Below are 218,384 nucleotides of genomic sequence, written 5' to 3'. Positions count from 1 at the left end.
AAGGCCTGCCGTGTCTGTGGTTGGGAACAAGGTTTCAGATGTAGCCTTGGCCAGTGCCCCCTCCTCGACCCCCGCCGGCACTCTAGACACAACAGCAAGGGTGGATGGGTGCAGGAAGGTGCCCAGCAGGCCCAAGCAAACTTCCTCCCGCTGGTCCTCGGGCCAGCACTGTGGTCCAGGGCCGGCAGGCAGGCCTGGGCAGCTGCACAGTCTGCAGGGCCGAGGGAAGACCTCCAAGAAGCCTGTTTCTCCATGTGCTCCCAGCCGCTGACTCACCCACAAACCTGTTTTGGATTTCTTGTCATAACCAGCTTCAGGCCCTGGCAGATCCAGCCCTATGGAGGGTGTCATTCCCTAGCAGAATCCCTTCCACACCCCTGCAACCCGGGAGGACCCAGCTCTGAGCTCGTCCTGCCGCTGCCACCCCACAGGTCCAGGCTCAGTGGGTGGCCAGCACCCTGATTTGTCTGTGCTGTTTGTTCTCTGCCTTTCCTCCGTCTAAGAGCCCATCCCCATCCCCAGAGCCTAGCTTAAGGCCACCTCCTCTCCCTTGCTGAGGCTGATCTGGCATTTTCCCATGTCAGCAGCCGTGTGTCTAGCTGCGTGAGCCTGAGCAAGATGATGGACTCTCTGAGCCACATTCCCCATCTGCAGGATGGGGATAATCAAGTTGCCAGCTGAGGCAAGATCATGGCTACAAGGCACTGAGCCTGTGCATGGTACCCCTGGCTCCGTGAGTGTCAGCACCAGCGGTCATGATGATAACTGGCCTTCCATCCTCCGACAGACATAATCTCTCTGCAGTAGGACTTATTGGTCCTGGCTCCATCTTCCCTTAGTGCCTATAGAATCTTCCCTGCATACAGCATGTGATCAGAAAAGAAAGGTGAGGGGATGTGTCTCCTAGCTGTCTGGGGACCCTGCACGGTGGAGGGCAGCTAAGAGCCAGAGGGTGGCAAACAGCAGCCCCTGCAGGAGGGGCAGGAGCAGCTGCGGTGGCCACACCTCGGCTGCCGGGGACTGGCCTGGGGCCAACGTCCACGGCCCAGCGCCCAAGACATTGGTCAGTGTTGGCCCTCCTCCAACCAGGCAGGGGCCGGGCTACGTCCAGACCAAGGGCTCGGGAAGACCTTGCAGGCTGAGTGCCCAGTGTGGGTGTGTCTTTGAGTTGACGTTTCCTGGGGCCCTTGAAGCCTCTAGAATCCAAGCCCCCAGGCTGGCTGGGCATCCCCACCCCTGACCTTCGTCAGGAAGAAACCAAGCACACTCACCCACAGAGGCCAGAGCTGACCAGGGCGCTGGGCTGTCACAGCCCCAGTGCCTGCGGGGCGGCCGATGATGGGCGGGGGAGGCTGGATGCTCCTCTTCCTCCTCCAGAGGCGGGTGGAGTAAGGAGGACAAAAGGTGGCATTCCAGGGCCCTGCACGTGCTCAGGCAGAGAGAGATCCCAAGAGGACAGCTGTCTCAGCCTGGAGCCGGGTGACTGGGCCTCCTGTGTGTTCTAATGAGACGGGTGGCTGGACGAGTTGGTCCAGGGAGAGGAGGGGCTGGGCCCTGTCCTGTGTCGTAGACGCACTGAGGACAAGAAGCCAGGCCACCACCAGCAGCGGCCAGACGCCCCTGTGGGCCTGTCTCCTGCTTCTGCACATCCTGATGAAGCTGAGAAAGGTGAAGGTGGGGTGGTACGCGCAGTTCATCTGAATATCTTTACTGGTGTTGAGGGCACAGTTGCTGAGGTCACTTAGATTTTCCAGGTGGAGGCTCATGTTCCTCAAGTTAAAACAAACACGTTGTTCTTGAGAATTTCGGGACAGAGAATTGTTGAGGGTTTCTGGCTCTTCCCAAACAAATGGGCTATTCTCAGGCTCGTGAAATAGAGAGGCCTGCAGGACCAAGGCCAAGAGGGTGCCAGGCCCTGCGCAGACCAGCAAGGCTGGCCTTGGATGGATTGGCCCAGCACCAGGGCCCAAGAGAGGCACCTTTCAAAGAAGGGTTATGGAGGGGAATCTCAGTGGGGTGAACCCAGGGGATCACGTTTCCCTTATGATCAAAAGCGAGGACCTGGGCACCCCACCTAGGCGTGAGCCACAGCACGGGGCCTGAAAACCAGAGCCAGCTGGGGCTCGCCTGGCCATCCCATCGAGGGGCTTCTCGGCCTCCGTGCTGCTAGACATCACACAGGATCCCCTGATCCACTAGCTCTCTACTCTCCCCTGCAATCTCCTCTCTCCTCAGGCCTCCTCCCTCCCCAGCTCCTGCCTGAGAAAAGAGACAGCAGAGGAAATTCTGAGACCTCTGCCTGCCAGCCCTGTGCTCAGAACCTTCTCTCCTGTCCCACCTGGGGTACAGCCCAACCTCCACTGGTGCACCCAGGATGGAGTTGCAGATTTACCAGATTTACCCTTCCTCCCCAAACTACCAACACTACCAGACAAGCTCGGTGAACAACAGAACATTGGGCGAGGAAGGATCGTGGTCCCTGGGAGATGGGAAATGGATGGGGTGAGCCCTGCTCCCTGCCTGAGAGGTTTATGGGCTGCAGAGCACACCGGGGGCTTCCTGGATGAATACAGAGGGCTCCCCAAGTTCAGGAGATGGAGCTGGACGTCCAGGGAGATAAAGGAAGCTAGAGTTTTAGGACAGAGGACCTAAACAGAGACCACTGCCAAGAGAGAGCCCTGGCGATCTGCAGAGTACTCACACGTGCCTGTGAAGAGTGCCCTAAGTGGGGAGAGACCAGTACCCTGTGCCCACTTGGGGTTTCACCGGCCAGACTGGAACCTCAGATTCACTGGGTATCAGGAAAGAGTGCTCAGGGGTTAACCCAGACTCTTAGATCTAGACATACACAGCTCCAAACTCACCTGACAAATCACAAAAGTAAGCCTATAGAAGATCAAACAACTTCTAAGTAACTTTATTGCATCTCAGAAAAAAGCTCAAGAATAGTTCTCAGAATACAAAAATATCAAGCCTACAACCTGGTAAAACCTACAACACCTGGCATCCAAATAAAATGGACTTGCCAAAAAAATTTAAAGATTGAAAAATAAAAATTTTAAAAAACAAGGGGAAAAAATTAAAAACAAACAAAAAAAAGAATGACCTTGCCTACGAAGAAGCAAGAAAACACATTCCTAAGGAAGAGAGCTGGGCCTGGTCAGCTGGCCAGCACAGAGCGTCTTCTGTGGGCCAAAGGCCGGGCCTGCCTGGGAAGCAGCGATGAGGGAGTAGAGGTCAGGAGGGTCCCCTCTCCTAGCACAGGAGCTCCTCTAAATGCTGGAGGACGACAAGGGGGGTGGGGTAGGGAAGAGGTCATCAAATACACAAAAGAACAAAGAAAGAATCTGGTTCCACATCCCCCTCCAGTAATACTACATGAAAGGGTTTTCATACTTGCCCTAATTTCTATTTTTCCTCTTTATTGTGAATATACATCCAGAAAAAAATGTTTAAAATATGTGTTCAACTAAGCAAATTATAGCCAAGCAAACCCCTGTGTCACCACCAGTCAAATGCATCCCAGTGGTATCTCCTCGCTCCCTGCCCCCTGCCTGGATTTCTGCCCCCAGCATTCGCAGGAAGCCCTTCCTGAAATGGTTTTATAGTTGACCAGGCGTCCTTGCGTCCAGTGATGATAGTGAGAGCTGCGTGTCTCTGTAACATCTATCAATGGAATCAAGCAGTGTATGCACAGCTTTAGATCAACCTTCTTTCTCTCAATATTATGTACTTTGAAGATTTAACACTGTTGCTGGATGCATCTGTAGTTCATTCTATTCCTGGTATATAGAATTCAGTGTATGAACATGCTTTCTTTTTTAGTCCATTACACTATGGATGGACATTTGCATTGTTTCCATTTGGGGACTGCTATAACAAAAATACCACAGACTGGGTGGCTAAAACAACAAACATTTATTTTGCACAGTTCTGGAGGTGGGAAGTCCAAGATGAGGGAGACTGCATGGTCAGAGGTCGGGTTCTGGTGAAAGCCATCTAGACATCTTCGTGATTTAAAGATGGCTGTCTTCCCGTGTGATCTCACATGGCAGAGAGAGAAACGCTGGTGTCTCTTGTATAAGGTCACTAATCCCACATGAGGGCCCCACGGTCATGACCTCCCAAAGGCCCCACTTCCAAATACCATCACATTGGGGATTGAGTTTCAACGTATGGATCTGGGGGACACATTCAGTCCATGGCAGAGGCTATGATCAACATATTGCTAAGAACATACTTGCGTATGTCTTTGGCTGCAACACACACACATGCTAGTAAGTAGCTCCTAGAGGAACTGCAGGCTCGTGGGTGTGCAAATCTTCAGCTTAGAAGACACTGGCACACCATTCTCCAAAGTGATTACAGCACCAGCAGTGTTAAGAGTTCCTGTGATTTCACACCCTTACCAATCCCTGCCAGTGCCAGTCTTGTTGTGTGGAGCTAGTTCACTGTGATCTTAACTTGCATGGTTAAAGCACATGTGTATGTTATTGTCCATTTGGATGCCCTCTCTTTGGAAATACCTGCCCATTTTTCCATTTTACTCGCTGTGCTATATCTTTTTTACTGATTTTTAGACGTACTTTATATATTCTGAATGTGAACCCCTTGCTGGTTACATGTGTTGCAAATATCTTCTTCCACTCTGTGACTTAATGTTTCTCTCTTTTAATGGTATCATTGATAAAGAAAAGTTCCGTAATTTAAATGAATCAAAGCCATCAAACATTTTCTTTATCATTAGTGTCTTTTGAATCTTGCTTAAAAGACCTTTCTCTAGGCCAAGATCATGAAGTTATTCTTCTATATTTTCTTCTACAGCTATATTATTTGCTTTTCATCTTTTTCATTGTTAAAATATATATAACATGGTATTTACCATATTAATTATTAAGTTCATTCACACTATTCTGCAACCATCAGCACCGCTCATTTCCAGAATTTTTCATATTCTCAAACTGAAACTCTGTACCCATAAAATAATAATTCCCCATCCCCCCTCCTCCCAGCCCCTGGTAGAAGCCATTCCCCTGTCTCTATGAATTTGACTACTCTAAGCACCTCATGTAAGTGCAATCATACTATACTTGTCCTTTGGCATGTCTTATTTCACATAGCATCATGTCCTCAAGGTTCATTCATGTTATAGCATGTGTTAGAATTTTCTTCCTTTTTTAAGGACTTTTTCATCTTTTCAAGCCTATACTTTTATGCACTTGGACTTTTCTCTCCTCAGTATATACTGAGAAGACTGTCCCTTCCCCATTGCTCCTGCAGGGCCACCTTTTGTCGTGAGTCAAATGAGCTTATGTGCCTGGGCCTGTTTCTGGGCTCTTTATTTTGGTCCATTGATTTTATATTTTTGAGCCAATAATCAGGCCGAATTCATGGGCTTGCCACCAATGCAGCTGCTCAGGGCCCCATGCTCAGAAGAGCCCAGCATTTGATGTAATATTCGCCTACTAATGTCTTAGAATTCTTGAAAGCCCTCACATTTTCATTTTACACTGGGTCCTGAAAATTACACAGCCAGTCTTGCCAGTAACACATTGTATTATTTTAGTTTTATAGTAAATTTGAAAACTTCCCACTTTCCTCCAATACTTCTTTAAGACTATCTTGGCTATTTTTGGTCCTTGCCATTTCCATATAAAATTTAGAATCAGCTTCTCAAGTTCCACCAAAAAAACCCAAAAACTGCTGCTTTTGTGATTAAGATTACATTCAATCTATAGATCAGTTTATGGAGAATTGAAAATACTGAGACTTCCGGTCCAAAAATATAGGTAATTCCTCCAAATACTTAGATCTCTTAACATCTAAAAAAGATTTTTACATTTTCATCCCTATGCATGTTGTACAAATATCCAAGGAAGCTGACTTTCTTCAACTGTGGTAAAAATATGTAACATAATACTATCTTAAACATTATTAAGCATATAGTATTGTTAACTCTGCCCACATTATTGTACAAGGGTCTCTAGGACTTTCTCATCTTGCAATTCTATACAGCTCCTCACTTCCGCCTCCCATTAACCCCTGAAAATCATCCTTCTACCTTCTGCTTGCAAGTTTACTATTTTAGATCCCTGATATTGATGCAAGTAGAATGATACTGTATTTGTCTTTCTGTGACTGGCTTCTTTCACTTAGCATAATGTCCTCAAGGTTCATCCATGTTGTAGCATGTGTCAGAATTTCCTTCCTTTTTAAGACTGAAAAATATTCTATTATATGTATAGACCACGTTTTCTTTACCCATTCCTGTTGACAGACTTTTTTTTTAATAGATCTTTATTGGAGTATAATTGCTTCACAATACTGTGTTAGTTCCAACACTTGGATATTGTGAATAATGTTTCAGTGAACATAGATGCACAAATATCTCTTTGAGATCCTGTTTTCAATTCTTTTGGATGTACGTCCAGAAGTGAGATTGTTGGAGTATATGGTAATTCTATCTTTAATTTTTTGAGGAACTGCCGTACCGTTTTCCATAGGGGCTGCAGTCAAACAAATTAGATTGAATTATTAGAGGAAGTATCATTAACTATGAAAAAGTGATGACTATCTCGTTTTGGATTTAAAAGCTTTTATCATGGGGACTTCCCTGGCGGTCCAATGGTTAAGACTTCACCTTCCAGTGCAGGGGGTGTGGGTTTGATCCCTGGTCGGAGAGTTAAGATCTCACATGCCTCACAGCCAAAAAAAACAAAACATAGAACAGAAGCAATGTCGTAACAAATTCAGTAAAAACTTTAAAAATGGTCCACATCAAAAAAATCTTTAAAAAGAAAGTTTTTATCAGAGGCAAACCAAGAGAACCACAATAGTTTAAGATATTCCAATAGCCGTTTTAAATTGTTCACTAGAGTGTTTCTGCTGCCAGAGCAGAAAAATCTGCCGCCAGAGCAGAAAAATCTGCCAGTCTAGTAGAGTTTGCCAGAAGTTGCTACAACAAAAGTAACATTCAAGGATACAAATGATCAATAGGACTTAAAATAGACTTATAAACTGTATCAGTATTACACCATTAAGATATATGTACACACACATAAAGTTCTTGACCACCTCCATAAATCCAATTTCAGCCATTTTAGAACTTTAAAAACATACATCTATGTATTCAAAACAAGTAAAAAATAGGGATTTCCCTGGTTGTCCACTGGTTAAGACTCCATGTTCCTAATGCAGCGGGGCATGGGTTCAATCCCTGGTCGGGGAAGATCCTGCATGCCTTGCAGTGTGGACTAAAAAAAAAAAAAAAAAACTAAAAAATACTAATCACACCAACACTTTTACAATCTTTCTTTTTTTTTAATTTATTTTTATTTTTGGCTGAGTTGGGTCTTCATGGGTCTTCGTTGCTGTGCACGGGCTTCAGTAGTTGTGGCTCGCAGGCTCTAGAGCACCGGCTCAATAGTAGTGGCACACAGGCGGCTTAGTTGCTCCACGGCATGTGGGATCTTCCCGGACCAGGGCTTGAACCCGTGTCCCCTGCATTGGCAGGTGGATTCTAAGCCACTGCACCACCAAGGAAGCCCAACACTTTACAATCATTAAGGCTATTTTCACAAATATAAACTATTCACCAAGAACATATGTAGAAATTGCCTTTAACTAAATATTATTCTATTTAGTATACTGCTCATTATTTTAAAAACTACAACTGTTAAAAAATGTTGATGCATCTTAAATATTTGTGCTAAAAAAGTTACCAGAAACAAAATACTAAAAACATTTTTGACTTGGTAATGCATTATCCCATTTATCTTTGGCTAAATGTAAAATCAGTTTTTATTACCTGAGCACAACATTAATACAGAGAAAAGGGAAAGGGAACCCCCAGGATTCAAACTTTGCCAGACAATCCAACAAATAGAAGTTAAATGTACTCATTTTAAATGTTAGCTTTTACCTTTAACATAACTACTCAGTGCTTACTCAGCATATTATATTTGCAAATAAAATTGACTTTGGTAGTATTTTCTCACAAGTCATTAATTACACAAAGCTTATCTTGCTCCCATAAATAGTCAATCTTCTATCTTTCCCCTCAAATGCTCTTTCCAACTACTGGACCTTTAGCAGGTCAGTAAGATGAATGGCAAGATAGCAATGCTTTATGTGACCCACTAAGCAAGCAGTTAAGACACCCATAGAGAGAAGATGAGGAACTATGAATCTATGAAAATATATGAAACAGGCAGCTCTCACTAAAGCTATCAACCATTGAAATCTGGTATTATCCAACGACTAAAAAGTGCCTTTGGTTTTTAAGTAAAAATAAAAGACACATTTTTCATTTTCACTGAGAATTTTATTGAACAACGTATTTACCATTTTGTTCCACTACCTTGTGCCATTTTTCAGGCAACTCATAATTCCATCTTCCCAAAACTTTTCATCTTTTTGAGCAAAGAACTGTTCCAGGTGCCTTTTACAGTCTTCCAGGGAATTGAAATTTTTTTCTGTTAAGAGAATTTTGTAAAGACCAAAATAAATGGAAATCAGAAAGTGCAATGTCTGGTGAATACGGCGGATGAATCAGAACCTCCCAGCCAAGATATAACAGTTTTTGCCTGGTCATCAAAGAAACATGTGGTCTTGTGGTATCCTGATGGAAGACTATGCATTTTCTGTTGACTAATTTCGGACGCTGCTTTCAGTTGGTCTAACTGGGAGCAGTACTTGTTGGAATTAATCGTTTTGTTTTCCAGAAGGAGCTCATAATAGAGGACTCCCTTCCAATTTCACCATATACACATCACCTTCTTTGGATGAAGACCGGCCTTTGGTGTGGTTGGTGGCGGTTCATTTCGCTTGCCCCACGATCTCTTCTGTTCCACATTATTGTACAGTATCCATTTTTCATCACCCGTCACAATTTGTTTTAAAAATGGAATGTTTTCGTTACATTTAAGTATAGAATCGCATGTGGAAATATGGTCAAGAAGGTTTTTTTTTTTTTCTGCTTAACTCGGGGGTCCCCAACCCCCAGGCCGCGGATCGGTAACCGGTGCACAGCCTGTTAGGAACCAGGCCGCACAGCAGGAGGTGAGTGGCAGGCAAGCTAGTGAAGCTTCATCTGCCGCCCTCCATTGCTCCCCATTGCCCACATTACAGCCTGAACCATCCCCGCCGCCGCCCCCCATCCCCCACCCCCGTCCATCTGTGGAAAAACTGTCTTCCACGAAACCGGTCCCTGGTGCCAAAAAGGTTGGGAACCGCTGGCTTAACTTATGTGGAACCCAAACATCAAAGCGACTGACATAACCAAGCTGGTGCAAATGATTTTCAACACTTGATCTGGATATTTTGAGTATGTCGGCTATCTCCGCGTGGTATAATGTTGATTGTTCTCAGTGAATGTCTCAATTTGATCGCTATCAACTTCAACTGGTCTACCAGACTGTGGAGCATCGTCCAGCAAGAAATCTCCAGCATGAAACTTCACAAACCACTTTTGACACGATTGATCAGTCACAGCACCTTCTCCATACACTGCACAAATCTTTTTTGCATTTCAGTTGCATTTTTACCTTTCGTGAAATAATAAAGCATAATATGCTGAAAATGTTGCTTTTTTTTCCATCTTCAATATTATAATGGCCACACAAAAATTCACCAATTTTGATAAGTTTTTTTTAAATGCACGCTGGTATAACAGCTGTCACAATACAATCTAACAAAATTGTTTTGAACGAAGTTAAAGACAACTAAATGCTACTAGAGCCAGCTTACAGGAAAACCGAATGAACTTCTTGGCTAACCCAAGCTTCATAAAGAAGAGGCCCATGAAAGCACAGCACTCTCTCACCTGTAAAAGTAAAAAAGAAAAAAGAAGTACCAGGTTAGTTGTGATTTCTCTTCATATTTAAGAATAGTCACATCTGGGAGAGCCATCACACTTGTATTACGATATTTCTCAAAAAAATTAGGCAAGTGAGTAAGGCAATGTATCCATCAACACTTCAGATCAAACTTGAATATAGCAAAAAAACCTTAGCATCTAATGTAAACGACTAAAAACAATTAGGATATCGACCTATTTAAATCGTCAAATCATGTATCACCTGCTAAGCAAATAAAATCTACTACAGCCATCTACTGGCAGGGTTGGTTTATTTTTCAATATACATCTGGGATTTAAAGAAATTTTAAGACCTTATGCTCTACTTATTCTTTCTCTGCTTCCAACCCTTTTAAACTGATTAAGAAAAACATTCCATACAAAAAAATTTCAATGTGCATCAGATACCGCTGTTTTTTTTTTAAAGAGGTCCCACTATGTTCATGCCTTCAGTGTGGTCAATGATGCTTGGGTATTGGGCTGCTTCAATAAACAACAACAAAAACCAGACAAGAATTCTAACCTTTGGAACTTACACTCTATGTTGAACCTACCATTAAGACTTGCAAGACTAAATGTTAGGGACTGGAATAAGATCTGGAAGACATCCCTGCTCATCAGACAAATCAGGCAGGCAATTCTTGGCAGTACCTCAAAATATCATTTGATTGTAGAAGAAATAGATTTCTCACATTATTTTCAGTCCACTTGGTTTCAACAGACCCAGAGGGAACTGAAGTGCCAACACAGTCAGCTCTTCTAGCTCTAAAATTAAAATAGCCTCTACTAGCTCAGTTCTGAAGCGACTATAGAGCAGTATGGGTGACACTGATATGTAACCAAATAGTTTTACAAAATTTACTGGATTTCATATTTTAACTGTTTTCATAAACAATAAGAAGAGTGACTGATAAGCTACTTGGGAAGGTCACAGGGAAGGGCCCAAGCTGAGGAAAACAATTGGTACAAAAGCATAGAAGAAACATGATATAAATTCTTGTGCAGTAGTCCACTCTGAGAAACCACTGCCTGAGGCTGCTAGGCCTATGCAGAACTGAAAGTGGAGACTAAAAACAGGGAGACCAAAGACTTTTCCCAACAGGGATAGAACAGAAATAGGTATGAATCAAAAGCAGTGAGGACAGCTAAGCCAAAGCAGAAACAGTTTAAACTGACTTCCAGCATGGTGGGAGCATTAATCAGAAAAGGAAATGGAGGGAGGGGGTTTCAGATCAATTTTGGAATAAGTTACAGTGGCTACAGGATGTCCAAACTGGAGCCATCTAGTAAGCAGTTGAGTATATACGTCTGGAGCTCAAGAGAACGCTGGGCTGGAGCCATTGCTGAATACTGTGGACAAGAATGAGACCATGGGGATGTAGATCCAGGTTTAGGGCCTAAGCAGCAGCACCAAAGATCAGACCTCTGTGCCTAATTTAACTCTCCAGGTACTCTTTAAAGCACCCTGAAAGTGGCCTTACTCCCCTCTCCCTCCTTTTGGCTGCTGCCACCAAAGACAACCGCACTGAGGCTAAGACCCTTTGACCTCCATTCTAGCTACCTGGCCCTAACATCCTGTTGAAAACATACACAGTAAGTTGAGGAGTATGAGCCAAGATAACAAATGCCTATTTTTTCACGGAAGTGGAAACACTGTTAATTGGGGAAGGAGCAAACCACTGTCTCAGATATGGTTTTTTAAACCTTAATCCTTGCTAGTATCAAACTCTAAAGCTAATTTTGCCCAATGCTCTCAAATTCAAGGGTGATGAGATTCCAATTCCCCATCCTCCCACTGGTTTGCTTACTGGGAACATTACTCAAAGCCCAGCATCAGTCAGTCTCCTGACAAGCCAAAAGAGTCTCCCCCCCGACAATGGGCTAGACGCCCAATAGTCTTCTTTACCTTATGCTTTAACATTTCAAGTGGAAGACCAAGTCCGGTGCAAACCAGTCACTGTGCTTAAAAACTGCTTATAACATATGTTGTATCATTATTAAATTAAGAAAAACTTTCAAGTTTAAAAGAATCATGAAAAAAACTGTTTCTGATCATTCATATTCCCACCATTACAGAAGCTCAATTCTTCTGCAGTGTTTTAATACAATTTTTAGTTCCAACAGAATATTCCTTTTTCCTTACAAGATATTCTCTGAAAATGTCTTATAAATAATTATAACTTCTTAAAGATGGTTATACAACTCAACTTTGACACAAGAGTAGAAAACATGTCTGGAAAGTGATGGTAACTGCAGATTCTTGGGTAGCTTCAGAACCTTACAGAGGAGCTTCCCTGGTAGCACAGTGGTTAAGAATCCGCCTGCCACTGCAGGGGACACAGGTTCGAGTCCTGGTCTAGGAAGATCCCACATACTGCAGAGCAACTGAGCCCATGCTCCACAACTACTGAGCCAGAGTGCCACGACTACTGAAAGCCCATGCACCTAGAGCCTGTGGTTCACAACAAGAGAAGCCACCACAATGATGAAGCCTGCACACCACAACTAGAGAAAGCCCGCACGGAGCAACAAAGACCCGATGCAGCCAAAAATTAATTAAATCTTGCAGATACATTGGTTCCTACTCTAGTCTAATTCAACACTATAGCAGCACATGGATTCTCCTTCACTATTATCTCCTCTCACTCTACCATCCCTCTAGCTTAGAACTAAAGCACTTCCTCCAGAAAGCCATCCTTAACTGTCCCAGACCTGGGTGATTCTCCTTTGATATCCTACAGTGGGGATTAATTTTTTGCACCATGGACCCTTCAGTCTGATTAAGCCTTTGGGCCTTTTCCCAGAATTTTTCTACAAACACGTAAAACAGTATTACAAAGGAAACCAACTGTACTGAAATAGTTTTCAAAACATTTAAAATATCATGTTCTATGGTATTATATGAGCTTCTTAACCGATGTAAACATTTAGCTGTTGATCCAATAACTATCACAATTCTGAAGTAATGAAGAGCATACATTACATCCGAATGTATCTCCCACAACTGTAATGCTGGGATGTGAAAACATACAGCTAATACTACTGTGGGGTTTTTTGTTTTTTTACTTTTCTTTTATTCCTTTTTTTTGTTTTTTCGGTTGCATTGGGTCTTAGTTGCGGCGTGCAGACTCTTCATTGTGGTGCGTGGGCTCCTCTCTAGTTGTGGCATGCTGGTTTTCTCTCTCTAGTTGTGGCATGCGGGCTCCAGAGCACGCGGGCTCTGTAGTTGAGGAGTGCAAGCTCAGTAGTTCTGGCGCGCGGACTTAGCTGCCCAGCGGAATGTGGGTCTTAGTTCCCCCACCAGGGATGGAACCAGCATCCCCTGCACTGGAAAGCTGGTTCTTTACCACTGGGCCACCAGGGAAGTCCCGGGTTTTCTTTGCTTTTTTTGTGGGGGAGGGGATCTACATTCATAACTGAAATACTAAATTTTAGCGAGACAATAGCAAAAAAACTTTTTCCCGTCCAAGTTCACGGATCTTCTGAATTATAAACACTGACCCTAGATTAAGAATCCCTGCTGTAAAACATCTAGTTTAAAAAAAAAAAAGGCAATCCATAGAACTCACACAACTTCTCAGGGTGGGAGAAAGCAGGTATTAAGAGTCAGTTATAGCAGAAACACCCTTGGAAACCTGTTAAATATTCCATAAAGTTACAGTATAATTGTGTTTTGTGTACATGACTCAAAGTAATTCTAATGCACATTAAAGTTTGAAAATCCCTACAACAACTTTTGCAGACGTCTCAACAGCCATTGTAACTAACACATACACCCATAATAATGAATGGGAATTTTAAAATGTTCTTGCTTGACTTACAGAATTTTACTTCCATTTTAGTTTACTATTAACCTCCACTTTAATATAAATTAATAGATGCGTTAATTGTGAAAATTAAAGAGCTAGCTGCCTTCCACTAGAAATCAAGTTCTACCGTCAGCCAAGGCACGTCGATCAAAGACTATAAAAACTCAACTTTCGAATCACTGTTAATCACATATTATTGCAATTAGTGAAACAACTGCTGTACTTAAAAGATGACACCAAGGCAATGGAACTTATAAATGGAAACAGAATACCATTAAGGTAGTTTTTATTTATTGTTTTACAAGCAACTGCACAGCAAGAGCGCACTCACATTCCCATAGGATGTTGGCACTCGGCTTTTCAGAAAGCAAAGGGATGCCTTCGGGCAACACAAAGCCGACCCAGACGCTCGCGCTTTTTCTTTCCTGTCCCCACCCACCTCTTTGGGGTAAGCACCGGAGAACAGGTCCCCGGACGGTGGCGGTGGAAGAAGGGGGCGCTGCATCTGCCCTAAAGCGGCGTCTGCGGCTGGGAGCCGGGGGATCAAGGCGCTGGCGGCCAAGACGGGATGGCCATCTTGCAGCGGCCGTTTTACAACGCAGTTCTCCCGCCCCCAGGCGCGAAGCCCCCCCCACCGCCCAGCCGCAGCCCGGAGGCTCCACTGAGCGCGACCACCTCGGGGCTCGAGGTCGCCCCCGGAGCACCAGCCGTTGGCCGCCCACGCAGCCGGAGGGCCCCGCACCGGCGCCCGAAACCGCCGCCGCTCCTTCGCCTCCCTCATGCCACATCTCTTCCCCTAACGGCCACCTTGGCGCACCCGTCGCCTCCCTGCAATAGGCTTTCTCCACGCCTTCTTCCTCAGAACAAACACTGCACTAACGCTTTGCCACGCGGCAACGGCTCCCTCTGCCACTCTAACGCCTGCCTAACCCTTTCGCTTCACAAGGTTTTGTCTCCTCATGACGCACCGAAATAACCCGCCGCAATGCGCTTTCCCCGCACAAAGACCTGCCCGCTGCCTCCTCGCAGCGCAGCCCTTGCTGCCCCCGGTCCCCGAACCTCAACCAACCCAGCCCGCCTGCCTCCCTCTCCTGCGCCTGTTACCGAGCCCAGCCTTGTTCTGCTCGCCGCAAGACTGGCCAATAAATCGGGTGCTGAGTTGTTGGAACAAGGAATAACAATTTTAATCAGAAAGCTAGCCGACCCAAAAGATGGCAGACTAGCAACTCAAAAAATAAAACCAAAACCATTTTACCTCAATCCAAATTCCCGCTCCTTTTATAGAGAAGAGGGGAAGGGGAGAGGCCCACTGTGGCGCCCACCAATGGCTGAGCGGGACCACTTACCGGTGGCTCACTGACAGTTGCTCGCTTTGGGGAGCGGCCCGCTGCTGCGCCCACCAATGGCTGAGCGGCGGTTGCTGGAGCAACGAGGCTGCTAGGACTCGCGTTTGCCCCTCCCCTATTACAATTCTTCTCCCTCTCCCTTAACACGCTGTTAGACGCCTTTTCCCCAGGGGCTCAGACTCACCCTCCTGGAATTTAGACTTCAGGCCATGCTTCGGAGCCATTTGTAAGCGATTCGCAGCCGCCTCCTCCTTCTCCTACCTCCCCCGACTACTGCCCCCTACTCTCTATCCCACCCAACTCCGCGTCAGACGCGCCGTCAGGCACCGCCATCTCTACATCCTGGGCCGGATTTACCAGCACCCGCGGAGCCGACAGTATCGCGACCCACGCAGCCGCTGCTCCAGCCAATGGCAGCCCGCTGCGCACGTGGCCGTACGCCGGCGCCGTCCTGGGTCAAGCCAGGATTGGTAGCTCCAAGGCACTTGAGGCGCCGCGAGGTGGGGGAGGGCCGGCGGCTTCTTCCCATCCCCCACCCCCTAATGCTCTGCCCCTCCCCCACCCCCTGACTGCCTGGGATTTTTAAAGCTTAAATTTGATTTTGTGTGTTGTTGGGGCGATGGGAAGGGAGGCGGCGCCTCACCCGCAATAAAAGAATGGGAAAGGCCCAGTTTCGGAGGCCCTTAGGCGGCCACAAAGATGTGGGCTTTGAAATGGCCTGAGAGAAAAGGGCTACCTCTGAAGCCTACTTTCAATAGCATCTCGACCAGTATCTTCATAGGAAAGCTTTAGGGTCAGCAATCTGGCCGGAAGAGGGTAGGTAATGGAGTCTGCGTCTAGAAGTTTCATTGTTTAGCAAGCTCACTGCCGGTTTATTTGGTGGGACTGACGGCCATCTGTCGGGTCCTGCTCCTCCCCTTCTCCAGCCCTGGTCCTGCGGAAATGAGGACGAAGAGGGAGACACAAGGCAGGCTGCGGGGAGTCGAAGTCTGGCTTTTTGAGATAATGGAGTTCAGCCCACCTCTGAAAGAGGCCAACGTGAATAATACCACACGATACCGAGGTCGGGGTTCTGCACCTGACCTATTTGTGCAAATTTTTGTCACCTAATTTCTTTGAGCTATTATTGAATATACACACAAATGAATTTCCTCATGTCGGTTCCCCTGTTCAAAAAGTGTGTAGTTTTCTCAGCTGCAAAATGGGAAGAATAATAGTACCTTTCCATCCGTTTACTGTGCGAATTGCATGGAAAGGCTTAATGCGGTGTTGAACAGTGAATTGGTGCTTAAGAAACGTTAAGGAGGATAAATCCCAAAGTCCTTAGCTTGGCATTTGAAGTCCTTCCACAAACAGTCCCCAACCATCCTCCAGGCTTTATACTTGTCTCATCAGTGCCTTTTCTAACCCGCCCCCCCCAACATGCTATGCACCCCGTGAATTCCAGACGCCTCTCCATTTATCTGACGCCAACTTCTCCTTCAGTCTTCCCTTAACACAACCCCTTCTTTGACCACAGAAACCCACAGAGAACCCTCACTCCATTGTCTGTACAGCATCTGGTCTGTACTGCTTAGAGCATCAAAAGAAGGGGCAAGGGACTCTTTGTGACCACACCACCACACCAAAACCCTGAAGTACACTTCTTTTTTTTAACGTTTTGAATACAAAATATTTCAAAATAATTCAAAATTCAATAACTCAAAAAAATTTAATATAAAAATGAAGATAGTGAAAAGTCCCTTTCCTACTTCAGTCCCTCATCTGCCCCTTTCCCCAGCAAAGGTACTACCCCGTTGGTACCCAATTATTCCTCCCCCAACAAAATAAATACACACAAATTCCAAATATGTCTATTTCATTTCTAAACAAGTGAGTACATATCTCTAAATGATAAGGGCTTTTTAAAAACACAGTACCATTATTACATTTAAAAATAAATGCTTCTTAATATCTTCAAGTATCCAGTGAGTGTTCAAATTCCCAGGATTGTCTCATACAATCTAATGATTGTATTGTGTATGTCACATTATAATCTTATGATTGGTTGGTTCAAATCAGGATCCAAACACAGTCCATGTATTTCATTTGATTGAGTTCACTCTGTCACTCTCTTTTTCTTGCCATTCATTTGTTGAAGAAACTGGACCACTGAGAATTAGCACACTTTCTTAAAGTGATTTATTTATTGAATAATTGAATATAAAGCCTCCAAGTATGAGTTCGATGGGAGAAGAAAATGTGTTTAACTTAGTGTATCTTTGAATATATTATTTTAGTACAAACAGTTATGAATCATTAGCCAACATAATAAATCACCAGCCAACAATAAGAAAATATAGTTTGCGATTGCGCTCATTTCTAAATATTACTTCTGAAGGAGCTGTGATCATAATGTCCTCACTTGAGCTGAATGTAGGTCCACATCTAAACAAACCATTGCTTTTCCTAAAGCTTTGGAAATGAAAGGAAAGGAAAGGAAGATGATGACAACTATTTAATATAAGTTTGAAATGAAATGAAGATGATGGCAACTATTAATATAACGTATACTAAAATAAATTTAAAATCAAAATCACCTCACCATAGAACACCGATTGCATTAGTTTCCTGGGGCTACCATAACAAAATACCACCAACTGGATGGCTTAAACAGCAAATGCATTGTCTCACAGTTCTGGAGGCCAGAAGTCCAAGATCAAGGTGTTGGTAGGGTTGGTTTTTTCTGAGGGTCCTGAGGGAGAATCTGTTCCAGGATTTTTACCTAGCTTTTGGTTGTTTGCTGGCAATCTTTGGCATTCCTTGGCTTATAAACACATCACTCTGATCTCTGCCTTTATTTCACGTGGCATTTTCCCATGTGTCCAAATGTGCATTTCTGGGTGCCTACCTGTGTCCATATTTCCCCCTTTTATAAAAACACAAGTCATATTGGATTAAGCGTGCATTCTACTCTGATATGACCTCATCTTAACTAATTACATCTGCAACAACCCTATTTCCAAATAAGGTCACATTCTGAAGTACTAGGGGTTAGAACTCCAACATACGAATATCAGGGGGACACAAATTCAACCCATAACACTGACCTTCAACTTAAAATGGATATATATTTAAAAGTAAGTATATCTTCATTGACTTCTCATCAATTTACCAGTTTGAATTTTCTCTGACAGAGTTTGCCTTTTAAAAAATTCTACTTCACCTCCCATCCCCTAGAGATTAAATATTCCTTTGTAATAACAGGAGTATTTAGGGGTCTTCATTTTCGATTGTGAAATTTTCCATGTGTTTCTTCCAAAGTCTGAAATAGTATCTTGAATTGATGATAATAACATATGGTAATTGTGGAGAATGTTTGAGAATTGCTGGGAATGACAGGAAATATTTAAGCAAGGAAAGAATTTGCAGCTGTGAACGTAGAAGCAAAGTTTCGCCCTAAGAAATTGAGTTCTTTTAGGAAAACATATGAAGGAAAAAATAATTACTTGCTTTGAGATATGGTTTTTTTTAAATTGAGATATAGTTGATTTACAATGTGTTAATTTCTGTTGTACAGCAAAGTGATTCAGTTACACACACACGTGCACACACACACACATACATACACATTCTTTTTTATATCACTTTCCATTATGGTTTATCACAGGATATTGAATATGTTTTGAGACTGCAAAATTGCTACAGTAAAAATGTTCAGTTTGGATCACTGACTTAGAAAAAAAGAATTATGAAACTCCTATGTCTGTTCACAATAGCTATCATCACTAAAACAATCTTACAGTGGTTTAAACAGCCCATAATAATCACTAGCCCTTCCCAAATGCACAAAGTAAATTACTTAGAGGAATTCAAGGGTATGAAATTAATGTGCATAGTAAACCCTGTGAATCAGAGCTGATCTCCAAACTAATTTTCAGTATCACAGAGCATAAAGTTAAAATTACACATTTCAAACATTTTGACAGAGATCACTTCAGCAATATTTATGAACCCCACAATTTCATTAATTTTTCGTGTCTTCTATCTCCTAACCTTTGGCATTCCACTGACCTTCAAATAGACCACTCAGTAACAAATATTTTTATACACAGATAACCTTTAACTGTGTATTTATAATATGAAATCGTTTTCTAGTTTTATTGTTCCCTTTTTTTAACTTCAGTCTTAATAATTTTTAATGTGTTGAACTGTTTGAAAATAAGTAACACTGGATTGAAGTCAGTTACGTGTTGAATTGTTTGAAAGTAAGATCGTCTAGATTGAGTTCAATTATTATGGACCATATGAAGTAATAGCGAATTGGAAAAAACGCAGAAAAGCAACCGCCCAACGTGGGGCTCGAACCCACGACCCTGGGATTAAGAGTCCCATGCTCTACCGACTGAGCTAGCCGGGCAACTGAGCAACACCCTTTTTCTAAATCTTTTCAAAGTAATAAGATTGTTTTAACTTGTTCCAAGACTTATATTTTGTATCTAAATTTTTTCCCATAATTTTTTTGGGTAAAGTTTTATACTACTCTCAAAATTGTGTTTCATTTCCGATTCTGTGCACACAAACTTTTACTGTTTAATAAATGTTTAAATGGCCCTCTAGTGGTCAGCGGTAAAGCGGGCTGATGCAGGCGCCCCTGAATTCCCGCTGAGAGGACGGAAGTGAGCGTGGGGTGCCTCCTGTTTATCCCCGAGATCCCCGCTGAGAGAGCGCTCACCCCCTGCCGCTCCGGGGACCAAGAATGTTCTCGACACCTGCGTGGCCGGACACAACAGCTGGGTCTGGAGGAACGTCCTGCGTACCTTCTAAAGAAGATCAGAATCCAAAGCACATGTGTAGAGCTGGCTGGCCTCTCGGGGGCCCCCGTGTGGCTTTGAGGTATCTGGCATTTTTCTACGACACGACGGTGGTTCAAACGAAGCCATGCCCCATTGTTCACATAGTAGAAGATTATTAAAAAGCTAACGCAGTCTCAGAAATTAATTGAATTAATTGTGGTGTTTGCTCACACACAGAACTAAAAGGTAAAAACATTTATCCTACAGTATGATAACACCTCTGTGTGGGAAGGGACCATTATTTCAAAACTCTCCCCACTAGAACGAAAAAAATTAAAGATTTATTCTGCTTTTCTAGTAGTAACCAAATAGTCCCAGTTGATGAGGGAGTGCTCTACTTTATAGGGTGGGGGAAAAAACGTAGGATTAGAAAAAGCGTAAATCGGCAAACCCTTGTAAACGAGGATTATCCTTCGAGGTTAAACCGTTATGTTAATAATTGTTAAGGGTCACACAGGTTCAAAGCAACACTACACGGGTTACTTCCTAGATTCAAGAGTAACTGTACAATGGAAGAATCAAGCTGTCACCACCCTAACTGAGAAATTAATCTGAGTTTTGCTAGTGGTTTACTAATCTTCAATGAGACTGTGTGTCTTCAATGGTGATATAATCTGAAGTACACAAGATCAATGGTCATTATTTATTCTAGCCAAAAAATACTTTATGTGGATCTATCAACCATTAGATATTAATTCCAGTTTACAGGAAATAAAGAGAGGAACCAGACAAATGACAGCAGAAGGAAGCAATAGCACAAAATCAGAAAGTGGGAAATTCTGCAGGACAATACTTCAACAAGTATTGTATTTTTAAAAAATGACTTTTGCTAGGTTGAAAGAGATACAGTGGCCATAATAATCGATGCAATAGGTGATCCTGGATTGGATACCATTCTGTATTGTGTATGTGTTTCTTTTTTTTTAATTATGGCAAAATAAACATAACATAAAATTTACTACTTTAACCATTTTTAAGTGTACAGTTCAGTGGCATTAGTACATTCACATTGTTGTGCAACCCTCACCACCATCCAACTCCAGAACTATTTCATCTTCCCAAATTGAAACTCTGTACCCATTAAACAACTCCCTATTCTCCCCTCAGTCCCTGGCAACTGCCGTTCTACTTTTTGTCTCCATAAATTTGACTACTCTAGGTGCCTCATGTAAGTGGAATCATATAATATTCTATCTTTTTGTGTCTAGCTTATTCCACTTAGCATAATGTTTTCAAAGTTCATCCATGTTGTAGCATACCTCCGAATATCCTTTCTTGTTAAGGCTGAATAAATATTCCATCTCATGAATATACCACATTTTGTTTATCCATTCATCAGTTGTTGGGCATTTGGGTTGCTTCCACCTTTTGACTATTGTGAATAATTCTGCTCTGAGTGTCGGTGTACAAATATCTGTTCGATTCCCTGCTTTCAATTCTTTTGGGTGTATATCCAGAAATGGAATTGCTGGATCATATGGCAATTCTATGTGTAATTTTTTGAGGAAGTCCCTTTGTAATTTTAACCTTTATGTGAGTCACCTCCATAATGTGGGCCTCTGTTTCTTCATCTACAAAATATGGGGAGGTGGGGAGAGAAGGGATGAGAGTGAGAGAGGGAAGGCTAAGAAAAGGGACGGCTTAAGGAGGTCTCTAAGGAGCTCATGACCACATAGACCCCTGGACAGAAGTGCTGGTCGCTTCCCTTCAGTTTCACTGAGTGAGTGTAAGAAGAAAAGCTTTTCTTATTCAGAACAGGCACAACTTGATTTCCGCTAGATGTTGGGCCTGGGGAGGCCTAAAGGTGGAGGATGGAGGATGGGTAGCCAAGGTTGCACAGGCTGGTGGCACTGCTGGGGCCCGTCTGCCTCATACCATCTCAACCCAGCATTTCCTTCTCTACTCCCTCAACTTCTCCGTTTGCCTGTTTGTGTTCAGAGAGAAGGGGGAGAAGCCAGTGCCTAGGCGATCCTGAAACACAAAAACACTTGAGGGGCTTCCCTGGTGGCTCAGTGGTTGAGAGTCTGCCTGCCGATGCAGGGGACACAGCTTCGTGCCCCGGTCCGGGAAGATCCCACATGCCACGGAGCGGCTGGGCCCGTGAGCCATGGTTGCTGAGCCTGCGCGTCTGGAGCCTGTGCTCCGCAACGGGAGAGGCCACAGCAGTGAGAGGCCCGCGTACCGCAAAAAAAACCCCAAAACACTTGAAATTTTAATAGGGAAGTTTCATTGAAAGGAACTGTACCATCTTCCAGTGTCACCATGGAGATGGCTGAGATGAGCACTATGAAGACCCTGGTACTCCCGTCTCCTTCCCTCCTCCCTCTGGGTACCAGCTGAAGCTAAACCACACTCCTCAGTGGTCTGGGGGAGATCTTTGCAGCCAGCATGCTGATCTGTCTGCTATTTCCCTTAAACCTCTCCAAGGTCATCCACTGCCTCAGGATGAAGCCCAAATTACAAACTCCTTAATGAAGCCTGTCTGGTCTTGCCTGATCAAGATCAAGTTACCTCTCTGGCTTCGATTACCCACCCCTACCTGTACTAGAGGCTCCAACCCTACTGGGCTAGAAAGAGCAAAGACATGGACTTTCCAGCTTCCACGATGCCAAGTGCACTTCTCGATATTTAAGTTGTAAGATAAATGTTTACTTTTGCCATCTTCTCAGTGTGTTTAATGATAGAATATACAACTTCATTTGGAAAAAGGGTCAAATGTCTGAACAATACCTCAAATGCCCCTATGAATAGAAGACCTGGAGCAGTAGGACTTCCTGCTCTCCCCTGTGTGAGGCTCCGGTTCCCACCCTTGATTTGCTCTGTGATGTCAGAGCAAATGTGATGTCAGATGCTCTTTCCCACTCTGGTCCCCAGATTCTTCATCTACATAACAAGGAGACTGACACACAAGGAACTTGCAGGGCGGTCTCTCCTCTGGCATCGTGTGCTTCTTTGACCTTCCCTGAGACCAGCTGGTAAACTCTGGACGGGCTCCCACGCCCTTCCCACTCAGGTCCCAAATGGTATCCCTGCAGGTTGAAAGGACAGAAAGGAAATTGTGAGACCGCATGCTCACAATGGTGCCTTTGTACCCAGCATAGCCTCTTTGTTCTTTTCGGCTCAATCTCCCAGTCTTCCAGGTCAATATCCATTCCCCAGCCCCGAAAGTGGTGGGCAGCAGGGTTCGTGTGGAAGCAAGCCAAGAGCATTCAGCAAGCACTTAATACTAATAGCTGCCACTTGTGGAGTCTCCACTCTGCGAAGTGCCTCCATGTTCTCAAAGGACCTTCAGCTGGATTAAATGACTTGTGCAAGACTATACAGCTAACACGTAGCAGAGCTGGGCTTGACACACCCCTGTCAAGCTGGTGCTGGGGCACCTTCAAGGCCTCCAATGTCATAACCACTTCTTGTACCCCTTCTCCTTTTCCATGACCCAAGCACTTTGCAAAGTACTGTACTGTATATGTGTTAATTCATTTCAGCCTCATAACAATCCTAGGAGGAAAGTGGTGTTGTTGTTATCATCGTAAGGATAAGGAAACTGAGACATGGAGTGCTTAAGTAACGTGCTCAGGGACACACAGCTAATGAATCTGTATGGTCAGGCTGCTCAAGATGGCTGTTCTCTTGCTCTCCGTACATCCCCCTGCTTGACCAGTCCCTGCTTACTCACAGGCCTGTCCAATCCCCTTAATCATAGGGCTTAATCAGTAACTAACTAGGTGCTTGCCCCCTGCCCCAGCTTCTGGTTTCCCTGGTAACTGATGAGCCCCAACCTATTGTCAGTCCTCCCTCCCCCTATATATGGTAGCTTCCTTCTCCCTGCGAGTAATGAAGATGGCTGCCATGTCCTATCTGCCATACACCGTGGAGTGTTGCTCCAGGACCTTTTGCTTCAGATGTGTAAGATTCCATATTGTTGACGTCTCTGTTACTGTCTACGGGCTTTTTCTTTGGTTTTGCAGCTGGGCAATTACAAGGCTTGCAGGCCTGTTGGGTACAATGCAACGAATCCTAGAGCTGGAACTTGGATAAGGCAGTCTGGCTCCAGCACCCATGCTTTGGTCATTATGCACCAGTCAGCTAACAAATTCTTAAATCTGACCTTTCATTTCCTGGGGTTTATGAAGCATTTCTTGGTTGGTTGAAAAGGAATTATAGTCGAAAGGGCTCTGGTGTTACAGGACTAGGCAGATGAGTGAAGGGCCAGGGCTGCCTGTGAGAGTAGAGGTCTGATCTAAAGGGGCAGCCACTGCTGGGCATGCAGGCCCAGGACCACCAGCTCTTCTGACTTTATTTAAAAAGGAACCAGAAATCTGGACTTTAAGCAAAAATTCCTGATTTTCAAATGTTGACAACTAACTTTTTTTAAATGCCAAAACGTGCTCACTGAATAAAACCCACCCATGGGTCACTTGTAACCTGCAGGCTGCCAGTCTACACCTCTGGAGTAGACTGAGTCAGTCAGTCCCTGAACCTTCCAGGATTGGTTCAGTGGTGGAGACAGGCCTCCCTGCCCTCCTGCCATCTCAGACATCATGGGGAGAGGCTCCTGCCACCAAGGGTTAGAGCAGAGGCCCCATGCCTCACTACCAAAGACATCCCCTCCTGGGCCAGAACCCCCCACCCTGAGACCCCCAGTCCTCAGGGAATTACCACCTGATCTGGTGGGTCAGACCAGGATTCCAGGTTCAATTTGAACACTTCTTACCCGGAGACTGTCCTCTGTCTCCCTAGGACTGCAGCTGTGGAGGGAGGGGCTGCTCCAGCCATGCCGTTGTCCAGTCTTTTTTTTTTTTTTTTGAAAGTACTATCAAGTTTTGTAAGAGAAAGGAAAGAGAGGGGTTTTTTTAAATTAATTTATTTTATTTTTGGCTGTGTTGGGTCTTCGTTGCTGCGCACGAACTTTCTCTAGTTGCGGTGCACGGGCTTCTCACTGCAGTGGCTTCACTTGTTGCAGAGCATGGGCTCTAGGCCCACAGGCGGCTTCAGTAGTTGTGGTGCACGGGCTTAGTTGCTCCACAGCATGTGGGATCTTCCAGGAACAGGGATTGAACCCATGTCCCCTGCATTGGCAGGCAGATTCTTAACCACTGCACCACCAGGGAAGCCCCCATTGTCCAATCTTGCCACACACAGTGGGCACACGAGAAGCCTCTACGTTCCTGGGGAGGGGCAAGTCACTGGCATGTATGTACCTTTGACCTCCTAGCCCTCTTAGTCCATTTGGGAGCCTGTTCATTGCATGGAGTCTTAGAGCTGGAAGCTGCCCAACTGCTCATTTACAAAGTAGGAAATAAGTCCCCATAGGGTCATTTTAAAATCTCAGACTTGAACAGATATTTGTACACCACTGTTCATAATAGCCAAAAGATAGAAACAACTTAATTGCCTAGCAACAGATCAGTGGATAAACAAAATATAGTATATGCATACAGTGGAATAGTATTCAGTCATAAAAAGGAATGAAATTTTGACATATGCTACAACATAGATGGACCTTAAAAAATCATGCTAAGTGAAATAAGCCAAGCATAGAAGTAACATTGTAAATATTGTTCCACTTATATGAGGTACCTAGAATAGTCAAATTCATAGAGACAGAAAGTAGAATAGAGGTTACCAGCGTCTGGGAAAAGCAAGGAAGGGAGACGTATTGTGAAATGAGTATGCAGTTTTGGTTGGGGATGATGAAAAAGTTTCAGGTATAGACAGTTGTAATAGTTATACAACACTGTGAATATATTTATTGCCACTGAATTGCATACTTACAAATGGTTATAAATATATTTTACCACAATAAAAAATATCTGAAGCCCTCAGTACACTTATTAGTGGAGTCCCCACCCAAACACCATATCAAACATATTGACATTTTAGAAAGCTGTATGGCGTTGAGGAAGGCAAGGATTTCTGCTTCTGGCTATGTTGTACTAGCTTGTAGCACACCAACTATCCTGCCAAGATCTGCTAGGAAAGCTGGATAAAATACAAAAAGTGGCTGAGACAGAAGACAGAAGAGTGGTTACATTTTGGGAAAGTAGTAATGGAAGAGGGTGCGAGAGGGCCTCCAGGGATGTTGGTCATGGTCTCTTTCTTGATTTGGGTGCTGTTTACCTGAGTGTGTTCACTTTGTGAAAATTTGAGTTAAACATTTACGACATTTGTGCTTTTTAAAATATTAACGTTATACTTTAATACAAAAGTTTATCAAAAGTCCTATCTGAGTTGAATCGATGTAGTGTTATGCCTTTAGACATTTATGTACTCATGCATTCATTCATAAGTTTCTTTTTTTTAAAGCATTCTTGCAAGCCCTTGGCACTGTGTCTGAAGGAAAAAATGTCCCTGGTCTGGAGAAGGGATGGAGACTGCCCACATTTCCTCCAGAAGTTTGGACTGGGCAGATCTAGGACTAGAATTCAGAGCCCCCTCATGCAAATGCACTTTTCTTTTTTTTTTTTTTTATTTTATTGAAGTATAGTTGATTTACAGTGTCGTGTTAATTTCTGCTGTACAGCAAAGTGATTTAGTTATACATATCTATATTCTTTTTCATATTCTTCTCCATTATGGCTTATCACAGGATACTGAATATAGTTCCCTGTGCTATACAGGAGGACCTTGTTTATCCATCCTATACATAATAGTTTGCATCTGCTAATCCCAAACTCCCAATCCTTCACTCTCCCACTGCCTTTCCCCCTTGGCAACCACAAGTCTGTTCTCTATGTCTGTGAGTCTGTTTCTGTTTTGTAGATAAATTCATTTGCGTCATATTTTAGATTCCACATATAAATGGTATATGGAGCTGGGTCTTTTGGCTACTTCCAGGTAGGAGTTCAATTGGAAGAGAAATTTGCTGCACTGGAAGGAAGAAGTCAGTGTCGGAACCCCAGGAAGGGAGACAGACATCCTGGCCCTCAACCCTTCTTGTTTTCCTCAGGACTGTGCTGCTGGGGGCTAACCAGCAGACCAGTGAATACCACGCTGGGGCCAGGCCCTTCTCCCAGAAGAGAATGGCATGGGTCAAAGTCTCATCCGGTGTCCGTACCCTCCCGCATATATTAATTCATTAAACAAACATTCATTAAATGCCACATTTATTAATGCCTACTGTGTAGCTAGCACAATCAGGTCCAAAAAACTAAACTCAAAAAATTAAAAGCTAGATAGAGCCTTGGAGGTCACTGACTCTAACCTGCTTATCTCATGGATAGGGAGCCAGAGAGGCCCAGAGGGAAAAGGGCCTTGCTTTTGCCAAAAAGCAAATGAGGAGCAGACTTGGGACAGAGTCCTAGGTCTCCTGATGCCCAGGCCAGTGCCCTTTCTACCAGCCCCCAGACCTTTCGTCCACTCCACCTCCACCTAGCCATATCCAAATTCCTCCCTTGTTATATAATTGTAGCTCTCTATGTGGAAAACATGAGCACCCTTCAGAACTTCAACTCTGTTCTGATAATTTAAGGAGAAAAGATGCTCTGGTGAAAAGCCTCTGTGTGGAAACTGTTAAATATTTAACAGCAGATTTGAGTTCTCGACTGGCAGGGGCCAAGAGAGAGAAGTCTTAAATTTTATCCACAGAGAATCCCAGTGTCTTCACTGACCCCTAGCTGACTCCCCCAAACCTTGGAGGAAGGGATAGACTGGACCCAGAGCCATCAGGGACCGGAGGTAACAACAGCAACCTTTTATTGAGTGCTTACTATATGATAGGCAATTTCTAGTCAAATTTCAGAGCAAGTCAGACAGGAATTTCCCACATATGGGGAAATCAAGGCTCAGAAAGATACGTAGATTTGCTCAAGGTCACACGGAAAGTTAGGGACAGAGCTGTCCAGATCCTCACCCAAACTAAAAAGCAACAGAAAGACATGCCAGGACATTGCTAAACAGTCTCTCAAAATACACACCATGTGGATCCTGGCATATACCAAAAGAAATGTTTATAGAGATCAAAGTTAAACAGCTCCGAGAGAGCTTTTAGATTGTCCTTTGTACAATAGAGCAAAGAAGTCAAAGACTGGCCAAGCTGGAGACTGAGGCAAAGTGCTCAGAGCAAGCAGGGCCTGGGCAGCGTTAAGAGTCCCAGCCACTTTGGGCCCCCCGTGCCCACCCCGCTCCCAGGCTAAGCCATTGGTCCTGATGGGTCCAAGGGACTGGCTGCATCAGATATCTTTGCTTTTTTCTTATTTTTCCTAGAAGCTCTCTTGGAGACATACAGACAGGGAAGACAGAGAAACCACGACCCACAGGGTTTAGGGTGAGCACCATCCAGGTTTGCCCAGTCTTAACACTGAAAGTTCCAGCTTCTTGGAAACCAGTCCCAGGCAAATGGTTGCTCACCCTGTGTCAGGGTGGCCTGCTTTCCTCCTGGGACCTTGTCAAACTGAGAAATCCAGGCTGTGACATGGGCTCCCTGTGTTACCTTGGACAGTGCCCTCCTCTTCCTGGACCTCAGTTTCCTCTAAAACAGGGGCTTGGCTAGGACCTCTGAGGAGGGTGCTTCTAGCTTACACATTCCTTGGTTTATAAGTTCATATCTTGCTGACCAAATTAATGGTATCTTTCTGTCCCCATATTGCCATCTCCCTCTACAATAATCCAAGGTGACAACTGGATTCCTTCAGGAATGACCCTTCCCACTCCACGCCCCCTCCCCTGTCCTGCCCCCCACACCCTTCCTTTGTCCATTCATTAAGTGTGTCAATTAGGAGGTGATTATTCATCCTAACTACAGAAGAAGGGCATTTAAAATGGAGCTCACTCCACCCTCGGGGAAGTGAAAGTGGGTTTACAGATTCCTGTTTACTTGACTTTTTTTTTTTTTTTTTTTTTTGCGGTACGCGGGCCTCTCACTGTTGTGGCCTCTCCCGTTGTGGCTCCGGATGCGCAGGCTCAGCGGCCATGGCTCATGGGCCCAGCCGCTCCACGGCATGATGGGATCTTCCCGGACCGGGGCACAAACCCGTGTCCCCTGCATCGGCAGGCGGACTCTCAACCACTGAGCCACCAGGGAAGCCCTACTTGACATTTTAATCAGCGAGCTAAGAGCAGAGAAACTTTAAGTGGAAGGGTCAAGAGTCAGGGCCACACACATTTCCATTTCAGCAAGGAATCTTCCAGCACCCACATCAGCCCAGAGGCTATCGTGAGGGTGAGACAAACATATTGGAGAAGCAAGGTCCCTGGCTTGGAGGACCACCTGCTCAGCCCAGGGAGGGGGTTGTACTCATAGGGACTGAACCCGGGGTGCCCTGTGGCAGGTGCCCTGAGGGTCCCCAGGAAGTGGGGGAAGCCCAAACAAATGGTGGCTGGAGGGCATGACTTTATCAGTGCAAACCTGCCATAACTGGGAGGCCGGAAACGTTCTTTCAGTCAGGCCCAAGCCACTGTTTGTGGTCCCTGAGTGCTTTAAAAGAGATAGCTGAAAATGCTTTAAGAGGTGGGGAGGGCAGGGGCAGGAAAGGGGATTCAGATTCAGGATGCTGAAAGGCCAGGGGGCAGCAGCCAGGCCAGCAGAGCAGCACGGCACAAAATAAGCAGGGGATATGGGACACAGGCCAGTGCCCCTTCTAGCAGGCTTGACACCCCAGGTAGACGGGACAGCGTGAGTGGATTCGCGCGGGGTCCGGGGTCCAGAGAAGGCTGGAGAGGGAGCCCATGGTGCGGGCACAGGCTTCTGGGCTTTACCTTGTTAGTTCCTGCTTCTCATACTGGGGTTCTCCGTGGTGCTAACACAGGGTGTATTTGGAGCATTAGTCACTTGAGGATGGGGACATTATTTTTGTTGTGGAATAAACACGGATATAGTATGAAGCAGACTGCAAACTGGATGAATTTTGAAGATGAAACTCAAGGTTTTAAGGAACATTTCACTCACAGCTGAATGCAGAGCCTTTCAGAGTACTTCAGTGGAGAAGTCTGGGGGAGCACTGCCAGGCAGCAGGGACCCAGAGAAGGGTTTAAAGCAGAGAAGTGGCAAGGTCAGCTTTCCAGTTTATGGCCTGCAGGAGTGTCAGAGGAGGGTAGGAAGGCTACAGAAAAGGGTCCTTTGAGCTCAGCCTTGATGTAGGCTGGGATTTCGACAGGGAAAGATGGGGCTGGGAGGGGTTCCTGGGTGGGGGGCACATGAGGCTGCTGACGCTGGAATGACAGCCTGGCACAGTGGGATGCTGGGAGTTGTTGCCATGTCCTGGGTGTGGGGAAGGCTTATACTTCCTTTCTAAGAAGGCCACACGGTCACGCCAGCTAAGAACACATCAGCTAAGAATACATCAGGGTTTTGATATGTAGTTATGAACTTGAACTCCAGACCAGCTTTGAATCTCAGCTCTGCCATTTAGCTACAGTGGAACCTTGCACAATTTATTCACCTACTCCATGCCTCATTTTTCTCATTTAGGAAATGGGGATCTATAAACAGCAAGGCATTTGGAACAGGCCTGACTCAGCAAACACTCAATAAATATTAGCTCTTCATATTTTCATTGCTCAGTTTCGAATGTTTTCTAATTTCCATTATGATTTAGTTTTTGCATTATTTAGAAGCTTTTTCTCAAACATAGGATTTTGTTTTCTTAATTTTGTTGTTATTGATTTCCGACTTCAATGGACTGTGATTGGAAACTGTATGTCTGTATAGTAGGGATTTATTAGTTTTTGTTGAAAGTTGTTCTATGGCTAGTTCATGGTTAATTTTTTAAAAATATTTCATGAACACTGGAAAGAATGTATATTCTCTAACTGTTGGGTGCAAGGTTTTATACTTACCCATTTGATCAAGCTTGTTAATTGTGTTGTTGAAATTTTCTGTACCCTAATTGTTTTTAACCTGTCGAGCTCTCAGTTACTGAGAGAGGTATGCTAAAAATCTGCCACCATGATCATGGATTTATCCATTTTTCCCTTGCAATTCTACCAGTTGTTGTTATGTGAATATAAGCTAAACTTTTTCAAATATCTTACTGGAGAATTGTTATTTTATATCATTATATAATGATCTTCTTTATCCCTAATAATGCTTTTACGCCTGCAGACCCCATTAATGCTTTAATGCCTTCAGCATTGTTATAGATGTTAACAATGCTAGACCAATGGAATAGTACCGCCATTTGTATTTGCTCGGATTCGTATTTGCTAGGTGTGCCATTTTCCATCCTTGTTACTTTCCATCTGTTTTTGCCCTTATGTTTAGGTGTGTCTGTGTAAAGAGCATAAAGCAGGATTATGGGGTTATTTTTAAAATCCAGTCTGACAATCTCCGGCCATAAATTGCTTGTGTGTGTGTGGTGTGCGTGTGTCCTTGTCCCCGGAGCCAGCACAGGGCCTGACACACAGTCAGCCTTCAAGAAATGTTTGCTAAATGTGAAATTGATCCCCATGGCCAGAATGAAAACATACGGTAATGAGTGCTATCACGTATTGGGACTGTACTATTCGGGAGGCCCAGTGCCAATGCTGCAGAGAGCATGGTCTCAAGTACAAGTGGGGGCGGTTGAGGTCCAGGGAGGTCAGATGATCTGCTCAAGGGTCACACAGCCCAGAAGCGCCTCAGGGCCTGTGCTTTTTCCTCCAAGGCCACTACCTCTACTGTAAGCGCTCCCCCTTTACCTTTGTGCTGCCTATCGTCCCCCACTCAATGCCAGCCTCCCCGAGCCCAAACCCTCTATTGCAGCTCCATGTTAGACCATGTGGGGTGAGTCCATGCTTCTAGCCTCCCCAGGCTGCTGGTCACAAGGGAGGCTGGAAGGAAAGAGTGGAAGCTACAGACTTTAGCCAGAGGTGAGCACCCCTCCCCTACCCTCCTCCACAGGCAAGCTCAGCTCATAGGATGTCTGCATTCGTTTCCTAGGGCTGCCATAACAAATTAGCACAAATGGGGTGGCTTAACAGAAATTTATTCTCTCCCAGTTCTCTGGAGGCTAGAAGTCTGAGATCAAGGTGTCAGCAGGGCCACACTCCTTTGGAAGGCTCTAGGGAAGAATCCTTCCTTGCCACTTCCAGCTTCTGGTGGGTTGCTGGCAATCCTCGGCCTGTAGGTGTGTCACTCCAGTCTCTGTTTCCATCCTCATACACCACTCTCCTGTCTGTGTGTCTGTCTTCATGTGACCTTCTTATAAGGACACCAGTCATTGGATTTAGGGCCAAGCCTAATCCATTATGACTCCATCTTAACTTAATTACATCTGCAAGGACCCTATTTGCAAATAAGGTTATATTCACAGGTACCTGGGGTTGGATTTCAGTGTACCTTTTGGGAGGACACAACTCAGTTCATAGCAACATCTGCTTTCAAATATGGTTGTCAACCTGAGGATCATGCTGTCTATAACTGACCCCCAACCCACAGGGACTCTGGATCCTCTCATCCCCACAAGCTGTCACTCCTCCATCACCCCCTCTCTCCTCAATGTTCAACCTCCACTGTTCTGCTCCTTCCCACCAGCATCTAAAGGGCCACCACCTTCCCTCACAGCCCTTTGTGACCTCTCACCCTCTGGCCTCCATCACGGGCCACTCTGAAAGAGCTGTCCACATTTGCAATCTCTAGCTTCTCCCCTCCCCTCCTGTCCTCCAGCTGCTAGAATCTGACTTTCCCCATCCAGCCTTTCCCATTTTTTCCCAGGAGGTATAATGGTCAGACTCCAGACATCAGGCAGTGTCTTGATGTCTCTGCTTTAGCCCAAGGCCACCCTCTTCTTGCAACCCCCAGATCTGCAAGGGCCTCTGGAACGTTTACCCTCTGAGCTCCTATTAAATTAAAACAACTGTGGAAGGTAGGGAGCCATGAGCCGTCTCCACATTCACTCACATCATTTCTGTCTTGATTAACTCCAGTCTGACAACTCATATTAGAGGCAGGCAGGATGGCGGGCCTGGGATGGTATCAGCTATTGCCAGTTGCCTATATGCCACTTCTGTACTTGGAGCCTCAGTTTGCTCCTCCATGAAATCGGGATAATGCCACCTGGTTCCCAAGGATGCTATGAGGATGAATGGAGGTGATGACATAAAGGAGGTCTGGAGAATGTAATAGGCTGAATGAAGGTGGGTTCCAGAGCAGGTCCAAGCCAGTTGGCCCAGTTCACAGAAGCCTGGATTTTAGGAGCAGTCTTCTGGAACCCCAGAGAGGCTTTGGAAGACCCTGCTCAGGCTGAGGGAAAGGGGAAAGAGACGAAAGGCCATATCATACACAAGCAAACAGGAGAGTGAGGACATACAGAGCAGTGTTCACTCATTCATCAAACATTTATTGAGAGCCTACCATATAAGCAATACAAGCAAGACTCAGACACAGATATTTACAGTTTATAACTGAAGAAGAAATGGAAACATACTCAGCATCCAGTTTGCTATCCTTCATGGGCAGAGCGTTGCACAGGGGACCAGGAAGACCTGTGTGCCTGCCCTTGTCCTCCAAGGTGGGTAGAGGAACTGCAGGGATGCCAGCAGAGTGGAAAGCCGAGAGCCATAACAGAGAAAAGACTCGAGGCACACAAGGAAGGGGTGCAAAGCAGGACACGAGGGCCCCAAAAACTTTCACAGAGAGCAGGCTGGGGTTGAGGAAAGGTCTAGAACATCTGCCTGGGGTTCCAACACTTGAAATGCTCCATGGAGGACCTGGGAGTGAGGTGACTTAGAAGAGAAAGAAAGGCTCAGCTGCCACTGTCCTGAAGGGAAAAGAGAAAGGTGGCCAGGGTCGGGAGGGACTCCCGGGCTGTGTGACTCAGGGTAGGGGTGCAGGGACGCGTCCTGTCCTCTTCAGGGAAGAATTCAGCAGAGTAAGCTTGCCAAGGCTGAGGCACTGGGGCCTGGCTGCTACAAGGGGCCAGGGGGTCATCTCTGCAAGCTGAAGATGTCTTTAAGCCAGCCACCCACGCGCCTCCTGGCACAGGGTCCACGGCTCTATACCTCCGCCCACTTGGGGGGGCTTCAGAAGTCTGAGCATCCCCTCACACCTCTCCCCTACATGCCACTGAGGAGGCTGGGAGGTGCTGGGTTAATGACAATATAAGATGTCCTTGCGATTCATTCAGGCCATCACTCCCCACTCTTCTCCCCTCTGCTGCAGCACCTGACAACACAGTCGACCTAGGGTCCATTCACTCATTCAGAGCACCTATTCTTTTGCAGGCATCTGGCTCCTTTGTTGCCTCTATGCCCGGGACACAGTTGTCCTTTGGCCTCTTTGTGCATTTTACCCCCATTCTTGGCATCTGGCAGATGAGCCAAAAGTGATTAAGAGTGTGGGCTCGGGCTTCCCTGGTGGCGCAGTGGTTGAGAATCCGCCTGCCAATGCAGGGGACACGGGTTCGAGCCCTGGTCTGGGAAGATCCCACATGCCGCGGAGCAACTGGGCCCGTGAGCCACAACTACTGAGCCTGCGCGTCTGGAGCCTGTGCTCCACAACGGGAGAGCCCGCGATAGTGAGAAGCCCATGCACCGCGATGAAGAGTGGCCCCGCTTGCCACAACTAGAGAAAGCCCTCGCACAGAAACGAAGACCCAACACAGCAAAAATAAATAAATAAATAAATAAATAAATAAATAAAAAGAGTGTGGGCTTTGGGGGCTTCCCTGGTGGCACAGTGGTTGAGAGTCCGCCTGCCGATGCAGGGGACACGGGATCGTGCCCCAGTCCGGGAAGATCCCGCATGCTGCGGAGAGACTGGGCCCGTGAGCCATGGCCGCTGAGCCTGCGTGTCCGGAGCCTGTGCTCCACAATGGGAGAGGCCACGACAGTGAGAGGCCCACGTACTGCAAAAAAAAAAAAAAAAAAAAGAGTTTGGGCTTTGGAATCAGGGAGCTGCAGTTTGAAATGCTTGCTATGCCGCCTCACAAGCTGTGTGACCTTGGGCAATTCCCTAACTTCTCTGAGCCTTCGTTTCCTCCTTACAATGTGAATAATACTACACACCTCAAAATCCTTTTTGAGGACCAAGCATACACAAGCCCTGTGCCTGCCTCATTGCCCAGTGCTCAACAAATGCCAGCTCGCTGCTCTTCTTACTCAACAAGTTTTGGTGTTTGTTCTTTCCCTCAGAAATCTCATTTATCCTGCATTTCTGCATGTGCATTTCCCTCATGCCCCTCTTAACATCTAGTGACGATGCACTCTTCTAGCTCACCTTTCCAGACAGTCTTCTCAGAGTGCCCCATCCCCCGTGCCTGCCTCCTCACTATCCCCTCAGTGCTGGGGTCAGGACCATGCTGAATGCACCCCTGACTGGGGGCTGTCCTTCTGGGGCACACCTGGCTCCTATTTCCACACACAAGGCAGTTGCAAGGGAAGCCTCAAGAGTGCTGGCTCAGAGCTGGCCCATGGTTTGAGACTACCAATACAGGTATTTGATCTGACCCTCCACAGGAGCCACAGTCCTCTTCTGGGCAACATGACGCTTTTATGACATGAGTCAGTAAAAGTTCACCCTGACCTTGATAAAGGGAACAGTTCACAAGAACTAAGAGTTAAATGAACAGAGTTGTGGCGAGAAATGACCCTAAAAACAGTTTGCAAGTAAAGAGTGATTAGAAAAGAACACAGAGGGGGTAAAAAATTAATCATTTATCTGGAAATTATTACAGGGAATTATCAACCCACTCATTTTATAGATAAGAAACCGAGGCTCAGACAGGCAGAGTGACCTGCTTAAGGTACAGAGCATGGCGGAGCAAGGGCTTCTGATCAGGCTGGCTCCAAGTTGAATGTCTTTGCCTCCCATACCCTAGGGCCCACTGTATGGTATTTATGGAGTCATTAGTGTAACTTTCTACAATATTCTTTAAACAGAATGATTTTAGAAATGACCATTGCCCTCAGGTTCTATTTAATAAGCTATTATTTCTTATTTAGAGCACTTGCAGCTCCCACACAGGTCTCATGTTCTCTTGGGAGAGCACCCCATGTCCCACCGTTTTAGTTCTTATGGCTGGTACCGTGGACAGCAGGGAATGGGCTGCAGGAAGACAGGTGAGAACTGTAGTAGTGGCTCCTTATCCCTCCTGTTGCTTCCACAAAGCACATTTCTCTGCACATGAGGGAGAAATGAGCTGCAAGAGACCCACTTTTAAAATAACACTGAGAAAAATAAGCAAGGCTTGCTATCCTTGAATCACTACAGTTCTTTACTTTGCAAAACATTATTTTCTTTTTAAGCGGACAAGTACTCCAAGGAATAGAGATTCTTCTGTACTGTGGTACTTCAGAGGAACAATGCTATCACCCACACCATGAGGCACAGGGACTCTCATTCCATCAAGGGCTAGCTGTGGGCCTCACCGCCCCCCCCTTCCAGCTGCTCTGGGATGACAATTCTGCAGACATTTGAGTTGACCCAAGATCCTTCGTGGGCTCCTGACTTGGACACCAGGCAGTGGGGAATAGGTTTTTTTTCCTCTACCTTCAAGCATCAAGTCTTCCTCTGTCAGAAGTATCAGGCATGAAATTTATGAGCAAGTATTTGCAAGGATGCAAATACAAATTCTCACCTCTGATGACCTAATCTCCTCAACTGATGTGTGCTGAGAATGCTTTATGGTGGCTCTGCATCGATATGAGGATCGAGTGCTGTCCACCAGAGAAGGGATTTCAATCAGTTGCCTTTTGATTTACCTTCAGTGGTGCATTTGGAGAGCAGGGAGAGAAGACGCTGTTAAGGCCTATATCATGCAAACACTCCCACCTGTCCCATTTCAGCTGCAGGCCTCCAGGCTCAAAGGGATTGCCGAAATCATCTAGCAACTACACACCCCCATCTGATGCATCAATTCTGTCTCCAACAGTCTCTGTTGTAATAACTCCAAAGGCAGGGAGCTCACTATATCATGAAGCTCAGGTGCTCAAAAATGGGAAAGGTCTGCCCTAACGAGGGATGGAAACCTGCTTCCCATGACTTCTCTCCCACAGGTCCCAGTTCTGTCCTATGTGAGCCACTCAGGTCACTGCTGCTCTCCCCCACTGTCCCCCGCCCAAGCTGCATAGCTCCAGGCCTTCTGGCTGCTCCTTGCAGCCACTTTTCATACAACAGCTAGCATGTTCAGGGTCATAGCATACTGCTGGATGAGTGATGGTGGGGTCAGCCAAGCCCCCAGGATCCAGGGAGGAGAAGAAACAGGCAGGCCTTGCAGATGAAAGCTCAGAAATCTTGAGCCATCAAGGGCTACCTGATATCCCTGAAGTCCCTCCACTCTAGGTTTCCAAAAAACAGCCCACACCCCTCTCTCACAGCTCCCTTATAACAACAAAAGGGGGGAGATCAGCTCGGAGCTTTGTGACCGCCTACAGGGGTGGGATAGGGAGGGTGGGAGGGAGGGAGACGCAGAGGGAAGAGATATGGGAACATACGTATATGTATAACTGATTCACTTTGTTATAAAGCAGAAACTAACACACCATTGTAAAGCAATTATACTCCAATAAAGATGTAAAAAAAAAAACTCATGAAAAAAGAAAAACAAAAGGGAACATAAAGCAGGAGTCAGATTAAGTGCCTTAGAGGGCGATGAATGGAGCTCACACTGTTTGCAGGGGTTGTGCCAGGAGGCTCAAAGGGCTAGACGTGGCAGAGTCCCCAGGGTTCATCTAATCCTTACCTCTCCTTGTACGGATGAGGGAACTGAGGCCAGGGAGGAAGGGACTCACCCTGGGTCACACAGGTTAGTGGTGAACTCCCGGTCTTAAGTAATCTCCCCGGCCAAAGGGCCTGCTTCTCCATTGGAACCCAGAACACGGACCCTAAAGTCAGTCACTGCTCCTTGACATCATCACTCCAAACCCAAGTGGCATAATCTGCCGCATCACTCTTGGTACCGACGGAGTGGCGGGTGGTCCTTACTGAGAGGTGTGGTTCTGCGGGTTCAGGCCTAATCAGAGAGCGCGGTAGCTGGGGCAGGGCAGTCGGAGAACGGTCGGAGGTCCATGGGGCGCTTGGCCTGGCCGGCCGCAGAGCTCTCGCAGACCCTGGCGGAAGTCGCGGCGCAGCAGGCAGTAGAGCATCGGATTGAGGCAGTTGTTGGAGCGCGCCAGGCAGATGGACAGGGGGAAGAGGAAGGCCTGAGACAGGAAGTAGGCGCGGTCCCAGGGCACGACGTTCAGCTTGACCAGCAGCCCCCAGAGCGTAAGTGCTTGGTTGGGCAGCCAGCAGAGCACGAAGGCCAGCAGCACGCAGGCCAGCGCGCGAGTAACCCGGGAGCGTCATCGGAGCCGGACCCCAGGCGGCCAGCATGCCCGCCGCCAACGCAGGAAAGGTAGGAACAGCAGCGAGCAGGTGCCCAGCGTGGCCAGCCGCAGCACAAAGGCCACGGCGATCTTTTGCAGATGGTAGAAGGCCAGCCAGTCGGGACTGCCGTCGGGGAAGCGCAGCAGGCACAAGCGTTCGCCCCCGACGCTGGCCACTGTGGCGAACAGGGCGGTGGGCGCGGTGGCCAGGACTGCAGTGGCCCAGAGCAAGCAGCACACCCAGACAGCCCATGGGGTGCCGGGCCGACTGGGGCGCAGCGCGCTCGCCACCGCGCAGTAGCGCGCCACGCTGATGGCGCTGAGGAAGAGGCTGCTGGCTTACATGTTGAGCACCGTGAGCACCACCTTGCACATGGCATTCCCGAAGGGCCAGCTTAAGTCACGCACCATGTCAACGGCCCAGAAGGGCAGTGTCAGCACAAACTGCAGGTCGGTGGCTGTAAGGTTGAGGAGGAAGCAGTTGAGCAGAGACCGGCGGCGCCGTTGCTGGGACCGCACCAGGACCAGCATCAGAACGTTGCCCACCAGCCCAAAAGTGCACAGGGCCAGCTAGGCGCCAGCGATCAGTGCGCGCAGCGCCAGCCTCCGCCACACCCTCCAGGCCGTCCAGGTCTGCGGGGACCCAAGGTCGGGCGAGTGCTCTCAGATCCGTTGCCCACGGAACTGTTAGGGGGCTGCCCCGACGACGCGTCTCCACGCCAGTTCAGGGGGAGCACGGCCCCGATGGCGCGGGCGATGCGACAGCTGCCTCTGGCTGACGCCATCACCCTTGGTGGCGCGCAGGGGTCCGCTCAGGTGCCCTCAGAGAACAGCGGCCGGGCTTCGAGAAGTACCTGTGTTCGGTAGCGCGCCGCAGAACTTTTAAAGGGATGAAGGCAGCCCCGATTGGCCAGTTGCACCCGTGCCCCGCCCTAAGAGCTTCCAAGCTGTATTTCTATTGGCTGCTTCTTCACCTTCGAGTTCCTCAAGAACTGAGGACCTCGCCGCCTAGGTGGAAGCCGGGAACTGCGACCTGGGGGCCGGAAAGTCGGGACCCGGGAGCCGGAAAGTCGGGACCCGGGAAATGGCTTCTTCGATTCACTTGGGCGCAGGATCGCGGCTTGGGTCGCTGCGTGAAGACGCAACGCCAGCAACAGAGCTTCTCCCGCAGCGGTTCCGACACTCGGGACTGAAGGAGACGGTTTCAGACAAATTTCGCCTCGGGAGGCAGCATACCCCTTCACCTTCAGCGTGTGCGGGTCTGGAGATATTCAACGGGAGACCGCGGAGGGTTGCTCAAGACCAGACAGCAGGGCATGGCAGCCCCTTTGCCCTCCAGCCCTGATCCTCTGAACGGTCCCCCAACCCCCGACTTTTTTTTTTTTTTTGGCCGCGCCATGCGGCTTGCGGGATCTTGCGGGTTCCCCGACCGACCGGGGATGGAACCTGGAACCCCAGCAGTGGAAGCGCGGATTCCCAGCCACTGGCCCGCCAGGGAATTCCCTCTCCCTCTCCCTCTCCCCCTTCCCCCTCTTCCCCTCCTTTTTAAACTTTTTATTTTATATTGGAGTATAGGCGATTAACAATGCTATGTTAGTTTCAGGTGTACAGCAGAGTGATTCAGTTATACATATATATGTATCTATTCTTTTTCAAATTCTTTTCCCATTTAAGTTGTTACATAATATTGAGCAGAGTTCCCTGTGCTATACAGTAGGTCCTTGTTGGTTATCCATTTTAAATATAGCAGTGTGTACATGTCAATCCCAAACTCCCTAACTATCCCTCCTCCCTCCGAATTCTTTTTTTTAATGCTTATTTATTCTTATTAGTCATCCATTTTATACACATCCGTGTATACATGTCAATCCCAATCTCCCAGTTCATCCCACCCCCACCCGCCCCTGCCGCTTTCCCCTCTTGGTGTCCATACGTTTGTTCTCTACTTCTGTGTCTCAATTTCTGCTCTGCAAACCAGTTCATCTGTACCATTTTCTAGGTTCCACATATATGCCTTAATATACGATATTTGTTTTTCTCTTTCTGACTTACTTCACTCTGTATGACAGGCTCTAGATGCATCCACATCTCTACAAATGACCCAAGTTTGTTCCTTTTTATGGCTGAGTAATATTCCATTGTATATATGTACCACATCTTCTTTATCCATTCGTCTGTCGATGGGCATTTAGGTTGCTTCCATGACCTGGCTATTGTAAATAGTGCTGCAATGAACATTGGGGTGCATATGTCTTTTTGAATTATGGTTTTCTCTGGGTATATGCCCAGTAGTGGGATTGCTGGGTCATATGGTAATTCTACTTTTAGTTTTTTAAGGAACTTCCATACTGTTCTCCATAGTGGCTGTATCAATTTACATTCCCACTAAAGAGGGTTCCCTTTTCTCCACACCCTCTCCAGCATTTGTTGTTTTTAGATTTTCTGATGATGCCCATTTGAAGTGGTGTGAAGTGATACCTCATTATAGTTTTGATTTCCATTTCTCTAATAATTAGTGATGTTGAGCAGCTTTTCATGTGCTTCTTGGCCATCTGTATGTCTTCTTTGAAGAAATGTCTATTTAGGCCTTCTGCCCATTTTTGGATTGGGTTGTTTGTTTTTTTAATATTGAGCTGCATGAGCTGTTTATATATTTTGGAGATTAATCCTTTGTCTGAAGATTCATTTACAAATATTTTCTCCAATTCTGAGGGTTGTCTTTTCGTCTTGTTTATGGTTTCCTTTGCTATGAAAAAGCTTTTAAGTTTCATTAGGTCCCATTTGTTTATTTTTTTTTAATTTCCATTACTCTAGGAGGTGGATCAAAAAAGATCTTGCTGTGATTTATGTCAAAGAGTGTTCTTCCTATGTTTTCCACTAAGAGTTTTATAGTGCCGGGTCTTACATTTAGGTCTCTAATCCATTTTGAGTTTATTTTTGTGTATGGTGTTAGGGAGTGCTCTAATTTCATCCTTTTACATGTAACTGTCCAATTTTCCCAGCACCAATTATTGAAGAGACTGTCTTTTATCCATTGTATATCCTTGCCTCCTTTATCAAAGATAAGGTGAACATATGTGCGTGGGTTTATCTCTGGGCTTCCTATCCTGTTCCATTGATCTATATTTCTGTTTTTGTTCCAGTACCATATTGTCTTGATTACTGTAGCTTTATAGTGTAGTCTGAAGTCAGGGAGTCTGATTCCTCCAGCTCTGTTTTTTAGACTCAAGCCTGCTTTGGCTATTCGGGGTCTTTTGTGTCTCCATACAAATTTTAAGATTTTTTGTTCTAGTTCTGTAAAAAATGCCATTGGTAATTTGATAGAGATTGCATTGAATCTATAGATTGCTTTGGGTAGTATAGTCATTTTCACAATATTGAGTCTTCCAATCCAAGAACATGGTATATCTCTCCATCTATTGGTATCATCTTTAATTTCTTTCATCAGTGTCTTATACTTTTCTGCATACAGGTCTTTTGTCTCCCTAGGTAGGTTTATTCCTAGGTATTTTATTCTTTTTGTTGCAATGTTAAATGGGAGAGTTTACTTAATTTTTCTTTCAGATTTTTCATCATTAGTGTATAGGAATGCAAGAGATTTCAGTGATTAATTTTGTATCCTGCAACTTTACCAAATTCATTGATTAGCTCTAGTAGCTTTATGGTGGCATCTTTAGGATTCTCTCTGTATAGTATCATGTCATCTGCAAACAGTGACAGTTTTACTTCTTTTCCAATTTGTATTCCTTTTATTTCTTTTTCTTCTCTGACTGCCATGGCTAGGACTTCCAAAACTATGTTGAATAATAGTGGTGAGAGTGGACATCCTTGTCTTGTTCCTCATCTTAGAGGAAATCGTTTCAGGTTTTCACCATTGAGAGTGATGTTTGCTGTGGGTTTGTTGTTTATGGCCTTTATTATGTTGAAGTAGGTTCCCTCTATGCCCACTTTCTGGAGAGTTTTGGTAATAAATTGGTGTTGAATTTGGTCAAAAGCTTTTTCTGCATCTATTGAGATGATCATATGGTTTTTATTCTTCAATTTGTTAATATGGTGTATCACATTGATTTATTTGCATATATTGAAAAATCCTTGCATCTCTGGGATAAATCCCACTTGGTCATGGTGTATGATCCTTTTAATGTGTTGTTGGATTCTGTTTGCTAGTATTTTGTTGAGGATTTTTGCATCTATATTCATCAGTGATATTGGTCTGTAATTTTCTTTTTTTGTAGTATCTTTGTCTGGTTTTGGTATCAGGGTGATGGTGGCCTCATAGAATGAGTTTGGGAGTTTTCCTTCCTCTGAAATTTTTTGGAAGTGTTTGAGAAGGATGGGTGTTAGCGCTTCTCTAAATGTTTGATAGAATTCACCTGTGAAGCCATCTGGTCCTGGACTTTTGTTTGTTGGAAGACTTTTAATCACAGTTTCAATTTCATTACTTGTGATTGGTCTCTTCATATTTTCTATTTCTTCCTGGTTCAGTCTTGGAAGGTTATGCCTTTCTAGGAATTTGCCCGTTTCTTCCAGGTTGTCCATTATATTGGCATAGAGTTGCTTGTAGTAGTCTCTTAGGATGCTTTGTATTACTGCAGTGTCTGTTGTAACTTCTCCTTTTTCGTTTCTAATTTTATTGATTTGAGTCCTGTCCCTCTTTTTCTTGATGAGTCTGGCTAATGGTTTATCAATTTTGTTTATCTTCTCAAAGAACCAGCTTTTAGTTTTATTGATCTTTGCTATTGTTTTCTTTGTTTCTATTTCATTTATTTCTTCTCTGATATTTGTGATTTCTCTCCTTCTGCTTACTTTGGGTTTTGTTTGTTCTTCTTTCTCTAGTTCCTTTAGGTGTAAGGTTAGATTGTTTATTTGAGATTTTTCTTGTTTCTTGAGGTAGGCTTGTATAGCTATAAACTTCCCTCTTAGAACTGCTTTTGCTGCATCCCATAGATTTTGGATCATCGTGTTTTCATTGTCATTTGCCTCTAGGTATTTTTTGATTTCCTCTTTGATTTCTTCAGTGACCTCTTGGTTATTTAGTAACATATTGTTTAGCCTACATGTGTTTGTGTTTTTTAGATTTTTTTCCCTGTAATTGATTTCTAATCTCATAGCATTGTGGTCAGAAAAGGTGCTTGATATGATTTCAATTTTCTTAAATTTACTGAGGCTTGATTTGTGACCCAAGATGTGATCTATCGTGGAGAATGTTCCGTGGGCACTTGAGAAGAAAGTGTGATCTGCTGTTTTTGGATGGAATGTCCTATAAATATCAATTAAATCTATCTGGTCTATTGTGTCATTTAAAGCTTGTGATTCCTTATTCATTTTCTGTTTGGATGTTCTGTCCATTGGTGTAAGTGAGGTGTTAAAGTCCCCCACTATGATTGTGTTACTGTCGATTTCCTCTTTTAGAGCTGTTAGCAGTTGCCTTATGTATTGAGGTGCTGCTATGTTGGGTGCATATATATTTATAATTGTTATATCTTCTTCTTGGATTGATCGGTTGATCATTATGTAGTGTCCTTCCTTGTCTCTTGTAACATTCTTTATTTTAAAGTCTATTTTATCTGATATGAGTATTGCTACTCCAGCTTTCTTTTGATTTCCATTTGCATGGAATATCTTTTTCCATCCCCTCACTTTCAGTCTGTATGTGTCCCTAGGTCTGAAGTGGGTCTCTTGTAGAGAGCATATATATGGGTCTTGTTTTTGTATCCATTCAGCAAGCCTGTGTCTTTTGGTTAGAGCATTTAATCCATTCATTTTTAAGGTAATTATCAATATGTATGTTCCTATTACCATTTTCTTAATTTTGGGGGGTTTGTTTTTGTAGGTCGTTTTCTTCTGTTGTGTTTCCCATGTAGAGAAGTTCCTTTAGCATTTGTTGTAGAGCTGGTTTGGTGGTGCTGAATTCTCTTAGCTTTTGCTTGTCTGTAAAGGTTTTGATTTCTCCATCGAATCTGAATGAGATCCTTCCTCATAGAGTAATCTTGGTTGTAGGTTCTTCCCTTTCATCACTTTAAGTATATCATGCCACTCCCTTCTGGCTTGTAGAGTTTCTGCTGAGAAATCAGCTGTTAACCTCATGGGAGTTCCCTTGTATGTTATTTGTCATTTTTCCCTTGCTGCTTTCAGTAGTTTTTCTTTGTCTTTAATTTTTGCCAATTTGATTACTATGTGTCTCGGCGTGTTTCTCCTTGGGTTTATCCTGTATGGGACTTGCTGCGCTTCCTAGACTTGGGTGGCTATTTCCTTTCCCATGTTAGGGAAGTTTTGGACTGTAATCTCTTCAAATATTTTCTCAGGTCCTTTCTCTCTGTCTTCTCCTTCTGGGGCCCCTATAATGCAAATGTTGTTGCTTTTAATGTTGTCCCAGAGGACTCTTAGGCTGTCTTCATTTCTTTTCATTCTTTTTTCTTTATTCTGTTCTGCAGCAGTGAATTCCACCATTCTGTCTTCCAGGTCACTTATCCATTCTTCTACCTCAGTTATTCTGCTATTCATTCCTTCTAGTGTATTTTTCATTTCAGTTATTGTATTGGTCATCTCTATTTGTTTGTTCTTTAATTCTTGTAGATATTTGTTAAACATTTCTTGCATCTTCTTGATCTTTGTCTCCATTCTTTTTCTGAGGTCCTGGATCATCTCCACTATCATTATTTTGAATTCTTTTTCTGGAAGGTTGCCTGTCTCCACTTCATTTAGTTGTTTTTCTGGGGTTTTATCTTGTTCCTTCATCTGGTACATAGCCCTCTGCCTTTTCATCTTGTCTATCTTCTGTGAATGTGGTTTTTGTTCCACAGGCTGCAGGATTGTAGTTCTTCTTGCTTCTGCTGTCTGCCCTCTGGTGGATGAGTCTAAGAAGCTTGTGCAATTTTCTGATGGGAGGGACTGGTGGTGGGTAGAGCTGACTGTTGCTCTGGTGGGCAGAGCTCAGTAACTTTAATCCACTTGGCTGCTGATGGGTGGGGCTGGGTTCCCTCCCTGTTGGTTGTTTGGCCTGAGGCGACCCAACACTGGAGCCTACCGGGCTCTTTGGTGGGGCTAATGGCAGACTCTGGGAGGGCTCACGCCAAGGAGTACTTCCCCAAACTTCTGCTGCCAGTGTCCTTGTCCCTTGGTGAGCCACAGCTGCCCGCCCCCCCCTCTGCAGGAGACCCTCTAACACCAGCAGGTAGGTCTGGTTCAGTCTCCTATGGGGTCACTGCTCCATCCCCTGGGCCCCGATGCGCACACTACTTTGTGTGTGCCCTCCAAGAATGGAGTCTCTGTTTCCCCCAGTCTTGTCGAAGTCCTGCAATCAAATCCCACTAGCCTTCAAAGTCTGATCCTCTAGGAATTCCTCCTCCCATTGCCAGACCCCCAGGTTCGGAAGCCTGACGTGAGGCTCAGAACCTTCACTCAAGTGGGTGGACTTCTGTGGTCTAAGTGTTCTCCAGTTTGTGAGTCAGCCACCCAGCAGTATGGGATTTGATTTTATTGTGATAGCATCCATCCTACTGTCCCGTTGTGGCTTCTATCTTTTTTAGTGAGTTCCAGTGTCTTCCTGTCGATGATCGTTCAGCAGTTAGTTGTGATTCCGGTGTTCTCGAAAGAGGGAGAGCATGTTCTTCTACTCCGCCATCTTGAGCCAATCTCTGAATTCTCTTGATAAAGGCATTTCTCTAACTGTGCTTTAGCTCTGGGTACTCCTCATCCCCACTCCCATTTTTTTCTGTTCCCTACGTGCCTGAGACCTCCTTCCCATGGCCAGATTTTCTTATGGCTGGCTCTTTCTCAGCACTTAGGCTCAAATGTCACCTCCTCAGAAAAGCCTTCCCTCAACCATCTCCTTCTGTACTTCCAAAAATATTTATTGCATACCTTCTATGTACTAGGCACCTTGCTAAGCCCTGGGGATGCAGCAATGCACATGGAGCGTATTTTCTGCTGGGGGATAAAGACAAAAAAATTGGATGAACTCATATAGGGGAAAGTGCAAAAAATTTAAAAAAAACAAAAACAAAAACAGGGTAATAACTCAGTGGGTGTTAGGGCAGGAGGCTCAAGGAAGGGGGGTTGGGTTTAAGGACGGGAGAGTTCCCAGGAAGGAGGAGACCATAGTCCCTATTATGTTACTTACCAGCTGCGTGTCCTGGGGCTAAATGATTAACCTTGCCCATCTGTAAAGGAGAATAATGATAACCTCTTGCGAGGGTCATGGGAGAATTAATCAAGCTAATGAGGGAAAGCTCTTAGCTCTCCCTGCTATGGAGCCCTCCCCCCCTCCCCCCCATTCTCATTCTCATTCTTATTCTTATTCTTATGGAGAGGCCTGGCCAACTACTGTTTTGCTGAAGGCCCTGTCTGTGGTGGCCAGTCCCCCATTGGCTTTAGTCTGTTGCTCCCACTCTCAAGAGCCCTTTCCTTCTTTCCTACCCTCCTCAGGAACATTGGGACAGAATACCACCAGGAGCTGGGAGGTAGTCCCCAGAGGGCAGGTCTTCCCCATGTCTCCTATCCTTGATCAGTGACCTAAGGCAGATTCACTCCCAGGCCTCCATTGCCCAGGAGACAGAGAATCTGCAGCAAGTGGGATTCTCTGCCCAGTGGTCACAAAAGAGGAAATTAACCCAATTACCCAGCTCTAGTCTTGGCCAGAACCCAGATGAACTGGTAATCTGATAGAAAGTTTGCAAAATTAGATTATACTTTCCCTGGGGGCCCTGGTGGCCTAGGAATTCTTCTTCCTCTGATGGGAGTTATCGCTGAGCGTCAGGTAGCCTGGGTTGCTAGTCTCTGTGCCCTGACCATTAGCTTGCTGTGTGACTTGGGGCAAATGACTTGCCCTCTCTGGCCTCAGTTTTCTCACCTGTAAAATGGTCGGTAAGTCCCCTTGTGGTTCTCACATGCTAAGAGTTCTCTATGTATGTCTTGCTTTCATTCATTCATGTATGACTTTTGGGGTGCTACAGCCCAGGATCTCTTCTCCCCTCAGCAGTCAGAAGGTGAGTCAGATCACAGCATGCCCCTGAATAAAACCCTCCATGACATATTATCTTATTTAGAATAAAATCCTCACTCCTTCCCCGACCATAAGGCCTTGCCTGATCTGGTGCCAGGTCACCTCTCTGATCTCGTCTAGTAGCCCTCCAACCCACTCTGTGCTGGACTCCACCTGCATTGGCCTCTGCTGTCCCTCCAGGGTGCCAAATTTTTTCCTGCCTCAGGGACTTTGCACTTGCCAAGCCCTCTGCTTGGGGTACTTTCCCCAAGTTTGTCCCAAGACTGACTTTTATTTATTTATTTATTTTTATTTTTGAAACTTAATTAATGTATTTTTATTGAAGTATAGTTGATTTACAATGTTTCAGGTATACAGCAAAGTGATTCAGTTTTATATGTGTGTGTGTGTGTGTATGTATGTTTTCTTTTACAGATTCTTTCCCATTATAGGATATTACAAGATATTGAATATATTTCCCTGTGCTATACAGTAGGTCCTTGTTGTTTATCTGTTTTATATATAGTAGTGTGTATCTGTTAATCCCAAACTCCTAATTTATCCCTCCCCACTCCCTTTCCCCTTTGGCAACCATAAGTTTGCTTTCTATGTCTGTGAGTCTGTTTCTGTTTCATAGATAAATTCATTTGTATCAGTTTCTTAGATTCCACATATAAGTGATATCATAGGATATTTGTCTCTTTCTGTCTGATTTCACTTAGTATGGTAATCTCTAGGTCCATCTATATTGCTACAAATAGCATTATTTCATTCTTTTTTATGGCTGAGTAGTATTCCATTGTGTGTGTATATACCATATCTTTATCCGTTCATCTGTCAGTGGACAGTTAGGTTGCTTCCATGCCTTGGCTATTGTAAATAGTACTTCTATGAAAACTGAGGTAGATGTATGTAGCCTTCTGAATTAGAGTTTTCATCTTTTCTGGTTATATGCCCAGGAGTGGGATTGATGGATCATATGGTAACTCTTTTTTTAGCTTTTGAAGGAACCTCTATAGTGTTCTCCATACTGGCTGCACCAATTTACATTCCCACCAACAGTATAGGAGGGTTCCCTTTTCTCCACACCCTCTCTAGCATTTATTATTTGTAGACTTTTTGATGATGGCCATTCTCACTGGTGTGAGGTGATACATCATTGTAGTTTTGATTTGCATTTCTCTAATAATTAGCGATGTTGAGCATCTTTTCATGAGCCTGTTGGCCATTTATATGTCTTCTTTGGAGAAATCTCTACTTAGGTCTTCTGCCCCTCTTTTTTTTTTCTGGCTGTGTCAGGTTGTTGAGACATGTGGGATCTTTCGTTGCGGTGCACGGGCTTTTCTCTAGTCGTGGCTTGCGGGTTTTCTCTCTCTAGTTGTGGCCCTCAGGCTCCAGGGCGTGTGGGCTGTGTAGTTTGCGGTACATGGGCTCTCTCATTGAGGCGCGTGAGCTCAGCAGTTGTGGTGTGCCGGCTTAGTTGCCTTGTGGCATGTGGGATCTTAGTTCCCCAATCAGGGCTTGAACCCATGTCCCCTGCATTGGAAGGCAGATTCTTTACCACTGGAGCACCAGGGAAGTCCTTTCTGCCCATGTTTTGATTGAGTTTTTGTTTGTTTGTTTTATTGAGCTATACAAGCTGTTTGTATATTTTGGAAATTAATCCCTTGTCGGTAGCATCATTTGCAAATATTTTCTCCCATTCCATAGGTTGTTTTTCGTTTTGTTTACGGTTTCCTTTGCTGTGCAAAAGCTTTTAAGTTTAATTAGTTCCCATTTGTTTATTTTTGCTTTTGTTTCCATTATTCTAGGAGGTGAATCCAAAAAAAAATATTGCTATGATTTATGTCAAAGAGTGTTCTGCCTATGTTTTCCTCTAGGAATTTCATAGTATCTGACCTTACATTTAGGTCTTTAACCCATTTTGAGTTCATTTTTGTATATGGTGTTAGGGAATGTTCTAATTTCATTCTTTTACATGCAGCCGTCCAGTTTTTCCAGCACCACTTATTGAAGAGACTATCTTTTCTCAAGACTGACTCTTATCCCATAGGTCTCAGATCAAATGTTACCTCCTCCAAGAAGTCCTCCCTGACCATCCTACCCATATCACCAAGTCCCACCTCTACCCCCAAGTTTCCCTCTAATCCCCCTAGAATTTAAAAAAAAAAAACTTTTAAATGAAGTGTAATATCCATATGCACATGCTCACGTATCATAAGCAAATACATATTGCGTATTTTCACATACCAAACACACCCATGTAACCAGCACCCACATTCAAGAGAAAGAACATGAACAGCATCCCTAGAAGCCCCCTCATGTTTCTTTAGACCCCCTGCTTCCTCCCAGGGTAATCGCTATCCTCCTTTTTAACAGCACAGATTAGTTTGGCCTGTTTTTGTATTTTATATGAATGGAAACATATGTGCATACACTTTAGTGTCTGGCTGTGTGGGTCTGTGAAGTTCATTCATATTGCAGAGTGTAGCAGTAGATCATTCATCCTCCCTGCTATATGATCACCCTGTTTTATTCACAGCACTTGTCACAATCAGAATTTATGTATTTGTTGGCATTTTTAAAATCTGCCCCCACCAGAAAGTTAGTTCCATGAAAGCAGGGACTGTCCTTGTCATGTTCATCCCACATGGCGGGAGGTCAGTAAAGAACCATAGGATGAAGGCCTGCAGGACACTGGCTCAGCATTTGGTGGGCATTGTGATGGAGACAGAGCTGGACCAGCATCAGTCCTACCCCTGAGCTCACAGGTCACAGGAGAATTCAGACAGGGAGGGCCAGCGCTGAATGAGGGCCACTGAGACAGTGTTGGGGGCAGAAGTCTCTTGCAGGGGCAGGCAGGGAGGGTTGGGGGCTGTGAGCTCTGAGCTGGGCTGTAAGGATTCATTCCATGAGCACTTGTGAGCACACCTTGTAGGAAGGGTTCTCGTTATGGGGAGGCCTTGTCTGGGCCTTCAGGAAGGCCAGAGCTAGAGGGGCAGTGAGTGACAAGTGCTAGAAAGTGGATTCACCAGGACAGGGGCCCAGGGAGTGTTCCAGAGAGGGCAGTTGGAGCCAGAGTAGGGGATACCACTGAGGCCAGGGCGCCGAGATGCTTTCTGGGAGGCAGCTGCCGTCCCCTTGGTTGAGCAGCTACTATGTGCCAGGCCCAGTGCCAGGCTTTTTACAAGTATCATCTCTCCAATCCTCCGACTCCCCTGTGAGGCAAGAAGTGTGATCCTCATTCGCACAGGAGGGAACTGAGGCTCAGAGAGGGGGCTTGCCCTGTGTCCCACAGCAGAACCAGGAGTTGACCCCAGTCCTCCCTCTGTAGAGCCTTTTTCCCTGTGGTGCTCTAATGACAACTCTCCGAAAACCTGCATGTTTGGGGATCCACCCAAGAGAAAGTAGTTATTGGTGGAAGAGGGTGACAGGTTGGGGATATATTTTCTTTTTCTAAAAAAAGAACAAAAAATCTCTTTACTAGTGTTACTACAATGAAAAAGTAGCACTTCCACAGAGAGTTTTCTACAAATGACATGGCCAGTGTTGGTTTTTCCCTTTGGGATGACTCCCCCCGCCCCCCCAAGTGAGATTACAGATGGCAATGTCAAGGGACGTGGGTCATTTTGGGTTCTTGCTGTGTAACCTCCTCTGGTTTCCCATTTCCACGCCCAGTCTGGGCCACTCAGCCCCTTGCTTCACTGTACTAGGAAGATCACAGGAAGCCCTGGAGAGCCCAGAGGAAGTGCGGAGGTTGGAAAGCAGGGGCCAGGAGGTGGAGGCCGTGGCGAGAATGGCCTGGCTCAGGAGCGCCCTCTTGGAACTGCATCCCCTCCTCCCGCAGAGGGGCTGTTTTTCAGCTTGTATGGCTGTAGTACCTTTTGACTCTTGTAAACCATGAACACGTATTACTTTGATATAAATGCAAATTAAATTGTAAAAGAACAAAAACCTTTGCAAATTTGACAGGTGAGAAGTGCTCTGCAGTTGCTTGGATCTCTATCCCTTTAATCACTGGCAGGGATGTACATTTCTCAAATGTTTCTGCACTATCTGTGTTCTCCCTAAACTCTTGGTGTCTGCTGCCAGGAACAGTGGCATGGTTGGAACCTGGCACCTGAGGGCAGACCTCCTTTCAAGTCCTGCTCTGCCAGTGACTGTGTAACATCACACAAGTGACTTAATCCCCGTTTTTCTTGCCTATAAATTGGATAGTAATAGCTTCCCTCATAGGGTGGCTCCAGGGTTAATAGAAAATTCATGTAAAACATCCCTCATGTAAGTATGCCAATGTGAGTTCAGGAATAAAGAACGCTTGGATTGGATAGGAATAGCTATAATGCTGGGGTGGTGGTAGTGCGGGAGGTACAGGGCTGACTCAGGGTAAACGGGGAGGACTTGCTGTCCTCAGGCCTGGCCCCTGAGGTACGGTACACCAGCAGGCAATAGCTCCAGGTATCAAACCCTTCCCAGAAGGCTCCTGTACTGAACTATAATTCTAGGCCACTCACTTTTATCATGTCTTCCTAAAACATCCAACCTAGTTGTCATAGAAACAACAACTCTCCCTTTGTACTCAGGTTTGGGTTTACCTATTTAATTATGTTTCATAATATAATAGCAGAAGCAACAGTATAGACTGGTTTGGGAACAAATCCAAGTAGCTCTTGGGAAGCCTGCAGCTTATTCGGTGGGAAGAGAAATGTTTGGGGCCTGCTAGACCAGTGTTTAAGGTGCCCACCCATTCCCTGAGGATTTGGTGAAAAATGCAGATTCTGATTCAGCAGGTTTGGGGCAGGCTGAGACGTTGCATTTCTCACAAGCTCTCAGGTGATGCCTGTGCTGTTCGTCCAAAGGACCACACTTGATATAGGGTGGGAAATTGTACTTTACCAGTAGCAAGAGATCAGCATGCCTTGGGCAGTAGTCTGTATATTTTCCCAAGAGATTGGCTGTCTTTGTCCAGTAGGGCTGCTAAAACAAAATGTCACAGACTGGGTGTTTTATAAACAACAGAAATGTATTTCTCACAGCTCTGGAAGCTAGAAGCCTAAGATCAAGGTGCTAACATGGTCAGGTGAGGGCCTTATTCCAGGTGGCAGACTTCCCATTGGGATTGTATCTTCACGTGGTGGAAGGGGCGAGGGAGCTCTCTGGGACCTCTTTTATGAAGCCCATTCATGAGGGCTCCAATCTCATGACCTAATGACCTCCCAAAGGCCCTACCTCCTAACACCGTCACCTTTGGGGGTTAGGATTTCAAAACATGAATTTTGGAGGGACTCAAACATTCACAGCAAATGGCAAAGTTTTAGTGAATTGGGTTGGCAGCGGTTGCTGGATAACTTCCACCGTGACGAACACCAGTTTACAAAGCACCTTCGCATGTATCATCTTAATAAATCTTCGCAATATCATGGATCATTGTTTAAATCTCTTATTTACTAAGGTTATAAAGCTCAGAAGGATCAAGCAATTCGCCCAAAGGCATGCAGCTAGTTCTAGGCAGAGCTGGGACTTAAACCCAACCAAGCCGACTGCAGAGTCTGCCACCCACTCCATCACTGTGTGGAGCTCACCTTGAAAACATCTCTAGATCCTGAACCCAGCCAGCTCAGAGTGGTAGCTAAGCTTAGCCAAGCCTGTGGGTCTTATCTTTACCACTGAGTGTTGGAATCGGTCATTCAGATAGTTAGCAATTAGGCCTTTGTGGGTTCTTGTACATACATCAGGTAACTTATATTTCTTCAGTTTTTGTTCATTTCTTTTGAGACCTCCCTTCTGCATCTCTGGCTTCTACTGTGGACTGGTGACTCTCTTGGCCTTCTAAACAGTTGTGATTCTGAAATTTTCCTTTACTATTATTTTTGAGACTCCCTTTACCTTACATTTGTGTTGGATCACCTGTTTCCTAGTTCCCAGGTCTTTCTTATAGCTTACCTCCTCATTTTGGTGGGGCACATCCTCCAGTAACTTTCTGAGAAAAACAGCATAGAAGGTAAATGTTTTGAGACCTTCCATATCTTAAAATGACCTTATTCTACCTTCACACTTGATTGAGAGTCTGAGAATTGAGTTCTCTGTTGGAAACCACTTTCCTCAGAATTTTGAAGGCATTGCTCTTTTGGCTTCTAGCTTATAGGGTTGCTGTAGAGCATTCTGGTGCCATTCTGATTATAGAGTCTTTGTGACCGTTTTCTCCCTGTCTCTGGAAACTCTGAAAACAATTTTCTCTAGTTCCTACAAGTTCTGGTACGTCAAGATGTTGTGTCTTGGTGTGGGTCTTTTTAATCCATTGTGGTGGATGCCAGTAAGCTCTTTCAATCTAGAAACTCATGTGCTTCAGTTCTTAGAAAGATTCTTGTATCATTTATTTGATCATTTTCTCTGATCTCGCTAGGTCTCTTAATTTTTGATGTTGGATTTAGGGAATTTTACAGTATGGAGAAATGTTTGCTTTTCATGTAGGCACATCTATTAACTATTTTTCCTACATATTTTGCTATTGATTTCATCTTTAAAATATCCTTCCCAACCCCCAAATTATATAACCAATTCCATTTTTAATGTTGGCAATAGCAATTTCAGAATAAATTTCATGCTGTTTTTATTCATTCAAGCTCCACTTCAGGCAGCACAAGTGAGAATTTGTTGGATAAATAAAGGAGTGAAGTGATTTGTTGATTAAAAAAGAGAAAAAGAAAAATGACCCATGTAATTTGTTTTATCCAGGATCTTATTACCAGCAAAGATTCTGATTTTTAGATGTTGAAACAAGTATTTTCTTTACAAAAGTTAATAAAAATACGTGAAAAGAATTGTTACAGGATAAATAATGAACAGAAAGAGCTCCCAAACACTCAATAAATACAGTAGAAAAGCATAAAAAGTTTTCAAATTATTTCCAGACACAAGGATATGGAACACTCATTGCTGAAACAAGAGCATGAAGAAGAAGAAAAAAACACAATTAAAAAATAAAAGGGTGGGGGGGGAGGGTGGACTTCCCTAGTGGCACAGTGGTTAAGAATCCTCCTGCCAATGCAGGGGACATGGGTTCGAGCCCTGGTCCATGAAAATCCCACATGCCGCGGAGCGACTAAGCCCGTGCGCCACAACTACAGAGCCTGCACTCTAGAGGCCGTGAGCCACAACTACTGAAGTCCGCATGCCTAGAGCCCGTGCTCCACAACAAGAGAAGCCACCAAACTGAGAAGCCCGCTCACTGCAATGAAGAGTAGCCCCCGCTCACAACTAGAGAAAGCCTGCGCGCAGCGACGAAGACCCAACACGGCCAAAAAATAAAATAAAATAAATTAAAAAAAATATTAAACAAACCACCAAGGCAATCATCAGGCTACCGAGTATGGGGCATTAAGAGATCTAAGGATGGTTAGGGTTGTGCCAGGGTCAGGCTGGGGACACAGCCTCCCACACAACAGTCTTCCCCTGAGATCTACTAGTCTTCAGCCCCTTAGGACCCTGGCCCTCCAGGAGTTCATGGACTAGATGTGAAGACAAGATTTGACTGCAGGGAATAATGTGATGGGCATTCTTAAGGGTCCCTTTGGAAATCAGCATGGCTCTTGGCACTTGTCACTTGGGAGGTTTTCCTAAATGAAAGCCATGGTGAATCCCTAGTGAAGGGTAAGTGGCCCATTTCCCACACATCTAGCTGTCCGACAGACTTAGAAACAACTCCCAAAGAAGGAGCCGGGGAGGAACAGATCCTTTGATGCATAGAAGCTGAAACTGGCAATCTGGGAGGCAGAGGCGTGTAGTGCTCAGGAACTTGGGTGCTGGGACCTTCAGCAAACTACCTAACCTCTCCGTTCTTCAGTTTCTCCATCTGTAAAATGAAGATAATAATAGTGTCCATTTCATGTTGGGAGGAGGATTACGTGAGACACTGCGTGTAAAGCATAGTGCCAACACATGGGGTACAGCGCTCATTCAATATCACAATTAGCCTCTGTCTAATCATCATTCTCACTGCCCAGATGGCTGCTGGTGAGACAGTGGAAGCCAATCTTGGACCTTTATCCCCTGAGCTGACTGACAGCTCTGAAATCTCCATGTGGATGATGTCCATGAGTCCTGTGGTGTTGTCCCTCATGGCAGTGTAGGGGCAGGCACCCCTCCTAAGGCTGGGTAGTTGGCAGGCAAAGGCCGCAGTGTTTCAAAGTATGGGAATATATTGAGAACACCCATGTCTCCAGGGCTTCCAGAACAATGGCTAATCAGGCCCATGGTGGCAGCTCATCATCCCCTTCCAAGTCAATCATTTTATGCATTTCCAAGACCAGCTCTTAGGCCAGTTCCCGTCCCACAGAGGGGGCTTTTTTTGGGGCATCCCTGTTTAGCAATCTGTACCCTAAATTAGCATTTAAAATTATTTTCGCAGTTCTTGCAAAAATAATGCCCTTAATCTGCACATGCCCTTGACAGCAATCCCAGTTCCAGGACTTTATCCTACAGATGTACTCACCCATATGCACAGAGGATAGTCACAGCAAGAGATCAGAAACAATCTAAATACCCACCAGTAGGAGATGGGTATAATGGCGTATACACATAATGGAATGTCAACCATCCAACATTTATATGAATAATTGAAAATATCTACTGAACGTGTATTATATGCCAGTGATTGTTCTAAGTGCCTAGGATACATTAGTGAGCAAAACAAAGATTTCCTGCCCCCATGGAGCTTACATTCTGGTTGATGTGCCACATACTATTAAAAGACCGCGGCAGGTCCGTAAGTAAGGATGCTGGCCCAGCTTCCATCTCTGAGCTATACTGTTAAATGAAAAAAGCCAGGTACAGAGTGTATATGTGCCACCATGCGTGTACAATGTAACTTTGTGTTTGCATAGAATTTTTCTAGAAGGATTCAGGAGAAACAGAAACGGTGATGGCCCCTGGGAAGGAGCACGGAGGGACTAGGGGTCAGCTTTGGGAGGGAAGAGTTACTTTTCACTGTTTATAAAGTTTGAACGTTTATCCTGTGCTTGCCTTACCAAAAAATGCAAAATAAAATACTAAAACAAAAGGGCTTTTACTCTGCCAAGTGCCTGCCTTCAGACTATTTAATCGTCTAGACCAGAGTTTCTCAACCTTGGCGCTATTGACATTTGGGGCTGGATAATTCTTTGTTGTTGGGGGGAGCTGACTTGTCCACTGTAGGATGTTTAGCAGCATCCCTGGCCTCTACCCACCCGTTGCCAATAGCACCCTTCCCAGAGTTGTGATAACCAAAAAAATGCCTCCAGACATTGCAAAATTCCGTGGAGGCAAAATCACCCCTGGTTGAGAACCACTGCTCTAGAAAACTGTGAAATGGGGGAGTGGGAATCACTGTCTCCATTAGACAGATAAGAAAGTTGAGGCCCAAAGAGGTTTTATAGTATTTTAAAAAATTATATACCTCACTTTTTCATTGTTATCTATTCATTTATGATTTTAAATATACAGTGCTCTACTGTACTTGCATCTTTTTAAGCCATCTATTAATATATAAGTGGATATATAGAAGCAGAATGAATTTAGTTTCTCATTTAGTTTGATCAGTTTCTGGAGTGTTTTAGCTAAGTTAAATCTTACTGGAGATGTTGGGCTACATAGCATAACAATCATTTAAAAAATAAACGAAATACTTCTAACAAGATTTGGCAGGGGGAAACTCTAATCGGATACTTGACATTCTGGTTAATTACATGTTGAAATATCAAATCTCTTGCTTTGTTCAAAATGTACACTTTACCTCCCAAATTTGGAGCTGGCTGGCCTTATTTTTCCGGTTGGATTGTTATTTGTGTCATGAGGGCAGGACTAAACCTCGCATTCTTTTGTATCCTGTCGTGTCCACTATGGCTCCCGAGGAGGCTTAAAATGAAGGCAGCCCAGCAGGGTGTGAACAGAGTAAAGGCCAGGACCTGGGACGCAAATGGAAACAGGTGAGGACTGCTGTCAGCTGATGCGTTTGAAAACACAAACTTCTAGGCTGCCTTTCAGAAAATCCTCTACTCTGTGTTTGGCCCTGGCGGCTCACCAAAGGATCGAGGACAGCAGGTTGTGGTGCTGGCCGGGGAGGACTGTGTGTCCCCTCCCCAGATCCTCTCCATCTTTGGAGCTTACTGTGCTGGGGGCTGGGATCACAAAAGAAAGAAGACATGGCCTGAGAGTCTCACAGCGTGGTGGGGTGGACAGACACATAAACAGACAAGAGCAGTGCAGTGTGATTCGTGCCATGATGGGGGTGGCAAAGGGTGCTCTGGGGACCCTGAGAAGGGAATGCGGGAAGACTTGCTGGGAGAGGTAACATATAAGCTGAGCCTGAAAGGACAGGTCTCAGATGCACCAAGTGTGTGCCCATCTCTTCCCTTTTACCTTCACATGCCTGGTAAATGTCACCTCTTCAGGAAGGCCCTCCTTGACTGACCCCTTGGAAAGTAGACTCTCTAGCCTCCCAGTATTATTTTCTTCATAGCCCCTCTCAGCAGCTGATCTTGTTTATACCTGTCTACTAGCTTGTGGCCTGTGGCTCTCCTCCAGAGTGAGAGTTCCAGAGACTGTGATCCTCTCATTCACTGCTGTGGCCCCCGTGAATACCCAACACTTGTGGGGTGAAGAGGAGGTTTGCCAGGCAGACGAGGGTAGAGTTGAGGAGTGGGGAGGGGGAGGGCACCTCTAGAATACATCGGGCAGGTCAAGGTGACAAGGACTGAAAAGGGTCCTATGGCTCTGGCACCAGGGTGGAAGATGGTGGAGGGGGTGAGTCTGAGGTGCAGATGGGAGGAGGAGAAATCTAGATAACGCCCTGGAGAAGTTACACTGAGAAAGGGAGCAGAGATGTGCGGTGGGAACTAGAGGGACCACTTGTTCATGGATGGGTATAATCACGATCTTTAATAGGAGGGAGACCAGAATGTTTTTAGACTAAGGGTCAGGAACCAATGGAGACCAAGGAAAGAGGGGAACCCCTAGAGCAAGATCCTAGGTGAGGAGGACGAGGAGAGGGGAGGGGAGCACAAAGGCCTGGTGGAAGCCTTTGTCTCTGACCGCTGGAAGGTGCCTGGTCCATTGCATTCAGAGGGAGGGGAAATGCATGGGTGCCAGTTACAGATGCTTGGTGCACAGGATGGGGGTGTGGGGGACAGGATGTGGTGGTCTGAACTGTCCCTGTCACTGGCAGCAAGGCCAACTGCTGTTAGGGGCAGGGGAGAAACGGGAAGTGGTTGGGTAGGGGCTGGGGGTCGAGCAGTGAGTATAGCTAGGGAGGGAAGTAGGTGAAGCCAGGAGGGGCAGGTAGGTGGGGGGGAGAGGCAGGTGACAAGAGGCGAGTAAGGAAAATACGTAGTGTGATTGTGAACGTTCGGGGAGGGTGGGGAAGACATCAGGGTGTGGTGTGAGAGTGGGGCATCTGATCTTCAGATTTCAGAGTGGGCAGGTGGGGATGACGTAGCCCAGGCTGTGGCGGTGAGGGCTGGTGGCTAAAGTGCAGGGAAGGGTCATTAGAGATGAGGAGGTCAAGGAACTCTGTAGCCACATGCTACATGGGTCCCCCAGGAGGGCAGCAGGGCTTGGGGTGAAGGAGCCAGAGGGAGCTTCCAGGAATGAGGGGAAGTGCATGTGAGATTGAACAGGGAGGAGGTATGCGGGCAGCAGAAGGCAGGGGGGTGGCTACACAAAGGCTGGCCAGGGGAAGAAAGCGGGCCACCACTGTCCTGAGGAGCAAGAGGTCGACCAGGTTTAGTGAAGCAGGAGGTGGAGGGTGGGAGTGCTCCTTGACAGGGGCGGGGGCTCCTGGGAGCATCGGGGGAGGGAGCAGGAAGCCAGGATCAGGGCTGTGGCCACGGAAGGACAGATGGCCTGTGTTTGCAGCGGAGGATGTGAGGCTGGGGTTGGCTGGCCTCCAAGCTCCCAGGGGGCCCCTGCTGAGAGTCTGTGGGCTCCAGCCCGTGGGCCGAATGCTTTGCTTCCCTCCAGGCAAACACACTTGGAAAGGAGTCTGGACATGAGGAATTGAGAGGCCCCGCCCCTCGTGGGAAACAGCTGCCCACTTGGGAAGAGTCTGGGCCTCTCTCTCCACCTGGCTTTCGAGACCCTGGACCCTCGGGAGGCCTCCGTGTCCCTTTTCCTCAGAAGGGCAGGCCTGCCTAGCCCAGGGAGCACACCGGAGGGTGCCTCCTCGAGCACAGTTTAGGGACAAGGCAGAAATTCCAGAAATTCCAGATTCTTTGGGGGGCCTTGGGGGGGCTCAGGTCGGGAGGGGCCTGCTCGGCTCCACCGCCAGAGGGCGCCCTCGGCCCGGTGGGCGGCCAAGCGGCCGTCTGGGGGCGCTACCAGCTCCCTGCCCCAGCTCCGCCCTAGAGCGGTGGGCCGCCGGCACCGGCCCCGAGTGGCCCGCGAGGGCGGGGCCAGGGCGGGGCGAGGCCGAGCCGGAGCTGAAGGGCGGGCCGGGGGCGGGGGAAGGAGCCCGAGGGGCGGGGCGGGGGCCGGCGACTTCTCTCCCTCCCTCCCTCCCTTTCTTTCTTTCTCTCTTTCTCACTCTCCGGTCTTTTCTTTGCCTCCGCTGCCGGCCGAGGGGGCGGGCTCTGCAGCCTTTGTTGCCAGCGGACTGAGCGTAGCCGCCCGCCGGGCCGGAGTCCGGGCCCGGGACGCCGGGAGCTGCACGCGGGTCGGGCATGTCCTGAGCCGGACCCGGGACCGGGCAGCGAGCGGACGAGACGAAGAGTGTGCGCGTGGGATCGCCCGGCGGCCGCCCGGCACCGGCCATGCCCGGCGGCCCGAATCCCCGCAGCCCCGCGCTGCTGCTGCGCCCACTCCTCCTGTTCCTCTGCGCTCTGGCGCGCGGCGCCCACGGATCTGTACCAGGTGGGTGGTCGCCCTGCCCCGGCCGGCCGGCCGGCCCTGCCACCCCTCCCCGCTTCCCCAGCCTCGGTTTAGCCCCTTCTCACCTCTGCAAGACCCTGTGCCCGCCAGGTTCTGCCTGGAGCTGTCGCGCCCCCTGGTGTTAGTGACAGGGGTGGGGTTGGGGCCGCGAAACCGCGCCTCCAGGGAGCCTTCCCTGGCCCCCGACTCCGTTACCCACCTTGCCTGTAGCCGGAAAGAGCCTCTTAGACGCTCTTCGGGCTCCAGTTTCCCCACCTCGGGTACCGCAGAGCGCGTCTGACTCTCCCGGGGATCTCTCGTCGGAGGAACTGGACGGAGCGTGGCTTACACGCGATGGATTCAGCTTCTCGCCCTCCTCAGTGCGCCTCGTCTGGAAAGCAGGCTGGCCAGGGTGCTGCGGACGAGGGCTCGGGGTCGCAGGTCTACGCGGTCCCCCGCCGCGCTCCCGCCCCGGCCCCTACCCACCGCCTCTAGGTGCCTACCGGCCCTCGGCGGCTCCCCGGGCCGGGTCTCCCGCGGTCCTTGCGCTTCCTGCCTCCCCCTCCCCCAAGTGTGAAGGCGCCTGGAGTGGAGCGGGGAGAAGGAGCTTCTTTCCCCAGCCCTGGGCTTGGCTCTCCCCGCCCTGGCCGGCTGGCCTCCGACGAGCCTCTGGCCAGTGTCCAGAATCTTGCTCCGCCGCCGTCCGCCGCCGACCGCCGCCGACCGCCGGGCCGCGGAGCTCCTGGAGCGTCCGGAGTAGACGGCCTGGGAATTTAGGAACAGAGGGTGTAGAGGACCCCTGGCCTGCCCCTCAGGGAGCTCCTGGTCTGATGGGGGCGGGTCGAGTAGTGGGGAGAGCCGTTCTGGCGAGGCAGACGGGAAGGCTTTGTAGGAGAGGAGGGGCCTGAGCTTGGAGGGACTGGAAGGATGGATGAACTTTGGATGGGCTGGAAGGGTGCGTGTTGGGGGTGGGGGTGCATCCCGGCCGGGCTTGGTGGAGGGAGGTGGCTAGATTAGGCCTGCGTGCTGGGCCTGGGGGAGACCTGCTTCCCCAGCAGAGGGATTGCGGTTGTGAGGCTAGAAAAGCATATGGGCCGGAACGTAGGGGACATTTAAACCAGATCTTAGAGGTCGGGGGAGCCGTTGAGGGGAGCAGCTGATGAAGGCAGTGTTTTAGGGGGGAGGCTCCCTATCTAGCAGCAATGTGTAGGGGATAGAGCAAACATCTAATGAGAAATACCATGTGCCAGGCTCCCTAGTTCTTACTTCTCATCAGCTCCACAACAACTCTGCAAGGTGTGTGATGGAAAGTCCTTTTATAAATGAGGAAAGAGGTTCAGAGAGGAGAGTGACCTGCTGGTTTGGACTCCTGGGCTACTTGGGTAAAGCCTGTGTTTTCCTTCTGTCCAGAGCTGGGGACCCATGAGGAAGAACCAGGTGATGGAGGTGAGGGAGCAGGAAAGTGGTTACCCCAAGGAACTGCCCCTGAGCCTGAACTTGGGTCCAGGCCCCCTGGCAGCTGTGGGAGAAACGTGGGGTGGGGGAGTCCCCTGTGGTCAGGGTCCCCTTTACTTCTACTGCAGACCAGACACATGTATGAGGTTGCCCATTTTGTTAAATGGGGATAATGGTACCTACCTCCAAGGGTTTTTGTGAGAATTAAGTGAGATGCTAAATGTGATTGTTTTGCACAGAGCAGAGAGCCTACCACGTGGTGGCCGTGATTTTTATTAATCTGCCAGGCAGACCCAGTAAGATCAGGGAGTCCTTGGTGTGTCCTGTAACTTGAACCTGCCATTTGGGGTGGAGCGAGGCAGGCACCCCTCCTATCTAATCTGGGTCCCCCTTCAAGGTGAGTGTCTGTCTCTAGTACTCCCATTGATACGTAGCATGGGGCTCTCCCCAGTCTGCTCCCGATCAGGATGCCTGATCCTGAGGCTGTTGAGCTTCGTCATTTTCTTTGGACTTGCCTGGGGGATGTAGACCAGGGCCCCTGCCCACTGAATGCTACCTTCTTTCAGGCCAGAGAACTTATCTTGGGCTCACTTTTAGGAAAATGTGACAAACCAAGGACTTGTTAGGATTGCTGGGACTGGAGCAAGGGCCATCAAAACACTGTATCACACATGTGAGCTCTATGTGTGTGTGCACACATGTGCTTGCAGGCAAGTGAGGACAGACTCAAGGAGGAGGGTGTGTGTGTCACACACACACACACACACACACACACACACACACACCCTGGTTATTTTTTCTCTTTGGCATGAACTGTGGGTCATTTGAAGGGCTGGATTGTAACTCAGGTACTCGATAAGGAGGTGAGAGTAAACACCATGTTGGCATTTCTTTGGGAAAAGCTCCAAAGTGACAGTTCTGTCACCTAGGGGTGATATTCAAAGTATTCAACACCCATTGTGGCAGGAACTCCGTCCAGTCACACCCTGGCAGGACAGTCTCAGCCATAAACCACGAGTAGTCCCTGCTCCCATCCTGCTGTAGATTTAGCTCTGTTGGCTCAGCTCTGATGCACTCACAAACCAGAGACTGGAACCTGCAATTACCCTTTGCTGGCACTGGGTGGTGGTAGGTTCAGCCATCACTGTTGCTACCAGGGGTCAGCTGTCGGAGACGTTGAAAGAGTTGTTTATTTTTTAACTCACTCTGTCGTCATTTAAAAATATTTTAATGGCAAAACGATACAAATTGACTATTGAAAATGAATGCAGAACAAAACAAGAAGATGAAAATTATTGCAGTAAAAGTGGTAACATCCTGTAAGTATTTTTAAATTTTTGATTAAAAAATATTTTATTACACCATTAGGCAAAGAGATAAAACAGGTTTTTCAAGAAATAGCTAAGTATACCTTAGAACTTCTCTTGCTAATTTTCAGTCATAACTTAGTTCACATTTGCTATATGTTATCTCCTGTACTAAGCACTTACGTATTAACTCATTGAATTCTTACACAACCTAAGGTACGATTATGATCATACCCATTTTACAGATGGAAGGACCGAGACTGTGTGGTTGAGTAATTTACCCATGGCCTCACAGCTGTAGGTGGCAGAGCTGCAAATTCAAACCCAGGCACTCTGTCTCTAGAGCACATTAATTCTAATGCCTTTCACCTGCAGCATATTTCTACTTAGCCCCATTACATTTTTGAACTTAAGAGGATGCTTCTTTATAAATCACTTGAATTTCTGTCTTGCAATAATTTCCCAAGGTCTGGAGCAGGGATTGTCAACAGGACCGCATGACCCCGAGGTCATGGATCCCTCCCCAGGGACACTGTTGAGCTCTTGGAGCCATTTCTCCCCAGTGGTTCCGATTCCCCAGCCACATACATACTCCCCTCTCCCACCCACACACGTTTGAGGACACTGCTGTTGCCTAGAAGTATGCCATGTAGCTTTCGTTTTTCTGGTATACTGAGCACTTCATGGCCGGTTAGCCTCAGCACTCCCAGACCTTCAGCTTGTCTTCAGCAGCGTTGGCTGTGACGGTTCATGCCCTGGGAACTGCTGTTAATACTCATCTAAAACAAAGCCTTGGAGTGTGGCTGTTGTCTTATTCTCTGTCTATTTGCCCTGTGACCCTCCTTAAGTTTTCTGACCTGGATTCTCTGAGCAGTTGAGGAAACTGAGGCTCAGCAAGATTCAGTGACTGTCTAGGCCACACAACTATGAAGTGGCCAAGTGGGCACCTGAACCTGGGTCTTCCTATGTTTAAAGCCCATACTTTTGACAGTGCATTATTTTGTCACTCCATTGTCTCTCATTTCACAAAACACACACCTGGGCCAAGCTTCTTACTGCTTGTTCCCCTCACCCCTGGCTTTTTCCTACTTCTCTGGGGGTCTACCACATGGTGTCCACCACCAAGATGCCCTCCCCATCTTCACGCTTAAATACATACCTGTATGTCAAGGGACATTTCACATGTGCCCCTTTAATGAAGATTTTCTTCATCCCTGTCCATCTGTGGGGTATCCCCTCCCCTCTCTTGGACCTTCTCAGCACTGTGTGGGGGGTAAGGATCACGAGTGCCCTGCACCCATTTCTCTATTCTGAGGGATGGACCAGGCAGGTAACATAACAAGGCTGGTGGGAAGACATTTTTCTCGAAACATGGGGCTTCTTGGCCCACCCCTTGTTTTCCCATTTTTGTTAGAGATTCAGTTCTTTACTGAATGAAAGACAAGTGTGAAGCTGAGGGCAAAGCTATATTTAGCTACAGTGTTGAGAACACCATAGGGAGTGGTAGAGACTGAGGCAGATGGGGGAGCACAGGCCCTCTCTAAAGGGCCACTTTTGACAAGTGTGAATTTAGGCCTGACAGGGATGGATGATAAGACTTTAAGCTGAAAATGGAGATTTTTATACAAAACTATGTGATTTTTTTAAACACTAGCAACTGATTAAATACTTTCCAACATTTTTGCCAGCCCAACAAACCACGCCCCCCCCCCCAAGTCAATACACTGACAAACAAAAAAACAGGTCTGCCGGCTGTGGTTGTGGAGTTGCCATCCCAAATGCCCTTATTAGGGTGTCAGAGCAAGAAGTCTCCTTCAATTATCCAGCCCAGTGGCTTTCAAATGCCATCCCTGAAATGGTTACAACAGAATCCCCAGAAGGTTTAGAAAAATACAGAAAAAAATACAGATTCTGGGGCCTCAGAGCCCTGGACCTATGGAATCGGAATCTCTGGGCTGGGTCCTGCACAGCTGCAGTTTTTCAGAGCTCTCCAGGTACTGCCGATGTTCAGCCAGGTTCACTTCCAGCGAGGAATTTCCTAACTTCCCTGATGATCACAGTCTCCTGAGGCTCTTGGTAAAAACACAGCTTCCAATGGACTTGAGGACACGGGGAGGGGGAAGGGGAAGCTGGGACGAAGTGAGAGAGTGGCATGGACTTATATACGCTACCAAATGTAAAATAGACAGCTAGTGGGAAGCAGCTGCATAGCACAGGGAGATCAGCTCGGTGCTTTGTGACCACCTAGAGGGGTGGGATAGGGAGGGTGGGAGGGAGACGCAAGAGGGAGGAGATATGGGGATATATGTATACGTATAGCTGATTCACTTTATTATACAGCAGAAACTAACACACCATTGTAAAGCAATTGTACTCCAATAAAGATGTTAAAAAAATTTTTTAACAAACCCCACAGCTTCCCAGTCCTGTTTCCTGGAGATGCTGATTCAGTGGGTCTGGGGCAGGGCCTGGGAATTTGTTTTTAACAAATTCTCATCTGAGATGTCTGGAAAATCCTTGCACTGGTGCTTTCCTGAAACTCAGAGACAGGGAAAATTTGTCCAGAGCCACACGGCAAGTCAGCCCAGCCCACCCTGCCTCGCTCGAGCATGCTCTTAGAGGACCATGCCCTGATGGCTGGCCTGCTGGGGCAGTTGTGGGCCGCGGGGGATGTCCTCAGCAGGGGGGCACACCACTGGCGTGTGCAGGGCGCTTTACACGTGGTTTGACAGGAGACAGATTGCAGGGCAGTTTGGGTTTCTGCGGCCTGGCCTGGATGGAGCTTCAGGCTGGGCTTGGCTTCCCTTCCAGCCCCAGCAGTGGCCACACAGAGAGCCCTGTGGGACAGCTGCAGGGCACTCAGGCATTCTTGTGGCCTCGAGGGGTTATTGTCACGAGCAGCCAGGATCCCAGGAGCTGAGCATAAAGCCAGTTGATCTGGGCAGGACCTGAAGCTGGGAGACACTTCACATGGGCCAGTTTCCTACCTGTACCTCAGAGCCTGGGAACTGCAGAGAAGGAAAAGGGGGAACAAGAGCACCAGCCCTGGGGTTCCCGCCCACCCCCAGCAGTGCTGCTCTTTTGTGTGTATGTGTCCCCATGAGATTTCTTTTGAAGACTAGGTCTGGTGGCCAAAATAGTTTGAAAAACTTGATCTGGTCCAACTCCTTATGTTGGCGAAGGGGAAACTGAGGCCCAGCAAGGGACGGACTGCTGAATGTAGAACGATGTTACTGAGAGATTGAAGCCATTTGGGAGACTTTATTACTCTCGCTGTGTGGCTTTAAGCCAGTCTCTGCACTTCTCTGAATGTCTCTTTGCATTCTCCAGAAACAATCTGGGGACTCTACTGCAGGTGTCCTAACCTGGATCTGCAGCCATAGAGACCTGGGTAGAATTCAGAGGCTCCATGACCTTGGATGGGAATATATTACATCTTTAATTTTTGTGACCTTGAAGTGAAATGTAGCATTTCCTTCAATTATAAATATTAGCAACAAATCACAATAGCGTTAGCAGTATCTGTGATTTTGCTACCAATAGGAAAAGCAAAATATTTTATCTCAATACAGCTGCAGGTATCTTGAAATAAGGTTGACATTTATCACTACTTGTAAATCACCATAGTTGTTAAATTTGCCATTAGATCTTGTTTAGTGCATTAGTAAAGGGGCACATAATTTTACACCTACTTTTTAAATTATTTTGACAACTGTATTTCAATATAATCAATTTCCTTGGTATTTCCTTGGTATATTATTCTTATACTTTTAAAAACATTTTTCTGAAAAGGAGTCCATGGCAAAAAAAGGTTAAGAATGAAGCCTTACTGGGAAATCCAAGCAGACTGACTCTGAGAGGATTCTGCAAATGGCAAGGGCCTGAGCAGAAGTTTTGCAGCCCTGGAACATTTTCATTCAAACTCTTAAACGTGAAAGAAATAAACTAGAGCTGCTCCGCTGAAGTGGTAGTGATGAGGGGCTAGGGGGCCCTACCTGGGTGGTCCTTCTCTGACTCCCCATCTCAGGAGACCTGGAGATGTGTGCAGAACCCTCAGGCACTTAAAAAAAAATCCATTAGGCTAATAGTCATACTAATCATACTTGCCATCATGTTCAGTCAGTGGGCCAGGCTATATGTGGAGCAGTTCAGTTCATTTAATCCTCAGCTCCCAAAGTGTAAGTAATTATCCCCATTCTACAGATTGTACACAAACATTTACTGAGAAACTACTAGTTTCCAGATACTCTGGCACTTAAACTCTTCAGCAAAGACTATGAAGATTCTTGCCCTCCTAGAGTTCACACTGGGAGGAGATGGAGAAAGAAAAATAGGAAAAAGAATGAAAATGTTAAGTGATACAGTATGTCAGAAGTGCTATGGGGAAAAATAAAGCAGGGAAGGGGGAATAGGGAGAGCCAGGGAGTTGCAATTTTAAAATAAAGCGAGGAGAGCTTTGAAGAAGGACTTGAAAAGAAGTGAGGGGTTTAGTCAGATGGGACACTGAGGTTCGCGTGTTTCCGGTGGAGGGAATAGCAAAGCGAAATCCTGAGGCAGGAGCATGTCTGACTGAGGAACAGCAAGGAGGCCAGTGGCCGAGGGGAGGGAACTCGGGAAGTGTAGCAGAGATGAGATTGGAGCGGTAACCTTGCCTAAAGCCTCACAGGCCATCGCCATAACTCTGTCTCCTGCTGTGTGTGAGCTGGAGGCCACTGCAGGGTTTGGAGCAGAGGAGGGCCATGATCTGACTGATTTGGAACGAATCCCTGTGACTGCTACGCTGAAAGAAGACTAGGGGAGAGGGATGCCACAGGGGCAATCGCGGAAACAGGGAAACCTGTTAAGAGGTTATCCCGATAACCTAGATGGAGCCATCGAGGCACGGAGAGGTGAAATAGCAGAGGTGGTGGGTGTTTGAGTCCTGGCGCTCAGACTTCAGCCGCCCTCTCGGCCGCTCCCCACTCCGGTCCGGCTCTTCTCTCTGCAGAGCACACCGCCGAGGGCCGGGCAGCGTTGGACATCGTGCACCCGGTGCGCGTGGACGCGGGGGGCTCCTTCCTGTCCTACGAGCTGTGGCCGCGCGCGCTGCGTAAGAGGGACGTGTCCGCGCGCCCCGCCGCGCCCGCCTTCTACGAGCTGCAGTACCGTGGCCGGGAGCTGCGCTTCAACCTGACAGCCAATTCGCACCTGCTGGCGCCCGGCTTCGTGAGCGAGACTCGGCGGCGCGGCGGCCTGGGCCGCGCGCACATCCGGGCCCACGCCCCCGCCTGCCACCTGCTCGGCGAGGTGCAGGACCCTGAGCTCGAGGGTGGCCTGGCAGCCATCAGCGCCTGCGACGGCCTGGTGAGTGTGCACAGGGTGCGCTGGCGGGACGCAGGGCTGCCCCCGGCCTGGCCACGGACCTGCTGCTAACTTCGGCCTGTTGGCTTTTCGTCTCCCAGCCTCAGTATTCACACCTGTAAAATGGGGTGGACAACGCAGGCCTCTTTGTTCTCTAGCAGTTCTCAAACTTTAATGCGAGCCAGAGTCACCCAGGCTTTGTTAAAAACCCAGTGTACCTTGCGGGGGGGGGGGCGGGTAGCAAAATCTGAATTTCTGGCAATTTCTCAGATAATGTTGAAGCTGCAGGTCCAGACACCCCACTTTGAGAACCACTGTTTGTGGTGTGTGTAGACTAACTTAGAAAGCAGCTGAATCCCTCTTCTTTGGGGGATCAGTTATGACTTTGTTTCCCTCCGCGCCCCCCACCCCTTAGGCTGCTATTCTCCAGGACAGGCTTCCTCACCTTTACCTTGCCTCAGGGGGTGATGAGAGCAGGCCTCAACCTCCAGGTTTTTCTGGGTTGAGGTAATGCTGGCTACTGCCTGCAGCCCTCATTGCCTCCCTCTGCTTGAGTGCCCAGTTAGAGCAGCTCCACTCCAAGCAGGATAGGGCCCCTTTCTGCTCCCGGCTCCCAAGCGTGGGGTGTGGGAGGAGTTGGAGGGTTGCACATTCTCAGCCATCCACTGTTGGTGGGGGGGAGCCTCAGCTCAGATTGCTCAGGAAAAGCCATGGGCTGTGGCAGGGCAGGGCCTAATACAGCCCACCTCACAGGCTCTAGGGTATCTGGGCCTTTGAGAGCCCATATGCCTGGGAAAGTCTCTCATTTACCCAGCCTGTGCCCCTCCCTTTCCATATAGTTGATTAATTTTGTTGAGCCTGAGCGACAGGTGCATCATTCCCACTTTACAAATGAGGAAGCAGGCTCAGAGAACTTGCCCAAGGTCACCCAGGTATCCAGTGGTGGAGTCTGCATTCAACCCAGGCCTCCAGCCCCTAGAGCTGATGAGGCACTGTCTAGCGCTCCAGGTTCTCTGGCCCTGAGTGACGCAACTGGCCGACTTGGAGCCAGGGAGGGAGGTCCAAGGGAGGTAAAACCTTCTTCCGTGTTGGAGTCCTGAGCTTCCCCAGGAGGTGGTGGGCTGCTCAAAGATACTTACCAAGGCCCCTCCTTCCTCTGGCCTCTCTGAATACCAGCGGACATGACCAAGACATCCCTGCCAGCTTTCCTTCTCTGGCAGACCCTGGGACCAGGGACAAGGATGTCCTCGTGGCAGTGGGCATCTCTGTGGACATCTCGTTAGATTCGGAAGCAGACCCATTTCTTTCTTTCTTTCTTTCTGTGATGAAATTTCTTTCTTTTTATTGAGATATCATTGAAATATTAGTTTCAGACAACAGTTTGACACCTATGTGTTGTGAAATGATCACAATAAGTCTAGTTACAAATTTATGTACATGTAGTTTTTTTTCTTGTGATGAGAACTTTTAAGATCTTTCTTTGCAACTTCCAAATACACAATACAGTATTAACTGTAGTCACCATGCTGTACATTACATCCCCAGGACTTTTTTTTTCTTCTTGATGTTAAGCTTTTAATTGTAATTCCTGCTTTTCTTTGGGGACACAGGAGATGCAGACCCACTTCTTGCTTCTTATGGGCTAAGGGGCAGGGTGCGAGCAGCTTGCTAGGCTGGTGGCTCCTGAGCTTAGCCTAGAAGCCTTTGGCTGGGTGAAGCTGTAAGGAAGGACATTCCAGGCAGAGGGTACAAAGTGAACAGAGGCCCAGAGGGAGGAAAGCACACTGTGTCAGGGTCAGTTGGGGTGGTGGGCTCCGCTGGGCAGGACAGGCCTCTGGGATGGGTGGGAAGAGCAGCTGAGTGCCAGCCCTCCCCAAGTGACCCTGGTGCTTCTTTCCCAGAAAGGTGTGTTCCAGCTCTCCAACGAGGACTACTTCATTGAGCCCCTGGATGGTGTCCCAGCCCGCCCTGGCCACGCCCAGCCACACGTGGTATACAAGCGCCAAGCCCCTGAGAGGTGGGCAGAGCCGGGGGACCCCAGGACTCCAGGCACCTGTGGGGTGAAAGGTATGCTTCTCTGCTACCAGCTCTGGGGTAGGGGATGGGTCTGGGGGCATGGAGGGGCCTTCTAGAAACCTCTGTCAACACCTCCATGCCCAGCTCCTTTTAGACCAAAGGGACACAGACCGACAGACACATCAGCATAGCCTGTGCCCTCCAAACATGCCACGGGCCTGAGGCCTCTGCCCCTCAGGCCTGCCCCCGCTCATGCCCTGGACTGGCACCTCTCACTGTCAGCTCATCCGTCTCCCCACCTCAGGGCTCCGTCTCTATCTCTCCCTGCCCCTCCCCACTCACTGCCTGGGGCACCTCCAGCTGTGCCAACTATTCTTCGAGTGTCCAGGTGAGGCCAGGCCATACCCAACCCCAGCAGGACAGCTAGCCAGGAACCTCCCTCCCCTCCCCACTCTGGTCCCAGCCCAGGATAGCTGACTTGCATTTTGGAGACCTAGAGTGTGGCACCCAGCACCTCTTCTGCAGAGTGGCCACAGTCAGTGCTGGCCAGTCTCTGTAAGGAGCTGCCTGCTAAGGGCTGCTGGGGTTTGGGGACTGCTTCAACTTCACAAGCTGCCCACAGCTCAGGGACTCTCTTTGCTGGAACAGATCACCAAAGAGCCATGCTTCTCACCCTCAGTTTCCCCAGCTTCATAGATGTGCTTCCTCTTCTGATCTGGGGGCAGCCTGGGTCAGTGGGGCAGGTCCCCAGTGGGGTCAGCTGGTTGGGGTCTTGGTCAGCCTCCCCAGGCTGGGGGTTAGGCCGGGGATCTGCATATGCTGGGATGTACTTACCCCCCAGCGAGGGAGGGATCAGTGTGGGGAGATAGGGGCTTAGGAGCTCGCCTCACGGACACAGTGCTTTACTGTGTTCATATCCACCATTTCATTAGCCCCCCGAAGTCACTCTGTGAGGCTGATCAACTTATCTATTTATAGTCAGGCATCCCCCAGGATCAGAGAAGGGAAGTGACCAGGTCAGGGTCACACAGCACAGGTCTGGGGCAAAGCCATGACGGGAGTCCAGGCCTTTTGCCTCTGATCCCAGCACTGTTCCCACTGACCCAGAGAGAGCTCACTGGGGAAAGGCCCTTGAGACGTGTGCCCTGGGCCAGTCTACTGGCAGCTAACCCACAGCCCGTCTGGGGCCCACAGAGTCCCCGGAGCTGGAGCCCCGGCGGGAGCGTTGGGAGCAGCGGCAGCAGTGGCGGCGGCAGCGGCCGAGGCGTCTACACCAGCGTTCGGTCAGCAAAGAGAAGTGGGTGGAGACCCTGGTGGTAGCCGATGCTAAAATGGTGGAGTACCACGGACAGCCAAACGTCGAGAGCTACGTGCTGACCATCATGAACATGGTGAGGCTGCTGCAGGCGGTGCGTGGGGGGTGGCGAGGGCGGCCAGGGGATGGTGGTGTTGAGGTACAAAGGGTGGGTGTACCCCAGGCCCCAAGCAGGAGGTATAAGCTTCCAGCTCCTAAGTCCAGGAGGGGATGGGAGGCCCCGCAGGGAGTCACTAGGAGAGAGCCTGGGCAGAGGTGGGGCCTTTGGGGCTGCTGTGAGGACACCACTGAGTGTCATTCCACCCCATTGGCTCAGCAGCCTCCACCCCCTGCCAGGAGCAGAGCTGGGGGAGGAGAGGCTGAGGGAGCTCGTAGACTGGTTGACCCATCCACACCACTCTGAACAAACCTCCCTCCTCTGTGCCGGGACCTGTGCTGGTCGCTGGGGACACGGAAATGACCAAGCAGACCAGCCCCTGCCTGAGACATCAGCACGCAGCAGAGTTAGAAGGATCTGTACAGTTCTGTGTTCTACTAGCCGGTGACCTTGGGCAAGCCACATTACCTGTCTTAGCCTCAGCTTGCCCACCTGTGAACTGGGGATGACAATAGTACCTTACAGCGTTGTCATACTGCTCTTGATGCCACGGGACAGTTGAGATAACTAGGCCCCGGGAGGGTGAGTGACGTGCCCAGGTCACAAGCGAGGCAAGACAGAGCTGAACAGGAGCCTAGGTCTCCCAGGTCCCACCTGGGGCACCGTGGCAGGCTGGAGCTGGTGACTCCTGCTCCTGTAGTGCCAACCAGTCCCTCCCTGCTGCTGCCCTGGGTGTGCAGGTGGGAGGCCTCAGGGCCCCCGGGGGAAAAGATCTCTGCCTTTGGCATTCTTAGCAGGCCACCCACTGAACAACACTGTTTTCCTCCTGGGCTGGGTGACTGAGAACAGGTGAGGTTCTCAGTACAGTGTGCTCTGTAGCCGATGTGGCCAGTATCATGTGCTGTGACTTCCACCCGTGCCAGCCTCACACCCCCTGCAACATTAAAGGAAGTGCGCTCTGGATCATCGAAGGTCTGGCCACCCCTTTTATCGCCATGAAGCCTGGGGTCAGAGAAAGTAAGGGGCGCCGTCTGTGGCCACCATGCCCCCACTACTTCAGTCTGCATTGGCAAGCTCAGCTCCGGGCCGGTTCCTGCCCGACTTGGCCACCCATGTTGGCTCCCTCCTCCTTATGGAATAAAGGCCATAGCCTTCTGCCTGGCACTTGAGGGCTCTAAGACCCAGCCAAGCTTCTATTTAGCCTTGTCTGCCCAGGGAGACAAACCACTAAAGACCAGGGTTCAGGAGGGACTGTTGCTGGACAGCGGGGCCTGGCTTCTGGGCTCGGGGTGGGCAAGGTCAGGTTCCCAGGCCATGAGATCCTCCACTCAGGGGCTCAGCCTGAAGGAGGCCCAGGAGCTTGGCTGGAGCCACCAGTGGTTAGCTGGGTTTATTTGCCTCATTTTTTCTGAGTGTTCCATGTGGGCAGGTACTGAGCCCTCCAGGCTCCCCCGTGACATCCCCTGTGTGCCAGGGGTCAAGGATTTGGCCCCAAAGCGGGGCTCCTTCTTGCTTCCCTGTCCAGGCTCACAGGACGCACACATTTACGTTGTGAGCCCCACCCTGGAGGAGGGAGTGTCTGGCTCTCACAGTCACCTGCTCTGGACAGTATCGGGTTTTCCCAAGCTGGCAAGTCCAGCATTGGTCAGGACAGAGTCGGGGCACCTATGAGCCTAACAGTGCTAGATACCTGATAGGGAGACTCCAGGAGATGGCAGGGTCATGGGCGGGCATGCAGCCAGCCTCCGAGGAGGGCTGGACCATGTGTTAGGGCTGGAACCTTCCGAACACCTGCTGCTTGTCCAGTGCTCCACACTCACTGCCTCATCTAAGCCTCAGCCCCGTTTCATAGTTGAAGGAACAAAGGTTCAGCGAGGCCAAGGGGCTTGCTCAAGGTCACACAGCTAGTGAGTGGCAGAGCTGGGACCGGAGGTCAGATGTATCTGCTTCCAGAGTCCCATTCTGTCCTCTCTGCCCCTCAGCCTGCCCCAGAGAGGGACAGCTGGGTAGCTGTGGTGGCCAGAGTGTGCTGGAAGAATGGGGGAACAGGGTGGTGTGGATGGGGAGAACTTACCCTCTTTTCCCTCTGGAGCGGTTCTGTAACGCTGATGTGATGAGTGCCAGCTCTGTACCAAGGATGAGGTGATGGATGCATAAGAACAGGATTCCATGCTGGGGAAGCTGTACCTCATTGTAGCATTTCTCAAAGAATATTCCAGGGAGTACTTGTTCCAAGGGATGCTACAGGTGTTCTGTGAAGAAAGATTGTGCTGTTGAAAAAGTTTGGCAACGCAGGGTTAAAAAAAAAGGAACACAGACTTTACTGCAGGACTTCTCAGAGCCTCCAAAGCTATAGGCATTGAGAATCCCTCAGAGAGGAGGCAGGCAGCGCTTTCCAAACTTAAGAAGTAAGAGCAGAAACTTCGATGCAGTCAGATCTGGGTTCTGATCCCCTATTCAGCCTCTCTTTGAGCCTCGTTACTCCATCTGTAAGGTGGGGATGGTTATGCCTGCCTGAGAAGTAAGAAGGTTAAGTGAGATGAGGCATGTGACGCTCCCAGCATGAGGACTGTGTGCTGGGCTCGGTCAGTGTTACTGCTGCTTTTGTGGCTGCTTTAGCGTCTGCCCTTTGGCCCCACAGCCACCTTCAGGACAGCTCACTCCTCTTCACCAGGGCCTCCTGCAGGTTCCAATCTGTCAGTGCCCTCTCTGTGCCAGACCCAGGGCTGAGCCCGGGAGCTCAGGTGGGTCTCTTCCAAGCATAGCAAGAGAGGTCCCCACCACCCAACTTTGCGCCCTCAATTCGATTCATGTCCTCGGAGGTCACAGGCCCTTTTTGAGTGGCTCATGTCATACTATCAGCTCGTTGGGAGCTTGTGGTCACCTGTAACCCCCAGATCTTACTCTCATGAATACTGCCCACCCTGGCTTGCTCTCCAGGCCTGCACCAGAGCAGGGCTTGTCTTCCCTAGGTATTGTTTATCCAGACAACCACACTGACCTCAGGCCATAAACAGACACTCATTGGTTGATCTGGTCAACAAGTAATGACTCTGCCACCCTCCAGTCCCTCCCAGCATCTGTTTCACCTCCATACTTCTTGGGGGACAGTGAGAGGTGTTATATATGCTGGGGGTGGGGCTTTGTGGTGACAGGAAGCTATCCCAGCGCTAACTCAGGATATGGGCTGGGCTAGTTGTTGGGACAGGTCTTAGCAGACCCTCAGGGGCTCCTCTGGGCTCCACCTGCATGTCGACTAGGAGAGACTTGTTCTTTTAATCTGACTCTCTCAGGGGTACTCTTTTCATTTTTCACTGTTTTTTTTTTTTTTTTTTTAATGAAATAATGCGTTGGAAAAACTTAGCAAGTGCTCAAGATTCATTCATTCCACAGCTGTTTCTTGAGTCCATCATGTGCCAGGTACTGGACAGATCACTGGGGCTGTAAGAGGGAGTCCACACAGACGTTGCCCTCATGGAGCTTATGGTGTGGAATGGGAGAGAGACGTTAATGAAGCCGTCACCCTGATGAATATGAAGGTGTGATGGAGGGGGTACTAGGAAGGACAAGTTCATGGTGGTTTGGGAGTGTCGGGTAGAATAAAGCTCCCCAAAAGACATGATGGAGGGGTGAGAGCTCAGAGAGGGTGAGAGATAACTTGGGAAGGTGTTCCAGGCTGAGGGCACAGCATCTGCAAAGGCCCTGTGGTAGGAAGGATCATGGGATTCTGAGAGAAAGCCAGCGTGGTTGGAGCCAGGAGTGAGGGGGTTTGAGGAGGGAAGTGAGGCCATAGAGGTGGGCAGGGGCCAGACCACACAGGCCTGTATGCCGCACAGGCCTGTATGCCTTATGTGTGGGTAGTGAAGACCCACTCATTGCTTTAAGCAAGGGCATAGGGTGATTGGGTTTGCATTTCAGAGACAGGTGACTGGGGTGCAAGGCTGCAGGTGGGCTAGAGGACAGAATTTAGGAGGCAGAACTGGCTGATGTGGTGGAAGAAGGCAGTGCAGAGGGGCTCCCAGCTCCAGCACGTGCATGGAGGGCACAGAGACACGTTGCATCACTGTCTTCACCGTTCCTGACCTTGGGCTCTGACAGTGTAATTCATCCCCATTATCAGGGGCTTTTTGCCCTCTTAACAGTGTGTGTTTTGTCCATTCCTATTTGAATATTATTTTTCTTGATGGAATTGCTAGAAGCCAACTCACAACTGGTGTGTCCTGACATCTCTGCCTGCTGGGACCTTGACAACTGTCCCCAGTTGTGGGCTGGCCCCTTTCTTGTTCTGAGGGAGCTTTAAAAGAGCAGATAGCTTTAACCCCCATTTCCCAGCACCTTGGCACACTGTCCGTCTTTGGGAATGGCCTTCTGTCTTGGGGCTGAGTGTGGAGCCGCCCTTGTAGCTATGGGGGCCTCTGAGAGGCACACACACCTGCCCTCGTGGCCCCATGGCTCTCAGCCCCAGGGAAGATGGGCCTCTGCCTGCCTCCACCCCTCCCCCAGGCCGTGCCCAGGTCACCCCTCATGGGAGGGCTCACTCCTGGGATGCTGGCCCTGGCGTCCTCAGGGCAGGAGGGGGCTGCAGGGCTGTCCCAGCCAGGGCAGGTTAGGGCCCTGAGATGGGCCAACAAGCCAGCATTTGGAGGTGTGAGCTGGGGAATAGGATCCCAAACTGGTGCTCAGGAATGGCCGGGTGCTGGGAGGCCCTCTCGTCCTCCCCAGGTTCTGCTGTTGCTGGTCGGGGAAGTGTGTGTACAGGTGTGGGCACGTTCATGTATGGGGTGCATGCACTGGTGAGCTCCCCATTGTGTGAGCTTGGGTGTGCACCCCTTGAGGTGGGCAGAGGCTGCCCATATCCTGTATCCAAGGTGACAGCCTGACCCTTATCTCTTGGGCAGGTGGCCGGCCTGTTTCATGACCCCAGCATCGGGAACCCCATCCACATCACCGTTGTGCGCTTGGTCCTGCTGGAAGATGAGGAGGTGAGAAGTCACGTGGCCCCACACTGCCCCCTGGGATGGGCATCGTCTGCCAGGGCCCTCCTTCCACTTGCCTGAGCTGACTCATGTGGAAGGGCACAGCGAGGGCCTCCTTGGCCCAAGCAGTGTCATCTGTCACCCCCAGTCCCTGGCTGACCCTCTCTTAGGTCCCGTCTGGCACGTGCCTGTAGGCGGGGTTGTCAGACTGGAGGCTGGACTGGGGGCCTGCCTGCTTGTCTTCCCACTGCCACCTCTGGGCCTCTGTCTCCCACCTTCATGTGAAGGAGAATTTGGCTTGACCCTTCAGAGCTCAGGGATAGGCTTGAGTGGCCACGCTCTCTGCCCCCAGGAGGACCTAAAGATCACTCACCACGCAGACAACACCCTGAGGAGCTTCTGCAAGTGGCAGAAAAATATCAACATGAAAAGGGACGCCCACCCGCTGCACCACGACACCGCCATCCTGCTCACCAGGTACCGCCACTGTGAGGGGCTGGGCCGTGGGTGTGGCCGGTAGAGCTTGCGTGGGCGGGAGGTGCTACCTGACCCTCAGGGTGGGCAGACACAGCCCTGCTCTCAGGGAGCCTCATTTTGAGGAGGGTTTTCACACCTTTGACCCAAGACTGGATTCCAGCAGTACTGGGGGAGATCTTTTTATTTTGGAACAAATGTGCATTCCATGCAGTTGTCAGAAATAATACAGGGAAGTACCATCTATACTTCATCCAGTTCCCCACAGTGGTAACAGCTGGCATAACTGTAGTTATATCCCAACCAGGAAATTGACGGTGATATGATCCACAGACTTATACAGGTTTCGTTAGTTTTACATGCACTTACTTGTTTGTGTGTGTGTGTGTGTGTGTGTGTGTGTGTGTGTGTGTGTGTGTGTGTGTGTATTAAGTCCTATGCAGTTTTATCACGTGTAAATTTCTGTATCCACTGCCACAGTCTAGATATAGAATGGTTCTATTAGAAGGATCTCTTGTGCAACTCCTTTATAACCAGAAATTCTTACACACCATCCCCCTTCAACATGACCCCAACCTCTGACAACTCTTTATCTGTTCAGAGGCAGTGTTTTTTTGGGGTTTTTTTTTTTTAACATCTTTATTGGGGTATAATTGCTTTACAATGGTGTGTTAGTTTCTGCTTTATAACAAAGTGAATCAGTTATACATATACATATGTTCCCATATCTCTTCCCTCTTGCGTCTCCCTCCCTCCCACCCTCCCTATCCCACCCCTCCAGGCGGTCACAAAGCACCGAGCTGATCTTGTGCTATGCGGCTGCTTCCCACTAGCTATCTACCTTACGTTTGTTAGTGTATATGTCCATGCCTCTCTCTTGCTTTGTCACAGCTCACCCTTCCCCCTCCCTATATCCTAGAGTCCGTTCTCCAGTAGGTCTGTGTCTTTATTCCTGTCTTACCCCTAGGTTCTTCATGACATTTTTTTTTCTTAAATTCCATATATATGTGTTAGCATATGGTATTTGTCTTTCTTTTTCTGACTTACTTCACTCTGTATGACAGACTCTAGGTCTATCCACCTCATTACAAATAGCTCAATTTCATTTCTTTTTATGGCTGAGTAATACTCCATTGTATATATGTGCCACATCTTCTTTATCCATTCATCCGATGATGGACACTTAGGTTGTTTCCATCTCCAGGCTATTGTAAATAGAGCTGCAATGAACATTTTGGTACATGACTCTTAGAATTTTGGTTTTCTCAGTGTATATGCCCCGTAGTGGGATTGCTGGGTCATATGGTAGTTCTATTTGTAGATTTTTAAGGAACCTCCATACTGTTCTCCATAGTGGCTGAACCAATTCACATTCCCACCAGCAGTGCAAGAGTGTTCCCTTTTCTCCACACCCTCTCCAGCATTTATTGTTTCTAGATTTTTTGATGATGGCCATTCTGACTGGTGTGAGATGATATCTCATTGTAGTTTTGATTTGCATTTCTCTAATGATTAATGATGTTGAGCATTCTTTCACGTGTTTGTTGGCAGTCTGTATATCTTCTTTGGAGAAACGTCTATTTAGGTCTTCTGCCCATTTTTGGATTGGGTTGTTTGGTTTTTTGTTATTGAGCTGCATGAGCTGTTTGTAAATTTTGGAGATTAATCCTTTGTCAGTTGCTTCATTGCAAATATTTTCTCCCATTCTGAGGGTTGTCTTTTCATCTTGTTTATGGTTTCCTTTGCTGTGCAAAAGCTTTTAAGTTTCATTAGGTCCCATTTGTTTATTTTTGTTTTTATTTCCATTTGTCTAGGAGGTGGGTCAAAAGGGATCTTGCTGTGATTTATGTCATAGAGTGTTCTGCCTATGTTTTCCTCTAAGAGTTTGATAGTTTCTGGCCTTACATTTAGGTCTTTAATCCATTTTGAGCTTATTTTTGTGTATGGTGTTAGGGAGTGATCTAATCTCATACTTTTACATGTACCTGTCCAGTTTTCCCAGCACCACTTAATTGAACAGGCTGTCCTTTCTCCACTGTACATTCCTGCCTCCTTTATCAAAGATAAGGTGACCTCATGTGCGTGGGTTTATCTCTGGGCTTTCTATCCTGTTCCATTGATCTATCTTTCTGTTTTTGTGCCAGTACCATACTGTCTTGATTACTGTAGCTTTGTAGTATAGTCTGAAGTCAGGGAGCCTGATTCCTCCAGCTCCGTTTTTTGTTCTCAAGATTGCTTTGGCTATTTGGGGTCTTTTGTGTTTCCATATAAATTGTGAAATTTTTTGTTCTAGTTCTGTGAAAAATGCCAGTGGTAGTTTGATAGGGATTGCATTGAATCTATAGATTGCTTTGGTTAGTAGAGTCATTTTCACAATGTTGATTCTTCCAATCCAAGAACATGGTATATCTCTCCATCTATTTGTATCATCTTTAATTTCTTTCATCAGTGTCTTATAATTTTCTGCATACAGGTCTTTTGTCTCCTTAGGCAGGTCTATTCCTAGATATTTTATTCTTTTTGTTGCAATGGTAAATGGGAGTGTTTTCTTGATTTCACTTTCAGATTTTTCATCATTAGTGTATAGGAATGCCAGAGATTTCTGTGCATTAATTTTGTATCCTGCTACTTTACCAAATTCATTGATTAGCTCCAGTAGTTTTCTGGTAGCATCTTTAGGATTCTCTATGTATAGTATCATGTCATCTGCAAACAGTGACAGCTTTACTTCTTCTTTTCTGATTTGGATTCCTTTTATTTCCTTTTCTTCTCTGATTGCTGTGGCTGAAACTTCCAAAACTATGTTGAATAAGAGTGGTGAGAGTGGGCAACCTTGTCTTTTTCCTGAAATTAGTGGAATTGCTTTCAGTTTTTCACCATTGAGGATGATGTTGGCTGTGGGCTTGTCATATATGGCCTTTATTATGTTGAGGAAAGTTCCCTCTATGAGAGGCAGTGTTTTTGAACTTGAGGTGGAGTTATTTCCCTTTGCTGAGCTCCGGCAGCTTCTGTCAGCACCCTCACTGGGGTAGTAACCCAAATTGTGCATGGGTCTACTCCCCAGGCCCAGATAGGTGTCCTGGGTGAACGAGGGCACCTGCTTCCCAAATGACTCCTGCGCTGGTCTCGGAGTGATGGCAGGGACATCCTTTTCACTCCCAACCTCCCTCAGTGTCAGCAGGGGCCCCTGCCTAGCCCCGTCAGCTTGGGTGGGCCTGGCTTCTGGCCAAGTCAGCCTGAGGACCCCTTCTCTCTGCATGTGCAGGAAGGACCTGTGTGCCGCCATGAACCAGCCCTGTGAGACCCTGGGCCTGTCCCACGTGGCGGGCATGTGCCAGCCTCACCGCAGCTGCAGCATCAATGAGGACACGGGCCTGCCCCTGGCCTTCACCGTGGCCCACGAGCTCGGGCACAGGTACCCTGCCAACCCCACTGCCACACTAAGAACCCGACCTCACCTCCCAACCTGTGGGCACCAGACAGCCAAGCCGATGGCCCACACAATCCCAGGGAAGGGAGCCCTGCCTTGAGGAATGAGCCCAGCCTGACCACATTGCTATCCCTGGCACTGTCCCCACCCCACAAACAGGCCGCTTCCCTGTTAGGAGAGGGGTGAGTCTTATTTGAGGTGGGGTTGAGATGGGCCAGAAAGTCACCATAGGCCTTTGTCCCTCCCTGTTGCCCTCAGTGCTTTGCATTTCTTACTCTTAGTCCCTGCCAACCCCCTGTTCCTAATCGCTCTGTGACCCTAGGCAAGCTCCCTGCCGTCTCTGGGCCTCTGTGTGTTCCCTGTTGATTGAGGGGGTTGGATTCAGTGATGTCCAAGGCTCCCTCTGTTGGACACCTCCACATGAGGCTATTATGCCTAGGCATGGCCCGTACCCTTGGCCCTCTCTGCCCAGACAGTTTAGCTGTGAATATGGCAGTCTTAGATGTCTGGGAGCCAATGAGGGCAGGCTCACAGAGAGCTCTGTTGGTCCGAGGTGTTGGGTCATCCCTGAGGGCTGAGAGAGATAGTGTTTCTCACAGTGCTTAGTATGGTGCCTGGCACATAGTAAGTGCTCAGCAAAGGTAATTTTTCTCATGTCTTTCCCAAGGATGGTCTGGAGACTTTTCCTGTGGTGCAGGAGCTCAGACTCCCTAACTCCACTGCACAGCCTTGGGACAGGACTTGAGGGGTGGCAGGAACTCTGTCAGACTGTTCTTGGCACCAGTGAGGTTGCAGGGGCCACAGTGGGCCCCACACATGACACCTGGCTTGCCGTTGTTGGCCAGCTCATTGCAGGAGCCGGGCTGCCCCGTGTCCCTGGTGCTTAGTTCAGGCTCAGGCTAGTGCACCTGGCAGAGGGCCCTGTGGGACACTAGTTAGCACACCCATGTTTTACTTTAAGGAAACTGAGTCTCAGAGATGGGATATGACTTTCCCCAGGCCACACAGTGGTTTGGTGGCAGAGCCAGGCCTGGGAGCCAGGACCCAGCACCTTGCAGACCTCTGAGGGAGGGGCGGCCTGGTGGCTTCCCACCAGCTCACTCGCCCCTGGGGCCTGTGCTCTCACACAGTTTTGGCATTCAGCATGACGGAAGCGGCAATGACTGTGAACCCGTTGGGAAACGGCCTTTCATCATGTCTCCACAGCTCCTGTACGACGCTGCGCCTCTCACCTGGTCCCGCTGCAGCCGCGAGTACATCACCAGGTTCCTTGAGTAAGTCCCTCCCCGAGCCCTGGGCCTTGTCTGAGCCCCTGAGGTCAGGGTGTGACCGGGGAGATGCAGACAGCACCTTGGAGGATAAGCAGGAGTTCACAGATGTATAGAAGGGAGAAGAGTGGTATTCCTGGTAGAAGAGGCATGGGCAAAGGCACGAGGACATGAGCAGTGTGGGATAATTTTCAGGGAACGGCAGGATATTAAGTGATGCTACAGGAGCCAAAGCAGAATAGGAAAGGAAGCTGGAGGAGGTACAGGGCTGGCCATGTGACCGGAAGGGTCCAGTGAAAAGCAGGGAAGCAAGTGCCCTTAAAGGCAATGAAATATAAAGCTTTTCCTTTCTTTTATGTCCTCTTGATTTGCTATGTTATATTTTTATTTGCTAGTTAATGTTCTAAGTAAAGACAAACTTAAAAATTTAAATGATTAGCACAAGTTTTTTTTTTTTTTTAATTGAGGTGTAGTTGATGGTACCTTATTATATAAGTTTCAGGTGTACAACAGTGATTCACAATTTTTAAAGTTATATTCCATTTATAGTTATAAAATATTGGCTATATTTCCTGTGCTGTGCAATATATCCTTGTAGTTTATTTATTTTGTACATAGTAGTTTGTACTTCTTAATCCCCTGTCCCTATCTTGCCCCTCCTCCCTTCCCTCTTCCCACTGGTAACCACTAGTTTGTTCTCTGTATCTGAGTCTGATTCTTTTTTGTTGTATTCACTAGTTTGTTTTATTTTTTAGATTCCTCATATGAGTGATATCATACAGTATTTGTCTTTCTTTGTCTGACTTATTTCTCTAAGCATTATATTCTTCAAGTCCATCCATGTTGCTGCAAATGGCATTATTTCATTCTTTTTTATGGCTGAGCAGTATTCCATTGTATATATATACCGCATCTTCTTTATCCATTCATCTATTGAGGGACACTTAGGTTATTTCTGTATCTTGGCTGTTGTAAACAATGCTGCTGTGAACATTGGTTTGCATGTATCTTTTCAAATTAGTGTTTTCATTTTTTTCTCATATATACCCAGGAGTGGAATTTCTGGGTCACATGGTAGTTCTGCTTTTCTTTTTTTGAGCCATACTGTTTTCCACAGTGGCTGTACCAATTTACATTCCCACCAACAGTGTACAAGGGTTCTCTTTTCTCCATGTCTATACCAGCATTTGTTATTTGTGTTCTTTTTGATGATAGACATTCTGACAGGTGCGAGGTGATATCTCATCGTTTTGATTTGCATTTCTCTGATGATTAATGATGTTCAGCATCTTTTCAAGTGCCTGTTGGGCATCTGTATGTCTTCTTTGGAAAAATGTTCAGGTCTTTGGCCCATTTTTTAATCTGGTTATTTTTTTTTGATGTTGAGTTGTATGAGCTGTTTAAATACTTTGGATATTAACTCCTTGTCAGTCGTATCTTGCAAATATTTTCTCCCATTCAGTAGGTTGTCTCTTCATTTTGTTGATAGTTTCCTTCACTGTGCAATAGCTTTTAAGTCTAATTAGGTCCCATTTGTTTATTTTTATTTCCTTTGCTTTAGGAGATGGATCCAAAAAAATATTGCTACAATTTATGTCAAAGAGCGTTCTGCCTGTGTTTTCTTCTGGGATTTTTATGGTTTCCGGTATTATGTTTAGGTCCTTAATCCATTTTGACTTTATTTTTTGTATATGGGTTGAGAAAAATGTTCTAATTTCATTTTTTTACATGTAGCTGTCCAGTTTTCCCAGCACCACTTATTGAAGAGATTGTCTTTTCTCCATTGTATATTCTTGCCTCCTTTGTCGTAGATTAATTGACCATAAGTGTGTGGGTTTATTTCTAGGCTGCCTATTCTGTTCCATTGCTCTGTGTGTCTGTTTTTGTGCCAGTACCATACTGTTTTTTTTAATGTTATTAAAGTATAGTTGATTTAAAGTGTGTTCATTTCTGCTGTACAGCAAAGTGATTCAGATATATATATATATATATATATATATATATATAATATTCTTTTTCATATTCTTTTCCCTTATGGTTTATCATAGGATATTGAATATAGTTCCCTGTGCTATACAATAGGACCTTGTTGTTTATCCATTTTATATGTAATAATTTGCATCTGCTAATCCCAAACTCCCAATCTTTCCCTCCCCATGCCCCCTCCCCCTTGGCAACCACAAGTCTGTTCTCCATGTCTGTGAGTTTGTTTCTGTTTTGTAGATATGTTCATTTGTGTTGTATTTTAGATTCCCCATATAAGTGGTATCATATGGTATTTGTCTTTCTTTTCCTGACTTACTTTGCTTAGTATAATAATCTCTAGGTACATGCATGTTGCTACAAATGGCATTATTTCATTTATTTGTTTATTTTTGCTTTTATTTCTATTACCTTGGAGACTGACCTAAGAAGACATTGGTATAATTTATGTCAGAGAATGTTTTACCTATGTTCTCTTCTAGGAGTTTTATGGTGTCATGTCTTATATTTCAGTATTTAAGCCATTTTGAGTTTATTTTTGTGTATGGGGAGAGGGTGCGTTCTAATTTCGTTGATTTGCATGTGGCTGTCCAACTTTTCCAACAACACTTGCTGAAGAGACTGTCTTTTCCCCATTGTATACTCTTGCCTCCTTTGTTGAAGATTAACTGAACTTAGGTGTGTGGGTTTATTTCTGGGCTCTCTGTTCTGTTCCACTGATCCATATGTCTGTTTTTGTGCCAGTACCATGCTGTTTTGATTACTGTAGCTTTGTAGTATTTTCTGGAGCCTGGGGGGGTTATGCTTCCAGCTTTGTTCCTTTTTTTTTTTTAAGATTTTCTTTTTTTTTTTTTTGATGTGGACCATTTTTAAAGTCTTCATTGAATTTGTTACAATATTGCTTCTGTTTTGTGTTCTGGTTTTTTGGCCGTGAGGCATGTGGGATCTTAACTCCCCACCCTGCACCCCCTGCTTTGGAAGGCAAAGTCTTAACCACTAGACCACCAGGGAAGTCCCTTCATCTTTGTTCTTTTTCCTCAGGATTGCTTTGGCAATTTTGGGTCATTTATGGTTCCACATCAGTTTTGGGATTTTTTGTTCTAGTTCTGTGAAGAATGTCATGGGTAATTTGATAAGTATCACATTAAATCTGTAGATTGCTTTGGGTATTAGGCTGGCCATTTTAACAATATTCTTCCAATCCAAGAGCATGGGCTGTCTTTCCATTTCTTTGAATCATCTTCAATTTCCTTTACTAATGTTTTGTAGTTTTCATCATATAAGTCTTTCACCTCCTTGGTGAGGTTTATTCCTAAGTATTTTATTTTTTTGATGTGGTTTTAAAAGGAATTGTTTGTTTACATCCCTTTTTGATATTTCATTGTTAGTGTAAAGAAATGCAACCAATTTCTGTATGTTAGTCTTGTATCCTGCTACCTTGCTGAATTCGTTTATCAGTTCTAGTAGTTTTTGTGTGGAGTCTTCTGGGTTTTCTATATATAATATCATGTCATCTGCAGATAATGACAGATTTACCTCTTCCCTCTGAATTTGAGTACCTTTTATTTATTTTTCTTGTCTGATTGCTGTGGCTAGGACTTCCAGTACTATATTGAATAGAAGTGGTGAGCGTAGATATCCTTGTCCTGTTCCAGATTTTAGTGGGAAGGCTTTCACCTTTTCACCATTGAGTATTATATTGGCTGTGGGTTTGTCATAAATAGCTTTTATTATGTCGAGATATGTTCCTTCTATACCCACTTTTGCAAGGGTTTTTTTTTTTTATCATGAATGGATGTTGAATTTTATCAAATGCTTTTTCTGCATCTATTGAGATGATCATGTGGTTTTTGTCTTTTGTTGATGTGGTGTATCACATTGGTTGATTTGCATATGTTGAAACATCACTGTGACCCTGGGTTGAATCCAACTTGGTTCTGGTGTATGGCATTTTTTGTGTGTTGTTGGTTTTGGTTTGCTAATATTTTGTTGAGAATTTTTGCATCTATATTCATCAAAGATACTGGCCTGTAATTTTCTTTTTTGGTAGTGTGTTTGTCTGGTTTTGGTATCAGGATGATGGTGGCTCATAGAATGTCTTTGGGAGTTTTTCTTCCTCTTCAGTCTTTTGGAAGAGTTTGAGAAGGATCGGTATAAGTTCTTCTTTGTGTGTTTGGTAGAATTTGCCTATGAAACCATCTGGTCCTGGGCTTTTGTTTGTAGGGAGTTTTTTCTGTTTGTTTTTTTATTCCAGATTACAGATGCTATTTCACTTTTAGTGATTGGTCTGTTCAAGTTATCTATTTCTTCTTGATTTAGTTTTGGTGAGCTGTATGTTTCTAGAAAGTTGTCCATTTCTTCTAGGTTGTCGAATATGTTGGCATATAATAGTTCATCATATTCGCTCATGGTTTTTTATATCTCTGCAGTATCAGTTGTGATTTCTCCTCTTTCATTTCTTATTCTGTTTATTTGGGTCTTCTCTCTTTTCTTCTTGGTGAGCCTGGCCAGAGGTTTGTCAATTTTGCTTACCCTTTCAAAGAACCAGATCTTGGTTTTATTGATTTTTTTTCTATTGTTTTTTAAATCTGTTTTATTTATTTCCTCTCTAATCTTTATTATTTCCTTCCTTCTGTTGACTTTAGATTTTGTTTGTTCTTCTTTTCCTAATTCTTTTAGATGGTTAAGTTGTTTATTTGAGATTTTTCTTGTTTCTTAAAGAAGACCTGTATCACTATGAACTTCCCTCTAAGGATTGCTTTGGCTGCATCCCATAGATTTTTGTATGGTTGTGTTCTCATTGTCATTTGCTTCAAGGTATTTTTTTATTTCTTCTTTGATTTCATTGTTGACCCATTGGTTTTTTTAGTAGCATGTTGTTTATTCTCCTGGTAATTGTGGTTTTAAAAAATTAATTAGTTTATTTATTTTTGGCTGTGTTGGGTCTTCATTGCTGCACTTGGCTTTCTCTTGTTGCAGTGAGCCGAGGTTACTCTTTGTTGCGCTACATGGGCTTGTCATTGCAGTGGCTTCTCTTGTTGCGGAGCACAGGCTCTAGGCATGCGGGCTTCAGTAGTTGTGGCTCGCAGGCTCTAGAGTGCAGGCTCAGTAGTTGTGGCAAGTGGGCTTAGTTGCTCTGCAGCATGTGGGATCTTCCTGGAGCAGGGCTCGAACCCGTGTCCCCTGCTTTGGCAGGCGTATTCTTAACTACTGTGCCACCAGGGAAGCCCTTTGTAATTGTTTTTTCTTGTTTCTTTTTCCGTGGTTGATTTCTAGTTTTATGCCGTTGTGGTAAGAAAAGATGCTTGAAATAATTTCTATACTCTTAAATTTTTTGAGGATGGTTTTGTTCCCTAGTATGTGGTCAGTCCTAGAGAATGTTCCATATGCACTTGAAAAGAATGTGTATTCTGCTTTTTTTGGATATAATGTCCTGAAAATATGAATTAAGTCTAACTGTTCTGTTGTATCATTTAGAATCTCTGTTGCCTTATTGATTTTCCATCTTGAAGATCTATCCATTGATGTGAGTGGGGTGTTAAGGTCTCCTACTATTCTTGTGTTCCCATCAGTTTCTTCCTTTATGTCTGTTAGTATTTGTTTTATGTATTTGGGTACTCCTGTATTGGGTGCATATATGTTGGCAAGTGTAATATCACCTCCTTGTATTAATCCTTTTATCATTATATAGTGTCCTTCTTTATCTTGCTTTACAGCCTTTGTTTTTTTTAATATTTATTTTTTTACTGACGTATAATTGATTTACAATGTGTTAGTTCAGATGTACAGCAAAGTGATTCAGATATATATATATACACACACACACCACATCTTCTTTATCCATTCATCTGTCGATGGACATTTAGGTTGCTTCTGTGTCTTGTTTATAGCCTTTGTTTTAAAGTCTATTTTGTCTGGTATGAATGTTGTGACCCCTACTTTCTTGACATTTCCTTTTGCATGAAGGAATATCTTTGTCCATCCCCTCACTTTCAATCTATGTGTGTCCTTTGCCCTAAAGTGGGTCTCTTGTAGGCAGCATATTGTAGGCGCTTGTTTTATAATCCAGTCTGCTGCTCTGTGTCTTTTGATTGGAGCATTTAGTCCATTGACATTTAAGGTGATTATTGACAGATATGTATTTATTGCCATTTTAAACCTTGTTTTTCCATTGATTTTATATTTCTTCTTTGTCCCTTTCTTTTGCTTTTTGTTTTTCCTTTTGTGGTTTGATGATTTTCTTTTGTATTATACTTCTTTTTGGTTCTCTTCTTTTTGGTTTTTGTGAATCTGTTGTATGTTTTTGATTTGTGGTCACCCTGTTCTTCAAGTATGTTATCCCCTTCCTATATCTACTTGTTTTAGACTGGTAATCATGAAGGCTCAAACACATTCTAGGAAAAAAACGCTACATTTTCTGACTCTCCTCACCCACATTTTATGATTTTGATGTCCTCTTTTACATCTTCATGTTCATCCTTTTATTGTTAATTGTGGTTATCATCTCTTTCACAGAAATTTTTTGATTTCTTTTTAAATCTATGTACTGACTTATTTAAGTGATTTACTTTCCAATTGTGATTTTCTCTTTCTTAGAAGTCTTCTTTCTATTTAGAGAAGACCTTTCAATATTTTCTTTATGATAGGTTTAGTATTGCTGTATTCTTCTAGTTTTTGCTTGTGATAATTGAAAATTTTAAAAATGATAATTTTGCTGGGTAGAGTATACTAGGTTGCAGATTTTTCCCTTTCAGGACTTCCAATATATCTTGCCACTCTCTTCTGGCCTGCAACGTTTCTGTAGAGAAATAAGCTGATACTTTATGGGGGTTCTTTTGTAATTAACTCTTTTTTTTTTAACATCTTTATTGGAGTATAATTGCTTTACAATGGTGTGTTAGTTTCTTCTTTTTAACAAAGTGAATCAGCTATACATATATCCCCATATCTCTTCCCTCTTGCGTCTCCCTCCCTCCCACCCTCCCTATCCCACCCCTCTAGGTGGTCACAAAGCACTGAGCTGATCTCCCTGTGCTATGCGGCTGCTTCCCACTAGCTATCGTTTTTTCGTTTGGTAGTGTATATATGTCCATGCCACTCTCACTTTGTCCCAGCTTACCCTTCCCCCTCCCCAACTCTTTTTCTCTTGATGCTTTTAGAATCCTCTCTTTAACTTTTAATTATAATATATCTTGGTGTGGGTCTGTTTGGGTTCATCTTGTTTGGAACCCTCTGTGCTTTTTGTACCTGGATATCTACTTCCTTCTTTAGGTTTGGGAAGTTTTCAGCCATAATTTCTTAATACATTTTCAATCCCCTTTTCTCTTTCTTCTTCTTCTGGGAGCCATATTATACGTAGATTGGCATTATCCCATAGGTCTCTTATTTTCAGAACTCGGTGTCTGTTAGACTGAAGAGATCTGTTTCATTGTTCTTTCAGGGCAATTCTCTTGACCTTTTAATTGGGAGCGGTTCCTTTGCTTCTTTATTTTACTTATATTTCTCTTGCTCTGAGTTTAGGAGAAACAGTTATCTACTGTGGTCTTGAAGGGCTGTTTTTGTGTGGGAGTGGCCCTGTGTAGCCTCTGTGGGTTTAATAAGTTTTTGGTGCAAGGGCGGTTTTTAGTATGAATGCCCACCACCTCTTTCTTCAGTGTATGCTGGCCATTATCCCCTTGATAGTAGGTGTGACTAGAGCCTGCATTGGATGTTGAGCAAGGCCTTCCTTTTTGCTCTGTGGTGGTCACTGCCTTGTCTAACTGTTCCCTAGTTGTTGGAATAGAAGCCCCCAGATCCGTTTCTGAGCTGAGGTGTAAGGTAGGCAGGACTGGAGCATTCCCACTGGGAGAGGAGCCCCTGAGTGTTCCTCCGCCAGAGCCATCCACTGGTGTGCATGCTCTGTTGTGTCACCTGTTGTGCGGGATCACAAAGTCCACTGTTGTTGGCACTGCCCTTGGCCCCGCCTCAAACATGGGAATGACGTCAATAAACCCTGGTGTTTCTCAGGCGTTGTTTTCACAAGGCCACCAGTGCAGATCCACCGAAGTCAGGTCCCAGGACTGCAGTAGTCATGCACCTGGACTTGGTGTGGGAGTGAGGCAGCTCAGATCCTGGCCTGGCCCAGCCCCTGCGTGCAAGTGCCCACAAAGCCCACAGCTCCTAAGGCCAGACCCGTCCCAGCCGCAGGAGCACCCATCATCTGCTCGGATGTCCCACAGGTGCTGAACTTACAAAGCTGGCAGCAGAGGTGTACATCTGCAGTTCACACAGCTGGGGAAAGATTTCAGCCCTGCTTCATAAGTCATGCGGTCACTGGGGCTCAGTTGTGATTTCAGCCCCACCTCTGCACGTGGGCAACCCACTGGCACCTGCTCCTGGAGCCCGCCAAGGCCGTGGCTGGGGTGTGTGGGCCCACCCAGGCGGCAGCTGGGGCATGGAGAAAGAGGCTGCTATGGCGGCCCCACCCCTCCCTTTGCTCACCACTCAACAATGGTGCATCGCTTCTATGGCAGGCCCGGGCTTCTTCTGCAAACAGCCCTGGTTGCAGCCATACCACATTCCAGCCCCTTCAGGCTGTCTCCACACAGGCAACACCAGTCCTCTCTCCAGGTCTCCTCTAAACCCCAATTTTCAGCACTGAGACCCCTCCTGTACCAGCAGATTCTTGTCTCAGGCTGCAGCATGCAGGGTAGTGGCGTGGACTGTCTGTGCAGGTCTCTCTCTGTTCTGCCTGCCGCAAACCAGTTGTTTTGCTCTTCTCCAAGCCTCTGTAGCTCCCTTTCTGTCTCAGTTGATCTCCCAGTGAGGGGGCTTCCCAGGGTGCAGGAACCTTTCGTCTTTTACCTCTCTCTCCCAGGGGCACAGGTCCCATCCTGCTTCCTTCCCCCCTCCTTTCATCCTGCCCAGTTATGTGAAGGTGTTTCCTGTCCTTTCAGGTGTTTGAGGTCTTCTGCTAGTGTTTAGTAGGTATTCTGTGAGAATTGTTCCATTTGTAGATGTATTTTTGATGTATTTGGGGGAGGAGGTGAGTTTTACATCCTTCTACTCTGCCATCTTGATTCCTCTCCCAGTACCATACTATTTTGATTACTGTAGCTTTGTAGTATAGTCTGAAGTTAGGGAGCATGAAATCTCCAGCTCTGTTCTTTCTCAAGATTATTTTGGCTATTCGAGGTCTTTGTGTTTCCATACAGATTCTAAAATTATTCTAGTTCTGTGAAAAATGCCATTGGTATTTTGGTAGGGATTGCATTGAATCTGTAGATTGCCTTGGGTAGTATGGTCATTTTAACAATATTGATTCTTCCAATCCATGAACATGGTGTGTCTTTCCATCTGTTTATGTCATCTTCAATTTCCTTCATCAGTGTCTTACAGTTCTCTGGGTACAGGTCTTTTACCTCCTTAAGTAGGTTCATTCCTAGGTATTTTATTCTTTTCAATGCGATGGTCAATTGGATTGTTTCCTTAATTTTCTTTCTGATAATTCACTGTTAGTGTATAGAAATGCAGCAGATTTCTGTATGTTAATTTTGTATCTTGCGGGACTTCCCTGGTGGCGCATTGGTTAAGAATCTGCCTGCCAATGCAGGGGACACAGGTTCGAGCCCTGCTCCGGGAAGATCCCACATGCCATGGAGCAACTAAGCCTGTGCGCCACAACTAGTGAGTCTGCGCTCTAGAGCCCGCGGGCCACAACTACTGAAGCCCACACACCTAGAACCTGCGCTCTGCAACAAGAGAAACTACTGCAGTGAGAAGCCCACGCACTGCAACAAAGAGTAGCCCCCACTCGCTGCAACTAGAGAAAGCCTGTGCACAGCAACGAAGAACCAACGCAACCAAAAATAAATAAATAAATTCATTTAAAAAAAAATGTTGTATCTTGCCACTTTACCAAATTCGTTGATGAGTTCTAGTGGTTTTTTGGTGGCATCTTCAGGATTTTTCTATGTATAGTGTCATGTCATCTGAAAACAGTGACAGTTTTACTTATTCCTTTTCAATTTGGATTCCTTTTCTTGTCTGATTGCTGTGGCTAGGACTTCCAATACTATGTTGAATAAAAGTGGTGAGAATGGGCATCCTTGTCTTGTTCCTGATCCTGGAGGGAATGCATTCAGCTTTTCACCATTGAGTGTGATGTTTTTTCACCATTGTGTATGATGTTAGCAGTGGGTTTGTCGTATTTGGCCTTTATTATGTTGAGGTATGTTCCTTCTATTCCCACTTTCTGGGGGGGTTTTGTTATAAATAGTTGTTGAATTTTGCCAAAAGCTTTTTCTGCATCTATCGAGGTGATCATATGGTTTTTATTATTCAGTTTGTTAATATGGTGTAGCACATGGATTGATTCACAGATATTGAATCATCCTTGCATCCCTGGGATAAATCCCACTACATCATGGTGTATTGTTGGATTCTGTTTGCAAATCTTTTGTTGAAGATTTTTGCATCTATGTTCATCAGTGATATTGGTGTGTAATTTTCTTTTTTCGTGATATCTTTGTCTGGGTTTGGAATCTGGGTGATGCTTCATAGAATGAGTTCGGAAGTGTTCTTTCCTCTGAAATTTTTTGGAATAGTTTGAGAAGAATAGGTATTAACTCTTCTCTAGATATTTGGTGGAATTCACCTGTGAAGCCATCTGGTCCTGGACTTTTGTTTGTTGGGAGTTCCTTTGTTTGTTTCTGTTTTTTAATTACTTCAGTGTCATTACTGGTAATTGGTCTGTTCCTATTTTCAGTTTCTTCCTGGTTTAGTCTTGGGAGATTATATATTTCTAGGAATTTGTCTATTTCTTCTAGATTGTTCATTTTATTGGCATATAATTGTTCGTAGTAGTCTCTTATGATCCTTTGTATTTCCATGGTGTCAGTTGTAACTTGTTTTTCATTTCTGATTTTGGCCCTTTCTCTTTTTTTCTTGATGAGCCTGGCTAAAGGTTTATCAGTTTTGTTTATCTTTTCTTTTTTTTTTTTTTTCAGGCAAGGCTTTATGGGGGCCCCTGCTGCAGCAGGGGGGAGCACGAACAAACAAAAGGTTCCCTTGCTTGCTCACTCCCTGAGGGGGGCGTCGAGCTTGTTCCTTATATGGGGTGAGGGTCCAGCTCTTATTGATCTTTTTTATTGTTTTTTTTTTCTAGTTTTTTTTAGTCTTTATTTCTAAATGATTAGCGTAAATTTTACCATTCATCTTTATGCAGTGCCAATTTTTAAATGCAAATATAGGCACATTGAACTCATATGTGGAATCACCAAAATGATGCAATTCGTATTTCATAGCTCACATTTACCAGAACGGTGGACATACTGTACAAAACTAATTTGACTGGTTTTATTTCACTTCATAACATGCACACATTCTCCCAATACTCTCTGCCTTGGCTTACTGATGAGTGAGGAAGAACTGACAGGAAATGGAACTATCTTTACATTTCCTTCTAGCCCATCATTTTCAGCGCAGTAGTTGGCTGATACAAGGAAGTAACACAAATAACAAAAGATTATAGAGTTCCCTGGTCATTTCTGTTTCTTAAAACATCATTGCCTTCTTTCTGCCTTTGAAGCAAGTTCTGGTTGTAGTGCAAAGTATGGCCTCTGGGGCTGTCCTAGACATAGCATGCTTATTTTCCATTTGCTTAGAGTCTCACTGAATTCTTCCACATCATGGGCCCGCTGGGATGCTGTACTCATGAGGTGGCAAGGAGCAGAGGACACAGACATCGCATATCTCCCCTGCTCACGCACATGCTTCTTGTTCCATCAGAACTCGCTTAACAGAACACAAATTCAAAAACATAAAGAGTTCGAGATGGCAGTAGCAGAGCTTTAAATCACCTGCTGCGCTCTTCCCCACCCTCCATTCTTTGGGCAGCCACTTTCAACTTTCATCCTTTTTAGCTTTTTCTTACCTTATTTACTTTCATATTTCCAAAAAGCCTTCCTAGAGTGCTGTTTCTTGATTTTTCAATTTAGATATTATCAGATGACTTGTACAATGGAAGGTTGGGATTTAACCTCCTTGTGTCACTTCCTGCACACATTTGCCCCTGCCATCACATCCCAATATCGTGTTAGCATATCTTTTTTTTTTTTTTTTTTTTTTTGCGGTATGCGGGCCTCTCTCACTGTTGTGGCCTCTCCCGTTGCGGAGCACAGGCTCTGGACGCGCAGGCTCAGCGGCCATGGCTCACGGGCCCAGCCTCTCCGTGGCATGTGGGATCTTCCCGGACCGGGGCACGAACCCGTGTCCCCTGCATCGGCAGGCAGACTCTCAACCACTGCGCCACCAGGGAAGCCCCTGTTAGCATATCTTGATTAAATCCACGTTCAGTGTTTTCATTATTAGGATTGTATCGATAATGCCGAACCAAGCGTTGTAACAAAATGATGTTCTCTTTTTAAGAACCACTTTTTTATTTGCCTAGTTTTCTTTGCTTCTCTAAGTCTTCCGTATCCTCCAGCAATTCTACAAAATGTCTCTTAATCCAGTTTTCCAGGCAATCCCTGCCCCATCGTCTAACAGTTTCCTTCTTTCCTGGACATCCCCCCAAACTTCCCTTTGTCCTTCTGCTCCAGTCTAAGCTGGGTGCTTTCTGTTGCTCCCCTGAAGTTGTCACGCATGGTCTTTCTGTCTCCTGGATCTCTTGCTTACCTTTTCTAGAGGAGTTTACTTCTTTGTTTGGTGGAGCATATTCTCAAGCAGCCTTCTGAGAAGGGGCGTGTGGAGGTGAATGGTTTGCTTGTCTTAAAATGTTCGCTTGTCTTTATTCTTCCCTCATACCTGACTGATCATTTGATAGCAACTTCTAAGTTAGAAGTCTTTCTCCCTCAGAATTTCAAAGGTGTCTTTCCTTTGTCTTCTAGCTTCCAACAGTGCTGTTGACAAATCTCATACCAGTCTAATTCCCAAACCTTTGTATGTGACCTTTTAAAAAGTCTGGAAACTTTTAGGATTTTCTCTATCTCTCTCTTAATATAGAGAATATTCTGTCTGTGTCTCCCTCTCTCTTTTTTTTCTCTTGGTGATTTGAACTTTTGCAATTATGTGCCTTGGTCTACTTTTATTCTGGGAGGACACTTGGTAGTCCCTTTTCATCTAAAAATTCATGTCCTTCAGTTCTTGGAAATGTTCTTATTATTTATTTGATAGTCGTCTTGCTTTTATTTTCTCCTTCTGGAACCCTTCATATTCAGCTATTCTCTCCCTTTCTTTTTTTTACTTTTTTCATCTCTTTCTGTTTACTGGAAGACATCCTTATCTTTACCTTATAACCCTTCTATTACATTAAAAATTTTTTTCCTATTGTACTTCTACTTTCCTGAACTTTCTTATTCGCTAAATACTTCTTTTTACTATCCTCTTCTAGGTCCATGAGTAGAGTATCTTATCTTTCTGAGGTTATTATTTATGTGGATTTTTTTTTCTTTTGCTCCCTGTAATATCTTTCTTTCCTTCGAGTTATTTTTTTAAATCTTTCTGTCATGTTATAGGTTTTCTTAAGATGGTATGGCTGTATTCCCTCCGTGGAAGGAGGCACTGGGCTGGAGTTGGGAGGTCTGTGGACTGGGCCGCACTTTTCCACATCACCTCTGAGGGACTGGTGGGGATGGGGCTGTTTCTTTGGGAGATCTTTAAATGTCAGTATCTAGGGTCATTTTTCTGAGTGATTGTTGCCCCAGAGAGGCATTCTCTAGTCTTTTCCTGGGAAGGTGTAAGTCTGGCTACAGCGTTCTGGCATCCAAATGGGGAAGGAGCTTGGCAGTTATCTCAGCCTTCCTCATGTAGACTTTTCTCTGTAGGTCCCTCTGCCTCAGGCCTTCCACTGTGCCTAGTGTTCCTGGACCAGATCTCCTGGATCACCCCGAGAGTGACCCCGGCCCTCTGCCAGGCAGGGAGGTGGCCATCGCCTGGCTACATAGGGTTGGGAAGGGGATCTAGTGGGTCTTACAGACTTTCAGCCAGGCTCTTGTCCTCAGTCTTCCTGATGCACAGGCCTCCAGGGGTCCCTGGGACCCTGATTCCTGAGCCCTTCCAGGGTCCCACTTCTGGGTAGTTTCTCCCTGCAGGACTGGCTCTCAGCATTCACTGCTGTGGTAAGTCAGCTGCTACTCGATCATCTGCTTTCCAGCTTCTAGAATTTTTGCTGACATCTTCCATCTGCCATCATCACCTCTCTCTTGCCCTTTGTCCTTGTGGATTTATGCCTTGTTTATTCCTTTCCTATCATCTTAGTGGGGCTCTGGAAGGGAGTGGAAATAAATCTGTGTCTGTTCAATGAGCCATATTTTTCTAGAAGGCCATTCACTGGGGCCAGGTTCGTTATGGATGTGAGAGCAAGGACTCTGGCCTCTGATAGAAGAGGGATAACTGGGTGGAGAGTGAGACTAGAAGCAGAGAAGTGTTGAGTTTGATGTTAAGACCCTGGACTCTGGGCCAGGTTTCTACCTGTGTTGGCAGACAGTTACACTAGCCTTAAGCCTCAAAGACTGGGGATAATGACGGGACTGCCTCCTGGGTTGCCCTGAGGATTCAGTGAGCACACATGTGAAGTGTGTAGCACAGCACTGGCCACACGGTTAGCATTCAATGCCTGGTGACTGTTGTCACTGTTACCAAGTGATAAGTGACTAGGAGCTGAAGCAGAGAAGTGGCCCGCGCGCAGGGAAAGCTGGGTAGAAAACCATCCCAAGGGTCTGTCACCTCCCGACATAGGAGTCAAGAGTGAGAGAAGGGCTGGGAAATCAGAAGAGTAGCCGCCCCTGCAGTACCCTGAGGGCTTTTCCCAGCTGCCCCCACCCAGGGTGCCGCCCAGCCTGACTTCTGTCAGGACAGACAGACGGACAGATATGTCTCTGTCTTCATTCAGCTGCTGGAATGCGTGAGGGACTTGGCTTGGGGCCTGGGGTGAGGGTGGGAGGAGAGGGCGAAACCCTGAGCCAGCCAGGGCCTCCCGGAGCCTTGGCACTGAGAAGAGCTGGAAGGAGGCGGAAAGAGAGATACAGGCGGAAAGAGAGATACAGGCGGAAAGAGAGATACAGGCGCGGCAGATGGAGGGGAGCTGGGGAGGGAGGAGAAGTTCATCTCCCCAAGGGTGGTCGCACTCTCACCTCTCCATCCTGGAGGGTCAGGCAGGAGGGGATCACGAGGCCCAGGACAGGTGCGGGAGGGGGTGCTCAGACGGAGGATGTGGTACCAACCTGTCCTCTAGCCCCTCCGCCCTCTGTCTCCTTGTTGGGGGTGGGACAGAAGACAGGACAGGTCCCACCTAGACAGGATGGAGGCCAGAATGAGCAAGATTCACAGAAGGAAGGCGCCAGGTGGAGTCAGGCAGTGTTTCCAGGGCTTGAGGGTGTCCTAGAGGCACTCAGACCGCCCCCCCTTCCCCACTGGATGTGACACTCCTCGGCTCCCTGCAAGGAGATGTTTATTAGGCCACACAGACCCAGACATTGGCGAATCCCACTTGGTCTCAAACTGTGCTCAGGGGGACAGTGGTAGAGGAGGTAGTGTCCCTGTCCTCAAGACCCTCACCATCTGGGGGGCACAGACATGTGACAATTCCGGGTAATTAGCACTGTGGCAGACAGGCCTGTGGGGTTTGTAGGAACCTGGAGAAGAGGGGCAGGGACGTCACCTCTGAGAAGGAGCCGCGGAGCTGCCCTCTAAGGACTGCTGCAGCACCCTGAGGAAGAAGGGTGCTCTAGGTGGGGTGCACAGCGTGGTCCAGGGCTGGCAGTGCGGGAGCGTGGGGTGGGATGGAGAATCTTCAAGAGGTGGTGGTGGGGCTGGAGGAAAGCTTCTGGGGCCTGTGGTCATTGGCCAGTCCAAGACGTCAGCCTGAAGAACTTGAAGAGCCTTTCTAGACTGAGAGCTGCTTTCAGGGACCCTGCTGTTTCATAAGGGACCTCTCGTTTCTTGAACTACTACTTGGACCTGGGGCCAGGGAGGGAAGGCCCTGTTCTCTCATGCCTTCGCAGCCAGGATTTCTGGAAGGAGAGAGGCGGGCCTTATCGTGTGTCAGGCCCTTGCCCCCACCATCTGGCGACTCCATGACTAGGCCCCCAGGGGTGGCGAGGGGAGGGGGTGCACAGGCCTCTCCCAGATGATGGGCAGCTCTTTGCAGCCCTTGAAGTGGGAGTGACACTTCCGACTGGAGCCACCCGCTGTCTGCTCTGACCCCATGTGGGGTTGCCCAGCCCACTATAATTAGAGCGAGGAGGGGCCCCGAGGGGAAGGGCTGACGTATGTCAGCAGCACGGGGAGCCTGGCAGTAAGCCGACCAGAGGAAGGAAGGGCCGGCTGTCGGCCGCCCGTGTGACTTTTCCCAAGTAGATGCTGCTATTTATACCTCTGTTGCTTGGGATCCCATAGGCTGCCTCAGCCTTTTGTAGATGAGGATGTGAAGGCCCAGAGAGGGTAAGGGATGGCCCAAGGCCACACAGCATCTGTAGCAGGGCAGGATTGGGGTTTCCAGTCAGCATCTGGGCCTGAATGTGGCTCTGATTCTGGTGGTGGGTCCTACGAGGACCCTTCAGGCCCCCCAACCTCGCACACACATATAGGATGGCCCTGAGAGGTTGTGGTCGCCCTGGCTGCCCAGCAGCAGGCCACAGAAGCTTGATTCATGGCATGTCAGCACCGGGTCCTGGCCGGAAAACTGAAGGGCTGGATGTGGCCTGGGACCTGTTGGTGTGGGGCTGAGGCACGTTGGACCCCAGTCAGAGGAGCTCCCTGGCTGGGTCTGAGTCAGAAGAGTGGGTGAAGCCCCCAGCTACATCTTGAGTTGTGTCCTGCCAGGCAAAAAGGAGGAGCCCCGGGGCCAGGTTGACCCTTCACCCCCTTCCTCCCCGTCTCAGCCGATGCTCTGCCCCCGGGTGCAGGCGCAGGGAGCCCGCAGGCTGAAGCCAGCAATCAGAAGACTCCTTTCTCCCTGCCAGACCTCAGCTGCCATGATTTAGAGCTTCTGTTTGGAGTGAAGTGTTTGAGGCGGGCTCACGATCGGATGGGAGGAGCTCTGCACCAAGGGCAGCCTAGCAAGTGGACACGTGGGCGTTGGCAGCCTGGCCTGGCATCACATCCTGACCATCACTGCCCTCCCACGTGACTCAGGGCAAGGGACGCACTGCCCTGGGCCCTGAAAGTGGAAGGAGATGGTGGTAGAGTTTTCTGCTTGAGGGGTTGTGAGCGGCAGATGGGAGAGCGCCCGCTCAGCACCCGGGGCTGGCCTGGCCTGCAGCGATCCGGGACAGACAGCTGGGTCCCACACCTGCTCATTCGCCCGACGCCCATTTTACAGGGTCCATTTCTAGCTAACACAGGTGGGCCAGGTGATTCTGGGTGGGGAGGGGCCCCCAGGGTCCTCAGCAGGAGTCTGGTCACTGAGGCTTTGTTCCCTGAAGCTCTGGTGGAGCCCGGGCCCTGCCACTAGCCAGGGGACTTGGGAGACCACATGGACCACCCCCCCTGGCCTGGGCTCGCAGCTCCCAGACCTCTGCCTCTGAAATTTGGACTCCCAGATCCCAGTGGCTGACTGCCCCCAGCCTTCCCTCACGCGGGCCTACAAATTGGCCTATTTCTCGTCCTCTCTGTGGCCCGTAGTGTCTCCTCCTTCCCTCCTGGCCAGACCCCAGCATCCATCACCTCTGCCTTTCTTTCCTGTGCCTCCCTCAGTCCTAACCAGGACCCTTTGCTCATCCTGGCTCCCTGACCTGGCACCAGCCACCCTCAAGCCTCCCAGACTGGAAAACTGGGGGGTTTCTGCCTCCCCCTACCCTGCTTAGCCTGGGACCCCAAGTCCCATAGGTCCTGCCTCCCTCCTGCCACTGCCAGGGAGTCCTGGCAGGAGATGGACAGGAGTAAATAGGGGAGTGACACAGGCTGGCAGACACTGGGCTCTCTCCCAGGTTGGCGGCCGGACAGGGGGCAGCCTTCAGGCCTTGGTCCTCCCACAGATGACCCTAGGTCTCAGCCCAGGGCGGGGCTCTCAGAGGCCTGCTGTTGTATCAGCTGTGATGTGATGCTCTCCAGATCGTGGACAGAGGGGTGGAGGCTGCAGGAGCTCCGAGCAGGCTTAGTGGTCCAGGAGGCTGCAGAGGGCAGGGCCTTTCGGCTGGATCTTGGGGAAAGAGGCTTCACCAGTGGAGGAGTGGGGAGAGTGTCGTGGGTGGAAGGAATAGTTTGTGGAGAGGCCTGGCACTGGGGAGCGGGGATTAGCCAGCTGGAGTGCCCTGGAGATGGATGGGAGAGGCTGGGAGGGTCTTTCCTGCTAGCTTAGGTCAAAGAATAGGATAGGTGAGCAAGGAGGCTGGAGTTTTCCTGTAAGTTTAGGGCTTTAAGCCCCTTCCCACCTTCCCTGCACAACTGGTCTGGTGCGGCCTCCCTGATGGGTCTCTCAGGCTGCGCCCTCTGCCCCAGAGGACAGGTGGCTCCTCACTTCATACTCCTGTCTCATCTCTGCAGCCGTGGGTGGGGCCTCTGCCTGGATGACTCTCCCACCAAGGATGTCATCGACTTCCCTTCGATACCACCTGGCGTCCTCTATGACGTGGACCACCAGTGTCGCCTCCAGTATGGGGCCTACTCTGCCTTCTGCGATGACATGGACGTGAGTGTGGGGCCTGTGTGGACACGGGGGAGGAGGGCAGCCCTCAGCAGCCTGCAGACCCCACCCAGCCTGGGCTCGGCCCGCACGTGATGCCCACGAGACATAAAGTGGCCTGTGGGAGAGGCCGAGGGTTGGGCGGCCGTAGACCTGGGTCTGCATTCTGGGTGGACCATTTACCAACCATGGGACTTTGGGCAAGGCCCTCACCTGCTGGAGCTGGATCATAAGAGGTAAAATAAAACCTCTCCTGCGGGGTCCTGGGGAAGATCGCCCAAAGTGATGGCCATGGGCATGTCAGAGACCCTGCGGCTTCTAACCAGGGTGTTTCCACACGGGTAGGCTGAGGCTGGGAGAGGTGTGGGTGAGCTGGGGACTGCCTGAGCCACAAACTCGAGCCTGGGGCCCCAGCCCAGGACCCCCTACACCATGTGCCGGCCCCAAGGAGGGGTTCCCAGGGGTCTCGTGGGGGTGGTGAGGGGGCAGGGCAGGTGGTGGCGCCGAGGAGGAGGTGAGGGTATGGCCCTTGCCCTCCTCCTTGCAGAATGTCTGCCACACGCTCTGGTGCTCCGTGGGGACCACCTGTCACTCCAAGCTAGATGCAGCTGTGGATGGTACCAGGTGCGGGGAGAGCAAGGTAGGGGTTCGCCAGTCCAGCTGCGGAGGGGGTGAGAGGTGAGACTCCCTGCTGTGTCCGTGCTCTGGGGTCGCTCATGCCCTTAGCAGAACCCCAGCCCTCTCTGGCCCAAGTCCCCACCTGCAGAATGGAGGCTTTGGGGCAGAGCTTGACTGGGCAATTCTCCAAAGTGCCTTCAGCTCGGAAGAGTCAGCATGTGGACTCTTATTTTATTCCTTGCTCGGCTCCACCATGGGGCCCAGGTGTTGGGCGACTGGAAGGGGGCCTCCCCCAGCCCTTAGGTCCTTCCCCTCTGGGCCTTTCCAGGCCTTCCACCCACCTTGTTCTCACTAGGGTGAGGAGCTTGGAGTGGGCTTGCTCTACCTCTGTCTGTCTCGGTAGTGGTGTCTGAATGGGGAGTGCGTTCCCATGGGCTTCCGGCCCGAGGCCGTGGACGGTGGCTGGTCTGGCTGGAGCGCCTGGTCCGTCTGCTCCCGGAGCTGTGGCGTGGGCGTGCAGAGTGCCGAGCGGCAGTGCACGCAGCCTGCGTGAGTGCGGGGCCGGGACTCCCGGGGCAGGTGGGATGGGGCGCCCTGAGCAGAGCCGGCGATTGCAGGGACACTGGCTCTGTCCCAGCCTCCCACTCGCAGAAGTATCCCCATGGAGGCCAAGCCTGGAGTGTCCAGAGCCACCTCGGGTCACTTCTAGGAGTGCCCCGGAGGCTGATTGAGTCGCCACTGCTGACCCCATTGCAGAGAGGGAAACACCAAGGCCCAGACACTGGAGGGACTCATCAGAGGCCACACAACAAAGCAGCAGCTGGTGGGAGGGAAGCAGGGAGGACAGTGGCTAAGAGCTTAGACCCTGAACCTTAGATGGATCAGGGTTCAAATTCCCTCTCCACCCCTTCTCTGGGCCTCAGTTTCCAGAGAAAGTATATGATGGGGCAGCAGCAGTGCCCATCTGGTAGAGGATAAATGCAGGTAAAGTCCTACAGCTAGTTCGTAGTAAGCGCTCAGTAAATAGAGCCACTTAGTGGCATTTGAGGTACAAGTGGGTCCAAGATGAGACTGGGGACAGCTGGGAGAATTGGTCAGCCTGGGAGGGGTGCTGTGTGACCTGGGGTGAGTGACTTCATCTCTCTGGGCCTCAGTTTCCCCATCTAAGAGTGGTGAGGTGAAGATTCAGGGAGATGCAGAGAGGCCAGCTGTACTGTAGACCGAGGGGATGCCCGGCACCTTTGGATGAGCCCACTTCACTAGGCTGCCCCAGGGTGGGCATGGGATTCAGAGCCAGGTCCTTCTAGGGCCCCGTGCTTATACCCCACCCTGCCTCCAGGCCCCTAGGCCTGAGCTGGGTTGGGGGCAGACAGGGTGGGGTTAAGGTTCAGGCTCTATGCTGGGGGCATACCTCTCAGCTGGGCCAGGGCCAAGGGGGCTTCCTTTTGACCTGGGCTGGGGTGCTGCCACCAGGAACACATCTGCTGACACATGGGCTGTCAGGACTCTGGGTCCCACGGGCTGGAGACTTGTAGTGGCCCCTTCAGCCAGTCATGTCTGCAGCTTGGCCCAGCCTCTGAACAACCCTCTGCAGAGGCAGCCCCAGTCCCATTTTATAGATGAGGATACTGAGGCCCAGAGGGGTCCAGAGACTTGGCCAAGGTCACACAGCAGGTTAGGGGCAGAGCCCAGGCTTCCTGCTGCCACCTCCCCTGAGATGCTTTCAAACAGGGAGCCTGTGTCTGGACCAGAGTGTGGGCGACCCACAGGGAGAGCAGCGTGAACAGAGGTGGACGGCGGGAATCTCTGGGTGTTAGGGGTGCAGGAGGAGCCGCTCGCTCCGAGGGCCCACTTCTGGATCCGGGTGTGCAGTCGGCACTCACTGCCCCCCACCCCACTCTCCCCACAGGCCCAAATACAAGGGCAAATACTGCGTGGGTGAACGGAAGCGCTTTCGCCTGTGCAACCTGAAGGCCTGCCCCGCCGGCCGCCCCTCTTTCCGCCAAGTCCAGTGCAGTCACTTTGACGCTATGCTCTACAAGGGCCAGCTGCACACGTGGGTGCCCGTGGTCAATGACGGTGAGTCCTATTGCCCACAGGGACACTGAGGCCTGGAAGGGCAGAGATCCAAGGGCCAAGGTTGCCCAGTGATACAGGCACTGTCTGCCGGGGCTGCTGCTCCCTCCTGGCTCCCATGGACAGCCTTGCACCCCCAGCCCGCCACTGATGGGTGTCGTGGAGGCGGTCTTCCCGGTGGCCTCCGTGGCTCCTGCCCTGCCCTGGTTGCCCCTCACGGCTCCTCTGCTTGGGCCCCCAGTGAACCCCTGCGAGCTGCACTGCCGGCCCTCGAATGAGTACTTTGCTGAGAAGCTGCGGGACGCTGTGGTCGATGGCACCCCCTGCTACCAGGGCCAGGCCAGCCGTGACCTCTGCATCAACGGCATCTGCAAGGTGTGCCCAGCTAGGAAGAGAGCCTCCAGCACTGCCCTCCCCAACCCCCTGGCAGGTCTCCTCTGGCTTCCTCCTGCTTCCCTCTGGCCCCCCTCCCCAGGCTGTACCATTGGGCTTCCCCGCTCTGCCAGTGAAGCCCTTTGATGGTCTGCCATCGCCTCTCAGCAAAGCCTCCCCGCTCCTCCTGGGACTGGAGCCCCCGTATCATTGGGCCTCACCCCCAGGCTCTGCCTCTGCACCATGGCCTGCCCGCCATGGCTTCTGAATGCTGGCTTTCGTACCGGCCCAGACCCGGCCCGGAAACCAGAGCTCAGGTGGTAGCTCGACCTCCTGCTGGCTGGATGACCCCCAGCAGTGGTTTCCTCTGCGATAGTAGAATGGGGACTCTCCGTCCATGTAGCCACGTCACAGGGTTAAATGCAGTCATTTAACAGGGCAATTGCAGGGCCGTGCAGGCCTCAGGGCCTGGCAGAGAAAGCGTCAGTGTTTGCTGACAATACTTAGACTTATTTCCAGCAGTATCAGTGCCACTCCCCCTGCCCGTGTCCTCAGCACTTTCTTTCCTCTGCTCCTGGGAAGGGAAGCCCCTGGGCGTGGAGGCCTGTGCTCTGGGGAGGACCAGCAGGGAACACTGATTTCTGCTTCGGGGAAATTCCTGTCCACGCTGGTCAGGAGCGCGGGTGTGCCAGCTCCCCCTGCCTGCTGTGGCCTTTTACAAAGCTTCTCCCGTCTCTTGTCTCATGCGATCTCACAGCACACCTTCCCGGTGCAGGTGGTTCTCCCTGTTTCACATCTGAGGAAGCTGAGGCCCAGAGAGGTTGAGGGGTTTACGTGGGGTCAGAGGGCACAGCTGTGGTGGGGCCCCCGCTCCCTGCTCCGAGCTCTCTCCTCCCCACCCTGGCAGGCCCCCGAGGCTGGTGCCAGAGAGGGCTCGCCGCCAGGGGCCCAGCACCAGGGGGCTCCCCTCCCCATGTGTTGCAGAATGTGGGCTGCGACTTCGAGATTGACTCGGGTGCCGTCGAGGACCGCTGCGGCGTGTGCCACGGCAACGGCTCCACCTGTCACACCGTGAGCAGGACCTTCGAGGAGGCTGAGGGCCTGGGTATGGGTGGGACCCCTGGTGGGGGGCAGGGCACTCTTGACCTGGTGACCCTTCCTTGTCTCCCTTGAGCCCTGCCCATGGCCCCCATGGCCAGAGATGGGAAGCAGGGAAGCTGCCTTGCTGGGTCTAGGATCCTGGCAGGAGTCAGGGCACCCAGGCCCAAGTGCAGAGACCTGCCTTCACAGGGAGTCCTCCTGCCCCAGGGACCCCAGCCTGGGCTTATCAGGCTTATGAGTGGCCTTATGAAGCTTTAGAGACCCCCCAGCTCCACTCACTCGCCTCAGGGCCTGTTTTGCATCCATTGCTTAAGTGCCAACTGTGTGCTAGGTGAGGGAGACACAGAGGTGAAGAGCTTACAGTCTCACCTTTTGGTGTGACAGATGCAGTGGAGGGAGGCCCAGAGGGCTGTGAGAGCCCTGAGGAAGGAGGTCCTGACATGGAGAGGTCAGGGAAGACTTCCTGTAGGAAGTGGAAGTTGAGCTGAATCATAAAAGACTCAGATGAGATGGGGAAAAGCATTACACATGGAGGAAAGAGCTTGTGCCCAACAAAGCCTGGAGGCAAGAAGGAGCATGCTCTGTCTGGGGACCTATCTATAAGAAAGGCGGGGATGCCATAAGGCTTTGAATGCTAGACCGAGAAGCTTAGATTTCAGCCCCAGAGATGCAGTCCAGTGTGGTGGTTAAAGCTCAGACCTCAGAGCTTGATTCACATCCCAGCAGAGCCCTGGTGCAAGTTATGTAACCTTTCTGTGCCTCAGTGCCCTCGTGTGTAAAATGGGGATAACAGTAGTGCCTACGTCATAGGGTTGTTACACCTGCAGAGTCCTCAGGGTAACGCCAGGCACGTGATGGGTACTACTTAGTGAAAGAACAGAAACAGGCTGTATAGGTATGAGCAGGATATCCCAGGGGAAAGGCCCAGTCAATTGGGGTTTTTAGAAAGGTCATGCTGGCCCCAGGTATAGGGGATAGGCCCAGCCTTGTGACAGGGAGACCAGCTAAGGCTTCCCAGAGAAGGGTGGTGGGGCATGGGTCAGGGGGAAGGATTTGAGCCCTTCTGAGGCTTTGGTGATCTGGGACAGATCTAAGTGGGGAACCCAGAATCAACGATGGAATCTTTGGCATCGCCAGGCAGGGGCAAGTGGAAAGAGAGGTGAGGGCGGGCAACAGCTAACCCTCTTACCTCTTTTCACCACCTGTGCACAATGTCCCTGGCCAACAGGGTATGTGGACGTGGGGCTGATCCCAGCCGGTGCTCGCGAGATCCGCATCGAGGAGGTGGCCGAGGCCGCCAACTTCCTGGCCCTACGCAGCGAGGACCCGGATAAGTACTTCCTCAACGGTGGGTGGACCATCCAGTGGAACGGGGACTACCAGGTGGCGGGGACCACCTTCACATATGCGCGCACAGGCAACTGGGAGAACCTCACGTCCCCGGGTCCCACCGACGAGCCTATCTGGATCCAGGTGACCGCCTCCTGGGGCCCAGGCTGGGGAGGAGCAGAGGTGGGGTCCGTGGCTCCCAGCCGCATGGCAGGAGCGAGCCCGGCTCCGGGCCTGGCCCTACTGCTGGGGCCTCTGCCTCGGCTTCCCCATCTCTAGAATGGCTCCATGGTGTAGCCCCAGGTCCCAGAGGTGGCTGAGGTTGGCTCCTTTAGGATGGGTGGCAGGGCTTGGCAGAGGGAGAGGACACCTCATGCTCACGGAGGCCCCCCCCCCGCCTGCCCCAGCTCCTGTTCCAGGAGAGCAACCCTGGGGTGCGCTACGAGTACCTCATCCACAGGGAGGCGGATGGCCGTAGCCAGTTCCAGCCGCCCGAGTTCTCCTGGCACTATGGGCCCTGGACCAAGTGCACAGTCACCTGCGGCACAGGTGAGGAGAGCAGTGGGTGCAGCTCCTGCCCAGCAGGGCCTGTGTCTCTGGGCACTGATGCCTGGCTTTAGCCTCTGGCTCATTGCTTAGTTGCTGGGCTGCTGTGAACTGGGAATGCTGCTTCTGGGCCTCAGTTCCCCCATCTATATAATGGGGCTAGCAGTGGCCCCATCTCATAGGTCCACTGGGAGAGGAAACAAGGTGAGGCAGGCACGGCACGTGGTGCTTGGCGAGCGCTCAGCGTGTCTCCCCCAGAGAGGCACCAGCTGCCTCTGCCTCTTCTCACTGCTCAGCTCTGGCGGGTCCTGTGCCCGTGGTTCTGCCCCATACCTGGGATCTGACCCCTTCATCCTCCCAGAGCTTTACCTGCATCTCCATCAGGACAAGCTCCTTCCTCTCCTCTAGCTCCTGCCACAGACAGGCTTCCCCAGGCCCCCCTCCTCCTCGGTGCCCTCCCACCCTTCCTGGGAGGCCCAGAGCCTGACACTCCTGGGCTGCTGGCCCAGGAGGGCTTCCCCAGTGAGAAGGGGGAGTGGGGAGGGAGAGAAGGAGGAGGGGCAGGGGAGAGAAAGAAGGAGGGGGAGGAGGATGGAGTAGGACAGGGGCAGGGAGGAGGGAGCTGGGACGTGACAAGGATCTCCCCAACCAAACTCTGAGCCTCGTAGCCCAATGGCCTATTCACCACATTTACTTATTCCTTTAAACTCTTTATAAAATGTGTAACAATTTGACTAACTCTCACCACCCACCCCCCCCGTGGCTTCTTCAGTCTCCCTTCCCCTCCCCCTCCCCCTCGGTGTCCAGGGGTCTCAGTATCAGGAATCTGGGACAGAGACATTTGAACATTCCTTGAAATGCTATTATGATGACAAATGAACACTGACTCACTAAAGCTGGGCAGGAATCTTCAAAAGCTATTAAGGGCATGCTACCCCGTATGAGTTAAATTTACAAATGTGAAAACAAATACATTTGATGAACCAGACACTGGGCAATTGTCTTTCAGCAAATCGGTGGCTTCCCACGTGGCCAGAATAGGAATGTGTTGAGTGGCAAGTGGCAGGATCCTGATGCGTGGTAGCTGGAGCAGATGAGGGGTTTGCTTGGCTTCGGCAGTAAGAACCCCCAGGGAGGGTGCGTAGTCCACGCTGGCTGGATGGCCTGCCATGTTTTTAGGGACCACTCTCAGCCCTACCTTGCCCTCATGTGTGTCACAAGATAGCACCCTTTGCCCAGGCTTCTTGCTGGCAAGAAGAAGAAGGGGCAAAGGGCTGACTCTCGGGAAGGACTTGTGTCTTTTTCTCCCTTCACGACTGTGTCCCAGACCCCCTAGCTGCACGGGAACTACAGTGGGGAGTGTTTTCAGCAGGTCCCATTGTTACCTTGAACAAACCCTGCGTTCTATTAGGAAGGAAGGAGGCGGGTGGAGGGGAGACTGGAGGCTCAGGGCAGGGGTGAGTCCCCCTTCTGTGCCATAGGGAGAGCAGCGTGAAGGCAGAGCCCGTTGGAGTTGGTCCTGCCGCTGGGCCTCAGCGGGCGGTGTGGGGTGCATGTGGAAAGGGGAGAGCAGGGCTCTGCAAGGGTGCAGAGAGCGGCAATGGCAGGGGGAGTGAAGGACAGGAACCGCGACAAAGCGAGTGCCGGGGCAGGGGGTGGGGAGTGCTGTGAGCTGGAGAGGAATGCCTGACTGGGAGGACTGACGGATTTCTCCTCCAGAATTTCTGGGCACTGATCCTGTTGGGAGGAGTGTAGACACTGGAGGTGGTGCTAGGCCGTGGTTGGATTTGGCACTGGTTGCACTCTTACCACGCACCAGGCACGGGCTGAGCCTGCACGTCCGTAAGCACGTTATCCTCACACCTGGCCTTCAAGGCAGGTGTTATCGTTACTCCCACTAACAGATGAAGACAGTGAGGTTCAGAGGGGCCAAGTGAGCTGCCCAGGCCTCCCAGCTAGGAAGCTGTGGGGCTAGAGCCCCCGCCCACTGAACCTGCACACTCTGCTGCCTCCCTAGGGGTGGGGGTGACGGCCAGGAGGACAGTGAGGTGGGGGCAGTGGGGGCCTGCCTTCAACCTGACAGAGGCAGTGAGGCCCTGTTCTGGAAGGGATCTGAGCAGAGTGGGGTAGAGCTGTGTCTCTGGGTGCAGCGTGGCTCAGGCAGGGGGCGCCCTGAGTGCCAGGCCCAGGCTGAGCCCCCATGGCCTCCCAGGGATGCAGAGGCAGAGCGTGCGCTGCATGGAGCGGCAGGCGGGGCCCGTGGACGAGAGGCACTGTGAGCCCCTGGGCCGGCCCGATGACCGTCAGAGGAAGTGCAGCGAGGAGCCCTGCCCCGCCCGGTGAGCCCACCAGGCGCCTGACTCCCAGTGTCCCTCATCAGGGCGCCCCTGGGAGGAGCAGAGGGAGCTGGGCTCTTAGCCTTCCTTCCCAAGGCTGAAGCCCCAGCCCCTGGTTGCCCGCGACCTCAGCCTGGGCCTGGGTTCCCCTTCAATAGCCAGCATCAGCCAGGGACATGCCTGATCGCTCGTGCTTGGGTCCCTGGACGTGAACACGGGCCTTGGGTCTTGCCCAGGTCCCCCAGGGGTGAAGGTGGCAGGAGCAAAGGGTACTGTGCCCGGTCACTGGGCTTTGGGGGCCAGGGGGCCATCCCAGGCTTGGAGCTCTGGGAACTCGTCCCCTGGGCTTAGGCCCGACCCTCCCTGAGCCCTGAGTGCCTGGGAGTCCAGGTGACTGCACGCTGACGCTGCCCTTGTGCCCCCCACAGGTGGTGGGCAGGTGAGTGGCAGCTGTGCTCCAGCTCCTGCGGGCCTGGGGGGCTCTCCCGCCGGGCCGTGCTCTGTATCCACAGCGTGGGGCTGGATGAGCAGAGCGCCCTGGGGCCACCAGCCTGTGAACACCTGCCCCGGCCCCCTGCCGAAACCCCTTGCAACCGCGATGTGCCCTGTCCGGCCACCTGGGCTGTGGGGAACTGGTCTGAGGTGAGCAGCACGATGGGAGGGGGCCCGCCCCCAGCTCTGCCATCGGTCTTGGGCTACAGGGAGGCAGAGACAGCCTTTGGGGAGCCCTTACTGCCGGGCACCGTGGTGGGAGGGGCCTGGGGCATTCCAGGTCCGGCCCCATCCCCAAAGCCTCAGGGGCTGGGATGCCCTGGCCAGCCATGGCCACAAGTCATGGTCTCGAGCTGGTCAGGGCGAGAGAGGGCTGCCTGGGGCCCTGTACACTGACACTGAGCAGTGAGCAGGGTACCTTGCCAGGCCCCAGCTTCCCCTGGCCCTGAGCCCCTCACCCTGGCCTTCCCTTTAGTGCTCTGTGTCCTGCGGCCCAGGCAGTCAGCACCGAAGCATCCTCTGCACCAACGACACTGGTGTCCCCTGCGCTGAGGACCAGCGGCCAGCAAGCGAGGCCACCTGCCTTCTGCCGCCCTGCCCGAGGGCCCTGGACGTGCTGGGCCCCGAAGGCTCAGGCAGCGGCTCCTCCAGCCGCGAGCTCTTCAACGAGGTCGACTTCATCCCTCACCGCCCAGCCCCACGCCCTCCGCCCCCCTCGTCAGCCAAGCCGGCTGGCATGGGCAACGCCATCGGGGAGGAGGACCCTGAGCTGGGCCCACCGGGGCCCGTGTTCGTTGACGACTTCTACTACGACTACAATTTCATTAACTTCCACGAGAACCTGTCCTACGGGCCCTTCGAGGAGCCTGACGCAGACCTGGCAGGCACAGGAGATCGGATGCCCCCACCCCTGAGCGGTGCTGCCGAGCCTCCTGTGGGCACCCCCATGCCCACCACAGACCCTTCTGGGCCTGAGGATGAGGGGGCACTGGGAGATTGGTCCCCTGCTCCTTGGCCCGGCCAGGCTGGCCGTTCCCCACCCCCACCCTCGGAGCAGAGCCCTGGGAACTCCTTGGTCAATTTCTTATTTGAGGAAGATGCCCCCGTGGGAGCCCCAGACCTTGGGCTCACCAGCTTGCCTTGGCCCCCGACTTCGGTCAGCGTGGAGACGCCTGCCGCCCCTGGGAGCCAGAACGGGCTCCTGGGAGGGGGGGACAGCCACAGCCAGCCGCCGCCTCCCTGGTGGGAGAGGACCAATGAGGTTTCCGAGGACAGCGAGGAAGCCTTGGGCCGCAGAGCGCCCCAAAGACCCAGCCCCACGCTGCCCCCCTCGTCCCCCATCAGCACCTCCCACTCCTCTCCTAGTCCCGACACAGTAGAGCTGTGGACGAGTGGCACCTTGGCCTGGGAACCAGCACTGGAGGGTGGCCTGGGGCCTGTGGACAGTGAGCTGTGGCCCACTGTTGGGGGCGCTCCTCCCACCGCCAATCTGCCAGACACTCAGGGTACAGACAGTGCCCTGGAGCCCGGGACTCCCACCCTTCCCACCCCAGGCCTGGCTCTACAGGACCTGCAGACCCTGGCGATGCCAGGAACCTTCCTTCTGAAGGCTCCGACCGGCCTAGGGCACGCGCCTTGGGTGACTGCCCTGAGCCTGGGGCCCTTGGGCCAGCCTGAGTCCCCCAGCCCTGAGACGCCCCTAAGCCCTGTGCTGCTGTCCACACCAGCTCAGGACAGTCCGGCCAACGGCAGCCGAGCCCCTGGGCCTCTGGACCCCAGCCCAGCAGAGGAGGGGCCCCCCGTAGACCTGCTGCCCATCAGGAATGCCAGCTGGCAAGTGGGGAACTGGAGTGAGGCAAGTGGTGCAGGGGTCGGGGTGGCCGGGGGGTTGAGCAGGACCTCACTAACTTGGTCTCTTCCTCTGAAAATGAGCAGAGCAGGATATAAGCCTTGTCTGTCCAGCCTCCTGGGTGGGTGGGGATTAGGGAACTGACAGCCCGTGGTGAGTGGAGGCTCTGTGAGGTGGGAGGAACTTTGCCCCAGCTCAGTCATACTGCCCTCCATGTGCCCCTGGGGCTGCTCTGCCCCATTGGGCCTCAGTTTCTCTTCTGAACAGTAGGGTGGGGCAAGGGGGCCTGTATCCCTAGGGTCCCCAGAGGCTCATTCCTGAGTAGCACAGGGGGCCGCTGGGAGGGCAGGGCAGGCACAGATGAGGGGCAGCCAGGGGGAACGGCCCTCTCATACTCTGGCTTGCATGCTTCCAGGGACAGGGAGCTCGCCCCAGGCAGCTGTGTCAGTGGGGAAGCCTCCTCCCATGGTCCCCAGGCCCGGCGGGGCTCAGCCTGGGTCCCCCAGGTGCTGTGCAGTTCCTGGCCACCTGGTTCTCCCCTCAGGGCTCCACCAGCTTTGTCGGGCCTGTGAGGGTCTGAACTGCATGGCAAGAAGCTGTCCTGTGTCCCCTACCCCACCCCAACGTCCCCAGGTTGTTACCATAGGGGAAGTGAGCTGCTTCTGTTCAGATCCCCAGTTTTGGTGTGGGAGGGACAGGTTGAGGCCCAGTGAGGAACCCAGACTTCCTTCCCAAGTGATTCTGGGAAGCAGCGAGCCTCGTCAGCACAGCCGGGCCACCTCACACATGTCTCCTGTAGCAGGGACAGTTGGTTGCCAGGGGATTTGACTTTTCAACTTCATGGTCTCCTTGGGAGGTGGGTGGAGGAGCCCATTTTGCAGACGAGTTAACTGAGGCACTGGCGGGTCCCTCTCACCTGGCTGGGGGGCTGGAGGGTGCAGAGATCTGCCCGGCCCTCATGGGCACTGCGTCCCTGCCCCCAGTGCTCTACCACCTGCGGTCTGGGTGCTGTCTGGAGGCCCGTGCGCTGCAGCTCCGGCCGAGAGGAGGACTGCACTCCCGCAGCCCGGCCCCAGCCCGCCCGCCGCTGCCACCTGCGGCCCTGCGCTGCCTGGCACACGGGCAGCTGGAGTAAGGTGCGTGAGGGAGAAGGCGGGCAGCGTCGGGGCACGGGGTGGAGCTCTGGGGCCCGTGGCCTGTGTTTGGGGTCAGCCATAGCCACCGGGGGTGGGGGTGCTCTGTGCTGCACATCTTCGTACTCTGATTTCTAGCCTCTGGGATCATTCCATCTGTGTGTGGTTCAACCTGCCCCACTCCCCTTCTCTCACTGGTTGTATCCTTTTCTCTCCTTTCTGTCACCCTCGGGATTTCACTTACTCCTTTGTTCCACTCTTTCTCCATCTGTCCCATGCCGGGGCAGCCCCTGGCCACGCCACCCGCCGCCCAAGGCTGGTCAGCCATTGCTTCTCCCTGGGGCCCTTAAGGGACTTGCCACGGGTGGGGGTGAGAGTGCCCAACGCTCGCCCTGCCACAGCCCTCACCGCATCCTCGTGTGCGTGCACGTGGTGGTGGTGTATCCACACGCGGGACCCTCGGCCTCCAGTGCTCCCGCAGCTGTGGCGGGGGTTCCTCCGTGCGGGACGTGCAGTGTGTGGACACACGGGACCTCCAGCCGCTGCGGCCCTTCCACTGCCAGCCGGGGCCTGCCAAGCCACCTGCCCGCCGGCCCTGCGGGGCCCAGCCCTGCCTCAGCTGGTACATCTCTTCCTGGAGGGAGGTGAGGCCTGGGGGTCTGGGATGGGAGCGGGGGTGTCCTCAGAGCCTAGCAGTGCCCAGACCCCTTCCCCGGCCCTCCTAGTGCTCCGAGGCCTGCGGCGGTGGTGAGCAGCAGCGTCTGGTGACGTGCCCAGAGCCGGGCCTCTGTGAGGAGGCGCTGAGACCCAACAGCACACGGCCTTGCAACACCCACCCCTGTACGCAGTGGGTGGTGGGGCCCTGGGGCCAGGTGAGCCGGCGCGGGGTTTCGTGCGGGGAGGACGTGCAGAGGGGGCACTCATGTCAGCAGGCATCCATCAGACCTTTGTTCACGCAGGGAGTTGTTGAGTGTGTCCTGTATGCCAGGCTCTCTGTGGTCCCTGCAGATACAGTGGTGGCCCGATGAGGTCCCCACCCTGCTGAAGCTTACAGCCCGCCAGGGAGACAGACTTAAAAAAAAAGGGATGTGCGCTGTGATGTCCGGGAAGGCCTTCTGGGGAGGGGACTTCAGAGCGAGACTGGAGGGGTTTGTGATGTGAAGGAGAGGCATACGGGAGCAGCAGATGCAAAGTCCTGGGGCAGGAGTGACAGACACAGGATGTTCAGGAGACTAAGCAAAGACCAGACTGGCGGAGGGGGTACGGGAGTGGCCAGTGAGGCCTCAGCTGGGCAGGACACTTCCTGCCAGGCCTGTTTGGGAATCTCAGTCCTTGTCCCACTGGCTGCTGAGGGACCCTGGGCAGGTTGCTTTACCTCGCCAGGCCTCTGTCTTCTCATCTGTAGAGTGGGGTTGTGAGCATTAGATGCTCCTCTCGCACAGTGAGGCATTTAGCACAGGGCCTGGCACGATGTTGGCACAGATTAAATTTATTTTTACGGCTTTTTAAAAACATCAGACCCCAACTGATAAGAACAAAGCCTGACTTGGGATGGTGGGCCCTGTTTGAGAAACTTTCTCTCCCTTCCTTGCACTGCCCATGGGCTGCAGCAGGTCCTCCAGCCCCGGAGCCACTGCCCAGGCCTCTCAGGCGTGTCCCGTCCCGTGTGAGGGGCTGGCAGCTTCCCCCTCCGCTCTGCAGATGCAGTTCCTGCAAGCGAACACCTAGTGGCCTCTGGGGACAGGACCGACCCTCTGAGGAGGCTGGAGAGATGGGGCTGGGAACCATGAGCTAGGCTTCCTGGAGAAGGCAGCAGCTGCCCTGGGGACGCGCCTGGGATGCCCCCCTGCAGGGCTGGTAAGAGGATGCTCACCCCTCCCGCGCTCCCCACAGTGCTCAGCCCCCTGCGGTGGTGGCGTCCAGCGGCGCCTGGTCAAGTGCGTCAACACCCAGACTGGGCTGCCTGAGGAAGACAGCGACCAGTGTGGCCACGAGGCCTGGCCCGAGAGCTCGCGGCCATGCGGCACCCAGGACTGTGAGCTCACTGAGCCTCCGCGTGAGTGCCCCACCCGGCTGTCTGCTGGGCGGGGGGTGGGCAGGGTGGACGGTGGGGAGATGGAGAGTCATGGAACCGTCCCCCTACAGCACTGGCTGACTGACAGGGAGCCACGCAGAGGCTGGGGCTGTGTTGGGGTCAGAGCCAAGGGGAGTCCAGCCCCGCAGGCAGCTTTCTTTAGCTCAGGGGTCTCAGTTACCCCCCGTTCCCAGAGTGAGGCCAGGGATGTTCCTGAAACTGTGTGGAGCTCAGGCCTGGGTGAGCCCCCATCCCCAGCTCTGGCCCGTCCATCTCCTGGCCAGAGGAGGGCTGCCCAGAGTGAGCAGTGTAACCGCATGAAGGGGCTTCCCGCCTAGGGTCCTGCTAGCTCCCAGCAGCTGGTGGCTTCCTGGCCAGCTGGGTCCTAGAGGAAGAGCTTGTGGCAGAGGTGGCTCTGGACATAGACACACACACACGCACACATGCACACACACGCACGCGCACACATGCACATGCACACGCGTGCACGCACACACGCATGCACACACACACACGCACACACACACTTCCTTCCTGCAGCCCAGCCACCTCCAGCCACCCCTAGCCACCCCTAGCTGTGCTGAGCACAGGAAACTGGCCCTGGAGTCACACCTGGCCTCCCATCACCAGCTCTATGGTCTTGGGCTCCACTTCCCTGTCTTACGCATAAAGGGGCAGACAACCCCCATCCTCATAAATGAGGTCTTGGGGTGAAGAGCCCAGAAAGTGCTCAGGGAAGGTTGGCTTCTTCCTCTCCCTCGTGGACACTATCATCCCCCGTCATGAGGTCAGGAAGAACGCCTAGGCTACCTTGTCAGTCAAGAGAATGCAGCAGCTCCTATGCCTATCAGCTGTCTGACTCCTGCCCCTAGGCCAGAGCCACCCTAGGACAGAGTCCTTGGCCCTCTGGCATCCAGGGCCCCCAGGGACCTGCCGCAGTCTGCATCCTGTACCAGTGACTGGCTCCTTGGTAGCCCTTGGGCAAGCCCGGACTAGCCACTGCCATCCCTTGCTGGCCACACCACTGGGAGGGATAGGCTTCCTGCCCCAAATCCCATTACCTCAAGGCCCAGCAGAAATTCCACCCACCCCAAGCGCCCAGCCCTCAGCATTCATCCAGCAAGCACCTCCGTGCCTCCTGCACACAGCCCCAAGGTAGCTGCTGGCACCCAAGCGAGTTTAAGGGTAGAGGCCAGCCAAGGAAGTGACTTGCATGCCGAGACCCTGGAGTCCCCAGGATGTTTTGATGATCTGTGGGGCTGTGTGGCAGGACGTTTGGAAAGCCTGGAAACTTGGTCATCACGGTGAGGCAGCTGACATAGCACGGCCACATCCGTTTGCCTGTGGAGGTGGGGTTACTGGCAGCGGAGGGAACTGGGGCCCCTTGAGAAGTTAAGTAACTTGCCTGAGGTCACACAGTGGGAACAGGATGCAGGTCTGCAGATGTGCAGGTTAGAGCTGCTGCTGAGAGCCAGGGTGGAGGAGGCTGCCCGTTGCCTCATGCCTTCTGCCGGGCCCCAGGGACATCCCAGGGACAGGGCTGTCAGTTGCCTTCCTGCTTCTCCTCCCCTGGGATGTCTGCTGAAGTGAGAGGGCCAGGCGGCAGCTGGGGGCTGTCACAGGCAGCGGGAGCAAGGCCGGGAGGCTGGAAGCAAGCCACTTCCCAAAATAGCTCTGATAAGCACAGGGCAGGAGGGCCCTCCAGGCCTCAGCCCCAGGCAGGCAGCCTCCCTTTGGCCCTCCTCAAGAGGCCTGGGCTCTGCTGACGGGCTGATGGCCCAGGCCACACCTGCTCTGTCAGGGCCTCGGTGCCGGGCCCGGCTGATGGGACTGTTCTGTGTGTGACCCGGAAGCTGAAGCTGAGTACAGCCCATGGCTGCAGGGCCAGGGAGGTCTGGCAGGACAGGTGCATTTGGGCAGGGGGTGTGGGGCAGAGGCCACTGTAGGCTGGCAGGAGGCACCTGGGACTTCCGTTGTGTGCCAGGTCTTGTCAGGTCTCACAGGGTCAGGGACCGAGAGGGGTGGCAGGCTCTCTGGCTTCTCGTGAGCACCTGAGGCGGTCAGGACTGGGGTCTCGGGGCCTTTCCTCTGGAAACCTGAGCCCAGCAGGGCCAGTTCTCCAGTCCTGGAGGCGGGGGCCTAGGCCAAGGGCAGGTGGGACGGGACAACAGCAGGAGATCTGTAACTCAGGCCTAGGGGAGCCCCTCCAGAAACAGGAGGCCGATGCTCTGGGGATGGCTGCAGGTCTCCTTAAGGCCCAGCTAAAATCTCAGGGAAGCCCCTCCACCCTGGGTGCAGGTGGGAGGAGGGGGGCGGTTCCGGTGCCCGCCTGCTGGTCCTGACCGCCCCCCCTCCAGCCCTAGGCTGCGAGCGCGATCGCCTGTCCTTCAGTTTCTGCGAGACGCTGCGCCTGCTGGGCCGCTGCCAGCTGCCCACCGTCCGCACCCAGTGCTGCCGCTCCTGTCCCCCACCCGGCCGTGGTGCCCCCTCCCGCGGCCGTCAGCGGGTCGCCCGCCGCTGACCCACACCCCGGCCCCCCGCGGCCAGGATGCACAGCCAGACCGATGCACGGACCTCAGCGCCCAGCAGGACCTCAGTGCCCAGCACGGGCTGCGGTGGAGCCCCGCCCCTCGCGCCCTAATGGTGCTAACCCGGCCCCCCGACAGTGGCAGGCTGGGGACCCTTCCCCCTCAGAAAAGGTATTTTTTTATTCTAACAGTTTGCCTAACATTTATTATTATTATTGTTATTGTTACACATAAACAGGCATCTGCCGTTTCGAAGTACAGCTTGGCTTCCTCTTGGATTAGGGGAATTTCAAGTCAGAAACTACACCTCTGCTGCGGCCGACAGCATCTTTCCATCTGCTCCTCTGGGAGGCCCACAGGGGAGAAGGGAGCAGAGCCCATGTGGGCAGGAAGGCCTGAGGGAGCAGAGCGGAGGAGGGCTTCCTAGAGGCGGTGTGTGCAGGGCTTCAGACGGCCGGGTAACAGGCGGCAGGAGCGTTTTCTGGGCACCAGGCGCAGCCTGGCAGAGGCCCGGGGGTGCTGGTCCCTACTCACAATCCTTCCACACCTCCACTTCATGCCCCCTGCCCAGGCCCCCCAGCCCTTTCCCCCATGTCCCCACTCTGCGGTCTTCACCAGAGACTCGTGTTTCACAGGGATTGAGCCACACGCCCTTAGAGGAGCAAGGCCCATCTGGTCACCAGCAGGGACTGCCCCCTGGAGTGAACCCCATGGACACATCCCCGGCCCCCTCTGCTTCATCTGTTAACTCTTAACTCTTATCTGCACCAAAGGGATGGAGGGAGGGGCTGTCTGGCCAGACTCACCCTTCTCGGCCCCCACTTGTCCCTTTCTTTCATCTTCTCTGTACTCAGCGGTGGGGCTGGGCCAGTTGAGGCCAGGACGTACGGTGGCTTCTTCCTCACTGACAATCTCAGGCGCTGGGCTCTTGCTATGTTGACATGTGGTCCGGCTCCCCAGCACCTGCCACGCCAGCCCTTCCCTGCCTGCCACACTTAGATCCATGGAGTCAGACTGTGGTGAACACACCAGGGAGCAGATGCGCATGAGGTGCTCTGAAGGTGTCCCGGGCCCTGGTGAGGCGTGAGGAGGCCGGAGAAGGCTAGACACTGTCTCCAGGAAGTGACCTGTGCAGGCGCCAGCCCTTACCTCTCACCGTGAGCCTTGGACTGGACCGTTTTACAATCTGCTCACAAGTCCTACTCCTGGAAGGGGTTCATCCCTTTTCTCCAAATGGGGGACCACCACTCATTCTAGTCTACGGTGTCCGCCGTTCACAGACTGTGATGTGAATGGTGGTTCTGGAGCTCTGCGTGTGGTGGCTACTCACAGCTTGGGTGTGTGTGTTGGGGGCAGAGGGGGAACGAAAATCACTCCTTGGGGACTGAGACCAAGAAACAGTACCAGAGGCTGAAGCAATCAGCACGTGTCTGTCCCAGGGCTGGCCCCTCCAAGGGTCAGAAGGGTGCTGGAGTGCCCAGCTCTCCCATTTCCCATTCTCTGATCGCACATCACACCCCTATTTAATCATCAACACACTCCATGGGGCTGGAGTGAGTACCCCATTTTCAGATGAGAAGCCCAAGGCTCTGAGAGGGAGGTGACTGGCACAGGGCATATGCCCTGACTACAGAGGCCTCAAGCTCCCGTCATCTCCTGCTCCGAGCTCTGGGCCACCTCTAGCAGCTGACCCCTCTGACCAGGTAGGAAGATGGCCCGAGCAGGCCCCACGGTAGCTTTGCACAGAGAGCAGTCTGGGGCTTGCGTGAGTTCAAGCGTCACTGCACTGTCTGAGAGTGGAGGGGTGTCAGGCTTGCTTCCTGTCTGTCTGCAGCAGCCCGGCTGGCCAGAGGATACCCTGGAGACCCATGATGTGAGTAATGTCTTCCTAGGGATTTGCACTGTCACAAGAGCAACCCCTTACAAGGGACAGGGGGCAGGGCCTCTACTTGTGGGCCCCTGACCCACACACTGAGCGGGGGCTAACACTCAGGTCCCAGTCACAGCTGTGCCACTGCTGTGTGCTGTGACCTCAGGAACCCCCCAGCCTCACTGAATCCGTGTCCCAGGATACAGACTCAACAGTCTGCTCTGTCTGGGAATCCTCACTGGAGCTCCCCCCCCTCCCCCGCCACCATCACACCGTAGAAAGACATTTGGTCTTAATCATTCTCGTGTTTTTCCGATGATGGGGGGTGCGGGGAGTGGTGTCCCAGGTGGCAGCTGGGACTGAGCTGTCAGCCTAGGCAGGAGGCAAACAACCCATGACTCAGGCAGGGCACGTCACAGCTGGTGGAAGGAGGGGTGCTTGCCACCCTGTGGCTGGGGGTTGCTCCGGACACAGGGAACTCCAGCTCCTGGCTCTCGGCCAAACCCAGTGCCTCCAGCCCTCACCTGCAGCTTGGCCATGGCTTCAAGGGCCTCCCAGGCATTCTGTCCCACCTGCCCAGAGCAAACCAAAGACAGGGATGCAGAAACACCCAGCTGGAAGGTGAAGAGCCCCCCACCCTGCGCCCCCCCCCATAAGCCCTGAGGCACCTTCGAGCCCTTGGGGCTGAGTCCCATCACAAGTGACTGTAACTGCATTTCAAACCAGAAGGTTATACAAATTAGTTGTTTATTTTGCCTTTTAGTATGACAATTCCAAAATTTAACTTGAAGATAAGCACAGAAGCTGCTGTGACATAAAAGGAAAGAGTCACTTGGCAATGCCCCGAGTCCTCCACTGCTGGCATCCAGCCTCCTGCCTGCGAGGATGGCCCCAGGCATGCCCAGCTGCCCAGAGCACAGGCAGAAAGGCAACACCGTGCAAAGTGAGGAGGAGGGATTTGTGCAGTAATACATTTAGTTTAAAAAAAAAAAAAAGGACTGGCTATTTGCCTAGAGTACTTCCTATATCAATATAATGTAGAAACCAGAATTGTTCCCAGCACTCAGCAGTCTTGGCTGCTGTCGGATAGCTGTCGGCATGACTGCAAGTAGCCCCGAGGCTACCTGGGGTAAGAAGTGGGCCCATGCATACATAAGGAGAAGTCAGTGATGGTCAAGGCTAGAGGTCAGAGATGGCACAGAGGTGCAGAGCGATTCCGGACGCTCAGGTTTACATAAATACGCACAAAGGAGTCGTGCACGCAGAAGAACTTGTTATATAAAATAGATGTACATAATCTAGAAAACCGTGATAAAAATAGCCTATAAAAATATAAACTGTAGTGACAATATACAAAAGTATTAACAAATGTTCAACCCACACAAAACAACTCACCAACATGAAAGCTGGCAGTTCCCACCTGGTGTGATGAGCACGGCTCCCCTTGGCCATGGTGTGTGTGCCTGGGAAGCAGGCTGGAGGCTGCCCCACCCTAGGCTAGCACCTGTCAGAAGGGCCCTCCCCATGGGACCAGCAGGGGAGGCACTGGAGGGTACAGAGCAGCTCTTTCCTCAACAGCGCAAGGAGAGGGGAAGCATTGGCTCAAAATAGTGGGACCAAACCCTACAATTCTGGAGGAAGGAATCAGCTCCATCCCGTCCCCAGTCTGGAATCGGGCCAAGCATTCCCTCTCCCTCCCTCTAGACACCTAGCGCTTTATTCCACAGAGGAGAACCTCCTAGCAAGGGTTCCTGGTCCACTTCCTCCACGATCTCTCTCTCTGCTCTCCCACGCCCACTGCCTGACCACCGATACTAACAGCCTGGAAATACTAACACGCCACCACCGCTCAGGGCACGGCTGACACCGGCCGCACACAGCTGGTCCCTGGGCCCAATTCAGGTGCTTTTAAGATGAGTCTTTTCAAGGCAGAACAGACAAAACAAGCATATTCCTAAAGGCAGCATTTTAGCCCACAGGACACAGCAGTTCCAGGGGGAAATCAGCTTGGAAACTGAAGTCTCAGGGAAGCTGGAGCTGACCTGTGGGGCCCCAACCCCATTCCTACTGCACCTCCTGGGCTGCTGGCCGCTAGGCTGACAGCAGGTGTGGGAGGTGGGGGCCGGGAGCCCCAGTGGTCCTGCGGGGGTCTGTGCAGAGTGGCGAGGCCGCAGCCCAACTCACAAGGCAACTTCCTGAAAACGGCAGGCCTCAAACAGCTGCTCCCAAAGACCAAAACGATGATGAAGTATGTTCCTGACACCTGAAAACAGACGAAGGCTTTTGGCTACATACAGAGGCCAGCTCCCTGTACACAGTAAGAGATCAAATTAACCAGCTTGACCAAAGAAAAGTTGAGCTTAAGCCTAGTACGCTGAAATGCCACCCTAGCTATGATACTGCTAGAAGGTTGACAGGAAAAAAAAAAATGCTTATGAAAAAAGTGCTGCTTCAAACTACACTGCTTCAATAGTCTGTGTTTTGTATCAACTAAGGATTATTTCCAATTTTTTCCAGGTAGTGTAAAATTTTCTTTCCTATTTGAGTAATACTGTCCAGGAAACATTGTCTCATATCTACACGTCAGGGATGGTCCACAGAGTGATTAAGCAAAAATAACCTTCCTTGCGCAAAGCCTCTTTGCAGGCCTTCAAAAAGGTAGTGCTCTAAGTCCCAGAATTACCTAGGCAGGCTCACATACTGGGAGCAATGGTGACCCCACAGGGGAGGCCAGCTGCTGAGAACAAGGATGCCCCCGAGTGGCAGTGGGGAGAGGACGCATCTGGGAGGGCTCGCCAAAGCTTTGACCTCAAGTGAAGGTTTCCCAGCCCAGGCCCTGGCAGCCGGCCTCCTGCCGTCCCAGCCAGACACCCTGGCTGTTCCCGAGGAAGCCACAGTTCCCAGCTGCCCAACAGCATTCACTCTGCAGCTGCACCGTTGCCCTGCAAAGCACCCCCGGAAAAGCTCCCTCCGTCCCCTCAACCGAGGGTGGGCCTGCTTTGTAGGATGACGATCCACAGTTTCCTTGGAATCCCATCCACACGGGTAGAACGAACCAAGGGTCAACTCTCAGGTGGAAAGAAGAGGTTCGCACAGAGCCTCGTGGAGCCATGCGGACAGTGAGCGTGTGGTGTCTGGAGAGCCAGCAGGTTGGGAGTTACTGTTTGAAAGGCTGTGCGTGGAAGGGCAAAAGCTATCCCAGAAATGGGGCACGGCCAGCACCCTGAAGCCACCAGCAGAAGGTCTGTGGGCTTTCTATAGGCCGTTTCTGAAAAGGATGTGCTTGCTTTCCTAAGGAAGTTCCTTTATTCACACCAACCTTATGCCACCCAAAGCTGTCAGACTCTGGCCCAGGAGTGTGTGAAGTGCAGTGGGCACCCTCCACAGCAACTGTTTAAAACACGGCCCACGACAGCCCACGACGTACAGGGGGTACCACGAGGGGAGATGGCCCACGTAAGGTTCTCTAAGCACAGAGTCACCAACAAAGCTGACAGATGCTGTAAATAGGCTCTTGAAAGTTGCCAGCTGTAAGCCTAGCGATGCACTGATCAGGCGGAAAGCATGACGGGATACGAGTAGCCACGTGCCATGGCGTGAAGACGGCTGTAAACAGATTAGACCCCCACCCCGAGCGGAAATGAGAAAGTGCAGTGTGGCTTTGGACATCTGCCCAGCAGACTTCCAGAGACCACGGATGTTACATTCTGGCTTTGAAACGAGCAGAAACATCTCTGCAGTTCACCCTTTTGGCACACTTTGGTTGTGAAGGCAGGAAGAGCGGCGTCGCGGGCTGGGAGTGGTGGCACTCAGGAGTCCTCCTCCTCGTCGCTGACCAGCTCGCCCTTGTCAGGGCTGGTGTCCCGGTCACGCAGGAAGTCCTCCCGGATGGCCTCCAGCTCCGTCAGCTCCAGCCGGACCTTCTCCAAGTGGTAGGTGCGCCGGTTCCGGATCTGGCGCAGGGGGAATGGGTTCAGGTCCCCAAAGGAGATACCGATCAGCTTCCTGGCAGGACACAGCACAGAGACAGAGCATCAGGGGGGCTCAGGCGAGAGCTCACACACAGCACTCATTTCAGCCCAGCCTGGAGGCCTGGGGGTGTGGGGAGGCGGACCCCGGACACCACGTCGAGGGCCCGATGTAGATATGTCACTCGGAGGCCAGCGCTCACGCAGAGGCTGCAGGGGCAGCCCCCGAACGCCGGCCTGGATCCAGACGCCAGCTCCACCGTGACACGCTCCCCATGGGACGCAGAACAGGGAAAGTGACCCCCCTTTCCAGCCCCCAATTCCTCACCTGTACGTTCAGATAACAGCGGCGCTGCCTCCTGGGCATGGGGTTACTCAAGTTGCCACCCGTGAGCACAAGGACGGGGTCTGGCACTTGCTCAGCGATGGTGGGGGCCACGTGCCTCTGAGTCCTCGGAACCAGCATGAGGCCTGGCGCAGGGTGCGCTCAGAAAGGCTCTGTCACTGGACGGACTGACGCGGCGTGAATGGATGCACGGATGCCCGAGCAAACCTGGGGATAACTGTCAGACTCAGTGGTGTGACAGGTGTCGTGTCAAGACGCAGTCTACAGAGAGACGTGCAGTTTGTGGGTTTCGTACTATCCCCAGGTCAAGGCACCCATCTACAGTAAATACTTTAAAATCACGGTACCTTGCCCCTAACCACTGGCCAGCGGTTTAATAAAAACAGGACTAGAAAGTGCCCAAGGCCTGGCTAAGGGCTTCCAGCGCTAATCACGGCAGCCACAGCCGTCTGGTGTTGTCACAGAAGCCGGTTCCTCGCACACTAAGCCCCCGCCTCCCTTCTGCCGGCCCCAGCAGCAGGGATCTAAGGCCTGGTGCTCTTGCAGACCCGGGAGAGGCTGTGATGAAACAGCAGTGTCACAGGACTTCCTCCCCGCCCGTCAGAAAACAAACCGTTCGCTCCTGCCGCTGCCCCACCACGTGGGGTGCTTTACTGTGACGCGTACATGCCCTTAGCATCCCTCCCTCTTACATACATTGTCAAATTTTATTTATTTATTTTGTTTATTTGGCTGCACCGGGTCTTAGCCGTGGCATGCGGGATCTAGTTCCCTGACCGGGGATCAAACCCGGGCCCCCTGCCCTGGGAACACGGAGTCTTAGCCACTGGACCACCAAGGAAGTCCCTCCCTCTTATATTTTTAAACACTCACACCTTAGACATGCTTCACTCCAAGCCAGAGGATGCTCCTGCAAGGAGGTAAAGGGTCAGAAAGGCTGGCTTTAAGAGCCGAGCTCCCCAGAGCATATTCTAGAACTCGTGAGCAGGAAAGGCCTACTCAGTGTGGGTCTCTGTGAAACAAAATGCTGGCTGGGGACTGGGAACCAGGCCTGCATGACCAGCCCCTTTTCTCCATCAGCTATTAGTCACAGGCTCCATACACCTGAAATTCAAGTGTCCAGGCCCTTCCCTGCTACAGAAAGCCCTGCATTGGATTGATACTGTCCGCTGCCTCCGTCAGGCAGCCACCGTCAGCGCAGGCTGGGGCAGCGTGGGGGACCACACACCGCTCTGCCTCGGGCCTGGCAGGTGCGGTCCAGAGATGAGAAAGTGCCCTGTGTCAGCTACATTCAGAAGACAACGCCTGGCGCGTGCGAGGCCCCGGAAGGTCCTGATTCAGAGACGGGTCTAATCTCGTTGCACCGCACCCCTGACCACATCTCACTCAGTCGCCTGCCTCCTCCTCGCAGAACCAATCAGGGCGCTGCAGGTCGACGCTCCTTGGAACCGCTAGTCTGGGGAGCTTATTAAAATACTGGGGCCCCAGTCCAGAGGTGGGGCCAGGGCATCTGCAGTCCTAACAACACCCACAGGTGATCCCGCCGCACAGGGAACTCTGGGTCCAGTGGACGCAGACTTCCTGCGGCAAACTGACAGGAAACTGCACGAAAGCCACTCACCAGGTGGCGCTGCAGGAGTGCGCAGGGCTGACCGTATCCCAGCCAGGCCCACCACCCCTTGCGTCTCTGCCACCCGGCAGCACTGACAACCCACACAAAACGGTTAGGGGCTGAGCAGGATGCCCTCCACACGCATTAGCTGTTGGAGTGAAATTCACTGAACGCCACTCCTGTCATCTTGACCCGAAGTGAGATTAACCAACGCTCTCAAGGTTCACCCCAGGACTCAGCATCAATCTTTCACAGGCAAACATTATTCTTGGATATCCTATTATTGTTGATACAGCAATAAGCTTGAAAACATCTTAAAAATCTACTTCCCAAGTAAAAGATCCTAACAATGGTGGTGACATCCAAGGAAGCCAGGTGTGGCCTCAGCCAGCACCTTCTCCCAGCGTCCACCTCCCTGGTCCCTTGGCCTCACTCAAGAGAACCACAGGGGAATGGTCCTCCTTCCCCCCTCTCCGGCCCCACATGCTCTCCTGCCACGAGACTCCTGCAGCCCCGGAGCCCTCAGCCCCTCCTGGCTGACCAGAGGCCTGGACGCTGCCCAACCACCTCTCCCTACCTCAGCCAAGGAGAGAAGGCCTCCCTCCCCGTCAGGTGAGCATATCACGGTGGGAGGGGGGGGGAACTGGTGTCTGTCAAGTAGGTTGTCACCCATCAGTGGATCAAGGAATCAATTGAGTGAGTCATGACGAGCATTTTAAATATGCAATAAACAGTGTATTTAGAAAATATATCAGAGGGTACAGCACAGATCTTTGGCAAGCACTGGAAATATTTCAACAAATTCTTTTGTTTCAGTTACATACACTCCAGTATGTGTGTCCTAGGTTGTGAGATAAAATGTTCTTATTATGGGTGGCAGTCAACAGAGTTTGAAAAACATTAATAAGCTCCAAATGTTTCTCAGTCAAAGGACTCCTGTGGTTTTCAAGAGGCCACAGGTCTGCTGCAGGGATCCACTCCCGTGCAGTACGGGCAGCTCCCAGCACCTCGGCACAGCGAACGTTAGCGCTGCCTCCGTGGTTCGCAGGGACGTGCGCCCTCACTTGCCCAATCTGCAGCAGGCCCACAGAACTCCCCTGGAGAACCCAGCCTTGGTCATCGGGGCCAGAGCCGCTGCCAACTGTAGTTCAGGGGACACACGGACAACGAGGGTGGCTCAGAACAGGCAAAAAGTGTGTGGCTGGGGAGCGAGGGGGTGAAGAGATTCCCGAATGCTCAGCTGCCCAGGCCAGAAAGCCAGGGGACTTGGAAGTTCAAATTCCTTCTCCACCCCCTTCAACCTGCCCCCTCTTTTCTGTCTCTGGGGGCACCTCGCTGCAGGCTACCACCTCTCTCGCCGGGACCCCCTGGGCTCCTGCTGTCAGTCCTGCTCCAACCTGACGTGCCCTTTTGGTGTCTAACCCTGCAGGAACTTCCCAACGCTCAGGATGAAGCACAAGGTCCTGGGCAGAGTCTACAAGGGCCTTGACAGCCCAGCTCTGCTCCCGCCCAGCCTCGATCCCTGCCGCGCCAGCCCCACCCTGGCCGAGCCACTGCGGCAGTTCCCCCAAACACGCCGTGCGCCCACAGCCCTACGAGCACACGGCTCCTGAGTCCCTCTGCCCGGGCTGCCCACTCCCCACCACCCCTGCCTGGCCCAGGTCACCCGGCCTTCCTCTGGCACTTGCCCCATCCCCGGGCTTCCTCCACCACAGCTCTGAGCAAACCAGGCCGTAACACTTCCCCACAGGTTCTTCAAGGACAGGGCGTGTTCCTCATCTACCATCCTCAATGCCTGGCAGAGGGCTTGCCGTGTGGTTCATACTCAGCAAGTGCTCACTAGACAAATAATGTGCTTTGGTTGCGGGGATTTATGTTTGCTGAATAAAGGATAAAAGCATCTTTCCTCTTAGCTCCTCCCTAGTCTCTGGAGGCCGCTCCTTTCCCCCTTTTCCCTGGGAGGAAGCACCCTCTCTCACCACTGCACACCTGGGAAGGCTCTGGGTCTGAGACGGCTGGGCCAGTCCGTTCTCGAGGAAGCAGAGGTCAGGATCCCTGCCCGCCTGGACGTCTGGGGATTCCCCCAAGGACTCACCTAGCGTCAAGGATAGTGCGGGTGAAGTAACGGAGATACTTGAATATGGACATTGAATCTTGCAATTTCAGGATCTCCTCTTCCTTGTATTTAAAAAGTGCCAGGGCAAAGCGGAAGATAACCTGTGGAAAGGACAGGGAAATCTATGAGTAGAGAAGCACCGTGGCTCCAGGCACCGGCTCCAGGGATGGAAGGCCTCCCTGCACGGCCTGCCCTGGGGCAGGCACTTGACCTGAGGTGCCATTTCCACCAGTGCCTTTCTTAATAGAAAAAAGTTTTCAACTCTTTGGTGGTTTTCAGCAACACTTCAGCCCAAACCAAAAATTTCCTTAAGGAGTAGAATCTTTGTGGAATCCTTCCACATTTAGCTCACAATTTCTAGTCAATAAGCTATATAGAACTAGAAATAATTTTTAAATTAAATCAAAACCAGGGTCCTCTGACTCTGAAACTCTTAGAAAGCTCCACCTCCAGAGGCAGTTTTTATCTCACCTACTGAAACTAGGGTCTGAATTTCTGACTTCTGAATATGGTGAAAGAAAATAAATTTTTTTTTTCTACTGATTTGTTTCTGGGTCACTGTGTTGAGGCCAGAGGGAATGGACTCCTGGTGGTCCTGCAAGTTCAAGCAGCTTTGGAACAAATTGCTTCGCCCACATGTAAGGGCACGGGCTGGCTTGCACCAACCTGAACTTTTTCTTATTTAGAAAACAATATTTACAGAGTTTAAATAGATTATCTTTCTCTTAACATCCCTACCTGTGGCCCAATAGGGAACACTGTTTAAGCCCTGGTTGAGAATTCTTTTCAATAATGACAGACTAGATTAAAAAGTTGATAATGTACTGTACTGGACAGAGTGTGAGGTAATATACACACTCAAACTTTGCCGGTGGGAGTAGAAATTGGTAAGGCCCTTCCGCAGGGCAATTTGGCATTCTTGATGAAAACTACAGGGTCCTTGGATTCTGAATTTACCCTGGACCTAGCACTTCCACTTCTAGGACTAAACCTATAGATGCACTTGCACCTATAGAAAGACAATTATAAAGAGTCATGGCAGCACAGTTTGAAGTGGCAAAAGGCTGCAAACAGTGTGAGTGTCCATCATCAGGGGACTGTTATGTAAATTTCTGGTTCATCTGTAGAAGGAGATACTATGCAGAGTTTAAAAAAAAAAGAGCCAGATCTATATGCCCTGATATGAAACTATCACCAATAAATAATAAATTAAAAAAACATATTTTAGATATACATAAAATACCTTGAAAAAAAGATACAGTACATTGAGAAGAACGGCTAGGAGACTGGGGATCTCTTTTCTACTGCACGCCCTTAGTTATGTGATTTGAGTTTATCATGTGTTACTCACAAACTGATTTTTCTAAAACATAAAACAGATTGGGTGGGAGGCTTGTGGGCAGTAGGGCTCTGAAGTTGCCCCCCCTGAGTCTGCCCCTGATCCTCTGTTTACTCTGGGCCTCTACGTCCTCATCCATACAGTGGGGATAATACCGCCATCTGTTTGACAGAAGTTGAGGCTCAGACTGCAAACCATCAAAGCCCCCATGCCTGGCACAGGGTTTGGCAGAGACTCAATGTTTCTGATAAACGAGCAAATGACTGCAGTTTCCTGCGACCCCAGACCAACCTCCAGCAGCACCTGGTGCTGGGATCACTCTGCCCCTCGGCACCCTTCCTGCGTCCCAGCTAAGCCGGCCACTCTGCTGCCACTGCCGCCGCCCATGGAGTCATGCAGCAAGCAGACCCACCTTTGGTCCCTCGTAAAGGAAGGAGTCCCATATCTTAAAGAGGATGTCACTAACGACGCTGTCCACAAACACCACCAGAAACCAGTTGAACGTGATGAGGGTGTAGTCCACTTTGTACTGTTCAAAGTGGGCATGCAGTCGAGGCAGCTTCTCGCTCATGAGGTCTCTGAACACCCGCTGGTCCACCTGGAGAGGGAGCAAAGGGGAGAAGTGTACGGGGGCTGCCACTGCACTGAGCAGGCCATCCGGGGCCCCGGAGGGGCTGCAGGCCCATCACAACACACAGCAGCACAGCTGTTCCAAATGCGGGGCGGGCTCACCCCAGAGCAGACTGCTCTGCACCCACCCTGGGGTGAGCCCGAGAAGCAGCTGCCTTGCACACTGCAGGTGCTCACCAAGTGCCCCCTGACTGTCATCCTTTCCACAGGGTATGGGGGTGGGTTCTGTGGCCTGAAAGCCACTCCTGTACTCAAAATGCCCCATGAAAATGGGCTGCCGCAGAGCCGGTGGTGTAGCCGGTCTTGCTAATCCACGTGGAAATACAGAGGGTGCTGCTGCAAAGGGCCATATAGCCGAGTCCCGGGCCAAAGAGGAAGTGTGATATCACCACATCCATTCACCAAATATTTACTGGGCTGCGTGGGGCAGTGAGGGAGCAAGGACTCCAGAGTCAGCTGGACCTGAGTCTGGCTCTCGGCTCTACCACTTTCTAGCTGGGTGGCCTTGGGCAGATTATGTTCTAGACAGCTCTGTGCCTCATCTGGAAAAGTTAATGATCTCTCTCTCCCAGGGCTACTGTGAAGATTACATGAGACTTAGGTAAACACATATCAAAATAGGTGGCTGTTACCCCTCCATGCTCTGTGTCAAGCAGGGGCCAGGGCTGGGCAGAGAGTTGAATCAGGTTCAGCCCTGACCTCTAGGAGCTAAAAGACAAGTGGGGAAGCCAGATGTATGGACCGTTACGATAGCTGTGGCCACCAGGGCTTGGTAGAGATGTGTTTACAGAGCATTACAGAGCCCCGGACAGGTCCCAGCCAAGCCTGGAGGAGAACAGTCCTGCAGTGGGAGCACAGGATTCTGGGCAGAAGGGGTGAGAAGGACGCAGCTCAGCCCAGCAGAAGCACCAGGTCCCTGAGGGGCAGACCTCACCTACAGGCCAGGGGCTTTTCCAGCCTTTGTCTGTGACCCACAAGAAAATATACATCAGCCATCACCTGGTCTGTGTGCACAGAAGAGAAACAAACTCACAAACAATACTTAACCCCACAAAGTAGGACAGTTCTACTCTATTCAACTTAATTTGATGAAAAAAACAAAAAAAGCTAGTGCCAATCCCGATTCCTCATGTTTGAAAAACGCAGCAGGCAATGAAGGAGAAGCGTTAAGAGGCTTTAAGCAGGAGAGTGATGTGGTTGGATTTGTCCTTTAGATCCATCTCTCCACCTGAAACAGGGGGCCAAGCTGAAGGGGAAGCAAGGCCCCATGGAGGCCCCACCACACCCGGGGCAGAGGTGATGAAAATCTGAACCAAGGAAAGGTGGTGGGAGGAGAGGGGCGCCTGGATCAGAACTGTGTAGAGGTAAAGTCTGTATGAACCTACGGACCCCTCTGCTGTCAGAGGTCAGGAAAAGGGGTGCTCAGAATACACAGGCTTCCCACAGGGGCACAGAGAGGGCAGAGCGTGGTTCCCTGAGGCCGGATCACAGGAATGAGGGCTGGGCTGGGGGAGACTGGGACACGCTGGTGCCCGAGGGGCATCTGCAGCAGGATAACTGCAGCCCACCAGAGACCCGAGGCTGAGGCTCCAGGGCCTGGGTGGAGTGACGTCACCTTAGGTGAGTGGTGAAACCGTGAGAAAGAGACCAGCAGAGGAAAGCAAGCCACAGATGCACAATGGGCCAAAGCCAGGCCGTCCAGGAACGAGAGCGCAGTGAGGAAGAGCCAGCTGCACGGGAAGTGTATCACCTCCTTAGCGTTCCCTGAATGGTACACTGTGAGGGGAGTGTGAACCGGTACAACCATTTAGGAGAGCAATCCGGCAACACCCAGGAAACAGGAAGCCTCACCCTACAGCAAGCTTACTCCTAGGAATGGATCCCAGAAAAACCTGCCAAACTTTCACCTGCATATCAGTCAAGGTAAGATAGAAGATGTGATAATTCTTGGGATTACTGGGATATTAAAATAACTAAAAACAATCTAGATAAATGTTAAAATGACATTTTAAAATGTCCTTTTTTTAGGACAATCCAAAACTCTGAAAATCTGAATTGTTTATCCTTTTAGGAAGGTCTGCTTTTTAAAAAAAATATACAAGCCATTATAGTCAAAAATTTTTTTTAAAAAAAGAATGTTACATAGGTTCAAGTAGGTATCATTGGTTGAAATTTAAAATTTTAAAAGTAACTTAAAAAACTAAAAAACATTATTTTTTACAGAAATGATTCCAAAAAATTGTAAAGTCACCCTAGGGTGCACAGAGGATAAAATACAGGAATCATGGTTGGAAACATACATTTTTGTCCAGTTTGCTTTCTGACTAGAAGAGACAAAATTTTGAAGATCTAAATTTGCTGAAATGAAATATAATTAAGTTTTCTTGGAAGACTTAAAAAACAAAAGTATATAAGAAGTTATAGGACTTCCCTGGTGGTGCAGTAATTAAGAATCCACCTGCCAATGCAGGGGACACGGGTTCGATCCTTGGTCCAGGAAGATCCCACGTGCCGCGGAGCAACTAAGCCCGTGCACCACAACTACTGAGCCTGCGCTCTAGAGCCCGTGAGCCACAACTACTGAGCCCGCGTGCCTCGAGCCTGTGCTCTGCAACAAGAGAAGCCACCGCAATGAGAAGCCCGCGCACTGCAACGAAGAGTAGCCCCCACTCGCCGAAAGTAGAGAAAGCCCGCGTGCAGCAACGAAGACCCAGTGCAGGCAAAAATAATAAATTTATTTTTTTTAAGTTATAAAACCATCCCATAGTGTGCAAAAAGTATCAGCCTCTCACCTTCTCACCCACATCCACTTCCCACCTCTGTAAAATTCTGATAGGTGGACCAACAGCTGAAAGGCAAGTTGTAAAAGCATCCCACGCACGCATGTGCGGTAGCCACTCTGACAGGCCACTCCTGGACGTCTTCTTCGGCCAGCTTCCCTGGAGGCCCAGCTCCTCCCACTGGGCAGGGTCAGCATCACTCACTAGTGATGGGTCTTCTTTTCTGCTGCTGCTATTCCATCCCTCAACATTTAAACAACGACTACATATTTGCACACACTTCCTGCTTAGCACTGGCCAGGGCTGGGGACAAGAGACAACAGGACAAGGTGCTACTTTTAAGGGGTTATAAACGGGCAAGGGACACAGACAGCTGACCATTGGACCAAGAGATGGCGATGTGATGCACTCTGCCCAGAGGGACTGGGCTGAAAGTGCCTGAGAGGAAGGGACCAGTCAGCTGGCCTTGAAATGGGAGAAGAACGAGGCACACACCTCTCCTCCCAGGTAGGTGGCAGATGGTGTCTTGTTCTCGAGGCTGCCGGGTGCTTGGCAGATGGCTGGCGTGGGGCAGGCTGCCAGGGACACTTGCTCGGGCCTCTGTTCAGCCCCTCTCAGCTCAAGAGGACGTGGAATGACTGTATTCATCTCTGTGTCCTCAGCGCCTAGCGAGGTCCTGGTGCACAATGTGCACTGAACTGACGGAGAAGCTGCTGAGCATCTGGGCTGCAGCGCAGCGTTAAGGGGCTCAGGCACTGGGCTCTGGCAGGAGGCAGCTGACAGCGATTCGCAAAGTACAGCGCTGGGGGCTGACTGCACACACAAAGCCATCTGCATTTTAAGAGTGGCCTTATGCAATGTCCATCATAGGAGAATGGTTAAATACCTCAAGTCCATTCACCCAATGGAATATTACAGCCACCAAATACGATGGTTAAAAACTATATAACTGTATGAGAAAATGCTCATGCTGTCACGTGAACCAGCCAGGATAATCAGTCTCTCAATTTGGATACCTAAATGTATTGGGAAAAAGTAAAAAGTAAATATATCAAAATGCTAACTGTGATTCTCAAGCTGGTAGGATAACAGGTGATTTTTCATTTTCTTAATATATATTTCTGTATTACCTAACTTCAGACAGCATCTATTACTTTTAAAGTCAGGGGGAGGGACTTCCCTGGTGGCGCAGTGGTTGAGAGTCCACCTGCCGATGCAGGGGACATGGGTTCGTGCCCCGGTCCGGGAAGATCCCACATGCCGCGGAGCAGCTAGGTCCGTGAGCCATGGCCGCTGAGCCTGCGCGTCCGGAGCCTGTGCTCCGCAACGGGAGAGGCCACAACAGTGAGAGGCCTGCGTACCGCAAAAAAAAAAAGAATCCACCTGCCAATGCAGGGGACACAGGGTGGATCCCTGGTTCGGGAAGATCCCACATGCCACGGAGCAACTAAGCCTGTGCGCCACAACTACTGAGCCTGCGCTGTAGAGCCCGCAAGCCACAACTACTGAAGCCCACACGCCACAACTACTGAGGCCCGTGCACCTAGAGCCTGTGCTCCACAACAAGAGAAGCCACTGGAACGCGAAGCCCTCGCACCACAACCAAGAGTAGCCCCCGCTCGTCACAAGTAGAGAACGCCCACACACAGCAACGAAGACCCAATGCAACCAAAAATTTTTTTAAAAAACCTTAAAGTCGGGGAAAATGTCTCTTTAGAGTTTACATTTATGTTGATGTGACAATGTGAGGCAAATTTTATCTTAAATTCACATACTTAAAATAGGTCTTCCCCTTCTGCCTGTAATAAAACTATTAATAATAATTTTATTGAGTTTTCACAGTGTTCTAATCATATTAAACTCTTCTAATGCATCATCTGATTTCAACCTCAGACACTCTATAAGAGGAGAATATGACACTCATCTTACAGACAGGGAAACTGAGGCACAGAGATGTTAAGTGATGCGGCCAAGCTCCACAGCTCCAGGACAGGGCCTGTCTTCCAACCCGGCCATGTAACCCCGAGCCCAAGCACACTGAGCACACCGAGCACTGATGTGCTCAACCACGCCTCAGTGGGACTAAGAAAGATCAGTGCTTCATTTTTCTCATTCAGAAACACTGAGTCATCTGAAATTTTTTTTTTTTTCTTTTGCGGTACGCGGGCCTCTCACTGTCGTGGCCTCTCCCGTTGTGGAGCACAGGCTCCGGACACGCAGGCTCAGCGGCCGTGGCTCACGGGCCCAGCCGCTCCGCGGCACGTGGGATCCTCCCGGACCGGGGCACGAACCCGTGTCCCCTGCATTGGCAGGTGGACTCTCAACCACTGCGCCACCAGGGAAGCCCCCACCTGAAATTTTGAAGCTACTAGCTTCCAGGTGTCCATGAACATATAAAACTTTCTTTACTGACCTCTTTATTCGCACCTGACTGTGCCAGCTGCCTCTTCCCGCTGCTGTTCATTTCCTACTAGTTTACCCACTATCTTAACAAAAACTAATCTCTAGTTTAATTAGCAAAGTGAAGCGATCACAGGGAGACCAGATGGGCTTCTCCGGGATCAGGTGACATCCATGTAGCTAGGACAGGAACCCAAAGGAAAGCCCGCTCTGTAGGAAGGGCAAAGCTCACCCTCCTGCCGTCCTCCCACAGCACTCCAAGAGGCAGTGGCGGGGCAGGGGGAGAGCCTGGGCCCAGAGCCACAGATGTCTGAGGCCAAACCCCAGCTTGGGCTCTCTGTGGTGGCACCTCAGGCAAGATGCTTAGTGGATTTGATCCTCAGTTTTCTCCCAAGTAAAATGGGGATAACCATACCTCCACTCACATGGCTTTGTGCAGCTGTGTGGCTGCTAGCAACGGGCTGGGGCTCCCTTTCCCTGGGCAAAGAGCTCACGTGAATTCAGACACTCACTTCTGGGTGCGAGAGACACTAAAATGAAAGACAGGGCTGCAGCCCTTAAGCTGGAAGACAAGCAAGCACGCAGGACGACCCAGGATGATAACCACCGTCACCGAGGCCTGGGCCAGAGCAGTGGGAACGGGAGCAGGCTCTGAAGTCAGCTTTGGGAAGGCGGGAAAGTATCACAGAGGAAGGGGCACGTGAGCTCAGGCTGAGCAGCAGCTTTCTAGGGAGGTAAGCGGGGCAATGCCATCTAGGTAGTGGAACTGTGTACAAAAGTACACAGAGAATGGCGTACCACCAGAGGACAAGGGCTCCATCACAGGGCATGCTGCGCTCCCAGCAGCCCAGCAAACGGGCAGGTCAGGGTGTGGAAGGAGGCTGGGCTCTGCCCGGAAGGCGGGGGGTGGGCGCGGGGGGTGGTGAGGATGTGGCTGAATCTGTGAGTGAGGCGGACAGAAGGGCTGGGTGAGTGAAGGCAGGAAGAGAGGAGATGAGGCAACTGCAGTGATGCAGGAGAGAGGATGGTGACCTAACAGTGATGAGCGAATGAGAGAACGAATCTAAGAGCCGCCAGGCGGTGGCAGTGATCAGAAACAGCAACTCCAGGGACACAGAGAGAGAGGAAGGAGTGGTGCAGGCTGACTCGAGTTCCTGGCCTGGGGAACTAGCGGGTGAGGGGGCAGTACAGGTGGTAACAGAGGGCAGTAATGAGGATCCCTCCAGAGGCAGAAATGCAAATAGAAAGTAAAATTCAGGGCTCAACTAGGCAAACAGAAGCCACGCTAAACATTTATAACAGGGATTTACCCAGGGCAACAGTCACACTGGTGACGGAAAAGCTGAGAAACCAAACAGTTGATAGTGAGGCAGTCCAGAGGCCAGGGCAGGAAGCCACCCCCAGGCTGGAGCAGGGAGGTCCCCGCTGGCATGAAGAACCCGCCAGACAGGAGCTGGCACCACGGAGGAGACAGTCACCGGAAGAGGCAGTACCCAGGACGGAGAGGGAGAAAACTGCCTTCAGCTGCCGCGCCCTCCTCCGCTGACCGACACAGGAGCTGGGAGACAGCCTGCGGGCCAGCTGTCAGGACAGGAGTAGAGCAGTGAGGGCAAGGAGTGGCTGTGAGCAGGCAGGCCAAGCACTGGCACGAACCTGGAGAAGAGGATGCAACGAGCACAGACACAGGCACAGCTGCGGTCAAGAGAAAAAAAGGCTCTTGGGCAGGACTGGACCAAATGTCAGACACAGGAAGAGGGCTGCCAGTGGGGAAGCAGGGAAAGGCCATTACAGAAGCCAGTCACGGCAGCACCCCCAGCCCAGCAGAGGGAAGAGATGCCCTGGGCTGCAACGGCCAAGGGTCTGGTCCAGGGTCGGGACTGTCCCAAGTGGAGACAGAACCCCTGGACTCTCCCAGCCCACATCATCCTACCCGCCCCCTGGCTTCAGACTCCAGGCGTGGTGGGCATGAACTGTGCTTGTTTACATCTCCTGCTGTGGGCGGTACTGACAGCCCCAGCGCTGCCCCTCTGGATCCATCACCACATTTGTTTACAGAAGCCATGTCGCCCCCGCTGCTTCCAGCCAGTGAGTGAGCAGGGAGGGCACTAATGCAGCCCGTTCCCACTGAGATGTGTGCACCTTGAACAGGTGACGTTGGCTTGAGGACGCCACACGGGCCTGGCCGAAACTTTCTCAGAACCTCACAGTAGGCTGGGATTTTTCCCACCTACCCAAACCTCCTTCCTTCCCCTGGTCTGGGGGTTCACGGGGCCTTCCCAGTCCCTCCCCTAGATCCTTCACAGGTCTTCTTCCTCAGAATCTCTGGCACATCTGCTTCTGCCTTGGTCTCCACTTCTTGGAGAACCCAAGCTAACACACCAAGCTCCCCAGGCACCCCTGGATTGTGACTTAGCTGGCCAGGCAGGCCGAGCCCAGGGTAGACAGTGCTGAGCAGTGACCACAGAGCAGGTCTGCAGGCCTGGTCTGTTTCTCTCTGGATGTAGCAATCACTCTGCTGGCTTCCAGGGCACTAAGTGAGCCTGACCCGGCACTTGCTCACAAGCAGCCCAGCCCAGTCTCCAGGGCAGGCCCAGCCTCGGTGTGCACCTTGTTCAGGGGTCCACACACATGGAGCCTCCCCCACCAAGGCTTAATTCAGGCCACATTTCAGCTCTAATTCTACAGGTTTTTGACTTGAAGCACAATATTTTTAGAAGTACCTGGGATCCTAAAAGAGTCTTTGTGTAATAGTCTCGAGGCATGAAAACTTCCACTATGGTGACTAGACACCAGAAAGCGTCTTCTTGTTCCAAGTATAGGAGGGCCACTGCCACCAATCTACAAGCAAACGGAGAACAAGGTGAGCTCCAGCCTCCTAGCCCAGACCCGGGCAGCACGGCCCGTCTTCACAGAGGCCTCTGCAGTATGCTGCACTCTCTCACGGCCACAGGAACTTCTAGTTCTCCAAGAAAGAACACTAAACGAGTGTTCCTTGGCGAGGGTGGCATTTCCTAGTTTGAGAAGCAAAGCTACATCCACATTCCTTCATTTGGTTTTGTTTAAAGATGATGAAATTGTCTCCCAATGAGCAGCCAGCCTCATTTTTTAAAATGTTTTCACGATAAGATTTTCGCTAATGCAGCTAATTCTTCGAGTTTTTTGTTCAAGAAGTTCCAACTAATCCTTTTATGCACAAAAAATCCAGGGGTGAATATAAGGGGAAAAGAACACATGATGGTTTAAAAACAACTTTCTTGATACCAGTCTACTTGAAACGGGGCTTCAGACAAATGAATCACTGCGGTGGGGCTTTCTCAAAGAACTGCATCCACGGCACACACGTGGGGTGGGAAAGGGGACCGTATGTATCACCTGTTACGTCACTCACAATGGAAACTTGGGTCTGGCTAGTTACATGGTCACCACTGAGAGGTTACTCATCCAGTAACCCCAGGTTTGGCTCTGAGCGGGCATTCAGGGCAGAAGGCTGAAAAGGAAGAGGCAAGAGAAAAGTCCCCCTCTACATATCCAAGAAGCTCTGCTCGCGACATGAAGCTTCTGCGCATCACTTACGGAAAACCCCAGAGTCGCTTCTCAGAATCTGTTTTTGTTTCCTTCCTTGGATAAAATTATAATGAAATCTCAAAAGGTTAAAAAAAAAAAAAGAACTGGGAAGGGGATGCCTTGAGTAGGCATGAATGGGATGGAGAGCAGAAAGGTTACAACAGGTAGAGATGGACAGGGAGAGAAAACCAGGACATGCACAGCACCTGCGGACGCCAGGAGAAACGGTAGAGAGACTGAAAAGAGCAGAGCCTTTGACGACATCACTTTTAGTTAACTGATGTTCCAGATGACAGGCCTGAATCACTGAGGAAAGGCTAGCATTCTTCTGCTGAAGTTCTGGGTTCACAGTTCTGTTCTCATGTACAAAATAATGTGGAGAAAAAAAGTCCAGTAAAACGGTTAAAATTTAGAGGTCCTAATGGCGATGGTACGGAGAAAGATTTAATTTTCTGGAAAGTCTCCTTATGTGTGGAACAGCTGATTCCATGACAATGTCAGATAAATGGGGTGCTACTGCACCCCTAACAGGCATGCTCGAGTCCTCGCCAAGATCCCTTAAGTTTCGGAGGTTTTTAGCTTCCAGGAATTTTTAGACTGAGTATACAACGTGAACTGTGCATTTAAGCAAAACAAGGCTGCTTTGTTAGGCCATAACTTATTTACAGGCTTTTTTTTTTTTTAAATGGGGACCATCGAGGAGCAGCCACAGTCCCTTTTACTTTCAGGGCCCAGAGAGGGCACCCTGTCCATGACTTCCTGGAAACCATTGGTTTCAGGTCTTAACCAACTAACATTCCAGTTTAAAAGCTTTTCTTCCTGCAATACTCTCATTTCAGATGCAAATAGATAGCCCTTATCTGGAGGTCAGTATCCAGCACAGATGAGGATTAAAAAGGCCCATGAGCTGCCAGAATAAACTTCAGCATTCAAAACTCAACGCATGCACTTGACTTAAGGAGAACTGCTAAAGGTGGCACACGGAGCTTCTTCATTCTTTCTCCATGTTTCTAGCAAGCTTGGTTACCTACTTTGATTACACAGAGGAATATAAAAGGACTCTAATGACAGCAGCAGAAGTGCACCAGCGAGGTAAGAGACAGACGGGAGGTAAAAAGCAGCCACAAGCACTCAAAGTCCAGTGATGGGGAGCAGCTCCATGGAGAACAGACCTCAGTACCTCCCGTGGCCTCATCCCGGTGCAGCTCAGCTCGGAATGAGGAGCCTGGCTCATTTAGAGAAGGGGAGAGGCTTTTCAGTGTCCTCTGCCTGTATGCCAGACCTGCAGAAGGCTCTCATCCAAAAAAATAAAAGTTTGGGCTCTTCAAGGGCTAGGTTTAACCCGCTGAAAAATTGTTTGGGGCAACCTCCTGATTGACAAAGATCCTGATTGACAAAGATCCTTGTTTTCACATCAAGCATTATAAATGAATGATAGCAAACTTCTGATCAAAACCTGAGTGTGATGAGAACAACAAGGAATCAAAATGATTTCTCATTTTGTTGTTCCAAATAGTTTGACTTCGGTGTTCTCAATATTGGATTGGCCAAAAAGTTCATTCAGAAAACCCGAACGAACTTTTTGGCCAACCCAATACTTTCCAAAAGCATGTCTGTTTCTCTCAATTATTCTAGCGTTGGGGATACTGCATAATTAAAACTAGCTTACTGCAGCTATTGATATTTATTTCCCTTAAAAGACTGGTTTTTCTTGGCTCACCAGGAGGGGAGGGGGCTGTCAGGCAGCGCCTGGAGCTACAAGTTATCTTAACAGCAGAGAGGAGACCTCGTGGGCCAGGCACCCACCTGTTTAGACCTTGGCAGTAGCCAATGTCTGGATTCCGCCAGGAGAAGGCGAGCAGGACGTTGCGCAGCTTCTGTATGCCTTCCGAGGTGGGGCACGAGTAATGTTTGTTGTTGGGCAGAGTCCGCAGCAGGTCCAGCTCGATCTGCTTGGAGGCGGGGTTCTGTTTCTCCAGAGCCTTCTGAAGCAAGGTCTGGAAGTAACCAGGCTTAATGCTGTCCTTGAATTTCCTGGTGTGGAGGTCCACACACCACTTCCACACCTTGGAACGGTGCTCATGTGGAATGCCCGCGCGGATCAGGTTCTTCAATTCTGGAGAGCACATCATCTCCCTGTTCACTGTGCTCGCAAAATAGTTTTCCCACTTGACGCCAGTGGAAACCTCCTGGTTTTCTGTGAGGTAGAGAGTCTTCAGGTCCAATGCTCGGACTTTGGCAACCAACTTCTCTTCCTCGTCATCCTCTGGGACAGTCCTAAACCCATAAATGTCATATTCACTGTTGAGAAAAACAAAAGGAAAAATTAAATGATGCAATGTGGCAAAAAGGCCAATGAAACAGAAAAGAGAACCTAGAAATCGACCCATGTGTAAATGGCATTTTGATATATGACCAGGCATTTCAACTCAGGAAATAATAAACTTCTCAATAAACAGGGTGAGAATAACTGGCTATCTATATGGGAAAAAATTACGTTAGATCTTTCCTTGATACTATACAGGAAAATAATCAATTCTAGATGGCTGAGGTGCTAAATGTGAAAAGCACAAAAGAAAATACAAGCAATACAAGGCTGATAAATTTGGCTACATTAATATACATGTGCATGTATGTTTATATAGCCTACATATACACATCCATAACACTTATGCTCGAAAAATGTTTTAAAAAGTGAAAAGACAAGGGAGAAAACATTTGTAAGACATTAGGGATGACAAAGAATTAAGAATTCTTTTTAATTCTTAAAAAGAAAAAGAATTATTCTGCTGTGGTAGGTAGAATAATGGCCCCCAAAAATGTCCCTGGAACCTGTGAATATGTCACGTTACGGCATGTGGAATTACAGTTACAGAACTTAAGACGGGGAGATTATCCTGGGTTAGCCGGGTGGGACCACAGTAAACACAGGAGCCCTTAAAGTGGAAGAGGAAGGCAGAAGAGTGGACCAGAGATGCGACAAAGGAAGAAGAGGCAGGAAGGATGTGAAGTGGGAGAGGGCCTGGACCCACGGTTGCTGACTTTGAAGATGGAAAAAGGCGGCCACAAGCCAAGGAATGCAGGTGGCCTCCAGAAGCTGGGAATGGCCACACCTGACAGGCAGCAAGGAAACAGAGACCTAGTCCTACAACCAGAAGGAACTGTATTCTGCCAACATCTTGAATAAGAAAGGACACAAACTGTCTCCTAGAACCTCCAGAAAGGAACGCAGCACTGCTAATACCCTGACTTTCATCCAGCGAAACCATGCTGGGCTGCTTGACCGACAGAACTGTTGCATAATAAATATGTATCACAAACTTATTGGCTTAAAACAATAATTTGTTATGGCAGTCATAGAAAACCAATACAAAGGCCTTTCACACACTGCTGCTGAGTGTGTAAACCTGTACAAGAACTTCGGAAATCAGATCTAGCAGAGCTGAAGATATGCATTCCCTATAGGTCAGGAATTCCACTTCTAGCCTACACCCTGGAGAAACTCTCTCACGCAGACACACGGACACATGGATACATGTACCACGATGCTTACTGCACCACGGTTTGTAACAAGGAAAAATGGAACCATTCTAAGTGTTCACCATGAGAGAAGGAATAAAAATGTGAAGCTGTGAGGCAGGTAAAAAAAAATTCTCAGGAGCTACACGTATCAACCTGTATAATTTCAGAAAACAATGTTGAAAGAAATAAGTTGCAAAAAGGTATGAATATGGTAGGATTAGCATATTAAAACATGTCTTCAATTAGAGGTACATATTGAAGTGTTTAAAGCTGAAATGACATGTCTGATACTTGCTTTAAAATATTCCAGGGGGGAAAAAAAAAACTTTGGAAGGGAATGGTACGAAGAAACAGGATTACCAAAATGTTAATAATTGCTAAATTATTGGGTAACAGGTTGCATATGGGGGTTGTCATATGATTCCGTCTACTACTTTGTATGTTTGAAATTTTCCATAATGAAAAGTTCAAAGTAAATCAATATACACAGCTATTGTTCTAGTCACACACGAAGTTTGAAAAGATACAACGTGAATAGTAAGAGCCTAAAACACAAGCAGGAAGAAGACGTGGTGCCCTCAGGACAGACTGCTAGGCCGCCCTCACGGGAGTCCCCCGCCACTGCGGACACAGCACAAGCGCACAGCATGGAGACAGCGCTCCTGGCCTGGGAATGGGGCTGCCCAGTCTGGGGCCACGTCCTTGCCACTCACCATCTGTGTGACCTGGGCAAGTTACATCACCTCCCTAACCTCAGCTTCAGCATTTTCTGAGCAAGGATAAAAACATCTGCCTGGCTGAGCTGCGTTAAATACAAGCCTGCACATAAGGCCCTTGGCACGGCTCCCGGCACACAGGCCTCCGTAAGAGTTTTGTAACAATGGCGTTGGTTGCAATCTGACAGCATAGTTTTACCTGTCGACTGAGTAACATGGACAAGGCAGGCCAGTGCTGTAAGCGCAGAGAAGGGAAAGAGTGGGTCAAGCTGAAGCCAGGCTTCCCCTGGGGCAGGGGTGGGGCTGGAGAAGCTGAGCCACAGCAGCGAGCAGGGCCTAGGCACAGGGCTGCCAGAGGGGCAAGGGGGCGGAGACAGGAGGAGACTGGACTGAGTGGATTTGCAGATTTCTCCTTGAGCCAGTATTTCATGAATCTCAGTTTTAAGAAACTAGGATATGAAGGTTCTTAATCCAAGATCCATCACGCGCTTCCACACTCCACGATTTTCTGAAAAGTATATGCAATACTGTGTGTGTGTCCAACTGCATTTTGGGGCCAAGGGTGTCAACAGCTTGTATCAGACCCTCAATGAGTTCTGAACCACTGAATCAGGTTACCCAAGTGTCCTTCCCTTACAGAGAAGACCCAATTTTCCACTTAGGGTCCCCCTTGGCTTTCAAACTACCCATGGGTGCAGCCATGTCTCTGGAGAGGGTTCTACTCCTAGGAAGACGGGCTCCTCTTGCAGCAGGACTGGCTACCACCCATGTTGGCATGGTACATGGCAGAAAGGTCTTGGAATGAAAACTTAGGCTGAACCCCAGCTCTGTTACTTGATTATTACAGCAAGACTGATGACATTATCTGTTCTAATGACTGGACGGTCCTTGTCATGAGCATCAAACCAGACACGGAGAATTGTGTAAAGTTCTCAATGAATGGCTACTGCTGTTGAAAGAGGGGCCTGAGAAATGGGTCCCACTATCCCCAACAGTCGCTAGCACCTTTACCTGACGAGATGAGGTTTAACGAATGCTTGCTCCGGATGCTCCGGGCTCTCAACCTGCAGAGCATCCTCCAGCAGCTGGGCTATGACATCCCGAGAAGGCCCCTGTTCTTCTGAGCAAACTGGTGTCTTCATTTCTTGGAGCAGTATCAAGTATTTGCTTTCTATCTGGCAGAGCTTGGCTTCCAGGCTAGAATACTACAGAGAATGTGGTAGTTACCTCCAATCAGACAGAGACACAGGAAGAGCAATCCTTAAGTACCTCAAGCAATCAAAGAATGACAAGCCAAGAACCACTGGCAAGTGAGCCAGAGAGAGACTGTATCAAAGACAAGAGATGGGGCTTCCCTGGTGGCGCAGTGGTTGAGAGTCTGCCTGCCGATGCAGGGGACACGGGTTCGTGCCCCGGTCCGGGAAGATCCCACATGCCGCCGAGTGGCTGCGCCCGTGAGCCATGGCCGCTGAGCCTGTGCGTCCGGAGCCTGTGCTCCGCAACGGGAGAGGCCACAACAGTGAGAGGCCCGTGTACCGCAAAAAAAAAAAAAAAAGACAAGAGATGAATTTATGCCACAGGCCACCTGTCTTATTTAAATGGCCCACATGGGCCCCGTCTTCCTTCTAGGGGGTATGACACAGAAGTACTGGTAATAAGGCCTCTGCACGTCAACACACATATCAGTTCTGGACAGGGTTGAGGTGAGCAGCAGAAACCAGGCCACCCATTACTGAGGTCAAGCTGAGTGCCACTTGGACACGAGCCCCAAGCAGCCATCCCATGCAACATCAATACTTTCCTAGGACGCTGTGACCCAGAACTAGCTCTCATCTGCTACCTTACCAGACAAATCAATACACGCCTGGGAAACATGCAGGAACAAGGTTTGGGAAGATGTCCTGAGGACTGTTCAAAAGGTATATGAGGCATACAACAGCTGCTGACACAGTGTCGCTGAGCTTCATTTGATCGTAACTGGGAAGTCTGTGATGTCTCTACACCCTGCAAAGCCCTTTCCCGCCACAGTCACATCGAACTCTCAAAACAACCCTATCAGGTTCACAGAGGGGGCATCACCCTCACCATCCCCATTTATAGATAAGAAACTGAGTCACACAACTCAGTAGCATAAATCAAGATCCAAATAACCTTAGAATTGTATTTAATTTTTTTTCTGTAAACTTCATTATATGTGTGAATAAAAGCCACCTCTCAGGACATTTCTATTCGTCTTCATCACGAAGTGAAACTAAACACAGTGCTACGCACTTTATATACTTTAAATATAATCTGGTATCAATAACCACACCCTCCAAGCATGGGGGTTGAACTGATTTTAAAGCGTGTCCATTTTTAAATGGTTTCTGAATCATACCTCCCACCAGATAATAGAATATAACCGTCCTGACCCACCTTTGCCATCAGATCCCTCTCTCTTCTTTCTGCATTTCTCCGTAGAGCTGAGAGTTCCAAGATTTCCTTATTCAGAAATTTATTTTGCGTTTTATACCCCTGTAGATTATCCTGTTGCAAAAAAAAGGTCCATCAATTCACATTGGTTGAATGTTGATTAATTATTCTATATCAGCGGTCCCCAACCTTTTTGGCACCAGGGACCAGTTTCCTGGAGGACAATTTTTCCACAGACCGGGGGGTGGGGGGATGGCTTTGGGACAATTCAAGCGCTTTTCATTTATTGTGTACTTTATTTCTATTATTATTACATTGCAATATATAATGAAATAATTACACAACTCACCATAACGCTGACAGGAGGTGCAGCTCAGGCGGTAATGCGAGCGATGGGGAACAGCTATAAATACAGATGAAGCTTCGCTCGCTCGCCCACTGCTCACCTCCTGCTGTGCGGCCTGGTTCCCAACAGGCCATGGACCGATACCAGTCCGTGGCCCAGGGGTTTGGGACCCCTGTTCAATATAAGTAATATTTTGCTGCCTCACCAATCGAATAGCCCTGCTAAGTTAGAACAAGTTCTAAGGAAATGAAAGCTGATTCCTAGACACTTTCTGATTAAACTTTGCGGCTACCCTTGGCAGTAGAAGGTAGGCAGGGACTACTGCTGTAATGAAGGAGATGGGGAAATAAATTTATTTAATGGTGGAGATTTTTCTCACCTGTCCTTAGGAAAAGTAAGTAGGACTTATGTCCTAAATCTATGCAAATATTTTATCTACCCACATTCATTGGGTACAAAAGGTAATGCCTTACATTCATTTTGTTTTTTAACTAGAGAAACTGAACAAATTTTCTGTAGATTCTCATTTTTACTTATCCAGTTTATGTGGAAGAGGCTACACACATACACAATACCCTTACCTAAAGAATTACACTTAATAATGAATACCTATCACCTACAATGTACAAGGCACCTAAGAGAACATGTTCCTCAACTTTTTTACATTAAAAAATTTCGAACTTATGAAAACGTTAAAGAAAAGTACAATAAACACAATATACCCTTCACCTAAATTTGCCAATTGTTAACTTTTGCCACATTTACTTTCCGTTTTTAAGAGAACATCACAAGCTGGTGACACGTTCTGCCAAGTCCAACTAAAAGTTCAGCCCTGGCAGAAGCGGGTGCCACACGTGACCTTCAGCCCTTGACACTCTGAGCAAGGCAAGCGAAAGGGAACCTTTGAGACAACTGGGGCAGTGATTTCTAAATGCTCCCTACCAAATGCAGTCTTTTACCAATGTCTTCTTCCCCTACTCTGTTTGAAGTTTTCAAGGAATTTCTGATCCCTCAATCACAGGAGAAACTGTTCACAACAGCTCCAAGAGAAGGCCAGGGGTGGTCAAGAAAGGCACTGACACCTGTGCTGTCCCAGGACAGAGACCATGGCCCCTCCCCAGAGATGTGTCCAGAGACATGCCCCAATCTCCAAACTAGAAGCCACCATGGCGGTACACAATCTCCCCTGAAAATACAGAAGAACTGAAAATGTTCCAACAGTCCCTTTAATCGCTGACACCTAAGGAGCACTTGCTGCGGGTTACAGGTGCCCTGTGGTCCTCGATCCCATTTAAACCTCACAACTCTTCAGCAGCCAGTCTCATCATCTCCACCTCCTAGGTGAAGAGCTGAGCCACAGGGAGGCTGCACAACTACTAAGTGTCGGGCTGGGAGCCAGGTCTGCTGCGCTCTTGGCCCAGGTGCTTGGCCCCTGATGCCCACCTGAGCTCTGATACACATCACACCTTCTCAGTCTCAGCAAGACCGCACGTCATGACAAGCATGGAAGACGGGCGCTGTCAAACCCCAAAGGAGGTCCACAGACTTCCTTTTCTGATCAGAATCATGATGTTCTCCTTTCTCCTGGCGTCTTGAAGCTCTCATATTTGGAAACAATGAACAAACATGTTACTAAAAGGCAGGCTGATTGAAGGAAGGTGAGCTAGAGGGCAACAAAAGAATACACTGGGCCGTGACGGCCAGAGACTGAGCAGCACAAGGTGGGTGGAGGGAGCAGGACACCACAGTGTGCCCTCCGTGTCTTTGAGTCAAACTTTGCATTACAGTCTAAGGAAGTCCTGATAATGTATCTCAAGGATTCTTTCTCTAAAAAGGGAACCCTCTTGCACTGTTGGTGGGAATGTAAATTGATACAGCCACTATGGAGAACAGTATGGAGGTTCCTTAAAAAACTAAAAATAGAATTACCGTATGACCCAGCAATCCCACGACTGGGCATATACTCTGAGAAAGACACGTGCACCCCAATGTTCATTGCAGCACTATTTACAATAGCCAGGTTATGGAAGCAGCCTAAATGCCCATCGACAGACAAATGGATAAAGAAGTTGGCACATATTTATACTATGGAATATTACTCAGCCATAAAAAGGAACGAAATTGAGTCATTTGTTGAGACGTGGATGGATCTAGAGACTGTCATACAGAGTGAAGTAAGTCAGAAAGAGAAAAACAAATATCGTATATTAACGCATGTATGTGGAACCTAGAAAAATGGTACAGATGAACCAGTTTGCAGGGCAGAAGTGGAGACACAAATGTAGAAAACAAACGTATGGACACCAAGGGGGGAAAGCAGTTGGGGGGGGGTTGTGATGAACTGGGTGATTGGGACTGACATGTATACACTGATGTGTATAAAACAGATGACTAATAAGAACCTGCTGTATAAAAAAATAAATATAATAAAATTCAAAAATTAAAAAAAAAAAGGATTCTTTCTCTAGAATGATGATCACAGCAAGTTAAGACTCTATGAGGTGCCGGGTGCCCTGTGAGGACTTTACATGGAATACCTCTTTTAACCCTTACAAGACCCTATAAGGTAAGCGCCATTTCACAGATGAACACTGAGGCAGAGAGGTGAACCAGCCTGCCCAAGGTCAGAGGTCATGAGTGGCAAAGCTGGGTTTGAACCCAGCCAGGTCTGACTCCAGAGTCCATGCTCAGTCTAAACCGCCACCCCATACTGGGACACATCCCCTTCCTCATTGATGTTTGTTACAGTTGTGATTCTGCTTTTTTGTTTTTGTGCTTTATAAACTAAACTCTGAGCTCCAGGAGGACAGAGACTGTATACTTTGTGTGGAGTACAAAGCCCAGCACATGGCTGAATGAATGAATGAATGAAAGAATCCCAAGAAGGAAAAGCTGCACGCATGAAGATATTCATGAAATAACAAATCACAGGAAAGAAGACAGAGGCTGATTAAGTAAATGATGACAGAGTCAAAAGATGGACAATCTGGAATCATTAACGACAGCAATACAGAAAGTACCTGGGTTCTAAGGCTGAATGAAACAAAAGTCTACCTACTCCAGGAAATGGAAGAATTATGTAAACATGGAAAAGGCCTGGAAGGAAGTGTGGGGAAAATATTTAAATCACTAGGGTGGTAAAATCCTAAGACCAATACGTGCTCCTGCCTCAAAATACTACAGGAACAGAAAGTGACCACATATGAGACCAAAACAGAAATGTTTCTAAAAAGCAGAAATCTTTACAGGCACATACACTGACTATAAAGCAAGACACTGAATAGTAACAGTAACAACAACAAAAAAGATACCTTCCCCCCACCAAAACACACACACAATTTTTTTTTCCCCACCTAGACATTTTAAATTTGGGGTCAAACGAAGAAATCAATATAGAAACCATGCGGTATCTAAAAGTGAAGGACAATGAGATTCTTCACTCCAATTCTCTCAGTGCCACCGCAGAGGAGGCACGAATGTGACTGTCTCCTGCATGGCACAGGGGATGCCCTGGCAATATCCGGCCCAGGCAGAGCAATGTCATAAACATGAGGTCACCAAGCCGGGCAGGACTCACTCAGAGGAACAGGTCACAGGGAAGTCCCCTGACAACCTTTCTGCCTCTCCATAAGCTATGCCACCACTTAACCTCACTCTTGTGGAATTCTGGAGCCACAGACTTTATAAATTAAGCTGAGAAATGTTGGAGAAAAAAAAAAATGTCACCCGCTACCCCGCAAAAAGAAAAGGTCGAGAAGTCTAGTTGTGATCAGCTCCATCAGTCGTCTCCAAAAGGAGCTGTGTGGAGCCACAACAACAGAGCCACACACTCCCCTCCACACCCTGGCTCGGCTCCCCGGGAAAACATGCTCCCCACGCGTCCCCCACTGCCGAGCACTGGGACCTGGAAACCGAACGCCCTGGTGTCATTCTCCAAACACTATAAAGACAGACGTGCTCGCAAAATATAAAATTCAGTTGACCTTAAATAAGTGGTCTTAAAACGTGTATCACTGATGGGATGTATACTTAGGGTCAGTACACTCTAGGATGCATATATAAACAAAACCAACTTTTACAGGCAACACTAACCAGGACCTTTTTTTTTTAAACACGGCTATTTTTGTAGCAGATATAATTATAAAGTAACGAGATTGAGGGTTTTGGTGGTGTTTTTGCCCTTTTGGTCCTTCTCACCAATAAATCCTTCTGGCCTCATGTATCTACTGGGTGCTGTCACTGAGAAGTTGTCACCATGGGAGACCACATACATATTCCGACAAAGCTGCCATTATTCCAGTGTTTTAATTTCCATTTTGGAATTACCTTTAAGGCTCAGGCATGTCCATCAGGCATGCAATCTACTGACACTGCGTGACAGGTACTACTAGTCAGGAAGCAGGCTCAGTAACAACCTCAAAAGTGGCAAACCTTTGCCCTTCAAGGATAAGCTGCATTTGGGGGGCAAAACATCCTCGGTGCCACATTATTTGCAAAAAGTGGGTAGCCAGGTGAGGAAGACTTTGTGGCCAGGTGGGACCGATAGCTGCAGAACTATGTGGGGTCAGCTGGGGTCTGGGCTACACCCAATGCCTCATGTCCTAGGAGACACTTCTCCACCTGAAACTTCTCCAAATTGAGAACTGGTGGCAGCAAAACTTTTGGGACCCTCGCTGTGGCCTGACTGACAGTGGCCCAAGGCCATTCAGCTCTCCCCTCCTCGGGACCAGCACACTTCTCTGCGGGCACAGAGTCAGACTGCCCATGCCCCCAGTAACGCTCTTCCTACCTCATCAGCTGGCCACCACCCCAGGTATGATGGGGACAGTCACCTCCCTTTAGGAACCAGCCTCCCATCCCCAGGGCCACTGGGACACTGGGAAGAGAGCTCTGCCCTCCCTTCTGAGTGTCAGGACCCTCCTGCCTTAGGCATGGGGGGCACTGACTCTGGGCAGGCCCTCTTCCCCGGCGTGCTTGGGAGCCAGGGTCTGCTTTCCCACCTGACCCCACACTAGCTGTTGGGAACAGTGTTCCCTCACCTGGCCTCCATTATGTCCTGAGGCGGGCTATGCAAATAATGGTGTGTGCATCCACACACAGAGGGGGCAAGAAACAGCCTCTGTAGGTTACGTGGAATAATGAAGTTCTAAGGGTGTATAAACAGAAAGAGAAGTTTCAGCTGCCTGAAAGCAAGGGAGGGGAAAGATCTGAAACTGTTCTGAGCTATGGCGACACTGACGGGCTGAGACTTTCATTTTCCAAGGAAGCTTCTTAGAAACCTAGTAATTATCTGACTGGAAGTCCTGTGACACTTGTTTTTTTAAAAAAAGGCACAGCTGCTCTGCTGTCATGCCAAATTAGCTCACTGAGGCTAGCAGCTCTAGAGTGACATCAACAGACAGGCTGTTAGTGGGTTTTGGATTTCTTGTCCCAATAACAGGGGCCCACGCCCTGCTCTTACTTTCAGTCGGTCCAGTTCCAGCTGGTCCCTGGCTGTGGGGAGGGCCACAGGAGAGCTGGGCATGGAGGTGGGAGAGGATGCGCTGCCCTCGCACTCGCTGAGCTGCCGGGAGAGCTTCATGATGACCTCGTCCTTGGCCTGGATGGTCTCCATCAGCATCCCCAGCTGCTCACTGAGCTCGCCCACCTTGTTCTTCAGCGTCCTCACTTCCTGCTGAAGACTCTCTTTCTCCTGGTTGAACCTCTCCAGCTGGCTAGTGAGGCCCAGAATCTGGTCGTCCTTCTGGTGCAGAAGCCCCAGCGTGTCCTGCGGGACCCCCTCACAGAGGCGGCTGCTCGTGAAGTACTTGTCGTACTGGGAGGACCGCACCGTCTGCTGCAGGAGCCGCACGAGCTCCTGGGAGCCAGGGGAGGATGGAGTGGGGAGCAGGGGCGGGAGAAAAAGCAGAAATCATGGCAACTCTGCATGGAGCAACCATTGGTATTTGAGCAAATGCAGAAACTTTACTGGAAATATTTTAATAACCAACTTCCTCTCGAAGGATCTCAAAAATAGAGAAGGAAAAATATTTATTCCATAAAGGCTGTCTGTAGAGAACAATAATAGGAAACAGGAAATAGTGGACAGGCAGACTGCAATTAGCAATGGCTCCCAGTAAACGTTCATCCGTATTAAAAAATCTGAGGTCTAAATTCACTGACCTGCTGAGGAATTAAGTATAATTAGGTGTGATCAGCTCAAAAGGAAGCTGCTGTTTTAACAGGATGTGGAAACTCATTTAACAACTGTTCATGGGCCTTGGGCTGAAGCTATGCTCAGAGAGATTTGACGTCAGGGCAGGCGTGGGCAAGGTGCAAACAACACCCTCCCCGACCCACTCTGAGGGGTCTTCACTCTCGTCGGAACTTCAAATGTCTATGAAAAAATGACCAAGCAGAACAGCAGTGCCTAGGTCAGTGGCCGTGGCAACATACAACTCTTAGGGGAAAAGCACCGTCTGGGAAATAATGGAGTCAGAGAAACGTGAAAGCCGGGTTTTGCTCCTCTGGTCCCTGGCCTGCTGATGTGAGATGAGATAGAAATGTGAGGAAGAAGAATTACCTTCTGACTGGATAAGTCTTTCCTTAACCTTTCCAGCTCTTCCTGCTGGTTCTGGACCTGCAGCTGCATCTCGGAGGCCAACTTGCTGGTGCTACCACTGCCCGACGGCCCCTCGGCTGAAGGGTCCCCACTACTGTGGCGATTTTTATACGATCCAATCATGTCTTTCAAAGGGCGTTTTCCTTTGTAGGGAATACGTCCAAAATCAAAGGGAAATCCTGAGCCAGTTACTCCTACATAGAAACAAAACTTGTTTAAGTTCAGGTCAAATTTTCCTTTCGGAAATTCCAGTAAAATACATTAACATTCCATCCATCGTCCTCTAAGGAGTTCTGCGTGCGTCACTCTCTGCTCCTACCTCATTCTTGACAATAACCAAGCTGAAAATCAAAGACGATCTTTCATGTGATCACTTTTAAAGAAAACTTTCTCTATTTGCTCAATTTTTGCATTAAGACAGATGAAAAAAAGTCAGACTATACATTAGTACTAATGAGGAATTTATGACAAAACTGTACTAAGCTCTCTCAAGATTCTTTTGTAATGTTAAGTTTATTTTCCAAAAGATCAGTTCTAAGCCATGTGTTCATATCACTATTTTCTTATTTCAGTTACTTTGAGGACCAAAGAAAACAGAGACACAGACCAGGGAAGAACATGGTTGCTCCAAGTTCCTATAGCAACCTGAACACAAGGTGTCCCTTCCGCCGGGCACCTTAGTAAGGACAGGGCCTGCATCTACAAAGTTAGAGGGCAGGCCTTAAGAGATACACTAGGGATCCCCAGCTGCTTATTTTTAGCTAATCTGTCCTTACTAAAAAAACAAACCAAAAAAACACCAAGTTTATGTTTTCTTAATTGTAAACACATTTTATTCTCTTCCTTAAAAATGAGTATTTAAAAATATTGAGGGATCCAAATAAATTTTAGAATAAATGGATTCAAATATATATTAAAAATATAAAGAGGAGAGTACATACTATATAGATTCCATTTATATAACTTTAGAAAACAGGCAAAACCAATCTATGATGTTAGGAGTCAGGACAGTGGTTTCGGGGGCGGGGAGGCCATGTAGTGACTGGGAGGGGTTTGGGGATGGAGGCTGTGACTCCTGGTGCCGTCCTGTTTCTTCAAGTAAGTGCTGGCTACATGGATGCGCTCACTCTGTGAAAATCCATTGAGCCACACATTTCTGACTGGGGGACTTTTCTGTGTGTATGAAGATGAGCTTACTTCCCATGAATGACATGGACAAGAAGCTGGCAGGCTGATTCTTGGAGCCATTACAGGAAATATCCATGAATCATCAAGATAAAAATCCAGAGACATCCTGGTCCCTCCGTGTCTTCCACACAGGCTCCCTCTCAAAGGGATCAGGGGCTGGGCAGAGGCTGAGAAGGCTGCTCCCAGACAAGAAGCTGCTGTCCAGGGGTGCTGGGAGTTTCTTGCCCCACCCGAGTCACTGAGCCTTACTGATTCTTCCTTCCCAATCTTGCTACCATTCACCCTTCCATTGCATTCTTAGAGTCTTATGGGGAAGTCAGAGCCAACAGTGTTTACCTTCAACAAGCCAAATCCCCAACACAAATCCCTGTTCCTCAGAAGGCCTTCCCAGTTGACAATGAGCCCCTCTCCTGGGTGCCCCGCTGGCTGTGCCACATGCTGGGTCACGAGGCACGTGACCCACATCTTCACCACGTCACACTGGACCTTAGGGTTCCATGCTACCGTCCTGGGGATTACAAGTAAACTCCCTACCAAAGCAAGTCATGTGGTCCTTTCCCAGGGGACAGAAAAACATATTACCTTCAGTAAATATGTGCTCTCAGTAAAGACTTCCTAAAATCCTGCCTCCTCATCCTGCCAGCTCGTGCCAGAATGAAGCATAAGGCAGAATTTCAAAATTATTTATTGTTATTTTACATTTAAAACATCAATGTTCCCTCAATGGATCAATGGATGTAGGATCATGAAGGGCTGCTTAACGCATTAGGCAAAATGCCAATGGAGAGATGTATGAACGGGTCAGGCTGACACCCTAAATCCTGACTGACCTTAATATCACAAAAAGAGGGAAAACCAGATACGATGTGGTTCCAGATGTGATGCAACAAGAAATACACAGCATCCCTAGCCCCCACCTCACCCCAAAATATTCTTGTCATAATTAAAAGTCAACCCTGAATCTGGGCAGGCCTCTACTCTAGCGACAGGTGTATAGGAAACACAGGGATGGAGAAGCATATTCTGTGACCCCGCAAAAATATAATTAACAAAATCCAGAATGTGGGCAATTCCTTGACAGGTAGACCCTGTTTCTTCAACAGGCGTGGCAAGGGAAACGGAAGACAAAAAACAAACAGAGAGCGGTTCAGACTGAAAGAGACCCAAGAAGACACACAACTAAACACACTTGGGGGCCTGTTAGCCCCTCATTTGCTCGTGCCAACTGCAAGCAGACATTTATGGAACAACTGGGGAAGTAGACAAGAAGGATTTACTGTAGGTGTTTAGGTATAACGATGAAGCTGTGGTTCTTTTGAAGAGTCATCTCTTGGAGATACATACTAAAATGTTTACAGATGCAAAGGATTAATATCTAGAACTTCCTTTAAAATAACCCAGCTGGTGGTGGGTGCCAGGAGGGGCAGGAGCTCAGAGGAGATACAGAGGAAAAAAGAGAGGCCATAAGTTCAAAACTGTGGAATGTGACACTACAGCTTCTACTTGTGTGTGCACTAACAAATTTCTATAAATAAAAAGTTTTAGTTTTTTTTAAATCAGTATTTCTGTAAAGAGCACCATGACTTCCAGATCTTCTATCTCCTGAAAAAGTTGCAGAACCACAGGATTGGACAGTTATTTATTTCTTGTGACATCTCATTTTCAAGCCTTTAGGTTTTATTTCCCACAAAGAGAACACAACTCCCGTTGGGTCGCATGCTCCCAGTGATACCTGCTACCAAAGGGTCTCCCACATCACCAGTGGTTAACAGAGGGCAGCGGAGAGAATGAAAGACAGCAGGAACCACATCCATACCTTTGTTTCCTTCAGGGATCTGCTTCTTCCTTTCTTCCTGCACCATGGACTCCTCCAGGTCCTTAGGGCTTGGCTCTAAAAGCTCCCACTCTTCATTGGTGTAAAACACACTCCTCCGACTGTCATTATGCCCTCTCCCAGGACGAAAAGAAGACATTGAATTTCTATTGGGAAAAATGAAATGTTTTTTTTTTTTAAATGGTAAAGCAAAACATAATGTCACATACATACGCTTGGCAAAAACTAAAATCTGATAATAGCAAATGTTGGTGAGGATGTGGAGAAATGAGAATTCTCTTACACTGCTGGTGGGAGTATAAATTGGAACTATTGCCATGGAGAACAATTCAGCAACATACAGATAAGCTGAAGAAGTTTTTGCCCTAAGACCCAGCGACCCAGCATTTCTTAGATTCTTCAACTTGTGCACAAGGACACACAAACAAGAACATCCACTGCAGCACCAGTCATATTAGCAAAAAACCCCAACAACCTAAACATCTATTGACAAGAGAACAGATAAATAAACTGTAGCATATTCGTACGATCAAATACTATACGTCACTTAAAGTGAATTCATTCATTCAACAAATATTAATTAAGTGCCTACAATGTGCCAGGCACTGTTCTAAATGTTTGGGATATGCTAGCGAACAAATATTCCTGTCCTTGTGGAATGTACATTCTATCTAAAGCTACGTGCATCATAGGGACAAATATTTTTTCAATGCTGAATAAGAAAAGAAAGAAAATTGAAGAATGATATGTACAACATGATATTTGTTTAAATCTTCACGATAATACTATTAATAGATATCATTTATAGATACACACATATGTAGTAAAACTTAAAAATCCACACAAGAATGATAATTATCAAATACAGAACATGGTTACTCCTGTGAAGGGCAAGAAAAGAATGGGATCATGGAGACAAGAAAGGATTTGAACCATATCTGTAATGTTTTACTTTGTGTTTTAAAAAGCGCAGCAGAAATTTGACAAAATTATATACTTTAGCAGCGGTTACCCAGGTAATCAATTTACTATACTTTACACTTGCCAGTGTGCTAAAATTATTTCATTAAAACTTTTAAAAACTAGGCTGGGATTTCTACTTCCAATGAAGATGGACTAGGAGGGACTGGATTTACAGCCATCTGAAACAACTGAAAAACTGAACAAAATACAGGAAACAATGACTTTCAGATATTGGACATCAGGCTACACCGGGCAGTGATCCCTGAGAGGTGGAAAACAAACGAGGTAAGCCCCACCCCTGCCCAAGCTTACTGCCTAGACACTTTCCAGGCCACGGTGCAGGCAGGGGGAACCCAGGTGGAGCTCTCCCATGAACTGATAAGACAGCTGGGAATCCCAAGGCAGGTGGAGTTCACAGCGCACGGTACTGGAGAGAAGAGAGCTGTATGGAGGGCTGCAGAAACATCAGAGGGTTCCCAAGCCTCCAGATGAGTACTGTTAGGCTTGTGTGTAAGAAAGCTATCCAAGAATGGGGAAAGAACCATCCCTCTGCTCACACAATCGTGTCTAGTCCCACCGGCCAGAGTGGAAAACCTCACACGTCATGGAGTATGGTAGACTGGTACTTGGAAAACGGTTACTGACATTATCCCTAGACTAAAGCCTGCTCTCATACTACCTAAAAAAGCTTAAAAGTGAACTTCAAAAGTATCAAACTGTTTCTGAGTAATTAAACTACATTCCAGAGCAAAGCTTAAGAATATATGTACACGAACACACACAAAAATCTAGCACCCAGAAAGGTAAAACTCATAATATCGGGCATGCAATAAAAATTATCAGGCATGCAAAGAAGTAAGAAAATACAACTCATTCTAAGGAGAAAAATCACTAAACAGAAACAGACTCAGAAATGACAAATAATAAAATTAGTAGACAAGGGTTTTAAAAGTTACTGTAACTGTTTCCCCACGTTTGAGAAGCTAGAAGAAAGACTGAACACGTTAAATAGAGATATGGAAGATGTGAGACAAAGATCCCAATCAAAACTTCTAGAGATAGAGGAAAACACAGGCAGAACATTCTTTGACATAAATCACGCAATATTTTTTTAGATCCATCTCCTAGAGTAATGGAAACAAAAGCAAAAATAAACAAATGGAACCTAATTAAACTTAAAAGCTTTTACACAGCAAAGGAAACCAGAAACAAAATGAAAAGACAACTTACAGAATGGGAGAAAATATTTGCAAACGACACAACCAACAAAAGATTAATTTCCAAAATATACAAACAGTTTACACAGCTCAATATTTAAAAACAAAAAAACCCCAACACAAGCAAAAGAATGGGCAGAAGACCTAAATAAGACATTTCTCCAAAGAAGACATACAGATGGCCAACAGGCATGTGAAAAGATGCTCAATATTGCTAATTATTAGAGCAAGGCAAATCAAAACTACAATGAGGTATCACCTCACACCAGTCAGAATGGCCATTGACAAAAAGTCTACAAACAATAAATGCTGGAGAGGGTGTGGAGAAAAGGGAACCCTCTTGCATTGCTGATGGGAATGTAAATTGGGGAACAGTATGCAGGTTCCTTCAAAGACTAAAAATAGAGTTACCATATGATCCAGCAATCCCCTTCCTGGGCATATATCCAGAAAAGACGAAAACTCTAATTTGAAAAGATACATGCACCTCAATGTTCACTGCAGCACTATTTACAATAGCCAAGACATGGAAGCAACCTAAATGCCTGTCGACAGATGAATGGTTAAAGAAGAGGTGGTACATATATACAATGGAATATTACTCAGCCATAAAAAAGAATGAAACACTGCCATTTGCAGCAACATGTTTGGACCTAGAGATTATCATACTAACTGAAGTAAGTCAGGCAGAGAAAGACAAATATCATATGATATCATTTATATGTGGAATTGAAGAAACTGACACAAATGAACTTACCTATGAAATAGAAACAGACTCACAGACATAGAAAGCAAACTTATGGTAAGCAAATTTATGGTTACAAAGGGGGAAGGGGATGGGGAGGGCTAAATTAGGAGTCTGGAATTAACATATACACACTACTATTATAAAATTAACAACGAGGACCTACTGTATAGCACAGGGAACTATATTCAATATCTTGTAATAACCTATAATAGAAAAGAATCCGAAAAAGAATATATAACTGAATCACTCTGCTGTATACCTGAAACTAACATAACATTGTAAATCAACTATACTTCAATTAAAAATAACCTAGGGGGCTTCCCTGGTGGCACAGTGGTTGAGAGTCCACCTGCCAATACAGGGGACACGGGTTCGTGCCCCGGTCCGGGAAGATCCCACATGCCGCGGAGCGGCTGGGCCCGTGAGCCATGGCCGCTGAGCCTGCGCGTCCGGAGACTCTGCTCCGCAACGGGAGAGGCCACAGCAGTGAGAGGCCCGTGTATCGCAAAAAAATAAATAAATAATAAAAAAATAACCTAGGGATAAAACTACAATGTCTATGATGAAAATACACTAGATGGGATTAATAGCAGATGAGATATTGCAGAAGGAAAGATTGGTGAACTTGATGACAGTGCAATAGAAACTATCCAAAATAAAACAGAGAGAAGAAAGACGAAGGAAGAATCAACAAGCCATGGGGTAATGTTAAGCATGTAATAATGTCAACTGATGTTCAACAAGGGTACCAAGAAATTCAATGGGGAAAAGATAGTCTTTTCAAAAAGTGATACTACATCTGGTTATCTGTATGGGAAAAAATGAACTTCAACCCTTACTTCACATAATACATAAAAATTAACTTAAAATATATAAATGAGTAAGAATTAAAACAATTAAGCTTCTGGAAGAAAACAGGGAAGAAAATATTTGTGACGTTGGGTTAAGCAAAGATTTCCTACACAGAACACAAAAAGCACAATCTGTAACAGATTAAAATGATAAAAGAACTTTATCAAGATTTAAAAGTTCTTCTTGGAAAAATATTTGCAAAACCTATATCTGACAAAAGGCTTGTATTCAGAAAATATAAAGAACTCTTACAACTCAATAATAAGACAATAAACAATTTAATTTAAAAGTGGGTGAAGGACTTGAATAGTCATTTCTCCAAAGATATACAGATGGCCAACAAGTACATGAAAAGATACTCAACGTTATTAATTATCAGGGAAATGCAACTTAAAATCAAAATGAACCACACCCACCACAATGGCTAAAGTTAAAAACACCAGCAAGTGTCCAAGTGTACCAAGTGTCAGGAAGGATGTGGAGCAACTGCAACAGTCAGGTACTGCTAATGGGAACACAGAATGGGGCAGCCACCTGGAGGACAGTAGGGCAGTATGTTATCAAGTTGAATATACACTTAACTAAACAGCTCAGCGATCCCACTCCCACATATTTACCCAAAAGAAATGAAAACATGTCTACATGTAGGACTTGGATGTGAATACTCAGAGCAAGCATTATTCATAACAGCCATGACCTGGATATCAACCAAAGATCTGTCAACTGGTGAATGGAAAACCAAACTGTGACATATCCATACTTACTGCATACTATTAAGGAATAAAGAAGGAATGAGATGTGAAAACACTCCACAAAATAAATGAGTCTCAAAAAGATGATGCTAAATGAAAGAAGACATACAAATACAGTATGATTCCATATATATGAAATTCTTAAAAATTTCATGCAAAGGGGCATGAGGGAAACTTGCAGGTGGTGGAAATGCTCTATATCTTGATTATGGAGGTGTTTACATGAATATGTATAATCTCTAAACTCCATCAGCCTGTACACCTAACATAGATAAATTATACTTCAGTAAGGTTATTAAAATAAAGAAACAGGGACTTCCCTGATGGTGCAGTGGATAAGACTCCACGCTCCCAATGCAGGGAGCCCGGGTTCAATCCCTGGTCAGAGAACTAGATCCTGCATGCATGCCACAACTAAGGAGCCCATGAGCCGCAACTAAGGAGCCCACGTGCTGCAACTAAGGAGCCCATGAGCCGCAACTAAGGAGCCCACATGCTGCAACTAAGACCCAGCACAACCAAACAAACAGGAAATATTTAAAAATAAAGAAAAACAAATACAGAAGAGGAAGAAATGTGCATCATTTGGAGTTTCCTGAGGTAGATTAAAGGTAGGCGATGAAAAGGTAGCTTCATCTCTAGTGTGAATCAGATGACATTCTCATGTAAAATAGTCATTTTCAGTGTTTTATGTTTTTGAAAGCATGATTTTTTTTTGCTTTATTTGAATTTCATTAAAGTGCGTTAAGAATTTAGAAGAATGCAGAGAAATTACCTAAAATATTTATGTTCGCATCACTCTGTTTTAACAAGGAGTCACCAGGAACCTGGCAATTATACCTGCTTATATGTTTACACCTGCTAAAAGTTTTCTTATGGTTTATTTACTGGGACCAAGAGTGAACTGGCAAACAAACAGTGTAGAGCTTGTTACATGTACCTTTTATTTCCTAAGTCTCTTCTAGTGCCTGGCAACCGTGCTACACATCTTCCCAGAGAACTGCATAGAGGAACGCTAGTAAAATCACCACTATAACCCAATGAGCAAAGTTGAAGTAAAGGCTGATTTTATAAAAATTACAGAATTGTGGAGAAAACTATTTCAAAATAGTTGCTCAGGAAAAAAAGAAACTTTCACAAATGCTCCATATACTTTTGCTCATTTCTTTGATACAATTAGCTGGGTACACTGGACCCACTACACTATAAAATTTCAGTTGCCCCACTTATGGCCAGGGTCTCACAGCAGCCTTCACTCACATGTGGCATGTTACTACCACCACCATCGATTTGAGAAGTTAAATTCTCCTTGCCATTTGCCGGAGCCTTCAAACTGTGCTACTCAGCCCTGGTCCTTAAATGGTGGATACAGGAGGGAGGAATGCGAGAACAGGGAAAAACAGAACATGCCTGGGGAGAGAGAACAGCAACTTAAATGACTCAGAACTTCCACACGCCCTCCTTCTCTCCAACATGGTCTTGGCATTCCTGCCTTGTCATGAGGCCCACCTGCACAAATGCCATGCTCTCACCTGTGGCTGAGGGACTGAGCCTCGGTTGCGGGAGGTACCACCTGCCAAGCCTTAGGTGATGAAGAAACCAGATCTGGCTCAAAGCGAAAACCTCTTTAGCTGAAACACTATAGAGCCAATCCCTGCTTTAGATCTTAGTGGTAAAACCGAATTCTGTGACTGTGCAACATGGGGGTCAGTAAAGTATATGCTTCTCAAACCACTCGTCCTATCCGCTCCGGTCAGCAGAGGCCTCTGCACTGACCATGTGTCCTGCCTGTGCACTAATTAGAATTCACTGCCAGTTTAAATGGGGTTCTGCTGGCTGATGCTCGAGGCCGTTCTCATACAGTGCTTGCCCTTTGAAGAACCCAATGTCATCTGACAAACCTTTGAGAGCAACTTCTGTGTCCTTCCAGGCACGGTGCTAGGTGCCTGCTGTTTTGTTCAATAAACACTCAGCTACTCTGATCTGAAGTGAAAAGCAGGAGACCACCAGGCAGCCAAATGTCACCTTGACAGCTGCAGTGTTCAGGCTGAACTTTTAAAAACAAACACCAGCAACCACATTGTAAATCCTATTTCATTGTAAATACTCCGATGAAAATTTAAAAACAAACAAACCGAATACCAGCAATCTATATAATTAATAAGAAAACCTGTTTCTAGGTTTACATATTTCAGTTCAATTTCTCTACATACAGTTTAAAATGTCCACCTAAAACAGTAATAATTTTTTCAACATTCATTTCAACTCTGATAATCAGCTAGTTTTACAAGTTGACAGAATGGCTGGAAAATGCCCCATTAAATCCTTCAAGAGCTCACAGTTCTACAAACACCCTGCCCAGTCAAGTTTTGGCCTCTGCTACTTCCTTGTACGTGTCAGGAAGACAGGGGCAGAAGGAGAGCAGGCTACCTCCAGGGCAGCCAATCAGCTCCATCCCTCCTAACTACAAGCCCTGCCAAGAGAAACAAAAAGTGGGGGCGGGGGGGCTCTGATTGGCAATAGCTATCCTAATAAAGATATCCTAATATCTCCTCTCGCACACATCAATTCTTCAGATAGAGTCTCACAAGGACATGGAGACGTATGTCAGGGATACCAGGACAATGTTATTTGAAATGATTAAAAAAAGGAGAAATAACCAAAAGGGACTTGCAGATGTGATTATATTAAGATCTTGAGATGGGGAGATGACCCTGCATGATCTGAGAGGGCCCTAAATGTCATCACAAGTGTCCTTATAAGAGAGAGGCAGAGGAAGATATCTCTATAAGAAGGGGAGCAAGTGACGTGACTGGGGAGGCAGATTAGAGTGATGCGGCCACGGGCCGAGGAATGCTGGCAGCCACCAGGAGCTAGAAGAGGCCAGGGACGCATTCCCATCTGGAGCCTCCAGAAGGAACCAGCCCAGCTGACACCTTGACTTGAGCCCAGTGAGACTGATTTGGACTTCTGGCCTCCAGAACTCTAAAAGAATGAATTTATGTTGTTTTAACCCACCAAGTTTATGGTAATTTGTTACAGCAGCCAGAGCAAATGAACACAACCACTCTCCAATAAGCTACTGCCCTTCGAACCATGGGCTTTGCAAGACTACTTTTTGTTACATTCCGTATTTCAACAGGCATTCAAGTTTGGAGCATTATATCTAAAGTTAAAATATATTTATTGTTGACATAATGGGAAAGAAGTGTCATCAGAAAGGCCCTTTCCAGGGACTTCCCTGGTGGTCCAGTGGGTAAGATTCTGTACTCCCAATGCAGGGGGCTCAGGTTCGATCCCTGGTTGGGGAACTAGATCCCACATGCATGCCACAACTAAGAAGTCCTCATGCCGCAACTAAAGATCCCTCATGCCACAACGAAGATCCCGTGTGCCACAACTAAGACCCGGGCAGCCTTAATAAATAAATAAATATTTTTTTTTTAAAAAAGAAAGAAAGGCCCTTTCCAAAATATCCTATACATTTAATGTGGATAATGAGTCCACCTATTCTAAAGAACGCACATCTAATAAAATGTGCACTGCCTCAAAAGAAAAAAAAAGAAAGTAAAGCTAATCTCATCATAGAATTTCCAGGCAGGTACAGCTCTATCGGCTTCCTATTGCCCAAAGGACAGACACTACCCCATCCCTTCACCCTGGGCCTCCCGGCCTCTTCAGCAACTGTTTGATCATCACCTCCACCCAGCACCCTAAGCTCCCAGCAACATGAATCTGTGAACTCATGAAACCCTGTTCTGACTTCCACACCTTTGCATAGGTGAGTCTCTGTACTTACCTTTCCCTTTGGCAGGTCCCACTTCATCCTCCACGGCACAGCCTGCCCCCTCCCAACCTTCTCCCCGACCACCCCCTCAGTGCACCCGGGGAGGCATGACATGCTGGGTTCAGCCCTCAACTGCACCCTACAGTGCCTTATGACAGGACTCCTTACCTGCCTGTCTGTCTCCCCTGAGGACTCTAAGTACCTCAAAGGCAGGGAGGGACTACCTCTTATCGAATGGAGCACCCAGGCCACAGAGGAGGGGGAAGAGGAAGATGCAGAGATGACTGGGGGGGGGGCGCGGAGCCAGGCTACACAACCAGAGGCAGCCTTCCAAGCAGTGCTTCTCAAACTATGGGTGGCAACCCATTAGCGGGCCAGGAGATAGAATTAAAGAGCCATGAAATCCATTTCGAGGGTCATGATGGGAATTTTTTTAATACATTGGAAGAGAAATTAGTACTCGGCTTTACTAGATATATCCGTTAAAATTGCATGAAATTTCTGTTTCAGTTTTGTGTGCTTACAAACAGTATACATTTATGTATGAATGTATATTATTTGCTGTGGATTCCCAGTCAAGAAGGTGAACAACACTTCATTAGAAGGAAACCCCTTCCCAGGAGGCCAAATAGCAGAGACAGCACCCACGGAACTGCAGCCCCTGGCAGGAGGGTGTGGACAGTGCCACCCGCACGTGTGCACAGGGTGAGGACAAACCCCAAGCAGCAGGAACAGAGTGCTTCTGCCCTGGGAAGGGTACTGAGCCCTTCGCTCATCATTCCTTCCTCAAGCAGGCTCCAGACACCCACCACGTGCCAAGTACCATGTGAGGTGCTGGGGACACACCCAGCCAGGACAGACAGCGTCCCTGCCCCCCCATGGAGGCCCCAGCCCCACCAGGGAGGTGGACCACAGACAAGAATGCAAAGAAACAGAATCATTCCAAGTGGTAGTAAGGGCTGTGAAGGAAAAGCAGGGGGGTGGGCGGAACGAGGCTCCCCTGAAGGGTGACCGGGAGTCACCGGGAGGAGAGAGCCCTCCCAGCAAAAGGTCAGCCTGACCAGGGCCTGTAGGGAAGACAGTGCGTTTGAAGAACCGAAAGAGGCCAAGCAGGCCTGAGATAGGGGAGATGAGCCCACTGGCCCTCTAATGCCACGTTCAGCAGCGTAGCCTGCGGCCTAAGGCAATGAGACGCCTCCCGAAAGGCTTGAGCTAGTGGCAAGAACTGATGCGGGTCACTGAGAGTATAGGGCCCCTGCCATAGGTGGGCCCAGGACCGGCAGACGGTACAGGGTGCAGGCAGCTTTCCCTTCCCAGCCCCCAACTCTAAATACAATGGCAGACGTGGGCCAACTACTCTCTCCCTCGGTGGCCCTGAACAAGGCACCCAAGTTCTCTGAGCCTGTTTCCCATGCTGACTAGGATGACCACACATCCCAGCCAGGGTTATAAGCCAAAGTCATCGCTCCTCTCACCACTGCAGCAATTTTCATGGAGCGGTGTCATGCAACCGTGGCCCTTCTGATTCGTGGGCCCCCAGAAGTGTGCGGCCAGTGGAGGTGGAGAGGACTGCTGGGACAGAGCTGCTGAGCATGACCCTTGCTCCCCAAGGAGCTGTCGGAGAGGACTGGGCGCTAATGCAGCAAGGTGCAGGAAGCCCAGCCAACTCCCGCAATCACTGAAACTCTGCCAGCCAGGAAGCCGGTCACCGTCCTTCATGCTTCCCTCTCCAAGAGGCTTGGCTTTGAAACATCAGCGTGGGGCAGCAGCATGGTGACTAAATTCTGTCTTGTATAGACAGAGCTGTGCCTTACAAGGGAAACCACAAATAAGTACCATGTTACAGTTACTGGGCATGAACGACTTCCCCAAATTCACCAACCATCTGCCTGCTTTGGTCTGGGCCGCACCCTCTGCTACAAACTGGGGATGAGCCACCAGGCATGGTCCTAGCCAGCAAAACCAGAACAGTCTCCTGAGAACACCAGCCATGCACACAAGTAACTATACCTGGCCTGAGGGGTCAAGAGGGAAGCAAAAAACAAAGGGTCAGAGCAGGTCAGCAGCTAGCAGAAGACCTATCAGAGGCAAGCCCAGAAGGACAAGCACACCTTCCCAGTCACCCTGGTCTTCACACCCATCCTCCAGAAAGGCACCCTCTACTTTATGTATGGATAATAAAGTAAAGACCCACTTCACTTACTGGCTCAACGGAGGCAGGGTAACAACAGTGGCAGCAATACCAACAGGACTGGATCGTGTGACCACTTTTTCCTGAGCACTTACGAAGAGTTAGACACTGAGCTAGGCAGTTCTTATTTCTAACCTTAACACACCCACCCACTGGGGAAGGGTATTCACACACACACGCCAATTTACTAATGGAGAATATAAAGCTCAGAGAAGTTAAGCTACTGGCTCAACATCACACAGCTAATGAGTAGCAGGACTGTGATTCCAAAACCCAGGCTGACTACAAAGAGCACGAGCCACGGCGTGACCCCACTCCTGAGCACAAGTAGAGCTGGACCCTGGGAGCTGCCGGCCACATGTCAGGCATGGCTGAGCACCTGGCAATGGACTCACAGAACCACAGGGCAATGCTCATTGCCATCACATAACCCGCAGCACTGCTGCAGCCTAAGCACACCTCCCACGCCTACCCATCTTGTTCAAACTCTGCACGGCCTCCAGGGCACACACTCCCACTCCCACCCCCACGCATGCACACTCACACATGGACCAGCCAGAACTGCACGTGAGAGCTTTTACCTGAATTCTTTTATCTGAAGTGATCTGGACTGTTAGTAGATTAATGAAAACGTTGGTCAAAGCAGGAAACCATTTAACAGTAACTGAAAACAAACACATGTACCAATAAAGGCACAAGTCAGTGTGCGCTGGTGTGCCAGCCTCCAGATGTAGGCCAGCCAAGGCTTCTTCTTGAGTCTGAGGTTACTGAACACAGTTCCCTGGTATCTTTTTAGGATAAATCACACCCATAAGACATCATCTAACTTTTCCAAATTTGTTTTGCTTCTTTTTAAAAAGTAGAATGGGGACTTACAGTTGTGAAACAATCTAAGTATAGAATCTTTACAGGTTTTGAACAATTTTTTTTTTCCTATCTTTCACAACTGTGCCACCCACATCCTGGCAGTGTTTTAATGACTCACCTTTATGAAATTTCCCCCAAGCGTTCAACTTACTTTTCACAGAAAAAACGTTTCATTTTAATATGTTATGGGTTTACTAAGTATTTCACTGAATTATGTAATTACAAGAACAAGTACAACTAGTTAGGAACAAAGCCAGCCAACTATTGGTAAGTTTGCAGGTGGCTGGTGGGAGCAGAGGCACAGGGTGCCCTGCGGTAGCCCATTAGTCTCGTGCGGTCATTGCGGACCACAGCTCTATAGAGGGAATTTAGAATGTCAGTTAAATAGGGGAGCTGGTGGAATGGAAGCTGGTTAAGAGAGTTTCAACTGTATTGATAAACACAATAAAAGCACAGCAGACAAGCAACCAATTATCCCTCAAGGGGCTTCCCTGGAGGCGCAGTGGTTAAGAATCCGCCTGCCAATGCAGGGGACACGGGTTTGAGGCCTGGTCCAGGAAGATCCCACGTGCCACGGAGCAGCTAAGCCCATGCACCACAACTATGGAGCCTGCCCTCTAGAGCCCATGAGCCACAACTACTGAGCTCGTGTGCCACAACTACTGAGCCCACACGTGCCACAACTACTGAGCCCACGCACCTAGAGCCCATGCTCCGCAACAAGAGAAGCCACTGCAATGAGAAGCCCGCTCGCCGCAACTAGAGTAGCCCGTGGGCAACAACGAAGACCCAATGCAGCCAAAGATAAAATAAATTAAATAAATTTTTAAAAAAACTTAAACAAAAAATTATCCCTTAATCCATGACTACACTTTAATTAAAACACCATTTTAAATTTATATAAAATATATGTAATTTTTGAGCCACGAATTTATAATATAGAAATATTGTTTTAATACTTCTGTGGTCATTAAAATCTCTCTACACACCTAAAGCATCTTATTTAAACCTTCGCTAAGCACGCCGTAAGTAAAAAAAAGAAAACAAAAACCATAAACACCTAAGATCCATATGCCAATCAATAAACATCAGGGTTTCTACAGGAAGTGGCCCCCTGGACCTCCGTGGAGAATGGCTTTCCCATGAGCTGTGTCTCCCCCCAAAATGGCAACAACTAGCCCTCATCTAGTACTTAGTGAGGGTCAGCTCAAGTTGTCATCATCATGTTGATCTCCCGAAGTATGTGTGATTATTACCCCCATTTTACAAATGAAACTTAAGTAATTTGCCTGAGTTATCCAGCTTTTAAGTTGTAGATCTGGGAATTGAAGTCAGCTGTCTGGCTCTTAATCACTGGGCTACAGCGGGAAGGCACAGCTGACAGAAGATAACTCCAAGTGACCTTTAACCCTGAAAGTGAACAGTCAGTTGTTACAAGCAAAGGTGACACGTGCTCACTTTCCTAGGTTGGACACACTCCATAATCAGAAAGCCGCCAGTGTTACAGGTCTGTCTCTGCCCTTTTCCATTATCTAACTTTGAGGGCAGATGAGGCTAGTTAGGCATGAAAATCTGGCAAATCAACAGTTTCCCGAATATGTTCTTACAATGAGAGGTGGAAGGAACACTTGGCTCCAATCGAGGCACCCAAGGTGCCTTTCAGATCTGCCATACACCTGCTATGTGTCTTGAGCAAGTCACTTTACTGACAGGGACGGAGTAAAGGGACAAAGTAGGTGATTAAATAGTTAATTCCACTAAGGGATCGTAAGTAAAGAAAAAAGTATGGGAGACCCCTGTAAGTTAATGATCACTCAAGAAAGCAGACCTCCCTAGCAACAAAGCCAAGCAGGCTTGCTTAGCAACAAAACCATGCAACAGAAGCATGAGACATGTCCCAAAACAATAAAACAATGGTGGAATGAGACCCACATCCTGCCCTGTGATGTCAGTAAGTTAATGACCCCTAGGACATGCTCTGCACACATAAAAAGCAATAATTTGGGAAAGGTGACATTTCAAAGTGAAAGACCCTCATTATACTGAAGTAATTTTTCCATAGCACCGTGACAGTGCTATGGATGGGTCATATAGGGTCAAAAACTCCCCCTCCCAACATGTCGGAGGAGTTAACGATGGAAGACTCAAAGAGTGAGGAAGAAGGTGGTCTTTTCCCCCTCCCCTCTTTTCCTTTGATTATAAAACTGTAGCCCACTAAGTTCTTGGGGAGGCACCCTCTTGCCCAGCCGCCTGTGAACCTCACAAGTGTCCTATTCTAATAAACCACTTCTTATCTATCACTTTGCCTCTCACAGTATTCTTCCTGTGCTGAGACATAAAGAACCGGAGCTCCTCAGAGCCCCCCACCAAGATGCATTTCTGTGGTTTCATTACCTCTCTTAAGCCTCAGCTTCTTAACCTGTAAAAGAAAGGGATAAGCTCTTGGTGGCTTTCCAACATTTTTAGGAGCATAGAACCCTTTCTTTAAGGAGAAGTCCAACAGGTTGAAATCAATGAAAGTAGTGCTGCTCCAGTTGCAGGCACCCAGGGAGACAGCCCCACCTTGCCTCCTCCCTCCCACCTTACCTTCGGCACTGGCTGGCAAAGGACTCAATCAGATGACATGGGGCACCCCGAGCAGAAGGACACACCATAAAGGAAGGTCCTGGGTGAGGAGTAAGGTACGGAATGGCCAGAACACAGCAGCTCAGGGAGTGAGAATATGGGGAAACAGTGACCTAAGGAACAAGCCACTTCCTGGATCCATAAGAGAGGGGAGGACACAGGGCCAACTGCTATCCCCAATACTGGAAGGACAGGCCAATACGGGGAGTCGCAGCTTCCTAGAGCAGAGGATCACCTAAGGAACCAATGCCAGGGTAGGAAAACTCACCGTAATTGATGACTTGCTGGAGGCTCAGTACAGACAACGGCGAGTTAAAAACTCCAGAGGTGGGCTTCCCTGGTGGCGCAGTGGTTGGGTGTCCACCTGCCGATGCAGGGGGTGCAGGTTCATGCTCGGGTCTGGGAGGATCCCGTGTGCTGTGGGACGGCTGGGCCCATGGGCCATGGCCACTGAGCCTGCACATCCGGAGCCTGTGCTCCGCAACAGGAGAGGCCGCGGCAGTGAGGGGCCCGCATACCGCAAAAAAAAAAAAAAAAAAAAAAAATATAAAAACTCCAGAGGGCCTGTCATAGGGGTCCCCACAGTATTGTGAGAGTTACCTTCAGGAGCTCGACCAGGTTCCCACAGTGAATACCAGAGAAAAATTCCCTCTGACTTCTGGCAGGGAGAGGGGAAAAGGAATAATTTTTTTTTTTTTTTTTTTTGCGGTACGCGGGCCTCTCACCATTGTGGCCTCTCCCATTGCGGAGCACAGGCTCCGGACACGCAGGCTCAGTGGCCATGGCCCATGGGCCCAGCCGCTCCGCGGCACGTGGGATCCTCCCAGACCGGGGCATGAACCCACGTCCCCTGCATCGGCAGGCGGATTCTCAACCACTGCGCCACCAGGGAAGCCCAGGAATAATTTTTAAATACTCCAGAGTACTCTGTTCATAACAAGGCCTGAACTATTAACCAGAGCCTAACCTGGGTATTATCAGAGCCTAACTGACCTGTGGGAAGGGGAATACACAACTCCAGCCCATTCTAGCCATCCTGCCCCACCTAAGGGAGGAATAAAAACACGGAGAAACACTTGCAAAGTTCAAACTCCAGAGGCACAAGCTCACTAAAAGACTGAGCCCTCATCATAGGACTATACAACACTTCCTCACCTCCCACACCTCATCACCATATTACTAAAAGCCTATTTATAGCAGTTACCTTTTACCTAGAACATCATGTTCAGGTACCAACAAAAAATTACAAGGCATACCAAAAGGCAAAAGCCTCCACAGTGTGAAGAGACAAGCAAGCATCAGAACCAGACATGGCAGGGATGTTGGAAGTATCAGGCGGGAAATTTAAAACATCTATGATTAATATGCTCAGGGCCCTGATGGATTAAGTAGACCGCATGCAAGAACAGATGGGCAGTGTAAGCAGAGATGGAAATTCTAAGAAAGAACCAAAAAGAAATGCCAGAGACAAAAAAAACACTGCAAAAATAATGAAGGATGCCTTTGACGGGCTTATTAGTAGACTGGACACAGCTGAGGAAAGTATCTCTGAGCATACAGATATCTCAATAGAATCCTCCAAAACTAAAAGGCAAAGAGAACAAAGACTGGGGGGGAAAAAAAGGAGAGAAAAAAGAACAGAATATCTGAGGACTATGGGACAACCACAAAAGGTGTAACATATGCATAAAGGGAATATCAGAAGTAGAAGAAAGAGAGGGGAAAAGAAGAAATATTTGAAACAATAATGATGGAGTATTTCCCCAAATTAACCTCAGACACCAAACCACAGCTCCAGGAAGCTCAGAGAACACCAAGCAGGATAAATGCCAAAAAGGCCATACCTTGGCATACCATTTTCAAATTACAGAAAATCAAAGATAAAAAATTCTGAAAGAAGTCAGAGGAAAAAAACTACCTTACCTATAGAGGAACAAAGATAATTACATCTGACCTCTCCTCAGAAACCATGCAAATAATAGTAGACTGAAATATGTAAAGTGTTGAGAGAAAAAAAAATCCCACCAACTTAGAATTCTGTAAACTGTGAAAAGGAGATTAAAAAAAATAAAGACTTTCTCAGACCAAAAAAAAAAAAATTGAGGGAATCTGTTGCTAGTAGATTTGCCTTGCAAGAAGTATTAAGTTCTTTAGAGAGAAGAAAAATAATATAGGTCAGAAACTCAGATCTATCATAAAGAAAGGAAGATTACTGAGGAAGGAATAAGTGAAAGTAAAATGAAAACTTTTATTTTTCTTATTCTAATTGATCTAATAGGTAACAGTTTGTTCAAAATAATAATATCAACAATGTATGCTTATGTATACATGTTACGTATGGTATACTGATGTACATTTTATATATGTGCAAGCTTATGTTATGCATATATTATGTATGCTTATGTATACATATTATGTATATATGTGCTACGTATGCTTTATATATAAGTGAAATGAATAACAGCAATGATATAAGGGTCTAGAGGAGGATACTGGGATTATTTTGTTGTCATAAGGTACTCACACAACCTGTGAAGTGGACAGCGTTATTTCAAAGTGGACTTGGATTAGTTGTAAATGCATATTGGGAACTCTAGGGCAACCACTAAAAAAGTAAAAAAAAAGAAAAAAAAGTATAATTGATATGCCAAGAAAGGAGAGAAAATGGAATCATATAAAATGCTCAATTAAAACCACAAAAGGCAGTTAAGAGAGTGGAAGACAAAAATAGCAATAGAGAACAAGGACAACAAATAGAAAACAGTAACAAATACAGTATATATTAATGCAACTATATCAATAACCACTTTGAATGTCAATGGTGTAAATGTAGAAATTAAAAGACAGAAATTGTCAGAATGGATCAAAAATCAGCACACAACTATATGTTGTCTACAAGAAACCCACTTTTAAATAAAGACACAAATAGATTAAAGTAAATAGAGAAAAATATATTGTGCTAAATAACACCCATCAAAAGAAAGCAGGAGAGCTATATTAAATTCACATAGAGTAGACTTCAAAGTAAGGGAAGTTGTCAGGGATAAAGAAGGGCATGACATAATGATAAAGCCGTCAGTCCTCCAAGAAGACATAACAATTCTTAATGTGTATGTGCCTAACAACAGAGCATCAAACTATGTGAGGCAAAAACCGATAGAACTGAAAGGAGAAACAGATGAATCCACTAACATAGATGGAGACTTCAACACCCCTCTCTCCAAAATAGACAAATCCAGCAGGCAAAAAATCAATAAGGACACAGTCAAACGGAACACCATCAATCAACTTCATGTAAATGGTATTTATAAATTCCTTCATCCAACAAGAGCAGAATATACATTTTCCTCACATGGACCATTCATCAAGACAAACCACATTCCGGGTCATAAAACACACCTTAACAAATTTTTTTTTTTTTTTAACATCTTTATTGGGGTATAATTACTTTACAATGGTGTGTCAGTTTCTCCCCCATAACAAAGTGAATCAGTTATACATATACATATGTTCCCATATCTCTTCCCTCTTGCGTCTCCCTCCCTCCCACCCTCCCTATCCCACCCCACACCTTAACAAATTTAAAGAACAGAAAACATACAACATCTGCTTTCAAACCACAGTGGAATTAAACCAGAAATCAGTAACAGAAGTTAATAGGAAAATCCTCAAGTATGCGGAGATTAAACAACACATTTCCAACTAACAGGAGTCAAAGAAGACATCTCAAGAGAAATTTTAAAATATTCTGAACTACATGAAAACATAAATTATCAAAATCTGTAGGATGCGCAAAAGCAGCGCTTAGAGGGAAATTTATAGCATTGAATGCATATAAAAGAAAAGAAAAAAGATCTAAAATTAATAATCCAAGTTTCTACCATAGGATACTAGAAAAATAAGAGCAAATTAAATCCAAAGTAAGCAGAAGAAAATAAATAATAAGAAGTAGGGAAGAAATCAATAAAATTGAAAACAGGAAATCAATACAGAAAAAAATGAAACCAGAGACTTATCTGGTGGTCCAGTGCTTAAGAATCTGTCTTGCAACGCAGGGGATGCCAATTCGATCCCTGGTCAGGGAACTAAGATCCCACATGCCATGGGGCAACTAAGCCCGTGCACCTCAACTACTGAGCCCACACACCACAACTAAAGAGCCCACGTGCTGCAACGACAGAGCTCACGTGCTCTGGAGCCCGCAGGCCACAACTAGAGAGAAGCCCACGCACCGCAACAAAGAGCCCGTGCACCACAATGAAAGATCCCTAGTGCCGCAACTAAGACACAACACAGCCAAAAAATAAATTAATGTTAAAAAAAAAAAAACATGAAACCAAAGCTGGTTCTTTGAAAAGATCAATCAGTGTGATAAGCCTCTAGCCAGACTAACTAAAGAAAAAAGAAATGACACCAATTACTAATATCGGAGATTAAAGAGGGAAAATCACCAGATTCCATGGAAATTAAAAGGATACGCAAGAAATACAACGAATAACTCTATGCCCATAAATTTGATAACTTAGATGAAATGGACCATCCCTTGAAAGACACAATCTGCCAAAACTCACACAAGAATAAAAGATCTGAATAGGCCTATATCTATTTTTAAAATGGAATCAATAATAACCTTCCAAAACAGAAAGTACAGGCCCAAACGGGTTCATTGATGAATTCTACCAAACATTAAAGAAAGAAATTATACTAATTTTTAAAATATTTATTTATTTATTTGGCTGCACCAGGTCCTAGTTGCAGCACATGGGATCTTCATTGCCACATAAGGCATCTTTAGTTGCGGCATGCAGGATCTTTAGTTGTGGCATGCAGGATCTCGTTCCCTGACCAGGGATAGAACCCGGGCCCCTGCACTGGGAGCACAGAGTCTTAACCACTGGACCACCAGGGAAGTCCCAGGAAGTTATATTAATTATCTACAATCTATTTCAGAGGATAGAAGCAGAGAGAATACTTGCTAACTCATTCTATGAGAGCAGCATTCCCCTAATGGCAAACCAAAAAAGGAATAAAAAAGGGAACTACAGACCAATGTCTCTTATGAACACAGATACAAAAATCCTCAACAAAATATTAGCAAATCAAATTCAAAAATGTATAAAAAAACTATACTTCACAACGAAGTGAGATTTATCCAAGGTATGCAAGACTCATTCAACATTCTAAAATCAATTATTGGGGGCTTCCCTGGTGGCGCAGTGGTTAAGAGTCCACCTGCCAATGCAGGGGACATGGGTTTGAGCCCTGGTCCGGGAAGATCCCACATGCCATGGAGCAACTAAGCCAGTGTGCCACAACTACTGAGCCTGTGCTCTAGAGCTCATGAGCCACAACTACTGAGCCCATGCACCGCACCTACTCAAGCCCCCGCGCTCTAGAGCCTGTGCTCCGCAACAAGAGAAGCCACCACAATGAGAAGCCCGTGCGCCGCAACGAAGAGTAGCCCCCACTCGCCGCAACTAGAGAAAGCCCGTGCTCAGCAATGAAGACCCAACACCGCCAAAAATAATAAATAAATTAAAAAAATAAAAAATAAGATCAATTATAGTAATCCATCACATCACAGACTAGAAAAGGAAAATCACATAATCATATCAACAGATACAGAAAATGCATCTGACAAAATCCAACACCCATTCATGATAAAAACTCTCAGTAAACTAGGAATAGAGGGAACTTTCTCAACTTGATAAAGACTATCTACAAAAAGTCTACAGCTAACATCATACTTAATGGTAAGAAACCTGAAGCATTTCCACTAAGGTCAGGTACAAGGCAACGATGTCCCCTCTCACCACTCCTTTTCAACTCCGTATTGGAAGTCCTTGCTAATGCAATAAGGCAAAGAAATTAAAAAGATTGGGAAGGAAGACATAAAATTGTTCATAGATGACACAACCATCTATGTAGAAAATCTGAAAGAATTAACCAAAAAACTCTTGGAAATAATAAGTGATTACAGCAAGGTTGCACAATATAAGATTAATATACAAAATTCAACTGTTTTCCTATATACCAACAATGAACAAGTAGAATTTGAAATTAAAAATACCATATCATTTACAATAGCACCCAAGAAAGCAAAGTACTTAAGTATAAATCTAAGTATACATACATATATATATATATATATATATGATCTGTATGAGGAAAACCACAAAACTCTGATGAATGAAATCAAAGAAGAACAGAAAAAATGGAGAGATATTCCACACTCATGAATAGAAAGACAACATTGTCAGTTCGTCCCAATTTTATCTATAGATTCAATGCAACCCCAATCAAAATCCTAGCAAGTTATTTTGTGGTTATTGACAAACTGATTCTAAAGTTTACATGGAGAGGGGAAAGACCCAGGATATCCAACACAATACTGAAGAAGAACAAAGCTGGAAGACTGACACTGCTCTACTTTGAGGCTTACTATAAAGCTATGGTAATCAAGCCAGTGTGGTGTTGGCAAAAGAATAGACAAATACCTTAATGGAACATAACAGAGAATCAAGAAATAGAATCACATAAATACAGTCAACTGATCTTTGACAAAAAAGCAAAGACAATACAATGGAGCAAAGATAACCTCTTCAACAAACGGTGCTGGAACAACTAGACATCGACATGCAAAATAAACAATCTAGACACAAATCTTACACACGTCACAAAAATTCACTCAAAATAGATCACAGACATAAATGTAAAACTCAAAATTATAGAACTCCTACAAGTTAGCACAGAAGAAAACCTACACAACCTTGGGTATGGTGAAGGTATTAGATACAATACCAAAGACACAATCTTGAAAGAAATAATTGATAAGTTGGACTTGATTAAAATTTAAAACTTCTGTTCTGTGAAAGGCAATATAAGAGAATTAAACGACAGCCACAGACTGTTAAAATATATTTACAAAAAACACATCTGATAAAGGACTGCTACCCAAAATATACAAAGAACTCTTAAAACTCAATAATAAGAAAACAAACAACCCAGTTAAAAAATGGCCAAAGACCTTAACAGACACTCCACCAAAGAAGATACAGAGGTGGCAAATAAGCACATGAAAAATGCATCACATCTTATGGCATGATATGACAAAAATCTGACAACACGGAATGCTGGCAAGGATGTGGAGCAACAGGTACTCTCGTTCATCGCTGGTAGAAATGAAGGCAAAGTGGTCCATTTCAGAAGACTGGCAGTTTCTTACAAAACTAAACATACTCTTACCATATGATCCAGCAATCGTGTTCCTTGGTATTTACTCAAAGAAGCTGAAAAATTATGTCCACATAAAACCTGCACACAGATATTTATAGCAGCTGTATTCATAGTAGCCAAAAAGTGGAAAGAACCCAAATTTCCCTTAACTGAAGAATGGATAAACAAAATGTGGTATACCCACATAATGGAATCTTATTGCTCAATAAAAAGAAATAGGGACTTCCCTGGTGGCGCAGTGGTTAAGAATCCACCTGCCAATGCAGGGGACGCGGGTTGGAGCCCTGGTCTGGGAAGATCCCACATGCCATGGAGCAACTAAGCCCACGCGCCACAACTACTGAGCCTGCGCTCTAGAGCCCACGAGCCACAACTACTGAAGCCCGTGCCTAGAGCCCATGCTCCGCAACAAGAGAAGCCAACGCAATGAAAAGCCCACGCACTGCAATGAAGAGTAGCCCCCGCTCGCCACAACTAGAGGAAGCCCGCACGCAGCAACAAAGAGCTAACGCAGCTAAAAATAAATAAAATAAATTTATAACAACAAAAAAAGAAATGAAGTACTAATATGTACTACAACATGGATGAACCTTAAAAACATTATGCTCGGTGAAAGAAGCAAGACATAGAGGATCGCATACCCGTATGATGTCATTTATATGAAATATCCGAACAGGCGAATCCATTGACACAAAAAGTAGGTTAGTGGTTACCAAGGGCCGGATAGGAAGAGGTTTGGGGGAAAGGGGAAGGGACTGCTAACGGGTACTGGGGTTTCTTTCTGGGGTAATGAAAATGTTCTCAAATTGATTGTGGTGATGCTCATTCAACTCTGCAGCCTGGGAGACTTGTGACCTTAGACAAGGACTCTTCCTGAGCCAACTGCTCTCTCTGTAGAATGTCAACCATATGACCTACCTCACAGAGTCAAGCAATTAAACCATGAGTGTGAAAGTGTTTCACAGCAACAGGCACATAATAGTCATTCCATACAAGCTAAAAAAATAACAAAATATGCAAAAGTACCTTGTGATAAAGCCTTCACAAATGTCAGGTGGTTTTATAATTTCCTATATAAAATTATAACATACATTATCAGAAATAAGCCATTTTCAGTTTCACATGCTGCTTTCCAAAGACTCACTTGAGCTCAGTGCCCCACTGTTTCAAAGAGAAGTTAATGGAATTTGGATGCCCTGGGGCGGGCTGATTTGCAGCTTGCTCTCCCACCAGCTCTCCAGGGGCAGTTTCCACAGCTAGGACATTTCTGGCTTTTTCTGCAGAATCATTTGGGTGCAGGTTAATTAAATCTGAAAGAAAGGCAAACAAGTGTCAGTTACTCCAAGTTTCCACAGGGAACCTGATATCCTACATAGTACACTGTCTTGATATACTATATAAAAATCTATATAGTATATATTATAGTATATTTTTAATGTGTACTACATGAAAACACAATCTGTAGGCAGCTAGCGTGTTCTGCAACCATTTTCATCTAAAGTAGACCCATGGTGCTCAAAGGAAGGTGGTACATGCTTCAAACCACCAAGTTAACAGCATCGGCCCAGGGAAAGAAGCAGCTAGGGCTCTTCTCCGCTGTCTTGTAGATCAGTAAACCTGGTATAAAGCTGTGATCATGGTCCACTCACCTATACTGATAAGGCACAATTTCCAGGATAAACTGTTAGGTGAAAAAAGCAAAGTGCAGACTAGATTACATTAATGCCCTTTTCTGTAAGAAAGTGAGGGGAATAGAATATATATATACTTGCTGATCGCAAATAGTGACACTGAAAAAATAAGTTTTCATATAAAGGATAGCAGTTCAGTAAATTCATAGGCAAATGCATTGATGCTAAAGCATGATCAAATTTCAGAATGTATCTTTAAGACGTAAGTGGTTGAGGGACTTCCCTGGGGGTCCAGTGGTTAAGACTTTGCCTTCCATTGCAGGGGGTGTGTGGGTTCAATCCCTGGTCGGGGAGCTAAGATGCCACATGCCTCGTGGCCAAAAAACCAAAAAACATAAAAAGACAGAAGCAATACTGCAACAAATTCAATAAAGACTTTAAAAATGGTCCACATCAAAAAAATCTTAAAATAAAATGTAAATGTCTGAAATATTTAAGGTTGCAATCATATGATGCCCAAAATTTGCTTCAAGATAACAACATTTTGGTGCTCGCTTCAGCAGCACATATACTAAAACTAGAACGATACACAAAAGATTAGCATGGCCCCTGCGCAAGGATGACATGCAAATTCATGAAGTGTTCTGTATTTTTAGATTAGGATTGACATATATACACTAATATGTATAAAATGGATAATAAGAACCTGCTGTATAAAAAAATAAATAAAATAAAATTCAAAGAAAAAGATAACATTTTGTTATTTAACAAATAAATAATATTTGCCTCAAATAACATGTTATTTGCTTCCAAATAACAAAATTAAGTGGGTAAGTATATCAGTGAAACAAGATGGGTCGTGAAATACTAATTGTTGAAACTACCTAATAAACATTGGGTAATATTATGTTATTCTCTCTTTGCATATGCTTAAAATTTCCCATAAGACCCATAATAAAAACTTACTTTTCTAAAGTTTTGATACAATGTATCCAACAATAAATACTTTGTATTCTTCCAAATGATACAATCTCTCAGAGAATATATATGTTTGTAAACAGAATTTAACATTGTTTTACAATAATCAATTTGACCTATACTCCCCTTGAATAAAGCATCCCTACATTGGCAATATCAACCGTCACTCCTTCAGTGGAAACAGAATCAGAATGGAACGCTGAACACTGATAACCAAGAAAAAAATTACTTTCTAATCAGATGAGCACACAATCTGAGTTCACTTAGGACAGGTCACTGTGAAGGTCATCGAGCACTCATAGAGAAGGCAGAGCACAGGGAATCCTGGACTCGGGGGCCCTTGAAAATTGATGTTCCAAACGGGAACACCTTATGACGGGCTCACACTTTGTTGGCAGGTCACTAACTTGACCACAGTCAGCATGGCAAGGGCTCCGGGAACACACTGGGAAAAGTATGCTGGCTGTGACATGAAATGACTGCTGTGTATCCATGAGGGGAACTGGTGCCTGCCCAGGAGAGTCAACACCTGGCTCATAGTAGCGTTCTAAGTGGAAAAAGCAAGAGGGTGTGTTGGGAGACAGAAGAACTATAGGCTTGGCAATGGATTATAAGATTAAGTCAAGAAGGCCAGAAGTTACAAACCACCACTGGTTCCTGATTCTTGGTTCAAGTCACCACTGTGTATGAAGCACTAGGTGCTCGGGGTACCAAAAAAAAAAAATGAGAGAGTTCTTGCCCTAAAGGAGAACACATCTAGGAGAAAGATATAAAATAATCAAATGTTAAGCTGCAAGTCACCACCGAATGCATCGAGTCCCTGGTATCCAGACTTTCCTCTGAGCCTTAGGGATTTTCAGAGGGAGAGAAGGAAGGGGTCCCACTCTCAGCTTCAACCACAGTGGTTCCTCTTTTCACTCTTTTATATCCTGGAGTTCCTCTTGAGATTTCATTTGGAAAAAAAGAGTTCCAATAAACAAACAAAAAACAAGTTCAAACACCACTAACCGGATCCAGTTTCCTCCACCTACTTTATTTGTCAGGACACAGAAGCCCTGAGCTGGGGCTAGAAGGCAGTCACCTGCTCCTGCAGCGACAACAGCCTTATGGCGGGTGCAGTGACTGTACTGGGTAGAGGCAGGCATCCGACATCTGTGAGTGTGTGTCGGTCATTGGGCACACAGGTGCACCACCTCTATTTCAGACAAAGGTAAAACCAATACCCAGGCTTCCCGGAGGCTGGTCTTTCGCAGACCCCTCACAGGCAAAGCATTACAACTCTACACCAAACCAGGAAATAAACACAGTGCACTGCACCTGTTTCTGTTTCGAGCAGAGTCCAGCCCCTTCTTCCTGTGTGGGTTGGCAGCAAGGTGAGGAGCGGCCCCTCTGCGGGTGAGACTGTCAAGCTCTCTCGCATAGCCAAGCACCTGTTACCAGGACGCCCAGGCCTGCCAGCAGCCCTGGACCCACACTGGAAATGGTTCCTGAGGAACTCAGGCCCTGGGGGTGGGGTGCAGAAAAGGGACCGGAGGCCAGGGAGAATATTGGCAAAACAAACCGTTTCTAAAAGTCATCGTTTGACGTGAAAAAGAAGCCATTTCCCAGTTTTAGCTGGATTGTTTTGTCTGGTTTTTGGTTGTTAAAAGACCACATGAGATTTCCTTAATTAAAAGCGGAGCTGCTGGCTTCCCCTCAATACATGTCCTAACATTAGCATTCAGGGAACCGCCTCAAGAAGGACGCAAACTAGGACAGGGCAGTATTTCCTTGAAATCCTTAAGAGGATGGACTGGATTCACGAACATGTGCTTTATCTTGCAGCTGCAGTGGGGAGAGAGTCTGTGCTTGAAGAGTTTTGGTGTTCAGACCTTCTCTGTTGTTTCTGAACACTTCCCAATGCCTAAATGACACCTCTGAGCGACTTTTAGACCACAGATTTCCTGGGTCCTGATTCCAGCACAGCCTCTATCATTCTGGCGTGGCCATTCCCAGATCTCCAGGAGTCCTTCCCGCTGAACGCATTCTAACACCAGGGGCCCTGTGGGGCCCACAGAGGGAGGCTCCTGCTCACATCTGGACACCTCCGTGAGTCTGCCCTCCTCTCCGGCTCCTAGCTCCACCACGAGCAACCTCGCAGAGGGCAGAACAGAGTGCCCAAGAGGCAGCAAACTCCAAGAAAGGAGGGAAAAGCACTGGGAAAAGGCCATTGCCATGTGTGTCAAAGATACCGCAAAAGAGAGCCTGCAAGTCCCCACTGGGAGCCGGTGGAGGACACTCAGAGCAGGGTTAACCTGAAAAAGCTTTTTTTCCCTTTTTATCAAAGTGAGTTTAACCCAGATTGTGAAGGCGTGGTCAGGAGCGGTACAGTTATCTTCCAAGTAAGGGCACAGTGTGCATCTAACCCCAAAAGGAAGAGGCAGCAAGCCACCGGGTCTGAGCGTCCCCCGTGGGCCAGTCCACGTGTCTAGCTAATTACGCATCTGTCTGCTCTCTCCCATGCCTCACCAAGGACGTAAATCTTGTGAGAACTGGACCCCAGCCTGATTTGCTAACAGCTGCGTACCCAACAGCAGCCACAGAGAAGGGACTCAATAAATGCTGGTAAAATGGTTGAAGGAATGAATAAACGACTGCCGTGGTGCAGCAGGGAGGGCCTTCTGGAGGCTGAGGAAATCACGCAGGAGGCAGCAGGCCCATGTCGTTCTCTAAGGAACCACGCCCATCACCCCTCCTGGCTGCCCCTCTCCTGCCACCTTGCCTCTGACAGACCCCCTGCATTAGGGGTGGGGAGCACACCTGACTCCAGGGCTTCCCTCTCTTCCCCTCTCCCACCGCCCTGCACTCCTGCAGCGGCTAAGCACCCCAGCACACCGCCCAACCCCGCCCCCCGTTCACTGCGCCACGTCGCACCCAGAGCCAGGCCCAGCCTGCCTCCACAGGCACCACACTCCAGCCCACCACGGACCGTCTCGTCCGGACCTTCTTCAGGAGGCTCCCCCAGGCTCCCCCAGAATCTGACCCTGCTCATCGTCTCCCTCCCTTTCACAGCCTGACGTTAGGAATCACAGAACCTTCCATCCAGAAGGAATCAGAGAGAGCATCTTGCTCCCAGAGAGGGAAACAGTGTGTGCCCTTCATTCCATCAGCTTTCTGCACTAGATCAGGCTGCCTCTCAGCTACAAGGCTGATAATCACCGTGACTTACACTTTAAAACAACACATGGCATTTTCTAGTATTCTACAAACAGGATAACATAAAAGCACAGCTTCTTTGATGACTTTAGGGAACTGTGACATGAAATAATTCCATGGAATTCCTGTGGCTTTGCTAATGTGGGGTCTGCGTCCCACCCTACGGTTTCCCTCCCACCAGTTCCAGCACTTGCACAGAGAGCGCGGCTCAAACTGGGGGAGGACTGGAACAAGCAGCCACTTCCCTTCCCCTCCCCCTGCTCCCACACAAGCCGAGAGGGTGGCAGTTACCCTCGAGGCTGCTTCAGAGAAGGAAAGGTGTGGTCATCCCTCAAACCATCTTCACTGTACCATTTTCCCCCTGTGATGGTGAGGGCTTTTGTATTCCTGAACTCTCAGGAAGTCTTAAAAAAACAAAGTCTTGTTATCCCTGACTTGTTTGCCTATTAGTTTACATGGGAAATGAAGTAAACAGAACGTGCTGGACACACAGCTTGTAATGAGGCTGTTAGCTTGCTACAAGCCTCCTTTGAATTCTGGCTGCCTCATTCCCAACAGCTGTGAAGGTCTGCAGACTCTTGATTTTATCTTTGCAAATTACTCCTTTGTGTTGAAACTAAGTCTTTATCTATCCAAACACGGAAGACAAGCAGAGTGGTGTCTGAGGCGTGGCATACTTTCAGAGGCCAGGCTGCAGATGGAAGGCAGACAGATCAGATAAAACAAAGTCATCTCACTTTCTAACACTTGATTGACTAATAGGAGGCTGCAAATTTCAGTCACACAGATGAACAGATTCTTACTCTAGAAACATGAACTCTTGAAAACAAATTTAATGTAGGTAATTACGTGACACTGCCAGCTGCCTATCTGATACCCATTCTAGCTCTTCCTTACAGACCCTGGTTTTGATGGTGGCCACACGCTCAGCTAAAACACTGGCCTCCTCAAACTCCATTCCAGAGTCTCCATGACACAGTTCTAGTTAATAAGGCATAAAGCAAGAGTTTCTGGGAAGGCTTTCTCCTTTTTAATATAGGTGCCACTCCCGAAGGCAGCTAGCATGAGGAGGGAAGCTAGAGAACAGAATGGGTCCCTCAACGGCACCGGGGAGAAGGTTCGCCAGCTATGGACTGCCATCATGAGACAAATAAATCTCTATTTGTAAGTCCCTATTAGGTTTCCTGTTAATTGCGGCTGAACATAATCCTAACCGATTCAAAATGGTAATATCATATATGTAGGTATACGTGTGTAGATATAATACACTTGACACTTTACACTTAACAATGCAGTTTCCCATCTGATCCTCAAAACAGAAATACTGCCGGGATGGGGACGGGTGGGGGATAAGGTTGTTGTTAGTATTCCTTCCAATCCCATCCAGCCAACTGCCTGGGCCTGGGACCGGCACCCTCTGCCTTCCCGCTCCCTCAAAGCTAATCCCACCTTTTAATCCACCAGTTCTCCCACCATACAATCTCCTGACTCTGCCCACTTTTTTCCATCTTCTTTGCTGCAACCCTACTCAAGGATACTAGGATTTCTAGGCTCAACCAGCCTTCTAACTGGTCTCCCTTCCTCTTGTCTTGCCAAGGAATCCATTCTCTCCCACTCGGCCATGGTTAATCATCTCAAATGCATAAGCCCTTCCAGGTCTGGTCCCTGATCATCCATCGAACTTTCTCTTTGTCACTCCTGTCCACACTCTCTACCTTCAAGTCACGCCCTGGTCTCTAGGGTCTCCAGGCCTTTCCCTTCCCTGCTTCACAAGGCCAGCTCTTCAGGACTCAGTTCAGCCCTCTCCTAGTCCAGGAAGCCTTCTCAGACACCACCAACACCCTACCCTCCAACACCCACACGCAGGTAAGCTTCCTGTGCTCACCTCTGGCCCTGTGCTTACCAGACTGCATTGTGCAGGCCTCTTTACCTGTCTGGGTCCCTCACTAGACCACACACTCCTTGAGAACATGACCCATGACTTATTTGTCTTTACATCCCAGGCACTGGCACAAATGCCTAGAATACAAGAATGCCTGGAGTGAAAGACTGAATGAACAATGTCCATTTTACGGATAAAGAAACTGAGGCTCAAAAAGAGAGGTATGCTCAAGACATCACAGCAAGGGTCAGCAAACTTCTTCTTAAAGGCCCAGACAGTAGTAGATATTTTAGACTGGTGAGCCAAATGGTCTCTGTGACAACTATTCAACTCTACCACTGGTGTGCAAAAGCGGCCACAGACAATATGCAAATAAATGAGTGGTGCTTTATTCTGATAAAACTTCATTTCCACAGGCTGCAGTTTGCTACCCTTTACTAGAGAGAAAATGACTCATTCAGAGTCTGACAAATAGTAAATATCAGAGCCAAGACTCAAACCCAGGATCACAGGGATCCTTCCACCAGAGAGAGCTGCCTTCCAAGATACAACTGCCTGTCAAACGTTAATTCCCTGTATCTTTCCCCATGTTGAATTTCGGTGCTAGGAGGGTACTGATGGGTGACACCCATTAGACAACAAATGAAAATGTTACCAAAAACTGGGTAACAAGGAGAGGACAATAGGAAAAGTTTTATTTTTTAATGTAAATCAGAGTAATAAAAACATTTGTCTTCAATCCTAGCTAGAGTTAGCACGATTTCGGATAAGCAGAGCAGATAATTACAAGCATGGCTTCAGAAACACGACAGAGCACCACCACATACCTTAACTCATTTTACCTTTTAACCAATTTTTATCTAAAATGATGATAAAAAAGGAGGGTGACGAAAATCTAGCCTTTTCTTCTTGTCTTCCCCCTTTAGACTTTCTGACTTCCTGAATAATTATAGTCTTGCAAATTGCCTGGTCATCCAAAGTTTCATCATTTGTTCTTAAAAGCTATATAAAAATTGGCAGAAGTTCAAAATTACAGTCAGTTCTGCACATAAAATCTTCAAGATGACTTTTGTTCAAGATGACTTTGAACTTTTGTTCAAGATGACTTCAAGTAACTTTTGTTCACTACAATTGGTCAAGAAAAAGCAATTTTAAGAGCATTTAAGAGCATTCCACTGCTCTTAGGAGAGTCCAAAACCCCAAACCCAGAGGTCCAGGCCCCTCCCACCCTGGCCCTGGGTGTGCCTCCAGGCTCAGCTCACTGCTGGCACCCTCTGGCCACACCCTCCTTCCAGCTCCCGGAGGGCACTGCACTCCTCTCACCTGGCCTGACTCCGGGTCATCCTCAGATCTCAGAGAGTGAACCCACCCACCCCAAAGCTGTGCTCAACCCATTCATGGCGCTTGGTACCCTGTACCTTCCCTCTCATGTGATCTCACTTTTTCTTCACTCTGCTTGACTAGAAACTCTGTGAGGGAGGAGATCCAAGCCCATCGTGGGCATCTACTTGCTGAATGAATGAGTAAACACCAGAGAGTGCCAACTCCAAATTCCCAGGCTAGAGTCCCAAAACCAAATGCAGAGAACCAAATGCGGGCTGCAGGTGTTTTTGCCGGCTCCCTAGTCTCAGCACTTTGGCTTAAAAGAAGGAAGGATGCGTGTTATAAAGAGACCACAGGGCTTCACTCCTTTGGTCCTCCTCTCGGTCTAATGCCTGAGTCTCCCTTAGAGAGAAGTGCTTAGTGACCTCAGAAAGAAGGAACAGAGGCAAAGTTGAGTATCGTCTGTGCCAAAGGCACTAGCTACCACCATGAACACTGCTGGTTTCCCTGCAGGGTTTCCAATCGTTTCAAGTGACTGATACTGAGTTATAGAGCTTCTTTTGATCAAAAGCACTATAATAGTGTTTTTTTAAATAACTAAGTCATCAATGAGCAGAAGTACAAACTAAACATAGTGAGGGTTTTGGCATCCTCTCAGCTCCTGCTATCATTCGTGTTAAGACATCCATGAAAATGACCTGAGAACTCTCGTAGCACAGCATAGGAAGAGGAGTGAAGTACACATAGTAATTTCTCACTGACCAAAGGGTTAACCTGCTGATTGGTAAAAACAAGGCTGGCAGGAAAACACGGATTTGGAGGAAAAAAATAATTTAAGAAGTCCAAGAAGGCGTTTGTTTCCAAAACAAGTTGGCTGCACATGTGCCAATACCACCGTTCATTTACAGGGAGCTTGACTGTAGCCCGTGTTCTCCTGAGCAAAGGTCCCGCAGGTGTTCCAAAGCTTGGACCACACGTCTTTACAGGCATGAGAACTAGCCCATGCTGGCTAAATTCCAATATGTACTCCTTCAGTCCTTAAGAAATGCTGGTGTGATGGCCTGGCCTTTCCATGCCTTACTTCAAGGCCCAGGGGTCAGGTTTTTCTGGGCCTGCTCTTCTCCCTGTGTTAAGAGAGGGACCACAAATACAGCCCCACCTCAGCAGTCCCTGCAGGCGCCGGCTCGGGGGTGGTCTGTGTATCACCATAGTCCTGTTCTTTCAGTTAACAAGGCTCAGCACCACCAGACAGTCATGAGGAGATCACAGGGTTCTAATTTTTGATATTCAAAGATAAAACCACATCATCTCCACACTGCAATCAGCCAGGGATTAGCATGAGTTATGGAAATACCACAGATCCAGGATAAAATGGAATTAGTGTCTGATAGTTAAAATCTTCCCAAGAAGCATCACTGAATCACACTGAGTGCTTTGAGAACATCTTGCCAGTGTGCACACATATCTGTGCACAGGGCTGTGGGTTTGGGTGCTTCACCTTCAGACAGGGTAGAGAGCGGGCTGGCGCTGGAGTCAGACTGGACTTTAGCACAACTCACGACCCACTGCTCTCAGCCGTACCATCTCTTTAGGATGCTTAGCACCAGCCTTGCCTTACTCCTGAGGTTGTCATTGGGCTTGAATACAATCCTGTACATGGAAACAGAAGCCCTCAATAACTGTAGGATGCAGCCCATTTATAAGGGATCATCACCATTATTTTCATTCTCAATTCCTCTGCTAAGCTGACTTGCTACGTCAAACGGCGATACACAAAGCACTGACACAGGTGCCCTCCCTTTCTGACCTACCTGTGTTATCTCTGGCCACAAGACCCTTAGAAAAATCCCCTGGAGTCGGGGAGGTCCTGCTGTCCCACTTTACCATGTCGAGACTGTTGCAATATTCCCATCTCTTCTGCTGAAGCTCTTGTAACCAGTAAGTCATGAGTTGACGATTAGGGGCCTAAAAAGAAGGAAGGGGAAAAAGTGTTATGGCCACCAATAACATAGAGAGCTTAAAAAAATAATTATGTTTTGTGAGGACAGACTGAACACCTTGCCACATGAAAGGGAGAGGTAAGAAGAATAGGTCAAAGAAATTTCAATTTCAAGATTAGTAACTTCTGGGGCTTCCCTGGTGGCGCAGCGGTTGAGAATCTGCCCGCCGATGCAGGGGACACGGGTTCGAGCCCCGGTCCGGGAAGATCCCACATGCCGCGGAGCAACTAGGCCCGTGAGCCACAACTACTGAGCCTGCGCGTCTGGAGCCTGTGCTCCGCAACAAGAGAGGCCGCGATAGTGACAGGCCTGCACACCGCGATGAAGAGTGGCCCCCGCTTGCCACAACTAGAGAAAGCCCTCGCACAGAAATGAAGGCCCAACACAGCAAAAATAAATAAATTAATTAATAAACTCATACCCCCAACATCTTCTTAAAAAAAAAAAAGATTAGTAACTTTTGTTCACTACAATTGGTCAAGAAAATAGCAATTTTAAAATAAAGAATTTAACCCTAATAATAAGAAATCTTTTTAAATTCTAAAATTACAGAATGATACAATATAACATTTTCCTCAAAAGGTTTTAGGAAGGCTTGATATCCCCAGTGCCCTTTCACTCTGAGCACCTATAAGTTAAGAAGTCAAATCTCACATGGGTATGGATAACATCCCTGCCAAATCAAATCAAATAATGGTATTTAGATCCTGTCAGCAACTGGGAGAGTGAGCAAAGAAAACTGCAGATTAAAAACTAGAGAGGACATCTATTACAATGGCTAAAATTTTTTAAAATTGATAATACCAAAGGCTGGAAAGGATCCAGAGCAACTGGAACTTTCATTCATTGCTGGCGGGAATGTAAAACGGTGCAGCTCTTTGGAAAACAGTTTGGCAGCTCCTTATAAAATACACTTACCAAGTGACCCAGCAACTCCACTCCTAGGTATTCAATGAAGAGGAATAAAAATATACATTCACACAAAAACCTGCATGCAAGTGTTCAGAGGCTTTATTCATAATCGCCAAAAAGTGAAAAGAAGCCAAATGTCCTTCATCTGGCGAACAGATAAACTGTGGCACATCCGTACCATGAAATACTGTTCAGCAATAAAAAGGAGCAAACGATTGATTCACACAACATGTGTGAAAGAAGCCCGTCCCAAAAGGCTACATACTGCACAATACCATTTATGTGACATTCTTAAAAAGGCAAAATTATAGGGACAGAAGACAAATCTGTGGTTTCCAGGGCTTGGGTGAAGGGAGTGACTGACTACAAAGGGGCAGCACAGTGGATTTTTGGGTAATCAACCTATTCTGCACCATGACTGTGGGGGTAGATACATGATTCTACGTATCTGTCCAAACTCAAAGAACTATATACCACAAAGAGTGAATTTCACTATAAACATTAAAAAAAAAAAATCAACCAAGATACAGAGGGAACCCAAAACAATGAACCTAGCTATAAACAAACAAACTAGATGGCAGGTGTGGGTCACAGGTCTCCAGGCTGCCCCCAAAAAGGAGTCCCAAGGAGAAGGATGCCACGGCATGATTATGGGAACCAGTGGATGTAAAGTGTACAGACATCAGACACAGTGGTTTCAGCACCTATAAATTCTACCCCAGGGTCAGAGGCAATCTGGAAAACTGCTTTGTAGGCCCGACAGCAAGTGACAAGCCAGAGACCAAACCTCTACTGTCCACAAGCAACGTGCTCTTGCTACAACCTGGAGTCTTTTTAGTGACACTTGCAGGCACAGCCCTGGTAAGGAAAACCATTCACTACATGATCTCTGGGTATCTTACAGAAAAGCCCTCCAACTATCAGCCAAGCCATCATTTCATCCATACATTCAACCAACACTTACTATTAATATTTATCTACCAGGAACCTGGAATCAGGGCTTGTGAGAAAGATAGGAAAAATAAATCAGTAGTTTCAAGCGTGTGTTAAGTGCTATGACAGAGGTCAGAGTGGGTGAAGTGGGGCTGGTGTGAGAGTGCAGAGGAGATGGGTCAAGGGTCAGGTACTGAAAGTTTAGGAAAACTGCTACCTGTGGATTCAAAACGTTCACAGTATTGGCTTAATGTCTCTCTTCTCCAATAAACATAAACTCTGAGATGTCTCCATTTTTCTAACATCCAGCTCAGTGCCAGATACGTATTGGTTGAATAAATAAGTGAAGAAATGAATGAACAAGTAATCATAAAATGATGCAGGAGCTTGGTCTTAAAGGGGAAGCAGGTGGTAGCCAGAAGGACAAGACAAAAAAGAAGCTCCGGGCAGAGACAAGAGTATGTGCAAAGGCCCAGAGGCAAGAGAGCACAGGCAAGGGAGGCTGGCAGGGGGGTGGAGCTGGGATAAGCAGGGACCACGCCCAAAGGGACTCGAGTGCCTTCCTGGATTCTTGGCAGGGCAATGATGAGATTAGACAAAGTCACTGCTCTTGGAAATTGGGGGGTGGGGGGGCTGGGGCGGTGGGCGGGGGAAGCAGGGTTCAGGTAGAAGAGGAGATTTGCTCAGGCCCAGGAGCCCTAAAGCACAGCTGGGGGCTCAGCCTGGCTCCGAGGCTGGACAAGAGACCCCAGCACTCCCAGAGGAGGGGAGAGAGTGGCTGGAAGAGCAAGGGGCTGGAAGACAGCCAAATCAGAACCCAAAGCCCACCTAATCCCTCCTCCTCCCTCCTTTCACAGAGTCCATACTGAGCCCCTAGGCTCCCGACCCCCAGCTTAGGGGAAAGTGTGTGTTTTGACAGTGCGTGCATGTGTGTGCACATGTGTGCATGCATTCTGGTCCTCCCACCAGCTCCCCTGCCTGGCCCCCGTCCCCATCCCAGGGAGAAGACCATACTGTGTCAGATCCATCACTAACCTCTAGCTGTTTCCTGAAATGCAAACACCATGAGAAAGCTGCTTGTTACAATAAAGCCTTTTCCCTTTAAATCTCTGAGTATTAAATTCTGACTGAGGAACAGTTAGTAACTTCTTAATCATCTCTCACTAAATTCCTCGGGCAAAAAAACTTTTAGATCACATGCTCTCAATGTCTGACATATTATTCATGTTACAGAAATCTGGTCAATAAGGCAGGCAAAACTACCTCGAGACAATGATTAACTGGGGTTCATTTCCTTTAAAAACAAAAAAATCTAGCAACCACTAAAAGCACCTCAAATTCAATCCCCAAGCAGCTGTGAAAGGCTGTTGGGGGCACATGGCTCCACGGCACGTGCTATGATCAAGGAGGTGGAAAAGCCCCCAGAGGCCCTTCCCTCAGGGAGCTGAGACCCATGAGACAGGGCAGGATTAAAAGTAGAACAGCACAATCAGCAGCGATCCACAAAACCTCCGTGTTTCCCATTTGATATCTTTTAAACAGAGACTGAACTGAGATTTGATCTTGTTCAGTCCTAATTAGATGTAGAATCACAAACTAGTCTCTTCATTGCCCCAGTCCTGGTTAGTCAGGTAAAGTTGGTCTAAATCTGCCCCATCCAAACACAGTAGCCGCTAGCCACACATGGCTCATGAGCACGTGAAACACGGCTACTACCACACGATGAAATATTATAGACACATTGGGTTAAACAAAATATATTTATTAAAATTAATTTCACCTGTTTAATGTGGGTATCTGAAAACTCTAAAGTATATAACTGGCGAGACTTCCCTGGTGGCGCAGTGGTTAAGAATCCTCCTGCCAGTGCAGGGGACACAGGTTTGAGCCCTGGTCCGGGAAGATCCCACATGTCGCGGAGCAACTAAGCCTGCGAGCCACAACTACTGAGCCCACGTGCCACAATTACTGAGCCTGCGTGCCACAACTACTGAAGCCCGTGCACCCTAGAGCCCGTGCTCTGCAACAAGAGAAGCTTGCGCACCGCAATGAAGAGTAGCCCCCGCTCACCGAAACTAGAGAAAGTCCACACGCAGCAACGAAGACCCAACGCAGCCAAAAATAAATAAATAAATTTATTTTTTTTAAAAAAGTACATAACTGATTCACACTGTCTTTATTGAACAGTGCTGGTCTAGATCATGACAGCAAACAAATTCCATTTTGAGAGCCAAGGTTGGTGGGAGATCTGGCTTGGTGGGAAACGGCCTTGGGGATGACCAAGGGCATGGGGTTCTTGAGAGTGTGGGGCAGCCAACACTATTCACCTCCCAAAGGACTTTATGACTCAAATAACTTTCTTCTTTAACTAGGTACCTCCATATCTCCAACCACCCCATGCTCTGTTAATGTCCATGGAGATGCCAACATTATTTGGGGATCCCAAAGAATGGGTCTGGCTGGTCTGGCTGATGGCTCACAGTTTCAGTGTCTTTACTGCCCCCTCCCAAAGGAAGGCAAGGACCCTCGAGTGATCTGGCTTCACAGACAGCACCTCAAGGAGTCCATCACCAGGGCTCGCTCCACTGAGCTGCAGCCCAGCTGGTGACAAATGAGCCAGTCAGTGCTGAAGCTTATCACCACCACCAGCATAACCCGGAGAGAATCAATATCTGCCCCACCCTACCCCAAATCACCATTTTAAATGCTTTAGTCCCAAATTCTGAAAAGCCAGACAGACATTCCAATCATATTGGAAGGAGCAAAGACGAGGCAAAGTTTCACAGCTCAGTAGACAGTAAGAGCCGATGCCAGGCAGGCATCCAACAGGTCAGTGTCCGTATCTACTGTCTGAAGTCTCACTGGGACCATATCCTGAGTCTCCCATGACACCATTCTCTCCAACTCCTACTCATCCTTCAAAACCCAAATAAGGTTTCCCTGACCTGCATGCTCTTTCCATCCTCGGAATGGGGAACTCACAGCACCATGTAGCCCAGGACAGCTTCCCACGGCAGTGTGCTTCACTAGTCTAAGTTCCTTCAAGACAAAGGCAAAACCTGCTGACCTCAATACGGCCCAAGATGCGTAGCACAGTGACTGGAATGCAGTTAAGCATTCATATATCTGACTCATTCTTTCCTATGTTCAGCTACTGCTACTGCCTCAAAACTGCTAAAATTATAGTTCAAATATGGCACCAAATCCCAACATGAGAGACCACACCAAACATCTTGGAAAGCCATTCTGGTTGTCCCCTACACAGCTGCATGAATGTCCTGGGGAGCTGGGGGCAGACAAGGACTGGGTGGGCACAGTCCTGATATGACAGACATCTGCTGCATTTAGGCACCATGACGTGAGGTGCCAGTTCAGAGAATGGAAACCAGGCCATGCCTCATCCAGCCTGAGGTGGAAATCAGTCCCTGAAAGCTGGCTGAGAAGAACCATGCGATACTCCAGCTGTTCCCACAAGCCTTTGCACCCAGACCTCTAGTAGCCCAAAACAGTCCACTCTTGGGGAGATGGGTCCCAGACACCTGTCCCTTCTCTTGGGCCCCAGGGACTTCCCTCTCTCCAACACCAGCTCTTTCCTTGGTGCTCAGAAAAGTCCCACAGTAAAGTTAATTCATCTCAACACACATTTATTTATTAAGGGCCCACTCTTGCAGGCAAGTGCATTACTGGGGATGGGGGCTGGAGCCACAATCTTGCAGCACACACAGAGAGTCAGGCCTCATCTCCTAACTACATTCTCACTATACCACCAACTGACCCAAGCACTCTTATTCCCCAGCCCTTTGGTAAAGAATCTCCATCTAAAAAGACTCAGCACATTTTAGAAGCTATAATAATGCTCATTTCCTTTAACCAAAAACTCCATTCCTGGGAATCTATCTAAAGTAATCCAAAAGAAGAAAAAGGAGGAACACCATATACATAGAAATGTTTGTTCATTCACTTGGCAAATATTTATTAAGAGCCTGACTTAGGCCAATGCAGCAGTCAACACTAGGGGTACAGAACTGGGTAAGACCTGGTCAATTTTCGGCTCTCAGACCCTCCCAGTGAGCAAACGTTTCCTTTATACCAGCAACAGACAGTTAGAAACATGTTCACAATTACAAACAAAACACAAAATGCATAGGTATACATTTAAGAAATCTGTATGCATTATAGAAACAAAAAAAATCCAGCCAAAATTCTAAAAAGTTCTTCAAAGCATGGCAATGAAATTATAAAATTCATCTGAAGTTTAACCTTTGAGAATTCTGAAAAAGTAAATGAGGCATGAGGCTTTGCCCTACCAAATAAGTAAGCATATTATAAAGCCACAATAATTAAACCAGCACTCTACTACCAGAGGATCAAAATACAGGGCTAAATAGATATAAAATACTTATGTGGCATTTCAAATCAAATCAGTGGGAAAACTATTAATTATTAAACAATGACATTAGGACAACTGGCTAAAAATATGGAAAGAAATAAAAGTATTATGAATTACGACCTAGGTGTGAAACCTAGGTCACAATATAAAAGAAAATAAATTCAAAATTGATTCAAGATTTGAATGCAAGATAAAAACCATTTAAATTAGTAGAAGATGCCTATGTAAATTAAAATTAAGTTTCTGTCTCTTTCTGCATCTTGTAACAACAGTTGCGTAGATTTCTGCCAAATTTTAAAGGTACACAAGGGATGATCTGACTTTACATCCAACCGTCAGCATAGCAGCACTTCACACGGAAGGTCTGTGCAGAGATCTCCTGAACAGTTCACACTGAAGTACAATCAACGGCCACGACGAATGCCCTGTGACAACAAATGCCCTGTGCGTCCTGACTCTGTGGACAAGGAAAACCAAAGCTCTTTCAGGACTGAGCCCCAGATTGAAGGCTCAAAGGGCAGATCTCCAGACTGCAAGCCACAGAGCTGCTTCTCACACGGGCAACCCTAGGGGGCTGACTCCAGGCTGAGGAGGGGCAGGGAGGCACTGATTTTCACTGCATTGATTATTTACCCTAGCAACACGGAAAAAAGTCTCCGCTGTAACATTTCTGTTCTCTTGGAATGTAAAAGCCTGTCTAAACCCAAAAAGAAAGACAGCAGAGAAAAACATCTGGATGTGTGTCCAAAACCACCATACAAAATTAAAAGGCAAACTGAGAAAAAGAACAAACAAATTCTAAGTCACTAAACATAGTGTGGAGTTCCACAGCTTTGCAGAGGCACCTCACTCTGCCAGCACTTAAGGAGCTCCTGTTTGCCTGGGAGCTCCCATTCAGCTTTAAAAAAATAAACAAAAACAAAACCCAACAACATATTTTACACTTTTATTTCAATAATAATAATAACCCATGTTTGCTGTGGAAAATCTGAAAAATCCAGAAAAAGAAGAAAATAAAATGAATATAACCACATCCCCAGTAATAACTTCAATCAGCACTTTGGAGTACATCCTTTCAGATACTTTTCTATCCATAAATACATGTAGCAATTTTCTTTACAAAGATGGAATAAAATTATATAGACTATTTCATAATGTATACGTGCATATTAGTAATAATATTAGATACCATTAAGTAAACAATTACTATGTGCCAGACATTGTGCTAAACACTTTATACACGCTATCATTTAGAGCTCATAACAATCTCGCAAGATAGTATCATCTACTTTCCCAAAGTATTACCTACTTGGACTCAGGAGCCTAACTGAGTTCAAATTCCAGCTCTGCCATTTGCTAGCTGTATTAGGCAAGTTACTTAATGTGTCTCGGACTTCTCATTGGCAAAATGTGAATAACAGGAACCTACTTCATGTGATGTTGTTATGAGGATTAAATGAGTTAACGCGTGTTAAGCTCAAAACAGTGCCTGGCACACTCGTTAGGCGTCAACCATCCATATTATCATGATCACCCAAGATCTCACAGCCAGTCGGCACATCAAAATTCAAACCTGGGTCTGTGTTCCTTGCTATTAATGGGAAGACGGAGAAGTGCACGTCCAAGACAAAATCCATCCCCTCAGCATGTCAGCAGGAATCAGAAGTTCCTCTATGGTCTTTCTCAGATACTGAAATGTTGGTGACTCCAACCAACAGCCAAGTTCAATTTAAAGTGTATTGGCTTCATGAGCAAGGACAACTCCCACATCAGAGGCTGGTCTTTTTTTTTTTTTTTTTTTTTTTTTGCGGTACGCAGGCCTCTCACTTTTGTGGCCTCTCCCGTCGCGGAGCACAGGCTCCGGACGCGCAGGCTCAGCGGCCATGGCTCACGGGCCCAGCTGCTCCGCGGCATGTGGGATCTTCCCGGACCAGGGCACGAACCCGTGTCCCCTGCATCGGCAGGCAGACTCTCAACCACTGTGCCACCAGGGAAGCCCGAGGCTGGTCTTTTTGACAGTACAGAAGTTCCTCAGGACATCGAAGGGGGCTCAGCACAGCTTCACTGGGTTGGAGAGAGTATGACCATCAATCGGCTATAAGGTGCTCCCACTGGATGCTCTGAGCCACAATTCTTCTCTAAAGACATTTCTTTAAAAATAGACTGCAGTGAGCAATAATAAGACCACACATAAAAAATGTAGAGAAGAGAGGAACTGTCCTCCAGCATAATAGGATCACCAGGTCTCCAAGTCCAAAGAATCCCTTTGTCAGTCTCTCAGATTCCTGCTCCCTGACACTGCCCTGGTTCATCAACCTCAGGCCTCTGCAAGAGCGTCCTAACTGGTCTTGCTGTCCTCAGTCGCCCCTCCGCAAACCCCCTTCTTACACATAGCCACCTAAGCCATATTTATTCCATGCTTAAAACTCTCTGGTTTGGCATGGTCACCTGGCCTACACTGCCCCACACTCCACAGGACCATAGCCTTTTGCCCACACAACAGGCACACAGAAGCCAGCTCAGCTTCAACGACCCCTCCTCCTACTGCACTAATTAAACCCATTTGCAAACGCCTACTCACCCCTCAAGACCCAGTTCAAACACCCCATCTATGAGGCCATCCGACGTCCCTTACAGAACCAATCATGCTATATGGTGATGACAGAGCACTTCAGTCACCCACTTAGGGTATGAACTCTGGGCTCCTCCCCAAAGTGTCAGTGCCTACCATGTTTATAAGTCAGAAGAACAGAATAACCAACGGTCACGAGACAGCCACGAGAAGAGAACAGAGATGGGCTAAGTTTGCACACGTCATAGAAAGCAATTTAAACTGCATGCATAGTTTGACTCAGTCATAACTTAAAAGGATGCAATGCCTGCTCATAATGAAGGAATTTTCGTTTCTTAAATCTAAAGAAGGATATCTGAGGGATTCCCTGGCAGTTCAGTGGTTAAGACTCGGTGCTTTCACTGCTGTAGCCTGGGTTCAATTCCTGGTCAGGGAACTAAGACACCACAAGTCCCAAGGCGTGGCCAAACAAAGAAAGAAAGAAGTATATCTGGATTCCCAAGGTAATTCTTCCATAAGCAATAAAAAGCACAGGAACATTGTAAACAGCCTGATAATACAAAACAAAACTCAGATGAAAAACAGACTACAACCCCATATCTGATAAATAACTTTAGGTTCCAAATATTCTTCTGAACATTTCAAAACCATGGGGCTGGAAACAATCTCACGGGATCTGGCCCAGTACCAATGAAAAGAAAAGTAATTTTTCCTTGGGAAAGTTTTGAAATCTTCTGTTTCAGCCCAGTGACTGATGCTGAGAAGGGAAATAATACTGGATCTCCTGGCTCCTGGGAAAATGGAGTGCAATTGTACAGACCTCCGTTCCTCTAACACGATAAGTTCTTATTTTTTTGTCTTTTTAAATGGCTACCCTGAAGTCAGCATTTGCACATAACTTATTTTGCAAAATAATTACATGAATTCTAATCTAAATCCTTTTCAAAGGCTGAGCAAGAACCCAGACCTCCCCCGCCACCACTTTCCCTGGACAGTTGGCAGTGGGGGGCAGCCTCTCCTCGGGAAGGTGCCCCACGTCTCACCCATTCTGGGAGGTAGCGGTCTGAGGAGTTTTGCCATCTCTGATACTCAAGCATCTTCTTTTAAAAACCAAACACCTTGAGAGATCAGCCACTCCTTAAACCCATCTCTAACAATTTAACGAAGATTACAGACTAGGAGAAGACTACAAACAGAACAAAGACAAGCAAATGCGTGTTCTAGAAAAGAGGACAATAAAGATAACTGGGCTTGTGAGGGGCCTGGCCCAGACGACAGATTTCACCAAGGCGAGGGCAAGGACAAAGACACTCTCTGGGCCTGCTCTTCCCGGCAGGAAGTGTGGAAGCCTGTCAAAACGCTTTCTGTTTCAGAGGGAAGGGGAGCACGCGGCCTCCGAGTGACCACAGGGCTACATTCCTATGGCTGCCTATCAGCTCTGCCATTGCACAATAAGAGAGCGCCAGGGTTTTATGAGCTCAGGATAAATAAAAACTCCTGCAGCCACAGCCAGCAGACTGGTGGAGAGCCCCACGCCATCTCTGTCTGCGATGGTTTCCACACACCATGCAACACTGCAATGTTCTGGCTTGATGGTTTTTAACTTAAAAGTAGGACACAGGAATGACTGACTTAATATGAAGTTTTATGAACTGGGGTTTGGGAGGGGCAGATTCCCAGGCACCGCCCATCAGAGATTAGGAGGAACACGGGAGCCTGAACCAGAAATCTGCCTAACCTTTTAGTGAGTTTACAAGAGTGTTTGGGAAGCATGTTGATTTCTAACAGTCTTTTAAGATACCTGGTACCTTAAAGAAAGTGCCAGATGGTTCTCCTATATCAATCGGTTACTCCCCCCTCTCTGGGTGAAAAGCTGGGGGCTCTAAAAGTCCTTATCAGTTGTTTGGTGGTGGTAATCATTAAAACTCACCCTCCCAGAATCACCCTAAGGATGGCAAGCGAACACTATCGCCCTCCAGGAGCTTCCCTCTGAATGGCCCTGGAGGAACACTGAAATGTGGTGCTGTGCCAGTGACTGAGCGATCAGCTCAGGAGACAGAAACTTCAGGGCCATTGGGAGGAGGGAGTCACAGGCCCCAAACCATTGCTCTGGAGCACAGAAACTCAGAATGCAAAGAAGGTAGCAGATATAAACCACAGAGTGTCAACCTAAGGATAAATGGCTCACACTTCACTGGTCTCCACCCACGCAGTTTAGTTATTTCTAGTCTGCTTAGAAAACCATCCTCAAATAGGGCCAGTCTTTACTTCACAGTCAAAGAGAGCAGTACTTCATGATCTGGCGGAGAGTGGTGTTTCTCAGAGAGGACCATAAAGGTCTGCAGCAGAAGGGTCGGCACAATGGATAAAGATGCAGATTCCTGAGGTCCACCCTGGCCTACCAACCGAATCAGAATCTCTAGGGGGGAACCCCACAACCTGCATGTTAACAGGATCCCAGGAGGCTCCTTCCCCACACCAATCTGAGAACCACAATTCTCAAGGAGATGCTTCCCTTTAAAGGACAGAAATGAAAGATAGCCTTATCATCATGTTACCTCTGGGATAGTATATGTGAGAGAGCTGTGTAAACTGTGACGCTTAAAAAGCTGGTTCACTTCTTTTTTAAAATTTATTTATTTAATTTATTTATTTTTGGCTGCGTTGGGTCTCCGTTGCTGCGTGCGGGCTTTTCTCTAGTTGTGGCAAGCGGGGGCTACTCTTCGTTGTGGTACGTGGGCTTCTCATTGCGGTGGCTTCTCTTGTTGCAGAGCATAGGCTCTAGGCACATGGGCTTCAGCAGTTGTGGCTCACAGGCTCTAGAGCACAGGCTCAGTAGTTGTGGAGCACGGGCTTAGTTGCTCTGCGGCACACGGGATCTTCCAGGACCAGGGCTCGAACCCGTGTCCCCTGCACTGGTAGGCGGATTCTTAACCACTGCGCCACCAGGGAAGCCCCAAAACTGGTTCACTTCTGAAGCTAGAGGGCATGGCTTACAGAGCAGCAAGAGAAATCATACCAAGGGTCAGTTTTCCTCTGCACACCTCCAAAGAGAAGGCTCCTGAACAGGGATGTGCAGGTCTAGTCCCTGCCAGGGAAACACCACTAATGTCTATAATCAATCAACCCCCACTGGAAGCTTATCATCTATACTGTTAATTTCCAATCTTCATGTGACTTGAACATCTTACATCTATGCTGCAGCACCGAAGAGGTAAATGTACAATTTCAGAATCTGTGTACAACAACTAAAAACAGAATAAGCCTAATTTCCTACTAAGGGAGTAGAATGGCAAATAGCATCAAACTGCTGGGTTTAAAATGGCTAAATATCACTCAGGTGTCTGGGGGAGGTTTTAGTGCCAGAGCTGCTGCTAACTAGCTGTGGGACTCTGTTTCTCACTCTATCACACAAGGGGCAGGGCGGGCTCATCTGAGGGTCTCGTCAGTTCTGACTCAGGGATAATGACCCTTGGAACAAAAACACCAAATGACTTCCTCCACCTCACAGAGCCACTTGATGACAATGCCCTAATGAAACCCCAGAACAGGACAGCTCCGAGAGGCCAGAGGCAACACCTGACTCCCGCTAGATGTCCATCACGGCCTTGCCCAACCAAGACTGTTACGTGAATGGCTGGCTGGCTACATCAAATTTCCAAGCACAGTCTCCCCTGGACATCACAGAGCTGGAAAGGGAAACGAAAACTGGGCTCGCTGCCTAGGAATAATTCCTATAATCCAAGATCAACATCTCTGATAACATTGGCCTGTCCGCCTCCAGTCCACCGCCAGGCCTGCCAGGCCTGCCATCCGATGCCCAGACAAGTTCTCACCTGAGGGCAGACCGCTCAAAGGACGTCTGCTCTTTCCAGGACGGCTGGCCCTGGAAAGGGCCAGAGAGGAGGCCAAAGGATCTCAGCTCCTGAATGCCCCCTTCTCCCCCAGATTCCAGTTTTCCCACACAATCCGTCAGAAGAAGTTAAGCACTGGCCAAGCATGCAAACTCATGAAAAGATGCTGATTCCCATCAGACTGGGAACACTTCTTGTTGATCCAAAAGGAACTAAACCTTTGAACAGCTATACAATTATACCAAAACCTAACCAACTCCCCAGCCCATTTCTCCAGGGAGCTCTTCCTGGTGATCAGTCACACAGATCTCCCCAATTCCACAATGCCCATAGAAATTATTGTACAAACCACAGATTTCTGGCCGTGGGTGATATCCAAATCAGTACTTTACATTCAGGATTCTCTGCCTCACTCTTTATTTACTATGGAAAGATGCCAGACCCCCCTCAGGATCAAAAAACTTGCAGACATTTGATATTTACTCCCAACTCTGAATACTACAGACAAAAATGGTTTCTCTCCAAAGTTTTTTCTCAAAGCTATCAGGTGCTAATCTATTTTTAAAGTCTTAACACTGTAGTTTCTGAAATGAATGGAAAACTTTCACTGCTGTATATGCAGAAAAAGCATAATGCTTACAACATGGTGGATGCGCAAAACTATTTGCTAAAGGAAGAAATGGACACTGCAAATCTCCTTCTGACCATGCGACAAGGGCATACCACACACCCACCCCAAGAGGGCATGAGGGTAAGAAGTATTCATTCGGCTACCCGGTATATACAGAGCATATAATCCGTGCCTGACACTCTGCTCAGCATTAAGGCTGAAGCGGTGAACCAGGGACAAAACTCTGCCCTCCGGGAGTTGGGCTCTAGTAGGACACGGCATCAGATGCTCAAACACCAGAACAGGACTAGACCCATTTTAGGGAGCACCACCACCCTGAATCTGTCCATTCGGGGTTTCCTGTGCGGCTTGGTGAGCTACTGTTCATTGCGTGATCATGACACCTGCAGCCTCTCCGGGGACCACCTCGGCCTCCCGCCCCTGAAGGCCTCGCACATCCACGCACCCGGCACATTCACTTCACCGAGTTCCCAGGAAGAATATTTAGCAGGACGCTGGTTAGAAGCATCACTACTTTCTAATTCACCATTCCATATTGCATTCACTCTGTGAAAATGAACAAAATCCACTTAGGACTGGGCCTTCCAGGATGTAGCTAAACACCCACTCAAATGTCATTAAGACCCTACTACATAAATCTCTAAAAGAACTGAAAATTCCTAATCAAAACCCCTTCCACTCCACCAACCGGAGAGTCATTTCTACAATAACGGGGTTCTTTTCTTTCTTTGGAAGGAGGGTTATTATCTATATTTTGTTCTGCCCAGAGATGGGAAGGCTGATGATGGATGCAGGCACCTGAACAAGGAGAGCCGTCCACCCCTCAGAAGCCTCAGTGAAATGCGAGAGCTGTATTCACATCTCAACCCTGAATGCACATGACCCCTCCCTCCATTTCTCAAGCAACGGTTTCCTCCAAAGGGGAAGGAAACTGGTAACACGCATATGAGCAAAGCAAGTGGGACATGAGAGAAGTCAGGGAAGGTGGCCATGAGGAATGCTTTGGGAAAGGCAGTCCCCGAGAGGGGTGGGGCAGGCTGTAGCCACACAGCCCCCGAGCCAGCAACCCCTGCTCAGAAACAATGGTTCTTAAGAGGCAATGGACCACGAGATCTTCAACTCTGCATTTATCAACTTTAAAACCTGTTTTCCAGTGGGTAACATATTAATATTTCAACTCTTAAAACATAAGACAAGACAATTCTCCAACATAATTAGATGAAAATACTGGATATAACCCAACCATCAGTTTGGGAGGAAAAAAAAAACGCCAACTATTTGTTAAGCCCTGCTGAAAATTCTTTGATGATTCCTACACCTCGGGCCCCAAGGCCCTCCCCTCCACCCCAGCTGCCATCGGGCATTCCTTGAGTCCCCTACACACCTAAGGGGCTCCGCTCCTGCCACTTCCTCTCCCTAGAACACTCTACTCCCCTCTCCATTTCTCCAGTCAACACCAATGTGCCCTTCATGCCTCAGCTCAAATGTCATTTCCTCAGGAAGTCTTCCCTAGCCCTCCTCCTTCCAATCTAAATTAGGACCCCCTATTATACATGCATCCCATCTCTTTCCTTTTAAACTTCACAGCACTGGTTGGTGTTCGTTTTGTTTTTATTAACGTCTGTCTCTGGGCTACACAGAAAGCTCCCCAAGGACAGGAACTGTGTTCACCTTGTTCAGTCTATACCCCCAGTGCCTAAGCACACAGAATGGGTAAGTGACAGAATGAATGAGAAGTGTCCAGGCCTTTCTAAAACACCAGAGCCAGTGAACTACAGCCTGAGGGCCTATCCAGCCTACTGCCTATTTTTACACAGCTACAAGCCAAGAAAGGTCTCTATGTTTTCAGATGGCTGAAAAAAAAAACCCAAAAGAACAGTATTTTGTGGCGTGTGAAAATTACATGAAATTCAAATTCCAGAATCCATAAACAAAAATTATGGGAACACAGCTACACTCATTCTACAGTTGTTTCTGTACTATAACAGCAGAGCAGAGTAGTCACAGAGATGGCACTGATGGAAGACCTAAAATATTTACTACATGGCCTTTTACATAAAACATTCACCCACTGCTACAACAGTGTCCTCAGAGTCAAGACTGTGGGCATGAAATACAAGAGACCTGAAAATGAAGGACCGACGGTAATCCGTCTTTTGAACCCCTGATGCCTGTCATATTTACTGGGCATTCCTTGAATGGCAGCCACCTCCATGACATGTGGTGAGAATGTCATTTAATACATTTGAGAATTCTGGCTGATCACTTCTAAAGGGCTGGAGCTCACACCAAAACCAGCGCTTACTGGGTAATGACCTTCTACTCATTCGTTGAACAAACGTCTGCCTGGGCACCTACTTTGTGCAGGTGCTGTTCTGGGAGGGCAAGGATGCAAACAGCAGTGCTTAGAGCCTCATGAGCAGGAAATAGTGTGGAGGTCACACTACCATGAGGCCTGTGTGACAAGACAGTGGGAGACAGAAAGCCACGGCGACATCACACCTGTGAGACCATACCTGCCTTTAAGAAACTTACTCATTGGGAAGCCATGAAAAATCCATGGAAAGTCAGGTCTCGATAAAAGATTTAAATAACATTTCAAGACCCCTGAGCGGACGCCCCAAGGAAGAACAGCTTAGCAGAGCCATTTAGCCAAGAAGGCTGGTTCACCACATCTATTTTGTACTGCACACACTATGATTACCCAAGCTAGCAAATGTTTGTCATTAAGCTGAGAGCAGTTTCAACACCAGAGAATGTGCATCCTTCCCACAAAAGTGCGTTAAGAATAGGGATGCATGGTTGTTCCGTTACGTGCGACTCAGAAACCAACATACACGTCCATTTGTGCACCATATGCCTTCAAGAAAGGGAGGAGAGGGAGCAGAGTGCATCTGCTGACAGTCTGATGATGCTCCTTGCTCCAGGGACCGTGGAGATCTGGCAGAGCAGGGTCATTCAAGCTTTACCCCCAGTCAGTCACATGCTCTCTCTTCCCTAAGTGCCAGCTCACTCCAGAACGGTCTCCTGTGCCTCAGATCCCAGGAAAGCTCAGTGAGAAGCCTCCAGCACCTCTACACACACACACACACACACACACACACACACACACACACACACACACACACACACACACACACACACACACACACACACACAGAGGAAGCATCAGTTTCTGTCTGTTGTAGCAGTTTCCAAATGTCTAGTAACAGGTACCATACATCCTGGTAAAGAATCGGTAGGTAAAAACGTTCCTGGTGCTTTCATTCTGCATGAAAAGGACAGAAATCAAATGCAGTAAGGGAAAAACCACTACATCTTATCTAATCCCAAACCACTGAAATCCAAAGCAAAAAAACAAAAAGGGAGACTTGTCAAAACTGATAATAGAATTAGATACTTGGCATTTTGGACACTCACTGTTCCCAGAGTCTCTACTAGCCAAGAGCATCTAAGTCTATCTTCAAGATCTCAGACAAATCACATCCCCTCTCCGGCCTCCATTCCCTCATCTGTAAAATAAGGTCCACATCACTAAGTTTATGAATAGAAAAGCCTACCAAGAAATTCCAATATCAGCTTTCATTAAGACTCAAGCGGTAAAACATTTTGGAAAACTTCAACAAAACCACAGCTCCTCCAGAGAAGGCAGAAAGTCACTTTAAAATAAGAACCATATGATAATACAATAAGCAAATTGCTTATTTTTTTTTTCTTTTTAACCCGTCAAAAGAAATGGTATCTATAAAATTATATATAACTAGCTGAAGCTTGAGCAGGGTTTAATCCTCACTAGCCTACAATCCCCCTTAGAAATCAGGGTCTGCCCTACCGCTGAGCAGCCCTAAAGGGAAGCATTAAAGCTTATGGGAGTCAGTTCTTAGATCTGAAAGGTGAAAAGGAAGATAAATTGCTAATTTCCACTTTTACCACCATAAAATTTTTACGCCCACAATTCAGAAGGAATTACTGTACAATAAAATTCATCCTTTTTGGGGCTTCCCTGGTGGAGCAGTGGTTAAGAATCCGCCTGCCAATGCAGGGGACACGGGTTCCAGCCCTGGTCTGGGAAGATCCCACATACCACAGAGCAACTAAGCCTATGCGCCACAACTACTGAGCCTGCGCTCTAGAGCCCACAAGCCACGACTACTGAGCCCACACACCACAACTACTGAAGCCCGTGCACCTAGAGCCCGTGCTCCGCGACAAGAGAAGCCACCACAATGTGAAGCCCGCGCACCGCAACAAAGAGTATCCCCCGCTCGCCGCAACTAGAGAAAGCCCCCACGCAACAACGAAGACACAGTGCAGCCAAAAATAAAATAAATAAAATAAATTTTTTAGAAATTAAAAAATTTAAATTAAAATTTAAAAAATCCTTCTTAAAACACACCCCTACTCTGAAACCTTACATTTTGACTGTTCCCTTCCTTTGAAAAGGCTTGCCTGTGTTTCCATTTCCATTGTTTTTATAAAGCAAACCCTTTGTCTCGGGCATGCTGTCTTATTCTGTGACTAATTCAACTTTACATACCAAAATATTCCATAGTCAGTAACCTACATGAAAATCAATTTCTTTTTTTTAAAGAAATATTCTGAACATACAAAAAGACAGACAGAATAATATAACAAACACCACCTAATGCTAGAAATAAAACACTGCAAAGACACTAGAACCCCCCTGAGCACCCATTCCCACTCACGTTCCCCTCTCTTCCCAAGTGGGAACCACCATCCTGAATCCAGGGCTCATCACGCCCACACAGCTCTCCCACTCCCCATGCAGCATATGTGTTTGCATGATCTTCTTAGTCTTTACATGAATGGTACCTCTGTATGCAATCAATCTGTAACTTTGTTTTTCTTTCTCAATTTTATGTTTATGAGAGTCATCCATGTTGACACCTAGAGCTCTCATTCCTTTATGTTCACGGCTGCATAATATTCCATTATATGAATGTACTACCTAATTGGCCAAAGACACCACTTGTTGTTTCATATGGCTGCCATGTAGTGCCTACTCTGTGCCAGCTATTTTCCAGAATTCTCAAAACTAACCAATGAGGAAGGTAAGATTCCCATTAGACTGAAGAGGAAACTGGGACAGAGAGGTGGTATAGTTTGCTCAACACCTGTGAGTGGCAGATTCAGGCCACAAGTTCAAGTCAATCCAAGTCTAAAGCCACACTCCTGACACTGCATCTTGCAGCCCCACTTAGGTAGATACCTCCATCATTCAAAAAATTTTAATGAAAAAACCTGATGGAAGGCTCCAAAGTCATTTGAGAAAATCTGAAACAGGATGCTCTATTTTCTGTTTTAACAAACAATTCCACAGGAAATTCAGCTGTACACAGGGACAGTCCATATATACAGTGAGGACAAGCCTTTCTTTGGCAAAAGTCCCTGTGTACTTGCTCAGATCACTCCCAAGTTTACACCAATGCTTTCTAAGTAAGCCTGAGTTGAACTGCAACTCTGCTTGGCTTCCTTTGGAGAAAAAGGCTGTCTGCACCCACTTAAAGAAGGGATGGAAGAGCCTAAAAGAACACAGTAATCAGACTCTGCCTGAAACAGCAGGAACTGAGCTGACAAAGCTCTAAAAACGACCTGGGGAGCAGCTCCAACTGTTGCTGGCTTCGGAGATCCTGGGAACAGCCCTGTGCTCACAAGGCCAAGGGCGTCAGGCTCAGCCCACTCTGCTCTCCACTTGGCGAGCTTTGCAGAGTTTTCATACAGCCCAGCCCAGCCCTGCTGCTCTGGAGAAAGCCCAGCTTGTAATACGGAAGAGAAGCGAGAGAGAGGAGTGAGGGTGGAGGCTCACAGGAACCAGGCAGGGAAGGAGGCTGGGAGAGAGACCCAACTCCAGGCCAGGGCCCAGACGCCCAGGTGCTGGAAGCAGGAGGGCCCCTAGGAGATAATGGGATGCCCCAAGGACAGGGAAGGCTTCTCAGCACCAGAATCAGGACTTCTGACTCTAGTCTCATGCTTCTACACACTGTGTAGAAAAAAGATTACGGAAGCCTCAAATGGGCAAGGCAGAACTGGTTGAAGCAAACGTTTCCCTCCTCTCCCAGCCAAAATACGGAGCAAGCAAACAGTCTCTGCTACTTACTGTCTGTGTGACCTTAGCTGGAGTGTCTCTGCCCACTGTGGAGGAGACTGCAGTGGATTATCTTTTAAGGGCCCTGCCAACTCTGACTCTCTCGGTCTATAGCCCTGAATGCAGTAACACTTAGGAGAGGTCAGAGTATATTTCTTATAATTCCAACACCCCCACGAAGTAGATACTACTGCTATCCCCCTTTTACAGAAGAGGCAGCTGAAGAGGGTAATAACTTACCCAAGGGCGGGAAGCCTACAGTAATGAATGCCTGGGAGGGTTACACAGGACATCCACAGGACAGGGGTGGGGAGGGGAAGGGAGGTGGACAGAGAAGGGCCCGAGGCAAGGCACAGAGGGAGATAACGGCTCAAGGGACTGAGTAGCCCCCAGCCACTCTGGCCTAAACCCAGGTAAAGGGCTTGAGATGGGGACGGGGACAGAGTCTGAGGAAGAAGTGGGGAAAGAAAGACAGAAGGGCTTTAGAGAAAGGAGGGTATGCAAAAAGTTAGATGGTCAGAGGAGCTAGGCTGAGCTGGGCATCGGGGGCAGCCCCAGAGGCTAGGCAGGGGGAGCAGGGGAAGGGCGTGTGGGCGGGTTCCCGGGAGGCGGGTGCGGGGCTGCGGGGCGCGCTGTCCCACCTTGAGCACCGTGACGGCTCCCGCGCTGTGCACCTGGAAGTGAGCGGGCGTCTCCGCGCCGGGCTCGGCCGCCTCGTCGGGGCCCGTGTAGCTGAAGCAGGCGTCCGCGATGTCCAGGTGGCCGAGGGGCTGCGCGTCCTGCGGGTTCTTGAAATAGTAGAGGTAGCAGCGGCGCGCGTCGAACACGAACCAGCGGCTGCGGTAGCCACGCAGCGGGCCCTTGCCCGACAGCTTCTGCAGGTAGCCGCACAGCCGCGCTGGCTCCCGCCCCGGCCCTGCCCCAGGCTCCGCCGCGGCCCCCGGGGCCGCGCCCTCGCCAGTGCTACCGTCCTCCGCCCGGGCCCCGGGGCCCAGCATCGCCAGCCCACGCTCCAACCGCCAGCGCCGCGGCCCCCAGCGCCTCGGCGCCGCAGCTGAGCCCCCTCCCTTCAACCCCGCCGCTCCGCACGGCTGGCGGGCGCGCAAAGCAGCCTGGGACTTGTAGTCCCGCCCCCTCCCGCCCCCGCCCGCCCCCAGGAGCGCCTGCCCGCACCCGGAGCGGTCCCGCAGGCGCCCCAGAGGCTGGTGCGGAAGAGTCACCCCTGGCCTCTGTTCCTTTGTGTAACCTGGGGCTCGAAACCTCGCGCTGCCGGGCTGAAACATTGTTCTATTTCTTTATGGGAGTGTGGGTACTTGGAACACGCATTTCTCAAAATTCATCAGGGGTTCCCTTAAAACTGTACATTTCACTCTATGTAAATTATACCTCACCAAAAAACTTTATTTTTAAATCTTTGCCCTGCCAGATTCACAGGCTAGTATTACAAAAATGAGAGAGCCTATTGCTTGGCGCTGAGTGGGTGCTCAGTAAATGTTTATAGAATGCGTGAATGAAAGCCAAAGCACTTCCCACCTCTCCAGACCTCAGTTCGTTCACCGATTTCAACAAATATTTACTGAACGCCTTGTATGTGCCAGGTACAGTTCCAGACACTGGAGGACACAGCAGTGAACAAGCCAATCATTTCCCTGCCCTCATGGAGATAATAGTCTAGTAAGGGAGAGAGATAATACAAACTACATAAAGAAGACAGATAAATATATACTGTGTTGTATACACGCTGTGATGAAATTTTAAAAAGGACTACCACTTAAATAGCATGTATTACTTACCAGTGCTTTGTATATTAACTCATTTGAATTCTCACAATAACTTCAAGAGGCAAGTGCCATTGTTTCGCAATTAAGCAAAGTAAGAGGATGGCGGGATGTAGGGCAGGAGTGGCAGGCTACGTTCCAGAGGGTCAGGGAGGCCCCTCTGAGGAGGTGGCATGGAGCAGAGACCTGGATGATGTGAGGGAATGAGCCGTGGAAAGATGTGGGGGAGAAGCAAATACAAAAGTTCACTTTACTTGAAGAAAAAAGGAAGGTCATAGCTACATTTGTGAAAGGGCCAAATCAAAACAATATCTCATCTTCGTTTTGCATGTTTTCACACAGACACACTAACAGACGCAGGTGGAAAATCGAGCTTTCTGAAATGGACATGGATACCAAATTACACTGCTTACTTGGAGACAGGTAGCAAGAGTGAGCTTACCCCGCCAGCCAACCAGCTACGGGCTCTCTGTTAGCTGCCACATGACCACCCCTTTCCCCAGGGTCCGTCAAGAATCTGGCTGGCTGGCCACAGCAAGGACACCTCTACCTTAGTGCCCTTTGGTTCTCTTTGAATGCAGACTGATGGAATTTGTTTCCTAGCTCTGCCACTAACCAGAGGTGTGACTTTGGGCAATTTATTTTACCTCTCTGAGCCTCAGTCTCTTCATCTATAAAATGGGGACAATATAAGTAGCTACTTCATACCATTGTTCTTGTAAGGATTACAAGATCATGTAAAAGTGCTTACATAGTAAGCACTCAGTATATCAATTATTATTATTATACAGTTAGCATTGATGTTCTTTGAAATCAGCAGGTTCGGAGAGGGGGCTCTAGCAGCCCCAACACATGGGAGGCCAGAGAATGCACTGCAGAGATGGGATGGGCCACCCTCAGGAGTGAGGGAACCATGTTTAATTGGGGCCTTGCCATGGGCAAGAGGGGCTGTGATTAGTTGGCTTATGGGGAAGGCAGCCAGGGTGGGAGGTGACCGGGAAATCCTATGGAAAGGGGAAGAGCTGGGAGAACTGAGACTGCAGTACACAGCTACACACAGGAGGTATACAGGAGGCCACAGGGCCACAGGGCGGGAGTGGGGTAGAGCCCACCTCCGCCCTCAGCTCTGTCAGTGAGTTGTGCAAAAGTAGGGGTGACCAGAGACTGTCGACTGAGAGGACAGAACTAAACCCTGTGGGGTATCTGGTAGAGGCAGATACCTGCTAGGCAGGAGGAAAGCATCCTTCACGGGTGGCAGGAGTGAGCGCCCCATCCTGGGCAAGAGTTTGGCCTGGCTGGCCGGGTCTGGGCAGATGGTACTAGACAAGAGAGCTTTGCCGTCCCTCCCAGAGCTGGTGTCTGTGCTTCTCAGTGGGCAAGCTGGCCTCAAGCCTGACCCTCCTGCACTTGAACTTCCACTCTCTCCCTGTCATTTTAACATGCTCGCAGGCCCTCCCCTCTTCCTTATGGAGGCCACACCCCATATCATATCAAACATATTAAAATGCTCCACATCCCATAATAAACATAATTTTTGCTCTAAAAATGTTTGAAGGAATTTCTAGAATTATGCGCTGGATAGTATCTGACTACGAGGAATTCATTTTAATTTACGTTTGGCTACCATATCTTGGCAGTCATCATGTCTATTGGGAATCCTGGCTGAGTGAGAAAAAACCCAACCTATAAATTGTTTTCAAAGGGAGTGACATTTTTATGATAACTATGAAGTTGACATAATGTTACACTTTGTAGACATTTAATGAAATATTTATCAATTTTGATTTTCCTCTTTTTCTTGGGTTTTGCAGCCAATATCCTTTTCTTAGGCTACAAACATTTCCTAGGCCCCTTGAAACCTGGCAGACCCGGCTGCTGGACCTACACTATCTACTGATAAAAACTCTATATCTAAACTCTCCTGGTCCTTTGCCAGGCTCTGGCCAGGCCCAGAATGTGGCATTCTGAGGAGGCTGCTCAGCCACAAGCCCAGAGACCCCAGTGAGAAAAGGCAAAATGTGGAGGCCTCAAAGCCGGTGGCAACATCTCAGCAGAGGCCTCTGGAGGGCCCCACGTCTCTGCAGAGCCAAGCAGAAGAGGCTCAAGGCTCCAGGACAGACCCCAACACCCTCTGGATCCTCCAGACTTCTCCCAGGCCCCCCTGCCCTGCCAGTTCTCTCCTGGCCACCCTGGGATGCTGGTTATTTCATAGCAAATCCTGCATTGTGTCACCCCCCATTCCTAAAGCTACAAGCTGAAGGGGGCTGGACAGTGAACCTTCATCTCGTCTCTCTTAACACCTCTCTCCAACTTTATTTTGGACAAATTTTTATATTTTATGTAAAATGCTAAACAAATGCAGCTTCAGTTTCCACTCTTTTCTAACCAGATCACCCCCATCCAGGCCCGCCTACATGGACTTTCTGGGCCTGCCCCTGGTGGTTCCTAATTCTTTGGCACCCTTCTTTGATGGCTTATTGACATTTTGCAGTTTCCAAAGTCTCTTAGATTAAAGGTCAATGTCCTGTGGTCAGACGCCAGCTTTACACAGCCTACATGCCTTCCCCCGTGTCCAGTATGGGTGAACTTGGTGCCAGAGGGTCTGCCCTGCCTGCCCATGTGAGCCCCTGCCCCCTCGAGCCTCTCAGGAACCAGCGACCAGAAGGAAATGGCCAACCCAGGAGGAAGTGGCTGCTGTTTACTAAAAAGAGGAAATTTGAGCAGTGAACTTGGTCCCACATGGCCAGCCTCTGGGCGAACCCCAGGGAACACAGAACCAGTGACTCATTCTACTCCAGTTTCCCCAGAGATGGAGAGGGGGAGAGGCCTCTGAGGAAGCACCCAGCCACATTGCCTTTGCATCTCTCAGATCCCAGGGGACAGAGCTGGCTAAGACACCAACCTGCCACAGGAGGAGCCCACAATCCCGTGGGGAGCCCAGAGAGGAACGTAGACCTTACCACCTGATGTGCTGTGTGTCCTTTGGTGTGTCTGTGCCCTCTCTGGGCTGCAGTTTCCCACCTATTCCACGAGGGAATGGATGGCAAGGTGATCTCCAAGAGCCCTGCCCCACCTGCTCTGAAATGGATCAGTGGCGTGAGGCAGCTGTGAGGGCCTGTGGTCATTCTCCCTGTAGCTCCCCAGGCCAGCAGAGGCTCTGTTTTTTTGAGCCTCCATGCTCAAAGGTCTCTTGATTCTTCCAGTCATTACAACCGACCTAACCCTTCCCTTCAGAGCGCTATGTCATCCTGCAGGCCTGGCAGCCCACTCTGGTCAGTGCAAGCATTACCACTTTGCAACTTCCCCTGCCCTGCTGGAGAAGCTGCCTTAACCCTCCTGCCACACACAGATGGCACCAGTGGAGGCCTTCCGTGCCTGAGGCAGAGAGGACTGGCAGAGCTGGCTCCATTTTCAGGGGGTGGGGGGGACACAGTGCAACCTTGGTGGGGACTTGCTCAACCCGGAGCACATCTGGAGGAAGTTGGCCTGGATGGGGAGGGTACTAGAGTTCATGGGGCAAGGCTGGTGTACTGCAGCTGTGAATGGGCGGAGCTCAGGAGGGTGGCAGAGGGAAAAGGGAAAGCCAGACCATCTTCATAGCGGAAGCTGCACTGACCAGGGTGAACAGCTCCCACAGGGAAACCCCTACCACCACCAGGGAGAGGGCTGTCCACGTGCTTCCACACAGCCCTGCACCACGCTGCCTGCCCTCTGGCTGTTGGGGGGGACGGTTTCCCAAATAAAGGAGGGGCTGTGTGACATTAGGTGGATCACCCAGTCTTCCGTTGCCTCAGTTTCCTCATCTATAGAATGGGGCATAATAATAGCATTTACCTCCTAGAGCTGTTGTGAGGCTTAAACGAGATAACAAATGCCAAGCATTTGACACAGCCCCTGATGGGTGGTAAGGCCTCAGAATGGTAGCTGATTCATTTAGTAAACGTCCCCAGCCCCTCCTCTTTGCCTCCGCCTGGTGTTGAGTAATGCTGAAACTCCAAAAAGGAGTGGGCCTGGCCCCTGCTGCAGGAAGCTCTTGGTCTAGGCAGGTGGGGGAGCTTCAGACAGGGGAGACCCCCAAGGGAACCCTCTCGGCCTAGATTTGCCGTCTCCAGCTTCCAGGAGGCCTCATTTCCCTACCAAATTGGCAGGCAAATCTACACACCTGTGGTTCTCTTTCCTGGAGGGAAGGCATCTGGGGTGCTGGGCAAGCTCCCAGCCCCGGGACCAGGTAGCCAGGGCTCAGATAGGTAGAGGCTTGGGTGCCCCTGGGAACTGATGAGGGGGTGGAAAGCTTGCAGGGGCTGCGTGTGAGGCCCGCCTAGGAGTTAGGGAAAGCCACATTGCCCAGGAAGCAGGTGAGAACTGGACCCCAGGGGAGGCAGTGGGGCTGTAGCTGCAGAGGCCCCGTCCTTTCTGGTTACTGTCCTGTTTCTGGGCCTGGCACTGTGCCCAGGACACTGTAAGCCCTTCTGCCTTCCCCACTCACCTTTCCCAGGGGCCCTCTTGCGGTCCCCTTCCCAGGATCCCCATCCCTCAGCCAAACTTGAGCTCAGATTCTTCCTCCCTGCTCACGCAAGCGCTGGGACTGCAGCCTCCACTGTGAGGCCCAGCCTGGGAGGTGGGGGCATTTTCATTGAAGTCTTGAAGAGATGCTGTTCTGATGATAGAAGTTTAGACATCATCCTGGTTGGGTAAAGGGGTTTCCAAAGGAGTTTAAAAGGCGCTCGTGCAAGCAAAGCAATAAGGAGACAAGACCTTGGAGGGAAGGTCCCAGAAAGCAGTCAGGATGTGATAATGGGCAGTGAGGACACCCAGAAAGAGCTGATCTTGGAGTGAAGAGGAGAATGTTTTAAGATTTATTTTGTATTTTGAATATATTGACAAAATATTTATTAATTTTGATTCAAGGCATTTTTTAGGGACTTATAGAATTTGAGTAGCAAGGAAAGGAGCCCCAGGCAGGGGAGATGTCAAGAGCAAAGGCATGGAAGGCAGATGCAGCATATTTACTAGGAACCGCTGTGGGACACCCAGGTTCTGGTCCCAGCCCTGCCACTGACTTACTCTTTGTCTCAAGCAGGCCATTTCCAGTCCTGAGTCTCAGTTTCCCATCTTTACAATGGGGACAAATGGAGACAGTAATGCTACCTCGTCTACCTGTTATAAAGAGGAAAGGCAATCATATGTATGTATTTGAAGTGTTTGGCACATGATAGGGGCTCAACATCGTTATAGATCTACTGTGGGCCTCCATTTCCCAGCTGTGAAGTGAGGGGAGGGGAGACGGGGACAGGACTAAGGGAGGGGCAGCCGCAGCTGTCCAAGCTGTCAGGTGTGCCAGGACCCGTGGCGGCCATCTGGCCTCCAAGAAACTATAGAACAAGAGTTCCAACATATGGTCCTTGGCCCCTGATCGTCCCAACAGGCCCTAAACTGATCCCTATATACCCGTCCCTTCTTTAGTTCTCATGAGCAGACAGCATGTAATTTTGTAGATTTTCATTTTTGCATGGGACTCAGAACTACTCACTGGTGAGGCCAGATAATCTATAGAGAAATAAATTTACGTCTTGTTCTTGCTGCTAAAACTGAGAGGTACAACCGATGGGGGAACGCCTCTGATCTGAGGGGTGAGTTCCCTTTCCTCCGGGGTTGTCAGGACCCCACAGTCCCAGAGCAGGGGTATTCTGTGGAGTAGGTGGGGCTGGCAGTGTTCTTAAGACCATGGTAGGTATAAGGCACTCTTGCTTTTGGAGTCTGCATCTCACTATGTAGCAAATAAATAAATGAATAAATTTAATGACACATCCACATTTGAAATTTTAAAATTATATACAATATAATATTAATATTATATATAGTATTAATTAACATTACATATATATTATATATGACATAATATTCTAGATATCTTATGTATAATACTATATATAATTTTTCTTTTCTTTGAACTTTTTAGAAATGATTACTTTTATGATTTTCCTTTGGAATGACTTGGCTTTGAGAATTCATTTAATTGACAATTGGTAACAATCTGTTGGCAGTTTTCCTGAACACTTGGGGATTCTTGTGAGGTAAGACAATCTGACCTCCAAACCATTTTCAGATATGATGAAACTTTTATGAATACTAAATGAAGCGGATGCAACAATATATTGTATAGACATTTATTATGCATTTGTTGTGATTTTGCAGTTTTCTCCTTTTGGACTTTGGAGCCAATAGTGGTAGAGTTGTTTTGTTGTTGGTGTTGTTTTTCAGGTCTCAGACTTTTTTTTTTGAGTTGTGAGTTAAGTTTTATTTGGGGCAAAATGAGAACTATAGCCCGGGAGACAGCATTTCAGATAGCTCGGAGAAACTGCTCCAAAGGGGTCGGGGGGGAGGTCAGTATATACATGATTTTGGTGAACGGGGGTATGTGCAGCCCATTTTTGCAGAGACTTGCTGCTGATCACGAGGAGCAGATGTCACCAATAATGATTTTAGTGCTTTTCTAGACACTAGGAGATGCAAGAATTGGGCTCATAAAATCTTCTGAAAATATCTGGCCATCTGAAGGATTGTTGTGCCAGTTTTTCCCAGTGCCCAGAGGGCCTCTTTCCAGCCCTTGTAAAGTTCTCAGTACCTGGCCATTGTCCTGTGAATGAAACAGAGCTGCCTGTTTGGTGGGAAGACATCTGTAGGGAGCATCTCTGGGTACTGCCCTCCTACCCCAACAGCCATGATCTATAGGTGAAAAGGTGAGCTTGCTCAGTGACATCAAGGGGCCGAAAGAGTCACGGTAAAATTGCTGACCTCTCTGAGTCAGCATCAGCCCCCTCCCAGTTTTTCTTGCAAGCTGGGGGCCCCCAAATGTCTGAGCTTGGATATATTATTTATTCGTCTATTCGTTCATTCAATATTTCCTGAGCATAAATGACTACAACCCCTAAAGAAGGCAATTTGGCAACATCTATCAAAATGACAAATGCAAATACCCTTTTGACTGAGCAATCTCTCTTCTGGGAATGTGTTCCATGGATGTACTCACTCTTATGTTTAATCAAATCTGTATAAGGTCATTCACTGCTGCATTGTTGGAAATATAAACACACTGGAAACAACCCAAATGCTCGTCAGTAGGGGACTGGTTACAAAGATTATGGTGCAGCCATGCAGCTGTAACAAAAAGAATGACATCCCTCTATGTACTCTTATGAAAGGAACTCTAAGATATATTACAAAATAGTTTTACAAAGCAAGGTGCAGAACACTGCATAGGATTCTACCCTTATACAACAAAGGGAGGAAAATAAGAATATACATATTTACTTGAATATGCATAAAGAAACCCAGGAAGAACATTCAAGAAATGAATAACAGCGGTTCCTCGTGGGAAAGAGATGGAACTGGGTAGATGGGGGTTAATGCCTAGAAGGAGAACATTTTTACTTATACCTTTTTTACACTTTTTATTTTTAAAAACCATGTGGATGGATCACGAATTTGAATGATAATTTAAAATATACCAGGACTTCCCTGGTGGTCCAGTGGTTAGAACTCCACCTTCCAGTGCAGGGGGTACCAGTTCGATCCCTGGTTGGGGAGCTAAGATCCCACATGCCTCACGACCAAAAAACCAAAACATAAAACAGAAGCAATATTGTAACAAATTCAATAAAGACTAACAAAAAATGGTCCACATCAAAAAAATAAAATAAAATAAAATGTACCTATTGAGCATCTAACTGTGCCAAGCACTATTCTAGGGACAGAATACAGTGGAGAATAAGGCAGACAATCTGATAAAAAAGAAATGGGATCATTCATTCTCCACTCACTACCATTGTGGAACAAATTCTAATGGAATAACTAACTAAGGGGCACGAAAATGCAGTGTTCCTAAACTAAAATGAACATATGACTAGAATTTACTGAAAAGCCCACTTTGGCATTCTACCCAGGAGGCTGGCTGCCAGCAGCACTTGGCCATGTACTATGTTCCCACTGCACAGGCTCAAGAAAGAAGGAATGGCAGCGTTAGTGCTGGGGTTCTGGCCATACTCAGTGGGTTTTGGAAAGACACTGACCCTGAGCATCTTTCTGGAGAAATCTGAGTGCTCTCCTCCTGAGAAGGTATGCCAGACTGAGCATCCTCGGGAGAGAGTAATTTAATGGATAATCCATTACCATCTATTGGTCCTACAGGAGAAGCATGACCTTGATGAAGAACCTAGGACAAGGAAATTTTGATGAGACAGACAGAGACTTAGAATTCTGGGGACTTCCCAGCAGGGGGATTGACTTGGAGCTGGGGCTGATGTTTATTGCATGTGCACCATGCCTCCCCACCACTCCCTTGCATCGGATCAGCTCACTGGATCCCCAAACCCTACCAGGTGCACACTTTTTCTCCCTTTCATTTTTACAGATGAGAAACTGAGACACAGCAAAGTGAAGTACCTCCTCCAAACTCACAAAGCTGGCAAAGGGGGAGCCAGGATTCTTAAGCCGCTTAGTCTGACTGCAGAGCCTGAAACCTCTTAGTTCCTCTCTGGACAGCTCTGGGCACCCAGGGTTGGAGAAGGAGGACGGGGCTGCTCCAGGGTCCTCTCTCTGTCCCAAGACCCAGTCCTTAGTAGTTGAGCACAGGTGATGAACTGAACAGTGGGATGTGGAACACTGTCAGAGAAAACCCATCCCCAGTCTTTCACAGAGTTCTCTTGATGCCTGCAAAGCTGGCTTCAACCCCTCCTCACCCCCATTTCCTCTGAGTATAAATATAGACTCTCCTTTATTTGCCTGACCTTGGAATCTTCACATCTGTCCTGCAGCCATCCTGGGCTCCCCCTTCCAGTACACAAAACCTTTGTCTTCTTATGCAAATGGCCAGGTTCTGCTCATAAAAGTGCCCCACCTAAAAGGGAGGTGGAGAGAGAACACCTCACGGAAAATTGTAGAAACACGTTTCTTTGTATTTGAAGACCTTCAAGACCTCATGTTGGCAGCAAACCAACTCCGGGTCAGACCCCAGCTTCCTTGGCCTTTTTTGGGCCATGGGCCTCTTTGGTATCTGGTAAAGCTCATGAACTTTTTCTCAGAATAATATTTTTAAATGCACGAAATAAAGTACATAGAATTACTGTGGAAATCAATCATATTGAAATAAGCTTATCTAAATATCTGTGATGTAGTAATACGATGTGCTTCTTTATTAGCATGTTAAATATCAAGATCCAGCTTTGGGTCTAATTATTATAATTTTGGGGTAATGAGCAAAATCAATATCTCAGGATGTCTGCAGCAGCTGTAATGTGATATGAAAATATCTGTGATTTCCTTTGGTGACAAAGTCACAGGTGTTACGAACACGAATAAGATTTGTTCTCTGCACTCACCATGGAAGGAAATGCTGAATTTCAGTTAGAGATTGGGGAAGATAAAGGTGTAATCCACTCCTACACCTCCCCCACCCCATATTAGGAAATTCCAGTCCTTTCTAGTTTGGCCCTGGGATTTCCATTATGACCCCAGTATATCCCTGGCTTACATCTGTGACAGGAAGACCATTTCGCAAGTATGTGAATCCTTCTCGGTGTCCCCTGGCTGGAGTTGATTCCTCTCTGTCAAGGCTGGAAATTTTTATAAAAGTGATGTTCCCGGTAGCTGACCCTCGGGAACACTTGCTATGTGCCCGTGGGCCTGTCCTGTAGTATTTCACTCCATCGACAGGTGAGGCAAGTGGATGCCCTGCAATCCTTTTTACAGAGGTGGAAAATGAGTCTCAAAGACAGGGAATGAGCTGTCCAGGTTGAGGTTGCAGGAATGCCTCATGCCCTGACCTTTCCTCTAAATCATATGTATCACACACTTGCCATTGGTATTTTGATTTTGATTTGAGAATGACCATGATGAAATTATAATAATAATAGTAATAACAAAAATAGTTACCAATAGGGGAGGACCCACTGTATTTCCGAGTCATTACATCATCATCATCATCATCATAAGTAATAGCTAATGCTGATAGCTTACGTTCCAAACTCTGTTCTGAAGACTTAATGCATTTTACCTTCCAAACAACAGGTCGTGTTCTTCCTCCCTGTTTCAAAGATGATGACACTGAAGACCAGAAAAATTAAGCCATTTGCTCAAGGTCCCATAGCTGGTGAGCTGGAACTGGAACCAAAGAAATATGTCTGTAGCGTCCTCATTTTTTACAAATGAGCTGTTTTGTTGAAGTAGAACATATACATAGAAAAATGCATAGATCATGAGCACAGAGCTCAGTGAATTTTCACAAAGTGAACACACTCATCTAACACACCACCCAGATCAGGAAATAGAACATGATCAGCACCTAGCAGCTCCTCACCCTTTCCTGGTCGTCATACACTCCCCAAGGTAAACACTGTCCTAACTGCTATTGGTATTGGTCAGTTCTGCCTGTTTTGGAATTTATATATATGTTCCCTCATTCTTAACCATTATGCTGTCTCGTTTACTTGTCATAATGACCCTAGAGTCTAGAAAGTAGCTTTTTAAAAATTATTCCCATTCTACAGATGAAGAAATTGAGCTATCTGCAACCACTTAGAAACCGCCTTGAGGCCTGTGTCAGTGTGATGGAAGCGGAATTCTAACCCAGATCCTTGGGGTTGACTGTTTGCAACATCCCCTGCCTCACTGTCAACCGAGCCTGGATTTCTGCTGTGAAACTCGGGAACACGTTAGAGATTCAGGGATGTTTGCGTGAACAAATATCCTGGGCCCTCACTGGTGCAGTGCTTCCTCTCAAAAGCCTTATGGCAGCCCTTCTAGGGGACCCATCTACTCCAGAGGGCTCTTCCTCCAGCCACATGAGCTTCTGGGTTGCTTTTCAGGATCTCCAGCAGAGTCCCACCTCATAGTCTTTGTACTTGCTCTTCCCTCTGCTGGGAGCAGCATCTCTTCCCCCAGGTACCTGCCTGGCATTCTCTTTCACTGTTCCAGTGGCACCTCCTGAGCAAGGCTTCCCCCAACCCTGACTCCCTACCTGACCCCCTATCTAAATAACACAATCCGTGCTCTCTTCTTCCACTCCCTTTTCC

At 48.1% G+C, this 218,384-nt stretch overlaps 2 protein-coding genes and 1 pseudogene across 3 annotated transcripts; 1 reads left to right on the top strand and 2 right to left on the bottom strand.

Moving 5' to 3' along the window:
- Window positions 1-37,595: 37,595 nt before the first annotated feature.
- Window positions 37,596-38,853, bottom strand: LOC309819312 (relaxin-3 receptor 1-like; annotated as a pseudogene). Its single transcript has one exon. The product of its transcript is annotated as a relaxin-3 receptor 1-like (transcript).
- Window positions 38,854-59,833: 20,980 nt separating this feature from the next.
- Window positions 59,834-116,783, top strand: ADAMTS7 (ADAM metallopeptidase with thrombospondin type 1 motif 7; the record flags this gene model as incomplete). Its single annotated transcript, XM_082648576.1, has 24 exons — window positions 59,834-59,933; window positions 67,680-68,035; window positions 69,934-70,099; window positions 71,243-71,439; window positions 76,359-76,442; window positions 76,789-76,913; window positions 80,176-80,325; window positions 81,471-81,614; window positions 100,056-100,200; window positions 100,742-100,834; window positions 101,216-101,361; window positions 102,722-102,891; window positions 103,130-103,263; window positions 104,245-104,365; window positions 105,590-105,834; window positions 106,098-106,239; window positions 108,449-108,575; window positions 109,001-109,214; window positions 109,540-110,919; window positions 111,897-112,049; window positions 112,517-112,690; window positions 112,772-112,918; window positions 113,940-114,102; window positions 116,484-116,783. The coding sequence occupies 24 exons, from the start codon at window positions 59,834-59,836 to the stop codon at window positions 116,639-116,641; spliced, it is 5,034 nt and encodes a 1,677-aa protein (XP_082504702.1). The 3' UTR covers window positions 116,642-116,783.
- Window positions 116,784-119,266: 2,483 nt separating this feature from the next.
- On the bottom strand, window positions 119,267-206,535 carry TBC1D2B (TBC1 domain family member 2B; the record flags this gene model as incomplete). Its single annotated transcript, XM_082648390.1, has 13 exons — window positions 119,267-122,523; window positions 126,540-126,661; window positions 128,312-128,497; window positions 136,430-136,547; window positions 139,080-139,574; window positions 142,523-142,716; window positions 143,927-144,037; window positions 149,731-150,126; window positions 150,832-151,064; window positions 153,875-154,038; window positions 176,275-176,440; window positions 185,951-186,104; window positions 206,179-206,535. 13 exons carry the CDS (start codon window positions 206,533-206,535, stop codon window positions 122,328-122,330), a joined length of 2,892 nt encoding a protein of 963 aa, XP_082504516.1. The 3' UTR covers window positions 119,267-122,327.
- Window positions 206,536-218,384: the final 11,849 nt, after the last annotated feature.

The sequence above is a fragment of the Grampus griseus genome (assembly GCF_964374135.1).
Source record: "Grampus griseus genome assembly, chromosome: 2".
In the NCBI taxonomy this organism is placed as follows: domain Eukaryota; kingdom Metazoa; phylum Chordata; class Mammalia; order Artiodactyla; family Delphinidae; genus Grampus; species Grampus griseus.
This window is presented reverse-complemented; position numbering and strand designations above follow the sequence as displayed.